This window comes from Dipodomys merriami, unplaced genomic scaffold (assembly GCF_024711535.1).
Source record: "Dipodomys merriami isolate MVZ:Mamm:240054 unplaced genomic scaffold, mDipMer1.0.p SCAF_160, whole genome shotgun sequence".
Taxonomy (NCBI): Eukaryota; Metazoa; Chordata; class Mammalia; order Rodentia; family Heteromyidae; genus Dipodomys; species Dipodomys merriami.
The window spans coordinates 1-288,358 of NW_027202938.1; the positions used below are offsets into that span (position 1 = coordinate 1).

The 288,358-nt window shown below is 38.2% G+C and overlaps 3 protein-coding genes and 2 long non-coding RNA genes across 14 annotated transcripts; 3 read left to right on the plus strand and 2 right to left on the minus strand.

The window, feature by feature from the left end:
- Positions 1-703: 703 nt before the first annotated feature.
- On the plus strand, positions 704-6,549 carry LOC138828666 (sodium-dependent glucose transporter 1-like). The gene has a single exon (XM_070024756.1). It carries the CDS (start codon positions 750-752, stop codon positions 1,920-1,922), a length of 1,173 nt encoding a protein of 390 aa, XP_069880857.1. The 5' UTR covers positions 704-749; the 3' UTR covers positions 1,923-6,549.
- Positions 6,550-6,564: 15 nt separating this feature from the next.
- Rev3l (REV3 like, DNA directed polymerase zeta catalytic subunit) lies at positions 6,565-158,281 on the minus strand. Of its 7 annotated transcripts, XM_070024753.1 has the most exons (33): positions 158,061-158,148; positions 147,265-147,392; positions 116,332-116,521; positions 109,341-109,415; positions 102,861-103,021; positions 98,182-98,278; positions 91,185-91,279; positions 90,049-90,153; positions 89,001-89,085; positions 88,769-88,920; positions 84,198-84,317; positions 79,342-79,579; positions 76,123-76,265; positions 71,197-75,358; positions 66,387-67,291; positions 64,623-64,705; positions 63,351-63,476; positions 57,132-57,324; positions 55,822-55,933; positions 52,214-52,329; positions 47,134-47,252; positions 40,746-40,864; positions 35,476-35,617; positions 34,124-34,368; positions 33,069-33,177; positions 29,071-29,277; positions 28,070-28,179; positions 22,463-22,577; positions 20,874-21,011; positions 18,700-18,890; positions 18,049-18,295; positions 15,620-15,829; positions 6,566-7,687 (listed from the first exon to the last, which is right to left on the minus strand). In XM_070024753.1, the coding sequence occupies exons 3-33, from the start codon at positions 116,424-116,426 to the stop codon at positions 7,547-7,549; spliced, it is 9,156 nt and encodes a 3,051-aa protein (XP_069880854.1). In that variant the 5' UTR covers positions 116,427-116,521; positions 147,265-147,392; positions 158,061-158,148; the 3' UTR covers positions 6,566-7,546. The 7 variants fall into 7 exon arrangements, with proteins under 7 accessions (XP_069880852.1, XP_069880853.1, XP_069880850.1 ...); XM_070024751.1 differs by lacking the exon at positions 147,265-147,392 and having other exon boundaries at positions 6,565-7,687; positions 79,342-79,576; positions 158,061-158,281; XM_070024752.1 differs by lacking the exon at positions 147,265-147,392 and having other exon boundaries at positions 6,565-7,687; positions 76,123-76,253; positions 158,061-158,281.
- Positions 158,282-158,956: 675 nt separating this feature from the next.
- On the plus strand, positions 158,957-178,193 carry LOC138828671 (uncharacterized). The gene is made up of 3 exons (XR_011372300.1): positions 158,957-159,049; positions 172,272-172,377; positions 178,032-178,193. It is a non-coding gene; the product is annotated as an uncharacterized lncRNA (long non-coding RNA).
- Positions 178,194-216,062: 37,869 nt separating this feature from the next.
- Traf3ip2 (TRAF3 interacting protein 2) lies at positions 216,063-259,156 on the minus strand. Of its 3 annotated transcripts, none has more exons than XM_070024758.1 (9): positions 258,869-259,156; positions 243,765-244,594; positions 234,165-234,357; positions 230,298-230,476; positions 228,184-228,272; positions 224,336-224,404; positions 223,010-223,126; positions 219,609-219,683; positions 216,063-216,601 (listed from the first exon to the last, which is right to left on the minus strand). In XM_070024758.1, exons 2-9 carry the CDS (start codon positions 244,591-244,593, stop codon positions 216,455-216,457), a joined length of 1,698 nt encoding a protein of 565 aa, XP_069880859.1. In that variant the 5' UTR covers position 244,594; positions 258,869-259,156; the 3' UTR covers positions 216,063-216,454. The 3 variants fall into 3 exon arrangements, with proteins under 3 accessions (XP_069880859.1, XP_069880858.1, XP_069880860.1); XM_070024757.1 differs by having other exon boundaries at positions 243,765-244,601; XM_070024759.1 differs by having other exon boundaries at positions 234,171-234,357; positions 243,765-244,601; positions 258,869-259,152.
- Positions 235,504-250,486, plus strand: LOC138828670 (uncharacterized). Of its 2 annotated transcripts, XR_011372298.1 has the most exons (5): positions 235,504-235,759; positions 237,264-237,448; positions 238,106-238,236; positions 246,123-246,152; positions 249,372-250,486. It is a non-coding gene; the product is annotated as an uncharacterized lncRNA (long non-coding RNA). The 2 variants fall into 2 exon arrangements; XR_011372299.1 differs by lacking the exon at positions 237,264-237,448.
- Positions 259,157-288,358: the final 29,202 nt, after the last annotated feature.

Here is a 288,358-nt window from a genome sequence, read left to right on the forward strand (position 1 = left end):
TTCCAGTTTTCTATGCTTCTCTGCCCAGTTTAACATTACTAGGTAGATGGTGGGAATATTTTATAACTCAGGCTTAGTTTGCTTGTAAAATGCAATCTGATTTAAAAACATCTGACTTTTTTTTTTTTTTTTAAGGACAGGCAGAGTGTTAGTATTCTTAACTTTCAGCTTGTAGGTGTTCAGACAGTGTTGGTTCAGGTTAACAAATGGGCTTTTGTTTTCTCTAATGGGCACAGCAGGATGCTGGAGATTTTAAGTCCCAAGTTGGTATTTTGAATCTATTTATATTTTGAATCTATTTATATATACATAAAACAATCTTCCTCAGAAAATCTTTCAATAGCAAGTATGGGACATTTTGGTAACTAGGTCAGTATCAATGATCAACTTTTATCTGGTAAATATATATTGTAAACACTTGTAAATATGTATTAATAATGCATGGAGTTAACACTGTTTTATAACCATGGTGTATGAATAAAAGATTGTAGAACACACTGTTCTCTAGTGGTGGTGGCTTAGTGTTCCCAAATCACAGAATTGACTCAGAGCCTGTCTTTGAAGAATGTAGACCATTACAGTGCTTAACTGATATAATACATTTTCATTTTTTTCATAGTGGGGAGCAGGGTTTGGTGTTGTGTTTTTGAAACTAAGTTTTGTGGATAACTTAAAACTTTCTCTGTGTCTCTTTGCTAGGTGGGAACGTGCTCATCTTGGCTCTTTGGGGGGACAAGAGCCCCCCGCATATGCAGGCCTTACACTTCAGTTTTGCCCTGGGCGCCTTCCTGGCTCCCCTGCTGGCTAAACTGGCCCTGGGCCCCACAGTGTCTGCTGACAACCACACAGAGCCCGACTTTCTCCCTGCAGCCCTCAATGCCTCTTCTGAAGCCACCTCAGACCCTCTACTCGCAGCTCCCCATGACATGAACTTACTGTGGGCTTATGCTTCCATAGGCACCTACATTCTCGTAGTTTCTCTCCTTTTCTTTGCTCTGTTCTGCATGAAAAGCTCAAGGCAGGGACAATCAACATCATGTGCTCAGCAATCTCGAAGAGCTCAATACCACAAGGCCCTTCTCTGTCTGCTTTTTCTGTTCTTCTTCTTCTACGTTGGGGCTGAGGTGACATATGGCTCTTATATTTTCTCCTTTGCCACCACCCATGTTGGCATGGACAAGAAAGAAGCAGCTGGCTTGAACTCCATCTTCTGGGGGACCTTTGCAGCCTGCAGGGGCCTGGCGATCTTCTTTGCCTCGTGTTTACGTCCTGCCACCATGATTGTGTTGAGCAACGTTGGCAGCCTGGCTGCCTGTTTGTTTCTGGTGCTTTTTCACAGGAGCCCCCTTTGTCTCTGGATAGCAACCTCCGTGTATGGGGCCTCCATGGCCACCACGTTTCCCAGCGGTGTTTCTTGGATTGAACAGTACACCACCATCAGTGGCAAATCTGCTGCATTTTTTGTGATTGGTGCTGCCTTGGGAGAAATGTCTATTCCTGCAGTAATTGGAATTCTTCAAGGAGAGTACCCAGATTTACCAGTAGTTCTGTACACCTGCTTGGGGTCAGCGATCTTCACTTCCATTTTATTTCCTGTGATGTATAAATTAGCTACCTTACCTCTGAGTCATCATCAAGTAGGACACAGAAAAAGTGAGGATCAGAAAGCTTTGCTTTCTAGCAGTGAGCTAAACGACTATGAAGAAGAGAATGAAGGGGAGGATGCAGAAAAATGGAATGAAATGGATTTTGAAGTGGTTGAGATGAATGATACTGTGAGTCCTTGCACAATAGAGATGTCTAGAAATATTTTGATGGAGACCACAGCTGACTTTTCCAACCAGTTTCTCTCTAGTCCGTTGCTAGTTGAGTCATCTGTCAATACTGGTGATTCCTTTGAAAAAACCACTTGCAACACATAAGTATAAAGGGCTAATTTTTACAGAATATGCATTACTACTGACATTGAATAGTCACCATGTCTAAAGAGGCTCTTGAGAGCAGAGCATTGGATTATCAGCATGCTTGGAAATCAGAATTTCTAGATCCATTTATAGCATCTGCTAAATGGTTTGAAATGCTCTGTGATTGTGAGTGACTTTGTATGGTATTATCTTGTTAGGAGACTTGTGCTTGGTTTGTGGCTCATTATAGTGGCGGTGTGTTATAGTCCCCACCTTGTAGAGAGAAGGAAGGGACATTTGTGTTTGAGAATTTGGTTAGAGAAAAGTTGGGCACAAAATTGTAATAGAGAAAAACTACAGAGTAGGGAGTGGAATGGATTTGCTGAGCAAATAATCAGGCATCCTTGTTTTTGTCAAGGTTGTTTCTTCCTCCTACTGTCCTTTCTCCTTTTTCTCCCTTCCATTCTGAGATTCTAGAAATAAGAAAGAGGACTTACATTTGTTCAGGATGTCTGCTAGGATAGTCTGTCTTCATTTCAAAGGTAAGACAAAACTGATAACTTTAAAAAAGTGCTGCTTTCTATGGTATGGATAGAGACAGGGAGATTGTGGTTTGAGAGTTTGGTCAAGTTTGTAAACCCTATCTCAAAGACCAACAGGACATGGTTGCACATGCCTGTGATCCTAGCTACTCAGGAGGTATAGGTGGGAAAATGTCATTTGGCTAATAGGGGAAAGATGAGCTCCAGACCCTGTCCAAAAAACAATCTAGAAATAAAAGGACTGTGGTTGTGGCTCAAGCAGAGGCCCTGGGTTCAATCCTCAGCCAAAAAGCCCCCTCAAACCCAAAAACCAGAAAAGAAGTTACTGCTTATGACTTCTCACTGAGTCTAAGGTACATCATTTTTAATGTAATAGAGTATGCATTGTACTCAATGATTGTTTAGTATTTGACATTTTAGTGAATTATGTATGTAGTCACATATATTTATAATTGTTTTACAATCAATGTCTCAGATTCAGTGAAATGTCACAATTTGTACAATTATGGAGAAGATACTATTTTTGCAGACATTCTACAGAGAAGTTATTTTTATATGCTTTCTAGTTGTGCTCAGATGGGATATGTTAGATGTCACTGAAATACTACTGTAGTAGTAGAACTATAAATAGGCCTTTTGTGGTCCTTGGTCTACCTCAGGAACAGAGGCTGGGTCTGGTCCTTGCTGTTTTACAATTGGATTCTCATTAGCTATGGATGATAATCACTGATAAGTACTATATACCAGGCTTATAGCTTACATTAAGGCACTGACTGTCAGGTATTGGGAAACCTATGTCACTCTTCCAGGAATTCTACTCTCTGAGTTTTGAAATACCTGGGAAATCAGGTGGTTTATTGGTATAGGAGACAGGGAAGGGACTTCAGATGACTTTTGATGTGAGTAGAATTGGTGACTCGTGTTTCTTATTTCTTCTCAAATTATGCTAAATGACATTGCATTTTTTTTTTCTGGTCCTGAGGCGTGAACTAGAGTTTTGCCCAAGGTGAATGCTTTACCACTTGAGCCACAGAGCAACTTCCGTTTTGTTTGTTTGAGTTTATGGAGATAGGAGTCTCATGGAGTTTCCTGCCTGGCCTGGCTTTGAACTGTGATCCTCAAATCTCGGCCTCCTAAGTAGCTAGGCTTACAGGTGTGAGCCACCAACACCTAGCTGACATTAAATTTTATCTGTTGTGATGTTTGCTTTCTCTTATCAAATTTCTATTACTTTGCTTTTGTAAAAAAAAATTTAAGTGAAATACAGTGTTTTTCTTAACCACTGCTTATTCATCTTATAGGCTGCCACATTAGTTCATGTTAGTAAGAACAACTTTTTTTTGAAGATTTTTAACCTGACAGAAAACACAAAAGAAAAACCACCTGTTGTTCTTTTTCTACTGTCTTTCTCTCAGGTAGGGACGGAATCTACCTCTGTACCGCTTACTGCTTTTTTCTGGGCACCCGTGGTATACCTCATCATGCCTCCATCATTGCCTGGCATCCCCACACTTAGTTCAAGTGTTTTCTAAGGGTCAGTTGTGTCTTGTGTGTTTGTGAACATAATGTGATCTCTTCAATTGAAGTAAAGGTGTACTGTGAGGTCTGAATTGTTTCTTAAGTCTTATATTTCAGAGATTTTCCTGAGAGTTTTCTAATAATGATGCTTTGGCTTTCTAGTTTTTATTTTGAGGTTCTTCCAAAAGGAGGTAAAATCTTTACTGCATCAACTTGAGCCTGGGTGCTGTCCGTGAGCTTTTTTGCTCAATACTAGCACTCTGGAAGTTGAGGCACAGCTCCATTTCTGGCTTTGTGGTGGTTAACTGCAAATAATCTCATGGATTTTTCTGCCTGGGCTGGCTTCATACCATGATTCTTAGAACTCAGCCTCCTGAGTAGCTAGGATTACAGGTGTGAGCCACTGGCACCTGGCTTAAATATCTTAGTATCTGTGTACAAATGGTCTTTTCAAAGGGCTGCATTTCTATTAATGACCAAAACATAGAGGCTCTTTATTTCTAATTATTATTTTCTGAAACCTGTGTTTCCTCTTTCCAGCAAAAGGCAGTACCATTAGTAAGACAGGCAATTAAGATGATTTTCCAGTTTTTTAAAAAAAGCCTTTGTCTGCCTTCTGGGTATTCTCTTTGCCTAATACACGGAAACGTTATTGTGAGGATGTGACAGTGCCTCTGCAGCAGTTTTGCTTTGCAAGCCACACTTTGCCAAGTCTTCAAGGAAGCAATGGGTGAGGTGAGAAAATATGACAAGCAATGGATTAGGTGGTGTGTGTTGTTTTATGACTTCCTCCTTGGAACCCAATTGTTAGATGTAACTCCCAACTATTTTCCTATATAAAATTAAGAACTGTGGCATTACTGGTGCTTGATCTTACTTTTTATTATAAAGCCCACATTGTTAAAGCTAACACTATTCATTGAATCAGGGAAAAAGAACAGGCATTATGTGGATAAAAATAAGTCAAGTGTGCATGCTGTCTTCCAAGATGTTAACAGGACTAAGAGAGATCTGAAATACCTAGCTTAAAAATAGCTACATATACAGTCACCTTGTCTTCCCCTTATCTGTTGATGGCAGAGCACTAATTGTTTATAGCTAGGTTTGTTTTATTCCATAGTTAAATACTTAAGGAATACTATTCTGCAATTAAGTTCAATTTAAAAGTTTAGTAGGCCTTAACAATATTCCTTTGCTTCAGCTGTTAGGAATGAAGATCACAGATGTTAAGATCAAAACCATACAGCTAGAAGACTTTACTATAGTTTATGGAGAGTTCAGGTCACCATGATAGTGTGTCTGGTGGCAGGTAACGTATGTCATCTCAGACTAACGTGTTATCAGCTGTGGACTATGGCAGTCAGTTGGGCTCTATGGTCCTCAGGATTTCCGGGTGGTCAGCCCCAGCTCCAGATGACCTCCTAGGACCAATCTTCTCTAAAAATTCGTAACTGCTCACTATTGATATTTTTGTCAGATTCCAACTTTCCCAGGGAAGTTTGAAAACGGGATCCTCACTGACTGGCAGTTTTAAAAGGCTGAGGGCAGTTACAAGGGAGCTATTTCCTTGAGGAAGGGGCAACCAAATCGATGTGCTAAATACCTTAAGACTAGGCAAGTTTAGGTGAGTCATGCTGAGTAAACCGTTATGGAGTCAAAATTGTAAAGTGAATGAATATTCCTAAATTACATGTCTTTTTTTAAAAAAAAAACAAAACATGTCTTGATACAAGGAAAACACACTAATGCTCTTTCTTTGTTCTTCCATGGGGGAAGTAATTCATAAATTGGTTAATCTGTTGAAATACTGTGTTACTATGAGATGTTATGAGCTACAATTCCTGACAGCAACTAAGTTAGAAGTGTGTCCACCCACAGAAAAACTAGTAAAACTCATATTCTCAGGACTAGTCTCAGCCTTTTCCCACAACTGCAAAAAGATGGCCAAAAGTAAGGACTATGTCAACAGGCAGGACTTACATTATATAAATAATAATGCATCCATTATATACAAATAGGATTATATATGTTTATGAACATATATATGTATATTAATACATTTATAAAGATATAGTTTATATTTGATATTAACCATATAATTTTCATAAAATGATCTGCCAACTATCTCTGTGTGAGTGTGTGTGTGTGTGTGTGTAAACCTGGTGAATGGTCAGATCAGCAATATTATGTACAGAAGCTTTTTAAAATATTGAAAATAATACATATATGAAAGACATTTAAACCTTTTTTTAAGTACTAATGTACTTTTTGCTTTCCTTCTGGAAAGTCCTGGCCTCAAGATTAATTGTATCTACACAAAAACAATCAACATTGACAATATGCCAAAAAAAAGTATATTCTTCTCTAAAGGGATGAAGGTAAAATTTTTCTTAAACTGTTTTTGTTGTTTTTTAATCCTAAACTTTGATAAGGGAAAGTTAATATGAGTCATGAAATACGATGAGCTAAATTTAAGAAAGCAGAATAAGATGTAACCAAGGTGGGTTTAGAAAACAGATGAAGGTAATTATTGAGCAAGACTAAATGACATTGCCATATTTCATTTTTTATATTTCATATTTTATTCAATTTTAATATGGTTTTCATTATTAACTCTTAAAACAAAATGATTTCCAGTTTAAAAAACAATGCGCTGACCACATAATCCTTTTAAATTTTATACAGTTATACAAATATTCTAAACACACATTTTGTGTCCAAGATGGCGGCAAACAAGATTAACTGTACAATACATAACTGTACAATACTTAAGGAGAGAAAGTATTTTGAGCATATTTAGAAGCAATAGAAATGTCTATACAAAACAAGCAAAGATGGAATAAAATTTTTTATTTTTAAAGTATTGCAACAGGCCCACAGGTTTGTAACAAAAATGTCTTTGCACAGTTCCTCACAACGCCCCATTAATAGCTAATAAAGCAAGACAGCATTTTTTTGTTTTTGTTTTTTAGAAAATAATGTTTCAAAATGCTACACATGGTACTATTTGTTTCCACAGTCTGATCAAAATAACAAATCTACTTTTGAGTCAAGCAAAACCTAGAGGAAATATACCAAACAACTTGAAAATCATTTGTATAAAAATTCATTGCACATTATTTTACTCAGTTGTTTGAAAAGTAAAAAAGTATATTTACAAAATATTTTGCAGTCAAAATTATAAATTGAATGGATATTTCTAAGTAACACATCTTGATACAGAAGTTCAAGGAAAACACACAAATGGTATTTCTTTAAGAGGTTTTCAAAGTGTTCCTTCCACAGGGAAGTAAACATGATCTGTTCAAATGGATTTACAAGGTGGTACACATACTGGAGGCAAATCCAACACCTGCTTTATAAAACAATGTGAAAGAATGAGGAATTTGTACATTGTAAGAAGTGAGTTACTCTGAGATCAATGAGTGTAACTTCTAATTCAGTTAACATAAAAGTCTTCATAGTCTTCAGATAACAGACAGACAATGAACATCCTTGATGAAAGTTGAGGAAGCACCATGCATGACAGCTTAGTGGTAAACACTGAACAAATAGCACCTGGAATTCTGAGACATTAATAATTTAAAACTGGTCTAGTAATTGCCGGAGATATGGTGCCTTGGATAATTCTCTATTTACTCGAGAGAGTTTGTAAAGTACTGGGCAGTTCAGAGAAACACATGGGATATGTCGGTCAAAGGAACTTGTACAGTTCTTGCATATCTGTAAGCATAAGAGAAATACATAAAACAACAGGAAAACTAATATTTGTGTAAATAATGAAATTTTAAAATAATCCATCCTAACCTACTACAAGATTACTGGCAAACACACAATACAAAATAATGCATTACAGAAAATTTCTTTAGTTTTTATCTTTCAGAAGCCTAGCCTACCCTATGGGCAAAACATTGCTAAAGGATGTTATTTCACATAGCAGTACAAAATTTTCTAAAGAGACATTTCATTTGAGAGATTAACTTTCATTTACAATAGAACTCTTTAAATTCACACAGAATGGTAACTTTCCAGCAAGATAATCACTAGAGATATCTGACACATTTTCCTTCCCACAAAGAATAAACAACAGTTCAATTAGAGTATCTGATGGGAGCACTGGTGTATGCTAAGGAAAGGGCAAAGAGGCTGAGCAACATGGAGATTCAAGAAGGCCTTATATAAAGAGAACAAAGCATCCTTCATTTTCTAAGTTGTCTTCCTAGTTGGAACCAGTTTAGATTTCTCACCATGGGAAAAAGTTTAAGGAGGCCCATAGAAACTCCCATAGTCCCTGACCCTAGTTTTGGGAGCTGCTGGGAGTTTACATGACTGCACTGTCTTAGAAAAGTTTATTTAGGCCATAATGGACCTGGGCTGATGAAGCACAGAAAGCAGCTTGGCAACCAGCCCCATAGATGTGTACAACTCCACTCAACTGGACCTGAATTAGAGACATGCCTCTGTGTGTTCTGAGGTTCCTTGAAACAGGTTTGCCCTGAGGCTACAGAACTGCCCAGCAAAGCCAGCATATCTGGGAAAGCTCTGGCCAAATGGGAGGCCCAGCCCCATAAAACCTGCTGCTGTGGCCACTGAGACACTCATTGCTGATACTGAGTATAGCTGAGGAAACTACAGAGAGGCTAGAATATTCAGAATCATGTATTAGGACACATCTCCAAGAGAAGGTTTTTCACTATGAAAAACATAAAACTGATAGAAATAACTTATCAGATGTTACTGTAAAGACAATTAAAAGGCATAAAAACAGCAAGCATATGATTTCTTTAAGGGAATACATGAATTCTCTAACAGACCCTAAAGAAAAGTAAATCTATGAAAGGCCTGAAAAGGAATTTGAAGTATTATTTTAAGTTTAATTTTATTTTTTAAGTACTGAGGTTTTGAATCAGAGCTTCCCACTTGTTAGGCAGGACTTTACCACTTGAACATGTCGTCAATTCATTCTGTTTCCATAATTTTGGACTAGGATCTTGACTGGACTGGTCTGAGTCAAGATTCTCCCTTTTATGCTTTCTGCTGGAATGACAGAAATGCACTAAATGGGGATGGCAGTTATGAACACATGACACTAATTTAAAGATTTCAAGTAAAACTTAAAGATGCAAATCAAGCAAAACAGACCAAGTCCAAAATTAGGAAAGGATAGTAAGGATCAGGGTGTAAGTAAATAAACTAGACACCAATAACAACAGCACCACAAAGATAACAAAGAGAAAAGCTTTTGTTTTTATTCTTTAATAAGGGTTTATAAGCTTTTAGCTGGACTTGTAAAAAGAAGATCCAAATAAACTCAAGAACAACAACAACAAAACATTTGTCACAGATAGCTCAGAAATACAAACACTAGGGAATACTATAAACAAATTCCAACAAACTGGAAATTAGAAGAGGTGTACAACCACAAAGACAAGGAAATCTGAATAATGCAGCAATAATAAAAAATAGAGAGGGATCTCAAAAACTATAACACTACTTATGGACCAGCAATTCTACTACTACTGGGTATATATTCAAAATAAATGAAATTGTTGTATCAAAGTAATACCTGTACCTCATGTTTATTGCAGCTGTAATAGGGAAAATAGGAAATAGGAATAGCCAAAAAAGGTAATCAATAGATGAATGGAAAAAATGTGGTTTATATACAAAAAGCCTTATAAGAAGGAAATTCTACTATGGCAATATGAATGAGACTGGAGGACATTTGTGGTAAGGCACAGAAAGAAAAAATACCACATGCTCTCACTCATCTGAGAAAGGTCAAAAAGTTGATCTCATATAAGTATAGAAGCCTCGTAAAAATTTTGGGATGGTAATGCACAGGGAGGAGGTAAAGAGAGGTTGGAGAAAGGTACCAAAATGTGGTTAGATAGGTAGAATAAGTTCCAGTGTTCTTTAGCATATAACAGTGATGATAATCTACAAGTTGCTGTAAGTTTCAAAATAGCTAGAAGAGAGTCATCTGAAAGTTCCTAACACAAAGAAATACAAGTATTCTTTTGGTCATTACACACTATATATATGTATTGAATTGTCACACTGTGTGTGTGTATATATATATATAATTAATATGTATTGATTAGGAAAAAAAAATCACATAATGTATTACCCAATTACCAGACTATTTCTTTTTGGGGGCAGTATTAGGGTTTGAACTCAGAGCCTTATACTTGTTCTGCTTGCTTGCTTGGCTTGTGCTATATCATTTGAGCCAAGCCTTTAGCTGTTTTATCCTGGTTAGTTTGGAGACAGAGTCTCACAGACTTTTCTGCTCAGGCTGGCTTAAACATAAGATCCTCTGGCTTCCAGTCTCCTGAGTAGCTAGGATTACAAACATAAGCCACTGATACCTGGCTCAAAGAATGTATCTTAACTATAAACACTATTTTTCAAATTACATATACTTGTCTTTTAAAAATGCCAATAGTGAGAAAATTATTTTCTTATTTCAGAAGAAAAATGCCAGTTTGAAAATTAAATCATGTTAACTGGACAGTAGTAGTCTAGAGCAGTAGTTTGCAGCTGGCTAACAATGAGCTTAAAAATAGATCAGTCTGAGCCTTATCCCATGCCAATGAATCAGAATCTCTGTGCATGAAAAGCTTAAGAATCTACAGTTTATAGAACCCCTACGTCTTATGTACATTATGAACCAATGGAAAGAATAGTAGTGTGAGTCTAAGGACCAAGAAAATACAGTGTAACCAAGTTAAAAAAAAAAGAGAGAGAAACCTGGATGGGGGGTGGGCATGTGCTGGTGGCTCACATCTATAATCCTAACTACTCACTCAGGAGGCTGAGATTTGAGGACAGAGGTTGGAAGCCAGCCCATGCAGGAAAGTCCATAACAAGTGGTAGAGCACTAGCCTTGAGCAAAAAAAGCTCAGGGACAGTGCCCAGGCCCTGAGTTCAAGCCTCAGGACCAGTACAACAAACACAGAGAGAGAGACAGACAGAGACACAGAGAGAGAGAGAACCTACAGTGGTATCAGTATTCTCATCTACCATGGAGGCTGAGGAAGGAGGAAAACCTAAACCCAAGAATTCTAGGTCAAAGTGGGAATAGTGAGTCAACTGCTTACAAAAATATGCTTTAGTTTAATCAAGCATGCTGTTCTTTTAGAAAGCCTTTCAGTAATTATATCTTTGTCAAGAGACAAATCACTTCCCCACAACAGAATTTCTGTATTACAGCTGTATGTACTAAAGTTATACTCAAGTGCCAAGACAAACTGATAAATATTTAAGAACTCTGTGTGTCTGCTAAATAATCCACAATGGAACTAGCTGACTTACTAAATTTAACTCAAAGGTTTAGTTTCAAGATCTTTTTACTGATTTACATCCTGAGTATTCTGCATTTAAAATTTTGAGCAACCCCAACTTGGAAACCTTTTTATTTCATAATGGGACATTTAAAAACAATCTCCTTTAATCTTTATGGATCCTTTCTTTTGCTTTCTTACAAAAACTTCATTCAGATGTTAAAGTCAGTGTTTAAGGTGATACTTTCTTTTCTGAGATTTGCTATGGCTAAGCTATAATCTCTTATGCAGTTTTTAAATTTTGCTTTAAGAGGAATTACTGAAGTTCACAAATGAAGCGTTTCTTGTTTTTAGAATTCATTATTACTTTATACCATTGTATATTGATAAAAATGTCATTGGTGGGGCTGGGAATGTGGCTTAGTGGAAGAGTGCCTGCCTAGCATGCATGAAGCTCTGGGTTCCATTCCTCAGTACCACATACACAGAAGTGGCACCGTGGCTCAAGTGGTAGAGTGCTAGCCTTGAGCAGGAAGAAGCTCATGGACAGTGCCAGGACCTGAGTTCAAGCCCCAGGACTGGCAAAAAAGAAAAAAGAAAAAAAAGTCATTGGTAATATTTCCACTTTTTGAAATTTGTTGATTCTTTACAAACTAAGATATGATCAAATTTTATAAACACTTAAGAAGTGTGTCATTTAATTTTGGATTACAGAATTTGATATAGTCATAGGACTACTTTATGAGTTGTTTAAATATTCCATCACTTGATTGGTATTGGGTTAAGAAATGTATTAACATTACTTAGAGAGAGAGAGAGAGAAAGTGTGTGTGTGTGTGTGTGTGTGTATGTATTAACATTACTTAGAGAGAGAGAGAGAGAGAGAGAGAGAGAGAGAGAGAGAGAGAGTGTGTGTGTGTGTGTGTGTGTGTGTGTGTGTGTGTGTGTGTGTGTGTGTGTGTGTGTGTGTGTGTGTGTGTGTGTGTGTGTGTGTGTGTGTGTGTGTGTGTGTGTGTGTGTGTGTGTGTGTGTGTGTGTGTGTGTGTGTGTCCTGAGGCATGAATTCAGGCCACAGGTGGCTAACTGGAGATTAAGGATCTTACAGATTCTCTGTCCCAGCTAGCTTCAGACTGAGATTCTCTTCAGTAACTAGGACTATAGATAGGCATGAATCACTGGGTCCTGGCTTACTATGTTCTTCTTACTTCCTGTTCTGTAATTCCTAATTTATGAAAGTTTTTACAATAAGAGGGAGCACAGAAATGAGGGGACAAAGGTGAACAAAAATGCAGCAGTGGTACTTGCTAGACACTATGTTGAAAATGAACTATATGGGCTGGGAAGGTGGTTCAGTGGGAGAGCGCTTGCCTTGTATGTATGAGGCTCTGGATTTGATTTCTCAGTACCACATAAGCAGAAAAAGCCAGAAGTGTGCTGTGGCTCAAGTGGTAGAGTACTAGCCTTGAGCTGAAGAGCTGAGAGACAGCGCCCAGGCCCAGAGTTCAGGCCCATGACCAACAGAAAAAAAAGAAAAAGAAAAAAGAAAAAAAGAAAATGAACTATACAACTTGTGGGTGGAGATGGGAAGGAAAAACAAGGGAAGAGGTGAAACTACCACCAAAGAAATGTCCTCATTACTTGACTTATGAAACGGTAACCCCTCTGAACATCACCTTAACAATAACAATTTTTAAAAAAAATTTCTACAGATTAGAATATGGAAAACATGTTTTAACCAAGTTTGAAAAAAACCCTGTAGTTTAAATATTTCTTGAAAGCTAAGTCTTTTAAACTTTCTTTTAAACTTTTATTTCTTTTAAAGTTTATTTATTTGAAAGTACATTCAAGCAAGAAGAAATGGAGCTTTTGTCAAGCAAAAGGGTTACTTAATCTATATTTTATAAAAAGGCCTATTGTCCCAAGAGTAGGTTGCCCAAGCTGCATTTCATAAAAAGGTCTATTGTAAGAATGCCCATCAAGAAGGAAGGTGCTGGTTAAATTGATAGCACCAATTAGTATGGTATTGGTCACTGTGGGCAGAAGATAACAAAGGTCTCAGAAGAGACCACTCAGTGGCCTAAAGTTTCTGCTATACTAGGGACCAACAAAAGAATTTTCTGTGTGTTGATGATTGTAATTGTGACACACCTATAGACTAAGACAAGCTAAGAGGGGCTGGGAAGATGGCTCAGTGGTAAAGCGCTTGCCTTGCATGCATGAGGCCCTGGGTTTGATTCCTCAGCACCACATAAGCAAAAAGAAAAAAGCCAGAAGTGGTGCTGTGGCTCAAGTGGTAGAGCGCTAGCTTTGAGCTGAAGAGATGAGGGACAACACCCAGGCCCAGAGTTCAGGCCCCATGACCGGATGCCCCTTCCCCCCAAATAAAAGAATAAGACAAGCTAAGATACTTAGTAAGTTCAGCGATTACACTGACTAATACAAAATGGCTGAAGGTTGGTTGGTAATATTCTAGCTAAGTATTGTTTCTTTAGTCATATATTGAGCAGGAAATCATTCATTCCTAAGTATTTACATACCACCACTGTGACTGGAATCTATGCTAGGTACAGCTGATAGAACAGGGAGAAGGGCAGTGCGATTCTGCTCTCACCTGCTCACTTCACTTGATGTTATTGGTGAAGATACAAGAATAAGCAAAGGAAAGTAGAGGAGGTTATGGCAGGAGTTCACTCTAGAGAAAGCTTCATTATGTGTTTAAATTGGTTCCTCGCAGTTCACTCTAGAGAAAGCTTCATTATGTGTTTAAATTGGTTCCTCGCAGATGATTAGATGGAGATGAGGAAAGCATTCCTGATAGACAGAAAAGGGTGCTTAAAGATCAGAAGATGAAGAGATTATATAGTACATGCACAGAAAAGTTCTGGATAGTAGTGTGGAGGGTAAAGTGAAGCAACAAAAAGGGCAAGAAAGCCGGGTGCCCGTGGCTCACGCCTGTCATCCTAACTACTTAGGAGAGTGAGATCTGAGGATCACAGTTCAAAGCCAGCCATGGCAGGAAAGTCTGTGAGACTCTTAGCTCCAATAAACCGCTAGAAAACCAGAAGTGGCAGTGTGGTTCAAGCGGTAGAGCGCTCGCCTTGAGCTGAAGGGCGCAGGGACAGTGCCCTAGCCCAGAGTTCAAGCCACACGACCGACAAAAAGACAAAAAAAAAAAAAAAAAAGGGCAAGAAATGGTGACAAAAGGATAGCATTACAGTTTGAAAGACTTAAAAACCTTGTTAATGAGTGTGAACTTGGGAGGTGTTTTGTTTAGATTTCCTAACTTCAACAAATGTTGAAATAAACACAGCTGTTTATTTCTGCTGTAATTCCCACATTTGAAAAATTATCTTTGCCTTTTATGTCTACATCACAGCTCAGTCACTTACTAGGAATATAATATGCAAACTGCTTAACTTCTCTATGCCAGTTATTTAACTGAAAGAGTGCCTAAAGAAGGCTCAATCATGTTAGACTCAATCACGTTAATTATTTTCGATTTGGATTCTTAGACTTGCACATTTCAAATTTACTAACAATTCTCTAAGGTATTATTTATAATAATATAATATCACGTGTTAAAAGTAACTGGAGGGGCTGGGAAGGTGGCTCAATGGTAGAGCACTTGCCTTGCATGCTTGAGGCTCTAGGTTCAATTCCTCAGCACCACATAAGCAGGAAAAAAAAAGCCGGAAGTGGCATGTGGCTCAAGTGGTAGAGTGCTAGCCTTGAGCTGAAGAGCTGAGGGACAGCGCCCAGGCCCAGAGTTCAGGCCCCATGACTGGACCCTCCCTCCCCCCCCAAAGTAACTGGAATGTTTCTTATTATTTAAAAAATGCTATTATAAAAGAAACTGAAGCCAGGCACTGATGGTGGTTCACACCTAAATCCTAGGTACTTAGGAGGCTGACATTTAAGGACTGAGATTTAAAGCCAGCCGGGGCAGGAAAGTCCTTGAAACTTATCTCCAATAAACTACTCAAAGAAAACTAGAAGTAGAGCTGTGGCTCAAATGGTAGTGTTAGCCTTGAGCCAAAAAGCTTAGGGACAGCCCCTAGGGCCAGTCTAAGCTTGTGCGTGTATATGTATATACACACGCGCAGACACACACAAAATTGCGATGGCCATTCTATCTTTTAATATATACAATATATATTATTCCAGAAGAACAAAAACTAAAGCATAAAAGAACTTAAACCATTTTTAATCCTTAAATTCAGTTACAATAATTTTAGACTTTAGGAAGTTTGTTTAAATCTTCATTTTTCACATCAGTTTCACATCTCATACTATAATTCATCGAGAGTTGACTGCACCTCTCTGAATAGTATGAGTACTTGGGATCCTGGGTCTAGGAACAAGGCCATACCTTTACAAGTTGCTCCTGTTTTCGTTCCAATTCTCGAATTTCTTGGTTGAGAATGATTGCAACATGTTGAGGCTGGCTCCGACATTTACTACAGATGCCATGCTGAGTCAGGTCATCGCACACGGGACAGTGTAAAGTAGTGAAATACTGTGAAATAGTGCCTTTTCGTCCTTCAGGCTCACTGTGAGAGGAGTTGGTAGTTTTCTGGATCTACAAAAACATCAATTCAGAAATGAATCTTAACCACACAGCAGACCCACTAATCTCATGCTAATTACAGTCATTATCCTGCTTTCCTTACCTCTCCTTTCTCCTCCCCTTTTCTTCCTTCCACAGCTAACTATATGCCACATTTGATACTGGGTCTACAGAATGAACCAAATACTTGGTTTCACGGAGCCTACATCTGATAATATCATCAGATATAACAACTTCTTAGACAGTAGGATGAAAAATTCCAGCAAAAGTAAATCTAGGAATTCTTCAGTTGAAATTAGTAAGGGCTTTCTTTTAGTAGTCTAGATTTTGGTAGTACTGGGGTTTGCCAGTACAAGTGCTATACTCTTAGCTCTTTGGGAATTTTTTTTTTACATTGAAATATTATTATTATATGCTTCAAATATTCTCCTGGTATCTCATAAATCACTGCATGAAAGTTGTTGAGTTAGTCTCTTACAAATGCTATTGGTACTATGTGCCAGTGGCTCATATCTGTAACTCTAGGTCAGGAGGAAAATCATAGTTTGACACCCTGAGCAGAAAAGTCTAAAGACTCTATCTTCAATTAACCAACAAAATGCCAATTGGAGGTATATGTAGCTCAAGTAGTAGAGTACCAGCCATAAGGAAGAAAGCTGAGTAAGAATATGAGGCTCTGATTTCAAGCCCAAGTACCAGCTTCTGAACAAACAACCAAAATGTCATTGGCTTAACATTCTTGCTGAAATGAAAAACAGTAACTTTACAACTTTGGTGGGGGGGGAGGGGCGGGGAGGATTGTGTGGGGGGGGTCGGGGGAGGATGGAAAGGGATGGGAAGGGGAAACAAAGGAGGAGGCTACAATGCTTGATAAGAAATGTACTCATTATCTTGCCCATGTAATTGTAACCCCTCTGTATGGTATTTTCACAATAAAAAATAAATTAAAATAAAAAAAAAAAGAAAAACAGTAACTAAATAAAAAAATCTGAATTTCCCAGCACGGATACAGCATTATAGGTGTCAATCAGTACAAATTCTCTAAACCATAACTAAAAATTCAAGCAAAGTTCCCTGTTTCCACACTAATTTTGGGGGGGGGGGAGGGGGGATAGAGGGCTAACCAGGGCTTGAACTCATCTCCTCACATGTTCTGTCAGCTTGCTTGCTCATGGCTGGCATTCTATCACTTGAGCCATGCCTCCAGTTCTTTTTTCTTTGCTTATTTTTGTGATAGGGTCAAGCTTTTTAGTGTATGTGCCATTACTGGGGCTGGAACTCAGGACTTGGGCGCTGTTCCTAAGCTTTTTTTTTTTGTTCAAGGCTCACTCTACCTACCACTTGAGCCACAACTCCACTTCTGGCTTTCTGGTGGTTGACTCAAGGACTTTCCTGCCCATGGTGACTTTGAATGATCCACAGATCTCAGCATACTGAGTAGGTAGGATTAAAAGCGTGAGCTATCAGTGCCTAGCTAGGGTTATGCTGTTATGCCTGGGCCATATAGTTTTCTTCCTATTTGTTTACCATGATGATGAGATGAGAAGTTCATGCCACTATATCTAGCTTTTATTGGTTGAGAAAAAGTCTCATATAGTTTTTGCCTGGGCTGGCTCAAATTTTTGATCTTGCTTGATACTTCCTAGGTACGTATGATTATACATATGAAGTCACCATACCTACTTCCTTTATATTTCCTAAACATCCACTTTGAAGAAATATTTGTTCTTCATTAATTTTCTAATAGCTGGTTTACTCTGAGTTATTTTCTGGCTAAATGTTTACCATGGAAATTCTTGTTTCATCTTTGTATTTTTGAAATTTGGGCAACCTAATAGAAGCTAAGAAGGTGTTTATAAAAAACAAAAACAACACTATGTTGAAAATGAACTTTACAATGTTGGGGTAGGGTGGGGATGGGAGGAGGTGGGGAGGTGGGGATGGAAGTGATGTTAGGGGGAAAACAAAGGAGGAGGTGACAATGCTCACTATGAAATGTACTCATTACCCTACTCATGTAACTGTAACCCCTCTGTACAACATTTTTACAATAAATATATATATAAAAAATCTTAATTTTTTTTAAGGAATCAGAGAAGGGTGGCATCTTTGTAAAGTTACAATAATAGAAGACCATTTTCCTGTCTCACAGCATAGAAATATAATTTTTAGTTGTACTGGAAATCTTAAGTGAAACAGATACAAGCACAGGTACTGTTTAGTAAACTTACCCTCGGTAACTCATGATACCAGCTGAAGACATCAATACCAATAAGTGAGAAGACTCTTGCCAGGGGTGGGAGGATCTGCTTAGTGATATAGTAAGTGGCATTCAGCCTCAGAGTTGGATCCTGAAGAACTTCTGCTGGGCGCCTTACCAGCTGGATAAGTGGAACTCCAGGAGTTCCATAAATAATGACATATGGCACTCGTTCTCCAACACGAGGTTCAGAACGCCGGTCATAAGCAAGCATTTTCCTATGCAAACCCAGATAAAAATCACAATCAAAGACTGTTAGAGATGGCACCTTTCCAATACATTTAAGTCAGAATTAACAAAACCATGAGAAATCTACTAGGATCTAAATTCTTGAATCAGTATTATGGACTTCCTGGTTATTTTGATATAGGAGAAACAAATACATCAGAGGTCATAATTTCGCTGTTTTTGGTTTTCCAAGGAAAGCTAAGAGGAGGAATACCCACAAAGTATAAGAAACATTCATCTTTAGAAAGAGTTCATGTGGGCGAATGGAGAAAAACAACTTGTAATGTCTATAGATGGTGGACTAGGTCTCTTTTTCATTTACCTAAAGTCTTTGCTGATTACTGGGACTACCCTATCTAGGTACTAAGGGCTGTGCTGTTGCCTACATTATTACCTTGTAAGTTCTAGAGCTGGAACACAAGCTCCAGGTTTGTAAGAAAAACTTCCTCTGTATTCCTTGGCAAAGATAAAATCTTGTATGCTGGCCTTTCCTTCCAGAAGTTTCATACATTGTCGCTGAACATACTGCTTAATTAGACTTATATCTCTTGTTTCAAACAGCAGCTTTAGAGAACGTTCAAGTATCTTAAAACAAAACAGATTTGCACATAGATAAAATATTTTGTAGCATCACTGTCTCAAGACATATACATGTAGGCATGCATACATACATACATGTACACATTCATACTGTAATTAGTAGATAATTTGCTGATCTATCTAAGCATTTGAAAGTATTTTTGAGACTATACAGCTTGGCATTTCTAAAGACAGATTATATAGTTTGAAAAAAAGCATGTTGGAATCATAGTCAGATAAACATTTGTTATAAAAAGCAATATAAAACATTAAGTTTTTCTCAGTCAAAGCTCTCTAGACATCAAAAATAAGATGTGATTTCATTCATTGTTTTTGGCAGTACTCAAGTTTGAACTCAGGGCCTTGTGCTTGGTAAGGCTACTGCTATACTGCTGAGAGATGCCTCCAGTTCTGTTTTCTGTTGACCACTTTTCTTAGCATAGTGGTTTATTTCCTTCCCAAGTATATGCTGGAAGTGGAATCAGTCTACTTTTACGCTTCTAGTCATCTCTGGGATCATAGGCATATGCTACCAGGTCCAGCTTTCTTCTCCTTGGAGATGTAGTGTTTCAGCCTTCCAAGTAATTAGGATTACAGGTAGGAGGCACCAGCACCCAGTGACTTTTTTTTTAATTAAAGGACCCAAGTCAGCTACAGAACCATAAAGCAGCTTAAATAACATGAGTCAAATGAAAAAATGACACTTTGCCTTTATTTAGTATTGATGAATAATTATGGCAGAATTTTGTTAGAAATAAATCTAGGAAATAAACATATAGTATATGTAGCAGCCTGAATTTAAATTAATTCTAGGTGAAAATTCTATATCTTATTTTGATAATGAAATTTATATATACTTATACATACACTTATTTATTTTTAGTTACAATTCTGGCCACAAGGGTAGAAGGTACTGGATATTCCTTCCAGAAACTACTACTGAATAATACTCCCAATTTATTTACTATATGATATATCCACAAAAATCAAATTATGTTTTTAAGTGTTCTCATAAAACTCAGTAGTACTATTTTCATTTATATCATATATTTTTGGTTTGTCTAAGTTTTAAAAAAAGAGAAATACTATAGTGAAAATTACTAAGATGGGAAAAATTTAGGGGACTTATATACCAGTGTTCAGAAATTTTCCCAATTTGTATCTAAATGAAATTTTATTTCATTTAATTTGACTGTGTTACTTATGAAATTAGTTTGTGAATTTCTCTTCTTTATCTTTTCTATGTTTTGGAAATAGTATAGTATGTCCTATTTTAACCATCTAAGTGATAGAAAAACTCTTACCAGTTCATGTATACATTTTTAACACTTTTTTTTTTACAACAAGCCAGAAACTAATGACTAAAATAAAATTGTTTTATTAGAAAAAAATTCTCAAAATTCATACAGTTCCACCTATATAGTTACCTGTAGGATATATTTCCTTCACCTAGATGTGTGATTAAAGATAAGTTACATTTACACAAGATTCATTTTTGTATATGTGCTAGTACTAGGGCTTGAACTCAGGCCTGGGCACTGTCCCTTTGGTTTTTTTTTGCTTAAGACTAATGCTCTGCATTAGTCAACTTCCATTTTTTTGGTGATTAGAGATAAAGAGTTTCATGGATTTTCTTGTTTGGGCTTGCTCTGAAACTTGATCCTCAGATCTCAGCTCAAGTAGCTAGGATTACAGGTGTGAGCCACTGGTGCCTGGTTATAAAAATTTTTTTTACTCACTTCTTATGCACAAAAGGTACATAGAGGACTGGGAAGGTGGCTCAGTGGTAGAGCGCTTGCCTTGCATGCATGAGGCCCTGGGTTCGATTCCCCAGCACCACATAAGCAAAAAGAAAAAAGCCGGAAGTGGCGCTGTGGCTCAAGTGGTAGAGCACTAGCCTTGAGCTGAAGAGCTGAGGGACAGCGCCCAGGCCCAGAGTTCAGGCCCCACGACTGGACCAAAAAAAAAAAAAAGGTACATAGAACTTACCTTAGAAACAGCAGGGCAAGAATCTCTTCTAACAGTTTCTATTCCTTTTGCATCGAATACTGGTTCCTTTTGGTCCAGTGTTTCATACATATAACCCACATACCTCTTTTTTGTTTGTAACACACAGGGCAAATATACCTGTGGTAAAAGTAACATAAAGGCTCTCAACAGTCATTTCTCCCACATGATTACTTTGTCTTTTTTTGGTCTTTACTCAGATGACAATTATAAAAACATTCAAAATATGACTTAGGATACAATGAATGCACATCTCTACCTGGATATGAAAATGCACAAAATGATCTACTATCTTTACTTCTTTACCACTCACTCTTACTTTTATACTACAAAATTTTCTGCACCTCAAATGATACTGTTGTCTCCCACCATCCACTTTCTTTTTTTGCATGCAATATTATTTTTTAATTCACCTTTATTGTCAAGGTGATGTAAAGAGGGGTTACAGTTACATAGTAAAGTAGTGAATATGTTTCTTGTTGAACTTGTTACCCCATCCAACTTCATTTTTAGTTTTTTTTTGCCAGATGCAGAGTTTGAACTCAGTACCTCATATACTTGGCTCAGCTTTTAACACAGCTGGCACTCTATTTTAGCAATACCAATAGTGCTGTTTACTTTGGAGTTATAATTTCACAGACTTTTATGCCTGGGCTGGCTTTGAAACTGTGATCCCCCAGGTCTGATTTTCCTGAGTAGCTAGGATTACAAGTATGAGTAATTGGCTTCTTAATTTAGTTTACATCTAGATATGGCATAAAACTGAAATGTTATGAGAATATACACCAAGAAGTCCTTTAGTCTCTAGTTTCTCTCTCCTAGTGGCATCCTATTATTCATTTCCTGTATATTCTTTCAGAGATACTCTGATATATTTCAGAGATATTTTTCTCCTTAAACAGCATCACTATACAGCATTTTGCACCATGAATATTCAGTTAATATTTAATTGTAGAGAACATTCTATCCTATAAAAAACTCAGTTTGTTTTGTAGTTACATCACAGCCAATGTATGAAGATATCATAATTTATGTAGTCAGTACCTACTATGTGTTATTTAGGATAATTTTAATAGTTAGGAATTGAAAAGTGTTTTAGTACACAATTGCATTTAGGATAAATTCCTTAAGATGTAATTCCTGGAGCAATGATTTTTGATTAATTCTTTTTGGGGGGATGTGGGGAGGGTGTGCAAGTCATGAGGCTTAATTCAGGGCCTGGGCTCTGTCCCTGAGCTTTTTTTTTTTGGTCATGGGGCTTGACCTCTAGGCCTGGGTGCTGTCCCTCAGCTCTTCAGCTCAAGGCTAGCAACTCTACCACTTGAGCCACAGCACTACTTCCGGCTTTTTCTGTTTATGTGGTACTGAGGAATTGAACCCAGGGCCTCATGCATGCCAGGCAAGCACTCTACCGCTGGCTGAGCCACCTTCCCAGCCCTCCCTGAGCTTTTTTTGCTCAAGGCTTGCACTCTACCAACTTGAACCACAGCTCTACTACTGGCTAGTTTACTCGAGTTAAGAGTCTCATGGACTTTTCTGCTGGAGCTGGCTTCGAAACTCGATCCTCTTACCTTTTCAAACTTCAATTTCACTGGTTTAGGATTGGTAGCAGTTACAGCTTCAGCAATTTCTTGACCAATCTTAAAAGACTGCTCCTTAGTGGCTCCTTTCAGTAGCACAAACATACTAAAATGGATTAAAAATATAGCATAGTAATGAGGAAGTCATTATAACAAAAAATTTCCTAATACTGTAAGCCATGAATGTTAAGTTGCTTCTAACTTTCCTGGGTATCCATGGGTATTACACTTTCCTTGGGTATTCATGGTATACATTATTATAGCTCTTTAAGATATCCAATATTTCTAGCTTAGCTATAAGTAGCTTAGATATCACAGCAGCCAAAAAGGTCATGGATCATCCCTAGATATTTAAGGCTGTGTATATGACATAGTTAAGTCCATAATAAAATAACAGAACCTGTGAAATAAAATGAAAATTTCACTTGTGATATAGGGGGAAAATTCTTTCCAGAACTACAAAAACAATAAAAAAGGCTTATATATTTTGTAAACTGTGTTCACTGAAGAATAATTAGTAAGCACAAAAAGACACAAGAAATCCCACCAAAGACACTATAAGCATTTTGTGTAAATGTTTAGATATGTTTTCCTTTTTTCATTTATTATAATAGATTGTATTGTATAATAACTTTCTTCCAGCATTTAATGATATATTGTGAGCACTTTCCCATGTCATCTACTTCTTTTACACTATTTTTACCATTACAATGTGTTACTCTTTTTTACATTGGTTATTTTTGAGCTAGGATCTTGCTTTATGCCTCGGACACTGGGCTTCCCTATAGCTGGGATATCAGGCACAGGCCACCTACATCTAGCCATTGAATGAGACAGAATCTCACGAAGTTCTTTTTGCCTAGGCTGACCTTGACCCTTGATCTCTGCTTTCCAAGTAGCTAGGATTATATATATAAGCCATGGTATCCAGTCAGTTGCACTGTATTTAATGTATGGCTATATTATAATTTAAGCTCTTATTTTCAAACATTTAGGTTGCTTCACTGTTTTGGTTTTTGGCTAAGATTTCATATAAAATAATTGCCTGACACAATTCCATATCCTTATTAAAATTTTTTTAAATGGTACTATCAAACTGAATTCCAGAAAGGTATTTCTGAGATGTATTTCCACAAACAACATAAGCAAGTCAGTAAAGGAAAATTTCTAATACAGATTTAAAAAATACCAATATAGAAAACACTTAAAAATAATTAATAGCTGGGTGCTGGTGGCTCATGCCTAAAATCTTAGTTACTCAAAAGTCTTAACTCTGAAGATTGTAGTTCCAAGCCAGCCTGGTTAGAAAAGTCTCTGAGACTCTTATCTCCAAGCAGCAAAAAGCTGGAAATAGAGAAGTAGCTCAAGTGTTAAAGCACCACTTGAGAAAGAATGAGACCCTGGCTTCAAGCTCCAGTAATGGGGAAAAAAGAAAAAAAAAAAAAAACGGATAAAACTGAAGTACAGTATTTTTTTTCTGATTTAATTCAGTTAACTTCCCATTTTGGTATATACTACAATCTAAAAACCAACAGCACCAATAAAAGCTAAGCACACATTGACTAATAAATATTAGTTCAGCTGGGCACCAGTGGCTCACACCTATGATCCTAGCTACTCAGGAGGCTAAGATCTGAAAATGGAAGTTCAAAGACAGCCTGGGCAGGAAAGTCTGTGTGACTCTTATCTCCAATAAACCACTCAGAAAACCTGAAGAGGCGCTGTGGTTCAAGTGGTAGAGCGCTAGCTTTGAGCTGAAAAGCTGAGGGACAGCATCCAGGCCCAGCATTCAAGCCCCATAACCGACAAAAAAATAAAAGTAATAATAAATAAATATTAGTTCACTTTTAGTGACTAAGATTCTTATTTCTAACCACAAAGAAGACAATCTTACATTTCTTCATGTTTTTTTTTAAGATATGTTGGACTGGACTTAAACTCCATGTGAAATATGAACCCCAAAAAGCATGAGGCCCCTGAATTCAAGCTTTCATTCTGGCAAAACTCTTTCCCTGCCTATACTGGAGATAGTACTTTCTTTAGGGTTTAATATGAAAGTTTTAAAAAAGAAAAAGAAGTAATCTATTGTTTTACTTAAGGCTATTTATTTATTTAGGGTGCTGATCCTGGGCTTGAACTCAGGGTTCGGGTGCTGTTCCTGAGCTTTTTTGCTCAAGCCTAGCACTCTACCACTTGAATCACAACTCCATTTCCAGCTTTTTGGGTTAATTGGAGATAAGATTGTCCTGAATTTTCCAACCTGTAGTCCTCAGATTTCATCCTCTTGAGTAGCTAGGACTACAAGTGTTAAGCTTCTGATACCCAGCTACTTAACTTTAAAACTTACTAAGGTAGGAAAAATAGCCTTAGATATCTAAGTTATAAAATTAAATGGACCTGTGTATGCACACATTGTATATTCTCTCTCTCTCACCATGGTCTTCACTTTATCACATTGGAATGGGGCAATAGCATAAATCACATACTTCTAGAATAGTAGAATAGCACTCACATCTATATTCTCTAATCTTTCCTTACCAATTACAATTACACACACTTACACACACACACACAAACACTCACCCATGTATTCTATCTTAAAAAGTTATTACAAGGTATATATTTTGAGATTTTTTTAACCAATAGAAAATTTGTTTTTATTATTATCTTTAAGTAGGTGTACAAAGGGGTTGCCTTAACAAAGCAGTTTATATATCTTGATCAGTGTCACCCCTTCCATCATTCTTACTCCCTTACTCCCCCTCCCCACCCGCTTCCCTTCCTCTCCTTAATTTTGTAGGACACACATTGGAATTGTCTGCACATTCTTCTTTTCCTCTTCATTTGTCTACCCCTTCCCCCTTAACTCCTCCCTACCCATTTCCAGTATCAGCTTCCTGCTGTTAATTTGCTTTTCTAAGGAATTATACCATTTGAGTTCTTCCTTGAACCTACTGTATTTTAGTTAATACATTTGTATACACTTTGCATACCACCCAGTGTATTTACTTATGAGTTTGTAAGTTAAATCCAGCTTTCACATATAAGGGAAAACATGCATCCTTTGTCTCTCTGTGCCTGACTTGTTTAATTAACAGTTTTCTTCCAAGTCTTTCCATTTCTTTACAAATGGTACAATTTTCTAACAGATGCTGGAGAGGTTGCAGCCAAAGGGGATCCTAGTACATGTTGATGGGACTTGTTTGACCATTCTGGAAAACATTGTGGAGGGGCCTCAAAAACATTAACCATAGAACTATCTATCCTATGACCTGGCAATCCACATGTGAAATAGGCAGGCATGTGTGTGATGAAATTTTAGATTTTATCCATTGTTAGTGAGTTTGTTTGCTAGTGCCTATGCTATTTTGACCAATTTGATTTGGAGCTAAGCTTTAAAAGAACTGGCCAGGATTACCCTAAGTTTTTGATCACTTAACAGAAACATGGCTAGATTAAAAAGAATCTCTGAAAATGAATTTTTATTTTTCATTGGTGTTTTTAGTCCATTTTAAGTAACATTAACTTTTGGGTAAGAAGCTCAAATACCCATTTAAGAGCATTGCTTTTCATGTAGAAGGGCATGAGTGGGGATATGACAACTGCCTAGAAGGCTTTTTAAAATCTTTGAGTTACCATATATTTGTAATATAAGAGGGTTTCATTGAGCTTTTCTTAACTATACTCAGGTGAATTTTCCCAAGCAATTTTGATTCTAGTTCCCTAGCTTCATAGTATGTGTCTTGTCCAAGTCCTTTCCTATCCTGCCTGAGAATCACTATAATAAAAAGGTCCAATCACTGATCAAAATAGGTCATATCCCAATGGGTTGGATAAATATGACTGAAAACCACTACATATGAAGTAACTATTTTGCACATAACAACATTAACAGTATGTTTATTATACTTTGTAAATGGACAATACTGAGTAGAAATGAGAAGAAAATCACTCTTCTGAGTTTTTTTTTTTTGGGGGGGGGGGTTGGTCATAGGGCTTGAACTCTGGGCTTAGGAGCTTTCTCTGTGCTCTTCAGCTGAAGGTGAGCGCTTTACCATTGGAGCCACAGCGCCACTTCTGGTTTTCTGGTGGTTAGTTGGAGATAAGAGTCTCATGGACTTTCCTCCCTGGGCTGGCTTTGAACCACGATCCTCAGATCCCAGCCTCCTGAGTAGTAAGGATTACAGGCATGAACTACCAGCGTCCAGTTCTTCTGAGTTCTTTTGATGCTTAAGTAGCTGACTGCCCTTAGCTAGGCCTTAAGATTTCTTTTTAATGAATCATGATTTTTTTTTCTTGCCAGTATGGAAGGTTGAACTCAGGAGCCTCAAGCTTGTTGGAGGTGGTAGTGTTTCTATTGAGAATGCATGCCTTAAATTAACTGCCCTTACATTGATTTCAGAATCATGGCAACTTCTGATTCTGTGTATTGATACCCTGATTTAAAAATTAACATTTTAAATGGTTAACTTTCTTCTCTTCTCCAAGTATTTCTGAAGAATTCTGCTAGCAAATACAAAGTTTTGCTTTACTGTCACGCTCATTTTATTAGAATACCTAGCCAGAAGTAGTTTTATTGAGCAGAGAAATAACAAAAGCCAAACTAACCAGAATATGAACAATTAAGAGTTAGGATAGTTTGAAACTATCCCCATCTGCTGGTAATAAAAAAAAGTTGTCTATTGTAACAGGTTTGTATTCAGCATTAATATGATAATGTTCATTGTACATTTTAAAGGATTGAAAGAGATTCAATGGTATTTCAAGATTACTTATACAAGCTACTTTTAATGATTAAGAAGTTATCTTTTATTGCTCTGCTGTACTGCAAAGTGAGTGATCAGAGGTTCCAAGACACACTTTTACCATGATGACACTGTTTAAACCCTCATCACAAAAATAAATTTCAGACTATAAGTAATATATATATATAATATTTATATTTTAGAGGATTTTCAATTAAGTGATATAAGTAAAATATTCAGTTTGGCCCTGAAAAATATTAGAGGAAATAAGCAAGTAAGCAGTAAGTTAGGATTTACAAATCTGTACCTGTTCTATTCTTTGACAGTAACAATGGACAATGGACTGCAGAAGTCTGCAGACTTTCTGGTATCAAATGGTGACCTGTACTTGCTTATGTGTACTTCCCTTAGAAAAAGACCAATAGATTCTGGGGCCCAATACAAGGCTAATGCTACACAGTTTGGGGTAACTTTTTCAAAAGTAATTTAATTGTTTGAACTTAAATTCAGAGTTTTGGAGGAATTATTCACATTAAAAGCAGTTTCTCTAAATAAACTAGACTACTAGTGTATATGGTTTGTTTACAGATCACTATATGCTTGGCTAAGAATTGTCTGGTGGGAATGACATGGAAACTTTGACAGTCTGTGGTTCATACCATTTCTGTTTCTTAAAATCCTATCTTGTAATCAGGCCTATGTTGTTAACTCTGCTCATAAGATCCTAAAGACCGGAAAACACTTAAGTAAAACTCTATTTTTAGGAAGGAATGTCTTTAAGGCAGTCAAATGCTAAGAAGATCTCAAGAGATGCACATGAAAACAAGTACAAACACCTAAGAGCATTCATTACCTGTCAGTATCACCATATACAACTCTAGCACCCCATTTCTTGGTATCATTCACCAGTTTAATTGCTCGTTCCAAAGTTTCTCTGGCTTTGTGAACAATACTGTCACCAATCTGTTGATAGAAATACAGTGGAAATATTATCTTAGCATACTTAGTATAAGTCAATATACTTAACATATCTACTATAAACAAAACCGTATTATTGAAAGATTCAAGCTAACAGTATTATTTTTTTCATTATACATGGTATTTTGCTGCTATCAATATACATATGCCAGCCACAGACTGCCTTGAACAGGTTTGTGGAGTTTACTTTTCATATTATAAACTGCACAGGGACTTTATTCTTCCCTACTTTTCTCCTATTGAACTATACAAATTCAGTCTACTACCATGTCCTCTGGCCTTAATTTGGTATGAATAATTTATATAACAAGTCTACTCTGTTCTTTCCTCAGTCACTAATAAATTATTACAGCACTCCGTAGCACTGTGTTATATTCATGTCAAATAAGTACCTTCAGAAATCAGTCTTATGAATAGTGTTTTCTAATCATCACTGATCCTGTACTGTGTATGGTCTTTGCCTTACTTATTTACTGGTACTTTAGCAAATAAGAAATGATTTTTATTTATACTGACATTTGGACAAACCAGCCTAATTATAATCACATCTCCAGCAATAAATAAGAAGGAATTACTTAGCATTAAATTTGTTAACACAATATAAAATCAACCCTGAAATGTCATATTAACAGATATGTCAGATTATGTAGAAATATGCTCATTTTTCCAATTATCACTGAAAGTCATCAAGTGTTCATACAGAAAATATTCTCTCCTGCAACCAAAACTTATGTTTATAGACCTATTTTGAGAAAAACCTAATCTATGTTATGAAAATGAAACCGTCTAAAGTTTCAAAACAATATGAAATATCTTAATGGACATTCAATGCTGTTTTAGTCTCTTCTGCAAAAACTACTGACAGGTATCACTCACCTCAATGCAAGGCATTCTTCCAGAAAAATTAGCAGATGTATAGCCAAATGTGACATTTGCTATCAGCTTCAGTCCTAGTTGACGTGCATTGAGCATTCGTGACAGGGCCCTGTCTTGCTTGTAAGCCTTCATTGACTGCTTCACCATGAATCTAGTCTTCAAAATTTCTTCAAGCATTCTTGGTAGGACACCCTTTCTTACTGAAGGCTATCATAAAGGGGGAAAAAAATCAACAATGTGTAAGATCCCTTTAAGAAAGAAGCACAAAGCATAATAATGGCTAACTGTCAAGAATTACAACATACTAGTAGTAGAATGGCCAGAAGACCAGTGGTTGTTAATACAAAATCATTACATTTTAGTTATTTGAAGAGGATTTTTCTCCTAAAACATTCCTATAACGTTTATAAAACAGCACTTCCATGTTAGCTTAGAGACCTCCAGGGAGGGGAATGTCAGCTACAACAAGATCAGAAGGAAATGCTGTTAAAAACTTTTGACCAAAACCCCCATCCTTCCAATAAAGACACATGGAATGTGTATCACTCATAACCAACCTCAGTTTTTAAAGATCTCATCCTAATGACCCCACACAGTAATCTGCATGGAACTCCATTTATCTACCTTGGAAGAATGATGAGCTGGGTTGATTCTGCTGACATTCAAACCTGCAGTTCCAGAGATTCTAGGTATTTCAAATGTGATGCTTAGATCACTAAGCCATCCCCTCCGGCCTATATTTATTAGCAATCTGGAAGAGGGGATGAATAGTGAAGTGATAAAATTTGTTGCCAAAAAAAAATCAATTGTATTAATAAAGACTAGGGGGAATTTATGAGAACTCCAGTAGGAATGAAAATGACAAAACAGTATTAACTTTGATGATTCACAGACACGTGCAAGATAATGCATGTTGAACTGAACAGTAGGTATGTGATACTCACACTCTTGAATATGGAAAAAAATCTTACTTTCAAATAAGCTTTACATATTGGGTCAAAATGTAGATGTAGTCTTTAAAATGAGACTTAGGAAGATAACAAAATAAGTGGCTGTATATGTGACAATGAGAATTCATTCTAACCTCTACTTCATTTGGCGTACCTTTTAAAGCAGCTATAATTTTTACTTTTGTTCTACCATTTTCTTTTTTAAAACTGTAATTATTAATATACATTAGTTGTGCAAACGGTTTCATTGTGATATTTCCACATGCATTTAGAACAATTAACGTTGTATACACTTCCTGTATTACCTTCTCTTATATTCTCCCTTCTTTTGTCTTTTCTAACAGTACCTGTTCTTTCACATTTTCTTTTGTTGTTCTTAGTTTCCACATATTCAAGGAAATATATAATACTTGCTGTGATTGGTTTATTTCATATAGGTGATTTTTAAATGACATGATTTTGTTCTTTATAGCCAAGTAATACTCCATAATGTGTACATGTCACATGTTCTTTATTCTGTCATTTGTTGTTGGGCACTAAGGCTGATTCTATAATTTGGCTATTGTGAATAGGGACATAATAAACATGAATATACAGGTATCTCTCATGTGTTGATTTCCTTTATTGAGTATTCAGGAGTGAGATAGCTACATTAAACATTAAGTTCTATTTTTTTTTTTTTTTTTTTAGTTTTTGAGGACTAGCCATACTGTTTTCCATAGTGGTGGTATTAATTTACATTCTGAGCCACAATTTAATAGAGTTCTTTCCTCTCCCTATTTTTGTCAGCAATTGTTAATTTTGGTATTTTTGAAAGCTATTCCATCAACTGGGGTAAAATAGAATCTCAATGTAGTTTGCATTTTGCTGACACCTTAAAAATATTTTCTTCCACTTGGAAAGTCATCTCTTCATTCTGTTCTGTAGAACCCATTTCAATTTTATATAGTCCTATATCTTATTTATTTACTTATTTTTATTTTTTTATTTTTTCGATGCCACTACTGGGGCTTGAACTCAGGGCCTGGGTGCTGTTCCTGAACTTTTATGCTCAAGGCTAGCACTATACCACTTGAGCCACATCTCCTTTTCTGGCTTTTCGGTGGTTAGAGATAGAGTTTCATGGACTTTCAAGCCCAGGCTGATTTTGAACTGCTCAGATCTCAGCCTTCTGAGTATGTAGGCCAACAGGTGTGAACCACGAGCACCTAGCTCATTTTTCACTTCTTGCTCTTATCTCTTGAGCTACTATTGATGTCTTGTTTAGGAAATGTTACCAGTGCCAATAATTTCCCCTGTGTTTTTCTCTAGTAGTTTCAAAGTTTTAGGTCTAACGTATTAAGGTCTTAAATCCATTTCAAACTCATTTTTGCATAATGTGTGAAGCAGGGATCTAATTTCAATGTTCAGCATGGATATCAATTCAGTTTTGCTAGTACCACTTCTAGACTCCCTTCTCCATATATTTTTGGTACCTTTGCTGAGAATCAAACAGATGTAGAGGCTATGGATTTATTTCGGGGGTCTCCACTACATTCCATTAGTCTACGTATATGTATATGTATGTAAATGTCAATACCATGCTGTTTTTGTTATTATGGCACTGTAGTTATTTTGAAACCAAGCATTGTGGTATCCCTAGCATTATTCTCTTTGCTTAGGACTGCTTTGGCTATTCAGTGTCTTTTGTGACTTCATGTATATTTCAGAATTATATGAAGAATGTCATTGGTATTTTGATGGGTATTTAACAGAATCTATATATTACTTTCAATAATATGGCCATTTCAACAATATTAATTCTCTCAATCATAGACATTGGAGGTCTGTCTATCTTCCAGTGTCTTCTTCAATTTCTTTCTTCAATGTTTTGTAATTTTCCTTGTAGGAATCTTTCACATCATTGGTTTTTCCCTAAGCGCTTTTTAGGGGATTATTGTGAATGGAACTGTTTTCTTGATTTCTTTCTCAGTCAAAATAAAATTTAATGTAAGAAGAAAAAGGGATCAATATGTAGAAATGTGCATGATGTAAAAACTTATTTTTTTTCTTTTTGGCTGGTCCTGGGGCTTGAACTTAGGGCCTGGCCCTAAGCTTCTTTATGCTCAAAGTTAGCACTCTACCACTTGAGCCACAGTGCCACTTTTGGCTTTTTCTGGGTAGTATATTTGAGATAAGAGTTTCATGGACTTTCCTACCTGGTCTGGCTTTGAATTGTGATCCTCAGTTCTCAACCTGAGTTGCTAAGAATTACAGGTGTGAGCCACCAGTGCTGGCTTGATTTTTCTTTAAATCATGAACTCTGGCAAATTTTCCTCATATTTAAGTTGCTAATTATAGTTTAGCATTACCTCTTACTGGTAGAGAATGATACTTTTGATAAGTACACCAGAATGAATTTGAGGGCTGCTGGGGTCCATTCTACTATATGACTCTAGTACATACATGCTAAGGAATTAGAAAAGAAAGGAATGAAGTTGGCATATAAGAGGCGATATAATGTTCTAGTTCTTGCCTGTTTTTTTGTATTGACTCATTACGCAGGTTTTCCTTAGTCTCTTTTTGAGGGGACATCAGGGAGAGAAAAGGGGACCTTACTATTAGTGTGGATATTTAAAAAATACAATCAATAAACATTACACTATAATTATGTTTAAGATGGTCTCAATTAAGTTTAAAATAATATATAAGAATAAATAGTGGAGTGTATGCATTAAAGCAATTTTCAATTTTGTAGGTAACATATTTTGGTTATCAAATTGCTATTTATGTCTACCAGATTCTAACACAGTAAGGCATTACACATGTACATTTATTTCTTTCAATATTGCACTAATTACAATGTAAGAATACGTTTAAACCTAAATTCAACGAACACAAAGATGATTATTCCCCTTAAGTGACTTCTTAAAAGATTTTTGTATCTTTCACTTTATTCAAGTAAACAAAATGTTTTCTCCCCCTTTGTAGTGCCAATATAACCTAAACCAGTATATCTCCCCAAAGTTAAGCTACAGTTGATTCCTTTCACTTACAAGAGATTATTACCTTGACAAAAGCTACTCCATTGGGGGATACTGTGATATCATGCCTAATTTGGTAAAGTAAATCTGGAGGTACTTTCAGAGAGGTACAGCCAAATTTGAACTCATCATACCTGTTAAGAAAGAAAACAATAGGCAAATACTTTAAGACATAGACCACAGTTTGTAGGCAGTCTTATTAAGAATCTTCCTAATTTCACTAAGAAATTCATTTTAAAATATCAAACCACAAATTCATGTACTTAATGTTTACCTGTCTCATTAGCAAAAGCTATTCAAATTTATTAAAAGAAATGCTTCTTAAATGACATCATCCTAAAATGTATGGCTGAAGCTATATTGAAATAATAAATTTCAACTCCATACATGAACACTTTATATTAAGTTCCTTAAAGAAAAATTTAAAAAGTAGTAAATTACAAATTACTTTCTTACTTAAAAGGATTACAAATAGAATTTCTGTAAGTGCACACAATGAAAAAGTGTATCACAGAATAAACAAAATATACGATATCAAATGTACAAATATCTTTGTAATGGAAGAATCAGAATTTCCTGCAATTCAAGAAGAAAGGTGTCCACTACCCTAAAAACTTACAATGATAACTCTCATTCAGTTTATAAAATTCAATTTATATGATTTAACAAACTTAACAGTTCATTTGTATAAAAATCATAGCTTATTTCCGAGAAAATAAGAAGATGGTAGCTACAATTATAAATCATAATCCTCAATCTGTTTCTGTAAAAGGTGACATATCAAGTTAAAAATTTTAAGAGAGATCATCAGCATTCACGGAGAAACAAAAAATTACAAAGTTCATCTATTTATTCAAGATTCTCTTCACTTGAGTCATCACTTATAAAATTAAATTAATATCATGATGTATGTTAATTAATAAGAAAACTTATTTGTTGTAATGAGTTGCCCCTGCCATACTTCAATTCATCTTACTCATAACAGTGTAAAGTACACAGACATGAAGAAAATCTGTGTAACGTTACTAAGAGATATAAATCATAACATTGTAACTGTAAATATAAAAAAAAAACCCTTACTTTCCCAAGTTTTCCACATGGCCAAGGCAAGTGGAAAAACAGTAGTTGTATGCAATCACAATAGAAGGATATAATGACTGAAAGTCCAAAACGAGAACAGAATTGCTATAGAAGCGAGATTCAGGCTCCATAATTAGGGGAACACACTGTGGGGCTCTCATTTGAGAACGCTGTTGAACACTGGGTGTCACAGGAATATAGTTCATTGGTTTAGCAATACGCAACATCATTGATTCCACACGGTACTGCAAAGAAGGGAGGGATAAGAAGAAATGCAATTTAAACATAAAAATATTCATCATTTGAATATATGATTGTTTATGGGATGTTTTTCTTTTTAGAATAAATTCAAGTGACTTTTTACCATTAGAATTATATCTTATAATTTAATCAGCTTTCAAGAGGATTGAGGTATAACTCCTCTGAACATTTAAAATACTATCACTGAACTTTAAAATTCTTTTCCTATTCCTGTAAATCTCCAAGATTCTGAGGTTTAAACTTTGGGGCTCTTACTTTCTAGATAGAAAGACAGTTGTATAGTTTGACAATTTCATTCAACTGGTCAATAATCCCTGAAAAATTTATTTGGACAAAAATAGAGAAAAAAGAAGTTGCTAAGAGACCTGAGATAAATACTTTTCCAGTTTTTCAAGGAGGCAACACAAACATTCCTGAACTGAAGTATAATCAGACTATTGGTTCCTAGCAATTACTGAGCTAAGTGATTATTGTTTCTAATAACCACTATTCACTAGATTGTTTGGGGTATTAATAAAAAAAACTCAAAAGAACCAGCATAGATTCACTAAAATATTCTCAGGTGGACTTTTATTGAAGATCAGTTACCATTCCATTTTTGCTATGTTTATTGAATTAGTAGGTATATTAGAATAAGGATTTTATGAAATTAAGGAATCTTAGTAATTTAAAGTAGTCCTGTTAACAAGCTACAGGTCTTCAAATAAATATTGAAGTGAAAGTATATACTCATTTTCAGTAGGTTGTTTGGTAAAATCATTATGTCTTTTAGGAAATCAACTTCAAAGATGAATTAAATTACTTCTAAGATAATATTTTCCCTTAAACTTAAAAAGCTATGTAGGTCACCTGTATTTTCCAATCCTTCATATTTGCATTAAAATTATTGAAACTTGTAAGACACCACATTAGAAATGTAACCTAAAAGGCGGTAGTTTCTTATTGGTTCCTCAACAAAGGGCTTTGATTGATTATACAGCTATTGATTAGTTGGTATTAGACAGATTTTTTTAAATGAAATAATTTCAAGCATCTGAAAACTAAGTATATCACTTATAAATTTAAAGTGTGCAAGAAAAGAGATTTCCTACCTGTGAACCCCTTGTCAGTACATGTAAAAATTGAATGCCAAAAAGTCTAGCCAATTCACTGGTTTTCCCAATTAGGTCCAGTTGTTCTAACATTTGGAGATTTCCACGGACACGGCTAACATAATGATCAACCATTTTCCATCTATTAAAAAAGATTCCATGGTATGAATTTCAGGGAAAAAGATGGGAAGTTGAAATACAATAACAATTAATTCTCACTTCATTACACGAGGCAAAATGTTTAATGGATAGGGAAACTTCATGATAACCTAAACAGAACTCTAGGAATTCATACACAAACAGATGAAAGGAGGTACCTACCCATAGGTGTAACTCCTCTGAACATTTAAAGTACTATTTTATTGAAATGAATTCCAGGGAATGGAAACATGTTTTTTTGGTGGTGGTGGTGGTGGTGTTTTGCTTTTTTGTTCTTTCAAGGGAGCAAAAGGGGGCACAGAAAGGGAGGAAAGGTGAACAAATACAGTCGTACTATGCAGTACACAGTATGTGAAAAATGAACTATGTAACTTTTGGGTAGGGACAAGGAAGGTGTGACACTGTCCAATAAAAGAAATGTATTCATTACCTGCCCTAAGACATGGTAACTTCTCTGTATAACACCTTAATAATAATAAAATTGTATTTTAAAAAATATATAAGGAAACTGAAGACTGCTAAGAGTTTAATTTGTCTAAGGTTACAAGCCTACCATATCAGAACCTAGCTGTTACCCAAATAAACTATGAGAAATAGATTAAGCAGAAGTAATATGATTGAAAACAAAATTATAGACTACAAATTATTGTCTTGTTGGATTTCTACTCTTACAGCAAATTGTCTCATCACTCTAAGCAAACTTAATGCGTATTTATTTCACATGATAATATACATTCCATTCCACTGATTTGTAACTAGGTAATACAACCAAATTAAATAAAGTTTATCTTTCATAAGTAAGGGTAAACTTTGCAAGTACATTTTAGCTTGTATAATTCATCTAGCAAAAACCAAATGCTTTTTCACCTAGACTTATATACAGGTTAAGTATGAATGTGCTAAACACTTTTACCTATCATTATTTTTGAAGTGATCTTTCTGAAATAAGATCTTTGCTGGCAAGTCACACACGCGCACGCACGCGCATGCACACATACACACAAACAACTAAGTTAAATTGTTACTTTTTATTTATCCTCCTAGCATTTATCAAAGTGAACATATTAGGCAAATACAAGTTTTAATTCCGAGAAGAGGAAGGAAAATATAAAGCATGATGTACTCAGGATACTACTGAAATGGCAATACTTAAAAGCATTTCAAAGGAACAGGGAATTTTTATTTATTTTTATTTTTTTGGATAGAGCATCTAGGAAGGTGACAAAGGAGACAGAAACATTTTAAATGGAAAACTCAGTTAATTTGAACTTTTTTTGGGGGTGGTGGTTGGTTGTGGGGCTTGAGTGCTATCCTTGAGCTCTTCAGTTCAAAGCAAGTGCTCTACCACTTGAGCAACAATGCCACTTCTGGTTCTCTAGAGATTATAGGAGATAAGAGTCTCGTGGACTTTCCTTGCCTGGGTTGACTTTGAACTGTGATCCTCAGATCTCAGCCTTCTGAGTAGCTAGGATTTCAGGTGTGAGCCACTGGCACCCAGTTTATTCTGCACTTTTTGTTGTTGTTGTTGTTCATGGGGCCTGAACTCTGGACCTGGACACAGTCCCTCAGGTCTTCAGTTCAAGGCTAGCGCTCTACCACTTGAGCCACAGTGCCACTTCTGGCCTTTTCTGCTTATGTGGTGCTGAGGAATCGAACCCAGGGCCTCATGCATGCAAGGAAAGCACTCTACCACTGAGCCTCCTTCCCAGCCCAATTCTGAACTTTTTAAGGAACAAGTTATACACCTAGGAAATAGATAAGAAAGATTATATTGGAAGTGGTGCTGTGACTCAAGTGGTAGAGTGCTCACCTTGAGCACAAAGAGGCTCAGGGACAGCATCCAGGTCATTAGTTCTAAGCCTTACAACCAATAAAAAAAATTATTACATTATCTTCTTGAGCTATATGATCCTTAACTCCTATGACATTACTTCTAGCTCAGAAACTGGTGTAGTAATTACTACCTAGTTCTTGGATGACAGATGAAATCACACTGGTATGAAGTTCTATAGTTCTCAGTAATATTAGGGATTACAAAAGGTATTATCGGCTGATTTTGGAATCCTAAAACTTTTTTTTTTAAAGTGTTCTCAGTCCCCAGCAACAAAATTTGGGGAATATAACTCATGTCAGACCATTTGAAAAGATTGGGCTTACAAAATTAATAATTAGGGCACCTCTGTGGTTTATAATCATATTTACTACAAGTAATCTGTGAAGAACAACTTTTCATCTGAATCAACTTATTAAAAGTATTTTTAATTAAAAAAAATTACAGAAAAGCCGAGCGCCAGTAGCTCATGCCTGTAATCCTAGCTACTCAGGAGGCTGAGATCTGAGGATCGCAGTTCAAAGCCAGCCTGGACAGGAAAGTCTGTGAGACTTTTAACTCCAATTAACCACCAGAAAACCAGAAGTGGCTCTATGGCAAGCACTAACCTTGAACTGAAGTGCTCAGGGGCAGCACTCAAGCCCAGAGTTCAAGCCCACGACCGACAATAAATAAATAAATAAATAAATAAATAAATAAATAAATAAATAAATAAATAAATAAATAACAGAAAATAAAATTCTTGAAAAAGTATGACATATTTTTTGGTAAAATTTCATTTATATTTAAAAATAAAATTCTTTGACCTCTCTATGAGTCTCCAAAATAAAAAACCTGTATAGTTTCTCCATATAAAATGCCCCATTTAACATAAATGGTCTAATACTTAGTCCAATTCCTTTATGTAGCATGTAAGGTCCAATTTTCTTCATCACTTGAGAAAACTTGTTCTAGACAATACCAAGAAGTAGTAAAACATGCGTTTAGAGCTTTCTATGTCATACAAATAAACCCCTTAAGTTTAATATAAATGTTTTACTTCTTTATATATACCATTACTCTGAAGCTTCTATTTTTATATTTTTGTCTTTCTATACTGAGGACTGAACTAGTTTATACTAGTATCTTGTATACTAGTAGGTATACTCTACTACTAAGCTATATTCCCACCATTCTACAAAGTTTCCATTATAATCCTTATACTTACTAGGATTTCACTTGACTTTCCTCAGATTCCTCAAAAAAGAATGGACTAGTCATGCTCAGCAATGTATATTCACCTCTTTTAAATAGTATGCTTACCTGTTTGACAACAATTTTTTCCTGTCTTTACTACCACAAGCCCTTATATTTCAATAAGCCAAAGTATACCCATTTTAAATATCAGTATCAGTATAATATCAGTATAAGTATCAGTAATTTCTGGATTTTATTCTTCATATATCTATTTTATCAGGTTTTTTTTTGTCTTTTCTTTTTTGGTATTGGGGATTGAACCTAGAATGTTATTGCGCTTTAGGCAAGTGCTTTGCCACTAAGCTACATCCCAGCCCTATCCGCTTTTTATTGTCAACTTATCTTTAACTTAAAGAGAAAAGAACTTTTGCTTTTAATTATGTTGGTGTAACTGGTCCTAGATTAGCTCTCCTAGCTGGGTAAGAGTCAGGGTAATTGTTTTGGGCAATGAACAAGAAGAAATATAAGACTGCTTTCTGAGAGAAGGGAAACTCATGAATCTGTTCAGTTGGGAGAAAATTTCCTAAACATAGTACAGTAAGCAGAACATGGTTGTCCATGTAAGCAAAATAGTCAGAACTTAAAGAGTTCAAGCAATCTCTAGCTAGAAACTGAGAGTTGGGGACCAGAGATAAGAGAGCTATGCAAATGGCAAGAGTTGGGATAAAACAATTCAGATGAAGTTTTTTGTGAGTGACTAGGTGAAAATAAGCCTGATGAAACAACACATTACTACAGAGTAGCTAGTTTGGAACTGAGTTTGGGAAGAAATGATCAGCTAGTACTGGAGGGTTGGAGGGTTACCAATACTAGATCTTCTTGTTAATATTGGCATCAAGCTAAAGAACCTCCCAAATCATGGATTAGGAGGTTTTTAACTCTACAATTAATCATATTAAGACAAAAGTAAACAACTAAAAAAAAGACAGTTTAGAGACTGAGTCCTATCAAACTTGGAGGCTTTGGAAACAACTGAGGCCTGATACAGTCCCATTTCCAACCACAAATATTGATTAAGTAACAAACAAGTGTCACCAGGAAAGGGCAGGAAGTCTTCCTGTCATAGATCCTAAACAAAGGAACACTGTTGCTGAGGAAGAACTAGAAGGCAAAACTTGTCTGCCTCAGGAAAATGGTTAGGAAACTTGCCTATGCCTAGACCTTGGCAGTAGTAATAAAGCAAAGATCGACTGAAATTTGTGAGAAGATCAGGAAATGCCCATTCCTGATCCCCAAGTGAATAACAAAGCAAACTTCCTTTGTCTTCACAGTCTTACAGAATAACCAATAGTAGTTACCTGCTCATAAAATCTTAGAAATAAAAATAAACTCTATATAACTGGAAAATTGAGTGTTGACTTCTCATTAGAAACAGTAGAGTCCAGAAGGAAATGAAATGAATTTTTTTTTTTTGTCAGTCATAGTGCTAGTCATAGTGCACTCAGGGCCTAGGTGCTTGTCCCTGAGCTCTTTTGTTCAAGGCTAGCACTCTACCACTAAGTGACAAAACTCCACTTCCCATTTTTTGGTGATTAATAAGAATCTCATAGACTTTCCTGGCCTGGCTGGCTTTGAACCTCGATTCTTAGATCTCAGCCTCCTGAGTAGCTAGGATTACAGGTGTGAGCCACTAGTACCTGTCTGGGAATAAAATCTTTAGTGGTAAAAAACAAACAAAAAACCCCCCAACCCCAGAATGAGATAAGACAGTAACAATATTATTCAAAATCAAGAATGAAATAAAGTTATGAATGAAATATGGATGGAATAAGGAATCAAACACAAAGGGACAGATTGTTAACATTTCCATTTATATTAAGTTCTAGAACTGGCAAAAGTAATCCAATTATAGTACTTACCTGGATGGTTAGGTTATGGTAAGACTAAAAATTTGTTCAAGTGGATTTTCTTTGTGTTAAGATATATTCCTTGTTATGATTATTGTAGTGGTTAGAGAGTAAACACGTTATTCAGTCATAAAACAATTTAAGTCTATACATTTTCACTGTAGAAAATATATACTTCCATGAATTGTAAACATTACCTGTATAGATCTGTCTTGTTATCAAACCAATCTGACAAGACTCGAAAGGTAAATAGGGGAAAACGCTGGTGAAGAACATGAAAGCTCACATTTTCAAAGGTGTAGTTAGTTAGAGCCACCTTAAGAACAACAACAAAAAAGCAAGAGTAAGACACCATTATAATAATGTTTATATTTATGTAGAAAATTTGGTTTTAAAAGATTCAAATACCATTTAAAACATTTCATAGTAGATATGAAAGATTATTGTAAAGATTATTGTGTTACAACAGAATAGTTTAAAACTATGTATAGCCTACGGGACAGAAATATTCACTACTTATTTTCCTTTTTCCTCACTCACATCCCTCACTCCCTCCCTTACTGGAGATTAAAAGCACAGCCTCTCATTCGCTTTCAAGTTTGAGATACACTCTGAGTCCTTCAGATTTCTAAAGTTTGTTTTTCAGATAGTTTCAAGATAAACTTGTCCAGGTTGGCCTCAATTTTTCAATCTACCTGTGTTTCCTGAAAAACTAAGTTTACAGGTATGAGTCATGATGTTCTGCTTGGCATTCTAACTTCTTAGGCTTGGGCTGGAGTTAAGCTTCAGTCCTCCTGTCTTTCTCCCAAAAAGTTGGGTAAGATACCAGCTTTTATTACCTCTTTTTATACTTGTTGTCAATACAAATGGTGGTAGAGAAGCATTAAGAGGCAAGTTAATTTTTTGTTTTGTGGTCCATTTTGTGGTGCTGGAGGTCCAAGTTTGGGTCTCATACATATGATGTAGGTAAGCATTATACCATTGAAGTTATGTTCCTAACTCCATGCACTTACTTTTTAATTCTTCATAATACACTGATGAATGGGACTTGAGATTCAAGGGTAAGTTATTACTTCAGAGAACTCATTGGAGGACTACAAACATTCATCTTTCTCTAAAAAATCACATCAGTACTAGTGCATGGGCATTGTAGAGCCACTTAAATGAATTTCAAAAACAAAAGATTAAAAGATGATAAAAATGTCTCCCATCTCCAAAATACATAGGTTAAATAAAACCTGTTTTGATAAGAAAAATAAAAAGAGCCCAGGGTAATACAGTATACCTCAAGATTAGCTCATTTCTCCAAAATAACTGTAATTCAGATAATGACAGTTATTTCAATACAAAATGGAAATTAAGGAACTACTAGTCCCCATTTCTAGGTAACCTTGGTATTGTGAGGAATATATAAAACAGTACTTTACATTATAATTTTGAAATATTTATTTTTCTACAATCCAGGAAGATAGGAGTTGAAAATTAATCTTAGTGCAGTGACTCCCCCAATTGTTTTATCTATAATCTTTAATCTGTTAAATAACAAAATCTGTATTTTGTTGAAATGAAGCATATGCCACAATATATAAGTATTCACACATACACACATCTGTAAAAGGGTAGATAAGGCAACAAAATGAGGTAAAAAGTTAATATATTTTGATGAGGAAGAATTTTAAAATTACTAATAACTAATGAAAACAGTAAAGAACCACATAAGTGTTTTACTAAAAATCAAGTTAGTGATGAGCAGAATAAACCTCAATGGCTTTCTCGGGATGACAAAAGAGAAGACAGGAGAGATAATACAAGGAAAAACGTACACAAAATAGAAAGGTAACCATTAATGTTTCTAAAGGAAATGGAAATATTTAAATAGTAAAATGGTGAAATCTAACCCTTTGTCACTTTCTACACCCATCTGTCAATCTGAGCAGGTACCACTTAATTTCCTGATACAAATCTTAAGTAGGCCTTTAATGCTGCCCAGCATTTGGACTTTTTCCCTTAATTACTAATCTTAAATTCCCATAGACAACCATTTTACACTCTTCAAAATGTCTTGCCATAATTCTCATTCTCAGCTGATAGCAGTGATCCCTAATTTACTGAGAAAAGTGAATCAATTTTAAGAGAACTTCCACAGATTTGTACTGTCACATCTGTCCATCTACCAACTTATTTTTTAATTTTTTGGTGCTAGTACTGAGGATTGAACTCAGGGCCTGGGTACTGTCCCTCAGCCTTTCTGCTCAAGGGTAGTGCTCTACTACTTGAGCTACAACTCTACTTCTGGCTTTTTGGTTCACCTACCAACCTTTTATATTATATAGTCTGTCTCCCAGCTTATTACAACAAAGAAACCAGCTATACTCCTATTTTATCTCAAACTAAGACCCCCATTTGTAGGCTAGAGATGGCATTCAATATTTGCTGAGTTGAGTCAAGGTGTCCAATCAACCTAGTAAATTCTTAAAATGCCTAGATTAAGTTCACCGTCCAGAGGTCTCTGTTAGGTTCGCCCCAGAAAAATGTCCCCTTTCTTGTTCTTTCTCTGTGCACATGTAGCCCTTTCCCTAGAAGTCCCAGCCCAGCACCAGTAACCCAGGAAATGGTGCACCTGGGGGACAGTGGGAGGTTCCCCAGGCTCTGAGGTCATTGCTGTGGCCATACCTGCTTCTGCTGCCCTCTCCCTATATAGTCAATTTCCACTATTAATCCCGCCCCTTTCTCCTTCCTCCCCCTTTCCCTTCCTGGTATCCCTTGCACCCCATGCACCCTCCATCTTGTACGGGCCAGCAGTATGCTCTACCCACAATAAACTTTTCTACCTGAACCACGTGGTCTCCTTTTGGTGAACCTTACAGTTTCTTTCTTTTTTTTTAATTTTTTTTTTTTTATTTTTGGGTCCGGTGGTGGGGTCTGAACTCTGGGCCTGGGCGCTTTGAGCTTTCTGCTCAAGGCTAGCACTCTACCACTTGAGCCACAGCACCACTTTCGGCTTTTTTTCTTTTTGCTTATGTGGTGCTGAGGAATCGAACTCAGGGCCTCATGGATGCAAGGTAAGCGCTCTACCACTGAGCCACCTTCTCAGCCCACCTTACAGTTTCTATATGTACTTTTCTGGGAATGAGTCATATATTTATTTTTCAATTAAGTAGTTAATAAATAACTATTAAACATTACTAATTAAGAGGCAGTCTGGGGGCTGGAAAGGTGGCTTAGTGGTAGAGTGCTTGCCTTGCATGCATGAGGCCCCGGGTTTAATGCCTCAGCACCACATAAGTGGAAAAAGCGGGAAGTGGTACTGTGGCTCAAATGGTAGAGCACCAGCCTTGAGCTGAAGGGCTGAGGGGACAGTACCCAGGCCCAGAGTTCAGGTCTCACGACCGACCCACAAAAAAAAAAAAAAAAAAAAAGAGGCAGTCTGGTCGGGTGCTGATGGCTCAACGCCTATAATCGTAGCTACTTAGGAGGCTGAGATCTGAGAATTGCTGTTCAAAGCCAGCCTGTGCAGGAACATCCTGAAACTCATCTCCAATTAACCACCAGAAAACCGGAAGTGGCGCTGTGGCTTAAGTGGTAGAGCACTTGCCTTGAGCTGAAGAGCTCAGGGACAGTGAGTGCCCAGGCCCAGAGTTCAAGCCCCACGAGACCACAGATTTTTTTTTTAAAAAAAGGAGGCAGTCTGTCAATTATGATTAAAAGCAAGTCCAGTGGAAACAGTGAGAATTTTACTAGTGTATATAAATTATACAAAAAGCCAAGCTTCATTTTATATACATATGTAACATACGTTGATCATATGTAGACCCCCCCCCCACCATTACCCTTTGTCTTTCCTTTTGGCTCCCTATGGTTTTCTTCCTTTCAAACAGTACCTCATCTACTTTCACATCTTAAAAACAAACTACTATATTCTAGATGAGAAAAAACACATAGTATTTGTCTGAATATGGCTTATTTTGTTTAATATGAGGATATCCACTTCTATCCATTTTCCTGAAAATGAAATAATTTCAATTATCTTTATGCCTAAGGGTCCAGTGTGTGTGTGTGTGTGTGTGTGTGTGTGTGTGTGTGTGTGTGTGTGTGTGTGCATGTGTGCGTGTGTGTGTGCGTGTGTGTGTGTGTGCGTGTGATTTGTCCATTGGTTGAATGGCAAAAATTTTATGTTGAACGTTAAGAAAGTGAAAACCAGTCTTTAAAAAATACACCTCAAACTAGGAACAGGAAAAAAAAATAAAAGCTATCCTTCAAGTATATACTAGATCTGAGGAGTACAATAGTGTCTTAGAAGGATTTCACTTCTATTTCCTTTTTGTGGGGGGAGAAAGAGAGAAGTACTGGGGAGGAACTCAGGGCCTCATGCATGCTAGGCAGGTGCTATGCTTCTTGAGACATGGCCACAGCCCTTGTTTGTTATGGTTATCTTTCAAATTGGGTTTCATGCTTTTGCCTATGGACATGCTTTTAGCCTTGGACTGTGGTCGTTCTTCCTATGACTTTTTTTTTTTTTTTTTTTTTTTTTGCCAGTCCTAGGGTTTGTTCTCATGGCCTGAGCACAGACTCTGGGTTTCTTTTTGCTCAAGGCTAATACTCATCACTTAAGCCACAGTGCCACTTCCCGCATTTTCTGTTTATGTGGTGCTGAGGATTCAAACCCAGGGCTTTGTGCATGCTAGGCAAGTACTCTACCACTAGGCCACATTTCCAGCCCCTATGACTCTTAATAACTGTGATTTTAAGTTTGTCCACTATGTCAAGCTTGCTTTTGAGATTTGGATATCAAATTTATTTATTTATTTATTTATTTATTTATTTATTTATTTATTTATTTATTTAGCCACAGCAATCATCTTTTCAAGTATCTGAGATTCCCCTAAAGTTCATTCAAGATTTCATGGATTGTCAAATGGTAGGAATACTCATATTAGGCAAAATAACCCCAAGAGGATGTAATTTGGTCCAACTAGGCAGGAGGGTAAATTAGCCAATTTACAACTTTCTCAATTCTACAAGTAAACATCAGAAATGCTCAATAATCACACCAAAATGAGAGAAAATCTTTCACTTTGAACTGTCAATAAGAACTACAGAAGGTCCCAAACTTTGAAAAAAATACTAATTTGTTACTTTAAGTTCACAGCAGGTTTGCTATTGCTAACTTTCAGATACTAAAGGATAAAAAGATCTCTGAAACTAACATTCAATAAATTATATATATATATTTGTTCATATACATATTTTATTTTGTTTTTTGTCGGTTATGGGGCTTAAACTCTGAGCCTGGGTGCTGTCCCTAAGTTCTTCAGCTCAAGGCAAGCACTCTACTACTTGAGCCACAGCGCCACTTCCCATATACATATTGACATACATACATTTGTGTTCATTTCAGACAATATCAGATTCCAGTTTGAAATATATAATGGAATATATATGCTAAATACATTATAATTTCTGTGTCTTCTATAGCCTTTGCTATAATTAGGAATATAATTAGGAATTATTTTGAAGTAATTGGGGACTTGTGATCTGAGAATACTTTAAGAACAATGCAAATAGTAAAAGTATCCTCAAGCAAATTTATATAGTGGACAGTTTCAAATGAGATAAAAACATGAGCATAACTTTAGGCTCACTGTATAAGGAGGAAATAAAAATGAGGACATATTTCCTTATCTATGTGATCATGTCCCTAAACAAATGTATAAGGGCATGCTTTTATAGTCAAATCTTTAAGAAAAATTTCAGAAAATTCAGAAAGATCATAGTGAATAATGACTGAAAAGTAGAAAGTATGTAAGAAACTAGTTTGAGTAAGAAGTGCTTGAAGAATGAACTTTCTTCCAAATATAAACATTTTAATGGATATTATTCAGTCCTAAATCTAAACATAGACTAAATTCCAGTAGGTATCTTTTTATGTTTTACTCAGAGAAAGAAGGTGACATATTTTGTTTAAAAACCATTTCTCTAAGTGATTCAAAGTAACAGAATAGTAACAGAAATTATTTAGCCAAAAATCTTTATCTGGGCCCACATACCCTCAGCTGCTCTTATTTTCTGTAACTAATCTGTCTTAGGTCCAGTATTTAAATGTACTTAGCATGAGAATATCCTTCCTTAGTCTAAATTTTTCCTATATAACCAATCAAAAAAGGCTATGTAAAAATGCATCCAACTTTAAGTGCAAACATTGATAAAATTGTATAATACTGGACACAAATATAACAATCATTTAATATTGCTATAGATTTCTTTTTTTTTTGGTGAGATGGGTTCTATATCGATAAATAAAATCTCAGGATGGAGTTGAACTTGCAAGCACTCCTGATTCAGCCTACTAATTGTAGGGATTACAGGCATGAGCTACATTACAACTTTTAGACACATGGTCACAAAGTCATTAATAATATTAAAGTCAAATTTCTGCATAGTTTTCCATTGTAGAAAATGGTACTTTGCAATATAAGTATAACTAAAATAATTTACAAAAGATTAAGTTTCACAATAAGCTATACATAATCTCTATAATAAATTATCATACCGAGTTACTCAATGATTTTAAATAAAATACCTTACCTCATTTCTCATGATTCTCCAAAGATTTAGTGTGATTCGACCAACAATATTTATTTCACTCATTGTATCTGATCCATAGTCATCTCTTTCAGCTGCAAATCTGTTCTCAATTTTGTCATCTACAGAAATGAATGTCGATTACACAAAGACTCACAGAAAACAAAATTTTTAGCAAATTATGCTAAGTGAGAAAGGCAAAAATTAAAGATAAAGATTAAAAGTGAAATGCAGTTCATAGCGTATTTTATGTTAGAATAAGAGTATACTCATTATTTTGACTAATAAAAGCATACAAAGTTTCTTTCTTAAATATGAAGGAAATCTGAAAACACACTCTCTCTTTTCCACTTTGTATATACTATATATCGTTGTCCTTTCGTATCTATAGGAGATTGGTTCCAGGATCTCCTGCAGACAAAACAGAACTCAAATCCCTTATGGAAATTGGCTTAATATTTGCACAAAATCTATGCATAGCCATAATTTCAAATATTTTTAGATTACTTATAACACCAAATACATTACTAATAGTTGTTATATTGTATTACTTAAAGTATTATAGAAAGAAGAGTTTGCAGAAATTTATTTTTGAAAATATTTCAGATCCATAGTTGGCTGAATCCATGGATGCAGACTTGATCAACACAGAGGAATAACTATATATTTAAGTAATCAACTCTTTTCTCCTTCAATTTGGCAAATTCTGATACTTTTATTAACATCCAACATGCTATCATTTCTTTGATTTTAGCATGAAAATGTACATTGTTAAAATGGTCATTTCTTGGAATGAACTGAGAGCCTGGGCACTGTCCCTGACATTTTGTGCTCAAAACTACACATTACCACTTGAGCCACAACTCCACTTCCAGCTAACTGAAGGTCAGAGTCTCATGGACTTTCCTGCCCAGGGTGGCTCTGAACAATGATCCATAGTTCTTAGCCTCCTGAGTAGCTAGGATTATAGACATGAGCCACTAGTGGCTATCTAAGTGATACTTCTTAATCTAAACAATTCTATGAATATTTGTTGATGGAAAATACCTAGCTTTAAGAAATTTAGACCAGAATTCCTCATAACAGAGTTTCCTATAAGTGACTTAATATACAAATTAAAATGTTTCTTCTATATAACACTAGATATAGGTGAGTGCAGTTCATTAGAGGCTGGAATAATAAAAATGTCACATATTTTATATCTATTATATCCTAAAAGCTTTTATCAAAATTATTTCTTATTTTAACACATCAACAATTTTATATCTATTATATCCTAAAAACTTTTATCAAAATTATTTATTTTAACATATCAACAGAAAGTTTAATTTTATATTGTAGAAAATTCTACTAATAAATATGTACTAGTCATCCCTTGCTATACTGTGGTTCACTTATTGTGGCTTCACTGTGCTGCAGGTTAAAAAAAATGTATTTCATTCTGTATTGAAGAGTTTTGCTTTATTGTGAGATTTTTCAGTAGGTATTTATATAATATTTATGATTTTAATTATTTTTGCTTAAAATTTTTTAAAGGCATGCAAAAGCCACATGGTTGTAGTTCGCCATTACAGGATCAAAGAATCTACTGTTCACTACATAAAGATGAGAAGAATATTAGGTCTTTTAACAAGACTGGAAAAGGGGTGGTCACTTGCTGCATTAAGGCCATTGTGAGGATGGAGTATGCATTGGCCCTGTGACTGCAGGAAGAAGAGTATGTCACTGGATACCAACACCAACTGGTTGAAAGCCAAGAAACTTTATATGATAGTTTTGCAGAAAGTGCAGACGTTCATGATGATAATAAGGATGATGACACGGAAGCAAACGAGTGCTTCTCCCACCAGACCAACCCCATATTAAGTGCCAGCACAGGCTGGCTGGTTTGACAAATTTCAAAGATGCTTTGGACTCAAGAGTGTTTGTCTGTATGGAGAAGCTGCCTCTGTGGATAAAGTCAGAGCCAAAGAGCACGTGAAAGACATGTTCAAATCCATCATGATGGAGGAAGGAGGCTAAAAGCACAAGTTTTTAACATGGATGAGACAAAGTCAGCAAGAGAAGAAGAGGATAAGGAACAAGATGAACTACGGGTTGGAGAAGAAGAGGAGGCTAGCTAACACTCGATTATCTTGCAATTATGGCCAAAGAACTTAAGCGAATGGCTGACGAATGGGATCCCCAGATGCTTTTCATTGCACTTCATAAATACAATTGAGAGCGGCATTATAAAAAACTTCCCACTCAGAAGAAAAAGCAGTACCAGTAACTCCATGTAACTGTTGTCATCACTCAGACAAAGAAATCAGTTATGCCTACGCCTTTAGTGAAAATAGAAGTTATGGCCCAGGGTGAAGATATGCACCACCTGATGAAGTGGTCCCTTTAGAAAAGCTGTAATGCTCTTCTTGATTGTGAAGTACAATCATCTCATTGTCATCACCTTCACTGCCATCAGTACTGCACATCTACATAATTCATGATCTTCATCATTCAAGTTGTAGTATACTTGACTGGTGAGTATGCATACAGAATTTTCTATGTTGTTAAAATTATATAGGTTTAAGAGTGTAAAAAGCCAGGCGCCGGTGGCTCACGCCTGTAATCCTAGCTACTCAGGAGGCTGATATCTGAGGATCACAGTACAAAGCCAGCCTGGGCAGGAAAGTCCATGAGACTCTTATCTCCAATACACCACTAGAAAAACCAGAAGTGGCGCTGTGGCTCAAGTGGTAGAGTGCTTGCCTTGAGCTGAAGAGCTGAGGGATAGCACCCAAGCCCACGACCAACAACCACAACAAATAGAGGGTAGAAAGTATTTAAAAGCATATGAATTGTTTATAAGTGTGGGAAAGGCTTGTAGGAGAGTGGGAAGGGTTTATAAAGCCCTAAAATATATAAATAATAAAATAAAAAAACAGCCCATAAAATAAATATAATTCTGCTACTTTGTGAATTTTCACCTATTATGGGTTGGTCTCTGGAACATAACTCCCGTGACAGATGAGGGGGATCACGTATTCTATTTTAAATCAGGATTACTTTCCCTTGAAGACACTGTTACTAACACTACTCTCTTTATGTTAAAGACACAGTTTAAAAATTGGCTTTTGTTCCCCCAAAACATAACATTTTTAACAAAAAAATATATAACATTACTCTGTTCTCAGGCAGAGTTTTATAAACAGAGTTTATAAACAGAGTATATAAACGGAGGCATGGATCACTAACATAACTTGCTTGACATTACATAGGTAGGTATATAGTGGCATAGCCAGAATTAGAACTCAGGAAGTACTGTACTTTATTCTTCATAAAAATGGTTTCAGCAGTGATTCTGAAACGATTTTGTTCATTTCTGCAGTACTAGCAATCCTAACCAGGATCGTAAGAATGCCAAGCAAGTGCTGTATCACCGAACTACATCCCAGACTACAATTTGAGCTTTAAATCACACTTTCAATCTAAACCATCTGCCTTACCTGCTATAACTAAAGTAACAATTGAACCTGAACACTACTGTTGCCCTTTCTGAATATTCCTAAACCTATCTAAAAGTTATTTTTAAAAACTGTGATACTTCCTGTCACACAAAAAAAGACAGAAGCTACAAGATAAAAGTCAAACTTAAAAAACTATTTCTAGGGGTTGTGGAGGCATGGCTCAGTTGACAAAGCGCTAGCCAATGAACGAAAGTTTCAGGTACCAAGTTCAGTCCTGGTCTCAGACCTAAAAGAAAAAAAAAAAGAAAGAAAGAAAGAAAAAACTTTCTGCCTTTTTCTTTCAAGCTTCTACAAAGCTCAAAGTATGTATTGTCCTTTGAATCTTCTAGTTTCAACCTTTCCACTTAAATTTACAAACATTGAAGGCATTTTATTAATTATAACTTCTCAAAGGTTGTCTTTCTGAGTAGTTTTTTCAAATTTTCTTTCAGCCACCCAAAGTATGTTAACTTTGTTCTACATAGAACCTTTCCATTTAAATTTACTAACATTTAAGACATAATATTGAAGACATAACTTCTCTAGGGTGGTCTTCTGATTTTTTTTTAAATTTTGTACTTTTCTTTCAGTCTCAAAGTATTCAGGCTTTCAAGAAAGCCTGTGAAACAAATTTATCAAGACTTCTGTAGTATACACTTAAAAATATAATTTTTGGGGTCAGACATAGTGGCATAAACCTGTAATCCCAGGTAGCAGGATCAAGGTTTGAAGCCAGCCATGGGCAAAAAGCATTAAGGCATGAAGGATTGGAGGCATCACTGAAGTGGTCAAGCACTTGCCTAGCCAAGTATAAGGCCCTGAGTTTAAATACCAGTTACTAAGAAAAAAGAATACATAATTTTTAAAAAGTGATTTATACACTATAAGTAATTTTGGTATGCTGTTACCCCCTTTCAACCAGAATAAACCCTTTCAAAATACCCTTCAAAATTCAGGTAAGTTTTTTTTTTTTTTGCCTAGTACTCAAAAATCAATAGTTTATTAGTGTTTACCTTTCTTGTCCTTCCTTACTAATCAAATAGATAAAAATGGAGCCAGAGAAAAAGAGTAAAATTATGGTATGTGAAGTCAAATATTATTTCACAACTTTGTAATGATTATGAAAACTATCTTGTATGATCAGAAAATAGTTATGATGAAGGAAGCATAATAAAAATGAAGTATGTAGTATGACTGAAGTTCTTTTAAAAAAGGCTTATATGTATCGCAAAGCTCATAGAACTCATAAATGTTATAGACCGTGATAGACAATTTGGTCCAGGAAAGTTAGAATGTGTTTGTGACTTTAACTGAGCATCACTACCCCACAATACTGTGAAATTTGGGAAATTATGTAATCACTTAATCACAATAAAAAAAAGGCTTATATGTGCAAAATGAATGAATATATAAATAGTATACATAGCAGTGAGAATTTTTCCTTTTTCTTTATATTTTTAAATTTTCCTGGAGTTATATATAGGACTTAACACAATTTAATATTAAAACTGAGATGGAGCAACAGTACTTGTTAACAAATTGTCTTGACTTTATAATTTGTGTTGTCACTGAACCACAAAACTCTAGACTTTACATACCTGGTACTCGAGAGATCATCTGACATAAGTCAACACTTAAAGCAGCAGCTCTTTGTAAAAGGTAGCCCCAGGAATGCATTTGAATCTCATATCCTAAGAGAATATCAGGATCATACCTAAAGGAAAAAAAAGAAATTAAATGTGGACTATACAACATTTGCAAGCTTTAACTAGGGAGAACTGTTCATAATAGAGATGCAAAACTAAAATTCTATATTCCATATTGGTTCTAAGAGGATGATATAATGGCTCCTACAGAATTTTTATACAAGCGCAGTTTCTTTTGTGAAATGAGCAGTTTTGCTAAGAATGTTTGTTTGACCGGACTTAAGAAAGAGACTTATGGCGGTAGTGAAATGTGAGGACATGTATAGTAATCCTTTAGGTCATTCGGTTGTCACTTCTCTATTAAATATTCTTAATGCTGAGAAAGAATATTAAAACTTGCCTTCTCTCACTTAATATTGATTTGGTTCTCACACAAAGTAGTGTCTAAGTAATGACAGACCCGTCTTTTTAACTTAAGAGGAAGGTGATTCTATTTAATGGGGATGAAAGTAGAGAAGATAAACATCAAAACCTAGGAGAAAAATGTAATCATGTGGTTACAGAGTTACACTAGTAAAGTTGAACTGGCAAACTGCATTCAACTCAGGAGATATTTTGTGGCTCCTCTCAGGATAATCTTAAGTTTTGACTATCATGAACAAATGTTTGGTTCTGCTGTAAAGGAAAATAAAAAAACTGTATGGCTGGAGGAGAACTTGTAAGTTTGAGAGCTTATATATTTAATATGTTTTGAGAACAAAAACTACATAAACACAATCAAGAATCAACCTCAAAATTACTGTGATTATTTTATTCTCTGGAATTATTCTTTTATATTGTTTTGAGACAGGGTCTCACTATGTAGTTAGTTTAGGCTGGCATTGATTTCATGATATTCCTTAGCCTGCCTCGCAGGTGTTGGGATAACAAATGTGTGCCACCATACCTAGCTTATCATTGTATTCTTTATAAAAACCAAATACCAAGGGCATAGTGTCTCACTGTAATCCCAGCTACCTGAGAGATAGAGGTTGGGAGGACCATTGAAGACAGCTCAGGCAAAGTTACTGAGATCTCATCAAAATCGAGCCTGTCACAGGTATTTGCTTGTGACCACAGGGAAATGGGTAGTTGTAGGTAGAAGGATTTCAGTCTAAAAATGCTTCTGGGTAAAAAAAATTACAAGTCCCTATCTGAAAAATATCTAAAGCAAAAAAAGCACTGGGAGTGTGGCTCAAATTAGTAGAGTGCCTACCTAGCAAGCGCAAGGTCCTGAGTTCAAACCATAGTACTTCAAAAAAGGGGAGGGACAGAATGAATCAGAAACATTGAGCTTGCCGGGCGCTGGTGGCTCACGCCTGTAATCCTAGCTACTCAGGAGGCTGAGATCTGAGGATCGCGGTTCAAAGCCAGCCCGGGAAGGAGAGACCGTGAGACTCCTATCTCCAATAAACCACCAGAAAACCGGAAGTGGCGCTGTAGCTCAAGTGGTAGAGCGCTTGCCTTGAGCTGAAGAGCTGAGGGACAGCGCCCAGGCCCAGAGTTCAAGCCCCACGACCGACAAAAAAAAAAAAAAAAGAAACATTGAGCTGGCTTTTACATAATGACTTACAATGTTATTCTTAATTGAGGCTGTATGGCTTTTTCAAATAATACCCTAAATATCTCAGTCAGTATCTTGAGTATTGGAGTATTATATTAATTTACTGCTACAAACTACCTCTGGTATAAAAATGGATCATAAAGAGATCATAAACCTGTATTTGGAACCAGTATGCCAATCATTGATCATATTTCTACAAGTATTTTCTCTTTCTTTATTGCCAGTCCTGAGGCTTGAACTCGGGGCCTGGGCACTGTCCCTGAACTCTTCAGCTCAAGGCAAGTGCTCTACCACTTGAGCCACAGCACCACTTCTGGTTTTCTGGTGGTTAAATGGAGATAAGAATCTCAGGGATGTTCCTGCCTGGGCTGGCTTTGAACTGTAATTCTCAGATTTTAGCCTCCTGAGTAGCTAGGATTATAGGCATGAGCCACTGGCACCCAGCTCAATTTTTTAAATACATATTTTTTAATTTAAAGATAATGTACAGAGGGGTTACAGTTACATAAGTAAGGTCATGAGTACATTTCCTATTGAGCCTTGTTACCTCCTCCTTTGTTTTTTCCCCTACCATCATTTTTTAACTTGGATACAGCCTAGTCTTAATAGAATAACATATGAGATTAGAGTAGTAGCAATGAGAAAAAAAGGAAGAAACTTGAAATGGAGACAGTTATATTATTTTAAAATTAATATGGTTTAAAAATACCATTTTCCAAATCATATTCAGTGAAGTAAGCCAGATGCAAAGAAACATAGGTCCCATGGTTTCCCTTATTTGCAATAATAAGTATACATCTAGGATAATCTTAGCAGATAAGCAGAATAGCTCAATTGCTATGTACCACATAAGATGACGCTAAGCAAAATAACTCCAAGACATGGACACAAGAGGTTTTTCTTTGTTACTGTTGTTTTTAATGTACTATGTGATTTTTTTTGTTTCTTTTGTATGTTCTTTCCCCTATGGTATATTTCATTATCATTGTATTTGATTCTGGTACCCTGGTATACATATTTATTTGAATTAGGGAAGGAAAGGGAACAACAGAATGGTGAGACAAAAGACAAAGGGGGAACCAATGCAACAGTGATGTTCACAAGAAATTATCTATACAACTTGAAGGAAATTGTAGGGGAGAGAGAAAGTAGGAGAAAAATGAGGGAAGGGGTAAGAAGTTTGACAAGAAATATACTTATTACCCTACTTATGTAACTGTAACCCCTCTATATCACCTTGACAATAAAAAAATTTAAATATCATTTTCCAGTACCAAAGTTAAACATTCCATATGGTTTTTTTGCATTAACATCTGACACATTGATGTAATCTCTGTGAGAAGATAAAAGGCAGAACTGACAATGGCAAGACAGGCATCTTATCTAGTCACTAGTGCTATAAATAGCAAAAATGATTTCTTTTTCCTCTCTAGAATAAAGTACATTTCTCTCTTATAGAAATGAAAAGAAGACGTTTATTTTATTTTAAAATTAATATAGATTAAAAACACCATTTTCATAAAATTTGACAAGATTTCATTATCAACCAATATCAAATTGTCTCAAACAAAACACTCAAAATAGTACTGAATAGTAGCTGGCTCCAGGGTAGCAGTTTATTTAATAAGTTATACCATTTGATTTTCATACAGTTCTCTATTATTTCAGAACCATAGAAAAATCCAGCCTAATACGCACCTAAGAAATCAGAAGCTAAGCAAGCTTCTTCTCCTGTTCAATTGTGAAAATAGTTTTTCATATGGAAATTATTTTTCATATCCCTTATATATTGATGGTGGTCTGAGGTTGAGTGCATAAACTTTGCAGGGCTAATTCTCTACTTTCAAAGCTCACAGAGGATTCTCTTCCTCTTTCAAATATTTACCCATACATCTAAAACGACATGAAAAGATTGAAGAAACAAAGACTAGAAAAATTAGAAAATACAAGTTAATACCTCTTCATTATATCTGCAATTTCTTGAAAGAGTGCCTTTTCATCAGCAGCATATGTAACTTCTAGTCCTGTAATTCCAGATCTGATAAGCAATGGGGTCTGATATCTGATATCTAAGAAATAAACAAGATGGGTATTGTTAATATTATTTTATGTAATTTTACATAAAATATTAGGACTTGCTGTAAGTGCACGACTAAAATATTTCAAATCAAGCATTCGTTAAAGTATAACAAACTCAACTTCTGGAAAAACTTCTAAACAATTCCCTCTTTAAGAAATAAAAAAGATCCCATTTGTAGTGCTTGCCTATTTCCATGACATGAAGACTTCTATGACTCACTTAAAGTGATATGTTAGTTAGTTAGTTGTGGGGAGGGGGGATGAGATGCTGTACTAGAGTTTCACCAAGAACCTTCATGAGCCAAGCCCCTAACTCTTTTTGCTAGGATGGATCTCAAACCTCAATTCTCCTATCTCACTTTGTGGAGCAGCTGTAAACCACCACACCTAGCTCAACATCAACTATACAGTAATTAACTCATGAACACCTCAAAGGCACAAATAATTAAACTTCAATGGTTATATGGTTTTGTTCTATATTAACACTTCCACAATGGACCAAATTCATTTTTATTGTTATTATTTAAAATTGCAGAGAAATTTGTATTTTATAAAATCCTTCTATATTACTCGAGGAATCCATGTACTTTCAAAAATATAAGTATTTAGAAGATACAAATACCTTGAAAATTACTTATAAATCATTAACTTCTAAAGTAAATAGAAATTCTACGCTTGTAACAAAATACATCTATTTGTGGAAAATTATCTAGCCAATTATGGGTCTATGTATCCCAAGGTCTATTTTCTATGTATACCCATCTAGAGATACATAGTCATTTGGATTCTATATGAACAAATTATAGATATCCTAATTAGAATTTTACTAAGATCTTTATGTTATGTTGTTTCTGATTGCCATCTCTTCCTTATCTTGGTACTAAAATAAAATAAAAATCTAAGATAATAAAAATCTAAGATAAATCTGGGTCTTACATGTTAGGCTAGTGCTCTAACACGAAGCCACAACCCTAGTCTACTTCTCATACTTGGAAATAATTCAAACAAAAATAATGAATGTAGGACAAAGTTCATACAACTTCCTATCCCCATTTCAGCAAACATTTTAGAAAGAAGTCATTGGCTTCCCTGGATTATATCTCCAACACAGAATTTCTCCTCAAATTCCCTGTTAAAAGACTCATCCTAAAACAGGAAGTTAATATCATTAATAAACATCAATATTACCTTGACCAAAGACTGTTTTGTCTTTATCAATCACTATTACACCAGTGAGTTCTGTTTTTTCTGTATCTGGGAGTGGACTGTCTGATGAAATACAGTAGAACAAGGCACAGATTGGATCAAACTCAGGATCTGGTTCCAAATCTCTTCTAGTTCGAGCATGTAACTCCACACTGATTAGGGTAAGATTTTGTGTCTATAAAAGGATTGAAAGATTGAAACATTGTTTTTCAGATATGCATTCTCAAAAAAATGTTTCACTAAGACTTTTAGGAAGTATGTGTGCAAATTACTGAAAAGTGGCCATAAGTCACAATACCACACAAATTTATTAAACTACAAAGTTTTACTTACAGGGTGCTATTAAATCAGATTATGTTTTTATTCTATAAAATGAACTATAATCCCTTAATGACGATACCTATAAATATTTCTCTAAAAAATATATAATACCTCTCAATTATCTTAATTTCTGTTTAGAAAGAAAATGAGTAGTTCAAGTGGTTATGTTCATGTAAGCTAGTCGGTCATTATTTACTCTTTATAAAGTTAACTAAACTATAACGATACTTGAAATTAAACCAAAAAGGTGTTTTTTAAAAGTTTAATCTGTTACTATTTGAGGGGTAAATTTAGACTTTTGTACACACTAGGGAAAAATTTTAAACTACAGTTTTTCCTATAACTACCAACTGCATAACCATATTTTACCAATGTAAATATTATGTCATTTAATAAAAAGCTTTTTATACTGCTAATAAAAACTTAACTATACTCAGTTCTTCCTAAAATCATGTACTTAAGACTCTAGTTATTCAGTAACCTGCAGTAGGATGATAGCTTGAATCCAGGAGTTTAAAGTCAAATGTGAGCAACAAAGCAAGATCCCGTCTATAAATAAATAAATAAATAATTTAAAAAATCAAAATATCAAAAACTCATGTTGGCCCTTAAGAACTCTGAGTAAGAAAAACAAAACACAGCCTGGGTTCATCAGCATATGGTATATTTACCACGTTATATAAGCACCAATGGCTTATGCCTGTTCTCAGGAGGTTGAGAGCTAAGGATCACAGTTCAAAGCCAGCCTAGGCAGGAAAATCTATGAGACTCTTATTTCCAACTAACCACCAAAAAGCTAGAAGTAGAGCTGTGGGCTCAAGTAGTAGAGGGCTAGCCTTGAAAGAAAAAGCTTAGGGACAGAGTTCAGGCCTGAATTCAAGCCCCAGGGCTGGCACAAAACACAAAAACAAAAACAAAACCTATATAAATGCTACTAGTATAATCTTTTTAATTAATCATATCATATAAGTTTACCAAAGGATTTTCATTTAGTATTTATCTTGCATGTAAACTAATGAAGGAATGTAAATGATAGGTGTAGGATTTGGCAAATCTTTTTGAAGGACAATTTAGAAGTATCTATCATAATTGAAAATAGGGATATCCTTTGATCTAGAAATTTTATTCTTGAAAACTTATCTTATACTCTGAATGTAGTAAAAATATATGCATAAAGGTGATTATCCAAGGTTATATAATTGCAAAAGACTCAAAAAACCCTAAATGGGGCCAGATGTTGAGACTCACAGACATACTTCTGGTCACTCTGGAGACTGAGCTCTGAGAACTAAGGCTTTGAGCTAGCTGAGCAAAACAAACAAACAAAAATCCAAAAGACTGTTATTCCCAAATATTAGCAAAAAGCCAGAAATGAAGGTATGGCTCAAGTGGAAGATAGAGCACCAAAGAAGCCAAGCAAGAGTTTAAGACACTAAGTTCAAATACCAGTACCAAAATATTAAATCGTTTCCCTCTCTGGTTATGAAATTTGCTTTTCAATTATGTAAGAATCATATTAGTGGGGCTGGGAAGGTGGCTCAGTGGTAGAGTGCTTGCCATGCATGCATGAGGCCCTGGGTTCGATTCCTCAGCACCACATAAGCAAAAAGAAAAAACCAGAAGTGGCGCTGTGGCTCAAGTGGTAGAGCGCTAGCCTTGAGCTGAAGAACTGAGGGACAGCGCTCAAGCCCAGAGTTCAAGCCCCACGACCGACCAAAAAAAAAAAAAAAAAAAAAAGAATCATATTAGTCATAAGGGCTACATGTAATAGGATACACTGTAACCTTTAAAATTTTCAAAAGAATGAGCCAGGTCTAAATGTCTTAATATGGAAATATCACTATAATTCATTGGTAAATGAAGAATTGGGAATATAGTACAAAGTAAATACATAGAAAAGTTCTGTGGAGGCACAAAATGTAAAACGTATTGCCCTGACAGAAGAAAACTGGTGACCTAAAGCAAGATGAGGAAAGCTTACTTCTTGTTGTAAATTTTCTGTCCTCCTTTTTACCATATACATGTGCATATTAGTAAATTGGTTGAATGCTTTTTACGTTATTATATATATATATATGTTTGTTTTTTTTGTTGTTGGTCATGGGGCTTGAACTCTAGGCTTAGGTGCTGTCCCTGTGCTCTTCAGCTCAAGGCAAGTGCTCTACCACTTGAGCACAGCGCCATTTCCAGTTTTCTAGTGGTTTATTGGAGACAAGAGTCTCATGAACTTCCTGCCTGGGCTGATTTTGAACCGTAATCCTAAAATCTCAGCCTCCTGAGTAGCTAGCATTACAGGCATGAGCCACCGGTGCCTGGCTTACTTTATATATACTATATATATACCTTACATTCACAGTTTTCCATTTATCAATGTATTACAGTGATATATTGATATTAAGACCATTCGTTTAATCCCTTCTTTCCTTCATTCATTCACTTATTCTACTGGTAGTGGGCTTGAACTAACTTACTCTTTTAAGGCTGGCACTACCACTTGAGCCACACCTCCACTTCTGGCCTTGGGTAAGTCTCCAATTTATCTGTCTGCCTGAGCTGGCTTCAAACTAATCCTCAGGTCTCAGCCTCCTGAGTAGCTAGGATTACAGGTATGAGTCACCAGTGTCAAGTCTGTAACTTTTACTTTTATATATACATTCTATTATTAAGTTGTTATACAAAGGGTTAAAATTCTATAAGTCACATTATGAGTACAATGCTTCTTGGTGTATGTCACCCCTTCCTTCATTCTCCCCCACTTTCTCCTTCCAATCTCTACATTCAAGTTACATAAGTCATTTTTTAACATAATATACATTGAATGTAATGACATTTGTTCACTTTTTAAAACATTTTAAACATAAAACTTTTTAAAAACTCTTACGAAATTAGAAACCCACAATGGAAATAATAAAACAAACAATCACAAACCCAATACTTTCCCAAAATTGCCACTGTTGTTTCTATTTAAAAAAATTTTTAAATTTAAATAAGTACAATGGAGAGTGAAGGAAAAGAACTTTCACATATATGTATATATATAAGAGGTATGCAGTGCTGTAGTTTGAACCTAGAACTCCACACATAGTAGGCAAATGCTCTGCTACTGAGTCATACCTAGACCCTAGGAATGTCCATTTATTCATTAACTCACTTATTCTGCTGGTACTGAGACTTGAATTAGATTATTCCCTTAAGGCTGGCACTACCACTTGAACCATACCTCCACTTCCAGCTTTGGCTTAAGTCTCAGATTTATTTGTCTGTCTGAGCTGGCTTCAAACTGTGATCCTCAGATTTCAGCATCCTGAGTAGCTAAGATTACAGGTATGAGTCACCAGTGCCTAGTCTAGTTCTTTTACTTTTAAATGTAATTCTTCAGGATTTTAACTTGACAAATAGCATGTACTAATTTAGTAAATGCCAAATTTTGACTGGAAAAAATCTCTTTCCCAGAGCCAAACAGAACAAAACAAACAGTTCAATTCGAAAATGATAATGATGTGGGAAAGAGTATAGAGAAGAGTCTTAAAGGTGGATTTCGTTAGTAGAATTTTATGTTCAAATGTTTTCTCTCTAGTCCCTGATATAAAAAATGGATACTATTCTTAGGGGCATTATTTCAAGCAAACATATAATGAGATGGCTAGAAAGGCTTAATAAATGTTGCTAAGCAAAAGGAGAACAAGGATTGTAGGCACTGAGTGCTGATAATGCAGAGAAAGCTAAGTCCAGAGTCATGGAAACAAGATAGCAAGAGATACAGGTCCCTAGACAATGGGAGAGAATACTGTCATTTTAGGCTCACTTCCTCTTTTGACCACAAGGTGGCTATTAAGAATGTATACCGAGAAAACGAAGTCTTGTCAGTAATCAACCAGATATTTTCAGTGATTTTAACCTCAGAAGGACCATGATCCTGAAATCAGATTATGTAGAACAAATACACAGAAAATTATGTTTTTCAAATAATGCAAATGCAAACAACAGAATAAGTCTTCAAGGCATACATATTTTGCTTTAATAAATATTGGTATATTCCAAGTATTAATTTAACTAGGCTTTAGAGAGCTAGTACAGGGCCAGGTACAAAAATAGGAAGTACATAAATGCTGTTAAATAAAAAGTTTACAAGTGAATAAATCAGGGAGTAAGACTATGTCCTAACTGAATTCTAATAAAACTGAACTTAACTTTCAGGTGGTTACTAATTCTTTGCTACATATGCGAGAAGACATAGCAATGATAAAATTAATACTTTCCAAAAGAAATATAAACCAAAAAAAAATCTAAAATTTTCTAGTAGCAACATTTTAAAAAATAAAAATAAAGTTAACTTAATCTTAAAACATTACAAAAATTTAATCCAATAAGTTTGAGAATTCCTTATCCAAAATACTTGGATCCAGATGTTTGGACTTTGAGAAATTTACACATACATAATGAGATATCTCACGGATGGTACCTAAGCCAAAGCACAAAACATTTATTTTCGTGTGTGTGTGTGTCCTGGGGTTGGGGCTTGAGCCTGGGCGGGGGGTGTGGGGGGAAGGGAGGGTGTGTGTGTGGGGGGGGGGTGTCCTGGGGTTGGGCTTGAGCCCAGGGCCCGGGTATATCCCTGAGCTTTTTGCTCAAGGATGGTATTCTACTACTTGAACCACAGAGCCACTTCAGGCTTTTTTTTTTTTTTTTTTTTTCCTGGAGATAAGAGCTGCATGGCCTTTCTTGCCTGGGCAGCAATCCTCAGATTTCAGCCTGCTGGTAGTTAGGATTACAGGCATGAACCACAAGCAGCTAGCTGATTTACTATTCTTACACAACTCATAAATTCAACTTGTAGGTAATTTTGTACAATATTTTGAGTGTATCATTGCTTTGACTATAACTTGTCATGTGAGGTTAGACATGGAGTTTTCCATGTGTGGCATCATATCAGTACTCAAGAAGTTTTGGATCCTGGACTTTTGGATTAAGCATGCTTAACCTGTACATTTAAAATACAATACTTTCGACAAGTAACTAATATAAAAGTTACTGTTACATTCTTTAACTTATTGAATATTTGAAATCAATACGCCATTTTATATTTACAGTGGATCTCTGTGAATGCTAAATTTTCTTTGGCAAAACTTCATCTATATTTAGAGTTCATAGAATTTACAGTGGAAACAGTTATGTTACATACTTAAGTTGTTCAAAGCATACTTTAAAAAAACTTTTTAATGTGTAAGTTGAGTATCAGTATTTAAACCCAAAATAATTACAATTAAATAAAATTTAAAATTTCATTCTTCAGCTGTCTACTCTGAATTTTAAGCTGCCAACTGTTAGTGGCTAACCAGAATAAAAGCACATACATAATGAAAATAATGGAAACTGATTTCCATTGTATTGCTAGCCAGTATGTTTTGAGATTTAAACATCTAAATTTACAGTGACTCATTTACAAATTTTTTTAATTCCATATTATGACTTATGTACTTTTTGGTAAGATAATGTCCTAGTCTTTGGCATGTAAGTTGTACTGTGAAAATAAATAGCTATCAAGATTATGTGAATAAATTAATGTGTCCTCTTTTGTAGCAAGCTCTAACATTCTCAACCAACCAAAAAGAAAATGTAAATGGAAGTCACATTGAAGATGTGACATTTGATGTGATTAGTTATACATATTTTATCAATGTAATTCTAATATTCAAAATTATTTAACATCTATAAACTAAACTTGTTACTAGATGTGAAAACTGTGAAACTACAACTGATCATGCTTTAAGTTTACTTTATATAAATGAAAACAACAAAGACAGAATTCATTGTATCCTTCCCTCACTGAATTATTTTCAAACTTGTTCTATAGAAGAAATATAAACACTGCAATTTTACCTCATGTAAAGCTTTTGCCTCCTGTAAGTTTTGTATGCTGACTTTGAAACCGTAAGTATTGTTTAAAGATGGTCCATCAATCTGAGACGTTTCTTTCTTGGGGGAATTTACTGCTGCAAACTGATTCTATTAAAAAGACACATAGCCAGAAAAGATAAATGAATAATAATTTTCTTTTGTTTCCTTATCACCACTTAGAAAATATATTTTATGCGTTTAAACATATCATGTCTTTTAAAGTCCAAGAAAAAAATTCCATTCTAGTAACTGGATATATACACACATATCAGAGACAACCTATAACCAAACCATACGCTGATCTTTGTTTTTGCTAGTCCCAAACACTACAAACAACATTGGTACAGAGCTGGCATTTATGTGACCTGGACATTTAGGCTGAGTATTTTTTAGAAGACAAGCAGTAATTAATATATTATAAAGTTTTATAAATTGAATTTGTTATAAATTGAATACCCTAGTATTACATGTACCTGAAAGATGAATTACAAAACTCAAATATTCAGATAAAAGGTCATTTTTTTTTCTGCTTACAAAGCCATTTACCATTCTCCTTAAAATGTTGATTTGTTTTATAACTCACTGGCAGTAGCTATTAATAAATAACTTAAACAATTTTATAAATAAAAGTCTAAAAAAAAGGTATAAATACTAAAATACATTTTATATAATATTCACAAGAAGTTGTCAATATGTGATTTCCAATTAATATTTTTCCAGAATAGATGTGCAATGTTCTCCACATAACCATAAATATTTCTAAGTATTATATTTTAGTACCTAAATATTGTTACAAACTTCTCAGTTTCAGTAGTATAAAATGTTGCTTTCCTTCTCTACTTAGTGAAGTAAACTGAAAAAATTAATAGTTCTATTTGAGAAAAAATAAACCAAGGAAAAGGATATATTTTTGGTGGGATCAAAAATCACTTACTTGAGCTCTGCTGTCATTGGATTGTTCTGATTTTGGCAGTAATCAGTTAATGTATTTGTATCCTCATAATCCACATTTTGGCTATCATATTCACTTTCTCTGTAATATTTGTATTTACATATAAGAATCTTTTAGATCCCAGCATTTTTAAAAAAACTTAAAAAATAGGCAATTTGTTCTCTCAAAGATATGTAAATAATGATGAAAAATATAAGCAATGAAAAAATTTAATTGAGACACAGCTTTTATCAATTATCTAACTGAAATCTAACAGTAAGACTCGATCTTCCATTGACTGTAAATTTGTTTAGTGTAATTACCTTCGTCTGAGTTGTTAAGAGTACTCTTCTAAGAGTGTCAGTATTACTTCCTTTCTTATTACTCAACTTCTGTGTTTTTGGTTCTGTAAAAAGAAATTTTATTTTTACTCATACATCAAAATTACCTGCTTCTGTTTTAAAGATAAATTTTAAAGATAAATTTTACAAACAATTGTAAGCATTGCTCTAGAATTCCCCAAGTACTTCATAATGTTTAAGTAAAACTAATCCTTCCACATAGCTTGGTGGGCAGGTACATTTTTACTGCACTCAGTTTCTTTATGGTTGAGATAGAATTATAAATACCTAAATGGTCACATGCAGAAAAAAGGTTTCCCATCCCTGATTGTATACCAATACCCTAAGTAGATACCTTAGCTATGAATAATATTGAACCCCATACATACATATTTTTTACATATGCATGCCTATGATCAAGTTCAACTTATAAATTAGGTACAGTAAAAAGTAAAAAGAATAGCTAATAGTAACGAACATACAATAACATACTGTAATGTAATAAGTTATGGAAACCAAAGAGTAGTTATTGAAGGATTCAGGTAGGTGTTAGAAAGAAAAGTGAAGGATGACTAGGTTTCTGTGAGTATGTGTGTCTGAGAAGGCAGTAGTGAATGTGTGCAGATTGAGAATAAGTGTTAAAAAAGACTGATCTTGAGGTCCCTTTGAGTAATCAAGTAGAAATGATAAACAGGCAGCATCATAAGCTGTTCTGAAAACAGAATACCGAACTAGAGACATAAATTTGTGTGACCTGTATTAATCTTAGGGAAAAAATATGAAGAAGGCCTTAATAAGCTCTAACATTCAGATAATTGAGAAGAGGGAGCTGTTTTAAGGGAAGAAACTGAAGAATAAGGGTAACAGAAGAAAACAGAGTGGACTAAGAAAAAGGACTAAATAAATACAATGTTAAACCAGAGAAGTGTTTTTTAAAAAACTGGCTTTGAAGGGGAGGAGAAAGTAGATACAAGCTGGCTGGAGATAGAAAATCATAGGAAATTTTGGTTTTGTTTCTATTACATTTCTTTTTTTCTTTTTCAGCAGTACTACTAGGGTTTGAACTCAGGGCTCATACTTGCTAGAGAGTTGCTCTGTCACTTGAAACATACTTCAAGCCCTTTTGGCTCTAGTTATTGTTCAGATAGGGTTTCAAGCTAAATTTTGCTTGGGCTAGTTTCAGACTACAATCCTCCTACTTTTGCCTCCTGCATAGTTGGGATTACTAATATGATTCACCATCCTTAGTTTGTTGAGATAGGGTCTTGCAAACTTTTTCCCTAGCTGGCCTCAAACAGTGAACCTCTCATCTCTACCTCCTGAGTAGCTAAGATTACAAGTGTGCACTACCACAAAGAGGGGTCAAGGGTATAGCTCAATGGTCTAGTGTTTGTGTGAGGCCCTGGATTTGATCCCCAGAACCACGAAAGTAAATGGGTAAGTAGATAGGTAAATAAATGGATGATGGGAAACATTTGGCTATATGTAAAAAAGCCAATGGGGAAAATTAAGCTAAGAAGGTAAGGGTTCTTTTTTTTTTTAGAGGGTTGTTGTATTTTACCTAAAAGGTAGTAAGATAGGATGGAAATACTTTACAGCAGAAAGATTGTTTCCACATGTTGATTTTCTAAAACATAAAGTAGTAACTATCTCTCATTCCTTGGCTAAAATTTTATTTTAAAAGCTATGATTTTTGCTACAGTCTGATGCCTTTACACTACAAGGGTATTTACATTATACACTTACCTGTTGATAAAGGGCTAAGGTCAGTTGCTTCAGGAAGCCTTTCCAGAAATTTTCTCTGTATAATTGGTGTACTATGAAGGCAAAATGATTCATATTTCTCAGTTCTTGCCATAGCATTAATTGGAGAGATCATTAGTGGCTGCTGAGGCTCACTACAAGGGCTTTTGTGTATATCATCTTTTATTGGCTTTACGAAGTTCTCAACAGCCAGAGAACACAGTTCCTCTACAGTTGATGAAGGCCTATCATCTCCACATAATGCTTTGAAATTTGGGGATGCTGCTTGTTGCCAAGGGGGAATTACTGGAGAATCAGGGGAGCTATCATTAACATAATAGCTACTGTCATCATCTTCTTTCTCAGGATTATCTGTAGGGGCAATTGGTAACAACATCTGACTTGCACTTAAAGTCTGACTGCATCCCGTGGTTGGTGCTACTAAAGCAATCTGAGAATGAGCAATAAGCTCCTTGGTATGTGATGCAGAGGGAAGTAAATGTGGGCTTACATCCATTTGTGGAAGCACTATAGGTTTTTCATCTGGATTAACTAATAAACTGAACTGCTCAGCAGATTTTACAATTGGCTCAGTCTTAGGGAATTTTTTATAATGTTCATATTCTTCTTTGGCTTGAAGCCATGCTTGAACCAGTTGTCGACTTGGGGCACATTTACAAGGCATAATCACAATTTTTTTATCTTCAACCATTTTATGGCTATTACTTGACCCTTTATTGACAATTGCTTGGCCATTACAAACAGGTGACCCTGGTCTGGGATTCTGAGTCATTGCTGAGAAGGCTGTTTTCCACAAACGAAGTCCTTCCAAGGAAAAGTCTCCTTCAAACTCTGCCAGATCATTTGGAAGTCGAGTTTCTACCATAAGGAGCCGTCCACCAATCTCCCTATAAACAAATTTAAGAACAAATGTTTTTTTTTCCTCAAAGAGCATTACAAAAATATTTCATTCTTTATCTAAACATATTTTAGGGTCTCTTTTGGAGTTTTAAATATACTCATCTCTTTCTTCTCATCCACCCCCATTTTAGGTAGGAACACTCTATCAATATGCTTTTCCTCACAGGTATCTGACTGCCAAATTAATTTCTGTTGGAAGGCATCAATGCAATAGGAAAGAGGCATTTCTTTTTTTAGTGCCCCATGAAACCCTTTCCCCCCCTTTTTTTAAACCAAGAAGACACACAAATGCATCACATCCAACTTTTTAGTCCCACTAATCTTAAGGTAAGTTTCCACTCTCATCATAAATGGGTAAAAACAAGGCAATTTATCATTGAGAGCTTATACTCTTGAATTTTATCTGTGTACTCTATATTCTCTACTGCACATAGTAATTTAGTAAAGCCAGTCAATTCAAACACATCTTCATATTTCCCAAAATTCCCTCAATCATAAAAACCTCACATGCTTACTGGTGACAATGGCAGCGCTCAGCCTGCACAAGACCTTTGGCTTAATCTCCAGCACTAAAAATCTAAAAAACAGTAAGGGTGCAGTAGCTCAGCCTCTAATACCAGCTACTCAGGGAGTGAAGACTGGGAGGATTGTGGTGTAAGCTCAGCCCAGGCAAAGAGTTAGCAAGACACCACCTTAATCAATAAGCTGGGGATGTTGTATGCATCTGTCATCCCAGCCATAAATGAGGACTGTGGTGTAGGCTACCCTAGGCAAAAACATGAGATATAATCTGGAAAATAACTGAAAGTAAAAAGTGCTGGAGTGTGGCTGAAATAGTAGATTATATGCCTAGCAAATATGAAGCCTTAAACTCTAGTATCACCAAAAACAATACAGAAAGCATGGTAAGTACAGGGCTGAAACCAACATAAGAACTTAGGAAGGGGGCTGGGAAGGTGGTTCAGTGGTAGAGCACTTGCCTTACATGCATGAGGCCCTGGGTCCGATTCCTCAGCATCACATAAGCAAAAAGAAAAAAAGCCAGAAGTGGCACTAGCCTTGAGTTAAAGAGCTGAGGGACAGCACCCAGGTCGAGTTCAGGCCCCTCGACCGGACCACCCCCCCCAAAAAAAAAAGTTATGGATATATACAACGATTTAGGCTTTTTCTTTCTTTTAATCATTTTGTTGATCATAGGGCTTGAAATCTGGGCCTGGGCGCTGTCCCTGAATCTCTTCAACTCAAGGTGAGGGCTCTACCACTTGAGCCACAGCACTACTTCTGGTTTTCTGGTGGTTTATTGTAGAATAGAGTCTCACAAACTTTTCTGTCCCAACTGGCTTTGAACCGTGATCCTCAGATCTTAGCCTCCTGAGTAGCGAGGAAAAACTGATGCAGGATATGGAGTTTCTCCTTATTTCCCCTGTACTACCAAAATGCGTAGCCTCTCATATTAATACCATCTCCCACCACAAGTGTACTACTGATGAGTCTACACTGTTAAATTATTTCATTCAAACCCGTTTTTTAACCTGGGCTAAGAATAAATTGATTTTATCTTATTTTATCTTATTTTAGTTTTAAACTAGTATCAAGAACAACAGTACTAATGGTCAGTGTATAAACACAATATGGCCTCTGGCTTAGTTGGGTCTTCTTAACTCCTTCCTTCATTTAAACTAAGCAGGGGCCCACAATTTTTTTCTTCTGCTTCTGGCTGAAATAAACTGCCTGTCGTTATAAATGATCAAGTATATGGGATCACAGAGGCTAGAGCATGAACAAAACTATCAGTTAAACCTCTTGGACTAAACCACGTTCTCCAATTCGTTCTTATTAGATATACCCTAACTTGAAGTTGGTATAACTATTCCAGTACTGATAGAGCAGTACTGTGATTCCCACCTTGCTATTTGGTCTGTGTGTTCATTACTTTCCTAAATGATAATTGGCATCAAAGGCTACATAAAATCTCTAATAACTATATAAATACTAAACAATACTAAAAGACTGAAAATATTGAAGCCACATGAAAAGAAAGTGGTCTATAGTAGAAATGATCATTTTAAAGCCTCCATTAGTGGGCTGGAAATGTAGCTTAGTGGTAGAGTGCTTGCCTAGCATGCATGAAACCCTGGGTTCCATTCCTCAGTGCCATATAAACAGAAAAAGCTGGAAGTGGCACTGTGGCTGACATGGTAGAACACTAGCCTTGAGCACAGAGAAGCTCAAGGACAGTGCCCAGGCCCTGAGTTCAAGCCCCAGGACCAACAACAACAACCAAAAAAAAAACAACACAAAAAACCTCCATTAGTACTTGTAAGTGTATGTTCTTTGCCATGGTTTAGATCTTGAGTATGTTCCAAAGGCCCATGTGTTAAGGGAGTCAGTCTCTAGCTTGACAATATCAGGAAGTGGTGAAAAACCTTGAGAGGTGAGGCCTACCAGGTCTTTAGGACACTGGGGTGTGCCCCTGAATAGACTAAGGAACCTTGGTGTCATGATCTCTTTCCCATGATATGCTGGCCTGTCAAAAACTCAAAGAAACGAGGTCAACAGATCATGGACTAGAACCTCTAAAACTGCGAGCCCAATTGACCTTTTTTCTTTATATTAGTTGATTAAGGATTTATTATAATTATAGACAGCTAGAATAATCATTTTAAACCCTTAAAAAAATAAAATTCTAAGGTCCTGAAGACCTTCTAGTAGACCCTACCTCTTAAGGTTTTCCACCACTTCCCAATATTGTCAAGCTAGGGACTTGTCAAGGGACTGAGTCACTTAACACATGGGCCTTTGGAGCATACTCAAGATCTAAACCATAGCAAAGAAAATACACTTACAATTACTAATGGAGGTTTGTTTGTGGGTTTTTTTTGGTTATTGTTGTTGGTCCTGGGGCTTGAACTCAGGGCCTGGGCACTAACCTTGAGCTTCTCTGTGCTCAAGGCTAGTGATCTACCATGTCAGCCACAGCGCCACTTCCAGCTTTTTCTGTTAATGTGGTACTGAGGTACGGAACCCAGGGCTTCATGCATGCTAGGCATGCACTCACCACTAAGCTACATTCCCATCCAACTAATGGAGGTTTTAAAATTATTTCTAGTACAGACTACTTTCTTTTTTAAAATTTTTTTATTGTAAAAATACTGTACAGAGGGGTTACAGTTATATGAGTAAGGTAATGAGTACATTTCCTATCGAGCAGTTACTTCCTCTGTTTTTCCCCTACTATCTCCCTACCCTCCCTACCTCCCCCCCACCATGCCCCAAGTTGTAAAGTATGTTTTCAACATTGTGTCTTATACATCTCATTGTTACAGTGGGTCAACCTGTATCCTTATTTCAGCATTTTGTTATTTCCCTTCCCCTCCTCAAATTAGAAAATTGTATATACAAGATGCAGGGCACTAGTACTTTCTTTTCATATGGTTTCAATATCTTCAATCTTTTAGTATAAAAATTTAACATAAAAAAACACCATTGTGCAATATAATTCAGTGATACAATACTAGTCTAGCACGGTATGAGACTTTGGGTTTGATCCTAGCTACACATATACACCAAAAAAAAAATCATCTTATACTTTATAGTACTATACCATTCTTTTTAATTTGGCACTATGTTACTGTAGGCCTCTAATTCTCTAATCCTGAAAGGAGATATGGTGTTAAATAATAGTGACTGAAATCCAATACTCATTAACTGAAACACATTTGTCTAGAGTAATCATCAGGTTGTAGATTCTCTTAGTAAACCTATAATTATAATTTTTTTCTTAACAATACTTACAAGTACAATAGCACATGCAAAATAAGCAATCATGTATCAAATGTTATATGCAAAATAATTATTCAGTCACCCAAAGGAAAAAACTTATTCTGATTACCTGGGTTTTTCTGGTACATCAGAAGGATTACTGCAAAATGGTTCCTGGTATATAGTCTCAGAAAGGTCATGATCCAACAAAGTTGCTACAATTTCTTCTCTACTTGGTGGTGACATAAGTGGTTTCAGAATATGAGCAGTGCGAGAGGTGAAACTGCCATTTTTAGATTGTAAGGGAGAACTGGTAGACCTTGGTGAACTATCAGGACTTGGTGTCAATATATCATTGTTTCTTGAAACATACAATTCTAAATCTTCAGAGGTTGCATCCACAAGCTCACCATCAGGGGAGGAAAGTATTGTAGTAAAAGAGGTATTAACCGAGTCAAGAGACTGCCTCAATTCTTTCCTATTATGACCTTGAAGCCAGTCTGAATTGCTTGGTTGTGGGAGGTTAAGAAACACTTCTTTGCTCACTGTACTCCTATTTAATCTGGATTTTTCATTGAGACAGTCCTCTGCTTGCTGGACACAGAAAGAATCCATTATTGAATTAGATCGAGTTGTTAGAGGATGAAAGCTATTTTTCCATTGGTTGTGGCGATGACTCTCATTGCAATCTATGGACGATTTCTCAAAAAGTTCAGGACTTAAATTTCCAGATCTAATCCATGAGGCTGAGTCAGCAGCATGATGCTTCTCTTCATCACACTTCTGGTTGTCATGACTTAAAAATTCATTTTTTTCTTTAGCTTGTCCTGGGAAGAGATCCTGAACAGCATCACTTAGAAACTTTTGAGGCAAATTGGGATCAGCTGGAACAAACTGACTGCCAGAATATAAGCTACAAAATCCAGTTTGACCTATTGTGTTAATATCAAAATTATAATTATGTTCAGGAGACAAACTATCTTCAAGGGAATAACAACTTTCAAAACCTGGATCTGAAAAAAAGATGGGACTATCATCTGACAATGAATTATCTAACTGGCCAGAGTTTTGTAAATTTAGAGACTCTACTTTTAGATGTTTGGCAGTTTTTTCTTTAGGTTTTGTACTTCTGGGAGTACGAGGTTTTCTTGGAGATGTTACTGATCGTGTCCGTTTATTTGCTTTATTATGTTCGAGGGAACCAGAAATATTTCTGTTTGGTTGATGTTTATTAGATAATTGGTCTTGTGTAATATTTGCATTTTGTGCTTTCAGCTGTCTTTTTTGTAGCAATTCTTTTAGAACTGCTAGTCCAGACTGTCCTTCACCAAAAGATGAAGGTGTTGACATATTTTGATTTTTACAATGAGAAAGTGTTTTAGTTGGTGAAATTGCTTCCGACAATGACCTTTGTTTTACTTTGTCAGGTTTAAAATTTGACATATCTAAAATAAAGCCCCTTTGTTTTTGCTCCCATGCCATTTGTTTGACTGGACTTCTTAAGGAAGTTACAATGCAATTATTAGGCATTTGGCCTTCTTCAGAAGCTACATTTCTGGGAGAACTAGCTTCACTATGTTTTGATTGTTCAGTCATGCACACAATCTGCTGCTGACTATCTTTGCAATGCAAAAAATTAGGAGCATAGATCTGGTCTGATTTTGATTCTAGGGTATTATGATACTCACTTAACTTCCCAATAGATGGCATATAATTTTTCTTTGTATTTGTATTCTCTTCTATCTTTGGAGACATTACACTTGAAGACATCTGTGAACTTTGTGCAACCTGAGACAAATGGTTGGAAAGGTCAAATATATTTTTTTGAATCAAGGTTGATTCTTTTAGAGTAAACATAGCACTTTGATTATGAGACCTCTGAATATTAATTTTTGAGATTCCAGGTGCTATAGATCCACAAACAACTGATGAATGAAACTCATCTAGTGAACTCGGGAATGTCTGCAAATCTATAGACTTTTTGCTTTCTAAAAATGAAGAAAAACATCCAGATAACTTCTGTTGTGCATTGATTCCCATAGGCTGTGGAGCAGAAAGGGGATGATCTGTAGAAGAGCCTGTTAGGCACACCTCTTTCTGCTTAAGAAGTACTTGAGAGCTAGAACTATTTGTGAGCTCTGAAATATTCTGATGCTGTAGCACAAACTTAACTTCAGTACCAGACTGAGGTTTTATTTTCTCATCCTTAAGCATTATGTGTTTTCTTGATGTACTTTTCTCATTTGTTTTTTGTTTCTGTTTGGCTCTTGTCTTCTTTTTTCCATCATCTACTAGTTTATGTGTCTGTTTCCGTTTGTTTCTCTTCTTAGTAACTACAGAGGAATTAACAAGCTTTGTTTTTGATTTCTTAGCTTGTGCTCTCGGCCGACTATTTTTTCCTACACGAGAATTAGCTGTCTTACAATTTAATGCAGTAGGACTCTTAAAAAGCATTGTTTCTTTTTCTGCAGCAGCTATAATTTCTTCAGCTCTTGGATCTGTGGGAGACCAGCAGCGAGGTGGAGAAGAATTGATAGGGCTTGTGCTTCTCTCAGAAAGAAAACCTAGTTTAGACATAACATCACTGTAAGTTAAGTCACAGTCTTCGGTTTCAGCATTATAAGATGGTGAAGGAGGAGAAAGAACAGCATGGGATCGCTTTTTCCTGAAAGATAAAGTTCTTTTAATATTTTCACTATTTGTCCTTTGTTGTTTACCATTTTTTTTCTTAGCAGACTTATGTTTTGATTTTCTTCTGTGACTTTTCTTTGGCGTTAGTGGATAAATGGGATATTTGGTTGCAGGGGAATCAGGAACTTTTGGCCAAAAATCCTTCAAAGGTGCAAGTTTTTTATATAGTTCCATTTTTTCCTCTGTTAATATTACTTGTTTTTCTTTAGAGTCTACTTTTCCTAGCTTCACAAGCATATTTTTCCTCCCTCTAAATCTATTAATAATAATATACTTAATAATGACAGGGGGCAGCTTTTTAGACATTTTTCTTCGTTTTCGAGATTTGAGAGTTCCATCTAAACTTTCACTGACTTCCATGGCATGAGGTAGGCTAATTTTTGTGTTATGTGTTACAAAACTTGACTCACTATCTTCAGTTTCATAATTTACCTTGCGTTTGGCCCGAAGTGTATATTTATTTCCATACAGTCCAAAGGACTGTTCAGTTTCTAAGGTTCCATCTCCAAAGTGACAGTCTAAAAAATTGTCTGTAGATGTTTTGTTTTCAAAAGTTCCACAAGTGGCTTTAATTACATCACTGGCCAAAACATTATTTTTCTCAGGATTGCTATTATATGGATTATTTTGCACACAACTATTTTTTGTGGTTTCAGTCTCATTACTTTTGGTAGAAATCTCCTGATGACCCACAAGTTTCCTTTTATTCAATTTTAGCCGGGATGCTTTACTGCCAGCTTGTAGTTTATATGTGACAGGAGAAAGTTTTTGTGGTCTAGTGAGACAATTAGAAAGAACAACACTGGGAAAAAACATATAATGTGCTGCTTGCTGGCTGAGACTTGGCTTTTCTGGTTTATGTTCTTGAAATTCTTCATATCTGATTTTAAGTTTATTTAGTCCACTCTCATCAGCAATGTTATCAAGAGAATGTGCCACAGTTCTATTCTCCCCTGAGCATGACAGCAAGTCACAATTTTCACTTAATGATGAGGAAAATAAACTATTCAGAGATGTGCTGCTTCCTTTTCCATTTCCTTCAGGGGACGATTTATTTTTTGAGTGATTTAAATCAGAAAAACTGAAAGAGTTTTTACCCAATGTATTCTCACTTGTGTGACGGTTTATGTGTATAAAAGGAGCATCCTTTTCAATCTTTCTAACATTTGAATACTTTCTACTTGGTACTTGTCTTGTAACAGATGGAATATCTTCTTCATAGTCAAAAATATTACGTTCACACGAAGATATTGGAAGGATATCTTTCTTACAAATCTCTTTATGAGAGTTTTCTGAGTGTACACCACTGCTTAAAGATCCATATTTCATAGAGTAAGTGCTTTCATTTGCAAAAGAAGAGACTGAATTATCTATAACTTTTTCTACATTGTTTGACTGTGAAAGGTCTTCAATTAAGTCTTCCTTGTTCAAAACATGGGAAGAAAGGGCACTTGTGTGTTTACACTGAAATGTAATCTTAGCAGAAGACGGGGGTTCTAATGTAGCAGCATCTTTGTGAAAGATGGAAGGCTTAACTGATAGCTTGCTTGTTGCAATCACAGAAGAATGGGTTCTAGAACTTTCATTATTCAGTGGATTGTCTGGATAGATGAAAAACAATTTTTTAATTTATATTATTAATTTTTAAAAGTATTTCCTCATATCAAACTACTCTTACCATAAAATAAATTATATGAAATTGTACATTTAAAATGGTTATCTGAATAAAATGCTTTTCTTATGAAGATATCTCAATCAAATTATTAGATATCTCAATCAAATTAATATCTTAAGCCCTTTTTTAAATCAGAAAAAATTTTATTAGCATTCACTATCTTTTGGATAAAAAGGGAGAATCAGTGACACATTTTAATTTTTCCATAAAATAAGGCTTATTTGCATTTTCACTTAAGGTAACTTTCTTACAATAATTGAATGTTAATACTCTAAAATGCTGGAAGTTTACAAAACTGAGAATTACTAATTAGCAAATGTTATGTCCTGTAGATTTTTTTTTCAAAAGCTAAAGTCCTGATAAAAGAAACATAATAGCATAATGAAGTCAATTATATAGGAAATGTGAGAACTGTTTCAAAATAAGATTCAACTGGGGTTGGGAAGGTGGCTCAGTGGTAGAGAGCTTGCCTTGCATGCATGAGGCCCTGGGCTCCATTCCTCAGCACCACATAAGCAGAAAAAGCCAGAAGTGGCGCTGTGGCTCAAGAGGTAGAGTGCTTGCCTTGAGCTGAAGAGCTGAGGGACAGCGACCAGGGCCAGAGTTCAGGCCCACAACTGACACACACACACAAAAAGATACAATTTTTAACACCTAAATAAAAGGTTCTCAGTAGAATGACTTACTTACCACTGTTTTCATCTGCAGTTCCATCTAACTGAGGTATAGAAAGATTGGCAAGAAGCAAACTGTTATCACTCCATTCCATTTCATCTTCTGAAGATGAATCATCATCTTCGGTTGAACTTCTGTGGGCGTTTCTGCACAGTGAACTAGAGAATGTTAAAATTCACCAATAAGACAGAAAATAGAACATTAAATGTAAATAATTCATCTAATATGACTAGAATAGCAAAACAATGAAAGATGTGGAAATAATGTTAACTTTAAAAAAGAAAAGCCAATTTATTTTATGAACATGCTCTATAATGGATGAAGGCAAAAATTATTGTAAACTAACTTTATAATCTCCTTCACGTGGAAGAGGATATGAGGATCTCAGTTCCAGGCCAGCCTGGATAAAAACTACTGAGATTTTATTTTCTAAAACAAAAAGTCTATAGGTATATAGCTCAAGTGGTTGGGCCTGAGTTCAATCCCTAGGACTGGAATTAAAAAAACAAAAAAACAAACTGAAAGAAATATCAGACATTATTTAATACAGATCAGATTTCTAGTCTGTGTGGCTAAATATAAATACTCTATTTTCAACTAATTTTTTTGTCTTTTTTTTTTTTTTTTTTTTGCTGGTCATGGGGCTTGAACTCTGGGTCTGGGCGCTGTCCCTCAGCTCTTCAGCTCAAGGCAAGCACTCTACCACTTAAGCCACAGTGCCACTTCCAGTTTTATAAGGTGGTAATTGGATAAGAGTCTAATGGACTTTCTTGCCCCAGCTGGCTTTGAACCGCGATCCTTAGATCTCAGCATCCTGAGTATGTAGGATTAATACATGCATGAGCCACTGGCATCAGCTATTTTCAACAAATTTTATATAATCTCTGCTTTTCCATTTGTTAGGGATTTACTATCTCAAGTACATTTTCATCATTACTGACCCTTTTGATATTGAGCAAAATCTTTTATATTTCTTGTTACTAGGTATTGAATCCATGTCCTCAAGTATACTATTATTTGAACTACATCCCTAGATCTTTTGTAGAGACTTACGTTGGAAAATATAGTATATTTGTAGGCTTCATAGGCCAATTTGTAAGCATAAAAATACTTACGTTATACACAAATAAACACTGAATTTGTGGATTAACTTCTTTCCCTTTTCACAAAGCCTTTCACATTGAAAAATTTCAAACACAGACTTTAGAAGTTCAAAAGAAAAACATATTTATTCAGTCTTTCAAGCTCAGAAGCTGAATTTTTTTTCTCCAAATATATCATACAACTCAGGGCTAGATTCAAATCAAATAAAACTCACAGAGACTAATTAAGAAAACTGCAATGTGTTCTTACTGATTTATCTTCCTCTTCCTTACATGCTACAAAAGTGTTTTACCACTAAACTTGATTTTCTGAGACACACTCTCACTATATAGCACAAGCTGGTCTCTAACTCATGATCCTCTTGTCTCAGCTTCTCAAGTGATAAGATTACAGAGTTCTATCATTAGGCCCAGCTTATTGGATTTATTCTGAGAAACAACCAGAATAAGTGTTTGCTTTATTTATCTATCTTTATTACTTAATTCATTCAGGTTAATCAGACCTGAAAGCCATTCCTAGTCTTCAAGCTGACTTCAGACATTATTACTTAGATCCCAAACAGCTTAACTATTAGAGGGCATTTTTTTTTAAAGTTGTAAGATAAAGGGTAGCTTTAATTTTGCCTTAATTTCCCCTTTCATATATTAATACTGTACATACAAGCAGAGGATGATTTCTAATCATCCTTAATCATTTCTTAATCTTTGTGGAGGTAGAAAGTTCTTATTTTTCTTCAAATATTAATATATGCTACATGAAAAACAAAAGCCATCTAACAACAACAGATGCTGGAGGGGATGTGGACAGAAAGGAACCTTACTTCATTGTTGGTGGGAATGTAAACTTGTTCAACCACTTTGGAAAGCAGTATGGAGGCTCCTCAAAAGACTTCACATAGATCTCCCCTACGATCCAGCAATCCCACTTTTGGGCATTTACCCAAATGTTTACAAACAAGACCACACTAAAGCTACCAGCACAACTATGTTTATTGCAGCATTATTTACCATAGCTAAGATATGGAACCAACCCAGATGCCCCTCAGTAGATGAATGGATCAAGAAAATGTGGTATATATACACAATGGAATTCTATGCCTCCATCAGAAAGAATGACATTTCCCCATTTGTTAGGAAATGGAAAGATTTGGAAAAAATTATATTAAGTGAAGTAAGCCAGGCCCAAAGAAACATAGGTCCCATGGTTTCCCTTATTTGCAATATCTAGTATAGGTATGAGTCAAGCGGAAAAGGTCAGATAATGTGATGTTAGGAAAATGAACCCTTAAATATGTATTTTAATGTTTTCATTTCTTTCATGCATGTGTTTCTAACGCATTTATAAGATTATTTCTTTGTTGCTTTGTATGTCCCTCCCCCACAGTGTAACCCCCGCTTTCACTATATTTGATGTCAGTATAACATGTGGAGGAGATGGGGACAAACAAGTCGTTTAAGGATTCAGGTGGACCTGTTGCAACAATGAGAAGTACAAAATGTCATGTCAAAACCAGTTTTACAATGTCGGTGTGTGTGGGGGGAGGGGGGTATGATTGGGTGGGGGGGAGGGGGAGGCTGGGAAGGGAGGTGAAGGGTAAACAAAGGAGGAGGCTGCAATGCTTGGTAAGAAATGTATGCATTATCCTGCCCATGTAATTGTAACCCCTCTGTACAGTATGTTATCAAATAAAATAAAATAAAATTAAAAAAAAAAAAAAGAAAAAGAAAAAGAAAAAAAAAGCCACTAGTTAAAAGGGTTTTAAAAAATTTGGCATCAGTGGTTCACACTTTTAATCCTAGCTACTCAGGAGGTTGAGATCTGAGGATTGTGGCTCAAAGCCAGACCAGGCAGGAAAGTCCATGAGTCTCTTATCTCCAATTAACTACACAAAAAAGCCAGAAGTGGAGCTGTGGCTCAAGTGGTCGAGTGCTAGCCTTGAGAAAAAAAAGCTCAGGGACAGTGACCAGGCCCTGAGTTCAAGTTTCAGGATTGGCACACACAAACAAAAAGTTAATTTAATTCACAAAGTATTTTATATTATGAATAACAGCATGAAATAATTTCTGATTAAAGAATGGTGATGATTACAAAAGCAAGCTATTAAAATAACAGAAATAACTAAAAAATTACCTCTTTTGGGCACAATGTTCTTCAATATTGTTATCCCATCTCTGGGACATCACCAAACTAAGCTCCATTTCCTCTTTTTCAATCTGTGGTTCATTTTCTTCATCATCACTATTTTGGGGATTTTTCGTATGACCAAAGGGGCGACATGGTGATGACAGCCTATTTCTTCCCTCTTGATATCCATCACTTTCCAAGCCAGCAAGAAGATGTACCAGAGACTCATCAGGACTACTGCCTACTATTGAAAAAAATAAAAGTTAAGCAATCACTATCCAATAACTTGAGTTTCTAAATAATCCAACAATTGAGATTAGTTATAAAATAACATCATAGACACTAAAAAGTACTAACAGAACATAGTTGATGCAAAGGTTCAGGTGTTGGCAGTTCTATCACCAAAATGTGATATTTGTACTACCTGCATTAGAATAATTTTGTGACCTTATTTAAAACACCATTCTCAGACCCATCCCATATCTACTGAATCAGAATTTATAGAGTAGAACCCAGGAATCTATATTTTGACAAACTGTTCAAGCCTTTACAAACAAGTATTCAAAATAAAACATACAATAAATATATGCTAATTTATTGCCCTAAAATTACCCATTTAAACATGTTATCCTTGGGGCTGGGAAGGTGGCTCAGTGGTAGAGCGCTTGCCTTGCATGCCTGAGGCCCTGGGTTCGATTCCTCAGCACCACATAAGCAAAAAGAAAAAAGCCGGAAGTGGCCCTGTGGCTCAAGTGGTAGAGCACTAGCCTTGAACTGAAGAGCTGAGGGACAGCGCTCAAGCCCAGAGTTCAGGCCCCATGACCAGACAAAAAAAAAAAAACAAAAACATGTTATCCTTTTCTTAACTGTGTGTGTGTGTGTGTTTACCAGAGCTTGAACTCAAGGCCTCATTTGCCTTCTTGTTCATGACTAGCACTTGACTACTTGAGCCACACCTCTGGCATTTTTTGTTAGATAATTGGAGATAGAGTCTCATAGATTTTTCTGCCCAGGCTGACTTTGAAACATGACTCTCAGATCTCTCCTGAGTAGTTAGGATTATAGATGTGAATCACTAGGGCCTGGCCACTTAATCTTTATATACTTCATGGGATATTCAAATGAAATCTGCAGCTGAAAAATTACAAGGGAGCTTAAAATAAGTTAGTATTACTTATAAAACTATATCAGATATACTAGAAGTTAAAATTAAAAACATATAATACCATGTGCTGGAATGGAAATGCTATGAAGAGATTAGAATCCTTGTAATCTACAGGTCAAACTAAAATGGTACAGCAACAGACAGTTCTTTAAACTGTTAAACCTAAATTTACCCTTTGTGACTCATTGAAATATATGTTTTATCTTTTTGTATATTAATGAACTCACTAATGGCCAGTGGCACTATGTAGCTTCAGGACAGAGGCACAGAAACCACAGAAACCAAAGCAGGTTTAGAGCTGAGAATCTAAGTTCCATGACCCAGCCTTCATGATATACAGAAGAGCTGAAGGTTGAATTATTCACTATTGGCTAACGGTTTATCTATCATGTCTACATAGTACTAAAGGACTGAATTTTGTATTTCTGGATAGTCAAACACACACTAGTTCTTGAAGGTTAATATGTAATGGGAGGACTTGGGAGCTCCTGCTGTATTCATCTCATCTGGTGTTCACCCATAGCCTTTGCAATATCCTCAATAATAGGCCAATAGATCTGTTTTCCTGAATTTTGGGAGTTCTCAAGGCTCTTTGGAACTACTCCACCAAACTAATGGAATCTAAGGAGGGAGTTAGAAAAACCCCAGTTAGAGTAGGTAAAACAACCTAAGGCCTGTGACTGGCAATTTTTTTGGTGGGGAGAAGTAGAGAAAGGTAGCATAGGGAAGGGTGAGGATACTAGTTGGTAGTTCTATTTACTGGGGGGAGGGGATGCAGGTGTTGATCTGAGTCTTGTACTGACTAGGCAGGCACTCACCATTTGAATCATGCCCCTCTTTTGTTTATGTTGTTGTTTGCTCTCTGTTAGTTCTAAGATAGTGTCTTACATTTTTTTGAACAGGATAGGATACAGAGCTATTCCTTCTATCTATGCCTAACATATAGCTGGAATTACAGAACTGTACCACATAATGCAACTTATTAGTTTGAGATGGGATTTTGCTAAATTTTGCCCAGAAGGCTTAAGAATGGAAATCCTCCTGATATCTATTCCCTAGCAGGTTGGGATTACAGATGCACACCAATACTGTGGATAGCTTTTGGCAATATAGTCATTTTCATATTTAATTCTGCCAATCCTTGAACATGAGGTCTTTCCACCTTCTGGTAGATTCTTGAATTAATTTCTTCAAGGTTTTGTAGGTCTTCCATTATTCCTGGGTATTTTATTATTTTTTAAAGCTATGGGGAATAGAACTGTTTTCCTGATTTCTTTGATAGCCTGCTCAGTGTTGAAGCTACTCATCTTTTTATGGTGATTTTATATCCTCTGTGCTACTAAAACTGTTTACTAAATCAGTTTTTATGGAATCTTCAAGTTCTTTTAAGTATTGAATCGTATCATCTGAAAATAGAGACAATGTGACTCTGTTCTCTATTTGATATCTTTCATTTTTTTCTCTTATCCCATTTCTCTGGAGATGATTTCCAGTGCTATCTCAAGTAACAGAGAACACCATGTCTCATTCATAACTTGAAAGAAAATGATTTCAGATTTTCCCCAGTTAATATGATGTTAAATATGTTTGTCAGACAAAGGTTTCACTATGTTGAGGGACATTCCTTCTCCTCCTTTCTTTTCTGCTTTAATCATGAAGGGATATTGAATGCTGTCAAAGACTTTTTCTACATCTATTAAGCTGATCATGTGATTTTTGTCCTTGACCTTCATGTGTTATATCACATTTATTGATTTGCATATACTGAAACATACTTGCCTCCCTACAATGAAACCAACTTGTTCATAATGTGTGATCTTTATATTGTTGGATTCTCTTTGCAAGTATTTTATAGAGAATTTTTGTATCTATTTTACCTAGGAAAAATGGTCTATAGTTTTCTATTTTTGATGTACCCTTGTCCATCTTGTTATCAGAATAGTACTACCTTCAGCAGAGTTTTCTATTTCATGGACTAGCTGAGAACCAATTATGTTAGTTCTTACTTAGAGGATATCAGTGAATATGATGGGTCCTTGGCTTATATTTGCTGGGAACTCTTTATTGTTTCATTCTTACTGCTCATTATAGATAGTTTAAGTGTTTGATATCCTATTGGTTCAATTTTGTAGATCATATTCACCTAGAAATTTATTGCCTTTTAAATATTCCAGTTTACTAGAATATAAACTTTCTAAGTACTCTCACTCTCTAATCATCTTCTAGATATCATGGTTATTTACTGCAATATCCTCTTTTACATCTCTAATTTTACCAATTTGGGTCTTTTTCTCCTTCTGGTAAAGGGTTCCAAACGTATTCATCTTTTCAAAGACCTTTTTCTTTAACTGATTTTTGACATTTGATTCATTTATTATGTATCATTCCAATGAAATTCATTTCATTCATTTTCCATTTCATTAATTTTCTTCCTAAACTTCATTATTTCTTTCTACCTGCTAATTTGAGGTTTGACTACTGAGGTTTGGTTCTTGTTTTTTCTAGAAACTTGAGGTAAATAATTCATTAAGCTACTTATATAAAGTTTTTAACACAGACATTCACAAACTTTCCTTTTAACACTGCCTATGCTGTAGTTCAAAGGTTCTGGTAAGTTGTGCTTTCATACTTGGTAGAAACTAAGAAATTTTTTTAAAAATCCTCTTATTTTTCCAATATAAGTAATTCAATAATGTATTCCATGTATTTGAATATTTTCTGTAGTTTTCTCTGTGGTTAATTTCTACTTTTCTTTCATTATGGTCTCATATAATACAGAATGTTATTTCAACTTTTTGTATGTTAAAACTTGCTTTTTGTCCTAAAATATAATCTATTTTTGAGAAAGTTCAAGCTGCTGAGAAAAATGTGGAGCATATATCTTCTGGGTACAATATTTTGTAGAGGTCTGTTAATTCCATTTATTGATTAATTCTACACTTTGTATAAATGACCTACCTACTGGTGAGAGTAACTAGTAGTCCATCTGTAGTTCTAAGTCTAGTAGTGTTTAATGCAGTTCAGTACACCAACATTTAGTGGAGGCTACTGAAGTCTCCCACAATTTTTATGTTGTCTATCTGTGCCCGTAAGTCCAGTACTATTTAATAAAATTAGGTATGGTAACATTTCTTTTTGGGACAGTAGTGGTGCTTGAATTCATGTTCTTGAAATCAAAACCCACTCTCATTTGGCTTTTTGAGCCACACCTCTACTTCTATCATTTCTTTGTTGGTTAATTAAAGAGTTTCATCAACTTTTCTACCTGGGCTGGCTTTCGACCTTGATCCTCAGATCTCTGAATAGCTAGGATTATAGGCATGATAACTCAATGCTTGGCTTGGGCATGCCATGTTAACATGCATATGTTAACAATTTACTATATCTTCTTGATGGACTATTACTTTTATTAATATAAAGTGTCTTTGTTTCTCTATTCTAATTTTGGTTGAATGTCTGTTTGATCAGATATTGATATAGCTGTTCTTGCCTGCTTTTAGGATACATTGGCTTAAAAGAGGTTTTTCCACACTTTTAAAAACAAAAGCAATTTGCTTGAATGTAATGTTTCATTTTTAAACTCAGTAATTACTAAATCCAAAAACTTAATCCCTTCAAATAAAGAAAAAAAATTCTCCATACAAAACTTACTTTCTCCGATTTAAAATAGAGTATTTATAGTAGCATTGTTACTTACTGAAAACAGGTGACTCACTCAGTCTTTGTGTCAAAGGTTGAAAAGTCTGACTATTTTCCATGAGATTCAAAATTGCTTCTTCATTAATAAGTGCATTTTCCACTTTATGTCTAGTATAATCTTAAATGAAAAAAGAATAAAACACATGAAAACAAGAGATATAACTATAATCATCATTTGGAATATGGGTTAGGAAGAAATACTTTCTAAGACTATTTAAAATTTTGAACTATTAGTAAACTAACCAACCATTCATATGTATTAATAAGCAACGAAACAGAATTAGCCCCTGAATCTATGAACCATAAAATATTTACAATCTCTTCAGTCTTATTGATTCTACCTAGAAAGTTTAGAAAATTATGTTACTCTAATATAAATAACTGTATTAAACTGAACAGTAGGAAGTATCTTATTTGGTTTACTCACTCTAATTTTACCTTAAGTGTGTATTTTAGAAAACCTCCCTATTATTTAAAAATAATTAATAGCGTGTAACGTACATACGGATTCAATGATTTTAAAGGTAAAATGAATTCAGTATTACAATCTATTGAAGAGAGAGACAAAATAGAAAGCATGCATTTGCCAGATGAAAAATGACAGGACACCAAAAGTATGCTATTAGAAAATAGTTTTGTTTTCCTGCTTCAGATAACCAAACAAATTTGAAACTAAGTGCTACTGAGATTTTTTGAGTAAGAATCTTAAGGAAGAAATATGTTTTAGTGAAAACATCATAGAAGAGAGGTAGACTAATTAAAACAAATATACAAATAAAAAAACTGAAAAGCAACTAATTCTAAAACAAAGTGCATTTAAGTGGATTAATAAAAACAAAATCTTAAAAACAGATGCTGGAGGTGATGTGGACAGAAGGGAACCTTACTGCATTGTTGGTGGGAGTGTAAACTTGTTCAACCACTTTGGAAATCAGTATGGAGGTTCCTCAAAAGACTCCACATAGAGCTCGCCTTTGACCCAGCAATCCCACTTTTGGGCATTTACCCAAATGTTCACAAACAAGAACACACTACCAGCAAGCCTATGTTTATTGCAGCATTATTTACCATAGCTAGATGTGAAACCAACCCAGATGCTCCTCAGTAGATGAATGGATCAAGAAAATGTGGTATATATACACAATGGAATTCTATGCCTCCATCAGAAAGAATGACATTGTCCCATTTGTTAGAAAATGGAAAGACTTGGAAAAAATTATATTAAGTGAAGTAAGCCAGGACCAAAGAAACATAGGTCCCATAGTTTCCCTTATTTGCAATAACTAGTATATGTCTGGGACAAGCAAAAAAGGTCAGATAAGTTGATGTTAGGGAAATGAACCCTAAGATATGTATTCAAATATTCTTTTCTTTCATGCGATTGTTTCTAACACATTTATAAGATTATTTCTTTGTTGCTTTGTATGTCCCTTCCCCACGGTATAACCCCTGCTTTCACTGTATTTGATGTCGGTATAATTTGTGGAGGGGAAGGGAAAAAACAAATCGTTTAAATAGGGATACAGGTGGACCCATTGCAACAATGAGATGTACAAGTTGTTATATCGAAAACGAACTTTACAACTTTGGTGGGGGGGAGAGGAGGATTGAGTGAGGTGGAAGGGGGAGGATGGGAAGGGATGAGAAGGGGAAACAAAGGAGGAGGCTACAATGTTTGATAAGAAATGTACTCATTATCTTGCCCATGTAATTGTAACCCCTCTGTACAGTATTTTTACAATTAAAAAAAAAGTTTAAAAAAATCTGATTTTCTGAAACTAACAATAGCATAGATAAGACTAGAAAAAAAGGTCAAAACAAATTAGGATAAAGATTTAAGTAAGTTATATTAGGAATAAAAGGTATACAGAAAATGCTGAACATATCGATATTGTGAACAACTCTGTACCAAAAATGGAAAAACTAGATAAATGTATAATTTCTCAGGAAAAGAAAATGATCTGAAGTCAGCCCAGGCATGGGGAGAATGGCTCAAGTGGGTGGTTCTGATTACAAACCCCAATATCAATAAAGAGAGAGAGAGAAAAAAAGACAGCTACAGAAAGGTCAATGAAGCTTACTAATCTCAGCAATAAATCAATATAATTTGTGTAAGATAAAAATAATTATAGGACATCCAGAACATACAAATGAAAAACAGAACAATTTTATGAAAACTTATAAAACTATTGAAGAACATGAAAAAAAAGCCAAGTAAAATGGAAAAAATATTTGTAGATTAGCTGTAATGAAAAATATGAGCAGGCACATTTAGCGGTACCATTTTCTTTTAACAACAAATTTGTAACCAACAAGACTTTTGCTTCCACCAGAAAGAATGGCATTGCCCCATTCCTAAGGAAATAGAAAAACCTGGAAAAAATTAATCTGAGCATAATAAGCCAGACCCAAAGAAACAGGCTGCATGGTTTCCCTCATTTATAATAACTAGAATGTGCCTATAAATTTACAAGTAAACCCAATGGACAGTAAAAGACAAACACTTACACCTGGGCATGATTAAAGAAACAGCAATCTAAACATTCCCACAGTGAGAACAAAGGAGGATATTTTTAGGAGAGGATCCCAAGGGCTCAATACTATGTGAGTAAGATCATATAAAATGAGGCTTATCAAAATGAACTCCAAGAAATGGAAGTAAGAGGTTTTTTTAATGTACTATTTGCAGTTCTTTTTTGTTTTGTTCTTTCCTCTTTTTTTTTTTTGGTTTATTTCCCTTCTGTTGCTGTGTTAATTTTTGTATCCTTTGTCTTAAATGTAAGTTTATCTGATTTGGGGAGAAGGGGAAGCACAGAAACAGTGAGACAAAGGGTGAACCAATTCAGCAGTAAAACTCACTAAACACTATGTTGGAAATGAACTATACAACTTCAGGGGTAGGGAAGTCAGGTGGAGAAAAACTGGGAGAGAATGAGGGAGGGAGTAATATTGTTCAAAAGGAAATATACTCATTACCTGAATCATGTAACTGTAAGCCCTCTGTGCATCACCTTTACAATAAAACTATGTAGTTTAACATTAAAGGATAGAACTTAACTTTCATGTAACATACACACTAACCAAGTTAAAAGAAAAAAGATAATTTCAATAAATACAGAAGACATTGATAAAAATTTAATATTCATTCATAACTTAGAATACAATAAACTTGTAGATAGGTACCGGTGGCTCATGCCTGTAACCTCAGCTACTCAGGGGATTAAGATCTGATGATCACAATTCAGAGCAGCTCAGGTAGGAAAGTCTGCGAGATTCTTGCCTTCAATTAACTGCCAAAAAAGCCAGGAAGTAGAGCTCTGGCTCAAGTAGTAGAGCACTAGCCTTGAGATAAAATGCTCAGGGACAGCAACCAGGCATTGAGTTCAAGACCCAGGACTATACACATACACAAAAAAGATAAACTTCTAAGCAAACAAGACTTAGGAGGGGTATTAACCAGATTAAAGTACATTTACTGATAATGTAATTTACTGATAAAGTATATTTACTGGTAAGTATGAGATTTATACAAGACATGGAAGGTGCATGGCTATAACCTCAGCTACAGGGGAGATGCAGTGAGGAGAATTATAGTCTAAGGCTAGCTCAGGAAAAAACATGAGACCAAGCAGACACTGGTTCTCAGGCCTACGAATCCTAGCTACTCAGGAGGCTACGATCTGAGGATCATGGTTTGAAACCAACTAGGTAGAATAGTTTATCAGATTCTTACCATCACTTTAACCTGTAAAAAGTTGGAAGTAGATGTGTGGCTCAAATGGTGGAATGACAGCCCTGAGCAAAAAAGTCAAGCAAGCTACTGAGGCTCTGAGTTCAAGCCTTAGTATTGGCATAAACAACAATAACAACAACAACAACAAAAAGACACACACACACACACAATAACCTACAAGTCTATATCTGAAAAGCAATAACCTACAAGTCCATATCTGAAAAGCAAAAAGGGCTGAGACACAATGAATAAAAACGTAAGTTGCTTAATTGATACTAAACAGGAAAACAATTTATACAAAACCACTTATATAAAATTTAAAATGTAAATCAATAGCATACATTGTGGACATATATGGTGGTAGTTTATACTAAGTTCACAATTGTTCTTATTTTTTCAGAGGTAGAAAGGATAAGAGAATGGGGAAAAAGATTTTTGCTCTATCAGACTTAATTTCTTTCTTTCTTTCTTTCTTTCTTTCTTTTTTGTTGTTGGTCATGGGGCTTGAACTCTGGGTCTGAGTGCTATCTCTCCACTCTTCAGTTCCAGGCTAGCGCTCTACCACTTGAGCCACATTGCCACTTCTTGTTTTCTGGTGCTTAATTAGAGGTAAGAGTTTCACAGCTTTTCCTGCCTGGGCTGGCTTTGAACTGCAATCCTCAGATCTCAGCCTCCTGAGTAGCTAGGATTACAGGTGTAAGCCACTGGCCCCAGCCTATCAGACTTAATTTCTTAGAGAGCAAAAAAGCTAGAAAACTCAAATAAGTATTATCTCAGTGCTAGATACTCAGAAGTCTCTTAGTAGTATTATTTGAATATGTAAAAGACAATCTCACCTTTGTTCAACTCTGTGTCCCTGTGAACTTCTATCATATTGGCTGGAGTACACTGTAGCATTTCAGGAGTGAGAATGTCAGAGTGTAATGTTAACTCAGCAGAAAATTCTTGGGATCCATCGCTGTTGTCCATAGATTCTGATAATGTTCTGCTTAATTAAAATATATCTTTTATAATAAACTACATAATAAAGCAATAAAATTAGTTCTGTGATCTATAATAATTACTCACAAAGAAAAGTCATTTTGCTTGAGAATTTCTTGAAGTCTCTTCTGAAATTTTTTTTCACTTTCTGTTGATGGCATCAACCTGCGATCTTTGAATTTTAAAAGTACATTTAAAAAGTAAATAAATGAATGACTTATTTTCCCATTTCCTAAAACTGCTTGAAAATTGGCAGCAATTTCCCATCTTTCTTTTGGCACATATAAATGTAGTCCTAGATAGAATCAAACTAGAGAGAAATAGCTGTTACTGAAACTGTATGAAGCACTAACTGAAAAGAAACATATAGTTCATGATAAAGTTTTCTAAACATAAACTAACAGAAAAGCACTACTCTCTTACCTCTAAAAATATCATATACGCTGAAATTGGAAATTTCCCACTTATAAAATATAACATTTCTCTTCTAAAAGTGAATGAAAACATTGGGTGCTTTAAATATTATAAAACAATTTTAAATTTTTAATTGGACTCATTATAGGCTTGCTACCATATTTTAAAAACTTTTGGTCTGTTAATTGTATATATTTACCTTTATCTATAAAATTTTGTTGTATCTATGTTACTGGTTTGAGCCCAGTCAAATTCTTCCTGGACATAGCAACATTTAATAATGAATGAGTATTTTTTTCTCTGGAGTGGTACATGAGAACACTCACAGTTCATTTAATAATCCCAGAAAATAATTTGGAGGCAGTATTTCACTGGTCAAAATATAATGATGTAAACATTGTTTCTAAATCATAATTTTTAACATCTCCTTGAAAATATAGGAAGGTAGAAGTATTACAGAATAAAAAAGTAACAAGAAAGTGAAGCAAGTAACCAAAATGCACTGAAGACCAAAAATAGTTGACAAGAAGATGTTAACTTCTTAGAGAAAGAGTAGGTGACAAGAAAAAATGACTCCGCAGACAAAATTATTGGTTATACAGCCATACAATAGAAAATTATGTAACAAATTTAACAAATACAACATCAAATATTGTCAAGAGGGAAAATGACTATATTTTCCACTGAAACAGTAATCATTAGAGCATTATTAAATTTATACCTTGTGATTCAGGTTGGCTAATTTGAGAAATTTCATTTCTGTTTCTTCGCCGTTGCTTTTCATCTTCCCATATGGCTTGGAGACCGGGGTTTCCACCAATTTGAGCTGTAATCACAACAATACTTCAATACTACAAGGAACAAAGTAAAAATATTTTTGCTTAAAAAAATACTCAATCTTTTTCTTTTTCCTTTTAAGAAAAATAGTTTGTACATTAAAATAAACTATCCCAACTTACATTTATTATGTTACTCCTTTTTTTAGTTTTCTTTCTAATGATTACCTAAAACCCAGGAAGTAAATCTGAAGATAAAACAATTAAAAAGCAGAGTATATTATTTCACACTGGCTAAGTTTTATTAGTGTCACCCGCAGTTCCGTGTTTATGCAAACACAGCCACATGAACAGAACTACAAAGGAAAAAAATAATGACTATCTGTTGTAGTCTGGAGATGAAATATCTCCCAAGGACTCATGTGATGAAGGCTTGGTTTCAGGGTGATGGTGTTAATGAGAAATGATTAGATCGTTGGGATGCTAATTTCATCGATGGGATTAGTCTACAGATAAACAGAATACTAAGAGAGGGGAGTTAGCTGGAGTAAATATTTACCTAGTAGGTGTGCAGGTTCCTTTCTCTCTGACTTTCTTTGCTTCCAAAATATTGTACAGTGAATGGTTTGGATCCACCATAGCATTCTGCTAATACATTCTGCCTCATTATAGGTTCAGAAATAATGGGTGAACTATGGCCTGAAGCCTCTTAAATTGTGAGCAAAAGTGAATCTTTCCTCCTCTATTTTCTCAAGTGTTTTGTCACAGTGATAGAAATTAGCTCACATCATATCTTGTTAGAAATACAAAAGAAGTTTTTAAAGCACTTTTCTATCATCCACCTATATCAAGTTCCTTTGTATTGGTTCCATTATATGTTGGACACTGTCAACCCAAAAAAAACAAAATAAACAAACCAACAACAACATATATTAAGGGGCTAGAATTAATGTGAGGCTGGAGATATGGCTAAAGTGGAAAAAGAGTGTCTTATATAATAGAAACCCTGCTTAGCAAATGTTAGGCCCTAAGTTCAAATCCCAATATTTCCATAAATAAAAAAGAATAACTGTGTGTGTACCCTCAATATCCAACCGATTTAAGATGTCAGCCGCTACCGCATCCACTTCTAATTCACATGTACTCTGTGGTTCAACTCCTTCTAGTAATAAAGAGCTGTAATGAAAAGATATCAAGACACAGTGACTATGCTAGAACGAACTTCATAAGATTTTTCTTATATAAGAACTCATGTAACAGTTAACAATCAGAAAACATTAATTCATAATTATTTATATACACACTGATTCTGTGTGTACATGTAAATGAGTAATAACATAATAAAATATAAAATCTAATTACAATCCTATTAAAATCCTTTTTGAAGTATCTTGTATATTTTGGTTCCAATTTTGTATGTTCAGTGTTAGTATGTTGCCATGCACAAGGCAGAATGAGAGAGAGTAACAGAAGAACAATAGAAGGATGCATTCAAAACTACATAAAAAACTACTTGGCTAGGGGCATATGTTTTAGCAATCACAAATGATTTCCAGTAGAGAATGTAACAAGATAATGGAAGGTGAGCATTCTGAGAAATGAGCAAATATTCTCACTGTTCTTCATAACAACTGCTGGGCAAGGGTATGCTTTAAAACGCTTTACAACATCAAACTGATAAATCACATGAATGCTCAACAGTGGGATCATGGCTAGCAGAAGTGATGACACCAAAAGGTAATTCATTTTTATAGGGACCACAGAGGGTTGTTTCCTACTAATCTTCTTAGACTAGCAAGTATTCTTTCCTCATCCTCTCTCAGAGGCACTACAGGGAAGATTAGTAAGGTATTACATAATTTTCCATGCTGGCTAGAATCGATGAACATGTAGCATAGGTCCCAGGTTACTCATTCAAAAGCTTAGATCTTCTAAATGAATACCAAATGTAAGAGGGAGATCTATGATTCTACTTGAAAGAAAGTAATGGTATGTTACATTAATTTTCAATTTTAAACATTTTTAATATTTTAAGACATACCTATTAGGAAGATCACAGCTCTATTATCTATCCCTAAAGAAATTATGATTCAATGCTAGAAATAAAATGTTTTAAAGTATGGTGTATAGCTCCGTAGTACAGTACTAGCCTAGCATGTGAGAAGCTATACATTTGATCCACAGACCCAAAAATAATGCTAACAATAATAAACGTTAAATGACAAAATTTTTACAATTCAAGTAAATATATGTGTACACATGTATATGTATACACACAGCCATACACAGCCACACACGCATGCGCGCACACACACATCATTAGTAGAGCTGATAGAGAGATAAGAGGTATATTAGAAAACATCAATACACACTTTTAAGTAATAAAAAATTATAGGTCCCTTAGTCACATAATTTAACAGAATCTACTTTGCCATGCATTGAAGTTCTAGATAAAATAGTTTATGGTCAACTTTCTTCATTATACTACAAAAAATTATCATTTGGAAGAATTACATTGCAATTATCAAGAATAAATATTCCAAGAGTAATTCTTTTGTGACAAAGGATGAATAGAAGCATTAAAACAAGTTAATTGTACAGTAAGAATTTTATTTGTTTGAGACAGTCTCATTAAGTAGACCAAGCTTGCCTTGAACTTGAGATCCTTCTGACTCAATAACCTGAGTGCCAGGATTATGGTGTTCACTATCATGTCAGATCAGGACAAAAGTGTTCTCAGAGAAAGAAAATAAGATTTCAGAATTAAAAATTTGTTTCTAATAGATGTGAGTAAAAAAATTTGAATTGTCGGGAATAACAATGCTCTATAGGAAATGTACTCATTACCTTACTCATGTAACTGTAATACCATTCTACGGTATCTTTACAATAAAAATATATATTAAAAATAAAATTTAAAAAATTTGAATCGTCAAATGTATGTAAACCATTCACTTTAGTCATTAAAGGGAGATAAACGGTACAATGGGAATTATACAATTACACCTGTCTTAACATTTTATAGCTTAACATGTTCAAAAATGAACATAAGAGACCTACTAATCATCAGAATTCAGACAGCTATAATTTTAATAATTTCTCCATATCATTCTCAAGCATAGCCAAAGTTGAGAATATTACAGTTAGATTCCTGACTTTTATAGATTTAACAGTTTGACAAGTAACTCCAAAAGCCATGATATATAATTTCCACTGTGTTAAAAAGTAAGTTGAGGAGAGCTGCTGACTTAATAATCTCATCTCATTACAATGGAGTAGTTATTGGTTTGGGACATTATAATAATGTTTGCAAAGGGATATAAAGAAAAATAATTCTTTAATGCTAAATAAAACACAATTAAATGGAGGTGCCAGCACTGAGGACAGAAATGAAACTAAGAAACGAGGAGAATACTGATTTATGGTAAAATCCTGACATCATCTCTTATTTATATATAAGAAAAGCTGAATATTTGCATATACATGTATATTTTCTTATACTTATTAATTCTGAGTAACTTGTCTAGTTTTTCTAGTTTTCCTACTCATATAAACAAAGATATGAGTAGGAAAACTAGAATGGCACTGTGGTTCAAGTGGTAGAGTGCTCCCCTTCAGCTGAAGAGCTAAGGGACAGCACCCAGGCTGAGTTCAAGCCCATGACCACCATCACCACCACCAACACCAACAACAATAACAATAATAATCAGATGGTTCCCATAAAGCAAGGTAAGTTATGGTAAAACTATCAAGCTAAAAATGATGAATCTGTTAATTTAATTAAATCCTGAGCATAATTGCTTTTTCCTCAACAGCAATCTCTTTGATATCAAGACTCTACTGCATGATTACAAAAACAATTCCACTACATATGGGAAGAAACTTAGTATGTGTGAATGTTTATCAAAAAGTCCTGACCCTTGTTAATAAGCAGAATCAAGAGTCACTATCCATATTATTTGAAGTCTTTAAGTATTAATATTCAGTCATGAAACAAGATATTTCTATTGTTAATGAGATCCTTCCTTAACTTCAGGCATAACAAAATCCCAAGAAATTTCATATCATGGAAATCCTGTCAAATACATACCAGAGATCTGAAACTACATAAGCTAAGCTCTAAACAAATTTGCTTTGCTTATATTTTTGAGATAGGGTTTCCCTATGGAACTCAAGCCTGCTTCTAAGTCTTGAACTTCCTGCCTCAGCCTCCTTGAGTACTGGGATTATATGTATGACCCACCATACTAATATTTTTATGATAGTTTATGTTCAACTGACAATAAATGAGCCTTTTCTTACTATAAAATTAAAAATAGTCAAACAAAAAATAGTAATTTAACTAAACACTCTTGTCTCCTTGCATTTTTCATTAAAAATACTGAACAAAAAGTATTTAATGACATATATAGTGAAAAGAAGAAAATCATCCTATGTCCATTAGCCATTCTTATTCAGAGAAGTTTCTCTTTAGCCCACTTATTTATTAGGCAATTGTTTCTTTGAGGATTTGTTGTTGGGGGATTTCATTTTTTGAGTTCCAGGTATATTTTAGATATGAGACCCTTATCCGTTGTATGACTAGTGAAGATCTTGTCACCAATCCGTGGGCTTTCTATTGATCTTGCTAGCTATGTCCTTGGCCAGGCAGAAGCTCTGCAGCTTCATGCAATCCCATTGGTCCAACCTTTCTTTGATCTGTTGTGTTTCTGGGTCTCTATTAAGAAAACTTCAGCCTGTGTCAAGGAGACCTAGGGTTTCTCCTATTCCATCTTGTAATGTTTTCAGGGTATCTGCTTTGACTTTGAGGTCTTTGATCCATTTGGAGTTGATTCTGGTGCAGGGTGATATGGAAGGATCTACCTTTAGTTTTACAGGTATTTAACCAATTTTGCCAGCACCATTTATTGAAGAGGCTGTCTTTCTTCCATTCTATTTAGCTCCCTTATCAGAGATTAGGTGGCTATAGGTCTGTGGGTTTGTTTTTGGGTTTTCAATTCTATTCCATTGGTCCTCAGGTCTATTTTAGTGCCATTACCAAGCTGTTTTGATTATTATGGCTTTGTAGTAGAGTTTGAAATTTGATATTGATATTCCTCCAGAACTACTCTTTCTGTTAAGGATTGTTTTTGCTATTCGGGGTCTTTTACTGTTCCATATGAATTTTTAGATTGCTTCTTCTACTTCACTGAAGAATGAGGTTGGAATATTGATAGGTTATCACAATGAATTTGTAGATGTCCTTGGGAAGTATTGCCATTTTTACAATGCTGATCCTTCCAATCCAGGAGCATGGGAGGTTTTTTCACTTCCTAAGTTCTGTTTTGATTTCCTTTTTCAGGTTTTTAAAGTTTTCATCATAGAGGTCCTTCACTTCTTTAATTAATTCCTAGGTACTTTATTTTTTGTGGGGCTATTACAAAGGGAGTTGCTTTCCTGATTTCAGCCACGCTCTTCTCATTATTGGCATACAGAAAAGCCATTGATTTTTGAGAGTTAATTTTATACCCTGCTACTTTGTCAAAGTTTCAAATAAGCTCAAGTAATTTGGGAGTGGAGTCCCTAGGAGTCTTTAAATACAAGATCATGTCATCTACAAACAGGTAGAGTTTTACTTCATCTTTCCCTATTTGGATCCCCCTTGTGTTTGCATCTTGACTTATTGCTGTAGCTAGGCATTCTAATACTAAATTGAAGAGAAGTGGAGAGAGTGGACATCCTTGTCTTATTCCTGAATTTAGAGGAAATGGCTTTAGTTTTTCGGCATTAAGTATAATGCTTGCTGTAGGTCTGTCATATATACCCTTTATTATATTGAGGAATGTTACATGGATTCCTACTATTTCCAGAGCCTTCATCATAAAGGAGTGTTGGATCTTGTCAAATGCTTTTTCTGCATCTATTGAGATACCCATGTGGTTCTTATCCTTGCTCTTTTTGATGTGATGAATTATATTAAGAAATGCTCAACCTCTCTAGCCATAAAGGAAATGCAAATCAAAACAACATTGAGTTAGAATGGCTATAATCAAGAAAACTCTAATAACAACAGATGCTGGAGGGGATGTGGCCAGAAGGGAACCCTACTGCATTATTGGTGGGAGTGTAAACTTGTTCAACCACTTTGGAAAGTAGTATAGAGGTTCCTCAAAAGGCTCCACATAGAGCTCCCCTATGACCATCAATCCCACTTTTGGGCATTTACCCAAATGATCACAAACAAGACCATACTAAGGCTACCAGCACAACTAGGTTTATTGCAGCATTATTTACCATAGCTAAGATATGGAACCAACCCCTCAGTAGATGAATGGATCAAGAAAATGTGAGATTACACACACACACACACACACACACACACACACACACACACACACACACACACACACACACACACACACACACACACACACACACACACACACACACACACACACACACACGGAATTCTAAGCCTCCATCAGAAAGAATAACACACACACACACGGAATTCTAAGCCTCCATCAGAAAGAATAACATCACCCCATTTGTTAAGAAATGGAAAGACTTGGAAAAAATTATATTAAATGAAGTAAGCCAGGCCCAAAGAAACACAGGTCCTATGGTTTCCCTTATTTGCAATAACTAGTATATGTCTGGGACAAGCAGAAAAGGTAAAAAGCTATGTACATATGACCATATGATGATGTTAAGCGAAATGAACCCCAAGACAGGGACACAAGTGATTTCTTATTTCTTGCTATTTTTTTATAATGTACTATGTGATTTTTTTTTTTGTTTCTTTGTATGTTCCTTCCCCACGGTATAACCTATAACCCATTTTCTCAGTATTTGATGTCGGTGCTCTGCATCTATACTTCTCTAACTTGGGGAGGGGAAAGGAAAAAACAAAATGTTTAAATAGGGATACAGGTTCACCCATTGTAACAATGATATGTACAAGACACTATGTTGAAAACTGAACTTTACAATTTAGGTGGGGAGGGAAGGGGGAGAAGGAGGAGTGTAGTTGTGGAGGTGGGAAGGAAGGGAGGAAAGGGATGGTAGGAGAAAAACAAAGGAGGTAACAATGCTTGATAGGTAATGTACTCATTACCTTGCTCATGTAACTGTAACCCCTCTGTGCAGTATTTTTACAATAAAAACGTATTTTTAAAAAAGCCATATATATATGTATATATATATATATATATTCATATGTATATATTAACAACAAAAAATAAAGAAAGAAAAAGAAAACCATCCTACCAGTATTCAACTGACACAAGAAAGCTTAGGTAATATTATGTGGTTCAGAACATAAATTTTACAAAGATAAAGCTACTGATGGATAATTTAAATAGGTGCTGATTGCTGATTACATGTCTGCTGCATGGCAGGAAAATTTAAACATTTGGAATATTTTATCTCCAACAAAAAGTATAAACAATAAAAATCAAAAGAAGTACAATTTATATTATTCATAATCAGCAGGTCAATGCACTTGTTTCCATAGATATTTAATATTAAAAATTGGGGGGTTTGTTTATATTAAAAGTAGGTGCTATTTCTCTTTTAAACTGCTATTATGGTAATTTCTTAACTTGGCTGGGAATGTGGCTTAGGGGTAGACTGTTACCTAGCATGCATGAGGCCCTGGGTTCAATTCCTTAGTGCCACATACACAGAAAAAGCTGAAAGTGGCACTGTGGCTCAAGTGGAAGAGTGCTAGCCTCAAGCAAAAGAAGTTCAATACCCAGGTCCCTAGTTCAAGCCCCAGGACTGGCCAAAAAAAAAAATCTTAACTTGAAAAGTTGTAAGAGTTCCATTTTATAAGTTGTATCATCTTTACAATCTTATCTTTAGAATAAGATGAAAATCACTGCTAAGAAAAAGTCTATCCCAGATTCCTTCTGTATATTTTTATGGTCTGTTTTAAATTTGTGGTTTCTTGTAATATACTAAACATTGAGATTTGTTTAAATAATCTTGTAAGATTAGAAGAACTCAATAAAAGATCATACTTTAATTATTCCACTGATTTCAATCACAACTAACATATATATAAAATGTTCATTTCTTTGACATCATTAACTAACCTTGGTATTTCTTCTTCCTTCCATTGAAATAAAGTACTAGCTGGAGAATTTCCTGATGACTGATCTTTGCATGATCCAGTTGCATTGGATACACCATCTAGAAATATAAAGGTAAATTTAAATACATCCTCTTTAATTTGTATAACTACCACTTAAGTAAAATAATTTACAACTTATGTGGCTAGTTCTAAAATTATGTCTTAAAAATTCACACACACAGACTCACACAGAAGAAAACATATACATAGCTAAGAATAATGTTCTTAAACTAAAAGGAAAAACAAGTTTTGGCAATACATGGGTATGAAGAAAAAATTATTACAACTTTTCATAGTACAATAAAAGTATGATACATTTAAATGTTCTATTGTGATAAGTATGCATAGAATCTTACTTGAAATATAAAGAATTATAAATTTTAAGACTTTAAATTCCTAGGGTACTCTGTATGGGTGACAACTGAAACTCTAATGGAAATTTCATGAGATTCAAAATATACTTTAATGCATTCCAGAAATAATGGCAGTATCAGGGAGGAAATCTTGGGGCAAATTCAAATATAATCTGATTTGCATTTGTAGAGGAGACAATACTATACTTTGGAAGTAGTCTATAAATTTCTCTGATCTCTTATGGAAATTTAAATTTTCTAGTGAGAGAAAGATGAGTGAGTGGAAAAAAAAAATCCTCTCAAAAGATCTTAAATTCTGGAAGTGGTGCTGTGGCTCAAGTGGTAGAGCACTTGCATTGAGCTGAAGAGCGCAAGGACAGCACCCAAGCCCAGAGTTCAAGCCCCATGACCAACCAAAAAAAAGATCTTAAATTCACAATCCTCCCCAGATAAAATTTAGTACTTGGAGCTACACTCAGTCCTTTTGTATTTTGTTTTTGTGAAATGGTCTTGCCAACTTCTCATGGACTAGCTTCAAATTCACACTCTCGACCCAGCTGGCTCAAAAGTTGTGGCTATCCTTCCTGTACCTCCAAGTAGTTGGGCTACCACACTTAGCACAGTATGTCATTTACATTAAAAAACAATCATATGTTGAATTAAGGTGTAAACCTTAATCTAATTAAGATGCAAATCTGTATTTCATCATATTCTTAATTTCCTTCTTTTAAATTTTCCTAATTAAGTTTCACATGATTCTACCATAGAATCTTTTCATGTTTTGGGGGGAAAAAAGTTCTTATAATTTCCACTCCAGTACTTAACTTTTGTAAATAAATGGTTTATGTGTATCTTGTTAATTCCAAATTTTCTCATGTTGGAAGTGGCGCTGTAGCTCAAGTGGTAGAGCACTAGCCTTGAGCTGAAGAGCTAAGGGACAGTGCTCAGGCCCAGAGTTCAAGCCCCATGATAAAAAAAAAAAAAAAAAAAACACCTTCAAATTTCTCATGCTTTTTCATTACTGGAAAAACTTTACCTGTGAAAACTATCTCCTCTTCCTACTCTACATACTCTGCAAATCTTTCTTTAGTCTTCCTTCAGTTCTCAGATGTTGACATTTGACAGCCATTGACAGCTACCTTGTTATTCTTTTTATCCCCATAACCTTTTTAAACTATTTCATTTTTACTTTTAGAATCTTTAGGTTTACAGAAAAGATACAAGAATAGTACAGAAAGCTCCACATACTACTCATCTAGTTTCCCGTATTTTTTAGCATTTTGTATTACTGTGGTAAATAAAGACACTGATAATGGAAGATTGCTATTAAACTACAAACTTCCTTTGAATTTCAAGTTTTGCCACTAAAGCTCTCTGTTCCAAGCTCCAATCAAGGGTATCAAGTTGCATTGGGTTGTCACATCTTCCTAGTCTTTTTCAGGTCTATTTCTCTGGTTTTTCTTATTTTTTTCACTATCTTGACAGACATGAGGTGGTATTATGTGAAATTGCCTCTATTCTGAATTTGTCAAGTGTTCACCTCATGATAAGACTGGAATATTTGGAAAGCATACCAGAGATGACTTACTCATATCATAAAAGATACAAAATATGAACAAATCATTGGTGAAATCAAACCTAATCATGTGCCTATAGTATAATGAAGTGAAGTTCTATGGGTTTGAAGAATGATTTTTGATCACACGGGATATAACTTTTTTTTTTTTTTGCTGCAAAAGTACCCCTGCACATTCTCTTCGCAGTTAACACTCTTTCTTTTGTAATATGTAGCACCAATAATCTGTTTTCTACTTCTATAGTTTTATTTTCCAGAATGTTCTATAAATGAAATCATGTTATCTTGTTGTTTCTAGTCCTGCTTCTTTAACATATTATAATGCTTTAAATGTTCCTGTTATGGTGTAAGTCAATAGTTTATCACTAAGTAGTATTACAGTGTATGCATGCATTCCATTGCTCAGTGGTTAATATAGCTGATTTATGTTTTCAGGACTTATCAATAAAGTTCCTAGAAATATTTTTATTCAGCTTGGATAAGACCCACATTTTAAATAATTTGGATAAACATCTAAGATGAGATCTGCTGGGTTATATTATTGTTTTCAGAACTGTGAAACTGTCTTCCAAAATGAAACTTCACTTTGCTTTTCACTAGCACTGAATGGGAATTACATACTGGTCAGGATCTGTTGTTCTTAGTCTTGAATTTTAGCCATTTGTAGTAAGTGTGTAGAGATAGCTTTTGTGGCTTAAATTCACATTTCTCTAATAACAGATAATGATGAGTGTCATCTTTTTATGTATTTGCCATTCTTGCAGCTTCTTCTTTGATGGAATGTTTGAGACAACCTTCTGGCCATTTTTAATAGTGTTGTTTACTTTCTTACTGTTAGTTTTTCATAATTCGCTATATAGTTAGGATATAATTCTTTATTACATACATAACTTACATATATTTCTACTTTTGGCTTACCTTTTTGATCTTTTTCTATTCGCAGTAGTAGAGACTAAACTGAGGATCTTGCATAAAGTCCCCTTAGTCTTATTGCTTTTAGTTTTTCAGATAGAAACTTACTTCAGGAATTATCAAGGCCAACTCAAAATGGCCTTGGATCTACCTTTAACTATAGATTCTGTTGTTATCACATGAGTATAGCTGGGATTGCAAGAATAGGCACTTATGTCCAGCTCTTCACTCATTTAACAGTGATTTCAAAGAGCAAACATTTTCAATTTTGACAAAATCCAACTCAACAATTTTTCTTTCATAGATTATGCTTCAGGTGTTTCTGTATTTAAACTTGTTTTTTAAACTCCCAAGTTGGGCAGATTTTTTCCTTACTTTTCTTCTAAAAATCTAGTAGTTTACATTTTACAATTAAGTCTATAACTCATTTTAAGTTAATTTAAAAAATGTATAAAGTATACATCTCAGCTCTTCTATTTTTAACTTCTGGAAAATGGACGTCCAATTATAACAGCACTATTTGTTGATGGGACTTTTCTTTCTCCAATCAATTACCACTGTATCTTTGCCAAAGTTACTATGTGAGCCAATTAGGAGCTATTTCAAGTATCAATATATTTCAGACTCAAGTCTGCTCTATCAGTGTATCTTCCCTTTCCTTTTATAGCATGCTGCTTTCATTATTACAGCTTTATTAAGTCTTGAAATATAGCTCCTTCAACTTTTACTCTTAAAATCCCTATACTGGCTAGGCACCAGTGTCTCATGCATATAATACTTGTTACTCAAAAGGCTGAGATCTGAAGATGATGGCTCAAAGTCAGCCTGAGCAGGAATGCCATGAGATTCTTATCTCCAATTAGTCACCAAAAAGCTGGAAAAGGAGCTGTGGCTCAAGTGGTAGAGTGCTAGCCTTGAACAGAATAGCTAAAGAGATAGCTTCCAGGCCCTCAGTTCAAGCCCTAATGCTAGCACCAAAAAAAAAAAAAAAATTCTCTCCACTGTAAAATACCATCTTCATACAAAGATGGAGAGATGAAGAATGGAGGGATACCTACAGGACTATTATTGCCAAAAAGAAGATATGCAGTAAATAGTCATTTCTCTTGCTTTTTTCTTTTCTTTTGTGTGTGTTGCTTATGGTGCTTGAATTCAGGGCCTGAGTGCTATCTCAGCTTTTCTGTGCTTAAGGCTAGGGCTCTATCACTTGAGCCACAGCTCTAATTCTGGCTTTTTACGTTTTTGTTGTTAAGTGGGGATAAGAATCTCATCTCATGTACTTTCTTGTCCATGCTGGCTTTACCATGATTCTCAGATCTTAGCCTCCTGAGCAGTTAGGATTACAGGCCTGAGCCACTGATTGAATCCCTTGTTCTTTTTTTTTTTGTCATTTTTTGCTATTCTTACATCCATCTTCCTTCTCTTTTCAGTTCTTTCCCTACAGAGAAAGCCAAGCCTATCACATCCTACTTTAGATTATTTCTTTCATCAAGAGTCTAAAGACAAAGAGAGAGCAATTCATTTAGTAGTTTAAGTTTTTGGTGATGATTGTACAACTATGAATAATCTGAAAAACTTTACATTATCTTCTTTGAATGAATGAATTGTATGATTCGGTCATTGAGATCGATATCTCAAGTTATCACAAAAAAATTCTTTTGAGATGGTTTTTCTGATAACTTTAAATCCCATTTTTGTGCATTTCTTTTTATTCTTTATTCACTCAGCAGGTATTTTTTAAGAATATATTATTAAGTCATTAATTATATAACACTTGTTTCAACTGAAAATTAATCTTACTTTTCCTTCTTGCTTTTCGGAACTTGACAGCAGCCAGGTTTATTAAATTCATTCCATAAAGATTGTAGTCAATGAAGAGTTGTAGGAGGTAGGGAATATGCGCTTCATGGGGCTGGTAAAATTTATTCATTATGGCTCCACTTTGCAAAAGTTCACATATCCTAAATTTTAAAAAAAGTTTGATTATGTTCTCTAAAATGATAAATGAAACTACTATGTAAATATAGAGAATAAATATCTATTAGAACACAAAATTTTCATTTCAAGTTCATATAAACTTGTATTTTGTTAAAAATTTATTTAACCCAAAGCTTTAAAGTAAGCAGCATGTACTCAATTACAAAAAATTTAAGGGTCAAGAACATTTTTATTTAAACCCAGTTAATAACAACTGTATTTAAAAGTGTCAAAACCTCAAAATATATGTGGAATATACTTGTAAGATTTCTCATGAGGCTGAGGCAGACCAGTCTTGAGTTCAAGGCCAGTCTTGGTAACAAACTGCAAATCTGACTTTATAGAGGGGGAAGGGTATTAAAATATTTTATTTTAATTATAAAACTTTGCAAATACTATATAAGATTTCCAAAAACAGAAGAAATATTACTCGTAATCCTACCATTCACAAGTGTTACTATTTAATGTCTTTCTTTCCTGAGTTTTTTTTCCTTCATGAAAGGGGACTATAACAAATAGGCCAATATAAATAGACAAGTACTCTGCAAGGTAAGTATAGGAAACTTAGAAGGAATGCTGAGTCAGATAGGAGTGACAAGGCAGTGTTGCTGCAAAGCCTCCTTCTTCCTCTTCGTCCTCTTCCTCTCCCCTCCCCCTCCCTCCTCCTCCTGCTCAAGTACTCTGCAAGGTAAGTATAGTAAACTTAGAAGGAATGCCAAGTCAGATAGGAGTGAAAAGAAAAGATAGTGTTGCTGTAAAGCCTCCTTCTTCCTCTTCCTCCTCCACTCTCCCTTGCCATCCCCCCCCCCCTTCCTCCTCCTCCTTCTTCCTTTTGTGCTAGTCCCCAGGCTGGATCTCAGGGTCTGGGAGCTGTCCCTGAGCTTTTTTGTTGTTGTTCAAGGCTAACACTCAACCACTTGAGCCAGAGCTCTACTTCTGGCTTTTTTTGCTGATTTCTTAGAGTTAAGAGTCTTGACATTTCCTGCCCAGGCTGGCTTTGAACCGTGATCCTCAGATTTCAGCTTCCTGAGTAGCTAAGATACAGGAGTGAGCCAATGGCTCATAGCTACTTTAAATGCCTTCTTGGAAAGAAGGCTAAGTAGGATATTAAATGAAGCAGATATCATCTGTCTCTGAACAGAAGGGAGAGTATTTCATGTAAATAAAACTGCACAAGGATTACAAGAAGACATGGCATGTTCAGAAACAGAAAACATAAAGACTATAACCTAGTGTGTCAACAACTGAAGAGGCTACAAAAATAATAGAAGCCAGATTTTACAAAGCCTATAAGACATTTCAAAAGGTAGTGGCATTGATCTGAGAAGTAAACTCCAAGAAAGTGAAATGGTCACATTAGCTAGAGAATTCACAAAAGTGGAGAAGCAAGTCAAGAGGCCACTGTGAAAAAATTAAGATGATAACTGAAAGAGGATCATGGCAATATACTGATTCTTGAAACCTGTACGTTTATGATGGTCAGGCCCTGATGACTTAACCAGATGTGGAAGATGAGTAAGAAAAGGAATGGAGGAAAACAGATTTTTGTCCTTAGCAACAGTGGGTTGTACTATGATTATTTAAATAGTGAGAAATTAAAGAAAAAAAATACTGTTTTGGTTTAGTTAGTATGTTTTGGGAGAAAATAAGAATAAACAGTTTTAGAAGTAGAAATACTGGGGTTTAGTATAGTGATGTGAACAAAGATTATGATAAAAATAATTTTATCAATACTAAGTAAGACGCTAACATTTTGGGGCAGAATATACTGGACACTATACAAAGTTCTTTAAATGCTTAATCGCAGTACCTCACTATAAACCTTTGAAACTATTATCCCCATTTTAAAAATAAAAATATAAATTATACATTTTAATTGTCATTTAAAAAATCACACAAATAAGAAAGAGAAGAACTGAAGCTCAAATCAAACCTTTTTCCTTTTTTGGGGGGGTGGGGGGTGGGGGGTGCGGTCGTGGGGCCTGAACTCTGGGCCTGGGCGCTGTCCCTCAGCTCTTCAGTTCAAGGCTAACACTCTATCATTTGAGCCACAGCAACACTGCTTTTTTCTTTTTTCTTAAGAGTGCTGAAGAATCGAACCCAGGGCGTCATGCATGCAAGGCAAGCACTCTACCTCTGAGCCACCTTCCCAGCCCCTAAATCAAACTTTTTCTTACTTGGATGCCCTCATTCTTTATTTTTTGCACCCAGAAATACACATTAATACTATCATAAAAACATTTTGACTGTAAAAAGTCTGAATCTTCAGTGATTTCCAGAATCACTGTGCTAAAATGGTGGCTATTTTTACTATAAAGTACAGGGAAAGGTCTTGATAGAGGTTTAACATTTGAATAAAGAGTATAAAAAATGAAAAATGGGAAAGAGAGTATTAACAATAAAAAGGTAGAAAAAAGGGTAAGGAAGGATCTAGAAACTGAAGATCATGACAAAAATCTGATTTTTTTCTCTTGCAGAAACTACAGTTTATCTGTGGGACAATAAACAAATAGATTATAATTGGTGATTTCAGCTAGCAGATGAAAGTGAGAAGATACAGAGAAAGGAAAACGAAGGACTCTACAAAATGAGATAGAAGTAGTGGAGACAAAGAAGTTAAAGCCTTAAAACAGGCAGAATAAAGTAACTCAGGGACAGAGACCAAGAAAAAAATAAATAAAGCAAACAAACAAAACCAGGCTAGGTGCCAATGGCTCACACCTGTAATCCTAGCTACTCAGGAGGCTGAGAGCTGAGGATTGGGGTTTAAAGTCAGCCTGTGCAGGAAAGTCCATGAGACACTTCTCTCCAGTTAACTCCTAGAAAACTAGAAGTGGTAGTGTGGCTCAAAGTAGTAGAGCACTAGCCTTGAGTGAATATGCTCAGAGAAAATACCCAGGCCCTGAGTTCAAGCACCATGACTGACCAAAAAAAAAAAAGAAAGAAGCAATGATAGGTATATAACACAGTAAATTTTACTAAAATATTCAGATTTTTATATACTCAAACTGTGCATATCTCCAAAGAAAATTTTAGGAACTAGAAGAGTGACTTAAGAGATGAGTGCCATCCATGAATAAAAAAGCTGAACACAGGCATAAGATCCTGAATTCTAGTCCCAGTACTAGCACCAAAAAGAAAGGAAGGAAGGAAGGAAGGAAGGGAGGGAGGGAGGGAGGGAGGGAGGAAGGGAGGGAGAGAGGGCAAAGAAGAAAATGTTAGTCAGAAAAGAAATTCAAATCTCACAGTTTAGACAAGTTCCTTAGTGTGATGAAAAGAGTACAGTTCAGGAAGAAGGGAAGTAATGATCCTAACAAATGACCAAGCATAATCAGTCTCCCATATTTGGAGATTTTGCACATACAAACTCAACCAATATAAGTAAAAAACTCTAAAAGGGAAAAATTGCATCTGCCCTGAACATGTACTTTTCCCCCCTCTCATTAACTATTTGCATAGTTACATTGTACAAGTAATCTAGACATGATTTAAAGTGTAAAGGAGGATGTGTAGCAAACTTAAATGTGACCACCTTTAGGGAAGGGACTTAGGAGAATGAGATTTCTTAAGTCATACTTCTAATATAATACATGTAAGATATAGCTAACACTTATAGATATCTAGCTGTCTATCTACCTATCCATCCATCCATCCCTCTAGGCCTCTACTATGTAGTCCAGGCTGGCCTCAAACCCCAGATCCTCCTTACTGCTGGATTAATTACAGGCATGTTTCACCACATGCAGCTTACAAAGCTTTTCTAATGTGTCCAGTACTATTCTGAGTGATTTACAGATATTAATACATGGAATCATCAGAACAATGTCTACTAACATCAATCCTACTTAGGTAAGGAAGGAAATGTATAAAGGTTAAATATCTTGCTAGATTTTTAAATACATACAATCTAGTTTGGGAGTCTGGACCTTTACTAGATATTAAATATTCTAATTCAAATGACTAATATACATATTAAATATATATAAGTAATCAAACTGTAGAAAGTGTTTTCTTTTATTAGCGCCCCATGCTTCATAGCATGTGTCATTTTTTTATTGCACCACTGAGGTTTAGTTTACTCTGACTTCCCTGTTTGCTTTAACTTCCTAGAGGCAGGAACCAAAACTCTGCTTATTACTTTACCCAGGAGTATCTATGATGCATCAGATAATGTGTTCTTCATAAATATTTGTAAAAAATAAATAAATAAATCAGTAAATCCATCAATAAATCAGGCGGGCTCAGACCAGCACAGTGACCAACAATATATTTTAAAACAAACTTATTGGGAATAGTTTACAAAGTATTTGATTTCTACAGCTGCAAGCAAACTACAAAAAAATTAAAAATACCTAAGACATTTCAATTAAACCTCTTCTACATTCATACTTAAAGAATTACAGTAGGCTATTTGTAAAAGACATCCAAATTTTATTCATGATTCATATTCTAACATACTTTGTGAGGTTGTAGATGAAAAAGGGAAATAAAATATATTCTTATTCTGTTTTTAATGAACTAGGTTTTGAACTTAGGGCCTTATGCTTGCTAGACAAGTGCTCTAGCACTGAGCCTCTGTGTGTGTGTGTGTGTGTGTGTGTGTGTGTGTGTGTGTGTGTGTGTGTGTGTGTGTGTGTGTGTCAGCATGTGCACACATGTGTATGCTCTACCACTGAGCTATGACTTCATTCCATTATATATGTGTGCTGTTTATTTATTTTTGGTGGTGGGGGGCTTGAACTTAGGGTTTGGGTGCTGTCCCTGGGCTAGGGTAGAACTCTACCACTTTGAGCCACAGCTCCACTTCCAGTTTTTAAGTAGTTAATTGGAGATAAGAGTCTCATAGGGACTTTTCTCCCCAGCTGGCTTTGAACCATGTATCCTTAGATCCCAGCCTCCTGAGTAGCTAGGATTATAGGTGTGAGCCACCAGCACCCGCTGCAGATGGTTTTTGAGAAAGAGTCTTTCTTCCCTGCCCAGGTTCAAACAGGAAGCTTAAACCAAAAATCTACCTATTTTTTAGGTTACCCATCCTAGCCTAATGAGAAGTGTGCACTAACACACCCAGCTTCTTTCCAATGAATGGAGTCTCACGGATTTTCTACCCAGGCTGGCCTTGAACCACAGTTCTCCTGCTCTCAACCTCTACAGTAGCTAGCACTATAGTTTTAAGTCACTGGTGCCCAGGTGAGGTTTACTTCTTACCATTGTTGTATGAGATGGTTAAGAATTCATAAGGATTGACTTCAAGTATTCTATTAAGTATTCTAACTCCCCAAATGTAGTGTGTATCAGACTCTAATTAGAAAGTTAAAAATTTTTGTACCCTCTATGGAATATGCTATTTTGGGGAAGGTTGGGTAGACTGTAGGAAAACCAGATTTTACTTGTTTTACACAGAGGAAAACCATCATTGGGCTATAATTCCAAATACTCAACTGGTTTAATCTAAAGTAAGTCTCATGTGATTGGTAGATTTGACTCTCATAAGTCTTTAATATACTCTAGGAAAATATATAGTTTGTGTTTTACTGTTTAGCTCAATTTTCAAACCCAGTATCTACTGAAAAGTAAATATTCTAAAAAGAGCAATATTCAGCACTCCTCCAAGGCCGATTTTACGTTGGTTTTTCACCACAGAGGGGGGAAAAACCTGTGAATCTGCTCTCAGTAATCTAATGTAATTGAAATAAACTAGAGGAAAAGAATGATTAAGGGGAAGAAAAAAAAAGCCAACCACACCAACAACATCAAAAATCTAAGATATAGGGGCTGGGAAGGTGGCTCAGTGGTAGAGCGCTTGCCTTGCATGCCTGAGGCCCTGGCTTCGATTCCTCAGCACCACATAAGCAAAAAGAAAAAAGCCGGAAGTGGTGCTGTGGCTCAAGTGGTAGAACGCTAGCCTTGAGTTGAAGAGCTGAGGGACAGCGCCCAGGCCCAGAGTTCAGGCCCCAGGACCGGACCCCACCCCTCCCCCCCCAAAAAAATCTAAGATATAAAATTTCATTAACATCTAGTAGTCTCAATTTTATAAATTTCTCGTTATTAAATAAGTTTGTTTTTGTACTGAGCATTTGATCTGGCTAAGGCAGTAACATAATAATGACTATATTACAAACTTGTATAAACTCTCCACATTCTAAGACAGGAAATAAGTAGCTGGGAGTCATAACATCTTTCTAACTTTAAAATAGCATCTTTAGAATCCAAGACATGGCAAGACATGGCCTCCTTCTCTACACATACATGAGCATTCCATGGTATATTTAAGTGATAGTTATTTGCTTTTATTTATCTTTGTACCTTTTCACCATTGCAGGATTGTAAAGATAGATCTTCACAAAGTGTCTCTCCTTCTGATGATATCCATAAAAAGGCCTGGAAAATAAGAAACGGAAATTTTAAAATGATTTCCATCATTCAAAGATAAAATAATCCAACTTATTGTCCTACTTAAGCTCAGCTAGTATAACTCATTATATTTAATATACCAAAAGTAAGTTTAAAATACCCGAGACCTTTCCATTAAACTTTCCAAAGGTTAACATGTGAAATACTTAAGTACTTTTTAAAGATTTAGAAATATCATTTTGGGATGCTGAAATCTGAGGATCATAGTTCAAAGCCAGCCCAGGCAGGAAAGCCTGTGAAAAGCCTATCTCCAATTAACTATTTTTGGTAGTTATTTTTGAGAGCTGGAAATGGATCAAGTGATAAAGAGTGCTAGCCTTGAGTAAAAAAATCTCAGGACCAGTGCCCAAGCCATAGTTCAAGCCTTAGGACTGGGCACAAATACCATTTAATTCTGGCTCTAGCAATTAAGAGATCCTCTGCCTAGCAAGCAAGTATAAAGCCCCAAGTTCAAACCTCAGAGCCAGTAAAACAAAACAAAACAAACAATACAAGGAGGCACTATCACCTTGACAAGCACAAGGTAAAAGAACAAACCATTTCTATCTTAATCACAGTCATAACTCTAATCAAGAGTTGTTCTTACTCACCCATTCACTCAGAAACAAGCATCTTGTCCTGAGTGAGGCCCACTGAGGCCTCTTAGGAGCAAACACACATTCCCAATGAACCTTATGTGTCTACAAGAAGTACTGTTGTCCAACAGCTCATTTAGCCATACTCTCTATACTAGGAAATACTGTGTTTCTTGGTAACCTGCTGTCTCCAAGAGAACAGGATAAATCTCTAGCTACAGTACAAAGAAAAGGAAATGAACTGCCTGATAATGAAGTCACAAGAATAATCTTTTAAGAAAAACCTAATGAGATATAAAAGAAAATAGGCAATTCAATGAAATTAGGAGAGAGTTCAAGTTACAAATGAGAAATTAAGCATATATAGAGCTGTTAAAAAAGAACTTAGTAACCATCTAGGTTAAAAACATAATAAATGAAAATTTAAAAATATGGCTGAGATCCCCAACAGAAGAACTGAGCATGCAGAAGAATTTCTGAGCTTGAAAGTAAGTCTTTTGAAATAACCTAGGTGGAATTTTTTTAGTAAAAGGAAGGAATTCTTTGAAAACTCTAAGACACCATTATACAAGCAAGCTTCATTTTATTAATAATTAATATAAAAAGAGAAAAAGCATAGAAAACTAAGTCAACAAAACTGCTTAAAACCTTATGATTTATAACAAAATGTAGAAGTTGTAAGAAAAAAAGGGATATAGGTCTACTCAAATGACCATTAATATATTTAATGAATATAAGAGTTCCTCTGTGGGCTATTATAGTCAATCTGTTTAAACTCAGAGAAAACAGTAAAAGTCGTAGTCATATATATTCTAAAACAGTAAAAGTCGTAGTCATATATAAGAGAATCTTCATTAGAACAAGACTAGACTTTTCAGCAGAAATTGAAACCAGTAAAGAATGGGATATGTTTAATGTCCTGAAAGAAAAAACTGCCAGCAAGACTATTTTTGTCAGTGAAGAAGAAACACTTTTCAAAGCAAGCAAAAATGGGGAACTCTTTACCACTAGCTACTACAATACATGGTGAAAGTCTAAACTAAAAATGAAAGGACAGGGGCTGGGAAGGTCACTCAGTGGTAGAGTGCTTGCCTTGCAAGCTTGAAGCCCTGGGTTCGATTCCTCAGCACCACAAACACAGAAAAAGCTAGAAGTGGTGTTGTGGCTCAAGTGGTAGAGCACTAGCCTTGAGCTGACGAGCCAAGGGACAGCGCCCAGGCCTACAACCAAAAAAAAAAAAAAAAAAAAAAGGATAACCGGTACTATCATGAATACCCACAAACATACAAAACTCAGCAGCAGGGAAGATATACAAGAAAGAAGAGAATCAAATGTAACCAATACAAGAAACACTAAATCACAAGATAAACAATGAGAAAAATAAAGGAACAAAGAAACATAAAACAACCAGAAAAACCGTAAGAGAAAAAAGGAATATGTCCAGGTTACAAATAGTAACATATAGCCTAAGCCGATTAAATTTCCTAATTAAAAGATATAGACTAGCATAGATAAAGCAACAATAAATCTGCTTTCTAGTAGAAACTCCCTTCACAAGACAAACAGACTAAAAGGAAAAATATGAAAAAAGAGATGCCATACAAATGAAAGCAAAAGCAAGCAGATATTAGCTCTTAAGTTAAAGGAGACAAGGCAACAGTAATGAAAAAGAGATCACTTTTGCAAAAGAAAATAATAATTTAAATATATATATGTACACAATGCTAGATCATCCACCTATAAAAAGCAAACATAAATAGATTTAAAAGGAGAGATAGTCTAATAATAGTTGGGGACTTACACCAACTGACTTTTATCAATGGATAAATTTTCTATCCCATCTAACATACCAAAAATAAATACTGTCCTATATTGTAGACCAAATGGACTGAATAGACATTTATATAACATTTCATCCAACATTTCATGCAGAATGCACATTCATGATCCAGGTATTGTTAGGTCACAAAGCAACTATGTTAGCTGATATGTTAGGCTATACAGTAAGTCTCAAACTAGTTTGAAAAATCAAAACCATACATATCTTACCTGACCACAACAGACTAAAAGTAGAAACTGATAGAAAAAAATCTTTAGAAAGTGTGCAAACATATTTACGTATGTAATGTGCTATTCAAAATAATCAAAATGAAAATTTAAACATTTCTTAAAACAATGCAAATGAAAACATACTAAAAACTGATACAGCAAAAGCAATAGTATGAGGGAAGCTGATAGTAGTGATTACTTTAAAAAATATTTCAAACTAACAATTTTGTAACTCACAAAGCCAGAAAAAAAATCAAATCCAAAGTTAGTGAAATAACAAGAAATAATTAGGCTTTAAAAAAATTAACCAAATGAAGAGTTGTGTATGTGTGTATGTGCCCATGCGCACGTGCATGTGCTGGTCCTGAGGTTTGAATTTAGGGCCTGTGCCTTTTCTGCTTGAGCCTAGTGCGCTACCACTTGATCCAGTTTCACTTCCAACCTTTTGGTGGTTAATAGGAGATAAGAAGTCTCATGGACTTTCCTGCCCCGGCTGGTTTCAAACCACAATCCTCAGATCTCTCAAAGTAGCTAGGATTTTAGGCATGAGCCACTGGTGCCTGACCTAAAGAGTTGAACTTTTGAAGAGAAAAGCAATATCAGAGATGAAAAGAAAACATTATTAATACCACAGAAATCCAAAGACCAGTAGTGACTAATCTGAGTAACAACATGCCAACATACTGGAAAAGTAAAAGGAATGGGTAAATTTCTAGATACATATAACCTATCAAAATTAAACTATGAGGACATAGAAAATCTCAACATATCATAACCATATAATGAAATTTACCAATGAAGAGAAAAACTATGGCTGGATGAATGGCTTCACTGCTTCATTTTTAAATTTTTTTAAAGAATTTCAATTCTTGTCAAAGTTCTCCAAAGTACTAAAATGGAAGCCATCCTTCCACAATCATTCTACAGAACTTATCCCATGCCAAAACTAAAACAAAACAAGCTACAGACCAATAATCTCTGATAAACAAAAATTCTCATAAATTAAATACAAAGCATGTAAAAAAGATTACGCATTATAATTAAGATTTAGCTAAGGGATGCAAGGATGGTTCAATGTACATAAATTAATATATCAACATCAAGAGGATGAACTATATAAATTATATAATCCTCTCAATAGGGAAAAAGCACTTAAGACTTAACCTCCATTATGATAAAAATGGAATGTGGAAGTGGAGCTGCGACTGAAGTGGTAGACTGCTAGCCTTGTGGAGGGCGGGGGGGGGGGGGCAGAAGGGAGGGGGTTGTAGGAAAGGAAATAGAAGAATGTACAGTAGGGGTCATGTACAGAAGGGTCATGTATGATTAGCTCACCACCTACATAATACAGAATGGAAAAAGCTGAAATCATCTTACTAAACAAGACGAAGATGTCTATTTTTACCTATTTTATTCAATATAGAACTGGCAGTGTTACCCAAACAATAAGACAGGAGGAAAGAATTCAAAAGGAGGTCAAACTACTACTGATGAAATGATGGTTTTTTTCCTGTGTGTGCCAGTTTTGCAGCTTGAACTCAAGACCCTGGGCAGTGTCCTTTAGCTTTTTCACTCAAGACTGGAATCCTAGCCCTTGAACCACAGTTCCACTTCTGGCTTTTGGTGGTTAATCAGAGATAAGAGTTTCAGACTTTCCTGCCTGGGCTAGATTTGAGCCATGATCAGCCTCTTGAGTAGCTAGGTTTGCAGGTGTAAGCCACCAACACCTGGCTGAAATGATTTTATATGTAGAAAAATCTAAGAGTCTGAAAAAAAAATCAGAAAAGACTAGGTTAGGTTTAGAATATGATTAGCATATAAAAATCACTATTATATACCAAATAGTGGAATTACTGAGAATGAATGTGAAAACAATTCTATTCACCCATAGCTACAAAAAAAACCCTAGAAATAAAATCTAACCTATATGAATGATCTCTTCAATGAAAATTACAAAACACTGATGAAAGAAATTAAAACACACATACAAAGAGAGATAGGAAGAAAGAGGAGAAGACAAAGAGGAGGTCATGGAGGAGGGAATAGAAGGAGAGAGGAAAGGAAGGAGAGAGAAAAGAAAGGAAGGAATAAAAGATAGGCCATCCCTATGGATTAGAAAAATTAGTATTTTTAAGTGCCTATACTACACAAAGTGATATGCAGATTTGATGCAATATCTAACCCCATACCAAAAACACTGTTCACAGAAAGAGAAAATCCTAAAATTTGTAGGGAACCACAAAAGTTCCTAAATCATCAAAGAAACCTTGAGCAAAAGAGCAAAGCTGAAGGCATCGCAATATCTAACTTTAAAACCTACAACAAAGCTATAGTAACCAAAGCAGAATGGCTCTGGAATAAAAATAATCATACAGATAAATTGAGTAGAACAAAAGAACTTAACAAGTAAACCCATATATTTACAACCAACTGAATTTTCACAAAAGCAGCAAGAACAGACACTAGAGAAAGGCTATACCTTCAATAAATGGTGCTGGCAAAACAAGGTATCTTTTATAGGAGAAAGGAATTAGATGCCTATCTCTCATTATATACAAATAATAAGTCATAATGTATCAAAAACATAAATGCAAAACTAAAAGCTATAAAACTAAGAGAAATATAATAGAAACCCTTTAGAGAAATAGTTCCAGCATCCATTAGTTTGACATTTATTGCCATACTAGGTAGCAAAAGCAAATGATGACTAAGAGAAGCACATCAAAGTAAAAAGAATGAAGGAATCAACAGGGAAGAGATTACCTATAGAATGAGAAAAATGTTTGACAGTTACTCATCTGAAGGAACTAATATTCAAAATATATAAGGAACTCAACACTAACAACAAAAACAACCAAAATAGCTCACTTAAAGTAAGTGATCTGAATGTATATTTCTCAAGAGAATATACAAATGACAAATGCATGAAAAAATATTCAAGGTCAATAATCACCAGGGAAATGCAAATTAAAACTATAGTGAAAAATCACTTCACTGATTCCACTGATTCCACTGAGAATCAGTGGAAAACAAGTAAAAATATATAGCAGTGGTGCTCATCAACTGCATTGGACATTGATGTAAGTGAACCAAGCAACTCGTGGAGAAGATGGAAAGAAAGGAAAGAGAGAGAATGAGGGAACAGATGATACTAAGGAAAAGGAAAGAAAGGTACTTATCACCTGACATATGTAAAGGTAACCTCACTGTATATCACATCTAAAACATCAATAAAGTATTTTTTATTGTGAAAATACTGTACAGAGGGGTTACAATTACATGGTCAAGATAATGAGTACATTTCTTATCAAGCATTGTAGCCTCCTCCTTTGTTTCCCCTTCCCATCCCTTCCCATCCTCCCCCCACCCAAAATCATCAATGAAGTAATTTTTTAAAGCTAAAAAAAAAAAAAAATCACTTCACCCCAGCTAAAATGGCTGTCATCAAAAGACAAAAAATCTGGGTGGCTAGTGGCTCACACCTATAATCCTAGCAAATCAGGAGGTTGAGATCTAAGGATCATGGTTCAAAGCCAGACTGGGTAGGATAGTCTGTGAGACTCTGATCTCCAAAAAAAGCCCGAAGTGGAACTGTGTCTCAAGTGGTAGAGCAATTTGCCTTGAGCACAAAAAAGTTCAGGGACAGTTACAGATCCTGAGTTCAAGCCTCAGGACAGTAGACATAGACACACACAAAAGTAACATTCTCTCTGAATATTAGAACTGAGAAGTGGAGGACCAAGAAGAAGATAGGGCAATAAGGTTTTCTCAGTGAAGTAGTTTTACTATATTTTACATGCTTTTGCAGTTATATACTGTCTCACCAAAGCAACAGAGCCAACTAATCATAGACTGGAACTTCTGAAACTATGAACTAAAATAAATCTTTCTCTTTGTAGGCCAATTATCTCATACACTGGTTACAATGATATAAAGTTGACTACTACATCAAGTTTCTAGAAAAATGCCTGATACACATAAACCAGTCAAAAAGATAACAGGAATGAATCGCATGAATTTCTACAGTTTCAGGAAAAATTAATAGAAAGTCTAAAACAAATTACCACTATTATCCATTTATCTTTCATTGCAATAAAAATTTAATTTTAAAAGTTTTAGAAAGAAATTTACCATTGTTTTGTTAGAATAGAGGTTTTAAAAGAGAGCAATATATATTTCAAATGAAAGGTTTCTTCTAGTTAGAACAGCAAAAGAAATACAGACAAAAAGAAATGTTAAAAAGATTATCATATACTTACATTCCTGATACTAATGACACTTTGAACACATGCTGAGCAGTGGAAGATGGATTGCCTAAAGCCACATTAAGTGCTCTGTCGATACTGAATGCCATCTGAGAAAGATAGCTTTCTGGCTGTTGTCCATAACCATCGTATGGCACATAGAGGTAAGGAAAGATGCCATGTAGATGAAGACATGTCTTCTGACCTAAAATGTAACATATTATAAGGTTTAGGCTTGAGACACACTTTAACAACCAACACAAGACTCACAATGCAAGTCAATTAAATATTCTAATGACAATAGAACTTATCTAAGATAAGATTAGAAAAGCATTCCATTAACTATTTTGCCACAGAACATTAGAAAGTAATTTGTAAACCTAAGTATTACAGTACATGATTAAGATATTGTATACTTTGGGTAAAAATATCTTTGCCTACATTATTTCTAGAATATTTTATGTATCTCAATCACCCCCACCATCCATAGCACAGTTCCTAACAGAATGCTAGGAAGTTTACAAAATTCAATGGGAAGTTTATTAAATAACTAACTAAAAGGTCTTTCCATTTATGTTTTCATTAAGACAGAGAAAGCTCTAGATGAAGGAGGGCAAAGGAGCTCAAGTATGTGAAATTTTGCTTGGGGCTAAAAGATAGTAAAAATAAAATTTTGCTATTAGAAAAATTTAGCAAAACCAAATCTAGACTAAACCACTATAGATCAATTGTCAGAAAGAATTTCTGAATATCTAAATTTCCTATTTGGTGGAAGGGACAGTGGAAGACATAATGTGTATCGTCTGGGAATGGGGTTGGTACACAAAACAAGCATGCATACTTTCTAGAAACAGTAAACAGTGCTGACCTGTCAACATACATCCTAGCACAGCTAACATAAAGCAATGATATGAGTGAGAATCTACAAAAAAAGTATCACAGAAACAGTAATGTATCTGTGAAAAGGTTAAATAATAATAGCAGCAGATAACAAATAGCAATAACAACAAAATAATAACAAAAAGCAGAGGTTCATTACACTCTATCTGGAAGGACTATGTCCCAGGAGCACTGTCCCCTTGGGCACATACTGTTTGTCTAATTGAAATAGGGAGAACAGCAGAGATGGGAAAATATACCCATTGTTCTTCCAAACCTGTTCACTACCATTGACCTACTCCTCCTCCCAGCATAATCCTCAGTCAGACTCTTCCAGGACCTTGTCCCTCCTCCCTGTGTCACTAGGCCTTTCTTTGGTAGGAAAGTAGCTGATTGATTACTGTTTCCCACTTATGATTTATATACTGCATATAGAAAAAGTTTCATATTCTATTGATATTCTGCATTTATAGTTCTTAAATAGAGTAACATTAACCTTATTTTAAGGTATACTTGTAAATCAAATTGGCAAATAAATCTGGAGCTATTATTAGATCAAATACAGTAAAACTGGAATGATCAGTTACATAATGGAATAAGATTTGTAACCTCTAGATTGCACTATTCTGTAAACAAGTTTTAATTTACTATTGTGGTGTCTGCCATAAAGCCTAGGACTTCACATGTGCCAGGCAAGCCTTCTACCAATGAGCTGTGCATAGATTGTAATATTCTGATTTGAACTACCAACTCTTATTTTTGAAGAATTACAAAGTGTTGTTGCTACACTAATTGCAAACACCATACCACTTTAGCTATGGTCTAAGCTCTCAATACCTATTTTTATAATCAGTTATTGTATTTAATTTCAACAGAAAATATTATCAGTTGAAAGCAAATGTGGGGGGCTGGGAAGGTGGCTCAGTGATAGAGTGCTTGCCTTGCATGCATGAGCCCCTGGGTTTGATTTCCCAGCACCACATAAGCAAAAAGGAAAAAAAGCCAGAAGTGACGCTGTGGCTCAATTGGTAGAGCACTAGCCTTGAGCGAAGAGCTAAAGGACAGCGCCCAGGCCCAGAGTTCAGGCCCCACGACCAGACCTCCCCCCCCCCAAAAAAAGGAAAAAAAAGAAAGCAAATGTGGAAGCTATTTTACTTCTAAATAAAATAAAAGTGTTATTTTCTAAAACTTGCAGCTTCAAATTTTTAAACATGGAAAATTCTACTTATATTTCTTGATGATTGGAAAATATATTTGATCAATTTACTGAGGATTTGCTTAAGTGCTTTCTAAATATCTCACATATAAAGGTTATAAATATTACCCTACTACACACAAACCCTCATTTGATTAGGAGCAGTCAGCATGTTAAACTAGAGAGCGAGGGATGTAGAGACAGATTACATATATAGATGTGTGTGTGTGTGTGCGCACGAGAGAGAGAGAGAGAGAGAGAGAGAGAGAGAGAGAGAGAGAGAGCACACAGAAGTAAGATTACATGCACTCACTGGGGTTTGAACTCTGGGCCCTGGGCACTCATAGCCAGTCCTCTACCACTTGAGCCATGCCTCTATTCCTCTATTTGTGGGTAAACTAAAAAGAAGAGTCTCATGCAACTGTCTGCTGGAGATGTCTCTGAACCACAATTCTCATATTTCATCCTCCTGAGTAACTAGGATTATAGGCATGAGTTATCAGCACCTGACTTATATTTTACAAAAAAAACAATTATAAAAATTTATTTCTAACATTATGAGAATTCACAAATAAATTTAAAATGATTGTATACCCACATTTCACATTTCCAGAGAAGAATCAGAGAAATTTATCTTTCTAATCATAAACTTTGGAATTACAAAAATTTGGAGATGTTTGATATAGGAAAAGGGAAGGAAATATTCATGTAGCAGCAATAAGACTAAGTGCTTTACATCTCTTTATTCCTAAAACTTAAAACACTTTTGCAAGTATCAGAGGTTAATTTATACAGTGATATGGCTGAATTAGTTCCTGAACTAGGATTTGAAAGCCAATCATTAAAATTTAAAAGCAGTGCTCTCATTAACTGAATATTCAATCTATTTTTAAAAGTTGATGTTGGCTTTTTTTTTTTTTTGTCAGTTGTGGGGCCTGAACTCTGGGCCTTGGCGCTGTCCCTCAGCTCTTCAGCTCAAGGCTAGTGCTCTACCACTTGAGCCACAATGCGACTTCAAGCTTTTTATGCTTATGTGGTGCTGAGGAATTGAACCCAGGGCCTCATGTATGCAAGGCAAGCACTCTACCACTGAGCCACCTTCCCAGCCCTTAATTCTTAATTTCTCATTTGGTATTTGTAAATTAATTGCCCGTTTCCTTATCTAACTCTTTCATTTGATGGTAAATTCATTGGGAACTGATACTCTCGTGTTTGCACAAACAAACAACTCATATCTCTAAGACTCGGTAAAAAATACATTGCATGTGTTTAATAAATATTATTCTCAAATAGAACTGCTTGAAGAGAAAGCGATGAAGTGAAAGCCTCTGAATATGTAAAGAAATAAATCCATAAAAATAGACTCAAATACAGTAGGCCATGGCTTACTGCACTTTCTTATTCAAAGTTGTGGTGACTATAACACAGACCTACCTCTATCTAGTTTTTCTACAGCTAGGGGTGGCTCAATGCCTTCACATGCTTTCCTCAAGAACAATCTTCTGAAGAACAATCAACATTAATTTCAGACATACTACTACCAGCTCTAACATCATATAAAAGAAAATGATGAGAAGAAAAAGGTAAACAGAAATATATAAAAGGAAAATGTATTTTTTAAAAATCTCAATTTCTTTTGGGCAATAGTATATCTTAACTGTAAATATTTTAAATTCTATAATATCCCTGCTTTATTTTAACAAAATACTCACCATTTCTATTTCCCTCCAACAGCTCTCTGCCATATAAATATGTGGGACCGTATAGCTATTAAATTCCTTTAGAGATAAAATAGTCTGCTCCAACCTTGTCAATTAGGGCTGGGTTCTAAAATTTGTAGCTTCTCCCATAAAATCTGAGAGGGTAGAGACTTGGCTGTTTCATCATCTAGTTGTGGCCTCCATAGACCTTTGGATTGGGAGCAAGGCTTCAAGTGGTGGAGCACCTAGTACCTAGCAAGCTTGAAGCCCTACATTCAAACCCCAGTACTGCCAAAACCTAAAAACAGACACAAAATCATTTGACTTCAGTCCAGAGTCTTTTGGTCTATATTCCAAGAAGCTATATATACACATTCTTTCAGGAATGTTTTCATGAAATAGTATTTTGAAATGGCCTAGTAAAATTTAAGTTTATGTGGATTTAAAAAACAATCTCATTTTTCTCTACCTCAGCAACTTTATTCAGGTACAATTTTTATATAGGCAATATACACTTATATGCAATATACTAAAATATGTGTGCTACACATTAATTAGACTGATGTGTGTGTATGTGTGTGTAACCCCTCATACTTTTGGGTCTTGTTCTTTTTTATGAGAATATTTAAGATTTAAATGCCTTAGAAATAAAATCAAATTTCTTAGCATATTTTAAGTATAGAATACATTACAAACCATAGTTACCATATGGTAAATAGATCTCTAGAATTATTCAAGCTGTCATTTTGTATCCTTTAACCAGTATCTCATTCTTAGACCACTCCCCTAAATCTTTTTTCTTATGGTTGTCAAACTGAATTCAGGCAATAACCTCAGTAGAAATAAAGACATTCAAGAGAATAAACTCATGCACATGGCTTTCTTTTTTTTTTTTTTTTTTTAGTTTGAATTTTCCACTTTGATGTGGATTATGAAGCTACAACAAAGTTGTTTCAGGAAATACCTCCACCAAAACTTGTCACACAGGTAACAACTTGTTGGTTTTTATTTTTATTTTTTGCTGGTCCTGAGGCTTGAACTCAAGGCCTGAGGAGCTCAACTCTAACTCTCAACCATTTGAGCCACACCACTTCCAGATGTTTCTGAGTAGTTTATTGTAGATAAAGAGTTTCATGGACTTTCCTGCCTGGGCTGACTTCAAACTGTGATCCTCAGATCTCAGTTTCCTGAGTAATTAGGAGCACAGGCATGAGCCACCAGCACTTGCCTTAAGTGGTTGTTTTTAAAGACATTATGGCAAAACCTTTATGAAGTCTGCTACTTCTCAGCTTGTTAAGTAGGTCATATAAGGAAAGCAGGTATTACTTTAGCAGCAAGTGCTCTGAATATTATCTTTCATGGAACCCAGAATTATACTAAATATTGGGTCCTTTGTATACTAACATTTCTTATGCTACTTTCTAAAATTCTGTTCTATATTTTTAGTCCTTGGAGCTGGTCTGTCTCAAGCCACTAAAATCTTGTTTGCCCATTTATCACAAAACTACTTGTAATTTTGAAGATAACATTTTCAATAAATTGACTACATGTATTGCTTCTGTTTTCTGATCAAGGTTGGTGCCCTACCACCAAAGGCTCTTCACTTCCTAAATGTACCTTTAAAAAAAATTCAAGGGAGCCGGGCGCTGGTGGCTCACGCCTGTAATCCTAGCTACTCAGGAGGCTGAGATCTGAGGATCGCGGTTCAAAGCCAGCCCGGGCAGGAGAGACCGTGAGACTCCTATCTCCAATAAACCACTAGAAAACCGGAAGTGGCGCTGTAGCTCAAGTGGTAGAGCGCTCGCCTTGAGCTGAAGAGCTGAGGGACAAGCGCCCAGGCCCAGAGTTCAAGCCCCACAACCACCAAAAAAAAAACAAAAACAAAAACAAAAAAAATTCAAGGGTCTGAAAATTTTTTCAGTCAGAAATAATGTCCCTGATAACATTTATTCTGCCAAAAGACTGAGTTAGCATGGGCATCTCTCTTTCAAATCTTTCTACTCCTACCCAATATTCTAAAACTTTTGCAAGTCTACTTAGGACTACGTTAGTTACATATAATAATGCTTGGTAAAATGGAGGTCAGAGTCAGGAAAAAGTCCAAACTTTTAGGCAGAAAAATATCTGAACTAGCTGAAAGTGCAAACCAGAAGCAATATCTTTAAAGTATTAAACTTCTAAAATCTAAGACATTACCCAAATTTTGCAATATACATTAGCAACTAATCTACATTCTTTCAAATGTTATTATACTGTTTCACTTGTAGTATAGCCCCTATTACAATATTCCAAAGTCCCCTTTTCCATCCCTTCTAAACACTGATGACATTCATTTCACTTCATTAAGCTAAAATTATTTTATACATCATTGCCATTATTAGTTTAACAGTTACCCATCAATTAAAAATAAGGAAGTAAAGGATTTTTTTTTTAACCCCTGGTGCTGGATCTAACTTAGGGCCTTGTGCACACTTGGTGAAAGTTCTACTGCTTGCTGAGCTATTTACCTCCAGGTATGAAAAGGTTTTAATTTACCTTTCTTGTAAGATTTTAATTTAACTTTCTTGTAAGACAAGTAATATTTCTTACTGACCACAGATTTTATTTTTTTAATCTGAGAAAGAATATCTCATTCACTTTTTTTTTGGTCAGTTGTGGGGCCCGAACTCTGGGCCTGGGCTCTGTCCCTCAGCTCTTCAGTGAGCCACAGCACCACTTCTGGCTTTTTCTGCTTATGTGGTGCTGAGGAACCAAACCCAGGGCCTCATGCATGCAAGGCAAGCACTCTACCACTGAGCCACCTTCCCAACCCCTCTCATTCACTTTTGAAAGACACTTTTAATACATATGGAATTTGAGTTAGTGGTTTCTTCCTACAGTTTATAAACAGTTTATTCCACCTTCTTGTTTCTAAGAAGTCCAGTTTAATTCTCATCCCTATTCCTATATAAGAATTAAGGTAAGTTGTCCTCTCCCTGTTTTCCTTCAGGGTTTTCTTTGTGCTTTCTTGAACTTAATTATGAATACATCAACCTTTTTGCTTTAATCTTTTGTTGTTCTCCTTATGATAAGCCTAGCAAAGGTTATTCTTTGTGGTAGTACTGCTTTTGATTTCTACCATTTCTTGATTCTTTGTTAGAATTTTAATCTCTATGCTGACATGACCCATTCTAGTGTCTTTTAAAATTACAGAGCTTATTATATTATTCATAACTACTGCAACAATCTCACAAAACCTAACTCTCTGCATTATCCAGTTAGGAGTTAAATACCTATGTTTATTGTTTGCTAGAGCTACAGATATTTGTTATTAAAATTTCCTCTAATGTCCTTGTTTTTATCTCTTACTATCTCTGCAAACTCTTGAAGTCAGAGTAAGCCTGTAGTTCTTTCAGCTATAATTCTCTGTTATACAGGAAGAGCTTGTTGATGGAGTAGGGAAGAGAGGAAGTATCCTGCAATTAATTTGTTTTTAAATGGATCAGTGCCCTCTCAACAACCCACCTACTTTACTCAAAACAGAAAAGCTAGAGTTGGGTATTTTACCAAATTGCTTAGGCTCTGATAGTTGTTTTTGTTGGTAAGTGGAGAAAAGACTGCTCTGGTACATTTCAAATTGGTTAATATTCCCATCTCCCTGCTGGATGCTCAAAAGTATTAATTTTTCTAGTCTTCACTACAAGAACCTGAAGGAGGCTCCCCCTAATATAGGTCTGCAGAAATATTCTGTACTCTAGTCATCTAGTTGGTTTTCCTATCACTTCCTGGCTCCACTGGCTTTTTCTCTTGTAAGTTGTGATTTCCTGAATCTGTCTGTCCTCTCTAGTTTGAAGGGCACTTATGTAACCCCAAACTCATCTGACATGAATTTTCTGCTGGAAATAAGGAGCTGTTCATTTTTAGTTTAGTTTCTTTCTTTTGATGAGGATTAAACTAACAATTTTCCCTCCCTCTTTCTTTTTGAAGTATGTCTAGCTATATAGCTCAATATGGCCATTAACTGGCAATCCTCTCAAATGCTGGGAGTATAGGAGTAGAGCTATGGGTCAAGTGGTAGAGCACTACTAGTTTTGAGCAAAAAAGCTGGTTTTGTTGCTATACTTATTGAATTGTTCTTGTTTAAAACGGTATTTGTAATAGTGAAAGCAAGAGCAGAGAAAGAAGAACTTTGGGATCATCTCACCAGTTAATTGTATGATTTTAGGTACTATAAATCTCCTCTCTTACCTATCATATAGGTTATTAGGAAAGTTAAGCATTTATTGAGCACATTTCTAACTATAAATTACAGGGTTTTTTTTCTACTGCATCCATATTTCCTCCATTAAGATGAAATCTTTCAGACTTTCTGATTGGGCAGGCCTAGAACTTTGATCTTCCCAGTCTCAGCCTTCCACATCGCTTAGGATGACAGGCATGTGCCACTGCACCAGCTATGGGTTGAGAAGAGGTCTCTTGAACTTTTCTGCTGGGGTTGGCTTTTAACTAACGTTTTATGTTCAGCTGCCCGAGTAGGTGGCTCACTCTTATAAATCTATCATCCTCTTATCTCTATCAAGTTCCCGGAGCACAATCTGAATGGCCTTCTCTGAATTGAGCTCCCATTGCAAATCAAGATAATCTTAGATAATCTACCACAAGCATTACGATCTAAGAACTCAAGTCTGTAACACAAATAAAGTAGATAAGACCATCGGATTTATCCTATTTCATTTACAGGTCATAATCTTAGTCACATAGTTTAAATTATTATTATTATTATTCTGAGTGAATAAAAACCTTGGAAAGATCTAAGATAACATGCCTAAAATAGCCACTCACAAACTTCCCTTTCTCTAAGTTTAGTAAAATCATACTTACTTCAAAGAAAAATAGGTGCCAAATCTGCAATACCATCTGGTCATTTTTCTTTTTTGCTACTAGAAATGTTTACAAACTAGGGTAATATGTAGGGTAGGAATTATTCATTTGGCAAAAAGATGATCCCAAAGCTCTTCTTAGTCTGCTATTACTTTCACTGTAACAAATGGGAATTCTATCTGATTTCTTCCCCCATAATAGTGGCCAAAGAGGGACTTATGAAAGTCACTGATTTAACCTAGAAAACTTGCTAGCTAGTCAAGCACCTAATTATCATTTTTTTTCAAGAATTAACTAAAGATGACAATCAGAAAAAGAAAATATTAGAACATGGAAAATTACTTTGGAAAGAAAAGAAAACAAACTTTAGGGCTAGGACAAAGTATATGAACAATTTGTACCAGAATAAAGGAAAAATTTAAAAATTAAAGGTATTAAATTTAGAATCAGCATATTAAAGTTACCCTAACAAAGCTTACAGAGAAAATGTTTTAATTATTTTATTCATACATTAGTTGTATGGGGGCGGGAGGTTCAGTTTCAGTGCAACATTTCTATACATACATACAATGTATTCCATCAACCTCCCTTCCTCCTATTACTCTTCTTTAACTCCTTTAATGTTTGAAATATATTTCCTAACCTAATAACTCCAAAGAAATTAGGGAGTACAAAAATTCACTATACACTTTTATTGAACCCTAAATATAGAAAAGACTTTGGAAAAGGCTTTAAAAAATGAACGAGCTAGGCTGGGAAGGTAGCTCAATGGTAGAGTGCTTGCCTTGCATGCATGAGGCCCTGGGTTCAATTCCTCAGCACCACATAGGCAGAAAACACTGGAAGTGGCTCTGTGGCTCAAGTGGTAGAGAGCTAGCCTTGAGCTGAAGAGCTGAAGGACAGTGCCCAGGCCTAGAGTTCAGGCCCCATTACTGACAAAAAATAAAAGTTAAAAAAAATTAAATTAAATTTTAAAAATGAACCAGCTGGGCACTGGTGGCTCAGGCCTATAATCCTAATTACTCAGAAGATCTGAGGATCACAGTTCAAAACCAGCCTGGCAGGAAAGTCCATGAGACTCCTAAAATTGGAAGTGAAGCTATGGCTCAAATGGTAGGGAGCAAAAAGCTTGAAACAGTGCCCAGGCCTAGAGTTCAAGCCCCAGGACCAGCACATAGACACACACACACACACACACACACACACACACACACACACACACACACACACACACACACACACACACACACACACACACACACACACACACACACACACACACACACACACACACACACACACACACACACACACACACACACACACACGAAATTCAGTCTGCATTTACAGAACTGAGAATAGGGTTGGGCACCAAGTTATGCTGCAAAACATAACAAGGACAGAAGGTAACAGAGAAGAGAGAATAATTGAAATTGAAGAAAGGCTTCCTGGATGCCTAGGCATTTGTGTAGCCCTATGTTTGATCACTGACACTATAAAACAAACATATACACATACATACATACATATGTTTGATCACTGACACTATAAAACAAACATATACACATACATACATACATAATAAATGAATGAATGAAAAATGAATGAATGGATGAATAAAAAGGAGGAAGATATGGAGGGAAGGAGGAAAGGAAGAATGGAAAAAAACAAGAAAAGAATGACAGAGGGTGGGAGAGAAGAAAAAACACAAAAAAGAAACATGGAAAGGAAAGAAAAGAAGGAAAGGAGAGAGGGAAAGAGGGTATATGGCTCAAGTGGTAGAGTGCTTGACTAGCAAGGGCAAAACCTTGCTTGACTTCAAATCCCAGTACCACCAAAAAATAAATAAAATAAAAAGAATATATCTTTACTGCATATTATAGGAGAAACATGAAGGCTGAATAACTTCAGGAAAATCTGTATGAAAACTCTTTAAAAAAATAACCATAAAATTAGAGGGACTGATTATTAAGTTCATAAGCACTTTTAGACTCAGGAAATATACTTTCTGAGTGTCTGTGATTAACTTTACTTCTCCAAAGCATATTATTCCTTGTGCTAACATATTGGGGAGAGGGAGGGGAACCAACCTATGTTTATAGCTATATTGCTAAACAATACTACACAGTTTGCAAAACACTTACCCTTGGCCTTAGCCTCTAGCCAAATACCAAACAACCTATGCCTGAATCAACAGTAAACCCAAATACCCTTGTATAAGAAACTTCAAGCTGAACTTTCAAATGCTTGGTATTAGAAAGCCCTTATAGAGAAAAAAACAAATTCACTGACACTAATCAGAAGTTAATTAAGAGACAAAACATTTCTATGGACTTGGAGAATGAAACCAAAACTTCTAATATAAAATCACAACTTTGCAGCCAGATGCTGGTGGATCACAATTGCAATCCTAAGCAGACAAATTGGAGAGACTCATATCTCCAACTAACTGGCAAAAAGTCAAAAGTGGAGTTGTGACTAAGTGGTTGAGTGCCAGCCTTGAGTGAAAAAGATGAAAGAGAGCACAAGATCCTGAACTCAAACCCCCCAGTAACTTTGGGTTAGTTAGATTTTGGAAAAGTAATTATTAGATCTTTTTTTCTTTGTTGAAGGGAAGGATAGTAGTACTGGGATCTCAAGATTGCTAGGTAGCTGCTCTATCACTTGAGACACACTCCCAACCCTTTTTGCTTTCCTTATTTTTAAGATGAGGTCTTGGGCTTTTTACACCAGCTTTGGACTACAATCAGCCAGATCTGCACCTGTTAGTAGGTAAGATTACAAACATGATCACTGTGTCTAGATTTTTTATCAACTGTGATCAGACTTTTAGATCAATTAAAGAACTTAAAAAAAAATTTTATTAGCCGGGCACCGATGGCTCACGCCTGTAATCCTAGCTACTCAGGAGGCTGAGATCTGAAAATCCCGGTTCAAAGCCAGCCCGGGCAGGAAAGACTGTGAGACTCCTATCTCCAATAAACCACTAGAAAACCGGAAGTGGCGCTGTAGCACAAGTGGTAGAGCGCTCGCCTTGAGCTGAAGAGCTGAGGGACAGCGCCCAGGCCCAGAGTTCAAGCCCCATGGCTGACAAAAAAAAAAAAAAAATTATATTTAAGTAGTTGTACAAAAGGACTACAATTCAGTATGTCAGCTTGAGTATAGTGCATCTTGATCAATGTCACCCCTTTCATATTCTCCCCATTCCTTCCAATCCCTCAATTTCCCTAATTTCATTGGATATACATCAAATATTGTGACTACATTCCCCCTTCTTATTGTCATTCATCTTGACACTGCAAAAAGAAACTGAACTTCTATATTAAAAAAAAACAAAACTCACCCTATGTCAGAGGCTGGCAAACAGGAAAAAAAATCAAGTATTTTAGGCATCGTGGGTTAGTCTCTGTTATAACTAACTTACTTGCCTAGAGAGGCAAGAAAGCCAACATAATTAATAATATAATGATGGGAAGGGTAGCGCTATGATCCAATAAATATTTAGTAACAAAAACAGAGGTGGAGTACAGCTCAGTGGTAGTAAGACCCTAGATTTGCCTATTGTTCTCCTAGAATGTAAGTTACATATACTTAGTCAATTCCCACTATAAAATATATTTTTAAAAAATTCTCTAAAGGTCATCCTTAGTCAATTGTCAGTATAAAATACATGTTCTGTATATGTTTGTAGATTATTTAATATTATTCAAAGAACTTAGTAAAGAAATTTATTGAGCAAAGATAATTAAAGTGAATTATCTACTGATTTCTAAGATGCTTACTGCTAAGATTTATAGTGCTTCTTTTTAAAATTTTAAATTAAAAAACTACTTTAAAATACTAACTTATTTTAATCATAATGCACCATCATGACATGATATTTTAATCAAAAAGCATCATCATGTCAGCACTAAACTCTTTATCTGGGAATAATACTAATCTTCTGGATTTCTGGAGCTATTTAAATAAATTAGCAATCTACTTGATGTAAAGGATATGGATTATAACTCCACAAAAACAAGTTAAAGGAAAAAAAAAGAGTAATAAGTAGACCTACCCTTCATCTTATTTGTCACCCATCAGAGGATATATCAGCACACAATAGAAAATGAATGGCAACAGGTAGAAAGACTAAAGATATATAGAGATGGCTAAGAGCTGATGGGAATAACATAGTCAAAAGGAAAACAATAATAAGCTATTGCTATTATATTTTATTCAATCCAGGATTGAGAATAATCTGATTCTACAGACCATGGTCAGTCCAACGTATCATTGCTTTCATTAAAACAGTATTCCTTATAGATTTTCAGGGCTACAAAAATCAAGTATCAACATATTTCTAGGCAACATCCATCCACATCTACTTCATCTGACACCCTAGGTAAAAAATTCCTAAACATACCTTTTAAATTGTTCTCAAAGGGGGAAAAGGTTGTGCAAACATAGCTGAGAATCAGTAGTGCACGTTTTTATTTCCTAGCTATTTGTGAGTCAGAGGTTTGAGGTCAGCTAGGGCAGAATAGTTCATGAAACCCTTTCTCAGCCTACAATGAGGCAGGAACACTGGTACACACCTGTCACTGAAGCTACATGGGGAGCTGAGACTGGGAGGACTGTAGTGCCAAGGTCAGCCCAAATAGGACATGAGACTCTGTGGAAGCGCAGATAGACCCAATAGCTCAAACCTGTAATCTCAGCAGTGATAGGAAGTCTAAAATTCGGCTTTGGTGGCCACTTTGGAGGGAACTGAGAACTTTTCTTAATAGCTAGTGAAAAACTGGAGGTGTGCCTCAGCAGTATCACATTCTTAACTTAGTACTGAAAAAGCCTTGAGTTCAAACCCCAATACAGCCAAAGAAGAAAAATGTACCCATGCACATACACGCGCACAAACACACACACACAAACACCTATACCAACTGAGTCTGCAAAGGCCCCAGGTCAGCAGTATTTATTTGTGAACTTTCAGTTAGCTACAGCCCCATCATGGTCTAAAAATATTAATTAAAAAATTTTAATTGTGAGTTTTAAATTACATGCTATCTTATGTAGCAGGATCAAATTTTACGTCATTTATTATGGCCTCCAAATCATTACTTTGTCCAGGGATCTACACTGAATACTCCTACCCACTAATCACTTAGCAGTCACCTTAGAAATACTACTATAGTGCTTGTATTTTATATATTAATGTCCCAAAGCACTAGAGTAGTAACACTAGCAATTCATAAAGTAAAAGACTTTAACATTACAGTGGGAAGTCCCACAACTAAGTATACAAGCTAGCAGTGGGTGACAACCATTTCAATTATTAATTATAATTACAATTTATAATTTCACAAGAATATTTCCTTTATATGCTCTAGGCTGCTTTTTCATTTACTATGTGAATTGTTGGTCTGTTACAGAATTTCTGGTGAACTTACTATGCACATTCTTTGTAAATCAAGAATAATTCTATACATACAAGACACTATGTTGAAACGAACTTTACAACTTTGGTGGGAGAGGGAGGAGTTGGGGAGGTGGGAAAGGAAGGGAAAGTAGGGGAAAAACAAAGGAGGGTAACAATGCTGGATAGGAAATGTACTCATTACATTACTCATGTTACTGTAACCTCTCTATACAGTATCTTTACAATAAAAAATATTTTTAAAAAATAATTTATCACAATGTAGTAAAAAATTTTTTTAATAAACCAACAGTATTAGAAACTGTAGAGAACAAAACGAAGTGAAATAAGTCAATGTCCTGACTTTAGGAAATTTGTATTCTTAAAAACTGTAGTAAAATATATTTAACACAAAATTTAACATTTTACCTTTTTTTTAAAGGATATTCAGTGGCATTTCGTGTACTCACATTGTTTTAACATCATCAGCACCATTCAATCCAGAATCTGTCCATTATCCCAAATTGAGACTGTACCCATTAAATAGAAATTTCAATTCCCTTCCTCCCAACTTCAGGTAAACATTATTTTGCTGTATGAAACTGATTCTTCTTTTTTTCTTCTTTTTTGCTGGTCCTGGGACTTGAACTCTGTGCCTGGGCACTGTCCTTGAGTTCCTTTTTCTCAAGGCTAGCATTCTACCAACTGAACCACAACACCACTTCCTGCTTTTTCTGGGATTAATTGGTGATAAGTCTTACAGATTTTTCTGACCTGGCTGACTTCAAACAGCAATCCCCAGATCTCTCCTAAGTAGCTATGATTTCTTCATGTTTTTCCTAATTTTATTACTGAACATCTAGACAACAAGCACTAAGGACATAAAGACTAGCAGCATACTAATGTGCTCTAAAGAAACTAACACTGTAACAGGAAAGCCAAGAAAAACATGGGGTAACTTCTCTAGCAGAGATGTAAAATACAATTGTAGCAACAAAGCTCTAGTTGACTGACAAAGTCAAGACAGGCTTCACAATGGAGGCAATAATTTCTCAGAACAGTCTCAAAGGTAAAGAAACCACCAAATGGACAGTCATTCCATTCATAGAAACAACATTCATATAATAAAGCATTTAAAAGATATGATACTGCTAGATATTCTGAATGCCTAAGACAGCCAAGGCCCTTGCTTTTCTTAAATCATCAGTATATGTAATATCTTGAGAATGTCATTTGAGAAAATAAATACAAACAGTTCTAATCAAAGACCCAAGTGAATGAGTCCAGATAATGAGGTATAGAAAGTAGCCAGGTAGGGGCTGGGAAGGTGGCTCAGTGGTAGAGCGCTTGCCTTGCATGCACAAGGCCCTGGCTTCGATTCCTCAGCACCACATAAGCAAAAAGAAAAAAACCAGAAGTGGCGCTGTGGCTCAAGTGGTAGAGCGCTAGCCTTGAGCTGAAGAGCTGAGAGACAGTGCCCAGGCCCAGAGTTCAGGCCCCATGACTGGACCCAAAAACAAAAAACAAAAATCAAAAGAAAGTAGCCAGGTGCCAGATCATAAAAAATACTATGCGGTTATTATGGCTGGTTAACTTGAAAACTTTAGCATACCTAAGAATTTTCAGAGGTGCTTGTAAAAATACATTCTAGCTGGGTACTTGTGGCTCACACCTATAAAAAGCTACTAAGGAAGATGACAACTAGAGAATCACAGTTTGAAGCCAGTCGGGACAGCAAACTCCATGAGACTTAATCTCCATGTAATCAGATAAAAAAGCAGGCTGGAGGTGTGGCTCAAGTGGCAGAATGCCAGCAGAGACCAAGTAAGCCAGGTAAGAGTGTGAGGCCTTGAGTTCAAACCCCAGGATCAGCCAAAAGGAAATGAAAAAGGAATACATTACTAGAATAACTCCAAATACTTATATTTCCTATACCTGTGGGGAGGCATGGTTCTAGAAATATTATATATATATATATATGTGTGTGTGTGTGTGTGTGTGTGTGTGTGTGTGTAAATAATATACTGTATACTATATATGTAATATATGCAACATATGTATTGTGTTTATGTGTATTGTACTGGTACTGGGGCTTGAACTTAGGGCTTAGGTAGTTCCTTAGCTTTTTCACTCAAGGCTAGTGCTCTACCACAGCTCCATTTCTGGCTTTTTGCTGGTTAACTGGATTTGTCTCATGGATTTGTCTGACTAGGATAGCTTTGAGCCATGATCCTCAGATCTCAGCCTCCTTAGTAGCTAGGATTACAGGTGTGAGTCATCAGTGGCTGGCTAAGGAATCTATATACTCAATGAAAACTGTGACTTTAATAAGGTATATATGTAGTCTACATTTTGACAAATACCTCTAAAATATAAGAAGCTATTGATAGACTGAAGCAGGAATATAATGCTTAGTAACATTAGTAACTAAGATTTTATATCTTAGTAATATTGTCCTTAATTATTAGATAATAAATGCTCTTATTTAAAAACAAAAAAGGAAATTATCGCTGACATCTACCATCTAGAGATGAGTATTTCATATTGTGGTGGGGGGGGTTCCCATATATTTATAGTATAAAGAATTATACTGTATAAACTATTCTGAAGGTTATTGTTCACTTCATCATTAAAGAAAATTTTAGGCTATTGGCAATTGTGAAAATACAACAATAAACCTTGTTATTAAAATATCATAGATTATATATAAAATATTATAATAATCCAACCAAAATAATTAGATCTTGGGCTAGCTTGGGATATAGATCAGTGGTACAGCGCTTGCCTAGCATACATAAGGATAAGGCCTTGAGTTCCATGCTCAAGTACCACAAAAACAAACAAGCAAATGAATAAATATGATCTCAAGCTGGGCTCACACCTGTAATCCTAAATATCAGAAAAACTAGAACAGGAGGATTACCGTTTAAGGTCAGACTGACAGAAACACTCAAGAGACCCCTTCTCAACCTATGGCTGGACTCAATGACAAGAATCTGTCATTGCAGCTATAATGGGCTAACTAAAATAGGTAGATCATGGTCCAGGCTCTGGCAGAGACTCTATCTTAAAAATAACCCTCTCAAAATAGGGTTTGAGACATGACTCAGCAGTAAAGCACTTGCCTAGAAAGCATAGTCCTGTGTTCAAGGCTAATATCATCAAAATAAGTAAGTAAACCAATAAATAAGATCTTAAAGTAACAGAAAAGGGCATAGAATGGATTTTTAAGTCTACAACCTACACATAGGGATTGTCATTTGCTAAAGATTATAGACAAAGATATTTACTCACTCTAGTAAATATTCATGAAAATCCTAGAAAGTATCAAAGAATAACTAGACAGAAGAATATATTAGGATAAAACACTATTAGCATTTCCACTTTTCTTTTTTTGGGGGTCCGGTCGTGGGGCCTGGGCACTGTCCTTCAGCTCAAGGCTAGTGCTCTACCACTTGAGCCACAGCGCCACTTCCAGCTTTTTTTCATTTTGCTTATGTGGTGCTGAGGAATCGAACCCAGGGCCTCTGGCATGCAAGGCAAGCGCTCTACCACTGGGCCACCTTCCCATATATATATATACATATGTATACATATATATATATGTATATATATATACATATGTATGTATGTATGTATAGGGATAAGATCAGGATTACAACTACATTTAGAGTTCCCTCCTTCCATCCTTTTTCTTTTTTTTCTTTCTTTTTAAAATTTTTAGGCATGGAGAATTAAACCCAGCATCTCATATATGTTATACAAGCATTCTGCCATCAAGATAGTCCAAGTCTCTTCCTTTTATCAGAGAAAAATCTATTCCCTAGTCTATTTTACAACTGCAAAAGTTTAGAGCCAAAAGGAATCACACCTGTCAAAAGGCACTTGATTCTCTGTTTTCAATTTTGTGGTAGGGATGTAGTCAAATGAATAATAAGTCATAATCAAGTTTATTTCATGTTTTTAAAAACAAAAAATCTATATACTGGTTCATGCACCTGGCTTCTTGTTATTTATGTGACTCTTCTCCAACATCAACCTAAAGCCATTCTAAATCTTTATTTCAGCTATGAAATATAACTCAAACAAAATATTTTTCCCTTTGAAAGAGCATAATGTATCATGACAAAAAAATCTTACTAAAGTTGAGGTCATATAAAAATGCTTATAATGAGCAAGGTGCTGGTGTCACACTCTTGTAGTCCTACTCAAAAGGCTGAAATCTGAGGATCACTGTTTAAAGCCAGCCCTGTAAGGAAATTCCATTTGACTCATCTCTAATTAACCACCAAAAAGCCCCAAGTAGAACTGTGGTCCAAGTGGTAGGTAGTCAGAAGGTTAGCCTTGAACAAAAAAGCTTAGGAACAGCACCTAGACCCTGAGTTCATGCCTCAGGACCAGCACAAAATAACAGTAACAATAATAACAATAACAATAATGCTTATAATAAGCTGGTTCTCTCAACTGTTTTCCCCAGGTACAAATACCCATTCTATGATGCTAACTTTCAGACTTCAAGTAAGGTATTTTTTGTAACTAAACTTTTAAATACTTGAATCTAATAGATCCAAAGATTCTTAACTAGTGGATCTGACACAGCTTACTTGGTGTACATTTTAAAAATCAAATGGCATATTGTTTACAGTTAGAAATATTACTTCTTGACTACTATATACAAGTTGAGCATCCCTAACTAGAAAACCTGAAATCTAAAGCTTCTGAGCATACACATGATGCTTAAGATTTTTTAGTACTTTAGTATTTAGTTTACATTTCCCCAGTTCTTCCTTATTAAATGTTCAATAAAGTACACAGAAAAAAAAAATCTCATGTCTATTGCTAGAATCAATGGAATTCACAGGCAGCTAACTATGATTGTTGACATGAAATACCACATAAATACTTTCAAATGAAAACAAAGCATTTACATTACAGATAAAAACCTAAGAACAAGGAATAGTCTCTTGCTAACAAGGAATAAAAATATCATTTCATCAAGACAATACTAAATTGAAAATATATATAGACCTAAATACTCCAATATATGATGGGAAAAAAAACCCTAACAGAAAGAGAAATAGATAAATCTGTGAACTGATGACTTCAACACTCCATGTATTGGTATTTGGAAGAACAAATATGTGATAAACACACAAAGAACTTCAATGTCATAGTAAAAGAAAAATATGTACAAACTTATAAGATCTGTTTTAAATTAAGAATTTAAAATATAAAGTCTGATGACTCTACATGTTGGTGAAGATGTGGAATATCTGAAACTGACAAATGGCTAGTAGGAATATAGCTAGTATTATAATACATTTGGAAAACAATTTGGTATTATTTAATCAAGTAAGTATGTACACATATTTATAATAAAAGTCTTATATAAAAATAATACAGATTCTATGGCACTGGTGGCTCGTACCTGTAATCCTCCCTACTCAGGAGACTAAGATCTGAAGACCATGGTTCCAAGTCAGACTGATCAGGAAAATATGTGACTCTTATCAAACACCAAACAGTCAGCAGTAAAGCTGTGGTTCAAATGCCTTGAGCACAAAAGCTCAGGGACAGCTAGCTCCCAGGCCCTGAGTCCAAGTTCTAGCCTCAAGATCATGATCATCATCATCATAATAATAATAATACAGATTCAGATTAACATCCAAATATTAAAAACAAATAAAATCATGAAGTACAGGTTAAGACCAAAGAAACAAACTCACACAACTCAAAACAGGACAGCACACATTGATTATACTCTTGGTAAGAAATTCAATCTTCTTAAGATAAAACACAAAACAACATGTTAGCAGGATGATACTATTCAGAGGTTCTCATAGCAACCCATTGACTATTTTCTTCTGCCTCCTCAGGTACAGATCAAATTTAAGAGAATGAGAGCAAGATTGGTATGTATCTATTCTAGCTTAGAAATGCCAAATAATAACCAGTTGTCTCTAATGCACCTTCACACCTACCTAAGCCTATTAAGCAATAGACTTGCTTAATCACATGAGGTACCACATCCATGATAGCCTAAAGCCCACTTATTCCCACAATATTTACAGTTAAACCATATTTTTCCTACTCTTTATGTAACTTACTAATTATGAGGTTTTTTTATTTTTTACCATAAACAGTAGTGTTTGGTTATACAATTGACATTCTACTTTATCAGGTCTCCAAATTAATGAAGCCAGAAAATAACTAAAATTTTTCAGAGAAAAGAAAGGCTTGTTTGTTAACTCTTTATTTACACCAAAAGTGATTAAATTACGGCTCACTGAATCTAAATAACCAATGACCGTAAAACATCATTATTTGTGGATCACTGAATCTAAATAGCCAATGACTGGAAAACATCATTATTTTGTACTACTGAGAAAAAGAGTAAGGGGACTAAGAATGTTGCTTAGTGGTAGAGTATAGTCTCTGAGTTTTTCTGCTCAAGACTAGTCCTCTACCACTTTAAGTCACAGAGCTACTTCTGGTTTTCTGGTGGTTAAATTGGCTATAAGAATCTCACAGATTGGGGCTGGAATTGTGGCTTAGTGGTAGAGTGCTTGCCTAGCATGTATGAAGCCCTGGGTTCAATTCCTCAGTACCACATAAACAGAAAAGGCCAGAAATGGTACTGTGGCTCAAATGGTAGAGTGCTAGCCTTGAACAAAAGAAGTCAAGAATAGTGCCCAGGTCGAGTCCATGCCCTAGGACTGACAAAATAAATAAATAAATAAATAAAGCAAGCAAGCAAGCAAGCAAGCAAGCAAGAAAATTAAGAATGAAAAAGTTAGATACCACCTCGTAATACCAGCACTAGGAAGGCAAAGGAAAGGGAACTTGGGAGTTTGAGGCCAGCCCAAGCTACATAGCAAGAGCCTAAGTCAAACAAACTAACAAACAAACAAACAAACAAATCAATAGTTCCTAAAGAACAAATAATGTCAATGAAATAGTTATATTGCTAATAACATGAATCTAATTAGTGGGATGTTAAAAATGGAGAAAAACATACATTTTAGAATGCATGGAACAGAATAACACTTCTCTCAATTTTTCACTAAAATATTTAAGATATAACACGTGGTCTAGTCTAACGAAAACCAGACTCCTACTAAAAATCTTTCAAGCTGTCCAGGTTATTTTTATCATTCAATATGTCTATTCTAGAAACACAACACATACTATCAACATCATCAATGGAACACACACAGTCCTCTCTATCCTGTGATGTTAGATTAGCTTTCATAAAAACAAAGTAAGATTCCATTACTAATTACATCACCAAAAGTCCTAAGAACCTTTACAGATTGGAAGTTTTCATGATACACTCTTCATTTTTTAAGACAATAAGAACCTTATCTCAGGTTTCCAGGAATATGTCAGTTTCTACATGTCAAAGAACTACACAGTGGGATCAGAGAGAAATTCTCAACCCAGAAGAGACACTAGATGAATGTTTTCAGCTGAATGGGATGTACATAATCATCTGTTTTTTACTAGGGAAGATACTTTTACCCATTTATTGTGGAAAATGACAAAAGTGGACTTAGCATATCTTAAATATAAACATTAAGCATCTTGTTCATAGCTATTTAAGCCTAAAATGAAACCTTTACAACTAAGAGCATATACAAGTCTTAAAAAGGCCAAAGAAGCCAGACCCAAAGGCTCATGCTTGTAATCATAGCTGAGCTACAATTCAAGAGAACTGGTTCAAAGCCAGCCTAGGCCAAAAGTTTGTTAGTCCTCTCATAAAAAGCTGAGTATAGTAGTGGGCACCTATTATCCTTGCTACACAGGAAATTTATAGATAAGAGTATCACAGTGGTCCAGGCCAGCTTGGGCAAAATGTGAGACCCTATCTAGAAAATAAGGAAAACAAAAAAACTGGGAATGTGGCTCAAATGATACAGCATCTGCCTGGCAAGTCTAAGGCCCAGAATTTAATTTCCAGTACTGTCCCACCCACCCACCCACCTCAAAAAAAGAAAAAGAAAGTATCTGCCATATATTCTCAATAAGATATAAAAAAATTAATATTTCTGAGACAAATCTGTCATAAGACAAGTTGAAAAGACCAGGAAGGAATAAAAAGACTATAGAGATTGAATGAAACTCTAAAACAGGATGAAAACAAAAATTAAAATCTACCCTGAAGATGAAAAAGAACAGAATCATATTGCCAAAAACTAGTATCAAAACATAAAGATGTTCATTGAGAATACAAAAATACAAAGTTAACAGTAAGTTAAAGCAAATATTTTTAAAATGTGTTTAATATGCAAGCAATAAGTATTACTCATAAAAAATTACACCAAAAAACTTACACCAAATGGAATAGTCAAAGATAAACTGAAGAATTACACCAAACTAAAAAGCAACTACATTTCGACATCAAAAGCACTTCCTTATATCCCAGACAAATAAAAAGACAATTCAGTAGTCTTTGAGAGAATTTTAAAGGAAAAAGCCAGAGAGAAAAGAATAGTGTAGGAGTCATGTTGTCAATAACATACATATTCAAATAAGGCATTTTCAAATATTCAAGTGTTCAGAAAAATCTCACATTTGAAACCACTTTAACAACCAAAGGGATCAGCAAAGTTTCAATCCAAAGTCTGCAATAGTTGTGTATAGCTGTAATCTCAAGCACTCACAAGGCAAAGCCTGAGGATTGAGAGCCTGAGGCTACAGTGGGCTGTATACAGCAAGCCCTCATCAAAAAAGGAAAAAAACCCTCAGTTTATAAACAGTATTCAGTATGACATATATGTACATATATATGTATATATGCATATATACATTAGTGTTGGTACTTCAAAGTAAGTTAATATGTAGAGTTACAAATGTGTTGGGTTTTTTTTGTTGTTGTTGTTATACTGAGAATTGAATTTAGGATAAAACCATCATCTGAGCCATGCCTCCGGCCCTTTTGCACTTTGACTGGTAGTTCAGATAGCTCAAGCTTTTTGCTGGGCTCTCTCATCTCTGCCTCCCATATACCTGGAATACAGGCCTGAGAGGCACCACCACACCCAACTGTGTTTTATTTTCAATTGGTACATAAACTAGCACTTTTGGAAAAGAGAACACATATAGCCAATAGCACCCTTACAGATTTGAGTGGAAAACTAACCTAAGCTAAATTTCTTGTACAGATTAAACATCCCTATTCTGAACTTCTGAAACTGAAATGCTCCAAAACTTAAAACTTTTGAGGCACTGACATGACAAAACCCCAATTCTCCACACTTCCCCTTATGTGATATGTCATAGTCAAAACACAGGTACACTTTCCTTTCATATATACATTTAAGACACATATGAAACACTGATGAACAACATCATGGGTTTTATCCTTAAGGAAAACTACTGTGTTCGTGGCAAATACTCCAAAATTCTTTGGGGGGGAGGGGGAAACCTTAAGTATTCTGGATAATCCCAAGTAGTTTGGAAAAGGGATATTAAACTTGTATTACAATAATATTGTAATACAGTATTTTTAATTGTTCTTGAATTATATAATTACAACTACATTTCAGTATGTGCTTTTTAAAATGATATCTGTATCTAATGTGCTGTGTGTGTGTGTGTTGGTGCTGGGGCTTGAACTCAGGGCCTGGGCACTGTCCTTGAGGTTTTTCTGCTCAAGGCTACCATTCTACCACTTGAACCACAGCACCGCTTGACTTTTTGGTGGCTAGCTGGAGAGAAGGATCTCACAGACACACCTGCCCAGGCTAGCTTTGAACAATGATCCTCCGATCTCAGCCTCCTGAGCAGCAAGGATTACAGGCATGAGCTATTAATGTGGCTTGTGTCTAATGTTTTTGTGAGTTTTTTTTTTAAAGAAAAGCATAAAATAGTTTATGTCACAAAAGCCAAAAACTAAAGGAAAGAAAAAATAAGTATCACAAAAGAATAAAATTACAAAAGTAAGAAAACAAAACAACAATTACGACAAGAAAGGGGAGTAACATAGAAGGATTAAGTATAGTGACAGGAAATGGTTTATATCAGATATGCCCAAGGGTAAGAAACCTTTTTTTTACCAAGGGCCATTTGGATATTATTAATATTGCAAGCCATACAAAACTATCAACATAAGCAGTCAGGCTGCAGGCAGCTTGTGAGAAGCATACATGTCTATCCTGTCATATATTAAATAATTTCAAGGATCTTATATGGCCCAACAGGATAGGGAGCCTGAAACAATCTTAAAGAAAACAAAAATAATTGTGATTCAAGAAGAAATGTATTAAAACATCTCTTTAGATTGATATTAAAAAAGTACCTGCAATGCTTTCAAGTGTGGTCTATTAAACACAAGTATAAAACCTAAAAGTTAGCATTTAGAAACTTACAGCAATCTGACAGTGTAAGCCTGTAATTGTTAAATACAATTTTTAAAATAATTTTGTTGTACTATTAATGTGTTGTACAGAGGGGCTACCATTACATAAGTCAGATAATGAGTATACTTCATTCAATGTCCCCCCCTTTCTTTACTTCCTTCCCCATCCGGTTCCTGCCCACAAGTTACATAGGTCATTTTCCACATAGTGTATGCTGACTAACTTGATTGCATTTGTTCACCCATCCTCCCACCCTTTCTGCACCCCCTTGTAACTCTCCCCAGAGGGGAAAATAAAAAACAAAGCAAAACAAATACCACCACCACCAATACCAACAACACCAACAGAAAAAAACAAAAAAACAACAACAAAAACACGTGTCCATTTTCTGAAGTTTGTTTCAATAGATAACATTTTAAGTGTTCAGACAAGTTACACTGCCCTAAGGTCTTGCATAGGTTATTATATCCAGTTATATTTTAACTCTAGCTTCCACAAATGAGAGAAAACATGCACCATTTGTCTCTCAAATATAATTTTTGAATGGAGCTTGTATTTTGCTTCTCTTTTTTTCTTCCTGTTTTTAGCAATTCATTTTCAAACAGTGAAAAAAGTAAAAATTCTTCACCATAGATATGCTATAAAAGGCATCAGTCTTTATGTGCTAAATAACACATCATCAAATACAAAGACAAAATGATTAAGATATAGGGCAAAAAAGAACTAACTAGAAGTTGAAACAAACTCATTCCAAAACAGACTAAATAAAAGAAATGGCGCTGTGGCTCAAGTAGTAGAGCAGGTGCCTTGAGCTGAAGAGCTCAGGGACAGCACCCAGACCAAGTTTAAGTCCCACGACCAACAAAAATTTTTAAAAAGCATCAAAGAATCAATTAAGAAATGTTATTTTAGCATATTAAGAAGTGTTCTCATTAGATTTCCCATCAGTTTAATATCAGCATTCAAGAGGAATAGTTATTGTATTAAATGTTCTCACTGCGTTAAATATTACAATGTTAACAATACTTAATATTTTAAAAAATAAAGAGACAAATCAAGGTAATAATAATGTATCAACTATTAGGCACCAAATAAATAAAAAACTTCAATTCAAATTTCAGTGCAATATTTGTAAAGATATTACTAAGAATACCTTAGTAATGCTGAAAATTAAGAACTATTACCAGGAGCTGGAAGCTCATACCTGTAACCCTAGCTACTCAGGAGGCTGAGACTTGGAGGGCTGTGGTTCAAAGCCAGCCTAGGAAGAAAAGATTGTGAGACTCTATCTCCAATTAACTAGCAAAATGTTAGACTAGAGGTTTTGCTTAAGTGGTAAAGTACTAGCTGTGAGAGCAAGAAAGTCAAGCGAAAATTCAAAGCCTAGAGTTCAAGCCCAGGTACTGGCATGTATACGCCTTTGCACATACACATGTGCATACACACAAAACTAGCTTTTAATCATGCCCCATCATATCGCTTACAGATTCCTATTTGTTTTCAGCTACTGGGTAAAAGTACGTACAAAGAAGGGTTTAGCAACTTTAAAAACTGGTTTAAAAACTTTAAAATTACTGAAAACACATTAATTTGCCCAGTCTTACGGTTTTGAATCTCATTTTATACAGAACTTAAGACAGAGACAATTGTTTCATAGTCAGATGCTGCATAAGGTAACTGATGATATCTAATGCCTTCTTCCTAGCTCTGTGCAATCTTACAAAAAATGAGATATTGTTTGGATAGTGGTAGAACTATTGCAAAAAGGCTACACTTTATTTCTTTTTTTAATGTGATCTCCAGGCTGATTTGTATATACATATGTGTGTGTATATGTGTATATATATGTATATATACACCAGATGTATATATGTGTTTTATGTGTGTTGTTGATTAATAAAGAGCTGGTTGAAAGATAAAGGATTAAAGTATAGAACACTGTTTAAACTACTACCATATATTTATGTGTTAAGCACATCAATCACATATAAAGTGAAATATGTAAGATTCAAAATAGCATTAAACACTTATTCTAATTGATTCAAAGTATTTTCTAATTTCCACCCATGTTGTACAACCTCACCATCTAAAATTAGCCCTCCAAAGGATGGTTCACTTCTCAGATTACACTATGAAAAGGAGCAATCTCAAGGGTACAAACAAATCTAAAAGTAGAAAAAGAAAATGAAACAGAATGCTTTAGAAACTTTCTATTCTAAGTTACAGTCTTAAAAGATAAGCTCTCTAATACAAAATGATGACATCAGGATCTTTTCCTCCCATGTTCTATGCCTAGCACCTTTTTTTTTGGGGGGGGGGAGGGGGCAGGAGTCAGTTATAGGGCTTCAACTCTGGGCCTGGACACTGTCCTTGAGCTCTCTAGCTCAAGGCGAGCACTCTACCACTTGAGCCACAGCTCCACTTCCAGTTTTCTGGTGGTTAACTAGGGATAAGAGTCTCATGGATTTTCTTACACGGGCTGGCTTTGAAGCATGGATCCTCAGATCTCAGCCTCCTTAGGATTACAACCATGAGCCACCAGCACCCGGCATTAGCACTTTTTTTAACTTGGAAATACTGAGCACTTGAGCCATACTCAGCCTGTTTCTTAATTAAATTTTTTTTCAGTTTTTTTTTTTATTGTGAAAATACCATACAAAGGGGTTACAATTACATCGGCAAGGTAATGAATACAATTCTTATCAAGCATTGTTACCTCCTCCTTTGTTTCCCTTCCCATCCCTTCCCATAACCCCTTCTTCCCCCTTAATTAAATTTTAATTGCTTTTTAATTAAATTTTACAGTGTTTCACAGTTGGACCTTTGACTGAGACCCTCTTATTTATACTTCCATGTAGCTAGGATAACAGGCTTAAGTATACAAATCTGGGCCCTAAACTTTAACATAACTTCATCCAAATGTTCCTGAAAAGCTTCATTTAAGATGCAACTTTTTTATAAAATGAAGAAACACTATTTAAATAAAATGTATTTGCCATAAAGAGAAATTGAGAAGAACATATTCAACTCAAGTCAAAGACAGAGACCAGTTTATATAAAAGCATGAAGAACACCTTAGAATCAATAAGCAAATATTAAGATTCTCAGTAGGAAAACAGGTAAAAGATGAATAGTATATTTTAAAAGAAATAGAAATGTCTCTAAAATAGACAATCTTACTAAAAGAAATGCAAACTGAAACTACACAGAGGGCCATGTTCTATACATTAGATAGGTTAAGATCAAAGTATTTGAGAACATAATTATGAGCACATGGGAAAAGCATATTTCTGTTAGGAATAGACTAAAACCTCTGTATTGCAATTTTTAATATTTAAAGAATTCCTTGTAAGATAAATCTAGATAAACCTAGCACACATTATTCAACCTAGTGTGAGCTGTTGGTTATTTTCAGCTAGTTGTTATTGTTTGCTTTTATAAATTATGTTCACCTAAAGCAGACAGGTAGGCAAATACATAAAACTTGGCTGATACAATATTTCTGCTACATCTGTTGTTCATTTTATGATACCTTATTGAGTATGTCCTATAAATATCTGTTAGGTGAACAATATTGGGGAAGAATGAGAATGGAATAAAAACAAAAGGGACTAATCTGAATCATCAAATATATTTACACAAACACTATTGACTGGTGTTATAGCTCAGTGGCAGAGTGCTTGTTTAGCATGTGCTGGCTTTAGTCCCCAACATCATAAAAGCAAAACAACAAACAAACAAACAAACAAAAACATTACACCATTAACCTGCCAAATGTATCCTGAAAAATAAGTCAGCCAGCAATTGTAGTATAATGGATTACAATGACTCCCTAACTTCCATCCATTGAGAAATTCTTACCAGACCAACTCTGGATTTGGCCATGTGATTTGTGTTGGCTAATGAAACAACAGAAAATAGTGGGGTTTGCCTTCTCTTGCTGCTCCTATAAATTTAGTATTGCCTTTAGATAACAGAGTCATGACCAGTCTACTGGAGACATGTATTATAGATACACAGAGATATCCTCCAACACCCTGGTCACCAACTGGGACCAAATTCCAGATCTACATGTAAAACAACCCTAGACCAACCACCTCCCAGGTGACCTATCAGCTAACTGCAGTCATAGAAGTGAGCCTAGAAATAATAGCAGAAATGCTTAACTCAGCCCAGTCCAGAACTGTAGTCTATCAAATGCCTACTGCTTTGCAATACTTAGTTTGGGGAACATTTCTGTTACACAGCAAAAGCTGATGGTGGGAGAGGGAGGGTACAGCAGACTGATGATGAAAGAAAAATTCTGCTTTATTTGTTCTGTTTTTAAAATTTTATAATGAAAATACAGCTATTCTTTGATATCTCCTAAGGAATGGTTCCAGGATCCCTTCACAGATGTTCAAGTTCCTAATATAAAGTGACACAGTATTTTCATATAAACATATACACTGCTTCCTATGTACTTTAAATCATTTGTGTTACTTAAATATCTAATATAAATGATATAGTTGTTATATCCTACTGTCCAAGGAATAAAAAGAAAATACAAGTCTATATATTCAGCACACATACTGTTCCCCTAAATATTTTCATCCTATGTTGGTTGACTCTGGATACAGAGCCTATGAAAGTGAAAGGATGACCATATTTGTTTCATTACACTAAAATTTACAAAAAGATATTAGATTGGTATTAAAGTCCTACCATTACCTATAAATACATATACCTAAAACAATCAATCCAAATGAGCACATTTGAAAGGAGAAAATATTGACTAAGAAAAAATAGAAAACTAGGATACTATCACACAAAAAAAAGGGTGAATGAGAATATTCTTATGATCACTGTGGTGTCTCAATAATGGCTACTGTATTCTGAAATGTAAGGAGACAGCTCAGATTTTGCTTCTCTATTTCTCCTGATCAGATGGGTAACAGCCTAATACATGTTTTCTCATTTAACTCTCACATGGTATGAGGTAAAAATTAGCCCATATTAGTTACAAGAAAGTTCATTAACCTCTTTAGGCCACAAGTGTAAATGGGAATAACAGTACTCATTTTATAAAATTGTTGTCAAGATTAAATCACTTAGAACACAACAAACAGTAAGGAAAGGCTCAATAAATGGTCCACTACCTGTTAATAAAATGATATAAAATTAAAGTATTTAACTAATAAATGATTTCTATTTCAAAACCCTAAGTATCATCAGCCAATACTACTTTAAAAATTAACTTGAAAATATTTGTGATTTCATGAAAAAAATAAGGTTATAAGAAGCAAAGTCTAGAAATATATAGAAAAGATACAATACAGACAATTGAAGTTCTAGGCAATAATGAATCAATTGGCCTACATTCCACAATCCTCAATAGGTCTAAAAACCAAAGGATCCATTTTTCCCAAAAGGCAAAAACAGGAGCAATAAAGCCCTACTGACATGTCACCTTTACTGTAACATCTGGTATATACAATTTGAACATGTTTTACCATCATTAGAAGAAAAAACACTAATGACTAGTGAAAATAAGGCTCTTCTCAAAAGAAACACATTCAATCTAACCTGCGGCATTAAGGAATTATAGCATTACTCCTTGATTAATGACTTAACACTCCCCCTTCTCTACTTCCCTATCAACAGCTTAAAAGGAGAAAAAAAAAAAATCAAGCCTACTCAGAACTCTTTTTTGTATGTGTATGTCTGGCCTCAGGATTGTTTGGCTTTTGAGCTACTATCTGAGCCACACTTCCAGTCTGTTTAAGTGGAAATAGAATCTCAAGACTTTTATGCCCAGAATACCTGCAAACCATGATCCTCCAGATTTCAGCTACCTGAGTAACTAGGATTACAAGTGTGAGCTAGCCAGCACATGGCTAAAGCCAATTTTTTGGAGTGTTTTACACAGGTGACTATGTAGTCTATATATGTGTCACAGCCCCTTATAAAAAGTCTTACCCTACAATGTGTAAGTTTTTCACTTTACACTTGTAAGGAATGTATAAATGCTGAAAACTCAACTTTTCTTTTCCAATCTATTCAAACATTTTAAAGAGTGCTTAGTATATTAAGATAATGTGGTAGATTCTGGAGATAGAAGGGTAAATAACATTTGTTATTATAAATGCCAGACATTTGCTGGTTATCTTATTCAATCATTAAAATCCTGTAGGATAGAAATAATTATAATTCATTTTACAGAGAAGGAAATTAAGGCACAGAGAAGTAAAATTAACTTGTTCAGGGTCTTTCAGCGTGGCAGACAGTGAAATTAAGTATTGGGGTAGGGAGATACATAAGGGTAAGTGTTATGTGACTAGTGCTACAAACAATACTCAATGTATTAAGTCCTTTAATAGCAATAGCAATATGGAAGGGGGTTAAAGACTTGTAAAACCAAGGAGACTATCTTTTAGAGAGGGCAAAGGAATCACAGAGGCTTTGAAGAGGTGGATATTTGAGTAATTACTTTAAGGATGATAGGATTTATCGATTTCAATGCCAAGGATCACCCCACTCCCCTCACCCCCAATATATTAACCAAAACAAATTACTTACTTGAAATTGAGAAAAACAATTTTGAGAGTAATCTTCCTCAGATATATTATTCCATAGTTTTAAAACAAATAATATGATGACAGTTTAATTTTTAGGTTGCTTTTATGTGGCTTGTCTTGGTTTTTATTCTGAAATGAAATTTAGATTAGTCATTTTCTTGTTCTGAGAAACTAAGAGTATGCCAACATGTTTCAACTTTACATTCTTTCACATATTAACATGTATGCTTACAAAGTTTTCATTTCGCATCTCAAACAAAACCTAACATATAAATTACTTTGAAGTGGAAATGTTTGTATATTAAAAATATTTCTTTTAATTCTTGTTATACTTCTTTTATAATTTTAAGAGGTGGATGAAAAATAGAAAACTTCTTAACTGTTATATTATTAGACAAGGCATTTTTTTTAAGTAACACATTTTCTTTTATTGGAGTTGTTTATATAGTAAAATGCACTCAGAACCCAAAGAGAATTAAATAACTGCCCCCAAGGTAATTGCCCTCAGAGTCTTAGTATTTCCAAAACCACTGCCTAAAAAAAAAAAAAAAAAAAAAAAAAATTTGGTCAAAATATATATGTATATAAATTTTTCAATGACAATTACTACACATTTTTCTCAGAGTTCATTTTGCTAGGCATACATTCAATTTCTGCTGCAGAAAACAGTCCAGTTTACTAATGCTAATTGAGCAACAAAGGAGTTTTCATTCAAAAGCTAAAGTATTTAAAAATCTGCAGAAAACTAAAACAAACACAGAAGATTATCTGGAAAACTTAAAAAGAATAGAAACAAAAATTAAGGGACTATGACAATCTTATAAAGTTTTTTGTTCTCTAAAATGTATCCAACATAATGTTTGGTCAATGGACTTTTTTCTCATTGCCTAACATAGCCATTCCAGTTTACTTATATTGACGTGGAAATCTCAAGTTAACCTAATTTCATCCAAAGTTCATTGTTCCTTAATTCATATTGACTTTTTTTTTTTTTTTTGTCGGTCGTGGGGCTTGAACTCTGGGCTTGGGCGCTGTCCTTGGGCTCTTCAGCTCAAGGCAAGCACACTACCACTTGAGCCACAACACCACTTCCAACTTTTTTTTTTGTACCATTCTTGGATCTTGAACTCAGGGACAGGGTGCTGTCCTGAGCATTTCTATTCAAGGCTAGAGCTCTACCATTAGAGCTACAGCTCCACCTCCAGCTTTTTGGTGATTAACTAGAGAAAGAGTCTCACAGATTTTCCTTTAGAGGCTGGTTTCAATCATGAGCCTCACATCTCAGAATCCTGAGTAGCTAGAGTTACAGGCATAAACTACTGGGGCCCTTAGCTAGGAATACAGGCTGACCCACTGACACTAGCCCCACTGATTCTTAATTTGTATCACTGTAGTGTTAAAACAACAAGGAGGTACCAAAGTGACATATCTATAGCATATCCCATATTTTACTCAGTAAATTTTTTTACTCAGTAAAATTTTAGGTATTTGTTTGAAGTATCTAGGACCAATAGCAACTACTCTACTTAAAACCCAACATATTTGAGCCCTAATTATATTTCACTTTGATTGTTTTTAATTGAATTCTAGTCCAATAAAAGGTAAGAAAAACATAATTATAAAGCCAGGCATAGTGGCTCACACTTGTAATCCCAGTGGAATTGGAAGGATCAAAGTTTTGAGGCCAGCTTGGGGAAAATTAGGAAGATCCTATCTCAAGAACAAACTTAAATGGCACGGCTCAAGTGGCTAGCAGTATTTGCCTAGCAAATGGGAGGCACTATCTTTAATTGCCAATACTACAAAATAAAGAGGGAGGGAGAGAGGGATAGGAGAAAAGGCAGGGAGGGAAGGAAAGAATAAGGAAAAACAATACAAGTATAGCATGGAAGAATCTCAACGGTCTAAAAATATTTTGGAAAACTTACAATTTGGGCATCAATTTTTGCTTAGATCCGTTTTAGAATCTGTTTCTCTTACAATATCTAAGTTTTACTTTTTATTATTTGTGCCAGTCCTGGGGTTTGAACTTAGGGCCTTGGGCACTGTCCCTGAGCTTTTTTGCTCAAAGCTGCACTCTACCACTTGAGCCACAGCTCCACTTCCAGCATCTTTGGTAATTAATTTCAGATCAGTGTCATGGGCTTTCCTGAGTGGGCTGGCTTCAAACCACAAACATGAGATCTCAGCCTCCTCTGTAGCTAAGATTACAGGAATGAGCCACCAGCCCCTGGTCTTATTATTTATTCTTAACACATATACTTCACAAAATGAATCTTACTATAATCTATTCTACAAGAGTCTAACCACTGCTAGACAACAGGCCTTTAAAATTTTCTAAATTAGTATGAGGTTCTTTTCATGAATGCTCCAATTCTGTGATTTTTTTTCTTTTAATTAACATCAATTACTTCCTTCAATATAAGTTTGGGGGTCAGTATGAAGCAATGAAGGTTAGATTGAGACCTACCGTTAGGTTAGATTAAGACCTAACCTTCATTTCATTTTCAAACCCAGCCAGATACCAACCAACCATTAGATATGGGGAAAACCCTGCATCTGCTTATCTACAATTTTTTTCCATATATATAATGACAAAATTTGACTAGAATGGTGTTTCCCAACTCTTTTCATATTGTAATTAATATATGTTCAGCATAGGAAGACATCTGGAGGCATCTATCTGGTATATACATAAAAAGTCTATTTTCATATAATTAAAGAAAAGGTAGGTATTTGACATATGTAATGCTAAAATTCATAACATAAATTTTAAATTCAAACCATCTCACATCAAGAATAATACTTCAACAATATATATATATGTTCCATATGTATGTAAATACACACATACATATAATATGTATGTATTATGGAGCATATACAGTATCAGGAAGTTATCATGCAACAAGCTAAATAGTGCATCAAATACACTGCAAGAAGGATCCAGTAGGTGGGAACATAGATTCAGGCCTAGAGCTTGCTGCCTCCCATCTCCCTCACCCCTGGTCACTCTCTCTGCTTTTGTATTTGCTGCACCTTGCATTGGAAGGTATGTTCCTCAGGCCCCCTGAATACAAACTCCAAGAGCAGTTCCACAATCCCTTTTCCACAAGAGGCAGCTGCACTCCCTGTGGCTGGCTGCTGAAGTAAATTCCAATTAGTAAAACATCTCCTTTAATGCAAATATCATCACAAGTATTAACTGTTGGTTACCACTTATGGTATTTATAAAAATCCCAAAGAAGCCTTCTTTTAGACCCATTCCACTAGAACCACCCTTCAGTGAGCCATGTAGCATCAGTTGAAAGCACTCAATTACAAGACGTCTTATAAACCTAAAAATAAACAATATTGCAGCAGTCATTTTGCTACTGTTTACAACTATTATGGTCTTATTTTTGTTTTTCCTTTAAAATTCGTGAAAGCACAACATTCTTAAAAATATTCACTTTGAATAGATGTTACATAGACATGGTAAATATATATATATATATATATATATATATATATATACATATATGTTCAAAAATGATCAGTTTGGTGTACTACAGGGGAAAAAAAAGTCTACTTTTGTCCTCTAATTAACAATTCATTCACTGGAAGCAGTCACTGTTACCAAATTCTCATATATTTTTCCAGAGATGATAAATACACATCATGTTCTTTATCTCTAAACCACACAAAACAGCAATCTACTTTCATCTGGCTTTTTTTTCTTTATGTTTTATGTAGACATGGCACCACAGTACTATGTTGCCTCACAACTTTTAAGAATTGTCTAATATCTCATTAAATAGACACAGCAATTCATTCACTTAACCAATTCCACACTGATTTATGTTCAGGATGTTTCCACTCTGTAACAATTACAAATAATGCTTCAAACATGTAATTCTTACATGTTTACCTGAGACATATACAAAAATCTTCCATGGGATAAAATCTTAGAATTGAACTACTAGTTTAAAATAAATGTGAAAATAAAATAAAAGTGAACTTTTAATTAGAAAACTATTTCCAAATTACTTTCCATACAACATGAATATTTTATATTCCTATCAGTCCATTCCCTTTCCCTAGTCCCAATTCAAGGTATACTCTGTAGCCCAATCTTTGCCAATAGGAGGTGATAAATATCACTTTGCCTCTTTAGTTTACATCTTCATCATAAATAAAATGTGTAATCTTATGTGAATTCTCTTTACCATTTTTCTACTGGATTACTATAGGAGCTGTTTGAGTATTAGGATGAAATTAGTATTTTGTCAAAGGTACACTAATAAATTTCATTAGTATGTTTACCTTTTAAATTCACAACTTCTTTCCCCATATAGAATTTTACATTATGTCATAAAATTCAGCAATCTAGCCTTAGTTGTTTTTTTCATACTCTGAAAGATCTTGCCCATTCTTGGATTACATCAAAAATAACTATCCTGTTTTTTTATTTCAAATTTAAATCTTGGCTCCTCAAAGAAGTCAAATTTAACAATTTATCTAGAATAGTAGCTAGCTATTCCAACAATGTTTATAAAAATAACTGTTTGGGGTTTTTTGTGTGTGTCAGTACTGGGTCATGAACTCAGGGCCTCATATTCTTGCTTAGATTTTTCCCTCAAGTCTAATGCTCTACCACTTAAGCTACCTGTCACTTTCAGCATATTGTTGGTAAATGGAGAAGAGTCCCTAGGATTTCTTTGCCTCAACTGGCTTTGGAACAGAGATACTGAAGTGTCAGCCTCTTGAGTAGCTAAATTACAGGCAACCTGCTTAAATAATTGTTCTTTTCCCTACTGATGAGTAAACATTCAATTACTTTTCACAAGTTTTCTTTATGTTTTTAAGTTCATTTCTGGCCTTTCCTGTTTCATTGCTGCCATATGCTAAAACCATGCTACTTTTCAAAACTAAAATAGCCATACGCATAAATATATATAATAAAACTAGAAATTATTAGTTTGCTTTAACACAAAATTGCTTTTGCAAACTCCTAAATGGAAGTTATATAATCAAGATCAGTTACTATCATCATGCAATCATGCTTTTTGGTTAGTATTTATTTTAAAGACCATATGAACTTCTTATATTTTTATTGTTTATGAACCACATCTAGAAAATTGATTATTCCTAAATTTGTATATGGATAGGTTTTTGTTTTACAAATTATGAAATCAATACATATACTCTTCTAAGTCTGAGCAATATAAAACATCTTCTAGAAGGAAGCAATCTTTTTACTTTGGTGTATTTTCGCTAAGTAACTATTTTGTAAACTGACTTTTATAAAATAAATTGACACCATTTTCTCACATTATTTTCTCACTATTTGAAAACAAGGTTTTAATGATATATAATATTCTACTACAGGAATACATCCAATTTATGCAACCTGTTGGATATCTGAGATTGTTCACTATAATAAAAAATTATCTACTGATTAATTATTACAATTAGTGCTTAAGTTTCAGCACTGTGGTAAGCATAAACTTTGTAATGGTGAGCAAAAGGAAATGTATTACCAATATTTCTGGAGGTTACCATCTACTGAGAAAAAACAGGTGTTAACCCCCCAAAAAAAGATGTTATTCTCCAACATACAACTACAGCAAGTACTATGGAGAGCTTTAAGAGTCTATGATAGGGAAGGTTTCCTTGAGGAAGGATATGTTGGGAGTTTAGGTGAAAGAAAGAAAAAAATTCCTAAAGAAGGAACAACAATTACAAAACCCTCCCTCCTGTGGGAGTATAGCAAGAATATGGGATTGAAATAATACCAATATGGCGGGAACACAAAGAGCAGGGCAAGAAGAATATGGCTCTAGTCATGAATAGACAGAAAGGGAGGGGGGGTCATGTTATGCAAGATCTTGTGAGACAGATAGATGTCATCACATAAGACATGGAGTTGGGTCTGTATTCTAGGTATAATGGAAAACTACTGAAGCATATCACATATAGAGTGATATAATCAGGTGTGCATTTTGAAAAGATCTGATTATAGTGCAGAAATCAGATTAGAACAGGACAGAATGAATTGGGATAAACCAAGATTAGGAATTACTGTACTCAAAAATGCTAGTAGCTTATCCTAGGGTGGTGATGAATAATGAAAAGTAGGATTCCAAAGACTTGCTGAAAGATTTATGTTCAGATTAAAATCCCTAAGGCTAGTATTTGGGGTCAAAAGGAACATTTCAAGAATTTTGATACATTCTGCCAAGAGCCCTGCATTCAGAGAACAGGTAATTACCTTCTATCTGTTCCTCTATTAGAATTTTCTTGGGGGTAGAGGAGGCTGGTCTTGGGACTTGAACTCAGGGCCTGGGTACTGTCCCTGAACTTTTTCACTCAAGGCTGGCTCTCTACCATTTGGGCCATACCTTCACTTCTGGCTGGCTTTGGGGAAGTTTAACTGGAGTCTTATGGATTCTCCTACCCGGACTGGCTTCCAAATTCTAATTCCACAGTCCTGTGTAGGTAAATTTATAGACATGAACCAACAGTGCCTGGCTGAAATTTTTAAAAAATTTATTTAAGATGACTTAATGTGCACTTCCTCCAATGAAGCCTTCCCTTATACCTTCTAGGTGATCATTGAACATGTCCTACTTTGAGTTCTTAGAATTTCTTACATAAATTTCTATTATAGACTATTCTATATTTCAATTATGTTTAAATTTCTATCAGCTCTACTGCAATGTACGTTTCTGGAAAAAAAAAAAAGTTGTCTTAAACAAGATAACTAAAATAACTTGACAAAGTAAGTTCTCTGTAAGTGTTCATTGACAGAACTGAATCACAACTGCCTGATTCTTCTGTTCCCAGAGGGCTCCTGCTTGAAGCTTCTAATTCACTGATTATGGTTTTAATCAAACATAATACAGAAAGCTTAAAAAAAAATGCTAGAACTTCAAACGCTAATGTGACCAATTCTGCTTGCAATGAGGCATCACTAAATCTCTGCACTGCTCTTGAAAATATCTAATCATTATAACCAAATAGATTTATCTGATTTTAAAATATTTTGTCTGGAAAAAAACAAAAATCTATTTTTAATGTGTAGTAAATAAAGTATAAAGAAATGAAGACTTTCATTACAGAAATTTTTGTTATCTGAGTTTTGACAAACATTATAGCTTTCAAAATTATACTCAAATTAAATGTATTAATCTACCAACTTACTAAAATATTCAGGTCATTATGGTAGTTTATTCCAGTTATTTATTAAATATAAAGAATACATATTTTAAATAAACATCTACACATATATGTAACATTTCAGAACTCCCAGTTTTTTATATTTAAAATTTTACTTATTTAACAGCATCTACAATAGTCTTCCAAAACATTCAGAGTTGAAGGGAAATTAAAAGAATGTAATATTGTTCCTTACAGTAATACTAAAGACAAGCAGCTCCCTCTATAGTCTGTTAGGTCTACCTTTTTTAATTACCTGCTTTGTGAATATCTCACATTCTTCTATTTACTCCTACTCTGCATCTCAGTAGGGAAGCTCTTTGAAAGGATAATTATGTTTAACCTGGTGCAGAGAAAACTGAGAGAACTGTCTAAGCTCAGCATGGATTTGAGTTATATCTAACAACTAAGCAAGAGTTGAAATGTGGAAACTGGACAGCATCCAGTTCTTCACCTGATTCAGGTCCTTAGAATGAAGCCTTAGGATTTTATGTGAAATAAATTCCCTAAACATGAACAACCTATTCATATAAAAGAAAGAAAAAAAAAATGCCCAACTCTTCTCTCATACTTTTTTCCATTAAAACGAATCGTTAAAATGTCAAGAAATGAAGAAAATCACTTTTTCTACAATAGACACTGCTCAAGACATAGTCAAAACAATGTTTAGGACTTTTTTTTAAATGAATTAAAGGAAAGCAGATTTTGTATTTTAAAAAACAGTAATTCTCTCACATAAAAATAAGTGATTCAGAAATCATCTTCAGTCAGAAAGTGATTAAGTTAGTCAGAATTTATTCTAGTTTGAACTTAAGATATCTTTTCAAATTTCAGAACTCAAAATATAGCAGCTTTTTAATTTAAGACATTTATTTTTACTTTCTCAAAATATGTCCCCCAGGCATAGGACAAGACATCAACTGGACTGTTGGCTAAAGCAGTAACAGAAAAACTGAATAAATAAAAAATGTATTAACCCAAACAATTCAGAATTTATCATTTTAAAGTACTCTTTTAAGAGAAAATTTCTTCTGTTGCTATTTTCAAAGATCTCCTTTGTAAAGCAAATTCACTTCAAAAACATCTTTTTGCCAGACCAAAGAATTAAGGACTTCCAAAATTAAATCCTATATAAAGACAATTTGTAGCACTTTATGTGGCATCGGTTTATTTACGTTAGACTTGTTCTAACTTAAAAAACGTAAGTATTATAATAAAACTTCATTAAAAATTCTAGTATTCAGATTTTTACTAAGCTCTCTTTGCCTATTGTTTTCTAGTTTTATTTTACTAGATGGCCTGAACTAGTTTTCTTTGGGAAGAAAATCCAGAAGCAGATTATCCTGCACTTTGGGTTTCCATTCAATTAATACTAATTTCACTGAGTTTCTTGTATTTTAAATATGCTGGCTTGATTTAAGAAAACTATAACCTCAAAATATATGTCAAGGCTTCATTTGAGAAAACACTATCTTTTTAATTATGTAAGGAATCACTTCGGTTTTTTTCTTGGTATCTTGACATCTTGATATCATTTTCATGACATCTCCTAAGTAAATTTCATAGTTACTAATGCATATTAGTAAAAATGAACAGATTTTACCTTAACATTTCCATATATGTATACATCACATGCTTGAAGCAAAAAAATTGCTTAAAACTACTGCAGATTCAATTTGAAAATCCTTAGATTTTAGATTTCTCTGTACCAAGTTTTGTCTTTCAATGTATGTACAAATGCCTTATTTTTATTCATTTATACTAGACATTTTGAGGTACATGATGTAAAAAATAATTTTTAGGAGAAGCTAGTAATTTATTGTAAGATTCCAGGAAGGGAAAAACGTTACTAAAACTTTTCTATAAACCAGTTTGAAAATCTCAAGGGATACATATTTAATGACTTGTGTGAAGATGAAAAAAGTATGCATACAAAAGGAACCCAAACCATGCAAACAGTAATACACAGCAATGTAACAACAACAAAAAAAGCTATTAGCATGTTGCTTTGCCATTTGGAAATCTGGCCACACCGAGCTCTATCAAATTCACTGCATCCTTCATCTGAAGCTGCAATGAGAACAAGCAGTATATTACACTTAACTTGCAATTTGAAACAAAGACAGTATCACTGCATTTAAAAGGGAAGAACATCCTTCAAAACACTTTACTGATTCAACCTTCCACCCTTCAAAGCTTTAAGTTCCCGTTGATAACAGGACTGTACTCCAATTCCCCACCTTTCAAGGTTCATGGCATCAAAATTTCCTCCACCATTTTTAAAGGGAATATTTTACTAAATCTCACTCAGAGCACTGACATTTTAAACAAAGAGAATTTACATTCGAAGATAACTGCTTTACTGCGTAGAAAGTAGTATTGCCGTATTGGGGCAAGAGCTATTATCTTGGTAGATCACAGAAGCTGACTGTAGTAACAAGATGAATGGTGATGGAGAGCAAGGAGCATCAAGTGGGAAATGCTATCTAAAATCCCATAGGGCAATCCACAGCTAGAGGTAAGAGCATCTTTTTCCAGAGTGCAGATTCATTATTTCATGAAAACAGTTCAAAGTATTTTTAAGGGGGGGGGGGGGAGAGAAAAATCTAAAATCACCTGTAAATTTGGAATAATATCCCATTTCTATGATCACAAACCCTCAAAAGCTCTTCCGGACGTGACTTCGGCCAGTACTGCCTCCACTTCACGTCTTCTTCAAAATAGTATTTTTTCTCAGTATCTGTATACGACATGCATTCCCACAACACGGCCCAGAGACACTTGGAACGGCCCCTGCTGCCGAGACTGACAGGGGCTCCTCCAGCCTTCAATCCACCGAGCGTAGCGTTCTACGCCGCGCGACATTAAACGCCTACTTCCTACTCGCGCGGTCACACATTTCTCAAGAGCAAATGCACCTGAGGACGCTGCCCCGGCCCCAGACGCGGAGACATTGAACCCTAAGGCGTCACGACGGCCACGCACAGCAGAGCCACAGGGTCACCTCAATGAGAGCGACGATCTGGCCCCGGGCGCCCGTCTCCCCAGCCCGCTCGCCTCCCCGGCAGGGGCCCGGGCGAGCCAGGGTGAGAACCCGCGACGGGGAGAACTGACAACGACCACTGGGCTGACGCTTCCCGCCGCCCTCAAACCCTTTCCCAAAACGGGGAACTCAAACGGCGCAAGGGGGGTACCTGGGGATCCCCAAAGTCTTCCCACCCCACCCCACCCCACCCCCAGCGAACCCATCCCCGGACGCGGCCCGGGCCCACAGCGGTCCGCCCTCGCGCGGCGCTCGCTCCCCGCGCCCGCCACCCAGAGCGCGGCTCCAGTTCCCCTCGCCGCCGCACGCGGAGAAAATCCTCAACGCCGGGCGCCTTCCCGCCCGGGGCCGGGGGAGGGGTCGCCGCGCTCCCGCGGACCCACATTTCTGTGCCTCTTGTCACGCGCGGGAGAAAGGGGGGCGGAGATGGGAAGACGCGACAGCGACCCACCGAGAGGGCCGGCGGCGTGCGCGCGTGTGCGCGGCGAGGAGGGCGTCCCCGGCGCCCCGCCGGCTCCCGCGCCCGCTCCCGCCCGCGCCCCGCGCCCGCTTACCTGCCGGGGTCGCTCCGAAGACTCGCACCACCGGCACCTTCGTGACAGGGACCTGGGTGAGGGGAGACTGGCAGATATCCAGGCCCCGCAGCGGGCTGGCCATGTAGTAGTCGGCAGTCACTATCCTCACTGAAAACATGTTCGTCGTCGCCGCCGCCCGCCTCCCTTTCACTGGCGACCCGGCCGCGGCAGCGGCTGCGGCGGCCGTGGCTTCCCTCCGCCGCGGCGCCCCCTCCCCTCCGCGGCGCGGCGCGGCCCCCTCCCCGCACACACAGACACCGGCGAGCGGCGGCGCGCGACGCGGGGACGGCGGCGCGGCTGCTGCGGCCCGCCGCCTCCTCACAGGCACCCGGCGATAGGCAGCCGGAGAGAAGCCCGCGCGCGTCCGTCGGTGCTGGTGTTGCCGCCGCTGCTGCCGCTGCCGCCGCCGCCGGGAATCACACGAGCGCCTCGGTCCCAGGCTGCAGCTCTTGTTGCCATGATGATGATGTCACGGACGCAACCACCGGGGGAGGGGAGAGGGGTGCGAGCGCGTGCGGCGGCGGAGGGAGGGCTGGGAGGAGTTGGGGGAGGGGCGCGGCGGGAAAAGGAGGGAGGAAGAGCGGGAGGGAGCACCCGGGAGGGACGCCGAGGCGGGGAGGGCGAGGTGTTTTCCTCCCCAGCTCTGGGCACGCAGGGAGTTGAAGAGGCTGGCGGAAAGCCGGGCTAGTGCCCGGGAATCGATGATTCGGCCGGTGATCACGGTCACCTGGACTCGAGTCAGCGGCGGGGCGGGTGGGGAGGGGGAGCACCGATCACATGGATGGACTCCGCGGGGCTAGCCGGAGGTGGGGGGGGGGGGGAGAAACCAGTGTCCAGGGCCGTTTGGGGGCGGGGGGGGGGCTAGACAGGATTGGCGAGAGCTGCGATCCTCGCGCTCGCCGCCCAGATCGCCATTTCACTTTCGGTAAACGGGGGGCGGGCGCTGCTGATAGATGATTTTTCCCAAGGTAAGAGATCTGCCCGCGGGGGAAAGAGGCGCGGCGCCGATCTCGAGCCGCGGCGGCCTCGCGGGAGGGCGGGAAGGCGGGCGGCGGAGTGGGCGGGGCCTAGCGCGGCCGCGCGGGTTCTTCTCAGGTGTCGCCGCCGCTCAGCACCCGGCCGGAGCAGGGAGGGAGGGGAGAGTGGCCGGGGGAGAGGGAGGAGAAGGCGCGAGGGGCGGGAGAGCGCGCGGGCCCCGGCTTCGGCCTATAAAAGGGCGGCCCTGGCGCCGCCGCGCTCCCTCCGCGCCCCTCCTCCTCCGCTCTGCTGCAGTGTCTGCGCCCGGCCACTTAATGAGATTTATGCTCTCAAGGCTCGGCCGGGCTTGGCCAGGGCCTGGCAGATCCGGCGCGCAGGGATTTCCCACCATCCCTCCCTCACCCTTCTCCTCTCGCCCGGGGTCTGTCCACCCTCGGGTTCCTCCGCGGCCCCGCCGCCGGCGGCCCCGGCGCGCGCAAGTACTTGTAAGGACTTGTCCGCTCCCGGTGACCTCCCTCCGCTCCTCCCCCGCGGAAGGGGCTGGAGAGCCTTTCAGAGAAAATTGTGGCCAGAGAGAAAGGCCCGTGAAAGTCACCGCGTTTGACGTGGACTCCCAGCGTCATTCATGAGCGCGTTGTGAGGGGTTTTACTACCCGGTGGCATCAAAGCCGGAGGGGAGGCGGGTAGAACCGCTAGACAAAACAAGTTTATTCCGAACTCCGGAGGGGGTGGAGCGGGGCCTGGGGGGACTGAAACGCAGGGGTGGGGCGGCAACTGAGGCAGCTGGGAACCCAGGGTTTTGTCTGGCTCGGTCACCGGTACTGGGCGTGACCTTGGGCAAATCATTTGATGGGGGAAGGGTCTGCCCACGTAACCCTAGAGGGTTTCAAGGGTTTCTTCCGAACAAAAAGAGTTCAACGATAGGAAGCAGACACTGGCTTCAAGTTCACAATCTGGTACCGAATTAGGACTCTGGAGGAGTCATGTTCAATCTAACCTTCCGAGGAATTTTTTTGCACACGCACAGGTGCATTCTACTGGTTATTTCGTTGCCTCGTATTTGAAGTGGTGGGAGATCTCATTTGAAACCATTGTGGGTCTTCAAATAGGAAAATCAAAAGGCTTAAAAGAACAGGTCCCTGAAAGATGTGCAAGAATTCAACACCATAAATCCTGAGGAACTTAACGCTTAACCCGGCGCTGGTTGCTGAGGTCTGTAATCCTAGCCACTTAGGAGGCTGAGATATGAGGATCACGGTTCAAAGCCAGCCTGGTCAGAAAAGTCTCCTTGAGACTTGTTGCCAATTAACCACTCAAAACCGGAAGTGGAGCTGTGGCTGAAAGTAGTAGCAGCTCCCAGGCCCTGAGTTCAAGCCCCACGACTGACCAAAAAAAAAAAAAAAAAAATTATGCTTGAAGGGATTTGAGACTGTATATCACAGTAAATTAGCCCTCAGTTCTTAACCTCAGAGCATCATTATAAACATTGGTGGCACGATTTGTAATTTGAAGTTGCCTAGTAACAGCCTTAAGAGGTAGAATATCTTAAATTGTTTTGAGGTTTTAGAAGGCTTGTAAAGTGATTCTAAAATATTGCTACCATATGCAAGGTCCTAGGTTCATCCCTCAAGCAATACACACATATGTATTTAGGTATGTATTTATGTATGTATGTATATATATATATACACACACACATATACAAATGCACAATACTCGTAATTTTCATGGTATTCCATCACACTGAAGGTGTTGTTTAAACTTTTATATTTTGACTCTTAACTGAATTCTATTTTGGAGATTGGAATCTGGACATCTGTATGGCAGCATTTCCACTATCCCCATGTTTCTCATGCAAGATAAGATAAAAAATTCCTGTATTGCATTATAAAATCCAATCTGTTCATAATTCTTAAACTAGACTCCCTAATTGAAAAAAATAACAGGTTCAAATTAGTTATTTCTAGGAGATCCTGTCCCCTTACCTCTGTATAAACATAATTCACTTTTAGGAAAAGTCTGTTAAAACCCCATGGAACACTGTTGGAATTTTAAAAATAATCACTCTTGAAAAATATTTGCAATATGAATATCGTTTCATTGCATGTGATTTAGTCTGTTGATGCTCAAATTGAAAACCTAAGTAGTCCTCTAGCAACTATCAAATGTGGTGGGGGGTTTTGTTTTTTGTTTTTTATAAACTCATCCTGAAGTCAAGTTCCTAGAATTTTGATTCAGAGAATAAGACCTTTAAATCAACTTTATTAGATAAGTAGGTTTGTCAGATCACTTTTCCAGCCTATTTTGTCAACTATGAAGTGGATATTAGTGTTTTAATTTATCAGCAATGTAACGTTAGTAATAACTTGGGATTTGGGAGTGTCATGTAGGAATAAAGACACCAACTCAAAAAGAACTTCTGCAGAAAGGTGCACTATCAGCCAAAAATCTGTCAAGCCAGCACACAGACCAGGCAAGCTGCTCCTTTTTCTTATCCCTAACCCATTAGGCCCTGCCCCTCTCCTCACATTGGTTGAGCTCAGGTTCATATTTTGTAAAAGGACAACAATTTTCACAAGATTTAACAGGAAGGAAGCAAATTACTTAGATAGAAAAGATGTTTTTCTTCCAGTGCGAAGGCTCAAGGTTCAAATTTAACAATTTGGGAGAAACTCCTCATCTGAAAATAGTAAAAACACCTTGACATGCCTTATCTATGTACAAAACGGAAAATGCAGAAATTGAACTCTATACTTAATCTTCTTAAAGCACCCTGTTTGGTTTCTTGTTTTGAGTGGCTACCACTTCTAGGTGATTCAAGATAAGGTAAGAGGCATACATGGTCCCTGTCCTTCTAGAGTTTATAGTCTGTCAAAACATTTTATAAATGTACAAGGGACTATATTGATCTAATCATGTCAATTAGCATTTTGTCATCTCTGAGCAATACTCATCTTTATGCCTTTACTAAAAGCCTGCCTAACAACCAATCTTCTGTACCACTGTTTTTCAATATCAGTTAATATTTGCTCCATTAGCAATTTATTATCTACAATAGAAAGAAACAGCTACCATAGTTTTGTGGTAAATACTATATTATGGCTTCTTCATCATATCCCCCTTTCCCTTTTGCTTTTTTTGCCTTAAAAGCTCAAAATAGGAAGTGGCACTGTAGCTCAAGTAGTAGAGTGCTAGCCTTGAGCTGAAGAGCTCAGGGACAGCACCCAGGCCCAGAGTTCAAGCCCCACAACCAACAAAAAAATTTAAAAAAAAAAACAACTCGGAATAAAAAACTGTTTCCAGACTCTCTTGCAGCTAGATGTTGGCAAGAAATTAGTGATGTGCTGGCAGGAAATTAGTGGTATGCTGGTAACTTAAAAAAAAAAAAAAAAAACTGGAGGAGGGAGGACCTGATATGTCCTGATATTCATGATACTCATCAAAGTGACTTCAGGTGAATGTGAATTAATTGGAAAGGGTGTGATCAATCATGAGCTAGCTTCAGTGAGGGATCTAGTTTCCAATAAGCAGATGTAAACAATGTCCTGAGACTTCAGCTGCACTCAGAAAAACTGGGCTCTTCTAACAAACACCAGGATAAAGATATCTTGTCCTTCCATGCAGTCGGGAAGGAGTCGTACCTGAAATCATAGACACTAACTAGCAGATGGTACTGTGTGTGTTTCTTATAGACTAGTCCTGATGTAGCATGTATATTGGTTCTGTTGTGTTTTTTTCCTGAATGTTATTTCTACTTATGGGTTATCTAAACCTGGTTCTCTGGCTCTCTGAGCAATCTGTAATCTAAATACTCCTCATTAATCTCTAGCTACTTAAACTAGCCCAGTCATGTTAGCTATATAATTTTGGGTCTCAGAGCAAAATGAAAATTTAGGATCTTTGTTCAAAATGTAGGAAAATGAAGATGTAGCCTCATATTTGGAATATCCTTTTTGTCTTTGCACAGTGCCAGACATATGGTTGGTACTGCAGAAGTAATTTTTCCTGCCCTCTTCATTGCACCATTTGGTGAGCAACTGGTGTTCATCTAGTTACTTTTATATGAGTTGTATGAAACTGTCTGAGACAGACAGTAATATTCTGAAGCCATCAGTAGCATCCATTTTCACTTTGTTGAAGATGAAAGTTCTTTGTGTAAAGGCCAATGCATCAGGAAATATTTCATCACCCTGGTATTTTCAACTTTTCTTCTAAATCATTGTATATCTGTGTTTTCACACTTAAAAGAGAAGTGGGAAACTACCCTAGTGGTCTTGCCAGATATTTTCAAATCAGAACTGGAGGAACTGAGTTTAAATTTATTTTCACTCAAATTAGGAGAGCAAGAGCTGTGATTTTTCTTACCTAAATTAGAAAGTAATTTCATTCTCCATTTATATTTAGCAGAGAACCAGAGGTTCTTGCCAGATCTACAAAGTAGAACAAAGATTAGTTTTATGAATGAAGGGTAACATTACTCACTTTTGTTAAGCTGCTACTTGCTTCTGCATTTATGTGTGTTTTGTTTTATTTTCTAATACTGGGGATTGAACTCAAGGCTTAAGTATACCACCAACTAGACCACATCTCCAATCCTTTTGTTTTAATTTATTCTTCAATTAGCTTTGTCCAGCTAGTTTGAACTTTTATCCTCCATTACCTGAGTAACTGGAACTACAAGTGTTTTATACCACAGATAAACCTGCAGTTGCTTATAGAATGAGGAGAAAGATCCTAGACTTCAAAGACTTAATTTATTAAAGACTTTGCCACTTGGCTGGGTGCTGGTGGCTCACATCTATAATCCTAGTTGCTCAGGAGGCTGAGATCTAGAGGATAACAGTTGGAGGTCATGCCAGGTGGAAAAGTTCACTAGACACTCCCCCCCATCTCCAACTAAGCAACATAAAACAAGGCTGGAGATGGCTCAAGTAGAGTGCCAGTCTAGCAAGCACATGGTTCTCAGTTCAAATGCCAGTACTGAAAAAACAAAACAAAACCACTGGGTCTTGGCTTACAGCCTTCCTTCTTCACCTTAACTATCCTGAGTGAATAAATCATCTTAGTAGACAGCCCATCTACTATATCCATGGTGTACATTAGTCTCCATCATCTGAACCTTATATACTATGTGCCAAGATAATAGTTTTATAAATTATTCTTTGCATACTCAAAATTAACAGCTCATTGCTGCTCATGCTTGTAATCCTAGCTGCTTAGGAGGCTGCGATCTGAAGATCATGGCTGGAAGTCAGCCCTGGCATGAAAGTTCACGAGACTCTTACCTCCAGTTAACCTCTAGAATACCAGAAGTAGAACTGTGCCTCAAAGTGGTAGAGCACTAGCCTTGAGTGAGAAAGCTTGGGGTCAGTGCCCAGTCCCTGAGTTCAATCCCTATGATCAATTTTTTAAAAAAGTTAGCAGTTCCTTGTCATGAAATCTCTGCTTTCAGTCACTTATTTCTGTTACTGCACCCTGGATGTTGTACATCCAGTCTGTTATACTTGTAACTTCATAAATGCAGTCTTCATATTCTATAGCCAAACCTCCATCCCAACTTTCTCAATTAGTGAAACTTTTAGTCCCTGACATCTCACCTCCATTCTCATCAGTCTGTCACTCTTCATTGATTTCTCTGACTTGGGACCTCAGTCTACAGACTTCTTTTTTCCTCTTGTTCTATTTTCACTTCCTGTCTTCTTTTGCTACCTTCTATATTAAATTATATTTATACTTTGTTTTTGCCAGAAGCCACAAGTCTCTTTGCCTGTTCTGCTATCACACTTACCTAGCAAAACACCAGCTCCAACTAAGTGTTGGCACTTACACTGCTGAGTGCGCCCAGAGAGAAAAATACTGCAGTGCAGATTGGCATTTTAGCACTGCAAATTTAGGACCACAGACTTCAATTAAATCCTTCTCTAGCCATGCTCCTGGGAAGAGAAGATTATATCTTATAATGTATTAATCTGTACCATCCCAGCTTTGTCCCCTATGTTCCTAAGTAGTGTTATGAAATTTTATAGTAATAGGCTGAATAGTTTCAATTATCATTATTTTCCCCCTCCCCCTCTCTTTCTCTCTTTCCTCTCTCTCTCTCTCTCTCTCTCTCTCTCTCTCTCTCTCTCTCTCTCTCTCTCTCTCTCTCTCTCTCTCTCTCTCTCTCTCTCTCGTGCTTACTTTCCTGTGTTAGTCTACAATTGGAGATCTAGATCATCTGGTAAGATACATTTCTAATATTTTAAATTAATATTTGATCAGTTAAAAAGAGCATGTCTCAGACATTCTAAAATGAAATAATAACTGAAGGAAAATTATTAAGGATAGAGCCTCTACTTAGATTTTTATAAATCCAAGCAGTCCTTCTTATACTTTAGAACCAGGGGCCTTATTCTCATATATTTTGAGGCATTTCATTCTTGCCTTTTCCAACTTCCTAAAAACACACTTTTTTCCTTTTTTTCTTCTCCTTTTTTCTCATTTCTTTTCTTCCTTTTCTTTTCTTTTTAACCCAAAGTAGCAGGTGGATGTTGGTTGTACATATGGGTCATTTATTGAATGTCAATAGAGCATATTGGTTACAGGTGAGGCTCTGCAGGCCAGTTTCCCTATTTAGCTGTTTTGTGGTTTTGAATGAGTTGCTTTCTGTGCCTCATTTGCCCTAACTGTGTAATATTAAGATAATAACCCTAGGACTTACCTCACAACGTTGCAAGAATCCAGGTTTTATGTCTGTATGTGTATGCATATATGTATTTTGTATGTGTATACAGTTGTTAAATTAGTTAATACTTTAGACTAGTAAGTACTCAACTGTAAGCTATTATTCATAATTTAGAGGCAGTTTCCCACTTCCTAAAATATACTTATTCATGAACAAGGAGAGTGTAATGATGAAAGCTAGGAGCTATTAAAATTCCATTGATTGGATGTAAAAGGTAGACTCTTAGAATTGCAAAAGATCCAAGTAATTATTTAGCTCATTAGGTCTTAATCAATTATATGCACCAGAATTACTTATATAGTGTTGTAAAGATAAAGGTTACCCAGGTCCTTCTCACATCTACCAAGTCCATGTGGTCTGTCTGTCAAGAATCACTGAAATAATTCAAGTCAATGTTTTTAAGCTGAGGAAATTGAGACTTAGAGATTGTGAATGACTTGCTCAAAACGCTATAGGATAAGACTGCTTTGTGGATCTAAATTATTTAACTTCTTTGTCAGTGATCTTCTTTTATGTTGTTTGCCCAATATAGTCGCTTTTTAGAGGAGCTAATGAAGGAGTTTGTCTTCTTAGTGGTTTTAGAAAGAATAATAAATGCTCTTAAACTGTACTTTATCCAGGGTTTGGCTCAAAAACACAAAATTTACTTTATAATTCATGCTGAAGACTATTGTATATTTACAATAGGATTTAAAGTAAGTTTTGAGGTGTTCTTCATGTGGACATTAGTCTTCGATACTAATGCATGCTGGCTGCTAATTAGTACAAAAAAACACTGTGTGTGACTAAGAGCTACTCTATCCCACCTCACAGACTGAGAGACAACAAATGTTTTACAGAGTTGTAGCCATTTCATAGCATTCAAATTTTCAAAAAATATGCACTTTTTCTTCTTATTTTTATTTTTTTGGGTAGTTCTGGGGCTTGAACTCAGGGCCTGAGCACTGTCCTTGAGTTTTTGTGCTCAAGGCTAGCATTCTAACACTTGAGCCACAGCTCTGCTTCTGGCTTTTTGGTGTTTCAATTGCAGATAAGCATCTCAAGGATTTTACTGCTTGGGCTGGCTTCAAACAACAATCCTTAAATCTCAGCTTTCTGTGTAGCTAGGATTACAAGCATGAGCCACTGATGCCCAGGAAATATACACTTCTTTTAACTAAGTAGGGATTTTTTTGCATAGTTTCAAATGTTTTGTTTTTAACCTTTATAAAATATTCTCAGAATTTTCCAGTCTGTGAATAGTTGTTGTATAAAAAAAATCAGTGGTCATTAGGTAAAGCATCCTTATTGCAGCTTTACTGATTGGTAGACTATAAAACTAAAAACTAAAAGAAAAGGTTTTCATATGTGGCAGTCTAATATTATAACTCTAAAATATATTTTTGTATATCTAACAAAAATACATTAAAATTTGTATGCACAGTTCTACAAAATGAAACAATTAGATGACAGGGAAGAACAAGAAAAATAAAGTTCAAATTAAGTCCACCTCTTAAAGCAGATTTTATTGAATTTCTCTATACTTGGTATTATAATTATTTTCATGTGTTTCTTTGTTAGAGATGGTAAATTACTGTGCTTTAGCTTTTAATTCCTTAGACACTTCCATTTTATTCACCTTGTTTGGTAAATTCCATTTTATTCACCTTGTTTTGGTAAAATGTTTGGTACAGTCCTCCCCAAAAGTCCATCATCTCAGATTTCCATCAACATGTTACTACTCTTGCTTCTCCTGTGTTTCTACTTTATACTTCATTTCAGATTCACTTGAAGCTTGGATCTTTTCATCTGAAGCTTGTATTTGGATTCATGGCATTGGGATCTCCGCTCAACTTTAATGTCTTTGGTTTAGACTATCTAATTCCAAAATTAATATCTTCTGATTCCTGGCACAGCTACAGGCAGGTTAGCTCATAGGACCCACCTTACGCACAAACTCTCTCTATATATCTATTCACATCTATTAAACAGATTTTACTTATCATTTACTATGTGTTGGCACTATATATAGCTACAGAATTCTCCCTTAAGCTATTATTATTATTATTAAGGTGATGTACAGAAGGGTTACACCTAACGTAAGTCAGATAATAAGTACTTTTTTTTTTGGACAATGCCACCCCTTCCCTCTCTCTCTCCCAGTCTTTCCCTTCCATCTCCCCACCCACAAGTTGTATAGTTCATTTTCAACATAGTATCTAGTTAGTACCACTGCTGCATTTGTTCACCCTTTGTCCCTTCATTTCTGTGCCCCTCCACCTTCCCAAAGACAGATAAACGAACAAGGCAAAAAGAAAAGAAAACAAAAACAACAAAGGAAAACCTCGTTTCCATTTCCTGGAGTTCATTTCAATAAATAATCGTTAAGGCTCTTAAAATTTGAACATGCATAATGATAATTTAAGATAGTATATGCTCAGCTAATATCAAGTTGTACATAAAAACTGGACAATGATTAACAAAAGCATAATACAGAAAGATACTTATCAGGGAGTTAAGTAATGACCAATAGTCAATGGGTCATTACCAACAAGAACCAGGAGTAATGAGTCATACATTTTTTAAAAATTGAGAACTGTTCATTTCATTAAGTGCCTGATATGTGTAAGGCACTATACTAGGTACTGGGGATAAAAAGAGGACTTGATCTCTGCAGGCCGGAGGAAAGGTTAATCTTTTCATGTCTTTCAGAGCGGTATCTTATGTAAAATGTTGGTACTCCATTTCTGACCTTTGCCTCCACCTTAGGACCTTTGCTTGGTCACCACAGGATTAAAGCCTTGTTTTACAACGAATATATACATTCCTTATCCTCTAAAAGTACTTTTGCATTTTTTTGACTTGGCTAAGGAAAATGTATCTCAACCATAAATAAGAGCAATTTTATTACTTAAAACTAAGGGAATAAAACTGCACCAGATAACCAAAGAAGACAAGTAGATGTTTCAAGATACTCAAGGTGATGTGGAAAATGGATTAGAAGTGATATTAGGAGCAAGAAACTGGTTCAGAGACTGTTGGAGTAATCTAACCTGCTTGGTTATAAGAGTTTAAGCTAAGCTAAGATGAAAGTAGAGTCCTTCCTGGCTACCACAACCATAATCTTTCCATTCCCTCAGCTGTGCAACTCAAAACTGGATAGGTGATTCTAGTTTAGAATTGACTCAAACAGAAGGTCTCAAAAACATAAATGCTCAGTTTACTTTTTTAGACTTAAAAAGCAGTGGTCTTACTGTCAAGTAGTCCCAGTTACTTTCTTACTTGAAGCATGCATGGTTCTAACAGTCTTCACCTTAATTCAGTGCACTCCCTTGAAAAGGTTTTGTTTTAGTTAGCCCTAATTGGTTCCTAGGGCTTACAATCAAAAAGCCCTAACCAGTCATGGTAGTGCACACCTATAATTCCAACATTCATGAGAGAGAGGCAAAAATATCACAAATCTGAGTCCAGCCTGGGCTGGTCTCAAAAACAAACAACAATCCAAGAGAACAACAACAACACCCTAATGAATGCTGTGATACATACATGTGAGACACCTGGGGATAACCACATAGGGACTGTTGGAAATGTGGAGTAGAAGTATGGATCTCAAAATCACTGGTGATGACTTTGGTCACTGATGCGTTAGCAACATTACCTGAGAACTTGTTAGAAATACAGATTCTCAGATTTACTAATTATGAATCTGTGAGAATGAAGCATAAACACTCTGCATATTCACAAGCTCTCTGAGTAATTCTGATATGCAATATATTTCAAGAACCAACTTAACTTGTGTTTAAGGGGAGATTAGGGATAGAGATAAAAACATATCAGATATATGATGCTCATTGTTAGAAGAATGAATAAAATACCAGAAAAATAGAAGAGAAGCCCTTAAAGTAGAGGGAATATACAAAGAAATAAAGAATAGTGCATACAATTATCCTGCCCATGTAATTGTAGCCCCTCTGTACAGTATGTTCTCAAATAAAATAAAATAAAATTTAAAAAAAAAGAATAGTGCATACAGAAAAGGAAGAAGAAATTTAATAGTAAGTGTGAAATAACCTACACTCAGGTGAAGAAAGTGCCAAAGCTATAGGACTATTAGGAGGTTTTGGTGTTAGGTAATAGGGGATTGATAACAAACCAACACAGGGACATGTGCCTATAAAGCTTGGTACTCAAGACATTGAGGCAGGAGAATGGCTTGCGCACAGAGTTCCAGGCCAAAATAGCAAGTTCCTGGACAAAATAGGAAGACACTGTCTTAAAACGACGGGGAGCAAATAGAATAGATACAGATAATGGCAAGGGAATTAGGCAAAAAATAAAGGATACTTTTTGTGGCAGTTTGAGAGTACAGCAAGTAATAAGGATAATATTTTTTTAATATTTTTTTTGTCCTGGGGCTTGAACTCTGGGCCTGGGGGCACTGTCCCTCCGCTCTTCAGCTCAAGGCCAGCGCTCTACCAATTAAGCCACAGTGCCACTTCCTGTTTTCTGGTGGTTTATTGGAGATAAGAATCTCATGGACTTTCCTGTCTGGGCTGGCTCTGAACCATGATCCTCAAATCTCAGCCTCCTGAGTAGCTAGGATTACAGGCGTGAGCCACCAGCACCTGGCCAGGATAAGATTTTTTTTTTCTGGATATGTTTTAGTCTTTGATCTGTAACATAAATCCTAAACAAAATAGCTTAAGATACTAATTGCTATTGAAGCTCACATGTCTGAGAATTGCCTGACATCAGCTGAGCATGTTTGCAGCCCTTAAAAATCTATTGGGGGGGCTGGGAAGGTGGCTCAGTGGTAGAGCGCTTGTCTTGCATGCCTGAGGCCCTGAGTTCGATTCCTCAGCACCACATAAGCAAAAAGTAAAAAGCCGGAAGTGGTGCTGTGGCTCAAGTGGTAGAGCGCTAGCCTTGAGCTGAAGAGCTGAGGGACAACGCCCAGGCCCAGAGTTCAGGCCCCACGACTGGACAAAAAAAAAAAAAAAAAATCTATTGGGATCTTTGCTCTAAACTGGACTATGTTTCACTTACCTGTCATTCTCCTCCTAGAGGATTGCTCTAGCTTGCTTAGGTATGTCTTCCTCATGGCGATGGGAGACATGTTTAAGAGGACCAACAGAAACACACAGACCTCTTGAGGTCTACAGTACAAACTGATGCACCAACAATTATGTCTCCATCTTTTGGCCAAAGTAGTTTATATGGTCACAAATATATTGAAGGATGTAGAGAAATAGAATTCACCTTTTTTTAAGGAAAATTATAAAATGGCATGTCAACGGGTATAGGGTCGTGGAGAGATGAACATACAGAATGAAGAAGAAAGGAAGTAAGAGGCAAATCAATAAAAAAAAAAAAAGTGCTTTGATTTGAAAATCAGGGTTCCCTAAAGGCATATCTGTTAAAGGCTTTATTTCCACGGTGGCTCCATTAAAGTGGTAGAACCTTTAAAGAGTACGGCATTAGTGGAAAGTATGTGGGTCATTAGGGGCATGCCCTTGAAGGAAATTTTTGGACCGTAGTCTATCTTTCTCTTTCTGTTTGCTGACCCATGATATCACTGGTTTGTTCTTCTTTGTACTTCTGCCATGATGTGCCACTTTTATCAAAGGAACAAGACTGGGGCCACCTAGTCTTCGAATAGAACCTCCATAGTATAGGTCAAAATAAACCTTTTCTCCTTACAAGTTAATTGCCTCTGGTATGGTCATTATAGTGATGGAAGCTGACTAACAGGTCACAGTAGGTCAGAACCTTTGAAAAAGGAGGGACACTAGGCAAGGAAAGAAGGGAATTTAGTTGGATTTAACTTAGCAAATTACAGTCATGGCTACCCAGTTAAATATGAATTTCACAAAGAAACTCTAAAGTATAGCCTTAGATATTTGGTTCTGTATAATAATGGGGTTAAAAATCTAATTTGATATTACAGAACTGGAGCTAGAATAGAAGCATGAGCTCTGAGACAGGGAACCTGGTTTTGTGATGTTTATCAAGTATGCTAACTTGCCTGTTCATAAGCTCATTATTTGTAAAATAGGAATAATAATATTCTTAACTCACAGGTTTGTTGCAGAGTATGTTAAAATAAACTATTATATTACGTCGAACACCTAGTAAATCCTCAAATTTTATTTTATTTTTTCTAGTGCCTAGAAATGTTCTTTTTTAATTATGAAAATGCTGTACAGAGGGGTTACAATTACATGAGCAAGGTAATGAGTACATTTCTTATCAAGCATTGTTTCTTATTATTTTAAATACCACTTCCATGTATCTACCACTAATAAATAGGAATGCCTTAGAAAGTACTATTTTTAAAAATGACAAGTATACATTTATTGTGCATTTTCTTCCTTGTCTAGTAAATGCATACACAATTATCTAACTATTGAAGTGAAGCTCATACAACCTTAATCATTTAAGGTTGTTTGCCTTACTGTTATTACCAGAAAATAATTATGCTCAAATCATATCTGTCTCATTTTCCCTAGGTGACCACACTTTGGGATTTTCATAGTTTGAGTAATTCCTGTGGGCTCTACCACCCAGCAAGTTAAGGAAGACAGGATTCCTCCCAGGGGGCTGTATTCTGGGAATGTAAGCAGCTTGTTTTCATGAAATCTGTAACTTGCTTGCTCTGGCCTCCTGTTAGAAGCTGTGGTAGTTGTGGTAGTTGTGTTTTTAGTTGTTCTTTCTTCCATCTTACACAAATTTTGTAAATTATTTGCATATAAAGATTTTGAAAAATGACTTGTTTTATGGTAACATTTTGCTTATACAAAGAAAAAACTTTTTAAGTAATTACTGCTGGGGTCTATTTTTCTCTTTTAAAATAAATGAAAATATTAATTGATATTGTTATCTATGAATAAAATGAAGACCAGAAAATGCCTTTGCTTTTAATTTTTAAAGTAAGGTAATATTATTCTCTGTTTGGATGGGGCCTTCTAAGGAATTACCACAGTCTCATACACAATTGACTTAAATACATTCCTTATCTTTAAAAGGAAAAGGAATAGGGTCATTGAGTAAATCACATGTGTTCACAGTCTTGTCTGGTGTAATAATATACTACACAAACACATTATTCTGTAGTCAGAAGGGTAAGGGGACATTTGAAGCAGGAATTGCCCTTGAGGAGACCTTTTTCTGTTTAAAGAATAGTGCAGTGAAAGACCACACAGTAGAAGATAACAGAAAATATCTTCTGTGCCTTCCCCCACCTTTTACTTTCACCTTCTCTTTTGTTCTCTAAGGACATCTGTTGTAATCATTATTCTGTGCAATTCATAGGTGCATAGCAGGAGGTATATCGTATTTCATTTATTATTTTGTCTACTATAATTATTGCTCTCTTTTCTATCATGCCACTGTGGGTTTTTAAATATTTTGTTTATTAAAGATATGAAAGTATGTTATAGAAAATTTATTAGGGACTGTAGGTAGTATATTTTTTAATTCTTAACTATCAAACCAATTCAATAAAATTCCTTTGGGAGCCTAATGAGCTTTTATTGAGTTTTAAAGAGAAAACATACTAAAAAGAAATGGCTTTTTGTTTTGTTTTTGGTGCTGGTCCTAGTGCTTGAACTCAAGGCCTGGTCACTATCCCTAAGGTTTTCTACTCAAGGCTAGTACTCTACTACTTGAGCCACAACTTTACTTCCAGCTTTTTGAGTTAGTCAATTGGAGATAAGAGTCTTACAGATTTTTCTGTGGTTTTGAACCATGATCCTTAGAACTCAGCCTCCTGAGTAGCTGGGTTTACAGGCATGAGTCAATAGTTCCCCTAAAAAGAAGTGATTTTTAAAAATGAACTTTAAATTTTATTCTTAGTGTTAATCACAATGGACTTTTAGGTAATTTCAAATAAAATTGAGTAGTGAGACATTTTACTTGAAAAATTAATGAGCTCACAGCTCCACTTCATCTTTTGTGGTGGTTAATTGGAGATAAGAGTCTCACAGATTTTCCTGCCCAGGTTGCCTTCAAACCACAGTTTTCAGATCTCAGCCTCCCGAGTAGCTATATAAGCATAAGCCACTGGCATCAGGCCTTTAAGAAATTCTTAATTGTGAGCAAGAATTATGTGAGAAATCCAAAATTGATGCATCATTTTAAATATTTTCAGTAGTTTGATTTTTTTTGTCATGGATATAACTCAAAATTCAAATTTTTACTCTTATTAGAGGTTCCTAAATTGCCATCCAATTTTATCCTCTGTTTATCTTTTAGTTTTTTTTGAAATTTATGTTTAAGGATTTTTAACACTTTTTTGTTATAAAAAATTTCAAACATATCTGAAAGTAAAGCAAACACTATAATGAAATCACCCAAGTTATGTTTCAGCTTTTAGTGATATATAATCCCAGATATTATGATTGTTTATATTCAATAGATAAACAGGAACTAAAGAAATGCTATTGTTTAATACACACTTAAAGTGTAGCTGGGCGCTGGTGGCTCAGGCCTATAATCCTAGGTATTCAGGAGGCTGAGATCTGAGGATTACGGTTCAAAGCCAGCCCGGGCAGGAAAGTCCGTGAGACTCTTATCTCCAATAAACCACTAGAAAACCAGAAGTGGCTCAAGCGGTACAGCACTCTCCTTGAGCTGAAGAGCACAGGGAGAGCACCCAAGCCCAGAGTTCAAGCCCACGACCAACCAAAAAAAAAAAAAAAAAAAAGAAGAATTTATGTAAATCAAAATTTTAATAACATCCAATTATTTTTCAGCCTATGACAAGTCTTAGTCCAAAAGCTTGTTGGTGGTCAGCATATTTTTTTCCCTTAATATTTTTAGTGTTACTGTTAAGGTGATGTACAAAGGGGTTATAGTTATATATGTCAGGTAATGAGTACATTTCTTTTTGAAGGTCACCTCTTCCTCATTTTCTCCCAGTTTCCCTCTGGCTCCTCTACCCCATAAGTTGTATAGTCCACTTTCAATGTAGTGTCTGGTGAGGAGCCTATATTTTTCTCACAGAAATAACAAATACAAAATGGCTTTTAGCTTTTAAGCTAATTCTCATTAATTCCTCATAGTTAATGAAAATCTACCTATTACTTTTTACATTATTTCAATGAGAAAATGCCTCCTTTGCAACTTACATACTGAGGAACATCATCTTCCCTTCTACTAAGAATGGGAACTTAAGCTCTCCTGCAATATGGATCATGTCTGTCATGATGAGTCCTTAAGATTTCTCAACAGAACTAGCAGAAACTAAGACAATGAGGAGAAAGATTGTGTTCTTTACATTCTCTTCTGAAGTTGTTCCTATGCTGGGGGTTGAAGAGGTTAGAGAGTCAAGATCTCCTGTAATAGGGATTATGCATCTGATTGTTCCTACCTCTCAACAAAAGTAGCAGGAACTTGAACAGTAGAGGAATCAGGGTGAGGGAGAGATGAGAGTACATTCTATCCATATCATTCTGAAATTATAATTTTTTCTGCTAGTAGATTTTGTTTCTGTAATTTAAAAGAAGTTCTTAAGTATAAAAGAAGAAAAATGAAACCCTTCTTTATAAAGCTTATAATACAGACTTTAAAAAATTGTCTTATTATTTTTTAAGTTTCTGATAGAAAAAAATCACATTTATTGGCTAAGGCATGCCTAAGACAACAACAAAAGATTCCTGTGTGTTAAATAGATTATAAGTATAGTTACTAAACTGCCAGTAAGCTAAAACTAGGTTGTTGGAATAATGCTAATAATGAAACTTTAGAGTATGTGAGGATAAAAGATGGAAACAGCTAAGCTACACTGCTACTGTCTGCTAGTCTATACTTGCACCCTTTCAATTTGACTTTAAATTCTTACTCTTTCAAGCACTTTCTTCTCTAAGCCAGTCCTTAGAGGCACAGCCCTCTGCTAATTAATTTCTCCTCATCTTAGATATATATGTAAAAAAACAAAGTGCTATAAATATGCAAATACTTTATGGGTATAGCAAAAGGAGCAAAATTCAGAAAGAGTGGAGTAAATGAAAATAAGCCTTTCAGAATTAGGAATCCTATATATTATAGTGTTCTATGACCTGAGAAAGTCACTTAAAACCTTCCTGGATGATCTATAAAATGAGTTTAGCTGACATAAATTAGCCTTGTTCCTTCTAGCTCTGAAAAAAAAATTCCATACTGCAAATAGTCATTCTAGAATCTGGAAGTCTTCATATGTGGCAGTAGTGTGGCAGGTAGATTTCCTGTCAGCTCATACAGGCTCCAATCTCACATGCCCTCCAGAGAATGCAAATGCTTGTAAGTGACTTGGACTCCCAAAGCTAACTACCTCCTTTCACAGAGGGAGAAATGTCAGTAATCCTTATATTCAAAGAGAACCAGACACACTTTGTGCATTGACTAAACTTAATGCAGCATGGTGTACAACAGCTTCCCTGCAGGCTAGATTGAGATTTGGCCTACTATGTGTCAAGGAACACACAAACTACTACTTTATACAGGCTACCATGCTTGTCCTCACAATAACCCTGAGAGATGGGAGCACTGTCCTCATGTTATAGATACTAAGAACTAGTTGATGGAGATAATCATTGGTGTAACTGGATTCAAACCTGCTGTGAGAATGAAGTCTTGGTTTCCTACATTGTACTTACTCACAAAGTAGTTACTGGATTTGGGGGTTACAGAGCCTTAATTGCCATCAGTTTCACACCTACCAGCAACTCAAAGCAACTCTGGCTCCTCTGTGGAATCTGAACCCTACAACAATAAGGGCTAGCTCGTGTCTCTGAAACGGTTTACCCCTAACCCAAGGAAGACATGTTCCACGTCCCCAGCCCAGCTCTTCTGAAGTCTCACAAGCCCGCCCTGAAAACCTCATATTACTGCAGCTGGGAAACTCAGAATGTCAATTAGCTCTTTGTTAATTTATGACCTCCAGAGCTCAAGACGCTCCACTGAGGCAAGGACAGTGAAAGGTGGACAGAAGAAAGCGGTCTTGAGCCCACCCTGTCCTGGGCTGGATGCCAGAACCAAGAGCAGCCTCAGCCACCAAACCTCCAGCCTCCAACCCCAGACCTCCGAAGCTCCAAACCCCCAAAGGGGGAGGCTTTCCCCTTCTTCCCGTCCTCCTCCTCGGCAGGCCTCTCGCGCTCCCCAGGCCTGCCCTGCCGCCGGAGGCGCCTCTCTAGAGGGAGGCCCGGAATGACCTCCGGAGGAGGTCCCAAAGGCCTCTCGCGGCCTGCCCTGTCCTCCACAGGCCTGCCCTGCTCCGGCAAGCTTTCCCGGCCTGCCGCCTTTCCCTCCACTCCTACTACTCTCCTTCCTCCGCACTCCCTAACTCCATACTAGCTAACTAATGGTATTTTCCTCACGGTTTTCCCCTCGCGGTTTTCCCCAAACCGTTTTCCAACTGCCATTTATGCTCCTCCCCCAAGCTGCCCACTGTCCAATCACTTCCTGAAAGCTCACCATGTGGGGCTCGACGCTCCACCCCCCCAGTACCATGCCCCGCCCCTTTCAGCACCAAGCCCCACTCCTTCGGCAGCATGCCCCACCCCTTCGGCCTCATGCCGGGTGGGGAGGTGACATCAGCCTCTCAAAGCCCTGCTCTGTCAGGTGGCCTGGGCTGTGGAGTGGTGAGGCTCGCCTCTTGATGCCACGCCCCCTCCAGTAGGCCCGGGCCACGGGGCCATGCTATTGGGCCCTGCTGGTTATCAGGACCCCACGGGTTATTACAGTTACTGTAATAAATACCTAAGACGATCCACTTTAAAAGAGATCATGGAGGCGGGGAAAGTGGCTCAGTGAGAGAGCGCTTGCCTTGCATGCATGAGGCCCTGGGTTCGATTCCTCAGCACTACATAAGCAGAAAAAGCCGGAAGTGGTGCTGTGGCTCCAGTGGTAGAGCTCTAGCCTTGAGCTGAAGAGCTGAGGGACAGCACCCAGGCCAGAGTAGTTCAGGCCCCACGACTGACAAAACAAAACTAAAAAAGAAAGAGATCGTAGTCATTTGGCTCCATTACCTTTAGGTACCCATCACGTAGAAAGCACATGATAGAACCAGCTGTTCACATCATGGCAGTTAAGGAAGCTGAAGACTAGTATCCCACAATCCCCTTTGAGGACATGACCCCACTTCCTAAAGGTGCCTAGAGACCAAACCTTAAACATATGAGCATTTGGGGAACTTTCAAGATCCAAACTGTAGCACCCAGACACTTTTGATCTACAGAGGCAACTTTCAAACGTGATGTTTCTAGCAGGACTTCATTTCCTGTTACTTGTAGTGTTGTGAGTGCCAGAGGACAAATTTCCAGTGGACTCAGAGAAGAACTTGTCTCAAGATGGTAACTTAAGAAAAATGAAAATAGAGTCTTGAAGAACTGCAGTTGTCAGGTGATTCTACAGAGAGGTATTCACCTGCAAAACCTTATTCTGCACCAGAAACATCAAAGGTTAGTAGTTCTAAATCTCTAAATTCCTAACAGCAGATGAAAGGCTATCCAAATTTAAGACATTAAGCTCAGAAATTCCCAGAAATAGCTTAAGGCAGTTCTTTACATACATTCCTAAGACCTACAGCTTTAACCTCACCTGGGAATTTATTAAAAATACAAATTCTTAGGCCCTATGATAGTCCTACGGGATCAGAAGTGGGGTCTAGAAATATGTGGTCTTAAAAATTTTATAATTAAGTAGTCGTGCAGAGAGGTAACCATTCCATAAGTCAGTATAATGCATGAGTACAATGCATCTTGATCAGTACTACTACCCTTTCTATCAGTTATACTTATTTATTCATGTACTTACTTATTTATTATATACTTATTTATACATTTATATTTATACTTATTTATACATTTATATTTATACCAGAAGCATTGTGCCTAGAATATGTTAAGTTACATTTCCATTCTGTAGAAGAATGAAAAGCAATTTGGGATAAATAATAAAAACATGCTAATTATAAACATTCTTACTAGTTTAAGCAGTTGAATGGGCTAAAAATACAGACATTTTTTAACTTTTTTAGTTAAAAATCTAGATTCTCCCATGTTTCATTTGTTGATAATATATTAGTCAAGGTATCCAGGTTTCTTTGGTATGCATTCTTTTTTTTTTATTGTGAAAATACTGTACAGAGGAGTTACAATTACATGGGCAAGATAATGAGTACATTTCTTATCAAGCATTGTAGCCTCCTCCTTTGTTTCCCCTTCCCATCCACTCCCCACCCCCCAACCCAATCCCCCCACACACACACACCAAAGTTGTAAAGTTCATTTTCAACATAAGGACTTGTAGGTCTCATTGTTGCAATGGGTGGTATGTATTCTTAACAAGTAGAAACTTTTTTTTTCCAAAGAATAATCCTCCCTCATTATATGCACTAACTTCTAGGCCTTGTAATCATGGGTTAAACCTAATTTGAACATTTTGCATTGTTTCAGCAAATATTTTTCAAATTATCTATCTGACAAAAGTCAAACCTACCTGCATATGGCTACATGGACTTTGCCTAAAAGTGAAAAGTGTCCAGGTACCAGTGGCTCATGCCTATGATCTTATCCACTCAGGAGGTGAGATCTAAGGATCAAAGTTTAAAGCCAGCTAGGGAGACAAATCCTAGCACACAAATTTAACCCCGGTACCAGAACCTCCCTCCACTTCCAAAAAAAAAAAATTGTGAAAAGTTGCATAGATGTATTTAAAGACAAAACTTGAACTGAACAGAATAAACAGTTCCACCTAAGAATTATAACTATGTTACTCTGCCTTTAAATGTAAATCAGAATAGCATCATGACTCTTAAATGTGTCTCAAGAACCTATCAAGTTAGTTCGGTTCATTTTGCTTCATTCATATTAAATGTTAGGTTGATTGTGAATAGTGAATAGTGGTTATTTTGTAACATTTCATTACCACACATGAATGGTAATTACTAATAAGATTTGGCCTAATTTTTTGTAAAGGGGGAAGAGAGGAGGGAGGGAGGGTGGGAGAGAAATAGCACATTACCTTATTGTTAAAAAGAATATGCTATGTAGTGATAACTGGTCTTTGAATCTCCATATTAGGAGTGGGAGAGATTTCAGTCTTGAAGCTCCTGTCTAAAGATTCCATAATAGAAATTTGGTGTAGTGAGACAATTACAGAGATTTAGACTCAAAATACATATGCATGTGAACGTAATTGAATAATATTATAATTTAGGTATGAGCCCCCTCTTCTCCAATACAAAGTTTTAAGAAAATAAAGTATTTTTAGAGAATCAACACACTGTTCATGTCTTGTAAAACAACAAGATTACTATTCTGTTTTCCTGAGTTTCATCAACAAACAAAACACAAAAGGATAGTCTCTTTATTACCTCATCAGATATTTTACAAAGTTTAATGTATATTTATGGTATAATTTACACCTTTATTTACTTGAAATTATTTTGATATAAAAGATACCTGTAGCTTATGAAAAAAATACTTTTCCAGCTTCTTATGTGAGATGGATATTAGAAATCTTCATAGTCCTTTTGAAACATTTTTAATATTCCAGCCTCTTACAATAAGCATTTTTCCCTCTATGACATTAATTTCCTCCTTAAGGTTTTCATTTCAGCAGTAATCTTATGGCAAATGGGAAATACACATAATAAGCTCATTTAAATTTATAATGCTTTGACTCTTTTTTGAAGGTAGTCTTGTAATAGGGAATTCTAAACAGAGAATCTCAGTTTTGCAAATGCACAAGGAAGCTACAAACCTACCAACATTACATTCACTTAGCTATACATTTCTGAAGCACATCTGCCCTTACTAGAGGGCAAGATTTGTTCTCTCCTCAGAGTTGCATATGCATAATAAAGATGGGTAGATATTGATAATTACTTCTGCATGTACATAGATTTAGGCACAAAAACACTAGAGAACTGTTTCAAGTGTGTCTTGGGTTAAAGTGACCAACCATGGCAAACCTATTTATTCCTGTAGTCCTAATCTATTGTTTCATACCTTCTCTTCCTCAAGCCACCAGGACTTTTCTCCATCTTCCTTTTTAGCCCTTGTCCCTCCTCATCTTCTTCCTTCTCCTCTTCCTCTTCACCCATGTGACTGAAACTCAGGATCTTGTGCGGTCCCTGAGCTTTTCTGCTCAAGCCTAGTACTTTACCACCTGAGCCATAGCATTACTTCCAGCCTTTTCTGAGTAGTATATTGGAGATCAGAGTCTCACACACTTTTCTGCCCTCGCTGGCTTTGAGCTGCCATCCTCAGATCTCAGCCTCTTGAGTAGCTGGGATTACAGGTGTAAGCCACCAGTGCCCAGCCCTTTGAAATTTTTTGAAATTTGCTCCATGGTCCAGTAGATGGTCTTTCTTGGTGAATATTACATATGTATTTTTTTTTTTTTTGTCATGGGGCTTGAACTCTGGGCCTGGGCACTGTCCCTCAGCTCTTCAACTTAAGGCTAGTGTTCTACCACTAGAGCCACAGCACCACTTCTGGTTTTCTGGTGGTTCATTGGGGATAAGAGTCTCACAGACTTTCCTGCCCAGGCTGGCTTTGGACTGTGATCCCCAGATCTAAGCTTCCTCAGTAGTTAAGATTACAGGCGTGAGCCACTGGCGCCCAGCTCCATATGCACGTTTTATATCTGGCAGTTACAGAATAAAGTGTTCTATAATGCAATTAGGCTAAGTTGGTTGATAGTATTACTAATGTCTTCTGTCTTTGTTGATTTTCTTTCTAGGTGTCCTATCAATTACTTTTTTTTCAATTATACTAATAGAGTTTAATTCTCTATTATTGTGAATTTGCCTATATCTCATTTCAGTTGTATTAATTTTTACCTTTTGTATTTCTAAGTTCTATTAAGGTATTACATTTTTAGAATTGTTTTATCTTCCTGATAGTTGACCCTCATACCATATGAAATGTTCCTCTTTTTTTTGGTAATATTCTTTGACCTGAAATCAGCTTTGTCTAACATTATAATTAGCCATTTCGGTTTTCTTATCATCAGTGTTTACATTTTATAGGATAAAGAAGGATAACGAAGATAGGAAAATATTTCTTATTTTTTATTTTTTATTTATAGTTAGGCCTTTCTCTGTTGCCCACTCTGACATCGCTGCTTCTTAATTGATGTGCTTAGTCCATTTAAAGCTAATGTAATAATTGTTATGATTCAATTTGTTTACTATCTTACTGTTTCTTTTCCGTGTCTTTTTGGCTGCTCTGGGCTTTCTGGAAGGTGTCTTTAACTTACCAGTCTACCTTCAGTATTATGGCTTAATTAGTATACTGTTCTATCTCTGCCCTCTTATCTTTTGTGTTACTGCTGTTAGCTATCCAGATACAAATTACACACCCACAGTATTTTAAAAGTATGTTGTATTTCAAAGAAGTTAAAAAATGGTAAAAGATACTTTCTATTTACCCACATAGATATCATGTCCAATATTTATTCCTTTGTGCATATTTGATTTTTCATTTTTTATTTTCTTCAACCTGAAGAATTTACATGATAATCCCTTGTAGCCCAGGTCTGCTTGCTGTCAAATTCTCTCTCCTCTCTCTCTCTCTCTCTCTCTCTCTCTCTCTCTCTCTCTCTCTCTCTCTCTCTCTCTCTCTCTTTCTGTCTCTCTCTCTCTACTTTTGGTCAGTCATGGGGCTTGAACTCTAGACCTGGGTATTGTCCCTCAGCTCTTCAGCTCAAGGCTAACGCTCTACTACTTGAGCCACAGTGCCACTTTCCGGTTTTTCTGATTTATTGGAAATAAGTGTTTCACAGACTTTCCTGCTGGGGCTGACTTTATACCAAAATCCTTAGATCTCAGCCTCCTGAGTAGCTAGGATTATAGGCGTGAGTCACCAGCACCTGGCTAACAAATTCTCTTAACTGTTGTTTTTAAAATGTATTTATTGAAACCAACCCAGATGCCCCTCAGTAGATGAATGGATCAGGAAAATGTGGTATATATATATACAGTGGAATTCTATACCTCTATGAGAAAGAATGGCATTGCTCCATTTGTTAGGAAATGGAAAGACTTGGAAAAAATTATATTAAGTGAAGTAAGACAGGCCAAAAGAAAGATAGGTCCCATGGTTTCTCTTATTTGCAATAACTAGTATATGTCTGGGACAAGCAGAAAAGGTCAGATAAGATGATGTTAAGCAAAATGAACCCCAACATAGGGACACAAGTGGCTTTTTCTTTCTTGCTAGTGTTTCTAAGGTATTTATAAGGTACCATGTGATTTTTTTTGTTGCTTTGTATGTCCCTCCCCCACGGTATAACCCGTTTTCACTGTATTTGATGTTGGTATAATTTGGGGAAGGGAAAGGAAAAAACAATTTGTTTAAATAAGATACAGGTAGACCCATTGCAACAATGAGATGTACAAGATGCTATGTGGAAAAACGAACTTTACAATTTAGGCAGGGTGGGGGGAGGTGTAGTTGAGATGGGAGGGCAGGGATGGTAGGGGAAAAACAAAGGAGGCGGCAACAATGCTTGATAAGAAATGTACTCATTACCTTGTTCATGTAACTGTAACTCCTCTGTACAGTATTTTCACAATAACAAACATTAAAAATAAAAGGTATGTGGGAAATAGAAAAATATAAAATGTATTTATTGTTGGGGGAGAGAAAATGGGAGAAAAATGAGGGAGAGGCTAATAATGTTCCACAAGAAATGTAAGTGTCTTCTTTTTTCCTTTTTTTTTTTTTTGTTGGTCTGAACTCTGGGCCTGCGCGCTGTCCCTCAGATCTTCAGCTCAAGGCTAACACTCTACTACTTGAGCCACAGTGCTACTTCTGGCTTTTTCTGCTTAAGTGATGCTGAGGAATGGAACCTAGGGCCTCATGTAAGCAAGGCAAGCGCTCTACCACTGAGCCACCTTCCCAGTCCTTTTCCTTTTTTATTTATTTATTTTTGTTGTTGTTGTTGTTTTCGTAGTTACTAGTCTTTGGGGGCTGGGAAGGTGGCTCAGTGGTAGAGCGCTTGTCTTGCATTCATGAGGCCCTGGGTTCGATTCCTCAGCACTACATAAGCAAAAAGAAAAAAGCCGGAAATGGCGCTGTGGCTCAAGTGGTAAAGTGCTAGCCTTGAGCTGAAGAGCTGAGGGACAGCGCCAAGGCCCAGAGTTCAGTCCCCACGACTGGACCCCCCCCCAAAAAAAAAAGCCCGTAGTTACTAGACTTTGAACTCAGGGTCTTGCTCTTGCTACATAGGTGCTGTACTGCTGAACTCAGCTTTTTATTCATTGAGATGGTGTCATGAACTTTTTTGCCTGGGCTAGTTTTTAACCACAATCTTCCTGATCTCTAGCTTCCAAGAAACTAGTATTATAGACATGAGCCACCATGACCAGCCTTAGCAGTTTATTTTATTTTATTGTACAGATGATGTACAGAGGGGTCACAGTTACATAAGTAGGGTAATGAGTACGTTTCTTGTCCAACAGTGTTACACCCTCTTGGCAGTTTGATTATATGCCTTAGTGTTGTTCTATGTTGATCTCACTCAGGGATCATTGAGTAGTAGAGTCATTAGTTATTAGCTTTCATCAATTTTGTGAGCATTTAAGCCAATATTTCTTCTCCCTCTGCCTTTCCTGAGTATCACACTATATAGTCCAGGCTCTTAGCCACAGCCTACCAAGTGCTAGGAGTATAGTAATGCACTATCATACCTAGGTCTTCAAATACTTTTTCTTCCCCTTTTCTTTCTCATTTCTCTTTTTGAATTGCTCATTTTTGAACCTGAAGTGGTTCCGCAAGTCCCTGGGATTCTATTGTGTGCTTCAGGTTCTATAATTTCCATTACCCATTTTCCAGGTTTACTGATCTATAGTACCTAATCTGTTGTTGTTAAACACATGCAGTGAAATTTTTATTTCATGTAATATGTTTTTTAGCTCTAAATTGTAATTCTATTTGTTGTTGTGTTTTTAATCATTGTTTTTAAATTATTGCCTGGTTTTCTTATATCCTAAACATATCTGTCTTAAAAGTCTTTCTATTTATTCTACCATGTCTATCAATTCTGAGTATGTAGTAGTGGATTTTATCATGGCTGTGAGGTTGTTTGGTAGCTGGTTCATATGTCTAAATTTTTTATGTCTATGTCTATATTTTTATTGGTGCTGGACATTGTGATTACCACACTGTTGTATGTCTAAATTTTCTTATCTTCCTCCCAAACATATTCTGTTTTAGCAGGCAGTGAATTTACTTAAGATCAGCCTGAACCTTTCAACCTTAGTTTTATGCTTTGTTAAGATAGTTCTACAGCAGAAGATGACAAAGTTTTTCTTTAAAGAGCCAGATAGTAAATATTTTGGGTACTACAGGCACCGTAGCTTCTTTTACATATTTGTCCTTCTTCCTAATTTAACAACCCTTTAAAAATATAAAAATATAAATGGCATACTTTGTAAGCTATGAATTTATAAACCATACTGTGGGTTGGATTTGGCCTATGCAATGAACTTGCCTACAGTTCTTCTAAAGAATTCTGTAGGGTTACTTAGCCATATTTTTTGTAATATAACCTTTCTGAGAACCCATTATATGCTCCTATGTCAATTCAGGAATGCTCCAGGATCTGAGATTTTACACGTGTGAAAGCCAGCAAGTGAACTCGCCAATTTCACAGATGCTTACAGAAGGCATGAGACTCTTAGTTAAGAAGCAAATGGCCTTATTTACACCATTGCAGATAACATGGGCTTCATGTTCTCATTAAGGTTTCCCTTTATTCAAGCCCTGTGGGAGTACTGTAGGTGGGTGAATATTTTATATATATTGGGGGCTCCATCACATTTAAGAATCTCTGAGCTTAGCACACCTCTAATTTTGTAAGTTGCTAGAAGGTCCTCTCAACTTCACCCCTGAAAGCCACCAGTTTTATTATTCTTATCAAGAAACAAATGTTCTCTCTGGTCTGGCAGGTGACACTGTACTTTCCCAAGGCTGCTGGCTATATGAACATCTTTGGAAAGCTACTCTAGGAAAAGGGTACCATTATATGTTATGGAAGATTGTCTCTTAGTGTTCACACATTCAAGGGCTTTTCCATTGCTTTTAACTCAAATGTTTGCCATCCTGTGAAAATGTTGCTCAGATTATAGTTATTTGTCTTACATTGTTCTCCCTGTAGTTTTTCCCTGGCCCTATGGAGTTCCATTTTACACATATTTGTTTTAGTATTCAAGACTCACAATGACTCTATGTAGATTTCTTGTGCTCTATCTTTTCACAGTGTTCTCTTCTTTGGTTCTCTGTTTCTCAGATTACAATCACTTAGTATTAAGTTTCAGTCTATTATATTCAGCAAAACCATTCTGTTACTGGGAGCTGGTGGCTCAAGCCTGCAATCCTAGCCACAGGAGGCTGAGATCTGAGAATCACAGTTCAAACCATGACTCAGATTTCAGCTTCATGCATAACTAGGATAATAAAGATTTGAGCCACTAACACCGGAGGCCACTTCAGCTTTTTGTTTTTTGTGGGTTAATTGGTGATAAAAGTCTCATGCTTTTTTCTGCCCCATATAGCTATGAACCACAATTCTCAGATCACAGGCTCCTGAGTAGTTAAGATTATAGACATGAACCACCAGCAACTGGCTTCAAATTTTTTTCTTTGCAGTTGGACATTTTCTTGGTTTTGGAAATAATGTAACCATTTTTATTAAAAAAAAATCTAGCCTTCCCATTCATTTTGAGGATCCAAATCACAGAAATTATATAGAAACTGGGGCTGGGAAAGTGGCTCAGTGGTAAAGCGCTTGCCTTGCATGCATGAGGCCCTGGGTTCGATTCCTCAGCACCACATAAGCAAAAAGAAAAAAGCTGGAAGTGGCACTGTGGCTCAAGTGGTAGAGCGCTAGCCTTGAGCTGAAGAGCTGAGGGACAGCGCCCAGGCCCAGAGTTCAGGCCCCACAACCAGACCCCCCCCCAAAAAAATTATATAGAAACGTACTATAATGAAGTCATATTTTAAATATTGTAGTTGCATTCTTTCTGTGAAGGTTTAATAAATCATCATTTGGATACTGGAGAAATAGCATACTAGTTTTACTCTGTTCCCTATCTGCTTGTTGATGAAAATGGTTACAGAAATTTGCCATCTTCCTTACCTCCACTTCAGGCTCCCCTCTTTTGCTCATTCTAATCCTTCCTAAAAAGGAAGAATGAGCAAAGTGAATGGACAATTCCATCCTGTGTCGTTTTGGCAATTCTGTCTGTTTTGGGAGAATATCTGAGAACCTTAACTTGGGGCACTTTCAAAAGAGTAATGGTTCCTGAACTTGGACAAGAAGAAAAGATAAGCCTTCTACCTATGTTGTCTTTTAGATGTGAAGATTTTTTTTAGACAACTTTTTGCTGTTGTTTTCTTGTATTCATTGCCAATAGCAGTCAAGTATTGCAGGCATGAATCGTGATTTACAGAAATATTTTAAGTAGTTCTAGAATGGTTGTATATAGGAACTTATAGGAGTTTTTGTGTTGTTTTGTTCCTTTTTTGCCAGTATTGAAGTTTGAGTTCAGACCCTTACACTTGCTTGCCTTCCTGGCTAGTGCTCTATACTTGAACCATGTCTCTAGCTTTACTTTGGGCTGGTTAATTGGAGGTGGAGTTTCTAGGGCTTTCTACTGCTCTGGCGTTGAACTTTGATTCTCTAAATCTCTGCCTTCTGAACAGCTAGTATTAGCTTGGTGCCCAGCTAATACAGGAGATTTCACATTTAAAACCTAAATATCTCAATGTCATGCAAAACAAGTTCCTGTCATAGTACAAAACTGATCTAAGTAACCAATATGTTTGCAACAGCGAAATATTGCTCTAAGTATTGTTCACACTAGCCATTTTAGCTTTACTTAGATACATTCCCATCATTCAGCTTTGGTTTTCTGTTCCATAATAAAGGTCAAATTATTAAGAAATAACTTCCTTATTATTTTGTTTTGTTAAAAGTATCCTTAAATAACTCCATAGGTAGCTGTTTGTTACTTGGTGTGTGGAAGAGTAACAAAATGAAATGAGAGAGCTATCATTTAACAATTGAAAACATACTTTACTCATTTCACTAGGATTAAATACCTCAGGAGAAAGTTATGTGCTAAAATTAGACATTGAGATTTGTCTAATAGCTGTACAAGTTATAATCCTGTAGAAACTCAAGTCTGTTGGTTCAAATTAGGACACTGAAATGTGAGAATATAAATCACTTATGCCACATTCTTACAAGCCCATTATACTATGGTCTCCTTTGCAGATCCATAAAATTACCAAAGCTAGAGTTTCCTCTACATAATGTTGAACTCTGTTTGTTTCTCTTTCATATATGAGAAGACTCTTTAAAAATACTTGTTTTAAAATACTAGAAAGCTGGTACTTAAAGTGTATAGTGGGGAGACAAGGAGAGGGAGAGAAATGAATGAAGAGATGAAGCAAGGGAGAGGGAATGTAATTACAATATTCAATGTATATTCTATGAAACTAGGAAAATTGAGGGGACAGGTAGAGTTGGGAGGGATGGGGGAGAATGAGGAAAAGGAAGATATTGATCAAGAAGCACTGTACTCATATAATGACATTTTGAATTATATCCCCTTTGTACAACTAAAGATAATAAAAAGTATAATTTGGAACTAAAAAAAAATACTTGTTTTGAATGGCCGGGTCCCCACGACCCCTCATCCATAAAATACATGTATGTTTTAGGAAGTGAGTCCTGTGAATAGCATACTAGTAGTAGCTATAGTTTTAGAAATTTTATGGGAAAAGTAATGTAATACAGGAGAGAGAAAAATGAGTCTTAGAGTCAGACTGAATCCTAACTCTACTGCATATAGTCTCTGAATAACCTTGGTAAAATTACTTAGTTTATCTGAGTCTTAGCTTTCTTAACTGGTTAAAATAGAAAAACAAGCAGAAAATATTATATGCTGAGAAAGTGTTACTCTCCCTGCCCCTTCAGAAGACATTTAGATATACCACTAGACAGACTTTATTAACTAAATGTTTATTAGGCTTCCAGGCATTGTGCTGTACATTCTCATTTAGTCTTAACACACAGGACGCACTGAAGTTTATAAAATCCTTGTAAACATCTTTAGGCTTTACTTACCTAAAGTTACATAGATAGGAGAAGGCAGAACCAAACTAGAGCAAAGTGTTCTTAAATGCCACGATTTTATCCTCAAGAAATTAAAATCTTTGGAGATATTCTTGCCAGTTTAATGCTGTCAGAATTAATTTTACACCTTTTGCCGTATTTAATTTTAATTCATATATTAGTTTGCTAATGATATAAGTACTGTCATAACAAGTGCCACAGAGTAGGTGGCTTAAAAAAACAGAAAAATTTCTTGCAATTCTGGAGACTGGAAATTCAAGATCACAGTGTTGACTGCTTTCAGACCTCTTTTCATGGCTTGAACATAGCCACTGCTATGGCCTAAATGTTTCTGTCCCCCCAAATTCATTAATTGATCGTCTAACCTTAAGGTGCTGGTATTAGGTCATGTGGCCTTTGGAAGGTGGGTATGTCTAAGGGAGAATCCCTCAGGAATGAGATTAATTCCCTCATAAAAGAGACTCCATACAGACCCCTCTTTACCTCATGAGAATACTGCAATGCTGAAGGTCATTTGTAAGAAAGTGGGCGCTTAGCAGACACCAAATCTGCCAGTGCCTTGGATCTTAGATTCTCCAAAACTGTCAAAAAGAAGTATTTGTTTATAAGCTTCACTGTTGTTAGTATTTTGTTATAGTAGCATAGTAGCCTGAATAGACAAGACAGCAGCATTTTATTGTTGTTACTATTAATAATTATTTTGGCTTGGATTTTTTAAAGACAGTCTTGTTATGTAGCCCAAGATAGCTTTAAGCTTGTGATCCTCTCACCTGCTCTTTCCCCAAGTTTTGAGATTTGTAGGCAAATGTCATTATGCCCAGTCTATCAGTTGTCTTTGTGCTATGACTTCACATGGTTGTATTTCTGTCCTGTGTCCTAATCTCTTCTTATCTGGACACAGTCCCATTAGATTAAGAGCATCCTCATTTTAACTGAATTACCTCTTTAAAAGCAAATAGATTAATGAGCTGAAGTCATAGTATTAGGGCTGCAACATATGAATAGAGGTGGCAAGGGAGTACAATTCAGCTTGTAATGATACATTCATAGCATAAAGCATATGATACCAAGTAAAAAGAGAAACTATACTTATAGAGTTATTATGTGTGAGACATAGATATAGATATAGATATAGATATAGATATACATTTATAAGAAGTGGATGTTATTCTCTCCTGATTTGTTTTAAGATGGGTCTTGAAAGATGGAATAGGGTTTGCTGGACAGAGAAATAAAGGCATTTTATGATTTTTTTTTAACCTTTTAGGTTTTTGAGCTAGAATCTCACTATGTAACCCAAGCTAACCTCAAACTTTCAATCTCCCTGTCTTTTCCTCCTGAGTGCTAGGATTGCAGGTATGTACCACCAAGCCCAGCTGTGAAGTATTTTATAGAAGATTAACCTCAACTGGGCAAGAATGAGAGATTCATATGCATTAGCGAGAGCCATCATTAGAGAAGTAATGGTATATACTTTTTACAATGAATGAAGTCAGACTATAAATAAAAGTATGACTTCATGCTGAAGGCCATAATTTATTGTTCTGTTAATTGCTCAGTCTCAATTCTCTATACATGCTGTAAGGTAAACATGTCAACAAAACGAAATGTTTTGCATGTAGTAAGATGCTTGTTATCTTTAAGGTTGCTCAGACCACAACATGTTTTGTGGATCTGCGGAGGTGTGGTCTGTCTAATTGATGTGGGACATCAGGCAGCAGTTACCCCTAGGCCTTCACTTAGGCCTGGCCAAAGCCAAAAAGAAAACTTAAAGCTTCTAAGTGGCTGACTAGAATCTTCAAGAAACTGCCACTGCGCTGTGAGGGCATACCACTCAAGAAACGTTTACTCAATGAATGAAATATACATGTTTTGTCTGCATTTTATAAACCTAAAGAGGGAAGAACTTTGTAAAATTTGGAGACCCCCCATACCATCTTGTAGTAGTAGAAAGCAACTTTGGACTCTTAACAGATCTTTATTTTGAATCCTTGATATAAACATCCTGTGTGACTTGAAAATAATTACTAAATGTTTGTGAGCTTGCTTTTTACTTTGTAACCTGTGAAACTGCTCAGAAACCATACTGTCACTTTTAACTTTCTTCCTTTCCTTTTGCATCTTTTCCAGTCCCTGATAAACAAACAAACAACCCTTTTCTTCTGATTACAATTGTTGTTTGCTCCTAAAGAGCTGAATATACCTCTGTTTAGGATGCCCACAGATCCTGAAGAAAATAAGGGGAGAGAACTCACCCTGTTTTTGTTTTTTTTTGGTTTTTTTTTTGCGTCCAGTCGTGGGGCCTGAACTCTGGGCCTGAGCGCTGTCCCTCAGCTCTTCAGCTCAAGGCTAGCGCTCTACTGCTTGAGCCACAGCGCCACTTCCGGCTTTTTTCTTTTTATTTATGTGGTGCTGAGGAATCGAACTCAGGGCCTCATGCATGCAAGGCAAGTGCTCTACCACTGAGCCACCTTCCCAGCCCCCTCACCCTGTTTTTTGATTCACCTCATTTATATATTTGTTTATTCTCTGTATTCATTGTACAAGGCGGGTTTCATTGTGACATTTCAAACTCACTCCCACTGACTCTCCCTTATTCCACTTAAAACAATTCAGCGTTGCATTTTTCTATTTTCGTACACAAACTACTTTCATCATACTTACTCTCATTCACTCTCTGTTAGCTCTACTCCCACACTAATGCCTACCCTCACAACATAATCTGTTTTTTACTTTTATGTCATCTGTTTTTAAACTGTGTATTAATTGTACTGAGGGGTTTTACGATAGTATTTCAGATGTGCATATATTATTGCATTATGTTCAGAATTTTCTCGATTGCTTTCTCTTTTCACACCTTCCCAGTCCCCTATTAATGAAAGCTTTCAGATATTTCTTATGCCATCTTCACACATAGTTACAATATATTTCAAAATCATTCACCCTCCATCTTTTCCCTCTCCTCTCCTTTCATCCTCTTGAAGAATCCTGTAATTAGGATCATGATTGAGTATGTGTATGCACACACCTACATACATGCATGTTGTAAGAAATGAGAGGCCAGCAACAGATACAGGCTTAAGGCTTTATTGGGGGACAGACCTGTCGGGCTGCTCCAAGAGCAGGAATGGAGGTAGCAGCAGTGGACAGGTATGGGTGGAATCTAAATTTAAATTTAAATTTTAGGGGGCAGTCACATGGGTCATATTGTGTGGACCATGGGAATTCTGGGGGAGAGTCACTTCCAAGAAGGAGGTGTTACATGGGAATTGGGGAGAGAGGCTCTTTCAGAGAAGGACTGTAATGAGACTGCTGCAACCAGGATAGGAATTTGTACATCACACTGGGAAAACAGTATAACATCAGGGAAATGAAACATAACAGATTTTTGTAAACAGGTAGGGACACAGGGCAGGGACTTAATCAGCAAGCTGACTCCAAGACCTTAGTTTTGTATATAAGTATATACATTTCCATGAATATGTAGGTCGTTTAGGCCTAGCTTTCACATGTGAGTGAAAACATACAATATTGGGTTTTTGAGCTTGGTTCAATAAGTTGTTCTCCAATTCCATCTATTTTTCTTTTTACTTGTTTTTGAATCCTAAAAATAACTACTTGATGAAAACAAGGTGATTTTGTGAAGGTTGTACTCCAGTTGGTTAGAAACTTTCTGGTACGTTGTTCTTATCTCCTTTTGCCAAACACATTTGCCCCCTCTCTGAAGCAAAGGAGACATTGGAACAGCTGCAACAAGCAGCTGTAGCATTTTCCATGTCATCTGCTCCCCTGCTTTCCAGACTGTCCCCACCTTCTGCTCCCAGTTGTCCCATTCTTCAAAATGGCCCACTGCTCCCTTCTGCTTCAGTGCCCTGCCTCAGTTTCTGGTCTGTGCCTGCATTGATTTCAGCAGCTTTTGCCTTGTATCCCCTGTTTTTTTCCATTATTACGGTGAAAATATCATTAGTAAAAACATTTGTATCTATGGATTAAAAAAATAGATGGAAGAAAGTTTATCAAGTAATACACAGTGACTTGCTGCCCTACTGGTTTCTGCTTGTTTTTGGTGGCACTATCTTACACATCAGTACAATTTTACATTTATATGCAGAGGGCAGATGATTATGGCTCTTTGAGGGGAAGCCCTTCACAAGATTACTCTAAAATAAATGACTTATTCATCCTATGCACAATTTGCAACTATCCAACCAGCGGTCTATAGCTTCCCAGAGTGCTTAGGGACTGGCGTAGCCAGTCTCAACATTCCTGTCAGTACATAATTAAACTATCAGAACCTGTAATTAGAGGATTCTTTTTTTTTAAGTGTATTGTTAATGTAGATTTTTTTTCTAAGGTAGAAATATAGTAGATGGTGGGCAGATAAGTTCCTTTGCACAGTAGATTAAAGAAATTTATATTTCATGTCTTTTAGGGGAAGAGCCAGCTCACTTCACTTCTTTTAATGTTGTGGATTTTTGTAAGTCTATCTCTTTTATTAAGAAGCTATTATGTTCTTTTAAACCATACATATGATACAAATAGTAATTTAAAGTCAAATATTATTTAATATATTTATTTATAACATATGTACCAAGCACAGAAAACAGGTAAAAACAAATGATACGTTCTCTTTTATTGTGCTGGCAACAGAGTAGTCTGTCTTCCAAAACAATATAAATCATCTTTTACCACTACTCTCTAGAAATAATTTGGAGTTTACAAAACCTAAATTGCACTTGACAGAACTGCCAATAATATCTTCCGATAATGAAAATCACTGACTGTACTCTCCCTGCACTTTCTCCATTGTAGAAAAATTGAACTGATATTTCAGCAACAACAGATTCTGCAATAAAAAAGTGAGAGAAAGGATAGGAAGAAGCTTATTAAGTTTCTTTGGGATATATGAGGGAATAAACATTAACACATAAGCCAAAGTAAATAGGCTGAAATAAAGGAATATGCATATTCCAAAGTATATTGTGGGTATGGTTTATATAATGCTTACCTGTTTATTTTCTCACATAAGTACTTCAAGTTACCCTACCTAGTGATCAATATGTCATATATTATGTGAAAAGAAGGCCCACTATTTTTTTTGTTTTGTTTTGGTCATGGGGCTTGAACTCTGGGCCTGGGCACTGTCCCTGAGCTATTCAGCTCAAAGTGAGTTCTCTACCACTTGAGCCACAGTGCCACTTTTGGTTTTCTGGTGGCTACTTGGAGATAAGAGTCTCATGGACTTTCCTGCCCAGGCTGACTTTGAACCATGATCTTCAGATCTCAGCCTCCTGAGTAGTAGGATTACAGGCATGAGCCACCAGCATCTGGTATCTTTTGCTTTCTTAATATCACAATATATAAGTATGTTCATACTTAGAAATGTAAACATAATTTGCTTGAAACACGAAGTAGAACTGAGAGCACATCTTTATGAGGAACAGACAAAAAAATTACAATAATTAGACTTCAGTTGGCTGTGTGAAAATAAAAAATCACAAAAGCTCTACAATCCATGTCTTGTTTGATGCACAAATCCCATTCGCAGCCTCCCAATTAAATTGTTGTTCCGACATTGTTTTAAATACTTACGGTTTAGGGATACTCAGTACTTATCAATACAGCTTACCTCAATACAACTTATGTAGGGAAAATTTATTTCATTAGAATTTACTTCATTAGAAAAAATGTTTTATGACTGGATGCTGGTGGCTCGTGCCTGTAATTGTAGCTGAGATCTGAGAATTGTGTTCAAAACCAGCCCATACAGGAAAGGCCTTGAGACTCTTATCTCCAATTAACCACCAGAAGACTGGAAGTAACACTGTGGGTCAAGTGGTAGAGCACTAGCCTTGAACAGAAGAACTCAGGGATAGCATTCAGGCCTTGAGTTCAAGCCCCATGACCAAAAAAACACAAAAAACAAAAAACAAAAAAACCAAACAAAAACAGAACAAAACAAAAAACCGAACTTGTTTTATTGGTAAGGAAATTGAGGCACAATGAGATTTAGTTATCTGTCCAAACTCTCCTACCAAGTTAATAGGAAAAATTGTCTGGTTCCTGAACTAGGATAGCTGGTCTCCAATCTTGGTGGGTTTTTTTTTTTTGGAAAGAGCTTCTGTAAACTTGGATACAAATGGAAATGACATGTTTCCCATCTTATGTGAAGACTACATCAATCTACAACTTTCTTGCTATAAATCGAACTTTAGAATATTTATCTCTACTCCTAGACAAATTAATAACAATTAATCCTATTTTTCTCCCAGAAATGTCAGAGGGTGCTACAGTGCTACATGAGGTGACTCCTCCAAGTTGTTTGCTAGATAGAATTACAGTCATATGAATTGCTATTAGCCAGGCAGAGTATCTAGACGCAATGTCTGGTCACAAGCCATAGGGTAGTGCTTCCATGAGACAAGCTTCTTGGCAAGTAGCCCTGAGGTGCAGCTGTAAGGTGACCCAGTACAGGCCTGAGGCCAGGGCCCAGTGCTCAGTGCCAGAAACCTGATCCAAACATTGGCACTAGTCCCCAGGGTACTGAAATTTGTCTCATTTAAAATTTTAGATGGAAAAAAGTTATTTGTCCTAAGAACCACTTCAGTTTATAAGCTCCTACGAAGAGTAACTATTTGGAATGCTTTTTCAGTGGCACAACCTTTAAAAAAAATAGCTGGGTACCAGTGGCTCACACCTATAATCCTAGCTACTCAGGAGGCTGAGATCTGAGGATGGCAGTTTGAAACCAGCCTGTGCAGGAAAGACTCTTATCTTCAATTAATCACAGAAAAAGCCAGAAATGGCACTGTGGCTCAAGTGGTTTACTGATAGCCTTGAGCAAACGAAGCTCAAGGAAGTGCCCCGGCCCTTGGTTCAAGCCTCAGGACCATCACACAAAAAAATGAAAAAAAAATAAAAAGACATATTTAAAATGCCATATGCTCAGAATGATAGCATAAAGTTGTAATCTCAGCTACTCTGGAGGCCAAATCAAAAGGATGAAGAATTTGAAGCCAGCCCAAGCAAAGATAGCAAGACTCTTTCTGAAAAACAAAATACAAGCAAAAGAATTGAAGGCACGAATCAAGTGCCTAGTACATAAGAGGCCTTGGGTTCAATCCCTAGTACTTAAAAAAAAAGTTATGAGTATTTCTTCTCTTTTTTCGATTTCTCTTTTCTTTTCTGCTGTGTGTGTGTGTGTGTGTGTGTGTGTGTGTGTGTGTACGCACACTCATGCATGGATTCTCATGCACCCTGTGCTGCACTTTGCCAGCCCTGGAGCTTGTCCTCAGGGCCTGAGTGCTGTCCCTGTGGGGTTTTTTTTTGCTCAAAGATAGTGCTCTACAACTTGAGCCACAGCTCCACTTCTGGATTTTTTGGCAGTTAATTGGAGGTAAGAGTCTCAGGGACTTTCTTGTCTGGGTTGACTTTGAACTGTGCTACTCAGATCTCAGCTTCCTAAGTAGCTAGGATTACATGCTTGAGTCGCCGACGCTTGGCCAAAATATTTCTTAAAAGCAACAGTTTACATAAGGTATACTGCTAGAAGATATTAATTTATCTGTGTTCTTGAAAGCTCCTTCACAAGTAAGTTGGTATTAGAGTCTTAATGGTGGAAGTAGTGGTCATGACCCAACCAAACTTTAGATTCACACAGATTTGCATGTGGAGCCCAGATTTACTAGTTAGTAGCTATTGTCCTTGAGTTATATGCTTCAAGGAAATTATGTTATATATTGAACTAGTTCTTGCTTGGCAGTGGTAGAATCACTTGGATGCCTCTAAGAAGTATACCCACACTAATTAAATCAGAATTTCTGAAGGAGGGACTCAAGCATGAATATATTTTTAACACTTTCTCAATGAGTCTTATATTCAGGACTAATAGCATAGAGATTAAAACTGTTGCTCTGGAATCAAGTTGACTAAACTCACTAAAGGCATAAACTTAACTTGTCTGAGTACTTACATCTGTACAATGGAATTATAAGTTTAGAGTTGGGATGTTAAAGAGTAAGTAAGTAAATCATATTAGAAACTTGGAGTGATAGAGGGCAAGTAATGCAATATTAGTTGAAGACTATCTTTTATTTCCAACTGCATTCTTTCTGTTAATCCTATTTTTATCCTCTTTTACCCAGACTCTAAGTGTGAGCAAAATGATCTTTAGTATTTGTTGAGTATTTAATCTCTACAACAACAGTATAAAAGAATACTATTCTATCTGAAGAAACTGAAGTTTAGCAAGTTTAAGCTAGAAACAGGAATCATTGTCCATTTTGTTCTCTGATATAGCCAAAGCATTTAGAAAAATGCTTGGTTCATAGTTATTTTCAATAAATGTTTACTGAATGAATGGAAGGCCATACAGCAAGCATGGGAACTAGGATTTGAAAACAAATCTATTTTAACTACTATACCATATTACCTCTATTGTTATCCCAAACCAATTCTAAATTCTGTCAAGTTCATATAATATTTTGTGCCTTTGATCCTTTGTTACCCATTTCTTTAGCTACCAACCTCATAATAATTATTATTATCCTAGCTCATCTGTACCCATCATTGTCTCCCAGTGTTTCCTACACAGCTTCTTCTAGGTGGTTTGTAATTTTTTTCTAAAAGCACATTCAGTACACATAGTTCTGTCCGGAAAGGTAATATGAAATAATGAAGAATGAAGGAAGGAAGAAAGTCAGGATTCTTGTCCCAGTTATGTAACAGTGGACAAGTTATATATCCTTCCTGGACTTTAGGCCTCATTTGTAACTTTGGAAAGTTGAACTGGGTGATTTCTGGTTGTCTGGTGGTTAGATGTAGGTTCTGTATCATTCTGTCAGCAGAGTAAGGTAGAGGGGAAATTATCTTTCCAAGAGATTTAGAATAACATGAATGCATGGTTTTTAATCAAATAAAGCAGAGCAGTTTAAGTGCCATCAAAGAAGTAAAAGAAGCTCCGCGTGGTAGCATATACCTATAATTCCAGTATTTGGAGCTGAGGCAGGAAGTTTACTTTACCTGGGCTACAGATCAAGATCTGTCTCAGAAACAAGGGCTGGGAATGTAGGTCAGTAATAGAGCATTTGCCTAGCATGGACAAAGTTCTGGGTTTTACCCCCAGCATTACAAAGCAAACAAACAGTAGTACAAGAGTCATTAGGAGAGGGCAATATCACATCTGCTTACTTGTGGAGCACATGGGCAGCAAAGATGGCGCTGGGAGAGAGTATAGTGGGCAGACCCCAATTGACCTTCTGATCAGTACCTAACCAACCTGTGAAGGCTCAGGTGAATGATAGGGTGTGACCTTGACAGTGATTGGTTCCTCTTCCTCCCTTACCATACCACCCACCCCTTTTGTCTTTAAAAGGGGCTGCTCTCTGTTAATAGAAGACTTTTTCTACCTGCTGGATTTGGCTCCCCCGCTGTGTCTGATTGTCTCCTGGGCTGAGGGAGGCTAGGGAACAAGTAAGCGCCGCACTTACCTTTCCTCGGACCCCGTCCGTCTTTTGTGGGACGGACAAAGACCCAACACTTACTAGTTGGGATATAAACAGAATGCCAATGCTGTTCTTCCTTAAATGCCAGCCCATCCCTGGTGTGCAGATCCTCTCACAGGTAAGGGTCTGAGATCCCAAAGCTGTGGAGGTCTAAACAGCTTTAAGCTGGGTTAAGTGTGAGGAAATCTATCATGAACACTAAATCTCTAACTCAGTTGTTGACTCAAGACATACAGATTGGTCTAAGGTTTGGTAAACTGCTTATGGAGTAAAAAGAAAAGAGAAATGAAAATGGTTTCCATGCCCTTGATAAATACTCTATGTCTGGGCCTGTCATTTGTTTTAGTCAAGTGACCTTGGGCTCAAAACTTACCTTCCAAGAACTTTCACTTCAATTCCTCATCTAGAGATTGGTGACAATATCCACCTGCTGGAGCTCTGTGAGGAATAAATTAGATGAACAATGAAAGCCCCTAGGGTAATTCCTTGAGCACCATAGACATGGAAATGGTTTCTTCCATCTATGTCTCAAATTTCAAAACATGTCCATGTTTCCATGAACTTTTACACACCGCCAAGGAAAGGGGCAGGTTTCACCTTCACAGTGATAACTGAGGATATTGTAAACACTTTATCCTTTTTTTCAGAGTTTGGAAATTTTCTGCCATACTTCTTTAAGATGCTTCCCCAGTCCCCTGTTACTATTAGAAGGATAGGTAGAAAGAGAAAATCAGATGGTGTTTCTGGTTTATCTGAAGCTGATGAAGGAACTACAAGTGTAATTATTTCTTCCTTCAGATGAATTGAAAAGCCTTAAAAGGATCAGCCTGGGTTTGGGGGTGGGGTCGGATGGGGGGTATCTAACCTTTTCCCTTCACTTTGAGTGTGTAATAACCAGGACTTTAAGGAATAATTTTTGCTATAGACATGTTTTGGCAATCATCAGAGCAGCCAAGAGAAATTTTTGTGGCCAAAAACTTCACATTTCATTACATTTTAGACCTAGGGAATATACATGTATGATATAATCATTAATTTTTTAAATTAAAAGCCATCCATTCTTTCAGCCCCTAAAAAATTTATTGGCCACTGATGTAGTGACAGTTTGCAAACACAGAGAATACAACAGTGCCTGAAACAATAACAATACTTTAGTGGGAGATACAGAAAACAGCCAAATTAGTAAAATACATATATTTATTTATTTTTATTTTATTTTTTTCCTGTCCTAGAACTTGAACTCAGTGCCTGGGCACTGTCACTGAGCTTCTTTTGCTCAAGGCTAGCACTCTACCTACCACTTGAGCCACAGTGCCGGGGTTTCATGCATACTAGGCAAGCACTCTACCAATAAGTCACATTCCCAGCCCTATAATACATACTATATTGAAGGAATTACTACTGAAGCAAAGTAACACATGAAAAGAGACTAAAATATATTAGTAGGAATGAAGTATTAACATGTTAGATAGAATGTCCAAGCAAAATCACATTGACAAAGTGCCTCTGAAGTAAGACTTGAAGGCCATGAAACTGTGGGGAAGGCGAAGCAAACTGTACCATACAGGTCTTGAGGTGAGAGGTGCTCAGGATGTCTGAAAAATAGCCAGGAGGGAAGCCAGGGTAACAGAGTAGAGTGGGGACAGGCAGGGGGCAGGAGGAGGGGAGTGACAGGAGATCAGATCATAGAATAACCAAAGGTTGGTTGTGTGGAGCGTTACAGACGCCAAAGTAAGAAAAGAAATAGCAGAGAATAACAAAATATACCCACTTTGTTGAGCTTGCTAAATTCTACTTCTAGTGCTTTATTTATAGTTTTCACAATAACTTAATAAGGTAAGAATTGCTATATTTCCCCTGTTACAGTTGTGAGTAATTTTCACAAGATCAAAAAGATAGACTATAATTAGAATTCAGCCCCAGCTGAACTGTTAGCCATGTCCTGTCTTGCTTCTTCAGTTCTTCAGAAATAAAAACCAAGTGTTATTGTAGTTGATTTTCTTTCTTTTTTGGTATCTGTATTTCCAGAGCATATTTTAAAATAAATTACCTCATTCTCATTCTTTACTCAAACTAATAAATTTTTTCAAGTATTTTGCCTTATGATTTCAAGTTTAATAAAAGTTTCCAATTAGGCATATTAAGAAGTATGTTGATGTCTCCGTTTAGTTATGCAAACAGTTAATGTAGAGGTTGATTGGGAATTTTTTTTTTATTGGTTACACTCTTACCTTGTGGTATCTACATCATTACTGCAGAATTTGGCATCTATAATTTATCATTTCCCTCTGTTACTAGATGAAATGTCCTTTAAAGAATTCCACTGCAAGGTGAACATAGTCAAGCTTGAAAAGTTTTAGATAAAATAATTGCAAAGAGTCATTAAAGAATAATGAAAGTTGATTTATATGGCATGCAGTATAAGGGCTGCCCAGTTAACAGATATAATTATTCCAAGTCATTTTCAGATGGCTTTAAACTTCAGCACCTAATTTTCATTATCTTTGAAGGATTATCATTTATGTAAAGACTCTAAAAACAAAATCATTAATTCATTTCATTAATGCTAAGGCTGAAACAACAGACATTTCAAAATTTAGGAAACCCAGATTCATTTTCTGTCAATGTTACTATGTCTTTAACATTCTACTACTGTAACCAAGAGTTCTTGACTTCTGGGACTCTGAGAAAGTCCCTCAGGAATGATTATTTTTGAGTGGTCTCTACCATGACTTCAGTTCCTACAGAGTTTGGGAATGAAAACAGTGAGAGAGAACCTCTCCTAGAAGAATCATTAACTCAGTCTATGTTTAGGTTTCCAGCAGACCATTTTCTTCAGCTATGTGCAAGCATACATCTTCTAGGTGTATATTCTTGAAGGACTATGACCCAGACTTAAAAATGAATTTATATTATAAAATTTCTATCAAATAGTTGATGTGTAGGAATGTATATACATATATAACATACAAACAGCATACCTGTGTGGCCACATTCAAGTATTCATGGAATTCAGACTACAGAAGATGGCCCAAAAGGATTTCTATTTTTATTTCTCTTTTTTTCTTCCAATCCCTCACAACCCAAGGGACAAATGATTACAAGTTCAAGACCTCAGTAATCATGTTATTTAGGTATGTAAAGTAAAAATAAATTTTTTGGTATTAAGTTTTAGGTAGAAGAAATAACTGCACTCAACCTAACAAAGGTCTTTTGAGAGGAAATTGTTAAAAGGGCACATCTTGTGGCTGGGAAAACCACAGCAAAGTGTCCCAATTAGGAATAAATTAGAGAGTGCTATGCTTTCCTGGAGGGGTCAAGAAGTCAAGTACTTGGCATTGAGCTGCCTTTCACCTCCACCCCTACTGACCCTGTGAACAAGTAATCCCTCTCTGTGTGAACTCAACAATTACTGCCAGACCTTGCCATACTTCCTCAGAAGAGAGCCAGGGATGCCAGCCAGAATCAGAATCAGGAAGAGGTAGCTAGGAATCCAAGGGTTTTCTGTAGAGGCCTAGTGCCAGCTTGCTGTCCACAAAGGAAAATTCTCTAAATTCGCAAATACCAAATTCACATATTTTAGGTGTCCAAAGAAAGTTTCAGAACCTCAAGTTATTACTTCTGTTTTGTTACTATTGGAAGATTAAGCTCTTATTGCCCAGATTCTATTTTCCCTACATCAGTATTACTTAATCCATAATAATTACTGGTATACAAGACAAACTAATTCTATCATCTTTGTAATAAATTTAAAGCTTAAAGCTGTGATATCTAGGTATTTTATGTTGTGGTGAATTGCCAGTTACCAACATCTGATGATTTTTTTTAATGTGATTTGTGTGGCTGAAATGTGTGGATAGTTGGGAAATAGGGCTATAAGTAATTCCAAACAGCTGAATTCAATCAAGATGTCATGACTTCTTGACCTATTTAATAGAGCATTTTGCTTTTTTGACAAAATCTAAAACCTACCTGTGCCTCAAAGTTTAGCTCAGTTCCCTCCCCCTTCCCAAAGCTTTGCCTAACAACTTAGGGTCATGCTGAGATCTTCCTTCCATCTATTGTCTGTAAGCTATTATAGCATTTGGTTATGCGGTCACAAGTGTCATTTATTTTCTAGCTTTCCATGTCAAGGATCATGTGTAAGGTCTCTTCTGCTTTTCCCTAGTGCCTAGCATAGTACACGACACATATCAAGGCTATATACAGAAATGAGTTTAATCAACTTACAGACTTTTCATTATCACACAATTATCATATGTAAGACTACAGTTACTTATTAGATTTTTTGCTGTGACAAAATTACTTGAGAGAACAATTTAAGGAAGGATATATATATTTTTAGCTTATAGTTTTAGAGATTTCAATGCATAATCCTTGACACTGGTGAGGTAGAACCCCATGCTGGCATGAGCATGTAGAGGAGGAAACTGTTCAACTTATGGCAGACAGGACACAGAAGATGAGGAAACTACTGGAGACCTGTTATATAAACCTCAGAAGGCATACTCCTAGTGGTCTTTTCCCTCCAACTAGGTCTTAGTTCCTAAACTTTCCAGAACCTCCCAAAATTGAGCCACCAGGTGGGGTCCGAGTGTTCTATGAAGGATAGTGGGGGACATTTCATATTCAAATTTATATTCATGACAGATTGACTTTATTTCTCCATCCATTATTTGTTTCCTTAGTGATACAGAAAAGTAGGCAGCAAGTTGAAACACTCCTGGAATAGGTATGTTGACTGTCTTGGCTTGAACCTCACCATTTTATATTATCCATGGACAATAGAAGACAGATTAATCCCTTATGATTGCCTTTATTAGGAAATACTAATGAGTATATAAAAGGGGAAAAAGAAAAAATTTATAGGAAAAAGTGAGAGACAAGAATGAGGAAAAACCAAAACACATCCATCTGATGTAATATATCTTCCTTTTTGATAAAAAACATCGTCTCTTGCAAGTGCATTTAATGGAGGTTTACTTGGGCATCTTAATAGTGTTTGCTCTCTAGAGAATTGTAAGGAGGAATAACTACCTTCCTAGTTTGAGTTAGGAACAAACTAGAAAGGCAGCTGCTTTGAGGGGAAAGTAGTAAATGCAAAAGCCTAGTAACAGTGGTGCATTGTTTGCAGCAGTGAGAAATGACAACTCAAACTGAGGCTTGCTTCTCTCTTATGTGATCATGCCCTCAGTGATTCCATGAGATTTCGAGTTTTATAGGCTGTGCTTCCCACTGGCAGCAACTGAAACAGTTTATTATGCACATGTGTCACGTGATCTACTTCATCAACCAAATGGAACTGGGAGAATAAGTCACCCTAACAAGATCCTTATAGTACACTCTTAAAAACTACTTACAGATGTACTCTTCCTCTGTGGGGACACAATGAGCTTCCTTGTACTGTGCCACATGATACAGGAAATGCATTATCCCCATCCAAATTCAGGCATACCAGTAGGAAGCATGTGAAAAGAAAGCAGTGCACAAAAGCACACACAGATTTTGCAAAAGCCTTTAGAGGGGCTCACACACCAATTTATGATAAAGGCAGATAAAACCCTCTGCATCTCAGTTCATTTCAAATGCTAATGTCCACACAGGGAAAGGAAGCCACATCAGCATTCAGTGTGGACACAAACACTGCTAATGCTTTTTATTTATGATTGTCACTAGTCCCCTCAGCAACGTGCCAGATTTCCATTTGTGTTGTAACTTTGGCTGCTTTATGTGCTTTCACCCATAGGCAATTTGTGCTTTCAAACTGCATCTTCTGATCTTGAATCAGGAATTATGTTCACATTCAGATCAGGTAAAGTGAATATATTTGAGGAGGAGTCTAGGATTAGGTTCACCTGCCATTGTTAAATCTTCTACTTCAGTTGGTGTGATCAATTTATCATTCATTAGGTCAAGCAACAAATACTAAACACCTACCACATGCTCAGGCACTGGAGGTAAAGCAGTAAACAATGACCTGTTACTGCAGAGATATTAATATAGAGATGGGTAAGGACACAGTAATCAGATACATACAAATATGCAACTATGTCAGAGAGCATGTCAGTCAGGATAGGTTAAGTTGTCTCTGATAACCCAGCAAATAACCCAGTTTCTTGATAAGAGTTTAAAACAGCAAAGTTTCTCACTTGTATTGCATGTTCACTAAAGGGCAGCTGGTGTCTCTACTGTGTGTGACTTTAGACTGGAACCTAGGCTGCCCACAAAATTACCATGGACTTTGGCTGGTCTTTGTGGGAGAGAGAAAAGATAGAGGAGTGAATTGTACACTGACTTTTGAAGCTTATACCTGAAAGTGACACAAGGCACATCTAGTCACATTTCTTTGACTAAAGCAAGTCATACAGCCACATCCAACTCCAAAAGGTAGGAAAGTACAATCACACTATGTGTTCAGGAAAGATTCACTTGGTAGGCAGAATCTCCCTGCCTCTCCTGCTCAAGCTGGCTTTGAACTGCAATCCTCACCTCTCAGCTCCTAAGTAGCTACAAGTATTGGCATGTGCCATCAGCATCTGGCTCAGAAATAATTTTTCTGGTTATGTATATCAAATAGAAATTGCCCACTCAGATACCATCTCCTTGACCTTGCCTATTTCTTTACCATCTTCATCATCATGAGAGGCAGGGAGATTCTTATCTCCTGTTAATCACCAAAAGGCCAGAAGTGACACTGTGGCTCAAGTGGTAGAGTTCCAGCCTTGGTGATAAAGCTATGGGACAGAGCCCGGGCCCTGAGTTCAAGCCCCAGTACCAACACACACACACACACACACACACACACACACACACACACACACACACACACACACACACACACACACACACACACACTCCTGATGAGGTGACATTTGAAGATAGTCTTCAGAGATAGAGAAGGGGCCATTACGATGTTGGTGAGGGCAACTTACTCCAAGTGAAAGCATGAGAGTAAAGTATGCCTGGCATATTTGAGGTGAAGAACAAGGAAGTATTGATAGAGTGAAGTAAGCCATAGGAAAGTTGAAGAAAACTAAGAGTCATGGGACACAAAGTAGGGCCTTATTGTAAGGGCTATAGCCCTTTTGGCTTGTTTTCTTTTTGAGACATTTCTTCTCTGTGTAGCTGAGGCTGGCCTTGAACTTTCTATATAGCCCAAATTGGTCTTGAACTCATATTTTGCCTGCCTCCATCTCCCAAGTGCTGTGATTACAGACATGGACCACCACACTCTGCTACCATTGTGTGAGTGAGTGTGTACGTGCCAATCCATGGTCTAGGCATTGTCCCTTAGCTTTTTTGTTCCTCCATGTCTGGATTTTTGATGGTTAATTGGAGATCAGAGTCTAATGGACTTTCCTGCCCCAATAGCTTTTAACCATGATCTTCAGACCTCAGCCTCCCAAATACCTAGAATTATAGGCAAGAGCCACCAGCACCTGGCTGCTACCCTTTTTTAAAGTTATACAGTTTATTAGTGTTAAATATGTTTTCATTGTTCTGCCACAGATCTCCATAACTTTTTCCTTTTGTGTTAGTTTTCAATGAGCTACAACTGTAAAGCTTTTATATTTAATTACATATTTGTATGTATTTAAGGAAAAACATAATGAAAGTTATTTAAGTCAACATGGGAGGGAACTTTGTTCCTGAAGCAAAATAAAAGACCTTTGAGATATACTAATCATATGTTTGCTCAACTAGTGCTCTTGGCATTTCTCATAGTTAGCTTATCTAGCAGCTTGTGTCCAATATAACAGTGAGACCTAATTTCTGTGAATCTTCCATGGTCTGTCTCAGAGCAATCACAGCATCTGGAAACAGCCTTTTTTTTTTTTTGTCGGTTGTGGGGCCTGAACACTGGGTCAGGGTGCTGTCCATCAGCATTTCAGCTCAAGGCTAGCGCTCTACCACTTGAGCCACAGCAGCACTTCTGACTTTTCTGCTTGTTTGGGGCTGAAGAATTGAACCCAGGGCCTCATGCATGCAAGTTAAGCACTCTACCACTGAGCTACCTTCCCAGCCCCTGGAGACAGCCTTCTTAACATTTTGTTAAGGAGCAGGGCTCTAGGCAGCAATGGCTAGAGTGATTAAAAGTATACATATAAAAATTTTGCAATAATGCCTGACTTTAGAGATTGATAATCAGGCATCAAAAATAAGATTGGAGAAGTTGAGCAGTGGTGGCTCATGCCATGTCTGTAGTCCTAGCTACTCAGGAGCTGAGGTCTGAAGATCACAGTTTGTAGCAATCTGCGTCTGGAACTGGAATGTCCACGAGCCTCTTATCTCCATTTGGCCACCAAAAAGCCAGAAGTGGAGGTGCAGCTCAAGTGGTAGAATGCTATCCTTGAGCAAAAAGCTCAGAGACTGCACCTAGGCCTGGATCTGAAAGTATTCTGAAAAGTAACTTGAAAGGCAGTATTGTGTTTGCATTATACCTATTGTTATAAAAGGAAATTTTGTATTCAGGTTGGAAACCCTGTAATGTTCTCCTCTGGTATGCTATTCCAAGAAATAAAAGGACAGGAAAGAAATATTGTTCAATTTTTGAATGTTTACTATATGCCAGGTACTATAGAAACTTTCTAGCCTTCCTCTTTCTTTATTCTGATGACCTCTCTGGGGTGGGTTCGCTTGTCCTAATTTTATTGACTGAGACTTTTAGAATAAAGTAACTTGTTTAAGATCACATACCTTATAAGTTGAATCTGTGATTCAAACCCAGGTATGCCTGATTAAAAGCTACACCAGTTGGGCACTGGTGGCTCACACCTGTAATTCTGGCTACACAGAAGGTGGAGATATGAGGATCATGGTTCAAAGGTGGCCTGAACAGGAAAGTCTGTGAGATTCTTATCTCCAATAAACTGCTCAGAAAAAGGTAGAAGAGGCATTGTGGCTCAAGTAGTAGAATGGTAACCTTGAGCACAAAGAGGCTCAGGGACAACACCCAGGCCCTGAGTTCAAGCTGTGGGACTTGGGGAGGGGGGGAGGGGGGGAGCTGTATCATATGAGTGAGGGAAAAAAATCCATCACAGTCTTAGCTTGGTCAGTGTTTTCTGTTCCAAATTTTGTTTGAGGAACTTGAACAATGCCAATGTTCATTCAGAGATTTTCTTTGCCTGCACCAACAAATTATCATTTTCTGCTTTCTTGCCCTGTTGTTTGAATGTTTAACTGGCAGGCTCAACTTCAGACATTTCCCACACCATACTAAGCTCAGTGCAAAAATCCATTTGCTCTGTCCCACCTGATCCCAGCACTAGCCAACCGTGTGCCTTTCCAGCTGTGAAGGTTGTGATGTAAGAGCACATCTTCACCATCCTGCCTGCTACATTGTTATCTGGCTCTTCTCCAGTCATGGATCTAGGATGCTCTTTAGAGAGGTGTAATAGATACCCTGTAGGCTGCATTGTCATTTATTGGTTTAATATGCACATTCTGCAGTGCTTTTACATACTTTCTCATTTCTTAAATTCTGTCTCTTAATCCTCTAATCTCATTTACATGGTGATTTATAGGAACTTTGAATATAATAATCTGAAAGGTACATATGGGAATGAGATGTGAGTAGATCTTCTTTTTATTAGGAAAAATCTGCTGTTTTTGAAGATCTGACCTTAAAATTGATATCAATTTTGGGTCTCAGTGAGGTGCAGAGAAAAGATACCAGCTATCTTATTGCTGTAAAATAATGGTCATTTCCTATGCTGATGTCATATCTCCCCAGTTAGATTTTAAATAATTGCAGAGCAAGCATGTGTCATTTCTTTATGCCATTTATAGTTCTTTGTACATAGTAGGCGGTTATGAGTAGATGAAGATCTAGTACTTATCTGTTCATTGCAGTGGGTACTGCTGAATTCTCTTATGGATGTCAATATCATTAGAAATTGTGTCATCATAGAGCCAGACCTCCCATGTTCACACTGCATTGTGCAGCAGTTCTGCTTCACGTATCCTTTAAAAGAATAAAGAAATTATATATAATATGCATATATATGTATATATTCAAAGACTGAGTTTAGAATACTGAATTTTTTATTTTTATTTTTTTTTTTGGTCATGGGGCTTGAACTTGGCTTAGGCGCTGGCCCTGCACTCTTCAGCTCAAAGCGAGCGCTCTACCATTTGAGCCACAGCAGCACTTCCGTTTTTCTAGTGGTTTATTGGAGATAAGAGTCTCATGGACTAGGATTACAGCTAGGATTACAGGCATGAACCACCGGTGCCTGGCAGAATCTTGAATTTTGAGAACCTGAATATGGGAAGGCCTTGACCATGTACTTTGGAATGCCACCCTCCCTGCTCACTTCATAGCATCTCCCAAAGCACTCACATGGAGTTAGAAGTGGATTAGGCAATCACTAGACATGCTATGAAGTGCCCTAAATACTTCTCTGCTGAATGTATTCTGGTGCCTGGAAACTGTCAATCTTGGGCTTCTCCTTTGGATTGAGACCTTGACAATGTTCTCTATGGCCAGCTGAGTCTTACCTGGCTTGGGGTATTGGGATGGGGCTTGTTATCCATTCAATGATTTCACATTGGGGAGCTTTTACACCATGACCTTCTGAAAACAGAGAAAACAAATAAAACCTTTTCCAGATGACTGAGACATTACTTTTAAGACCAGTCAGTTGTTTTGAGAGCTGTGATATTATTGGAAACTTCTGAGATTTGTTTATTGTTACAGTATGTAACTGAAGTTATGGCTATTTGGGTTTGATCTGAGTGAAAATCAGACAAGATTACTTTTGCAAATATTCCATGGGTACTTACTTTAAAAGTTGAATATTTAATGGTTTGTTTTCTGCTTCAAAATATTTTCATCACCAAACAATCTGCCTTTTCCATTGGGATTCAGTTTCTAACTTTCTTTCATGCTCTTGTCCTCAATTTGTAACTTTTAAATGAGTAACAGACTCCTGTAATTGTAGGATCTGTGTATAAAGCAAGTGTGAATGTGAGCTGATGGGTATGTTAAAATAAGAGCAGGAATAAAGTTTAGCACCTAAATCTTGTGGTACCATTTTGTTTGAGAGGATTAGTACATAAAACTCTTTTTTACCATAGATATCATAACTCTTCATTAGTTCTTCAGGTAGCCACTTTATTTTCTTTTACCAGGGTCAAAGGTCAAGGTATGTGTGATAGGGAGGATATGGCTAGAGGGGGGTGAGGTGCGAGGGTTGAGAACGCTGAGCATCTTGTTGGAAGATAGCACGTACCCAGACAGGAGGAGGGAGGGGTCAGAGCTGCTGATCATAAACTGCTGCTTGACAGTTTTGCCTTGAGCTGGCTGGCTCCAGCTGCCCAAGCTGTTTTGTCACAATGTATTTAGAAACTGTTGTCTAGGAGCTTGTTGAGAATGAGCACCTGGTTTGAAAGGCAATTTGAAGCTAGAGTGCCAAAAGTTTCTTTATAGTCATATATGAGAGCAATGAGATCTGCTGGTTTTACTCGATCATGTTTTAGGCCCTGTAAAAATTAAAAAAAACTTCTTTTTCTTTTTTAGTTTGGGAGGATTTTTTTCAAAAAAAGATCTCCACATTTCATGTACATTTCTGACATGAGAATCTACTACCCCAGGACCCATTTGGGAGGAACGTCAAGGAAACAGAAGTTCTCTTAAGTTTCTGAGTACCTGGACTTTGTAGATAAGAAGGTAGAATGAGTCAGGTAACCCTGCACTCAAGAAGGTAGAATGAGTCAGGTAACCCTGCACTCAGCTAAGTAACCCTTGGGCCATATTCTAAATAATACAAATGTTAAAAATTGGTCAGGGCCCTGATTCACCTACACACATTTCTCCTTCCCTCAGAAAAACATAGCCTTGACCACTGCCAGTGTGAAAGCCGACCTTCACTGCCATGCCTTGATGAACACAAGAACAAGCATCTTTCTGTGCAGGGCATTGCCTAGAAGGTGACAAAGGTGGCAGTCAGGTACCAGCAGCCCAGCTGCCACTCAGTGATGAGGCTGACAGCCAAGCCTAATGCCAGCCTTTTTCCAAAAAGCAGCCCTTTTGAAAACACTGATTACATTTCCCTCACTAGAGCCTGGGAATGATTGAGCAACAGCCAACTTCACTGGGTAACAAAGAGGAGGAGAAAGTAATCCAAACACAGGTTTTATTATAAAAACCAGGGAGCGAGAGAAGTATGTTTATTCTGTTAGATAACACACCTGCTCAGTGCCCCCGGAGGCTCATTTCCATCAGTTGCCATGGCAAACTCGTTATACTTCAAGGCCATGTGGCTTTGTTTCCTTCTGAGATCTGGTCCTTGTCCTACCTTTCCTAAAAACGCCAATACAATGACATGGAGGCCTGCGACAGGATAATTGATTTCTTCTTCTCTCTATCAGTGGTTCACATTTGTTCAGCACAGGACTGAGTCTGCCTTCTCCTTTGAACTCCTTGCTAACCATGCAGGCATGCTTCAGAGAGCCATCCTCATTAACATTCCAGGTCCCTTCTCCCTGTCAGCAATAAACAAGCCGGCATCAATAGCCTCCATCCTTCCAGTTTTACAAATGAGTGGCTTAGTTCCACGTTTTGCTGCCGATCCAGGTACCCAGGCGTACAACTCAGGGCCAAAAAGCACACAGGAGGAACTAAAAATAGAACAGCAGTTTTGGACGCATACCAGAGCAGCTACTTCATCTCAACTTGCTTTGCACACTAAGCCTAATGGGATCCATCAGGCAGGTGTCCTCTCGAGTTTGCTTTCTCCCTCCTTCCTTTCTCCCCAGCTGCCTTCTCCAGGCAGTGCCTTCCCAGGGAAGGGAGCAGAGGGAGGTCAAGCATGAGACAAGAAATGTGTGCCCTCATGGTTTTAGTTTACAAGCCCTGGGAGAGCTGGGGGCTGTAATTACTTTTTCATAGAAGACTTTCTAGAAACAAGCAAGCAGGCCCCTACTGTATCCTCCACTTTTGCCCAGATACACTTTGAACCAAAGTCATTGTGTTTTAGCAAAGGCTTAAATAGCACTTCCTAATCATCTGAATAAACATAACCTACACCCATGGTCCTGGGCTCCCTGAAAAGCTCATCAGAAAATTCATCTTCTGACTGACTCTTATAGGTCCCACCTGCTTATCTTGAGGCTAAGAACTTAAGAGCAAAGCTAGTCACAGATGATGGGGACTGTGGCTCCTATAGAATAGGCTGAAAGCCACCCACTTCCCACTAAATATACTGTGATTCTAATTGAAAACATTTTCCAGTAGAAATGGGAACAAGTCAGTATGACGTTAGGAACGTGTTACTCTGCTTGGACATATGGCCTCTAAGAAAGCCAACTGATTGCCTGAACGGGGTTGTTTGTGCTATTGATAGGCCTTCTGCTAAAGGGTATCCTGCCTGGTGCCTCACTCCACCCAAAAGAGAGTTAGCATGATCTGTACATTTCCCATTTCTCCAGCTGATTACGAATGCACATGTTGTAAAAGGCTTTTTACTGTTCCAACAAGTGCCACCTTTGTAGTCAGAAATGGGAGAGAAAGATGAGTATCATAGCATTTAAAACTAAAAAAATTCCTTTTCACTGTTGATGTGTTTGAAATTGACCAGATAAAACTAAAAGAAATTGATCTAAGTTGTACTAGATTTTATCTGTAAGTTTCAGGGAAGCATCAGGATCTTTTAAGGAGTGCCTTGGTTTCACATAATACCAGTACAAAATAAATATGCCAAACCAATTCAAGAAAAGCCGTACTCCATATAATCACAGTAATAATTAATTCCCAGAAGAACTGTTCACAGAACAAGTTTGCAACATGATCATTTAATCCTCCAGCCACCAGAGGACAAGGTACATCTTCCCTTAGGCCTCCCACATTTACCAGGCTCCATTTACCTCAGGGAGGTATTGGGTCATTTATGGAGCAAAGCTCCCATCAAAACTCAGAAAGCTTTTTAGGCTCACTAGTCAATATCTGCAATCTGGGAAGATTACCCAGATTCTGGCCCTGGAGCAACCTTTGATAAACCATGTTTTTCTGGGCTCTGCATAATACAACACTGTGTCATTTCTAGGGTTGCTTCCAGACTGGAAGTTCCATGACAGATATAAATCTTCTGAGAGTTTGTTTTGGTACTTTCTTTCTTCCTTCTTATTTCTGTTGTTGTTTAGTTAGTGTTCTTATATAAAATTGTTTTGAAAAAGAGTTCATCAATCTCTGGGATGACAGGCCTTTTTTTCTTTGTGGGATTTTTTTCCCCCGCTCTACATTGCAACAGCGTTTTCTTTTCATTTACTACTAGGATGTAGGTCCCACTGATTCTTCTTGATTAATTAAGAAGAAGCAGAAAGTCAGTGAGTTTTAAGCAACTCTCTCTGGCTCATTTCCCAGTGGTCACAGGATTTGCAATCCATTTGGCAAAGGTGAGGGTGACAATGGAATGTTTGGCAAAGTGGATAGGATGGTTGACCAAGTAGCTGAGGTTAAAGAAAAATGTTTTTGGGTTGGGCATGATGGTGCATGCCTATAATCCCAGCACTAGGGAGGCTGAGACAGGAGGATCAAACTATTCAAGGCCAACTTGGGCTATACAGTGAAACCTGTCTCAAAAATAGAAAAAAAGAAGAGAGGGAGAAAATGCTCTTGGAAAGACATCATAAAACAAGGATGGAATGTTCCAGATAGAGAGCTTTCACCCCTTGCTGAGATGACTCTGAGTGAAACTCAGTTTTTAAAGAGATTTATTTAATAGGAAACAAAATGGCACAAACAGCATTTTTTTCTGAGTGCTATGCTGAGAAATAGGATAATATTTTGAATATAGCCATATATGGAGATGTCTTTGAAAAACAAGTTAAACCAGACAAGCAAGTATTTCTAAACTAACTACTAAAATTAAAAAAAATTACATTTAAAACTTGAAATCAGCAACTAAATATTAAATAAGAATCTAAACTTTGCATTCCACATACCCAGCCCCAGAAATCAGTTCAAGTATAGTAAAGCCTAAGGGTGAAAATACAAAGTCATTTTTTACTGTCAGTCCTCCTTCACTTCATCCCCAAAATATCTACAGCTGAATACATGAGAGCCAGGATAATGTCTAAATAAACCAAGTGTTAATCTGTCAGTGCTCTAAAATAGTTGTTAAAAATCCCTTTGATGTTGGTGGTCATTAGGTTTCCTTGAAACTTCAGGGAACAAACTGTCATCAGTTAGTCAGGTGGCTCTGTGTGTGTGTGTGTGTGTGTGTGTGTGTGTGTGTGTGTGTGTGTGTGTGTTTTGTTTTTGATGTTGGTGGTCATCAGGTTTCCTTGAAACTTCAGGGAACAAACTGTCATCAGTTAGTCAGGTGGCTCTGTGTGTGTGTGTGTGTGTGTGTGTGTGTGTGTGTGTGTGTGTGTGTTTTGTTTTTGCTTCCAGTGACACCACCTGACATTTTGTGGAACACCAGGGACCTTTTACTTAAACACCTGGGATAGGAAGAGTAGAAAGAACTAGTGGATGGTAGTTTAGGACCAGTCTCTAAAGGGGGTAGTAAGAACATCACATTGCAAACTAGAAACAGTTCAGAATAATAATTGCTGATGTCATCTTATTTCTATAGTTGGATAGAATCCTTAGTAATGTTGTCAATGTAGTCCAAAACAAAAAATTAAAACAAGATAAAGAAGACCTGTAATTTGTGTTAGGGATATTTTCTGTGAATTTTGAGTTGACCAAACTAGAATTTGAATTCTATCACAGATTGACTGCTACAGAAATAAAGGTTCTTTTCATAAAATCTTACAAATGAATACTTAGGTTATGCTACTTTTTGTTTTCTTTTATTTATTTATTTATTCATTCATTCACTTATATCACACAGGGATTTGAACTCAGGATTTCACACTTGCTAGGAAGGTATGTTACCACATGAGCTAGGTTCCCAACCCATCTTCCCCATTTATTTGTTTGTTTGTTTGTTTGTCAGTCGTAGTGCTTAAACTCTGGGCCTGGGCGCTCTCCCTCAGCAATTCAGCTCAAGGCTAGTGCTCTATTACTTGAGCCACAGTGCCAATTCTAGTTTTCTGAGTGGTTCATTGGATATAAGAGTCTCACAGACTTTTCCTGCCCAGGCTGGCTTTAAACCATGATCCTCAGATCTCAGCCTCCAGAGAAGCTAGGATTACAGGTGTGAGACACTGGTGCCCAGCTAATCTTTCCCTTTTTTAGAAATCAGATATTTACTAAGTGGATGTCTACATTATAAAGTGAATGAAACGGGCTGGGAAGGTGGCTCAGTGGTAGAGTGCTTGCCTTGCATGCATGAGGCCCTGGGTTCGATTCCTCAGCACCACATGAGCAAAAAGAAAAAAGCCGGGAGTGGCGCTGTGGCTCTAGTGGTAGAGCGCTAGCCTTGAGCTGAAGAGCTGAGGGATAGCACCCAGGCCCAGAGTTCAGGCCCCACAACCGGACCCCAAAAAAATAAATAAATAAAAAAATAAAGTGAATGAAACTAGTATTCTTTGTAATTCATTAGCAATTTTTCTTATTTATACTTGAAAAATATGTGTCCTTTCCTGTGATGGCGCAAGGATTGAGTTATCTGTAGCAAGGTTGAGACTTGCTTAAGAAGCTAGGTAGATGAACAAGAGGAAGTAGTAGATCTTATCCACATAAAGTCCTCATATTGATCTATTCTCATGAGCTACAAAGCTACCTACCTCGCTTTACAATTTGTTTATATTTTTATATACATGTATACATATTTTAGATGTGGAAATCAGATGTGCCAAATTTTTATTAGCTTACGGGTATTATTGTTTTTTTTTGTTTGTTTTTTTGCTTATGTGGTACTGAGGAATTGAACCCAGTGCCCCATGCATGCAAGGCAAGCGCTCTACCACTGAGCCACCTTCCCAGCCCTCTTAACAGGTATTATTAAAGATACTTTAAAGGAGAAAGAAAATGTCCCTCAAGAAAATATAGTCATTAAATATATAATTTATGTTTTATGCATTAGTAAAAAAGAAACTTCAAAACATTTTTTAAAGAAACTATAAATTTATATCTTAGGAGATATGATTATGAAAATGAAAACTCAGTCCTTAAAAGAGTATTTGGAATTTAGATGCCGGACCTAAAATGTTTTAGGGTCATTCAAGACACTTTACCCATGTCATTGGAGTTTGCAGATACTAGGAAATGTAAAAGAGACTTAGTAACAGTAAACAGGAGTTAGGGATAGAAGAAAGACTAGAAAACAGGTCTTCTAAACTATAGCTCTTGCCTGTATTATATATTCATACACATACTCAAATATTTTACATACACAGACCCCAAGATCCATAATTACAGGGTTTTGTTTTTCTTACAGTGCTGGGGCTTAAACCCAGTAACCCCCAAATGCTAGGAAAAAGCTCTATTACTGAACTTCACGCCTCCCCCCAGCCCAGTCACGATGTTTAGAATCCTGGTCATGTGTTATACAAAATCATTTTGTTAAAAACATCAACTGTACGAATAAAACTTTCATAATTATTATGTCAAAGATGTTGTTTACTCTCTCACTTTAATTCTTTCTTGGCAGAGGTCTTACATTTATCTAATATTATATCTCAGCAACTTTGTTGATGGCCCAAGAAACAACTGCCTGTCTCATTATGAATTAATATATGACTGATCGCCAGAGAGATAAGTAAAACACACTCTTACAAAAGAGTAAACATTTTATTATTTGAACAAGAATCAGTATGATCTGATGACCACACCCCGCCCCCCAGCATATGGCCTGCTCATAAAAGTATCGCGAGAGTAGAGCATGGTACATTTGCTGCCACTTCACTCTTGTTTTCTAAACACTGTGAGGCCCAGAACGGATCCATCAGGCAGGGAGATGTTGGGCACTGGCACCTTGTAGGTTTTTTAAAAAGCGGAGAATGCAGAGCAGCCAGTCAGTCTCCAGAGGCAGAGTACGCTGCAGAACAAGTTTTTTCTGAGACCCAAGGAGGGACTGAGAAACTGAGTGCCACCAACCAGCCTCAGCTACAAGAATGCTTTCACAGCTCTCGCCATGGCCCCAGTGATGTGGGACTAGCTAGTGTCACAGTGGCACCACCTGAAGAGTGGGCAGAGGCCCCCTGGGAGGAGCCACATACTCTTCCTCTCTGAGCAGACGCAGCAGGATGTTTTTCTTATTCTTGGGCCAACTGTAAACATGAGTGTTCTGAAGCCAAGTGGGCACATGCTCCTGTGGGAGAGAGAATGACAGGAGCAAAGGTCATTGGAGGAAAAACCTGGTTTCCAGATCCCAGGCTCATTCCCAAAGCTCTCTGGCTTTCCCTTCATAGATGTTTCCTACCAAGCTGTCTTGGGAGCTGTGCTGTTCTGCTTTTGGAGGGATTTAACATGTGAAATGCTCTTGGCTTTGGGTATGAGCTGTGGATCTCATTATGGAAACCACATGTGCACCGCATTTTCTGTCAGTCTCCCAGGCTACCTGCCCTGTGCATTTCAACATGCTTTTCACCACCCTCACATAAAAGGGGTAGGACAGGGGTCACAAAGAGTGATGTGAATTCCCCCGTGACTTCAGGAGAACGATGCCAAGGCTATGGGCTTAATCTAATTCATTATCCTCTCAGTCCAGCCCCAGATCTGGCCTGCAGTAGAAGGCGCTGATCAGATCTCAGTTATCAGACAAAAGCAGACTCAGTAATTGTGGAGTTCTGTGTGGGGAGTGAATGGGGGGGGGGGTGCAGTTTCTGATTTAGGACCTTAAGTCAGTGTAGACCTTCTTGTGGAAAGAGGCAGATAATAATTATGGAAAATGGGTAGTGTGTTCAATAGTAATAGGTGCTGTGGAGTAAAATTAAACAGAGAAAGGGCCTTAGGAGCACTAGGGGATGGGTAAAAGAAGAGCCAGTGCAAAGACCCTGTGGTAGGAGTATGTGCCAGAGTCTGTTTAGCGGCAACAAGGTAGAAGGGGTGGAATGAGGGCTGGGAAGGTAGCTCATTGGTAGAGCGTTTGCCTTGCATGCCTGAGGCCCTGGGTTTGATTCCTCAGCACCACATAAGCAGAAAAAAAAAAGCCAAAGTGGCACTGTGGCTCAAGTGGTAGAGTACTAGCCTTGAGCTGAAGAGCTGAGGGACAGCGCCCAGGGCCAGAGTTCAGGCCCCACGAATGGACCCTCAAAATAAAAATAATAAAAGAAGGGGGTGGAATGACGGAACACTTGCCTATCAAGCATGATATCCTGAGTTCAAATCAAAGTACCAAAAAAGAAAGAAAGGAAGGAAGGAAGGAAGGAAGGAAGGAAGGAAGGAAGGAAGGAAGGAAGGAAGGAAAAGAAAGAAAGAAAGAATGAAGGATAATGTTTCTAGAGCCGAGTAGGTAGGTAAGAAAGGCTGGGAGTGGAAGGGATGTATCCCATAGAGCCTTTAGTATATTCTAAGGCCTTCGGTCTTGACTTTGAGATGGACTCCTTTGGAAATTATAAGTTTAGAATCAGCAGCTGGTATAAGTCAGGCATCCTGTTGTGCACTGAGGCTACCCATTGAGAAAGACACAGTAACTGACTTAAGGTCCTCAAAATCTCTAATGGTAGCAAAACATACATAACCTATTTTCTAGGCAGAAGCAGTCTGTCTTGAGCTCAGGCAATTAGACAATTGTCTGAAGGGGATTTAAGAACAATAATAAAAGCAACTAGAGATTGGTCTGTTTTTTATATCACCATGCTCCAGTAATTCTAAACAATTATTTTCTGCACTACCAACCACATACCATTGATTCAAAGTACTATGTAATTAAGTGCTCTCACAAGAGGGATGATGAAATATATCGGCATGGGGCTAGAGAGGTCTCAAGGGAGGCTGGGGAGATTGGAGGAAGGTAAGGATAAGTGAGAGTCACTAGACTGACAGTTTAGAGAACAGAACTGGCAAAGGCACAGATACATGGGAAAACATGGCTCATATGAGGGGCTGTTGAAGTGGCCCATTACTGTCAAAGCAGAACACAGGATGATAGGAAAGAAGACTGAGCAAATGGGTACAGGCCTTTTCTGGGAGGCCTTAAAGGTTAGCCTAAGAAAGGTAAATATGTAGTCAATGGGAAAAAGGCACAACATTTAAAATTTTTAAATCTAGAGACAGATTTGACCTACATTTTTTTTCTCAGTCATGGGGCTTGAACTCAAGAGCCTGGGCACTGTCCCTGAGCTTTTGTGCTCAAGGCTAGTGCTCTACCACTTTGAGCCACAGCTCCACTTATAGTTTTTTAGTGGTTGATTGGAGATAGGAGTCACATAGACTTTCCTGCCCAGGCTGGCTTTGAGCCATAATCCTCAGATCTGAGGATCTGCTGAGTAGCTAGGATTACAGGCATGAGCCATCAATGTCCAGCTCAACACCTACATTTTTGGATGTTCCTCTTTGGTGTTAGAGCAGAGAATGGTTAGGACAAGGCCAAAATGGAAAGGGAGACCTGTATGGACATCACCAGTAAATGAGAGCATTGACTCTCAGGCATGAAAGGGACAGGCAGGTTGAGAAACTGTCATCACAGAGTTGCATGTTATAAACGCTAGTTGTTCCATTCACATAAAATCGACCCTCCCTCACTCAGTGCCGTGGTCACAGTGCAGTTCTGATGTCTATAGTCCTTAGGATGAAATCACATCTGGGCTTAGGGTGCTGTGGTTGGATTCTCAAGATGTTTGCTTCACCACTGCTGTTCCTTTGCTAGTCCCAGAACATGTCCTCTGATGGTTTTTCCCATATTCTCTCAACATGGTGGCATGCCCTTCTGGTACAAAAATCCTCACGTAACACATAGCAGTGTTCACATAGAGAACTGCGTGAACTTAATTCCTCTATTACATTGCTTTGAGAGGTAAATTATGTAACCCAAACTATTTGAATGAAACAGCAGCAAAATGGTCAACATCTTGACTCCTGTGTCTAAGAGATAAGAAGTATTAGATGAACAGTCAGTCTCTTTTTCTCTCATGAGTTAAAGCATAACCAATTCTTTGTATGTAATGACCATTTGAACAATTTGGACAACCAAGATCCTATGGAATAACACTTTACAACTTTTCTGATTCATACTACTGAACTGAGTAATGCAACTTGCTGATCTTTCTGGTAACACTGCTGTGTCTAAGGATTGACAAAGAGTTGACAAGGTTTTCCAGTTAAAATCTCAGGTGGCAAACAAACTGAAGATTAATTGAGGCTTTTTCTTTATTTACCTTCTTGGCATTTGGGAAGAGCACAGGGATGAATCTGAAATTCATACTTCCTTGTTTTATGAATTCAATCTGCATCTGAAACCAAACAAACGTGAAAGCTTTAATTTTAGGATGAGGATGGGTTCAATGGCACCCACAGTAACACAGACCCACACAGCCACTTTATTCTGGGTTGCTTATTTGAGTGCCACATAAAATTGTAAGCTTGCCCCATTATACATTGTATCATATACTCACTTGTCAAGCATTTATTGAAGACATTAAATAGACCCAGACTTCGGGTTTTCAGGACGGAGATACACTGAAGCTGGCTTACATTAGTTCCCCAGAGCCAATTGTGTTCTTCTTTTACCAATTCTATGTCCAGTGACTTTATTATGAGAGTATATATACCATGGAAATGAGTAAGTTCTACACATCAATTTCTTGTTTTGTTTTGGAGAAGCTATATGGCACAACACTACTGGTAACAATTCCCAACCTCTGAAAGCCAGAAGTCTAGTAACCAGATAAATTACCAACCAGAGTGCTATGGAAAAAGTTTGAATTGCTGTGGAAGCCCAAAATGGGGGCTGTTTTGCATTAAAGATTTTGAAGGACATTTACAAGGATGGGTCATTGGCTTTGGCAAGAAAAGATATGGATCAGGTGGGGAAAAGAGCAGAGAGTGGAAGTACATTCTGAGCAGAGAGCAGAGCATACACAAGTGTCTGGAGGTGTGGAAGTGTGATCATGTGGTCCAAAGCAGCTAGCAAAGCATAGTGGCTGGAGCATAGTGTGATCTTGGCAGAAAGCAGGGAGTCAACACTGGGAGGTCAACAGCAAAGAGACCAGTCAGCCAGCCCTGAGATTCTCACACGGCTTCACTCGGTCCTCACACAGTGGTGGCCCAAGCTGACTTCACTGCCAATGAGTCTATCAGAATCAGAATTTCCAGTATCAGGGGAGTGAAAAGTCTTCCAAATCCTGGGAGTAACACAAAGCCCTCAGTCATCTGATGACAGGGAGATGAGGAATTATGTGTTCCCACTGTCTCATCTTCCAATTGATTTTTGCAACTGAGAAATCAGGTGTTTTCTCAGATGTGCCTCTTCAAAATCCAGAGGAAAAAAAAAACAAAAACAGACACCAAAAGCATACCTTTAAACGGCTCAGGTATTGTGCAACTAGAAATACCAACCCCATGAGGGATCACCTGTAGGCAAGTTGTAGGGGCTGTAAGTTAAAAGTGAAGAGCTGGGCTCCATTGCTCACTTCTAGGACTCCATATACTGTAAAATTTGGTTTGTCCACTCGGCACTCTAGGCTGTTGACTAGCCAGTGACCATGTCTTTTTCTTTTCTCCCATACCCAGATATTGGTTTTCTGTAAAGTTGTTTCATCTATGCTACAATTACTCATGGATGCCTCTTCACTTCTGTCATGTGAAGTTCTTATTGTGCTAGGTCTTCAGCTCCCTGGAAGGGATCAGTCAGTCGGGTAGATGAGAAGATGCTTCTATATCTGTCCTTTTCAACCTTTTCTGTAACGAGGAAGGGGCTAAGACATGGATGCCCAAGGAGCCCATATTTGAGAACTAATTTGTTTGGAGATAGTGTGGTTTCAGCTGGCACAGTGAACCATGCTCTGAGGTTGATCTGTATATTTCTGTCTGGTTTTACACACGCCAACAGAACTAGACAGGTTTGCCCAGGAATTGGCAGGGACTTGGAACCCTTCCCAAGTACCAGCTGTAGGTTCCAGGGGCTGGCAGGTTCTTAAAGATGCAGACAGGACATTGGGTGTTCTAGGAACATGTAGACAGCCAATGGATAGAAGCACCCAGAGCCAACCATAACCTTGTAGATCAGTTTACTTCAGAAGTAGCACTTCTTCAGAGTCCTGTGTGTGGACCATCAGAAGGCAGACTTGACTCTTGAATCTAGGCCTTACTTTTGAACCCCAACACCTTAACTCAGCTTTTGCTTTGGGTTGATTGTAGTTCAATGAGTGATCCACACTTGGTGGAAGAGGAGGCACAGAGCTCTGAAGACTTGGATGATGGGGAAGTTCACCCATTCATCCGTCCACCCACATTTTCTATGCATCTGACTATTAGGGCTGATGTGATTTACCTTCACTTTCCCTAAAGTAAAGCTGCCTGATGTTTCCTACACTGGCCTGCTCACTTATTCCATCTGAGCCATTTCTGCCTTCTACCTTATCTGCCTGTCTCCGTGGGCCTTATACCTACCCATATGCTCCTCGCTTGTACAGAATGAGAGCTCAAATGGGGCTTATGAGTTCTAGAACAGTGATTTTTCCATCTGTAATTCTCAAATTCTTTGATTCAGAAGCCTGAGAAATAACTAGTGGTAGCTGAGGTAGAAGTGGGAGGTCTAGAGCCAGCCCCATCCCCTGAGTCATATGGCTACCTGCTGGGGATTCCATAGGATAGTTTGAAAGTCACAAGTCAAGTCTGGTTTCCTAGTTGAACAGAAATGGTCTCTGTAATATATCTATAATCACATAGAGCAGGATTGCTAAGCCATAAAAGAGCCTAAGAAACAAAGCTGGCTGATATTGTCATTCAGAATGTTTTCTCAGATGCTGTATAAGTCTAATTTCCTCTTAACTTCTCCCATGATTTCAGTTTGACTCGGCCCCATAGTGCACCTATGAAGTGATATGTTCTTCATTTATCGTGAGCTAAGAACAATCCTTATGATTATGTAGCTGATACATGTCAGATACTTCACAAAAATACTTTGATCTTCAGAACACTACATATTAGTGACTTGTTTTGTTTGTTTGTTTGTTTTGATGATGGTTGTGGTGGTGGTGGTGGTGTGTGTATGTGTGCTGGCCCTGGGGCTTGAACTCAGGGCTTGAGCACAAACTGAAATCCTCAGATCTCAGCTTCCTAAGTAGCTATGATTACAGGCATGGCTTCGTGACTTGTTTTATAAACAGAGACCCCGAGGCACAAAATTTAAGCAGTTAGGCTCTGATCACACAGCTTGTACATTAGGAAGCAAATGTGAGCCAACGGCTTGTATCCATCCCACTCCCTCTCTGAAAAGACAGGGGATAGAATACAACACAGCTGTAGGAGCCCACCCTCCTAGCACCTCAGATTTTGGGAGGTAAACAGGCAAACCAATAGAGCACTGATTTCCAGAATCTTGGCTCTCAGGGATCACAGATGGACCTCCCCTTGTTACAGACAGAGTCCTGTCAGAGGTGTGGTGACTTGCTGGTTTCAAAGGTAAACAGAGCTGGGGCCTAACATGGGAGGCTGGGGATTCTTTACCCTGTGTCATGTTGTCTTCATTTAGTCCATAATGGAAAAACCAGCCTCCCTGAAGAGGGTGCACATCTCCAAGGGGTGGCGGGGCCCTTGTGGTCCCCCCATCACTCACCATCCGATGAATGTACTTAGTATGTAAGCCATGCTCATCCTCATCCAGCTGCGACTCAGCGCCTTCCACATCCTGTTTGTATTTGGGGCTGATTGCTACGATTATCATCACTGTCTTCTGTTAATTAGAAGGAGAAAGCATGCTTATGGAAGTGGGAGGTGTCATCCATTTGGTAAAGGCTGCCTGGAAGCTGGCCAGTAGAATCGTGTAAATTGTTCCCTGACCTGCTGGCCCCAGAGGGGGGCCCTTCTCCATTGAAAGTGAAAGGCAGGCATATTCCAGTCTCCACTCCCCACCTGCCAGCCTCCCTGCCCAGGACCCCTCAAACATGCAGAGCAAATGGCCCAGAGAGGAGCTCTCCTGAGCAGATGTGCTTTTGCCCACCATTTTCTACAACCATCTCTCACAGATGTCTAATGAAAGCCTGAATCACTGGATGAGTGTGCATCATAGCAATAAATAAATAAATAAATAAATAAATAAATAAATAAATAAATAAATAAAACCAACAACAACAACCACCCCCCTCCCCCCACAGTGCAACCAGAGAATTAAAAGCATTTTCCCCTCCCTACAGCTGGATGTAGCTGTCAGGTTCTGCACTACCCTGCTTTCCCTGTGCATATTAGCACAGTCTGTAGGAACAGACCCTTCAGCATAAAGCAAACATGGCTGCAGACAAAAGGAAAAAACTAAAATATTCCAATATTCTAGCCTGTTAGGATTCTTGCTTGTCTGCTCTCCCTCCCACTCCCCAAACCACCCCCCGCCAAAAAAAACCACTTCTGTCCAGAGAAACGCCCTGACATGGACACACTGGCAGCAATCAATTTCTATCTTGTTAAAGCACAAAGTGCCCCAGTGGCTGGTATAGATTCTGTCAGTGGAAAACAAATCATGGAGCTGCAAGTGGGCGTCTCAGGGGTGGCATGCTGCATAGCCTGCAAGGCTGCCCAGGAAACCTCTTCAGCCCAGTCCTACAAAACACTAGGGGTGGCCTCAGATTCAATTGAATTCTGCCACTCCCTCCCCACACTCCGCCCTCATTTCCTCCTTTCCTATTCTGGTCTAGAAATTGTTTGCTCTGATTGTTATCAACCACCTGTGTCTGGTTTGACTGTTATTTCCTGCCTGTGCATGTCCAGGAGAGCCACCCCATCCCTCCGCTCCAAGCCTCTGCACTGTGCCTCCAACAAGAGATGCTTTGTCCCACTTTCCTAGCCTCAGACTTGGATGAATATGCCAGGGCTTCTTTCATAAAATAACTTCACAAGCTCATTGTCTTTCTTACCAGCCACCCCCCTTCGAATTTTAGAATGTACTTACATCCCGAAGGTAGCGCTCCATCCATTTAATGATATCAATGCCTCGGATTCTATCCTCAAATATGTCTATCTACAAGAAAAGAATGCAGAAGGTGCTCTGAATGAAAGGGTTTCTATGGATGCAGAGCCTGAGAAAACACAAGGGGCTACAAACATTTATCATCAAAAACATAATCATGCTTTTTTCAAGGAGGAGCATATAAGTCCAAAAAAGCAAAACACGATATTCATAAAATTTTCAACGTAATTTCAACATTTTGTAAATATGTAAGTATTTAATATCCATAATCAGGATATAGTGGTTTACATTGGAATGCATCTGTGGCTACATAATTACATGACATTTTAAAAAATCTGAGGGACACACTATACCACTAAGTAGGTTTACAAGCAAGTAGTGTACATGCATTGTGTGTGTGTGTGTGTGTGTGTGTGTGTGTGTGTGTGTAACTGGAAAATTTGGAACTTTAATGGATATGAAGCTTTCAAATACTAAGCTACAACTGTGTTATTTGACTTGCATTATTCAGGTCATTATTGTGGTATTATGCCCAGTTTTGATCTACACGTTTCAAAGGGTTTGCATGAAACTTGGAGGAGATCGAAAGAACAGTCACAAAAGCAGTTACTGAGATGGTAGCAAGAAAGCTTATGATAAAAGTCAAGAAGTAGAACTCTTAGGCATTTGGTAAGACTGGTAACACACATGTCTATCATATAAGTTAGAATATGATCCTTTACTGATGGAACAGAAAAAAATGAAATGGCCCAAATTCCTCTGGTTCACTATATAGCTTGATATGTATGTATTTATATATTATACATATACCATATATATATATATGTATATTAGCTTGGGCTACATAGATCCTATCTCAAAACTAGATAGATAGATAGATAGATAGATAGAGATAGATAGATAGATAGATAGATAGATAGATACAGACATATAGTTACTGGCTATTGACTGTATCAGGTGATCAAGAGGGCTTTTGTAGCTGTTTGTGACTGTGTCAGTAACCTATTTTTATTGTAGGAGAGAGAAACTGATATCTCGGGGTTGAGAAGGGCTGAGTAACTGGGGTTCTGCTCTTGGCTCTGGCACTTCCATCTGAATGACTTTGTGGAAATGTTACTGGAGCTCTCCTGGTTCCATGATCTTTATTTGTATAATATGATTAAACCTACTTCTTGTGATTGTAAAGATCAAAGTGAGTTCACATGGACAAAACATATCAAAATTCCAGGCATGAAATGAGCACTCAGTAAAAGGTAATTATTATTATTTTCCCAGCACCTAAGTTACTCCCAATTACTGCCATAGACATTCTGGAAGGTGTGAGACACTAGGAGTTTTCCGTTTGACTTTTCAGACTTCTACCAAAGCCCACAGCACGTGCTCATGACAATTTCTGTAGCTAAATTTACCTAGTACCTCAGAATGTTGCTTTATTTGGAGACAGGGCCTTGAAGAAGGCAATAAGGTGAAATGAGATCATATAGGTGAGCCCTAATCCTAAGGGACAGCCTAGAAGGAGATTATGACACAGAGGGGTGTGTACACACAGGTTGAACCATGTTAGGACAGAGAGAAAAGGTACTGGATTTGACTTGGACTTCCAACCTCCAGAACTATAAGGAAATGAATTTCTGTCACTTGAGCCAGTCCATGTGTGCTTTTTCATGGTACACCTAAGCAAACTCATGCATCCATCCTCTTCAGGCTCCAGACACTGTTTCTCCTTTGCCTCTTTAGATGCAGTTAACTCCTCTGTTTTTGTCAGTGCCATGGTATTGCACAACCATCCTTTTATTAAACTCTCCTTAAATTACTATTAAGTGTTTTATTCTAGAAAGAAGCTTTTAGTATAGCAATAATAACTTAGCTGCTCTGTGATTCTACCACAGACCTTCATAGGATGAAGTTCAAGGACAGATTTAAATTCTCCTTTAACAGCCCCTATTTAGGGGATGAAGCCTGGCATCAATGACCAAACCTGAAATCCCAGCTACCTGGGAAGATAAAAACCAGAGAATCAAGGTTTAGGCCAACCATGCAGAAAAGTTCAGTAGATCTCTTCAAAACAGATAGCTGGGAACAGTAGCATGTGCCTGTCATCCCAGGCTTTATGAATGGCTGATATTGGAAGGACCTTAGTGCCAGGCCAACCCAGGCAGAAAAGCCAATGAGACTCCATCTCTACCAAGGGAAGCTGGGTACAGTGTTGCATAGTTGTGATCCCAGCAACTATGAGAATCCTATAATAGGTGACTATGACTCAGGGTAAAGCCTGTGTAGAAAATAAGACCCTATCCTAAAAATAATCAAAGAGTGGGGCTGGAGGTATGGCTCAGTACTCTCTCACCAGCCTGACAAACATGAGGCCTTGAGTTCAAACCTCTGGTACCCACCCCCCCCAAAAAAAAAAGAGAGAAAGAAAAGAAAAGAAAGACAAGAAAAGAAAAGGAAGAAAAAAAAACAAAGGAAAACCTAGGTGTTCTCCAAGGGCAATCAGTATCTTGGAAAAGATGAAATGTAAGATCTCTTCTGCAGTGTTGACCTTACATGTTGTAATTTTATTTTTTAGGTCACAGTTTCCATAGTGTTTTCTTATTCTAGCTGAGAACATGAAATGTTGAAATCTACATAATTGTGCAGTTGGATTGTATAAATTGTGGACATGTTTTTTTTTTTTTTAGCTCTTAAGTACTCCTAATGAAAAAAATAATCATGGAATAAAAAATTTCAAATAAAAGCTGTTAAAAATGCTAAGTAACCTCTCTAGCCTTTTGTTTTTAAGTATCCCTCTTTACTGTTCAGCATCCTTATTCTTCCACCACTTGTTTTTGTTTTTAACCACTGTCACTAAATACCTATGAAATGCCTCTGGAGGGAAAAGAAATGATCTCAGTGAAGAAAGCCAGTTCCCTAAGTAGCATCCTGAGGTACTTATTTATCATAAGAAAAAATGTGCATAGCTTTGAGCTGTACTGTTTCAGGCTATGGCAGAGGATAGGAAGTACTTGAAATTCTTCAGGCCAAAATTGGAGCAGGGCTGGATTAGGTCTGTCTCCCCTAAAACTAGACTAGAGCAGCCAAAAGCCCAGCCATGTCCACCCTGTCCAGAAGCTTTGCTGCTACATCAGGTATGGAAGAGCCGCTGTGTGCAGCAAGGGACCCAGGTTGCAGAATTCTACTTTTGTAGAATCTTGTACTCAGTAATAACCTTGCTTGGTAAGCAAATGACCATAGTGAATCCTACAGCTTCCTGTACCACAGGAAGCACACCAAAGTGGGCATGACTAGCACAGGGACAAAGGGACAAAGCACAGCAAGAAGTTGGCCTTTTCTTCATCAGGACCAGCTACATACATGGGGAGGCATTGGTACCATCCTTGCTGTTTGGAGGCATTCTGGATCATTCAAGAAGCATATAGGTGAAAGTGCTAGAGACTGGCTAGTTTAAAAATCTAGAAACTAAATCAGCGAGCATTGATTTTGAAAACCACATAAATAAAACTGTTTAAAACACCAACAACTGGGCTGGGAAGGTGGCTCAGTGGTAGAGTGCTTGCCTTGCATGCGTGAGGCCCTGGGTTCGATTCCTCAGTACCACATAAGTAAAAAAAGCTGGAAGTGGTGCTATAGCTCAAGTGGTAGAGCGCTAGCCTTGAGCTGCAAAGCTGAGGGACAGGGCCTAGGTCCAGAGTTCAGGCCCCATGACCGGAAAAAAAAAAGCTGCCGAACTTATATATCGAAAACACCAACAACTATTCATACATTTTCTTTTGTTTTCCTGATTGTCCTCACTTTGACACTTCCATTTTCTCTTTGGATAAAATACTTACTGCAGTTTGGAAGCCATTTACCAGCAAAAAGTTCACAAATTTCACCACTTCCATGGCGGTGTCCATAGAATAAGTGATAAAGACTTTCCCTAGAAGAAATGTTTCATATTTGTTAGAAACTAGTCAGATTATCTTTTTCCATAGTACACTTCCAAACTGTCTACAATGTCTTTTTCCTTTTAGAATAATAGGAAAACCTGGGACTGAGGGTGGTCTATGGGTTTATGCTTGCAGCAGCTCCTCAGAACCAGGGACTCGGGCCTGTCTGGGGGCATACGTGCTGATGGGGGTGAAGGGAAGTTGAAGGGAGAGTGGAGAGCAATGGGGAGCTGAGTCTCAAAGAGATCTTCTGAAAAATCACATGAGGCAATAAAGAAAAACAAAAAAACACAGCAATCTACCTCCCAGAACCCATGGGTCCTTAAGCTGAAGCCACTGCCTGATTTCCTAGAGATTCTTGGCACTGTGCCCCAAAGAAAACACAGCAGGCCAAGAAGCTAAAGCTTGCTAAGGGGGACAGCCAGCAGTGTCCTCTTTTGATCTCACCAACCAGCCTGACATCAGCAAGTGAAGCAAGTTGGGGGAAAGTGAGAAAGTATTTCCTTGCCATGTCTTCCCCCTCAACCCATCAACTCACTTTTGGAGAAAAGCCAGGAAGCCAGAACTGACTAATATACAGCTCAGAAATGTTAGTAAACCTTTAGCAGGTTGAAGGAGAGACACTGCTTCAGGGCAGTCCAACATCACAGGCTTTCTCTTTCTCTCAGGAAGCAGCAGACAGTATTACTCAGACAAGTTTACCCCAGCCAGGATGAGAACCCATGGTTTCTCAGGCTAAAGTCTTCGGGTAATTACCTGACTAGCCTTTCAATGTGAGATGAGTAATTCCTGTTTGGCTTTCAGTTTGGAATGAACTGTAAGTCTAAGAATTCTTCTCCTACTTTGGGCCAAGAGTGTCGAAGAGGGGGCTTGAGAGAAAAATGTGAATCTGTATATATTCTTTTGTGCATAGACTCTCACTTTTTTTTGAAACACATCTCTCAGATGGTAGTATGCATAACGGTCATATAAACCCATTTCAACAGCCAGCCATGTTGATTCGTTGTCTCCTTCATACCTAGTATGCACTCAGTTTCTATGAAAGCAATTTTAGGACTCACTTTCTAGATTATAAGGTAGATGTAATTTATATGCTGACATTGGAACTATAGCCCATCCAGGGCAGGATCTGTTCCCTCCAAAAATGCTCAAAATTTAAAATGTGTAAAACTATAAGACTTCCAGAAATGAACTTTTTTTAAAAGTGAAAACAACAATGTATCATTTTCATAGAAATGTTTCAGAGTTGTAAATGATTGAAGAATGCAGATCCCCCAAAGGAAATTAGGGAATGTAAAAGGCTTCAAGCTTAGTTCACTCTCCCAGAACTGGAAAGAGCATATTAGAATTACCTGAGCCTCTCTAGCAAGCACAACAAGCAATAATTTCACAAGTAATGGCTGTCTTAAGATTTTGGGAACTATTCTGACTGACCTTACTCTGAGAACATTTTGGTGATATTTCAACATTTCTGGTTCTGGCAGCAAAATGTGGAAAAAGAATCGTCACCTGATACTTAGTCCAATGTTTCTTTAAATAAAAGGCTTAGTTTGCATTTGGTTGTGAAACAGTGCGGAGAATGTGAGACCATTTTTTTTCCAAACAAGATTGTTCATTCCTACAGGAAATGACCTCGTTGATGGCTGCTGCTTAATTTATGGTGCAACACTAGGTCTCTGTCCAATGCCACATGGACATCCAATCAATTTACCCAGGGACAAGTCTGCTCAAGAGCATCATTTAAAAGAGGAAAAAGTGTTGAGGTTATTTGTTGTTGGATTATGTGTTGAGGAAAAGCTCCTGGTAAGCAGTTTGTGAGCATTACTTGTGGTATCAGAATCACTAAAAACATCCACATGAAATGCCGGTTACTTTTCCAGCAATAAGCAAAAAATCAATAAAATTTATTTCACTGAGTATAGTAGGAATATCTGAGATTATTGAAGAGTGACCAAGAACTCTTCTCAAAACACAGACCTGACAAGAAGGAGGAGCCCACATTGTGAACAACTTACGTAATTCTTCTGGCAAATTGCTTGTTTTCAGAGTTCCTCTGATTGGAGGGTGACTAGGGGGTCTAGGCACAGCAACTGGGGAATGAGCCAGTGGATTGCTGGGTCTCAGCTCTACAGGACATGCCAAGGACTCCTGAGGAGCTCCAGTTCCACTGGGTGCCAAGTGATAGAACTGGTCCCTGCGAAGAAATGCATCTATAGTCAATTTTTATTTAGCTTTTTTTTTTTTTTTTTACAAAGGCAAACCTGGAAGGACAGAAAGTCTTTAAGAACTGGAAAGAGATCAGTGTACTCTCTCTCCCCTGTCTACCTCTATTTCTTATCTGAGACAGAGAAGAGAAGAGCTGGGTAGTGTTTCCATCAATACGTACTTCAGCTGGTTGCCATATGTAAGACCTGTGCTAGGGGTTGAAAGGGAAACAGGATTTGATTTCTCTGTTTAAAGACTGTCTGATTGGGAAAGTAAGTCCTATGTACAGAGCATACAATGCCATCCACCAAACAAAAGGGTAATGATGGGTGACAAAGGAATTTGGTGTAAAAGGCATTTATCCAAATTAAAAAGACATGGCTTTTGACTCATTATAGGTATTGAATTATGCAGCAAAAGATTTTAAAAACATGCAAGTTTAAAAGTGTTTATGTTGTTAATATATGAATGAAGATCTTATTTGAAGAACCATTAAGGCTGCTTTTACCACACTGTGATGAGGAATAATATGGTATGGCATCTTTGTAAGCATTTTGTTTGCCAGATAGTCCCAGGAGCATTTTGCTGGGGTGAATAATCAGATGCACTCACGTAGATCTGGAAGGCAGAAGGAAATGGAGATCCAGTTCCTCCATGTCTGTGATTTCTATGGCAAGTAGTCACGAGGTGTTGACCTTTCCTCAGAAGCCCCTCAGTGTCCCATGACTAGCTTCCCATATGTCAAGGGCAGGGATGGACAGCTGCCTTTGCCAGCAGATCAGGCAGGCACAGAATGGATCTACCAGCTGCATCAACCACTGCAAGTGGGGTCGGGCTTTCTGATTCTCACATTCCTGAGTGCCAGAGGAGGCAAGCTCCTCCAGGGGTCCTATTCTGTGGGGATGCTCCCAGATTATTCCCTGAAGCCCAGCCACAAGTTAGCTTCTGCAGTTTCTTCACAATTCTGTAAACATCCAATTCCCTATTTGAAATCTTTTCTGTTTAAAATAGCTAGAACTGTGTTCTGTGACACTCCTACATGGTAAAGAGGCTAAAACTGTACCTATTTTTTTCTTAATGGAAGTAAATGTGACAATAGGTGAACATGAAATTGGGGTAGTAGGAACAAAAATGTGTGTTGTATGTTTGAAATTATTATTATTATTATTATCATTATTTTTTGTCGGTTGTGAGGCTTGAACTCTGGACCTGGGTGCTGTCCCTCAGCTCTTCAGCTCAAGACTAGTGCTCTACCACTAGAGCCACAGCTCCACTTCTGGTTTTCCGAGTGATTTATTGGAGATAAGAGTCTCTCAGACTTTTCCTGCCTGGGCAGGCTTTGAACCGTGATCCCTAGATCTCAGCCTCCTGAGTAGCTAGGATTACAGGCGTGAGCCACGGGCTCCTGGCTTGAAATTAGTTTGTATTATAAAAATTTTTAATGTTTTGATTACAAACCTGTGGGTCTAGGCCTGATTTTTGTAAAATATTATGGAAATGATGGTGAGGTAAACTTTCTGTATTTAGGTTCTGTTCCAAATTTACTTCTTTACCCCAACTCAGTTTTCATTATCCTAAAATGATAAAACAAATCAAGGATACCACAACAGGCTTAAATTGATGTTAACAAAAAGCAATTGTTCTGTACTAATTCTTCTGTAAATATTAAATTATTTCAAAATAAAAACTCATTTAAACCATTGATTCCTGTAACACCAGACTTATTTCATAAAAATTCTTGTTTTATTATTTTCTTAGAATTTTAGTATTTTTTTCCACAAGAGTCATTATCCTGTTAGAAATTCACATTTTACTTAATCCCACTATTTAGACTGTGTTTTCCTTCTAGAAAATGAGGGTTCTGTGTAGAAAGAAAAGAAAGAGTTGGCGGATTTTCCATAAATGGGAGATCAGGCATGCCCCTTGTTTGTCATTGTTGATAAAATGGCCTTTTTTTAAAAATAAAATTTTTGAGCTAATTGACAATTTCTATATTTCTGAAAAATCCACTTTAATTGGATCTTTGTACTTCATTCTGTTTTATAAGGACAGAATATAGTTTTGAATGGCATATGAAAGTTGTACTTGAGCAAGAGTAAATAACTCATCTACTTTCTTTCCAATTTTGTCATTACTTAGAAAGACTCATTTACATGAGTCCTGTGTATTTTAGGCCTGTAAATTAAGAGAAAAGAAAACTTGAATGCGTCAAAACAGGGCAGTAAGGCAAACATGCCAGAGGGGTATACTTTGGGCCCATCCCCTAAAGGTTGCTCTGTTGGGTCTGCAGTATTGTGATGGGAAGTGCTGTGGAACCTTTGAGGAGTTCATGGAGAGTGCTGTCCTGGTAAGGACTCTTATGGGACTCTAGTTGACTCAGATGAGAAAGTTGTTATAAAAGAGCAAGACTAAATGCTGTTGAGCAGGCAAAGGAAATAGAGAGGGTTAGTCTTGAGTAAAATATATGCATGGCTAGAATGCTGTGGTGAAATCCTTTGGTGTAATAAATACACACTTAAAATATGAATGACCAGAAAGTCAAACAGTCTTGGTTGGGGGAAGCACCAACAGGAAAGGGTTGGGCTAACAAAAAGAATAAAGGTGAATGAGGATGAATAGGTTGAAAGTTGTTCGCATGTATTATGACAGAGCAATGAAACCTGTTGAAAATTGTTTCTAAGAAGTGAAGAGGGGTATAAGGGAGAATGATATAGAGGATAGGGTTGATGAAGATATAGTATATGTATGTGTGAAACTTCCCCCTTGTGAAACTAATATGTACAAACTAATATATTTTTTAAAAAGAACAAGTTTCCACAGTCTTCATGAAAGATGATTCTAATTATAACTAAAGGAAGTTTCTGTCAGAAAAAAAGAACAAGTCTAAAAAACTGGATAAGATGTACATGGCTATAATCCTCCTGAATCAGGAGAATTGTGAGTTCAAGACCAGCCAGGGCAACATAGCAAAACAGAAATAAAAATAAAATGCAAAAGCAAGCCTAGCTCCTCCTTGGTTTTTTCTGTGGCTTGCTACATAGTCTTTCCTCTCACTCACTCACACTGTGATTCCACCCACCATAATGTCATACAGCCAAGGGGTCTCACCAGAGACTAAACAGAACCGTGGGCTGATTAAATGCACACAGCTCCAGCTATTTTGTTGTAGCAAATCACAATAATACAGAGAATTAGATAGCTAATGTCACAAAAAACCAGAAATACTTTTCAAGGATAGACACCTACCATGTGTGAATGTTTTTATTTAAAAAAAAAAAACAGCTTATTTTCAAGTTCTGTTGGGAATTAAAGGAAGAAACAGGTTTGAACAAGAATGCAAATTTGGAATATGAAAAATAATTCACTAAAATTGGGAATTGGTCATAGTCAAAATCTATTTTTGGAGTAAAAGTTCAGTTGATCTGAAAGTCAAAGAAGGGGATGTAACTTAGAGAACATTTTGAGAACTTTTCTTTGAAAACAATTTGACTAGTTATGTCAGACTTAATAAACAGATCCTTGTCAGCCATCTTCCATTTCATCTGAGCTGAAACATTTATGCTGGATATTCCACAGTGTGACTTCCATTGACCTAGGAAGCAAACCTTTAGGGAATTTTAATATACCTTAGTGGCACTGCATAATTCTTTCTCAGAAATGTGTGAAGTCACACTTACTGATACCTTGGGAATCTTGGAAAGGAGCAGTCTCTTTGTGCAGGCCTCTCTTCATCGTCCTGGAGGTTGGGATAATTGAGGATGACTTTCTGCACAGGGTGCAAGCCCCTCACAATTGCTCCAGGTAGGGGCTGCCCAGGCACAACTGGTTGGATCACCTGCTGGTAGGCTGCCCGAGGGTAGTGGTGGCCATCTGTAGATAAAGACAACAAGGTGAACAGGGACGATGGATTCCAGCTCGTTTGTGTGAAAGGAGAAGTAGTAAGCTCAGTGAAATTTTTGTCTTGATGGTAACTGAGGCAACTTCATGATATGTGCTGTACTACTAGTGTGCATGAAACTGACTCACTTTGTTTTCTAAACAAAAGCCGCAGAAAGAATGAGCTTGGTATTCTAATTAGAAATGTCAAAAAGCTTTCAAAAACTTAATTTTTTTTTTTGGGTCCAGTCGTGGGGCCTGAACTTTGGGCCTGGGTGCTATCCCTCAGCTCTTCAGCTCAAGGGTGTTTTGTGGTATTAGAGTTTGAAGTTAGAGCTTCATCTTAGTACTCTACAATTTGGAGCACTCTGTTAGTTATATATATATATATATATGTATATATATACTTATAAACATATATTATACATAATAGATATTATATGTTACAGTATATTATATAATATACAATATTATACCTATTCTACATAATATTATATCTATTATATTTATTATATTATACATAATATGTATTGCTTTTTTTTCTTTTTGCTAGTCTTGGGGCTTGAACTCTAGGCCTGGGTGCTGTCCCTGAGCTTTTGTGCTCAAGCCTACCACTTGAGCCACAGCTCTACTTCTGGCTTTTTGTGGTTAATCTCACAGATTTTCCTGTGTGGATTGGCTTTGAACTACTCAGCCTATTGAGTAGCTAGGATTATAGGCCTCCGTCATTGGTGTCCTAGCTGTAATTAGATTGCTTTTTTCTTTGCCTGGGCCAACCTGGACCACAGTCCTCCTATTTATATCTTCCAAGCATCTAGGATCACAGGCTTGTACCACCATGCCTGTATTTTGTTGTTATTAAGATGGGGGGCTTACTATTTTTTGGTCCAAATTGGCCTTAAACTATCTTCTCCATCTCCTTTTCTGAGTAGCTAGGATTACAAGCATGAGCCACCATATTCAGCCCCCTGTTTTAATAGGATACTTAGGATAATCCAACCGTGAAATATCCTACCAGTTGGCAACACTCTCAACTTCCCTGGTGCCTTTCTAAAGCCTATGTGTACTTGGAATCGTGGCAATTTGAAGAAAGCAGGAATTGGAGTAAAGCCAAGGCTGGCAAGGACTGATGTGAATCTGTAACCTGGGAGTGAGTTGGCCCCAGCCAGGCCTGGGAGGAGCAGGGTCACAAGGTAACAAGGGCACCTTGACTGTTCAGGTGAGAGAACCGAAGAGAAGCTCAGAGGAGGAACACAGAGAGCATGATACAGGTGAGAGGAGGGCCTAGAGGAACTTACCTAGGCCCAAAGGAGACCGGAGATAGCCAACTGCATGGACCTACACAATGGACCTTAAGCCTTTCCTTGTGACTCCAAGCACTGCCACCTATACCTAGGTAAGAGGTACGATAATCCAGGGATAAGGATAAGAAGGAGCTTTGGGGTTCTTTTGTTGATGTGGTTATGGGTTTGTTTTTGTTTTTGTGTTCTTCATTCTTTCAAGACTGCCTGTCATGGAAGTAGGCTATGTAAATAGGACTCATGCAGAGATGCACCATGAAATAAAGAAAAAAGGAAGCAAGGAAACAATAGATAGAGTGGATAGGAAACAGATGGGGATGGTGACAATGTGACTAAGAATGTGACTTTGAAAGGAAAATGCAGAGGAATGACATCTTCCAGAGTAGAACCAAAGACTAATAATACACATGCTCACTGGTGGGGTTGTCTCAGGTGCCCACACTCTGCATACAGGGAAACTCAGTTGGATGGCCCTGGCAATAAGCCTCAGCCAATCTCTCATGCCTATTCCCTGAAGTCAGCCTATTGTCTCTTTTGACCCTGGCATCAGCTGGGTCCTTCCTTGGCAGGCTTTTTCTGACAAAAGTAACCCTGTCCTTCTAATCCAAGTTGTCTCCTGGTTCTGACCTGGCATGTTATTGCTTAGGCCTGGGTTGTGGCAAGTGGGAGGAGTTTAAGGAGAGGGAGGAAGAGAGAGATTTGCCCAGGCTTATCCCAGAGGCGCTGGGATATAGCCAAGTAGGCTGTCAAGGAAACCAGGACTTGCAGGGTAGCTCTAAAATTGGTGAGCCTGGCAGGAGACAGACTGTCAGTGGGAGGTTCATGCAATAGGACCAGTCCGAATAGCTAGAGTGCCACTATATCAATCACCAGATAAGAGGTCTGCCCTGTTATCAGTTCAGTCTTTCATGAGTGGGCCACACTGTAGCTACAACTCCATCTTGTAGGAGCAAGGTCCCTGCCCTTGATCTCATATCCTAGGACACACTCGGTGGCTCACCAAGCCTTAGGTTCATTTGAACATCTATCTGGTCCTCACCTCTGGACCCTAGTTTACCATCTTCTCAGAATGTTTTTGTCTTACATCCTAACAGACCAATTTCTAATCATTTGTTCAAAGAATCCTACCTCTTCACCCAGCCACGTTCTCTCATTATCTTTTTATTTTCTATGTTACTCTTAGGGTGTAATTTATGTTTCAGCTTCTTGTCCACTTTCCATAGTAGAATGTAAGCTCTGCAGAAGTAGGGACCATATCTGTTTGCCATGATGTCATCAACTATATTATGGTCACACTGGCAAAATGAATGAAGTCTGAGTGGCTACAAAGCTGACTTATATGCAGAGCAGAAGCCATTTCCAATGACATAGTATGCTTGTTAGGTTTCAGGTCTCCTAGACTGTCTATGTCTCACTTGCTATCCTTTCCCTCGTTCCTTCCTTTGTTCTTTCCTTCCTTCCTTCGTGTCTTTCATTTCTTTCTTCCTTCCTTCCTTCCTAACTTCCCTCCTTCTCTTCCTCTCTCCCTCTTTCTCATTTTCACTTCTTTCTTTCTTCCTTTTCTTTCTTTCTTTTTTTATCAGTATCTTTCTCCAAAAGCAGGAAGAAGGCAATGTCCAAGAAGAGAAACTGCCAGTAGCCCTGAAAGTTTTTCCAAGAGTGGGATTCCAAGTGAACTCAAGTGGAGTTTTTAATCTTTGGAGCCATTTCTGCTTCCATATCCATTTTGAGTGACTAATAACATTTTATTTGCTTTAAAAGGACTACCAAGGTCTAATCATAAGGTTTGTTTCTTTTCCAGAAAGCGGATGTTAGTGCTGTTAATCAAAAGCCTTTGAATCAAGGTCATATGATTTCCAACAGATTATTTCCCGCACAACATGTTTTGTCTCATAGCAACAAATCATGCTATTAAAATCACTAAGGCATGTGGGCTAAGTGTTTGATTAGCTGTAACTTTCATTTCTAAAATGGCCAACTGTGGTACAAAAAAGTTATACCAGTTTATATGGGCAGATGAAAATGATCTGCTTCATTGATTTTTAAAATTAGGACCTGGCAACAAAGTCTTCTATGATGTCCTTTCATTGCTTCAAACAAAGAAATACTTGATATCAGAGATTCAACCAAACCATGAGCTCTCCCATTTATGAATGTAACAACTGGTTTTACATGGAAATTTGGCTATTTATTGGGAAAGTTGCTTGATTAAAAAGTATGCTTATTAGATGAATGACTATATTTTTATTGCTCAAATTTTAATCATTGTGTTGCACTATCATGAGCAAGCCCTGATTGTTTAAATTGATACTATGTCTAATAATGGCAACATTTATTGGTCCCTTGCTACCTGACAGGTGATGTTTTAAGTTCCTCAATGAGGATGATAGAGTTTGATTCTCTTGTTTTTTGTTTGCTTGTTTTTGTTTTTGTTTTGCCAGTAATGGAGCCTGAACTCTGGGCCTGGGTGCTGTCCCTCAGCTCTTCAGCTCAAGGCTAGTGCTCTACCACTTGAGCCGTTTTCTGCTTATGTGGTGCTGAGGAATTGATCCCAGGGCCTCATGCATGTGAGGTAAGCACTTTACCAATGAGCCACCTTCCCAGCCCCTCTCTTGTTTTCTTAAAATGGTCTTACTGGAATGAAATGCAAATTGCTCAACATGGCCCTTGCATCCTTCATCTTCTGGCATATCATCTGACGCTGCCCTACTGTCTTGCTTTTGATACCTTAACATTGTCTGCCATCTTGCTCCCTTGATTGGCTCATCCTTTAGGTTCAGCTCAACAATATGAAAAAAGGCTATCTTGGCCAGCTTGCCTATTGATGATCATTCCAAGACCCAAGTATTTCCATTACAGCATGTGTAATTTCTTTGGGGGGGGGGTAATTGGTCATGGACCTTGAACTCAGGGCCTGGGTGCTGATCTCTTTTGCTCAAGGCTAGCACTCTACCAGTTTTCTGGTGGTTAATTGGACATAAAAGTTTCACAGACTTTCCTGCCCAGGCTGATTGAGAACTGCAGTCCTCAGATCTCAGTCTCCTGAGTAGCTCAGATTACAGGCGTGAGCCACCGGCAACTGGTTATCATGGGCCAGTTTCTATCTCTTTCTTGTCTCAATAGACTGTAAGCTCTACAACCATAAATGCTGAATTCATCACTTACACACAGTGCCTAGCATAGAACTCACAAATATTTCTGAGTAAATTGATAAATGAACAGACATGTTCTGATTCTAAATTCATTTTGCTCTCATCTTTCCTTCTCTACTAGACAATTAAAAGATAGCTTTCTCAAGGCAAGACAGCACAAAGACTCTTCCCATTGCTAAGAATTTTCTTCCTTTCCCCAGGAAGGAAAGAACAGCTTTCTTTTTATTTATTCAATAAATCCTCCTAGAACCTTTATTACTTAGCACTTGGTGAACAAAGATAAAGAGGATACAGTTTCCTTGGGCAGCTCAAAATAAATGGAAAGAGGAAGACAGAAAAACCTGTGTGTCTGTGGGTGTCTGTATTTAAACACAAGCCCACACTAGTTAGTGTGTTAAGAAGGGAAAGCAAAGAAGTTGGCAGCCACTTCCCTGAGAATCACTGCTTAAAACTCCCCCTGCCACAGGAGATGGAAGGTGGGTGAAGTGATAGACAAAGGATTCCTTAGCATAACTCTTCAGTTCACACAACAAAAATGGACGTCTGGTGCAATCCTAAGTAAGTGCCCGGTGCTGCTTGTGATTTGTCGGTCCTATGATACTCTTGGCCTGCATGCACTGTCTTCATGTTACTGGGCTTTTACCACTTGGAATTTGTAAACCAAACCCTAAATGAGGTTTCCCATTTATTGGTGAAAACCTTCAACATTTTTCTTCCTTATTAAGAATGGTATTAAAAAAAAGCGATGAGAAAGAAAATAAAATCTGATTTTTAAGTTGTCAGAAAAACAGCATGAGAAAACACAATCAGGTTAGCCAGGAAGCAAAATGGCCAACATAAACTGTTTACAGACACTTGACAGCTGTAAGCAGCTGTGGCTCCAGCCACACATCTCCTATCCTCATCTCCTACTCCTTCTATTTGCATCTGGTTTATTTCCTCTTTACTTCAATTGTATATGCATTCCAGCATGCAAATGGTCACTTCTTTTTTCTGGTTCTTTTTAGACTGTAGGAGCAATTGTAGGTCTGTACCCACCATTTTCTTTCTTTCTTTTTTTTTATTCCTTCTCCTTAGTAGAGAGAACAAGATTTTACAATATAATAGCTGCTCACTAGACTTCCTTTCTTCTTTTTACCCAGGATATTTGCATTGGGGGCTTCATTTGATTGCACAGCCATGAACTCTGTTCTAGTGACCTTCATTGGGAGAGTTCTGAAGCCACAGAGGCAGATTTCTTTCCAGGCGTGGTGTAAGGAGCCTATTCCATTTCTCATTTTCATCTACTTTGAAAACCGTCAGGGTTTTTTTTTTTTCATGAAAAGGATGACCAGTAACCGTTTGTGCTTTAACTTTCAAGAAGCTAACATATGCCATTTGCATGGTGATCATTTTTTATTTATATATTCGTTAACTGGCAAAGAAGTAATACTCTTCTAAGGCCAAATAGAATCACGTAGCCATGGTTTCCAACTGCACAAGCATCCCTCAGGTGAACAGCTCTTTTGAAGTGGTTTTGTTGGCAATTAAGTGCAGTTATAGCCCTGACATGAAACTAAGCATTCTTACACCTGCCCTGAATGCTTAAAATCTGTGCCAGCAAGAGGGAGCTGGAAACAGACACCCACTCTGCAGGATCCATTTAAAAATAACAATAATAACTAAAAGTATCGAAGGCTTACTAGCATCCAGCCTTTTTCCAAGTACCTTTAATACATTACCTTATTTCGTCCTGAGAACAGCCTTCCTAAGAGTCCTTGCTTCTAGGTGTCTCATTAATATTCTAGAATTTCAGTGCCCTACAAAAAGCTGTAAGTGCTGGGCCACCTTGACATATTCCCAGCGATGATATAAAATGCCCTTGGAGGCCAGGCTTAAGGCACATGCAGGGTGAATAAGGACAATCTCACCTTGTATGTGTTCTTGTTTTCTTTTCAACTTTTATTTTTTTGAAGTATAGAATGAATTAATGTTTGCTATAAAAATTCAACAGAAGTATAGTTAGAGGGAATTTGTAATTCCTTCTTTCAGCCCTCATCATTGTTAACATTTGGTGCAACCCTTCTAAACGTTTTAAGGTATACATAAGCAACACAGCATTTTAAGGTCCCAAATCTTGAATTCAGAGCTTCATGTTCAATGAGCTCATTTGCTTGTTTACTCAGGGCTGGTGCTATCCCACTTGAACCAGCATGCCTCCTGCTTGACTTTTTGCTGGATAATTGGAGATGGAGTCCCAAATACTTTCTGCCCAGCCTGGCTTCAAACTGCAGTCCTCCAGACTTCAGACTTCTCTCAGTACCTAGGATTTGTAGGCACAAGCTACCCATCACCTGGATTTTTTTTCTTTTTAAATTTCTTCCTTCCTTCCTTCTTTCCTTTTTTTATTTATTTGGCAGAATTGGGGTTTGAATGGACAACTTTGTGCTTGCATAAAGTACTCTACAATTGGAGCTATACCTCTCTAGTCCTGCTTTTATTTTTCTAATAGGGTCTCACATTTTACCTCGGCTGTCCCGGACCACAATTCTACTTAATGATTCCCATGAAGCCGGGATGAAAAATACATGACACTTCCCTGAGAGTTTTACTGAGTGAATTCTTGAAAACTTTTTAGCCAGACTGGCCTCCAAGCTCAATCCTTCTGATCTCTACCTCCTAAGCACCTAGGATTACAGGCCTGAGCTATAATGCCCAGCTCAGTATATAGGGTTTTTTTGGTATATTTGTTTTTGCTTTTTGCTTACAACATGACACCACTACATCTTGCTTTTCAACTTAATCCTTTTTATGTCAGAATGTATATACTATTTTATGGCATGCAACAGGGACCTAGCAGACAATTGTATAAATAAGTCATAAATTATGAGTGTTTCTCAGCTTACAATGGGGCTACATCACAATAAAGCCTACTGCAATTGAAAATATGAAGTGGAAAATGCATTTAATGCACCTGACCTATGCAACATCATTACCTTAGCAACAGTGCACTAGAGGGTGTAGATTGCTTACCATCCTGATCCTATATGGCTGACTGGGGGCTTGGGCTCACATTCCATAGAATGCCTATTGATTTTATACTATCTTAAAGGCAAAAAGTCCTAAGGGACCATCTACACTTACTATCTCCTTTACTGATGAGCAGTGTAGTTGTTTGTGCTTTTACTTTACTATAACAATGCTTTAGTAAACATTCTTATTCATGTATTTTATGGGTTTAATATTTCTATAGGATAGATTATAGGCAAGACTGCTGGCCAGAGAGGGAGTCCACATAAAATTTTGATAAATAGTTAAAATTGCCTTCCAGAAAGTACTGATTCACTCTCCTGCCAACAATGTATCCTCACTACTCTGTAGGCTGAGGGTTAAGGATCAAGATTCAAAGCCAGCTTTAGTGGACAAATTGCAGAGACTCTTATCTCCAATAACCACTAAAAGCTGGAAGTAGAGATACAACTCAACTTAAGTAATAGAGTGCCAGCCTTGAGCAAATAAAGCCGAGCAAGAGACTGAGGTCCTGAGTTCAATCCCCAGTACCAGCACCCCCGTCCTTCACACACAATGTATGAGAAGTGTTTGTGGTCCTAATACCCCATCAATACCACATATTGTCTGAGGTCTTTATTTTTGCACCCCTAATTATGGGAAATGTATCTTTAAGTTTTGTGCATTTCTTAAACTAGGGATGTTGAGCTTGGTTTCATATGTATCTTGGCTGTTCATACATCTTCTGCAAATTAGTCCCATCTCTTATCCAAGTTCTCTCCTGTCTGCCTTTTATCACCTGTCCTAGGATCCTAAACAGCCCCCTTCCAACCCTTCACAGAGGCCATGATAAGAGGGCAAGGGGAAGGTGAGCTGCTAAAAGAAAGAAAGCAGGTCCTGAAGTATTAATGGCGGAAAGTATTTTCAGCTGTGAGTGTCTTTCTCTTAAGGGAGCCTTCCTGTGGAGCTATGTTTATTTCTAAAGGCTGGATTTCAACAGGACAACTACTTTCCTTATAGTAAGATTATTGTATTGATGCCTGTTTCATCTTTCATGATGGGGCTTGATTCTGCCTGTTTTGTCCATCATAGTGAAGCTTTCTCCTGCCAGGAGATAAAGGTAACTCCTGGGGACTTAGTCTCACAGAACCTTTGACTAAATATTTGCACTTCTGCATATTTACTCAGGGAGTTCAAAACATAGATAAAACCCATGTGCACGATGTTTGTCATGAGCATTACATATTGGATCAGGAAACTGGAAATAGTTTGAAATGTCCAAAAATAGAGATTGGGTTAATAACAACTTAGTAAATCTCTCTAAAGAGATATAATGTAGCATTTGGCATATTTCAACTGAGCGTGGAATGTAACTAGATATACATGCAGCTAGTACAATCATAAAAAGTGCTTTATGGTGTTAAATTCACAAATGATTCCCCTTTAACTTGGGAATCACTGAGAAACAAATGCAGCTCTGACCTTAACCAAGGTTCAGTTCTCAGTGAGTCATACTTATGGGAATCTGCCACCACACCCGTCCTGTGATTGGGCACTCACCATGCAGTGGCATCCATGGCCCCATTTTCTCCGCCAAGTCTAAGATGGAGAAGAAGCATAAAGAGAAGGAAGAACCCAGAAGCCCACGAATTAGAGAAACAAATAAATTGACTTGATACCATTTGGGTTATCTCCTTGGCTCTTGAAAGGTTTCTGTTCACCTAATCCAGACAGCAGAATCTGTTTTGTCCTTAAAGTTTTGTCCCCCAAGACAGACAGACTTAGGGCTAAGAAAGAAGTGTTCTCTTAAAGGCCTCTTGTACATACAGACACCCATAAAAAGCCCTGTAAGAAACAGAACTTGCTCTCTGTGTTCTGACATGAGGGCTGGTCATAAGGGGTGTGTTTGTTTCATAGGTCACCCATCCCAGATTGTTCAGAGGCAGTAACCATCACTTACATGGCAATTGGTGATCTGGTCTTCCGGGACAGTGGTACTGATAGTTCCACGGAGCCTGTGGGGAGGGGTTGGGCAGCAACATCTGTGCACGTGCTAGATATCTCTGAGGTTCAAACGGAGGGAACTCCCTGGACCTCAGAGGACCGGGGAGGTCTTGGGGGTAACATGTGGACGTGAGGGGCAGGGGTCTCTCCAGATTTTTGATGCCCAAGACATCCTGGGGCTGAGAATCATACCCCGTGTCTGCCGTGGGCAGATCTGGATCTGCTGGGTTTCTGTGGGGCTGAGGCCGTGGCACCATCCCTCGGCTGTGGCCCGAGGAGTCCGCCAAAGCATTAGGTAAACTTTGGTCTGATTTTTCTGAGTCATGGCCAGTGTCAGGAGAAGCTGCTGAAAGCTGAGATCCCAGCCATCGATGATGTTTTTCCATAAAAGAAAACTGATGCTCTGCAGGAAGGGCTCCAAGCACAGACTCGGCCTCAGGCCGGCTGGCTGCAGAGGGGCCCACTGACAAACCTCTGCCTGGGTCTGGGTGCCTTCTGAAGAAACTGTCTTCACTCTCCTCCAGGACTTTAGTGCGCAGGCAGGTGACCTGCTGCGACACCGGCCACTGGTGGCTTGCAAGTTTCAGAGGAGGGTGAGCCTGAGAAAAGTCTCCTGAAACATAGTGCAGGGCTTGGGGTGCAGGCAGGCTGGTGGGTGGTGTGTTCTTTGCATTTGGAGCAGGTGGTTCCGATTCCTCTTTGAGGGAATATTCTGGGATTGGTTTCAGCAACTGACTTGGGTATGGTTCTGATTCATCAACCTCCACAGGAATACTTCGGTTCATTCTAGTTGCTGGAACAAGAAAAAAAAAAATCACCAAAAACAACATAGCCTCAGAAGACAGATCAATGCTTGGAGTCCCCACTTTATGACCTTAAGGGACCTCACTCAGGATGTGGTTTAAATTAACACCACTGTGCTTGCAGGCCCCAATCACATAAAGTTGTTTACTTATCCTCCAGGCAAAAAGCACTAATGCTTATTAAGATTTTTTTTATCTGGGAGGCAGTTCAAAGAATCTGACTAGAAGTCACTCACCAGCAAGAGGAAAATGGATGAAAATCAACTGCCAAGTCTTGAGGAAAGAGAAATTATCATAATGTGGGTTGCTTTGTGTGTGTTTGGAATACATGATGAAGTAAATCTCACTACGTGAAATGGAATGATCTCCAAGACATATTGTTAGGCGTCAAAAAAAAAAAAAGCAATGAGCAGAACAGTATGTACACTCCTCTGCTGTTTTGTGTAGCAAAAGTGAAGAGGGGGTTGAGTGTCCTTGTGCATATGCATATACACATATGTGTGTGTAGGCTGCTGTAGGCATATCTGCTTCTACATGTGCAAACCATGTGCAGGGCACGTAGATACTGCCACACTGCTTTCCTCTAGGATCTACTAGGCTGGGAAGAGAAGTGGGAGGGAGAGTTTTCCCTTTTGAACTTTAGAAATTTTGTTCCATGTGGCTATTGCTTAATTAAGAAATAAAAGAAGTCCTTTTAGATAAAGAAAACACAAGTTTAAAACACAAGCAAAGAGGTCAGAATGATATTTTTTCCTCTTAACAACTTTAGGTCACTTCAAGGACTTCATTCCCTCTGAGCCCTAAGCCTGCATCAAAAGTAGCTGCAACCAAAAGCTCACTGAAGTTGCCCACACCTCCCTGGGCAGAGCCCACAGTCCAAGCTATTGCTTTTATGTGGGAGAATAGAACTCATCAACCTCCCAGAAGGAGAAAGAAATCCTCCCTCTCTCCCTTTATCTTCAACTGGTTGAAATGAGGCCCTATCCTAGGGGAAGTAGGGGCTGGTTAGGATAGAGGAGGTAAGGACACTAGAGGTTTGCAGAAGGCTACTAAGCAGACATAGCAAAGAGCAAGAAAACTCGAGAAAAAAAATCCCAGATTGTGTGCACATCAGGCATGAGGCCCAGAGTTTAAAAAAAAATCCCAGAGGTTTACTCTAGGCAAGGCCTTTGTACATAGCACACTTCAAATACTAGAGAGAAAAAGGATTGTGTGTGGATTTTTAAATTCCTGCTTTGGATCCATGCAGCATTTCAACCACAAACGTTTACTGAAGGCTTACTGTGCCTGCAGTCACAGAGTACATAAATTATTGTTCTAAGACAGCTTTTGAAGAGCATGAATTCACTTTCTTTTATGCCTTGTACTCAATCCAATAGGAACAAGACCACATACATTTTGAAATACATCACCTTCAACCAGATGGGGACAGCATTTATTATTATTATTATTATTATTATTATTATTATTATTATTATTATTATCAACTATCTCTTTTCTTTTTCCTGCAGTGCTGGATAGAAGCCATGGCCTCACACATAGTAGGTATACACTGTATAATTGGGCCCACCCCCCTATGATATTCTTAACTGCTTATAGGAAGCTGGGTATGATGGTATCACCCCATATGATATTCTTAACTGCTTATAGGAAGCTGGGTATGATGGTATACACTTGAAGTCCCAGCAACTTGGGAGCATGAGGCAAAAGGATCACTTGAGGCATTCAAGACCTGGACAATATAGTAAGATGCAAAACAGATAAAAAAAGAATTCACTGCCTATAAAAGCAACCTAACTACTCCCTCTCTAATACTTCTCACACTCCACTCACCCACCTACTGCCCAACAACCTTTACAGTGTTTCCAAGCACCACAGAAAACTTCAGCTTCTATTTCCTAACTAGCTTACCCTCGTCCTTCTGTCTTTCCCTTCCCATCTGTCTCTTTTCTAGGCTATGAGTTGCCTTTGTCCCTTGGCTCTGCAGAAAAAAGACTCACCACCTAAATTGGTTAGAACTCAAAAAGAAATGCCTTTTAATGACTAAGAACCTACCAAAAAACAGAGATTTCGACTTTGCTATTCAAAACTGTTCACCATTGTTTTCCTTTCTTCCTCACGATTTGTCTACAGCTATGAAATTAGATATGCCCTACAAAATGCTCTTCGGCTGGTCAGGAAGCCAAAGTGTTTTCTCAGGGGTGGCTGAGTGTTGTGCAATCTCCTGCATGCAGGAGCCCAGGGCCAAGTGTGGAGGGCCAGGAGAGGCAGACAGTGAGCCAGCTAACAAGAGGACTCGATTCTTTCAATAATTGCTTGTCATGTGATTCAGCCTCAGTGCTCCAAACTGAGGAGCTCAGGTAGAAATCTTCCCATTTTCCTTGGAAAGTATTTCCTACCAATAGAAAAAGTAAAAACTCAACTCACAAATTTGACTTCTCTTGTTAAGGGGTCTTTAAAGGGCTCCCCAGAACCTAATAAGAAAAGTGACAAGTACGGTCATCTCATATGAAACTTGAGGCCCATCTTGTGGGTACTTAAAATTGGTCTGAAAAGGAACATATGGGCCCTCAGATGACAATAAGCAGATCTTTTGTTTAAGGCTAGCCCTCTACTACTTGAGCCACAGCTCTACTTCTGGCTTTTTGGCAGTATATTGGAGATAAGAGGCTCACAGTCTTTCCTGCTCAGACTGGCTTTGAACCATCGTCCTCAGATCTCTGCCTTCTGAGTAGGTAGGATTACAAGCATGAGCCACTGGTACATGGCTTTGAATGGTAGAAGGATCTGCAGGATTAGTAATCACCTCAAAAATAAACTGGACTGTGTTTTACCTACTTATTTTTTATTGTCCAGATTTTTTATTTTACTTTACTTTTTGTAAAGGTGATGTACAGGTAATGAGTATATTTCTTGTTGAACAGTGTCACCTCTTCCCTCATTATATTCCTGTTTTTTCCCTCCTGACCTTCTTCCCCCACAAATTGCATAGTTCATTTTCAACAGAGTCTCATTGCTGAATGAGTTCGCCTTTTGTCCCATCATTTCTGTCTCCCCTTCCACTCCCCAAATCAGATAAACTTACATACAAGGCAAAAGCTGCAGAAATAAAAAACACTGATGTAAAGTGAGGGAGGGGGTAACAAGTTCAACAAGAAATGTATTCGCTACCTTATGTAATTGTAACCCTATATACATTACCTTGACAATAAAATTAAAATTAAATAAGCACAAAGAGGAAAATAAAAACCTTGTTTTCATTTCTTGGAGTTCATTTCAATAAACATCATTTTATATGATCATATGCATGTAGCTATTGAGCCTTTTTGATCCTCTCCTAAGGATATCTTCCCTTATCAATATTAACTTCATAGAAAGTGAATAATGACTGATTCCTACTATGTGTTCCACTCCACGATGCACATACCTCTTCTGGAACATACATTCAATTTAAATTGTTTTACTTTTAAGATATCTACAAGCGATACAAAATTCAAAAGGTACCAAAAGCTATCTAGTGAAAAGGAATCAAAATTATTTCTAAAGATAAATAAAACACTATTGCTACCTCTAAGTCTCTTGTGATACAGTTCAAGAGAGAAAACAGACATACAGAAATGCCTACCTCAGGTCCTTTGTACTTATTTCTTCCTCTCCTTAGAATCCTCTCCCCCTGTATGCAATCCTGCCTTCTTCCTTCAGGTCTTTCTTCAGCTATTACCTCTAAAAAGTATAAGCTCTTCCCTTTTCCCCTCTCCCTTCCCTGCTTCACCTCCTCAGCAATTATCACCATCCTCCAAGATCCTCCAAGACCTTTCAAATAGACATTAGAAGTGCAGATAGTTAACGGATTCCTTGTGTATTGCCCCTTCTATTTTTCCAGGATATAAATCTCATGAAGGCCTGATTTCTGACTGCTATATATCCCAGTGCTTAGAACTATAACTGGCAGTAGTAGGTGTTCATAAAGATAAATGATGGGTATCTAGGTCAGAGCAGAACAGATCTGTGTAGCTGGAGCATTTCCCCCAGAATGTCAGGCTCCAAGGGGCTAGCAGGGAACATCTGATGGTCTCAGAATTCTTCTCAGAAATTATGCTTCATAATCTGGATGCTAGTGGCTCATACCTATAATCGCTGTTATTCAGAAGGCTGACGTCTGAGGATCTCAGTTCAAACCCAACCCCGTGCAAACAAATCCACGAGTCTCTTAATTAACTAGCAAAAAGCCAGATTGGAGGCATGGCTCAAGTAGTAGAGTGCCAGCTGTGAGTGAGAAAGCTGAGTGAGAGTGAAAGGCTCTGAGTTCAAATCCTAGTACCAGCACCAAGAAAAAAAAGCACCACATGAGTGACCTTCACCCATCCTCTCATCCTTATTTTTCCTAAATGTTTATTCAATACCCACGAAGTGTCAAACCACCAAGTAGGCCTAAGCCATTTCTAGATCCAACCTGCCTATGTTTAGTGTGGACTAGGGCCTTCGCCTCTAGAATACAAGCTCTACGCAGGGAAGAGCAGGGAAGACTAGACATCGGCCCTGGCAGCCCCAGCCAGAACTGGTAGAAATGGTCAACCCCAACAGGGCAGCCACAGAACACACAGACACAATGACGCACCAGTGTACATTAGGGATTGGGGCACATTAGTGGGTTTTTGTCAGAGATGTAGTCTTATCTGTTCTGTCTTTATTAAAATACTATAGAAACGTTTAACCGAAAAATCATCACTGGGCATCTCTATTTTTCTGGTTTCTTCCAGGGCAACTCCAGATGCTAATCACGTGATTGTGGCCTGTGCTACCATCCCTGACTTTTGTCACAGTGGCAGGATTGACGCAAAGGAGCCTCGTTTTCAAGCCCTGACTCCAGAGGGGACAGAAAAGCCCTGGAGCCCCAGTCGCTGTTGTATGGAGACAATCCTGGACTTGTGTGAGCCTCAGAAAGCCTAGAGAACAATGGCTCTGACAGGAGAGCTGGCCCAGAGTCAACCTTCTTAGGTCCCCAGTGAAGACACCAGGCCGCACACTTCAGAGACCATGAGGACTTTGTGGAGGTCCTCTCCTGCTGTGCCAAGGACAGTGACATCTCCACAACTCAGCAATAACTACGAGAAGTCTAAGAGCTCATGTCCCTTCACTGCTAAGAATTTCTTCTACAGCATATGTGCACATTGTCTGATGTGAAGAGGCTCATGGAGATAGGCCACACAGTAATGTTTACAAGTAGCAAAGGCTGGAGATAGCCCCTGTACCCAGAGACATTCTGAGTTTTGTTTTGTTTTGTTTTTTTGGTGAGTCATGTGGCTTGAACTCGGCTTGGGCGCTGTCCCTGTGCTCTTCAGCTCAAGGCAAGCGCTCTACTGCTTGAGCCACAGCACCACTTCCGGTTTTCTAGTGGTTTATTGGAGATAAGAGTCTCACAGACTTTCCTGCCTGGGCTGGCTTTGAACCGTGATCCCCAGATCTCAGCCTCCTGAGTAGCTAGGATTACAGGCGAGAGCCATCAGCGTGCAGCCATTCTGAGTTTTTAAAACTGTTATATATCTGGACAATGAACAATGAAAACTCTGTTTCAAAAAAATAAAAGACTGAGAAAGTGCTATGTGAATTGGAGTAGATATAACTTCAAGATTTACTGTTTAGAAATTATATCAGGTGTGGTAGTACAGGTCTATAATTCCAGATACTTGGGCAGTGAAGACAGAAGGATGATAGAGGTCTACGACCAGCCCAGGCAAAACCGAAAGACCTTATCTGAAAAACAAACTAAAAGCAAAAGGGACTAGGGGCATGGCTTGCTTAGCGAGTGCAGACCCTGAGTTCAAATCCTATTACTGCAAAATCGGAAGGAAGGAAGGAAGGAAGGAAGGAAGGAAGGAAGGAAGGGAAGGAGGGAGGGAGAGAGAGGGAGGGAGGGAAGGATAGCAGCATATAAAGTGATGTAAGATCCCTGTGACCTCTCTCAGAAATTAAGAAATGGTAGATGTCCTTCAGAAGGGAACAGGATGACCAGGAAGGGGGCAGGAGAGAGGTTTACTTTTCAGAAGAGTTTATACTTTTAAACTTTGTACAAAGGACATTGCTGTATCAATTAGAAATGGAAAGGGATTTCCCCCCAGCCCCCCACCAACTGATGTGGATGCTGACAAAGATTAAGCACCAGTATGAGGAAGCCGTGAGATCCCCACCTTTCCCCCTCCCCCCCCTGCCCCTCCCAGGGAGGAAGTGAACATGTCCCTTAGGATGCAGACACCAGTGGGCAGAGTTACCAACAGAGGCCAGCTGCAGGGACACACAAATGACTGCCACAGCTGAAAAGTGAGCCTTCACTCCTTCCCATCTGACTACAGAGACCGCAGCAGCTTCTCTTCACTGGGAGCTCATCACCCTTGGGCTGGAGGTGGAGAGCTAGCTCTCTGATTCAGCTGTTGTCTGTCTCCTACCTCTTTGAGTTTCTCTCTCCCTCTCTCCCCACAGTTTCTAGCTCTGGCGTCCTTTTATCTTCGCTGGCCTGAGCCCTTTTTTCACTATCCTATCCCACTCATAGCAGCCTTGCAGAGAACATCTTAACCGAAAGTCAGCAGCTTGACATCTGTGTGACAATGCACGCTGGTGTCCCATTCACAGAATTCTCCTTTTTGTTTCTGTACACAGCTCAGTCAACCTCCTTCAGCTGCCTCCAACTCCTGCCCAGAAGTCCTTTTCCTCCTCTAGCACAGTCTGCCTTGTTACTATTGCTCTTCAGATGCTACCTTTCTGATTCTTTGCCTTCCACCAAGCCAACTTTGCTTTGCCAGCCCATCTGGCCCAACCCTGGTCCTGGCCTGTGTGGCAAGCAAGTCTCTCTTAGAGCACACATAATAGACTGTATACCCATGTTTTGCTCCCATCTATTACTAGAACATGAGAAGGTAAGTGCTGTTCTTACGCACATGCAGTGCCTTCAGTCTCCCTGGGTTTACATTCTTTCTCTGCTGGCTATATAGCTAATGTGTGATCTTGACAAAATTACTTAACTTGTCTGGGCCTCATTTTTCTCATCTGCAAAATGGAGAAAATAGCAATACTTGCGGCATAGGAATATTATATGGATAATAAAAGGTATGAAATGTTGAATGTAGAGCTTGACCCATAGCAAGCTCTAAAAACTATTTGTTGTTCCTGTTGCAACAATGAGAAGTACAAGTTGTCATGTCGAAAACGAGCTTTACAACTTTGGTGCGGGGGGGGGGGGGGGAAGATGGGGGGGAAGGCTGGGAAGGGATGTGAAGGGTAAACAAAGGAGGAGGCTGCAATGCTTGATAAGAAATGTACGCATTATCCTGCCCATGTAATTGTAACCCCTCTGTACAGTATGTTCACAAAAAAATAAAATAAAATAAAATGAAAAAAAACAAAAACAAAATACATTATGTGCCTGAATAGAAACATTAAAATAAAACCCTTTATGACTGAAAAAAAAAAACTATTTGTTGTTGTTATTATTGATATTATTATTGTTGCAACAAGTGATTTGGCTGAACTCTTTCTAGACAAGAATCTGATGTAGGGTGACTGTATCTATTTAAGCAATGTGTGAATATGGGAGTCATTTCTGGTACAGGTAATTCCCATCATCTCATTTGGTCCTTAAGTCTAGGCGAGAGGTAGAGTGAAAGGTGCTATTTTGTTCCTAACTATTTTACAAAGGCTGAGAGTCTAAGTAGGTTTTCCAAAGTCAGATGACAAATGATCGGTGATGGCAAATGTAGCCTATAGTCTCCTAGGTTTTTCCACTAAACCATATAGGTCAGGTGTTGTAAAATGTCCTGCAAAGGCCAAATAACAGATTGCTTGTGCTTTACTGTTTACATGCTCTGTCTCATATTCTGCTTCTGTTTTCTTTTGGGCGGTGCTGGGCTTTGAATTCAGGGCCTGGAACTTGCTAAGCAGCCCTCTACTGATTGAGCCTTGCCTCCATCCCTTTTGTTGCTTCAGTTGTTTTTCAGGTAGGGTCTTGAGTTTTTGCCCAGAGCAGGCCTCATACCTCCTATGCCTCCCATGTAACTGGAATGACAGACGTGAGACACTTCATCTAGCTTATTGGTTGAGATATGGAGTCTCACATTTTGCTTGAGCTGGCTTCAAACCACAATTGTCCCAATCTGCCTCCTGGGTGGCAGGAATTATAGGCATGAATTCTAGCACTTGGCTCTTCTTTTTCCTTTCTTTTCTTTTTCTTTCTTTTAAAGAAACCTTAAAGTTGTAAAAATACGCTAGTTCAAAAAGAGCTCATGTGTTATGTGGCCTATAGTTTACCAACTGCTAATAAAAATTATGCTAATGTATCCAAATATGAACCTAAAGAAATGTATCTACTTAAGAAATCTTACCCTTCTACTTATTAACAATTCCTGAAATATTTCTGCGTGAGAAATATTGTTCAAGTATTGATTAACTAATTCATCACTCACTGTGACCCTCGTTGATAGGCCCTCTTGTTGGTACCACTTTATGGAAGGGCAAATGGAAGCAAATGGAGGCACAGGGAGGCTAAGACACCTTCTCAAGGTCACAGACCAGTGAGAAGCAGCTCTAGGATTCAAATCCAAGCAGTTCAACCTCAGAGCCTGGGGCTCTAATGCACCGATTGGCATAGCTGTTTGGGAGAAGGATAGGGAGGAGGTGAGGAGCCACAGAACTCCCAAGAAGCTTCTGGAGTGTTTCATACCAATTCACCTTGACACTCAGGGGCACAGACACACACCACCTGTGTTCCGCAAAGCATCACCAGGCTGGAAACCTACAGCGCCTTTTGCTCATGCGTTACAATAGATGGCACGATGAGACGACACCGGCATCTTGATGGAGAAAAGCGCTTGATTGGATCTCATTAAATTTTAATCATAAACGGAATTCAAAATAAATTGAAAACTGGCTGACAGAGCACAAACAAAGGGTGATGATAAATGGCGATGCATCTAAAGAGGGGGTATCTTCCAGGGGACGTCTCTGAGGCAAGGACGGATGGGATTTAATGAAGGTGCTGTGTCTCTGGAAGAAGACAAATAACAGCAAGGGATAGAGGAAGGGCAGGAGCGAGCAGTCTGAGTAATTAATAAACCACATTAAGCAGCTCCTAAGCGATCAACTGCTTGGATTTCTCTTTTCTTTTTTCCTCTTTAGCATTCTTTTGGGTCAACAATAGGGTGAAGAGTCCTAGGGACACATGAATATTTCAAGTGGACAGAAGAAACACACACACACACACACACACACACACACACACACGCACACACACACATGCACACACACACACACACACACACACACGCAGGTGGAGGATCCAATTGGATCAAATACTTTCCATGATCAATTATCCATTCTTAGTTTTTCATTCTCCAGAAAATATTTTTCTATGTGTGCATGCCAGTCCTAGGGCTTAAACTCAGGGCCCGGTGCTATTCTTGAGCTTTATTTACTCAAGGCTAGCACTCTACTACTTGAGCTCCATGTCTGGCTCTTTGGTGGTTAATTGGAGATAAGAGTCTCACAGACTTTTCCTGCCCAGGCTGGCTTTAAACTGTGATCCTTAGATCTCAGTCTTCTGAGTGGCTAGGATTACAGGTGTGAGCTACTCACACCTGGCTAGAATATTTTTTTTGGGGGGGTCCAGTCGTGGGGCCTGAACTCTGGGCCTGGGTGCTGTCCCTCAGCTCTTCAGCTCAAGGCTAGCACTCTACTACTTGAGCCACAGCGCCACTTCTGGTGTTTTTCTTTTTGCTTATGTGGTGCTGAGGAATCGAACCCAGGGCCTCAGGCATGCAAGGCAAGCGCTCTACCGCTGAGCCAACTTCCCAGCCATAGAATATTTTTTAATGTATCTACTTGAGACAGCTTATACTGGGGATTAAACTCAGGGCCTCATGCTCGAAGCCTTGGGCCACATCTCCAGCTAGTTTGCTGTGGTTATCTTCAAGGTAAGGTCTCAAAGCACAGGCTGGCCTGGGTTTCAATCATCTTCCTTACTGTCACTGTCACTGGGGGTGACAGATACATACCACTGTGCCCAGCCATTGTACCTCCCCTGTAGCTGGGATAACAGATGCAGCCATTGGTTGAGATGCAGTCTTAAAAATGTTTATGCACTGGCTGGCCTTGAACCATTGATCCTTCAATCCTGACTCCTAAGTAGCTAGAATTACAGACTTGAGCTACTGCACTTGGCAAAGATGCTGGTTTTCCCCCCCCTTGTTTAAATCAGCAAACTTATTAATGTTCTTTGTTTACTGCCCCAAAGCATGCAAACTTTCATAACATTGGTTTGCTCAGTGGAGTAAAGGGTTTGGCTCAGATTCAAACCCGAGTGAACAAATGTTTCCAAGTTTACTTGCAGAATTTCCCTTACACCAAAGTTCTTCCACTGGATTTGCCAGAGGATGGGAAACAGTGCAAGCCCTGTAGATGCTGGGTCATTTCCTGGCTCTGGACAGGACGCTGCACTGGAGGACTCACGTCTGGCTGAGTGAAATCTTGCACTAGCTGACCTGATCTGAGGAAGTTTGCCCCCAGACACCTCTGTGCCAGAAAGGGAGGAGAAGATGGATTAATGGGAACAGACTGATTCTGATGCATTGGAAGTTGCTAATAAACATTCAGAGAATAGCTTCAAAAAACCGGTTCGGGTTCTTTTGTTGTAATTGTTTTTGTTATAATTGTTGTTTTTCCAGATAAGATGTTTTTTCTAAGCACACATTTGTGGTTTCTAATTGAATCCAGGCCACAGAGTGAAGAAGAAGGGATGGAAGGGGAGAAAAAGGAAAACCCGAAGGAAAAAAATTTAACTTGCTCCTCATTAGACTAGGAGAGATTTCTTTAACTTCTGATATGTATGTGTTATGAATATGAGAATGGTCAGCTGGAAGACAAGGAAAAGAATGGATACAGGGAACAGGCAAGAGAGTACAGGGTAAGCTGTTGGGCAGATTGCATCTGGACCAACAGCTCAGAGTGGCAGCAGAGTCCTGGGATGGGACAGAGGGCTGTTGATCCAGGGAGAGGAAAAAGGAAAACCATGGAGCCTGTCACAGAACAATGCCTAGAGGAGAACCAAGATCTCTTTATGGCGAAATGAGCTGCCAAGATCCCAGGCAACCTAGGGGACGGTTTGGGGGGCACACAGACTAAGGAGGGGGACGTTAATCCTTTCCCTCCCAAACAGCTTGATTTTAGCTGCCTCATCAGGGAACACTGGTACAGCTCTAAGGGCGATCACATGAATGAGGCCTACCCTCCCTCCGTCAGGTTAGATTCCTTGGTCTCCAGGAAGTTCTGTGTCCATCACCACCAGGATCCTCACAGGCACAGAGGAGAGCCGTCAGGCCCAGAGCACATGTGGGCATGTGACAAGAAGTGTTGGAGGGGGAAAGGACAGCCTGGCTTCTGGACTAAAAATATCTCCGTGACAATGCAGTGGGAAGAAACGGGAGAGGCCCAGGGGGCAGCCCTCAGATGCTTTCTCAGGGAAGGCTGCTGGATTGTTTTGATAAGGAAATGTGATCAAACATTAGGGGTCATTTAGTTAGATCTGAAAGGAATTTAAAGTTTAATGTTCTCATCTGTGTTCTCTTCTGCAGCCGCAGTTGCCTGCAATTCATATATGTGTGCCTTTAAAGGCTAATCTAAAATTGCCTGCAGCGGAAAAATGATTTGAATTCAGGATATATCTGAGATTTCCATTCTGCAATGTGTACAACATTGATTTAATTTAGACAAACTACCCCACTGCTATCTATCTTGCTGAATTCCTGTTAAAAGATGCCTGTAAACATGACTTTCTCCTCTTCTTGTAATTTCCTGAGCATTTGGAAGTTACTCCTTAATCCTGGGAGAAGCAGACTTTCACATTTTATAAAAGTGAGAGTCCTCAAGTTTGGAAGCTTTCCCTCCAAAACATCCTCACATGATCCAGACCTCTCTGTTAGCCGCTCTCACTCAATCAACAGGGCAGAGAGGCTCCACGGTCTGTCTCCAATCATGTCTGGTGGAATGGGATCAACACCAGATTCAGAAGGACTGTGGTGGGCCTTTATGGCTCAAAGCTAAGTTAGCTGAACAGCAGTTAGTCTGATATTAGATAATGATGCATTGTGATTTGCTAAAAAAAAAAGGGGGGGGCAGTGGGACAAAGGGTGAACCAATCAGCAGTGATACCAGACACTATGTTGCAAATGAACTATACAACTTGGTGGGAGGAGGGGGAGAAAATGAAGGAGGGGGTGACACTGTTCACCTGACTTAGGTAACTGTAACTCCTCTGTACATCACCTTTACAATAAAATTCAAAAAAAAAAAAATATCAGGGAACTCAGAACAAGTGAAACATGCTGATATTCCTGTCTTCTCGGGAATACAGAGAAACATGAAAAACAAAACACCGGGAGGATTATCACATGGCCTTGATATCCTACTGAAAGTTGTATAGTACCAAAGGCCCTGAAGTAGCCCATCCACGTGGCAAGAGTGTTGGAACTGTATTACAGCAAGTAACTGCCCTAAGGAAACAATAACAACTTGTTGAGGTTTTGTGTTTGTTTTAAAGCAGTGGTTTGGAAAAGGTTAAGGCTTTACTGTATCCACCAACTAATAATGAATCTAATCATAGTCACCGCCCTTCCATGGAGCGAGAATGTGTTTCACTATTTCCTTTCCCCTCCCATTAAAGGCCCCACACAATGACTGTTCCTGCCAGGACGGTTTTCCTTCTCCAAGTAAGTCAGCCACTGGCTTTTGGAGCTGGGCTTGCCTGCCAATTCCCTGGCCTGCCTTGTCTCTGTGAATAAGTGCATGGAGCTATGCTTCCTGGGTAACCCAAGTGGGACATGAACTAATTCAAGAAATCCTCTGTTTCTTCCTATTTGGTGAGAGCCAAAAATGATACCTCCATTATAGGCAGCTCTGCCACAGAGCCACCACTACCCAGCCTCTGCCAGCCTCCCTCTGCCTCCCCCTGCCTCACCAACCACTTGCTCTGGCTGCTTTACCTATGGCCTAGAGAGCAGATGAGGCAATCAAGAAGCTTGTGGGAAAGGAGCCTCAGTGCCTACAATGTCTTTGACAGTGTGCTGGATTCTTGAGGCTAGAAAATTAAGAAACAAAGCGCTTTATCCTTGCTGTGTGTGGGGTGGGTGTTTTCCAACAGTCGAGAGGAGTTAAAATGTATGTGTAACCATCAGTAAACAAAGCAAGTCTTCCCAAGACCACCCACCCATTTCTACTACCCCTCTGGGACTACCCAAGCCTTGTTTTGTTGGAAAAGAATTGGACATAATCATGTTCACACCACACACACACACACACACACACACACACACACACACACACACACACACACACACACACACACACACACACACACACACACACACACACAGAGTTTACTATGAACATATCCAGGCCTCAGGGAGCCAAAATGAGAGATGGAACTATACAAAACAGAGTGACAACTTGGAGCCAAGTTTCCTATCCTCTTTTAAAATGATCCATTTGGTCTCCTTTTTCTCATTTGTAAAACGAAAAAAAACCCACTTTGAATCAAAAGTCACAGGAAACTAGATTCGCCTCTAAGGTTCAAGTACCAGCATTTCCCCCCTCAGGACCCCCAAAGCTCTATCCAGTGCCAGCAAATTGTCTACCTGTGCTGTGGAGAGGGTTAAAGGAGGACTTGGGGCCCAAGCATGCAGTGTGGATTTTTTAATTTCCCCAACATAGAACTAGGATAGAAAAAAATAGAGAGTTCTCTTTCTCACTGTTACTGACTTGACCTAGGGCACGCTGTTCCATTCTTGCCATCATGTGCTCTTGAGAGGAGTAGGACTTGAATTCTTGGTCAAAACTTGTGAGGAGACTTAGTATTCAAACAAATGGTGACCAAACAGCTGGAAAAAATGTACATGTGTGTGTGTGTTCTGTTAATCCTGGCGTGTGTGTGTGTGTGTGTGTGTGTGTGTGTGTGTGTGTGTGGTGTTCTCCCTTCAAAGAGTTAATCCTGGCTTACCCCTGCCTGAAACATTAAACCAGCAACACGTTCTGGCTGCAAAAGCTTCCTGTCATGTTCTTTGCCTGAGCTGATCTCAGAACAAGTTAAGGGGGGTTGGGGGGCCGTGAGGGCAGAGGAAAATAGGGGGGGCAGAACGCTTCAGCCTAGGAGAAAACGGCGTGTTTTGGAAAATAGGTCAGTGGTTGAGCCATGAGAGGAGGCTAGAGTAAGACTGCTTACCTTAGATCCAGCACAGACCGACAGGGCAGCCAGCCAGCCCAGGGGGTGGTCTCCTCTCCACTCTCCGCTCTCCGCCTCGGGTCGCCCTAGCCCTCCCTCCCACAGCCTCTCCCGGCCCAGGTAAGTTGTAGAACAGGCTCGGAAGCAGGAAGTGGAAGCTGTATGCAAATCTCTACCGAGGCCAGGCAGCCTCGGCTCAGAAATCTCCCTGTGGGCAGTGAATCAACCGCTGAGAAGTCGCTTCATTTCTTAAAACAGAAACCTCCTTCGTTCACTGGAAAGAGCCAGGGACCAATTAGGCTGAATTTTTGTTTTTCACCACCCAGCTGGGAAACAGCAAGGCCGCCCTGAGCCTGGGACGATGTCTCAGCAAGGAGATTAAACTTGAGCCTTGAGTGAGGAGACTGGGGACAGATAATGGAAGGGATGCGAGAGCCTGGCTGGTCACTACCTACTCTCACTGTGTAAAACATCAGTGGGATGGGGGGGGGGGACTAGGAGAGTGTGAGGGAAGGGGCGACGTTGTCCCCAAAGAAATATGCTCTGTACCTGACTTATGTAACTGTAACCCCTCTGTACATCACCTTTATACTAACAATAAGGAAAAAACCCCCAAACAACAGCATTTCCTTCCCTTAGCCATAGAAGAGGACTCCATGCCCCTGCATATGGGTGTGTGTGTGTGTGCGCGCGCGCGCGCGCACGCGTGTGTGCACACACACACACACACTCCCCTACCCCCACCTCCCTGGTTTCCCAGCTCATGACCTGCAGTGTATCTCCTCTCCTCTCCTTCCCTTCCCTTCCTCCTGTTTATTAAACAGTCTGCAGAATTTATTATACAAAGGGGATGCAGGAGGCAGGATGATGCCACAGCAGTATGTACCGATAATATACATGCAGGTGACTTGGGGACAGCAGAAGGTGATGGGACTGATGGAGGGAACTTCAGAGTTAGAGGGACTAAGTGTGAATCCAGCCAAGCCCTTGACCCTCTGGGCCCTCTAAACTGGGCTCCTGTGATAGACTTGTGGGCCTGTGGAAGAGCCAGTTCAAGCAGCCCTCACTGTCTCTCGGCCCCAGAGTGTCCCAACCAGGTCTGGCCAAGTTCTGCTCAAGCACCACACCCAAAGCAGGTTGATCAACATTCTAGAAGCAAAGGGAAAGGCAAATGTTTTATGCATTTTTTTTTTTAGCTTGCCCTGCCTCCGGTGCTGGAATTGAACTGGGATTGAATTTAGAGCCTCACTCATGCTAGGGAAGCACTCTACAACTAAGCTATATCCTCAGCTCCATTTCAGGCTATTTCAATAACAACATAGGTAATATACTATTTGGCACATCTTTCTAACAGAATATGATGTAGCTGTTAAAATTCATAAATGTGTTGGTCCAGGTAACATGGGAGGTGGAGATGGGAAGGCCACATTTTAAGGCCAATTTGTGCAAAAAGTTAAGAAGACCCTATCTCAAAACACAAACAGGACATAGTGGTATATGCCTATAACTTCAGCTTAGCCAGTCAGAAGTGGTCCCAGGCCAGCACCCAGCCAAAGCTCAAAACCCTATCTTTAAAAATAAAGGGGGTAGAAAGCTGGCCTGCCACAAAACCTTGAGTTCAAGCCTCAGTACCACAAATATAGATGATAGATAAATAGATAGATAGATAGATATAGATATATGAATTATTTCTGCATGCTAACATGAAATATTGAGTGAAAAAATATTGCTAGTCTAGATGACACATATATGCTCATATATAAATTTCTATTTACTTATCATTGGTCCTATCTTTGGTATCTAGCACTATCTCCAGAACATTGGAGGTAGTCATTACATTCCTGTTAAATGATCAAGTCAGAAATGTCTAGAAGGAGGCAGGATGCATGGCAAACTGTTCAGTGGTGGTTTTTCAAGGTAGTGAGATTAAGGGACACTGAGAATGGAGGGAGGCTTTATGCTGTACACAGGGACCTTTCTCCCCTTCCCACACTCTCTCAAGCACAGAGTCATTTAAAAAATGTGAAAAGCCTTCTATACCTTGGCCTTGAACTCCTGCCTCAAAATTAGTAGTAGAATAATCTTGGGGTGGGAGAGGAAAATAGCACCCTTTGTGGGATAGTTGGTACAATAACAATAATTTGGAAATAGTAATTGATCGTTTAGAAAAGCTACTGGCATTAGATTCAAACAGAAAAGGTAAGGAAGATGGCTGGAGGAGAGGAGGAGGGACAGCAGGATGAAAAAAAAAATGGTTTCTCTTAGATAGTCTTGGCTAGATTAGGGAAAGCCTGGAAAGTGATGGTCAAGGTTCCCTTTGAGCGTCCAGCTATGGGTCAGAAGAAACAAGGAAGCCTTTCCCTCTAGTTTTCCTACTGTTTCTGAGCAGTGAGACCTCAGGCCCTCGGGCAAGATCCTCAAGTACTGCTTTTAATTGCTCTTAGCTAGGCCTTCCTCCTCTCTAAATTTACCCTTAGCAGAGAGTCAGGTACTTGGGGGAATGAGTTAATGGCTTCTTTCTAGGAGCCTCTGCTGGGGCCTCCTCCTGAAAAGCAGCCTGAGGATGTAAACTATTTACAGAGTCCTGGGCCTGGGAAACTTCTATCTGAATAAGCCTGAGGCAGTTAGAGTAAAATACGGATGACTGGAGGATTGTCAGGAAATCCAGGACATAAACACCTCTGGCCCCCAGGAGCCCCTGGCTGCTTTCTGGGTTAACACACACCATCCCAGGTGGTTCACTGAGGACCTGTTCACTGAGCACACCCAGTCTTCCCCACAGTCCTGGGAGGTGCTTTCACTGTCATCTCCACTTCAAGGAGACCTTGAGTAACTTCTCCAAGGTCATGCTGCTCCATGGAGAAGGATCCAAACCAGAATTGTTTCACTTCCAGCGGCTATTTCTCCTCGCTCTACTGCCCAGTTGTTGCCTGTGTCCTCCAAGATTGGGTGGAGCGTGAAGCACAGGTAATCTTCTTTCTCTGCACCTCAATAGACAACTCTCAGGAGCAGAAAAAGATGTAATACACTAAAGGGTAGGGCTGTGACTGTGCCAACTAGTCCCTGCTGTGTTCACACGTGCCCATGCTGTAGAAGTAAGAGGTAGAAACATGGAGCTGCAGGTCAGCCTCTCCCTCCAGCTAATGTCCTACTAATGGGGAGGATTTATAATTGCTAGTTCCTAGAGTTTGCTGTCTCTGCCAGTTTGGGTGACTTACATAACTCACATTCACTTCTTAGAGGCTGGGGAGTCCAAGGTGGAGAGAGCAGCAGGTCTTATGTGTAGTGAAAGTCTATTGCCTAGCACACAACTGGCCTTCCCATGTGTCCTCATGTGGCAGAGCAAGGCTAGGGCTCTCTGGGGTCCCTTTTTACAGGGATGCGAATCCCATTCATAAGGAATCCATGGACACAATCCAATAGCCTTCTAAAGGCTCTGCCTCTTAGTGCCACCATCTTGGGGGAGTTAGAAGTCTAGCATATGCATGGAGAGAACACACATCTCCAGTCTCTAACAGGAGTTTTGCAAAAGACATATTTGGAAAAGTCAGCTTCCTCCCCCATTGGAAATAAAACTACCCCAAACCACGGGGCCCAGTGTCCAGAATCTCCTCCTTTACACTGTGATCTTTGGGAAAAGGGAAAAGAAAGGGGAAGAGTTCCTTTCTTGAGGAAGCCTTGAATTTCCTTTATTTTATTTTATTTTATTTTTTTGGTGTCTAGGGCTTCAACTCTGGACCTGAGCACTTTCCCTGAGCTTTAGTGTTCAAGGCTAGCATTCTACCACTTGATCCACAACCCCACTTTGTTTTTTTTATTAGTCCCATTTTTATTATTAATACATTTTTTATTGTGAAAATACCATACAGAGGGGTTACAATTACATGAGCAAGGTAATGAGTACATTTCTTATCAAGCATTGTTGCCTCCTCCTTTGTTTCCCCTTCCCATCCCTGCCCTCCCATCCCCTCTCCCCCTTGGAGATAAGAATTTCACAGAAGCTGGGAGCCGGTGGCTGAGCAATAGTAATTACAGGTGGACAGGGCATTACTCAGAATGATGTACAATCTTAAACTTCAGAATTGTTTATTTCTAGAATTTTCCAATTAATATTTTCAGACTATAGTTGACCCCAGTTAGCTGAAACTACAGCTAAGTAAAATCAGAAATAAGAGGCAGCTCCTGTATTTTGTTACAAATGTAGGCATAGACTTAGACAAGATTCCTTCCCCAACTAAGTATGAATTTATTCCTCTCCTTCCCCCACTAAGGGCTTAGTGAGAACAGCAGATCTGTCAGGCTATAAAATGTCCTGTTAAACCATTACCCCAGGGCAATGAGTGCCTTTCACCTCACATTTGTGTACTTACAGGAGAGAATTCCAAAGTCCTGGGAAAAGTCAAAGTCACCTGGGCCTGAAGCTACTGGCAGCTTCTCTTGAGAGATAATGGCTAAGTCCTATATACCAGACGCCTCACTACCAATGCCACAGCAAGAGTAGCTGGTTGTAGGGGCGTTTTCAAGACCCTGGTCCATTCTAGCTCCAACAAAAACAGAATGGGAGTTTTGGAAAGCGCCAAGTACCAGGAGTGTGCTAAGCGCCAGACACACATTACCCACTGAATGTTCCTGGGCATCTCTAGGCGACAGCTTCTATAAGATTAGCTGCCATTTATTGCATATCACAATCTTCACAATCTGTATAATGAGGAGAAATTAATCCAGAGAGCTAAGAAAAACCCCAAGACAAAAACAAAACAAAAGAAAATAAACAAGCATACAGAGACCAGAATCTGTTTGCTATGGGCCTTCGTGGACAGGCGATGAAAGAGCAGGACGAGCAGGGAGGAACCTGCTCACATACTTTGCAATGTGACTCACTGCATGAATCGTGTAGCTGCCAAGAAAACCTGTCATGAAGTTTGGCATTAGTCTTCAAGTCTTCTCTACTTGAAATCACATGATGGTTCTGTTTCTATGTCCCTGGACAACTAGCTTTATTTGGTTTACATTTTAAAATGAGGATGATTACTATGAAAAAAGAGTGGAAAATAACAAGTATTGAGAAGCACGTAGAGAAACTGGAACTCTTGTGCACGGTGGGTGGGGATGTAAAATGGTACAGCAATATGCGAGTCAGCATAGTGGTTATTCAACAATGAAACAGAATGAGCACGCGGATCAGCAATTCCACCACCTCGGGATATATGTAAAAAAGTGAAGACTGGAACGGGCATCTTGCACTCACATCCATGGCAGCATACTCAAAATAGCCAAAAGATGGAAACAACCTACATATCGTGAGCAGGTAAATGGATAAACAATTCTATACTCCATTCTCTATTCATGGTATACATACGCTATGCACACAGAATGGAATTCTGTTGAGCCCTACAAGGGAGTGAAGGTCTGACATATGCTGTAACATGGCCTAACCTGATGTCATATGCTAAGTAAACAAAGGGTCACATTGTATGAGGTACCTAGAATAGTCAAATTGAGAGGGAGAGGAAGTGGGATGGTTGATGTTAAAGGTTGAGGGGAATCAGGAACTGTTAATTAGTGGGAATAGACCTTTAGTGGTGAAAGATGAAAGGCGTTTTGGAGATGAATAGTGGTGATGGCTGTGAAACTATATGAATGAACCTAATGCTACCTATCTGTGCACTGAAAATGGTTACCATGGTAAATTTCCCTTCACTACAATATAAAAGAAGTCCCAAAGTAGCCCTTCAAGGTAGATTCTATTGCACTTTTTTTTTAAGGTTTGAACTCTGGGTGCTATGCCACTTAAACCATGGCCCCAGCTCCTTTTGCTTTAGTTACTTTTTGAATAGGGACTCAAATTTTTTACCTGGATGAGCCTGGACTATGGTCTTTGGATTTTTACCTCTTGAGTAGCTGGGATAGTAAGCACATACCACCATGCCTAGCTTTTTGTTGGCTGAGATGGCAGTTTTTTTAAACTTATTGTCCAGGCTGACATCAAATCTCAATCCTCCCAATCTCTACCGAATTACAGGCAGGAGCCATTAAACCTGGTTCTATTACTCATTATTTCACAGGTGAGGAAATTAAGGTGCAGAGAGCTTACTTAGGTCGTTGTAGGCTTATACAGCTTATGCATTATGGTGTCTCCGTTGCACCATGCTGTGTGGTACCCACACAAGGAGCAATGCAGGACACCAGGCAGAAGAGGATGCCACAGAGATTACTCTTGGTCAGTATCAGCCTTTCCTTCTTGTGCCATCTTGGCTACTTTTTCTAGTGTTCACATTTCCTCCTGCCTTTCCTTCATCAAAATGTGCTGGGTGGTGGTGGTGGAATATATCTGAACCAATATGCTACCTTTCTGAGTGGGTGCTCGCATGCATTTTAAGCTTCATGACCCAAACAGGCTTAAAGCAAAGCAAAAACGGGAGGATTCCAAGGGTGATGACAGTGGGGAGGAAAAACCATAACCCAAGAAATGCATTAAATGGTGGAAACTCTGGTTGCAAGGTTAGAGTGGAGATAAGTCTAGTGTGCAGGTAGGTCTTCAGGACTCCATACAGATATGGAGTGCAGCTCAAGGGGCTAAAGGCTCGACAGTTTGTGGTAAACCCAGCCAGCTTGCTGCCTGATTTCCACACTCTTGTTTGTCCTCAGGACTGTGCACACCCGGGAAGAGAGATTGGCAAGGGTTGATCTCCTCAGGGTATCATTTCCTGACAGTTCTCAATGCCTGATCTCGGCTTGGTACATTATAACATTTCAGGCAGCAGGGTGTGGCAGCTGGAGAATCTGTCAATAGAGCAATGAGTGTTAATGTCAGGAGTCCATTTTACATACCTGCTGGCATAGTGAGCTGTTTTTATAGCACCTAAGGCAAATTATATGAATGTGCATGATTGTCTTCTAGATCTTTCTAACCTAAGCCAGAGTTTTCACTGGGAGGAGAAAGGGCACTATGCCACCCGTGTCCAGGTTAACAGCCTGGGTTCTGAAGTGGGGTTCCTTTTTTTTTTTTGGAGTCTCTCAAAAAAAGCTCCCTCAAGGAGGTTTCTTAATTCTCTCATTACCTCAGTTTCTTAATCTGTGTAATGGGAATAATAAGGGGTCTATTTTGTAATCAAGGCTCCAAATGCCTCAGTCTGGCTGCTGCCTTCATGTGAAGAAAGTATCTCCTTTTCTCCAGGGACTGTAGTGACCCCTGCCCCCAACTCACAGCTTGCTAAGTGGGACCAGAGGTCACTGGTGCCTCATTAAGTCTCCTGTACACATTAGGCCTGTGGGGTTATTGTGACCAGGGTGCTATGTTTGGCATCGTGCTCAGTAAGTATTAGCTACTATCATAATAAGAAATATTAAACAAATGTATAACTCAACTCGTTGCCAAGAGTCAGACCTCAGTCAAGACTAGGAGAAGCAACAGCCTGCTGGCTAATAGTAAAATGAATATGTAGGCATGAGATGAATTTTTACACCACCCATCAAATAAGGCTTCGCTGGGTAGAAAGAGAATCTAACTGTGGGTGACGGTAGCCATTGAGAAGAAATCAAAGATGAAGCTGAACCAACGTCTTGAGTGCTCTTGCCCTCAGGGCTCTGGCCCCTCTGCTTTAGGGACATGCCACCAGAGACTACACCATCACACCACAGCGGGCCTGAGATCAGCCCTCTTCCTCATTCTCTAGGATAAATTCCTCTACACTGATGCCTTCCTGACAGGAGGGGGGAAATGTGTATGACACTAATTTAAAAGATTCTTTTTTCTCTTTCAGCTTTGCCTTGCTGGCAGAATGCATATAGGAGTAAGAGTAAACAAAGCTAGCAATGCAAGGTCAGGGAAATCACTGTGTGTGTGTGTGTGTGTGTGTTGTACATACACACAGAGAGAGACATATTTCACTTTTAGATTATGAAATTTAAAAAACCCTAGAAACAAAAATAAAACTCCACACCCATTTTCTTCCTGTCACTCCTCTGCCTCTCTGGCATGCTCCCATTCTACAAGGACAGAAGCAAATCTGCTCCCGGACAGAGGTGGAGGGGATGCTGTTCACGAAGGTTATTTCAGGCTGGTTCAGCTCAGTCCTGCCGGTGATTGCTCATTCTGCGTTTATCTCTCTTCCTCCTCGAGCCAGGGTCTGGATGGGAGGAGAGTCCGTGTGGCTTCCGCTTACTGTCACAGGACCTGGGGTCCATGCTCACTTAGCGTTTCTGACCTCTGTGGGGACTGCCCTGGTCAACCCCTGAGCTCTGAAGAAGACACCGTGTCTTGAAGGTGCAGTTTTGCTGATTCTCAAGTGGGCTCTTGCGGGAGGAAAGCTGACTGACTTCTCTTTCATCTTCCCAGAAGACACTCAAGAAACACGATGGAGCTTAGTGTAGTTCAAATCAGCTTAGGGTATTGATGTCCCTGGCAGAGGCTGGGAGATGAACCCCAACATCCATTCTCCTCTTCTGCTGAAAATGAGCTGTACAACTTGGGGGTGGGGATGGGAGAGAAAAACTGGGAGAGAATAAGGGAAGGGATGACATTGTCCAAAAAGAAATGTACTCATTACCTGACTTATGTAACTATAACTCCTCTGTACATCACAATAATTTAAAAATAATTACTTAAGGCATGTAAAAAAGTAGAACTTTGATCTGGGCAATTGCTGTCTGGATAGACTGCATTACCCGGCCTTCCTTGTGGGAGCATATGGCCATGTGGCTACGTTCTGATCAATGAGATATGAGAAAGTGATGTGTGTGACTCTCAAGTCAAGCTGTTCTTTTCTCCTTATTGGCTAGAATGTGGATGTAGTTGCAGTAGTGAAGGGCTGGGGATCACAGGGTGGAGAGTAATCCCCCAGGGATGATAGAGTGACAAGATAGAAGTCTGGGTTCCTGAAAATGCAAAAACTATATCCCAAGGGTATAATGTACAAACATGCAATTTGAGTCTGCTTTGATGGCCTTATCAGGATTTTCTCACTAAAATCGAATCTCTCCTGACCTTTTCCCTCTTCTTCCACCCAATTAAGAGCATTCTCTCTCTTGTTTCTTGAGGGTGCTTGTCTCCAAGCACAGAGTAAATAACTGCTCTTTGTTTTGGCAGTATTGGAGACTGAAGTTTGGACCTTACATTTGCTAGGACAGTGCCTCTTTGATCACGCCTTGGTCCTTATGGTTTTATTTTTTAAGTAGAGTCTCATGCTTTTAGCTGTGCCTGTCATGAGCTGTAATCCTCCAACTTTACCTCAGAGTAGCTGAGATTACAGGCATGCACTACTACACTCAGCCTAGGAGTCCTATTCTTAAGGATTGGGGTATTCAGTGGGGTGTTTGGTGATAAGTAGAGGTTATCATCCATAACAGAGTTCAGAAATGAGATGAAAATTCAAAATGGAGTATCACTATTCTACTAGCCCATGCCTGCATTTGCAAGGGATGGGATGAGAGTTAAAATGAAGATCACATTCCTTACCCTTTTCCTCATTCTCTTCCCAATATTAGTATTAGCCTGACCATGAGGGATCTCCTATATGAATACTTTGGCTTGAGTTTAAACCCTGAGCATCCAGCCTTGGGAAGAGTCCTGATAGGACTGGACAGTCCACAGTTCTGCCAGGAAAGGGAGAGGCTCAGCGGGGTGCATGCGGTTTTCCCATGCAGCAGTGTTGGTTACCACAGACAGTTTCCAGGAGACTCTACACATCTCTTCCTAACCGCACTTCAGTGACATCATACCAGTAGTCAAAATCAGTTATGGTGGGAACAATTACACCAAGGGAATTGGCAAAAAAATACAAATCAGATTTTGTCTCTTTTGAAGAGTCCATTTGTCAGGCCACCACTGCCCATGAATGTCTTGCTTCAAGGACCAGTGTCAGCCAGAGAAAGGCCATTTCAGGCCTTCCAAAGGCCAAGTTTCTCAGGTTTTGCTGCATGTCATCATCTGAGTGCTCTGGTGGTTGGGAAATGAAAAAAAAGTTAAAGCATACAGCCAAAGTTGTGGACCAATGCTCTAAAACATCTCCTCAAACTTTAGTGTAGAGGCGCAACTCAGTAGTACAGTGCTTGCCTAACATGTACAAGGCCCTGTCTGCAGTCCTGTGTTTGCATATGTGTGTGTGTGTGTGTGTATGTACATATACATTTCCTGGTACCAGATTCTGGCTCAGCTAATGTAGGTGAGGCTTGGGACCTTGATTTTCCAATCATCTCTCAGGTTCTGCCAAGGCTGCTGTGTATGGACCACAATGTGAGTAGGAAGGGTTTGAAGTGCAGGACCCACGGGGGTATGGACTCAGCTTTGCCAGCTGTGGGGGATTTCTCACTGGAATTACCTTCATCCTAAATCCTGAACTACTCCATTCTTTGAAGACTACTTGGATCCTTTGTCCTTTTCTTTGTCATAGGACATCAACCTCCTTTGAGGCCTGGTGAAAATCTTCCCATTCCAATACTCAGCTCAATCCTCCTCCTTCCAAAGTATGCTAGGCTGTGGGTGGAGTGGGAGGAAGGCTCACTTGTAACCAAGCAGGTGTGTTTTCTTAAAGAATCAAGCCTTTCCCCATCTGCCCATCTCCCCTGCCCACCCATCCTCCACCTCCAGAATTCAGATACAGAACTGCAATTATTTTTCATATTGATTGTTTTCCTTCCTTGTTACATTGTTAAAGACAGTGTGATGAGGGTTGGGACATTTTGTGTAGGGATCTTCTGCCCTCCCCCTGTGGAATAAGAACAAGGTAGGATAGGTAGGAAGGGGGCCAGACTCGGAAAGCCAGCACCCAATCCTTCCATTACACAGGCTCAGACTCACCATCGCACTTTTAGCAGACAAAAAAGGTAAGATTAACCTCAGAATGAAGCTGACAGCAAATCTTTCATTGTATAAAAGAACCACTCAAGATGAATAAGAATATACCTAATTCTTCTCACAGGTTGTAGATTTGAGTCTTGTGGCTTAAAGCCTTGAGTTGAAGAAACTGCGGGTGAGCTGGCACCGATGGAGGGCTCTCAGAAACAAGGTACTTCTTAAGTCTAGCAGCAAGTTCTTGGCCATAGTGAGGGGCGGCTCTGTCTCAGTAAGTTTAGCTCTAAGACGTCCCTGCTCTGCCTCATTCCAGGCTGGCTTGCCCCAGGAAGGACTTTTTGGAGGTTGTCACTCATAATGATAGAAGGTTGAATCCAGGGGTCTTCCTGTACATGAACTCTGCTGTTTTGTTTGGTTTGCATTCTGCCAATCGTGTCTCAGAGAGGGTGAGCTAGAGCATTGGCTGGTTTCCTGCTTTGCCCCGGTCAGGTGATATAGCCAGTGGCTTGGGTTTTTCTGTGTAAAGCATGCTAGTCTCACAATCCCTGGACAGCCCTGGGTTCTTCACTGCCTCTGGACTCACCTTTTCTGTTAACAGTCAAAGTGGCTGCAGCCCACATCTCACTGCTGCTGCATTCCAGCCACACAGGGTGTAATTCATCTCCCCGACATTTAAAGAGCCCCTCCCCATCTCTTTGTTCCTTCCATTCTTACTTGCTTAGAGCCACATTCACATTTCTGTTGTCTTTCACAAATTTTTAAACAATTTAAAATGGACTATGGGACATCTTAAGCACACTGGTCACCTTCGATTAGGTAACCCTCTCTCCCCTTTCAGGGCCCTTGCTTTAGTAGTACTAAGCTCAAGGCCATTCCCCAAACCCCAAAGAAGCCATCATTTTGTTCTTTTGTGACAATGTTTGTTTCTTTGCTATTGCATCCGAAATGTTAGGAATGTTTGTAAAGAATTTGGAAATAATTTGGTGGCTCTTCAAAACTTTAGACAAGGGCTGGGAAGGTGGCTCAGTGGTAGAGCGCTTGCCTTGTATGCATGAGGCCCTGGGTTCGATTCCCTAGCACTACATAAGCAAAAAGAAAAAAAGCCAGAAGTGGCGTTGTGGCTCAAGTGGTAGAGCGCTAGCCTTGAGCTGATAAGCTGAGGGACAGCGCCCAGGCCCAGAGTTCAAGCCCCACGACCAGACCCCCCCCCCCAAAAAAAAAAAACCAACTTAGACATAGAATTACCAGGACTTAGCAGTTCCACTTCTAAGCAGACTCAAAAGAATTGAAAGCAAGGACTCGGAGAGTGATTTGTACAGACAAGTGTATAACACTATATTCAGCCCAAAAGGTACAAACAACTCAAATAACCAAACAACTCATATGTCTATGGATAGATGAATGGATTAATAAAACATGGATATGCACACAATGGAATATGATTAGGCCTTAAAAAGGAAGGAAATTCTGACGTATGACAGCCTGGGTGAATCTTAAAAACAGTGCTAAGCCAGGTGCCAGTGGCTCACATTTAAAATTCTAGCTACTCAGGAGGCTGAAATCTGAGGATTGCTGTTCAAAGCCAGCCTAAGACTCTTATTTCCAATAAAGTACCCAAAAAAGCCAGTCATGGAACTGTGGCTCAAATGCTAGAGTGTTAGCCTTGAGCGAAAGAAGCTCCAGGCCCTGAGTTCAAGCCCCAGGACAGGAGTGCGTGTACATGCACACGCGCGCACACACACACACACAACAAACAAATCACTGTGCTAAGTAAAATGAACCAGACACAAAAGGAAAAATACTGCAGCATTCCAGTTATATGTGGTACCTAGAGTTGTTGAACTCACATTTGGATGTAGAATGCTAGTTGCCAAGGACTGGGGGAAGAAGAAATGGAGTCCTTTTGTACAGTGGATGCATGGTTCAGTTTGGAGTGATGGAGAAGTTGGCTGCATGACAAATGTCTGCACTTAATGCCACTGAAGATGGTTAAAACGGTCAATTGTATGTAAGTATGTATGTTGTTGTGGTGGTTTTAAATCACAATTTTCATCCCCATAAATACTCTTGGCCTCTAATCTCCTACCTACTTAGACAAGGGCCGACTCTATACTCATCCCCTGAGAGCCTGGTGAAGACCGGTGAGGCCAAGATCTGGGTGCAGGCTGCTATGTGGTTATGCACATGAGCCTGGGAAGCGGGAGTGGCTGCCTTCTCCTTGGTCTCTGGAATCCTGGCATCCTGGCATCACAGCTTGGCTCGCCCTCCCTCTGAAGCTCCCAAATGCTTCCCTGTTTTCAGTTTTTTTCACCTGTCTTTTGATAGAGTAGAAGCCAGATCCCTCCCTGGGATTAATATTCACAACAAGCAGCGAGCGATTAATTTCAGCAGTTGAAATTTATTGTGCACTCGCCTAAATTCAAAGCCAGCTTCTGCTGGGTGTTTATTTTTCACTGTTGATGCATTGCCCTTACAGCCCCCGAGCATCTGAATTTAAAGCCCATACGCCATCATGCAGGGTCCCTGCAGCCCCTTGCTTGATTCTCCCGCCCCTGAAGCCCACGGACTGTAGTGTGTGTCAGCAAGTAGTTCTTGATTGTTGGCCTGTGGGAACAGTTGGGGGCCTCCAGACAGGGGAAGATGTGGGTTTCATGTCTGGTGCATGGAGCTAGTGACTCATTTCATTTCAGGGGGCTTCAGTTCATAAATCCTGTCTCTAACTTACAAGCATATCCCACCCGACTCCAGGCTGTCATAGAAACATACCAGAGACTGAGGCTGTCTCTCCAGTGGAGCCTGTAGCATACTCCTCAGCGTTTCTTCTCCTTCAGGGCTGCACAGGAAACATGGGGCATTGTGTGGCTTGACCAGTCCCCCCAACCTCTCCTTCTATGTCACCTGCTTCACCTCATCCCACCCCCATCCTACGAAGTGACTGTCTACAGAGGACCTAACTGCTGGCGCCTAACAAGGCAGAACAAAGGCCTGCGTGCTCAGGCAGTTCCATTTGGAGGACATGACAATTTCAGAGTACAAATGGAAAAAGGCGTGTGTGGGGGGGCAGGGAGGGAGGCTTAAAATCTAAAGCTGGCTTTTATCAAACCAGAACTTGTAGCTCTCAGCTGACAATCAGCCAGCAGCTAAAACCCAGGAGGGACTGTTCTTCCTCGAAGCTTCTGGCTGGCTATTAGCTACCAGCAGCCTTCTGACCCTTTCTCCAGGGAAGGAACAGCTGGCAGCTGACAAAGGCACTGGCAGCGCGGGCAGCTTTCGCTTCTCTGGGAATGGATATAAGATTGGCAGGAAATAAGGCATTTAAAATATGACGATTATAAGCATTTTTACTTGCCTTTGTTTCTTACGCTTTTGGATTTTGACTCTGATTGCTAAATGTATTATCTGCTAAAAAGCTTTGATGACTTCTTCTTTTTTCTGTTGAAGTAGATGCCCCAGATATTTCCCCACCAGCCTAGCTAAAGGTGCATTTTGTCACACACTCTTTCAAGCTGTTTTTTTTCTTTTTCTTTTTTTTTTGGCAGTACTGGGGTTTGAACTCAGGATCCTGAGCTTGCTCAGGGTGTTCTACCACTTGAGCCACACTTTTAGCCTGGCTTCTTGCTGGTTATTATAGAGATGAAATGTCTTGGAGTGATTTGGAACATCAGTCTTTTGGATCTCAGCCTCCTGAAAAATTGGATTACAGGCATGAGCCACCAGCACCCAGCTCTTTCAAACAATCTTTTTTTTTTTTCTTTTTGGTCATTTGCGGGGCTTGAACTCTGGGCCTGGGAGCTGTCCCTCAGCTCTTCAGCTCAAGGCAAGCGCTACAATACCACGTCTGGATTTCTGGTGGTTGATTGTAGATAAGAGTTTCAGGGACTTTCCAGCCTGGGTTGGCTTTGAAGTGTGATCCTCAGATCTCAGCCTCCTGAGTTGCTAGGATTATAGGCGTGAGCCACCGACACCCAGCTCAAACAATTCTTTTTTTGGGGGGGTCCGGTCGTGGGGCCTGAACTCTGGGCCTGGGCACTGTCCCTCAGCTCTTCAGTTCAAGGCTAGCGCTCAAACACTTGAGCCGCAGTGCCACTTTCGGCTTTTTTCTTTCTTTCTTTCTTTCTTTTTTCAGGTAATGGGTAGGTTTATTTAGTAGACCTGCTGGGACCAGGCCAGGTTGGTCCTCTGTGCGGTGGGGAAAGGCCTAGGAAAGAGAGCTGGGAGATCTGGAAAAAAGAGAGAAAAGAGCTAGAAAAGGGAGAAAAGAGCTAGAAAAGAGAGGAAAGAGCTAGAAAAGAGAGCAGGTGGGAAAGAGCAAGCTAGGAAAGAGAAGAGAAGGAAAGAGCTGAGAAAGAGCTAGAAAAGAGCAGAGAGTGCTTTTTTCTTTTCTTTTCTTTTTTTCTGCTTATGTGGTGCTGACGAATTGAACCCAGGGCCTCATGCATGCAAGGCAAGCGCTCTACCACTGAGCTACCTTCCCAGCTCCATCAAACAATTCTTAATAACAAAGATGACATTCTGATAGCTGTGATCTTATGTGGGTTTAATGGTGATGCTGTTGATGAATTAAAACACAGCTTCAGCCAGGTGTTGCTGGTTCATGCCTATAATCTTAGTTACTCAGGAAGCTGAGATCTGAGGCTAATAGTTCAAAGCCAGCCTGGGCAGAAAAGTTCATGAGACTCTTCTCTCCAATTAGCCACCAAAACCCAGAAGTACAATTGGGGTTCAAGTGGTAGAGTGCTAGCCTTCAGCAAAAAAGCTCATGGACAGTGCCTAGGCCCCGAGTTCAACAGAACCATTCAACAGGACCAGTTCAACAGGACCAAAAACAAAACCAAAAAACAACTTTGGCTCACATGGGTCTGTTGGGCAGGGCCTCTTCAGTGCCTCCACTGTTAGGAAGAAAGGAAACTGGGATGAAGTGCAGTATTGATGGATTTTTCAGTATTGATGAGTTAACTAGTGCAATGGATTCGATAGGAGTTCAATTAGCCTAATTTCTCTTTTGTAAATACTGTCTAGCTGTCTGTTTTTCCATCAGAAAAGGAAGGTGTGTGTGTGTGTGTGTGTGTGTGTGTGTGTGTGTGTGTGTGTGTGTGTGTGTGTATTCAATACTGATCCCCATGGAGGAGCCCGAATCAATGAGCTGGGATAACCACTCTGGAGAGTCTGGAAAACATGTGTGAGAACCCCAGTCTTCAGCCCTGGGTTCCGGTTCCTTTGCTGCTGTGTCTCTCTTGGTAGGACACAGCATATTGAGGTAACAAGCATTACACTATCTGAAATATTGCTATTTTTATTCTGTTAACCATACTATAATCTGCTTCTTGCAATGGTTGACCTCAATCAAAAGTTCTAAAGTTTAACCTGATCCCATGGTACAGCCTATCATCCTAAACCTGATCCCATGGTACAGCCTATCATCCCAAACCTGATCCCATGGTACAGCCTATCATCCCAAACCTGATCCCATGGTACAGCCTATCATCCCAAACACGCAGGAGGCAGAGCTAGGAGGATCACAGTTTGAGGCCAACTTGGGCAAAAATTAAAAAGAAAGAAAGAAAGAAGGAAGGAAAGAAAGTTAGTTTTAGCAAAATCCTATCAGAAAAACAAAGTAAAGTGAAAGGGCTGAAGGCATGAAGTGATAGAGTGCCAAGACCTGAATTTATTCTCTAGTACACACATATTCAACATAACTTTTATCCAAAGAGGACCAGATGAGGATGAAGGCAAGGAACTTGGGTTCAAACCTTGCAGGGTGAATAGGACAGAGAAATATCCAGAATGGAAAGTAGATAAAAGAAGTTCCCATTACTCGCTTACGTGGCATAGTAGATATCTTTTGACTTAGTGAGGTGGATATTTTCAGAACACTGGATTCTGTTTCTTATGTTCTTGATTAAGGGGGAAAAACTTGAGAGAAAGGCTTATTTTCCCAGCTGGTGGGGTGGGCACGTAGGTTTCCATCCACTACCATCCAAGGACCCATCCAAATGATCAGGAAGGCCTTTTTTACAAAATGTAAAACCCTGCGACCAGAAGAGCACTGAATGGGAAGCAGTAATCTGTGGGAGAAGGGGAATGGATGAGAGGTGATTTGCCCAGCACGTCTTTTTTGTACCATTTAATTGCGTAGACATAGTCCTTCGATGGAAAAAAATCTCCTTAAGTTGGAGGAGAAATCTGTCATCTTGTTCCTACTCTAGCTGATACACACACACCTCCAAAAGAAAGGATCAGCCTTCTTATTTTCAATAACCCCCAAACAAAGAGCATAGTACTCTTTCCATATCCCAGCTACTTTCTTGTCTGCATCCACCTTTTTCTTGCAGCTCGAAGTCAGCGCTGCCTGCGGCCGGTGGGAGGGCCCTGGAACTGCCCTGATCCCTTCAATGGAATAAAACGCCAAAGCAGTCCCTGTGTTTTTCATGGCAGCACACTTTCATGTGTGATTAAGAATTGAGACAATAAAGCTGGGAATGTACTGAGCACAATAGCTGCCCCTTCTCCAGAAAAACACTAGTGTTTTCATTTTGTTTCTGGTGCCATTATGCTGACCCTGTGGCTCTAGAGACATTTTGTGCTGAAATAAAGACTAACAGTTAACAACTCTAGTCAGCCCATGGCAAAATTGGGAAATAGGCAAAGTTCGTTCTTAGGATTTTCCCATCCTCCTTTGCTGGATCTTTTTTCTTACTGTTCCCTGCCTTGGCCCCAAGGCACTTACTACTCTCTAGATTTTAAGGAAATAAAGCAATATTATACTGAAGTGTCATTGATTCCCCGTGAATTCTACCCCAAGGACATTTGCATTCTGTATCAGTCTGGATCCAATCAAGAGGGATACATCTGAAATTTGAGCAGAGAACTTGTAATATAAGTAATTATTCGCTATAATGAGATTAAAGTAACAAAGAATTCATTAGAAGCCAAAAGAACTCTAAATAAAAAGCATAAAGGAGACTGAGTACTGTGGAAATAGATTATTTGCAATGATAAAAATGACACAGGGAGCCTGTTGGGGAGGGGAACTGAGAATAGGATCAAAGGGGTGAAATTGGTTGGAATACATTGTAAACATGTGTGGAGATGTAACAATGAAATCCTTCTGTGTAACAAATATAAGCTAAACAAAATTTTCAAGAGAATATAGGAAGGTAGATGTAAGGGGCAACTACTACCATTAGAACTCAGATAGATGACGAGGAAGAAGTCCTTTGGGGCGGAGAGCCAACCGTGGGCTTTCAGTGGGACATAATAGTGGTACATGGAATGCCAGCAAAGATTGCAGGATGTCGTGCTGGTAAGACATACTGAAATCTGGCCCGGAGGGTGTCAGGGAAAGCTGGTAAGATGTCTGCTAAGAGCCCACCTGTGTCAGGAGAACAGCCAGGCAAGCTGCTGGCTCTCGAGTGCTGCTGGCCACCACGTGTGGTAGCAGCTGGACACTGGAGAAACAGCCTGTGTGACATACAGTAGCTTGCTAAGCTGCAGGTGTCTGCCAGGTAAGCCCAAGGGAATCAGGACAGAAGCCGCCTTTCCCACAGTGTTTCTCAGTACCTTCTACTGACAAGCTAATGTTGTGCCAGCTACAAAGGGAAGAATATTTAAAAGACACAGCTCCATGTCCCAACAGCATGCAATGAAGGATAAATTTGGAACCAAGAAGCAGTAAATTGGTAATTGGCACATATTTTAAAAGATGAAGGGAAGAAATCCTAGGCAATGTTAAACCCAAAGGGACTAATTTCTAATAGTAAAGTTCCAGAATTAGGTTGGCTAGAGAAGACATTTTGGAGCAGCAGAGCTTTCTAATGGTCTATAAATCACACTGTGTAGGTGAAATAAAGGTATATAAAAATTGTATGGGATTATTACATATTGCTTCAAGGTAGAGTAGGCCTTGAACTCAGAGTTCAAGTTCACTTCCATTTGTATATATTCAAAGGATGGATTAGATATCCACCAATTTTATTTTTTCTTTTATGTACAGGAGAAAACAACATTCCCTAGACTCTTCACTCCTAGGTGAAACATGCAACAAGTTGTGAGCAATGGAATGTGAGTGGGGGTAATAAATACTATTTTTAGAGGTGTCCCCTAAAAATCCCCCCAAAGAATAATAGTTCACTGGAGGCCAGATGAAGGTAGTGGAGGGCTCCCAAGATGCCTGAGGGGTGTGTGGTGTCCTAAGTTGGAGAGAACTATCATAGCTCATAAAAATAACTCTTGGGGGAACTATTGAACCCACAGTGGCTATGTGAGGCCTCTGAAACTGCTGGGAATTTTTGTTCCTCAAGCAAGGGGTAACTATCCTGACTGACACATTGGATAAATTAAGAACTATAGCACAGTTTCAATCTTAAACAATAGATAGTACCCATCATTTATTTTGTTTGGGACTGTTAAAAAGAGGAAGTTATATCACGTATCCTCATTGGTTTAAGTCCCATAAAATATGGGCTATCTGGGTCTTCAAGGAATTTCCCATGGCCTACTGTGGGAGGTAGAACATGGTAACTCGGTTGCTCTATTGTCATGGTTTGTATATAAAGCATCCTCCCCCCCAAAGCTCTTCGTGTTGAAGGCTTGATCACCAGCTGGTGACACTATAGAGAGGTCCCAATCATATCAAAGGATTAGTCCATTGATGAGTTCAGAAATAGATAGGATATTAGGAGATGGAGCCTAGAGAGAGGAAAGTAGGCTATGGGCTGAGGGGAAATGCCTTTGAAGGGTCTCCCAGATCCTCATCGCCTGGATTCTTTTTTTCTTTCTCTCTCTGCTTCCTGGCCACCACGAGGTAAGTGGCTTTCCTCCACCATGCTTTCCTGCCATGATATTCTGTTTCACCAGGGCCCAGGAATAACAGAGTCATTTGACTATGGCTGAAAACCTCTGCAAACGTGAGCCCAAAAGTGACACCTTCATCCTGTAAGTTGTTTTTGCCAGATATTTGTCACAGTAATAATAATAATAATATAAACAACTAGCCAACATGACTCTGGAATAGATTCCATGAAGTTAAACATCAGGACACGTTCTCTCCTCCTCTGGGGATTAGCATTAGTACAAGTGGGCTGGACATGGAGGCACAAGAGAGCCTAGCCTGGCGAAAGGAGGGCCTGGTCATGCCACAGCTGCACCACAGCAGGGATCTCTGCTCCTCTGTGTGCCCTCTGGAGGAGCCCCAGATTCTGGGCTCCACTCGCATCTCCACTAGTTACTGGTGTAGAGAAACAAATGTGGTCTTCTTCTATAAATATTTTTTTAAAATGCATGCTTTCCATATTTAAATATGTATATTTATGTTAAGCATGTGTTTATATCCACACACAAACACACACATATATGCACTTTTTTCTCTAACTTCCTGATTTGTATGGATTCTTTGTGGATGTGTAATAGTGCAAAAGGAAAGATATTACACAGGGACCGTCTTCCCATCCACAAACTCTAGTGAGTTCTATTTCTGTAGCTTTGTCTGCTTTTCCTTCCTTCCTTCCTTCCTTCCTTCCTTCCTTCCTTCCTTCCTTCCTTCCTTTCTTTCTTTCTTTCTTTCTTTCTTTCTTTCTTTCTTTCTTTCTTTCTTTCTTTCTTTCTTTCCTTCTTTCTTTTTCTTTTTTCTATCTCTTTCTTTCTCTTCTTTCTTCTCTCTCTTTCTCTTTCTTGGTGATTGTACTGTGGAGGTTCATGCTTGAAAGCTAGTTACTGCTTGAGCTACACATCTATCCCTTGTTTTTTTGTGCCAGTCCTGAGGCTTGAACTTGGGGTCTGAGCACTGTTCTAGGCTTCTTTTTGCTCAAGGCTAATACTTAACCACTTGAGTCACAGCGCCACTTCTGGCTTTTTCTGTTTATGTGGCACTGAGGAATCGAACCCAGGGCTTCATGCATGCTAGGCAAGCACTCTACCACTGAGCCACCTTCCCAGCCCAGTTATTTTATTCCACATACTTTCAGTTTATTTGTTGAGCTGCAAGTCTATAAACGACAATGAGATTCCTTTTCACCCAGTCAGAATGGTCACCATCAAGAATACAAACAACAACAAACACTGGTAAGGATGGAGGGAAAAAAAACTCTTATACACTATATGTAGGAGTGCTAATTCCCATCATTGGGGGGTCCTCAAGTGCCTAAAATGAATACTACCTTGTGACTACAATACACCACTATTGGGCATATTCTGGGATGTAATCAGCACACAAAAGAGATACCTTCATGTGCATGTTCACTGCAGCACTATTCACAATGGCCAAACTATGCAATCATCCTAGATGCCCATCACCTGGTGAATAGATAAAGAAAATGTGGGAGTATTTGTCAGTTTCCTCTGATTTCATAGCTGTCAGACTTGGAGGCCAAGGCCTCCGCTGAGGAATCCCTGCCATGCCTGTGACTCTGCAGGAGCGCTCTGCCTCTCAGGAGGTTCTGACAGCAGGTCCTTACCACCGGAGCCACACTTTCAGTTCCAGTTCTTTAACTGGTTAACTGGGAGAAAAGAGTCTCAAAATCTTCGGCCTGGACTGGCTTTGAACCTCATTCTCAAATCTTAGCCTCTTGATTAGCTAGGATGACAAGTGTGACCCAGCTTTCCTAGGAGGTTCTTTAGGGGATGCGATGGGGTGAGTGCGGATCTCCCACAGGTCTGCATTCTGGGAGCCAGTGGCACAGGAGTAACTCCCTTTTAATGGCAGTGGAGCAAAGCATAATGTTTACAGAGGATGCACATAGATTTGAGTCTGGAAAGAGTACGATTTCCTGTGGTTACAGACAGGTAGGCACTAGTGTGCTTTAGAAACCCCTTACCTCTTTGACCGAGTTGCATATGGTACCAGCTGGAGGCCTCTGAGGAGCAGGAGACAAAAGGAGCATCTACAGAGGGTACCCCACTCAGATACCAGCACCTGGCATCTTCAGCCAAACTGGATTGGCATTACATATTGTAGAGTGTGCTTAGTATCGGAAATCATTGAGAATAAGGCAGCAACTCTAACACCAGAGAGACACCTTCCTTCAGGAAGTCATGGTGGACTCCAGGGAAAACAGAGTTAGAAAGAGGCTGTATGTGTGGAGAAGAAGAAGGAGAAGGAGAGGAAGAAAAAGAGGGGGATGGGGAGGGAGAGGGGAAGGGAGAGAGACAGAAGAGACAAAGAGGGAGACACATAGACAAAGAGGGAGAAGAGAGAGAGAGAAAGAGAGAGAGAGACAGAGTCACCCGACCGTGGCCATATAGTTCTATGAAAACAACTCACTAAACCTCCTAATCTGTATTACAGGCTTGTGACAGTGAACTCCATGTTGGCCTCCTAGATTGGCCTTCAGACCCATCTGTTCAGCCCTTGCCATTGAACCAATAGGATTGCTCAGCCTGACACTGTGAATGCAAAGGATCCTGGAGTTTACAAACCTGAGGCTTTCTCACATACTTAAGCCCCAAATCACAGACTTGCCTGTGATGCCTGCAAGGCCATTCAAAATGCTGTAAGTCATGGCTTTTCTCAAGAATGTGGTTGGTGGACTTGGAAGTGTGAAGGTAAGGATCGGGGTTGGGACAGAGGCCTGAGGAAGTGAGCATCATCTCAGCAAAAAGGTAAAATGGAGCCAGGTGCTAGTGGCTCACACTTGTAATCCTAGCTACTCAGGAGTCTGAGCTCTAAGGAATTGCATTTCAAAGCCAGCCTGTGCAGCAAGTCAGTGAGACTCTTATCTCCAATTAACCGCCACAAAACTAGAAATGGCTCTGTGGCTCAAAGTGGTAGAATGTTAGCCCTGAGTGAAAAGTTCAGGGACAGTGCCCAGGCCATGAGTTCAAGCCCCATGACTGCCAATTAAAAAAAAGGTAAAATGGTACATTTGTATGGAACATCTCTCCAAAACCAGCAGTTCAGGAGGCCTCTGGGAGGCTGAAGGAGTAGAGGCAGCTTTGCAGGCTGGAGTCCAATGGGCCACAGAGTTGGCCAGGCGCTTGTGGCAGCAAAGTCTGCACTGGTGGAAGGCTGTGGCTTCTCCTAACCAAGAGAACAGTGGGCTTCTAGGAGTGATCTATGACCTAGATACATTCCCCAGAACCTGAGCTCTGAGAAAGGGGCAGTGATGTACAGATTAGGGCAGTAGATCGTGGCACCTGGTGGTTTGCATTCAGTTCCAGACTTCCCCTGCTAGTCAACCATGTGGCCCTGGTAAGTTTCTAGTGTTCTCAACTAAGAACTTGGGATCACAGGCTTTAGCATGTGTACTGTTTAGATTGTAAGCTGGAGAATAAAAGGTAATTTATTAGTAGGGTCTCTATGCATGGGGAGGACAAACAAGAAGGAAATGAAGGGCCTCTTCCTCCCATGCTTGAGGCTGTCATAACCTTAAACCCAGAAGTCTACTGCAGACACAAAGGGGCAGACATGTGCAAGTGAATGCAGAATCAACACTTGCTTGAACTTCTCTCCTTTATTAAGGCAGCATGTTGGGGTGATAGAAAGAACACAAGGTTGAGAACCAACTAACCTGGCTCTCCACCTCAGCTCTTTACAGGTCTCTTTACAGGTCCATGGGCCATTGACGTAGAGACTCCTATGACATCCAGTCACAATTCATAATGTCAGTATCAGCATCCATTAAAAGTCCTGTGTTAGATGCTTCTAAATGCTCTGTACTTAGTGAATTGGCTCAAAATTACTTTCTGATAGGACATGAGAGTTCCTGCTTCTATACACATTTTGTAGATAGGAAAACTGAGGAAGTGAGAATTTAAGTGCCATGTTTTATATACCTTACCTCATGATTAATTTAATACCCACAAGGCAAGTAATACCTCTATTTACAGATCTCAAACAGAAGCTCAGAGGAGTCTAACATCCCAAGTTGAAATCCTTATAAAGTTTTAATGAGTAGTCTCATCGGAATTATTTTATTTATTTAATTGTTTTTGTTGGGGCAAAACTTACATTCAGTAATGTGCCTGGGCTTTAAGTGTATAGCTCAGTGGGTTTTTACGTACATATATACAAATGGAATCCTCAATCCGATTAAGATTTTAGAACAGTTCCTTCACTCCAGAAGGTTTCCCTTTTGTGCTGCATGTGGCCAACACGGCCTTTCCCTTGAGCTCACTGTCTACAGCTTTCCTCAGTGAATGTTCCAGATCACCTGGCATCTCTTATCTCTCGGGGTCTCCACTGCAGCTCTGGATTCATCCCCACAGCGTCACACCACAGCCCTCTCGGGGCTGCCTGAAGGGACTCCCAACTCTGCCATACATTGCCTGGCCTCCCAAGGCCATTCTTGGATTCTGACCAGAAGTCTCTGTGACTCCACACCTCTTGGTGTTCTGTATGCCTGTGAAACCAGCATCACATGGATGATGCCAGAGTCTGCCGCCAGCTTGAGCAGAAGCCAGGCACACTTGGTGTTCAGTGTCCGGATGACTAAGCTCAGGGAATCACTTCCCGAGGAAATCATGTGTGACGAGGGTGTCCTAGAACTCTCTTCTCAAAGCAAAGTCCTCTAAATGAACGTATACCATATTCCCTTGAGCCTGTGGTAGGTGGGGTTTGGACAAATCCCTTAGATGCTCTGAAAGCATCTTTCCTATTGTCTCCCTGTGAAGTACCTTCCTTCTTCTCAATGGCACTAAGTTCTTCAGCAACCACAACTTTGCTGGCTCCATCTTAAAAATACACTCTTTTTTTTTTTCTGGCCAAATTGCATTTTTTTGAATCCTGCTCTGCCTTTGCCTCCAGATTCTCATTGTAAATGTGGGTAAAAGCTGTCAGTACTTCTCATAGAACAGCCTGAATGTTGTGATTGCTTGAAATCTCCTTTGCCAGATTAATTAGTCATCACTTTTAAACTCAGCTTCACACAAAGGCTCAGGGAATAGACAAAGTCATAAACAAGTTCCAGAATAGGGAAGGGAAGGCCTTTCTATCCCCAAACCTCAGCACTGCAGAGCCTTAACTGCTCCTCTTCCTATTCCTATTCTGTTCTTCTGAGCTCCTACTAGGATCTCTCATTACATTCAGCTTACAGCATTCTAAGCTTCTTCTAACAGACTCCAACTTTTCAAAATTCTTCCAAAACTATTTATAAAGGTTAAATGAACCAAATGGTCAGGAAATAGTCACTGCAATGACTCTAGTCCTGGTACCTTTTTTTTCGGGGTAGGTACTGAAGCTTGAACTCAGTCAGGGTCTTGTGCTTGCTAGTTAGGCACTCTAGTCTTTGATTTATACTTTCAGCCCTTTTTTTGCTTTCATGTTCAGGTGGGGTTTCCCACTTTTGCCTAGGGCCATATCAGAAAAAAATCACAGATAGGCCCATGACATAAAGCTTTACTAGCTTTTTGGCCCAGTTTGACTCAAACTGTGGTCCCTAGTAGCTAGGATTACAGGCATGAGCCATTGTGCTCATCCTCGGTCCCGATTATTTATTCCCCTTTGTCATAACTACAGAGCCCACACACCAAGGGAACATGCGAACCCCACTGCTGTACATTTGACCACATGACTTGTCAAAGATACTTCTGCAATCAGAGATCTTAGAAGAGTTTGAGAGGTTTGGTTGTAGTGCTTTGAGAATCTTCAGACACTTATGAATGCTCTAGGAAGCTAGTGTCCCCTTCAGCCTGGACCCCAGGAAAAAAATGCCTCAAAACAGATCTAAATTTGACCTGAAGCCAGTGGCCAAATCCTAGAGTATATACATTGGAGCTCAGAGTCCAGAGAACAGTCAAGGCAGCTAGTGGTGATACATCTGCACACCCAGGAAGGGAATTTTTAAAGTATTTGTAATTTGAAGCCATTGAGTTTGGTGATCATTCCCGTAAGCACAGTGTTACTGTAAAAATGGCCAACGAATTTCATGCTCCACTATTCCATGTTCTCAAAGTGTGGGCACAGGATGGCTGCTTCTAAATCACCTGGGTCCCCATTAAAGAATGGAGATTCCAGGAAAATGATGACCTATGAACACCCAGCCAGCCATCTGACGGAGCAATTCAGCAGTAGTTAATAAACTTAAGAATAAAGTGAAGTTAGGTGGGCACTGCTGGCTCATGCTTGTAATCCTAGCTACTCAGGGTGAGATCTGAGGATCACAGTTCAAAGCCAGCCTGGGCAGGAAAGTCTATAAGACTCTTATCTCCAATTAATCACCAGAAAACAACAACACCAACAAAAACAGGAGTAAAGCTGTGGCAAAAATGGTGAAGTGCTATCCTTGAGCAAAAGATCTCAGGGATAGCACCCAGGCCATGAGGTCAAGTCCCATGACCGAAAAAAACCAAAGCAGAACCAAACCAAACCAAACCAAACCAAAGAATATAGTGAAGTTAATATTGAAGCTATTCAACTTCTAGATATTTCTTCTGAAGTTCTTGGGGATGTTCGTATTTAAAAAGTATAATTATGCCTGACATTGGTGGTTCATCCTATCATACTGTCAGGAGGCGGATAGCTGAGGATTGTGGTTTTAAGCCAACATAGAAAAAAAAGTACTTGAGATTCTTATCCTCAATTAACCACCACAAAGCCAGAGGGAGAGACGTGGCTTAAGTGATAGAGAGCTAGCCTTGAGCACAAAAGCTTAGGGACAGCATTAAGGCCCTGAGATCAAGCCCCAAGACCAGCACAAAAAGAAAGAAAGAAAAAAGGAAGGAAGGAAGGAAGGAAGGGAGGAAGGAAGAAAGAAAGAAAGAAGGAAGGAAAAAGGAAGGAAGGAAGAAGAATCTATAAGTGAAAGTGCCCTTTCCACTCTATGGAATTCTGTTCGATATCATTTGTTAAGAAGAAGGTAAAATGATGTGGACATGAAAGGTTCTCTGAGATTGTATTGATTATGAAGCCACGGAGCTGAGCAATCTCACTGTGTGTAAAGAAGGAGCCCTGTGCATGTCACTGAGCTCTAAAGGTTCATAAAGACTCCTGACAGCTAAGGTGCAAAGAGTGTTTCTGGGAGGAGGAGGCATTGCTTCATTTGAGGGGTGCCGTTTTTCCACCGAGGCTAGACTGTGCCCAGAGGTTACTTGTGCTCTTAGGAAGAAAGATTTTGTGTATCTAAGGTGTATTTTGGCATCTCACTTCTGAATCAGAAGAGCCGAGCAAATTACATTTAACTGAATTTCAATCTCTGTTCTCTCGGCTGCCTGAGTCAGCAGCCAGCTTGAGGAAGCAGCCAGCCAAGGCAAGAGCTCATAACTTGACTGTGCTAGGGCAGAAGACAAATGGCAGGACTTCCCCCGTGAGTGTGCGTGGGGGCGGGGGAGGAAGTTGGGGTGGAGGACTATTCTCTTTGAAGGGTTTTATTTATTTATTTTTTGCTTTTAACAAAGCCAAATGGAGTTCTAGAGACCCTTGGCTGCTGGACAAGGTCCCTGGCAGTGGCCAGGATGCCCTCTGCGGGGCATCTCACCTGACCTCAGCCCTGTCCCCACCCCTGGGGAGTGTATCTAGATCTTGGGAGGTGAGCAGAGGGAATGCCATTTATTAAAAGAAGACAAGAGAAGCAAGAGAGGACACATGAAGTATGGCCAGCCCAGGGACAGAATGCTGGACACCACTCCGCATGGAGACATTATGAAAAGATAGAAGGTGCACAGGTTGCAAGTTTCTAATGTAGTCTTTTGGCAGTTTCATCTATAAGCAGGGGCTTGCCCTAACAATCAGGCCTCTGGGCCCTGGCAGTCTGTGATCATCTGGGCTCTCTGCTGGAGGCCAGGCTCAAAATCGCTCACAGGACCCATGGCACCTCCATAAAACACGTACATTCAGGCCCAGCCTCAGGCTCTTTGTGTGGCCCAAATGAAGCAGAATCACTGGAAGTGAGGCATGCCCATCTGCTGTGGCAAGAGTCAGTGCGTGGTGCCTTCCCCCAGTCCAGCTTCATGCTTGCTCCCTGACACTTCATGTCAGCCACCAGTCCTGGTCATACCACCCTCAGGAGTGGAGTCAGACCACAGCCATCTAGCCTGCCCTGGCTCAGTTAGCTTCTCCAAAAACTGAAGCCAAGGAGTGGGACTGGCCTTCATCATGCCTAAATGGGGTACCTGAAGGGGTGCCCTGGGCTGCTGTAATCAACCTGCCACCATCTGTGTCTTATCAGCTAGAGGTGACTGTGAGAGGGCTTCCTTCTCAGACTAGACTGGAAGGTAAGAACCTTCCATGCTTCCCATCCATGGCTGGGCCAAGTAGGATTTAAAAGGAACAAAAGAAGTGTGTTGTGTAATTATTCTGCTGCGAGTGTCCAGTAGGAGGAAGGTAAGAGGAGGAAAGAGCAAGCACACCGCTAGGGTCAGAAGCTCATGTCCCCCAGTCATCTGCTGGAATCATGCCCCCAATGACATGGCATTGGGAGGTGACCAGGTCATGGGGTCACATTCCTCAGCAATGGGGCGGCGCTGTGGCCAGATGGACTCCAGAGAACTCCCTTGTCACAGGACAAGGACACAGAAGGCGGCCATCTGGGGGCCAATACGCAGGGTCTTGCCAGACACCCTGATCTTTCTCAGTTTCCCCGAGAAATAAATTTCTGTTGTTTGGAAGTCATCTATCAAGTCTATGGGATTTCTTTTATAGTAGACAGAAGAGACAAAGGCACGTGTTTACTGTTAAAGTCCTGGACCTCCTGTCTGAGAAAGCCTGATTCAGGGTCTGAAGAGGGGCCGAGATACCTGCCAGTTTAGAACTTCTGGTAAGTCCTGCGCAGGCAGGCTTGGGAACTGTGAATTTAGGTTAACCTGCCTGGGCTTTGCCCAGAAAGCTTGGAAGAGTGAGAGGTCCATGTGAGAGTACACTCTGCTTCCATTGTTCGGAGTGTCTCTCACCCTGAGCTCAGGGCAAACACTGGATTCCAGGATCTAGCACCCCAAGCACAGGCCCAAGGGATCCATGAGAGCAGAGGGAGCCTGGGGCGGTCAGGGGCTGAGTGGTCACCAGGCTGGGATGAATGGAGCTAGAAGAGCAGCACCAGGGCTAAACCCTAGACACAAGATCTGGACCAGCCTCCAAGCCCACATCTGCAGTCAAGATTCTCACTGAGAAATTCTTACATGGTCCGCCTGACCAACCGTCTGCTATTCTTAATTGTATGCCACAGGATCTTGAACCTGAGTGGACACTTGTCCACATGTAATATACATACACGTTCTCCCTTCTGTTGAATGTGCCTCTGATTGCAACTAAGGCCATAGCTCCTCAGACTCCCTCATAAGTATAGAAGTCTCTTGAACCTGGCTATCCAGATGGACTTTCCCATTTTAGCAACATGCCAGGGGGCTTTAATTTGAGACACAGGCAACCTAACACAGTAAAGAGGCGACAGTATTTTTACCCAGCTAAAAATTCCAGAAAGTTTTCTATTCCAGCACCAAATCCAGTGTTATGGTTCCAATCAATTCAGGAAATAAAAGGTCTACAATTTATTTAGATCGCTAAGACTCAGAACTCATGGCCAAAAAATGTACCCTTTGATCTTCATCCCTTGACTTGGAGCATTCTCTAAATGCATTTCCATTTTAGCAAAAAAAAAAAATGCCTTCCATTGGCACAATTCTCTTTACTGAAGAAACTCAGATTGCATTTTAGAATTCCAACCCTTGGATGAAATTCTGATGCCTAAAGTAGGTCAAGTTCCTTCTATCAGTAAGCTTGTAGTTAAGAAGGGAAACTCTAGGTCATACTCTAACATCCAAGGCCTTCACAGCAT

Excerpts from the sequence above, each read along its gene's own strand:
- LOC138828666 (XM_070024756.1), top strand. The coding sequence starts at position 750 with ATGCAGGCCTTACACTTCAGTTTTGCCCTGGGCGCCTTCCTGGCTCCC.
- Rev3l (XM_070024749.1), bottom strand. The coding sequence starts at position 158,199 with ATGTTTTCAGTGAGGATAGTGACTGCCGACTACTACATGGCCAGCCCG. Across the intron at positions 57,325-63,350 it reads AGGCAAAAGCTTTACATGAG|ACACAAAATCTTACCCTAAT; the intron begins GTAAAATTGCAG and ends ATCCTTTTATAG. Across the intron at positions 18,296-18,699 it reads CCAGCTCTAGAACTTACAAG|GAAAATGCTTGCTTATGACC; the intron begins GTAATAATGTAG and ends GGGTTTGCATAG.
- Traf3ip2 (XM_070024758.1), bottom strand. The coding sequence starts at position 244,593 with ATGAACCGAAGTATTCCTGTGGAGGTTGATGAATCAGAACCATACCCA. Across the intron at positions 230,477-234,164 it reads CCAAGATTCCCAAGGTATCA|GGACCAGTTCTATCACTTGG; the intron begins GTAAGTGTGACT and ends ATTTCTTCGCAG. Across the intron at positions 223,127-224,335 it reads TGGAGCGCTACCTTCGGGAT|AAGACAGTGATGATAATCGT; the intron begins GTAAGTACATTC and ends TCTAATTAACAG.